This window comes from Canis lupus, chromosome 35 (genome assembly GCF_011100685.1).
Source record: "Canis lupus familiaris isolate Mischka breed German Shepherd chromosome 35, alternate assembly UU_Cfam_GSD_1.0, whole genome shotgun sequence".
NCBI lineage: Eukaryota > Metazoa > Chordata > Mammalia > Carnivora > Canidae > Canis > Canis lupus.
This window is the reverse complement of record NC_049256.1, coordinates 14,314,942-14,573,995: the sequence shown is the minus strand read 5'-3', so window position 1 is coordinate 14,573,995 and position 259,054 is coordinate 14,314,942. Positions and strand designations below refer to the sequence as shown.

At 41.8% G+C, this 259,054-nt stretch overlaps 4 protein-coding genes and 1 pseudogene across 4 annotated transcripts; 2 read left to right on the top strand and 3 right to left on the bottom strand.

Annotated features, from left to right (window-relative positions):
* Nucleotides 1-36,345: 36,345 nt before the first annotated feature.
* On the bottom strand, nucleotides 36,346-38,008 carry LOC100685047 (annotated as a pseudogene).
* A 5,852-nt stretch (nucleotides 38,009-43,860) lies between these two features.
* Nucleotides 43,861-70,914, top strand: MCUR1 (mitochondrial calcium uniporter regulator 1). The gene is given in 10 exon segments (XM_038583969.1): nucleotides 43,861-44,182; nucleotides 52,232-52,369; nucleotides 57,201-57,304; nucleotides 57,941-58,042; nucleotides 58,607-58,648; nucleotides 59,372-59,395; nucleotides 59,397-59,444; nucleotides 63,659-63,712; nucleotides 66,558-66,672; nucleotides 67,507-70,914. Coding segments are annotated over 10 exon segments (1,005 nt in total). The 3' UTR covers nucleotides 67,563-70,914.
* Nucleotides 70,915-116,712: 45,798 nt separating this feature from the next.
* RANBP9 (RAN binding protein 9) lies at nucleotides 116,713-209,860 on the top strand. Its single transcript, XM_038584198.1, has 14 exons — nucleotides 116,713-117,325; nucleotides 130,365-130,476; nucleotides 170,312-170,364; nucleotides 171,302-171,469; nucleotides 176,025-176,047; nucleotides 184,907-185,091; nucleotides 187,806-187,918; nucleotides 189,257-189,365; nucleotides 191,413-191,603; nucleotides 192,729-192,873; nucleotides 196,343-196,464; nucleotides 198,123-198,274; nucleotides 205,118-205,229; nucleotides 208,867-209,860. The coding sequence occupies exons 1-14, from the start codon at nucleotides 116,728-116,730 to the stop codon at nucleotides 208,995-208,997; spliced, it is 2,214 nt and encodes a 737-aa protein (XP_038440126.1). The 5' UTR covers nucleotides 116,713-116,727; the 3' UTR covers nucleotides 208,998-209,860.
* Nucleotides 209,861-210,525: 665 nt separating this feature from the next.
* On the bottom strand, nucleotides 210,526-214,641 carry NOL7 (nucleolar protein 7). Its single transcript, XM_038584199.1, has 8 exons — nucleotides 214,340-214,641; nucleotides 214,200-214,260; nucleotides 213,633-213,691; nucleotides 211,944-211,975; nucleotides 211,604-211,694; nucleotides 211,153-211,274; nucleotides 210,997-211,074; nucleotides 210,526-210,707 (listed from the first exon to the last, which is right to left on the bottom strand). The coding sequence occupies exons 1-8, from the start codon at nucleotides 214,606-214,608 to the stop codon at nucleotides 210,634-210,636; spliced, it is 786 nt and encodes a 261-aa protein (XP_038440127.1). The 5' UTR covers nucleotides 214,609-214,641; the 3' UTR covers nucleotides 210,526-210,633.
* Nucleotides 214,642-217,888: 3,247 nt separating this feature from the next.
* SIRT5 (sirtuin 5) lies at nucleotides 217,889-256,144 on the bottom strand. Its single transcript, NM_001313805.1, is given in 9 exon segments — nucleotides 217,889-218,412; nucleotides 229,109-229,224; nucleotides 231,068-231,191; nucleotides 233,215-233,268; nucleotides 234,367-234,454; nucleotides 237,584-237,809; nucleotides 244,458-244,591; nucleotides 247,677-247,828; nucleotides 255,945-256,144. Coding segments are annotated over 8 exon segments (933 nt in total). The 5' UTR covers nucleotides 247,792-247,828; nucleotides 255,945-256,144; the 3' UTR covers nucleotides 217,889-218,336.
* Between the last annotated feature and the right edge of the window lie 2,910 nt (nucleotides 256,145-259,054).

The following is a 259,054-nucleotide window of genomic DNA, read 5'->3' as shown; positions in this document are numbered from 1 at the left end:
CTTTTAATTCTCTGCCCCAGGCATTGTTCTTCAAGGTGTTTTCCTGAGTGTACTCATCTACTATTCAAGGTCTGGAGGGAAAGAAAGAGGAAGGACCACTCAGTAGTGGACAGGTAGGCTGGCTCCACTGCCTTCCTGACATTGTCTCTGCCCCATGTCTGCGGCACAGGACAGAAGCTGATGTTTATCCACAAAGAGGCAGGCTGTGATTTTCCAAGGCCAACAGATAGGGGTTGGGGGGGATCCACGGGGAAGGTGTGCTCAATTTGTCCCAAACTTTTGTCCTTTGCCCCTATTCCATTTCTTCCCCAGCAACTCTCACAACCTCTTTCTCTCCCTAGGGGTTTCTTGCTCTTTGTTTCTCAGATTCACATACTGTTTTCATTTCTCTGGCACCTTCAGAGATAGGCTGGGTTCCGGGAGGGAGCAGAGGCCTGTCCTAGGTCCCTGTTTTATCAGGCTCCAGAGTCCAAGGCATTTCTACTGCAGCATTCCTAATGCCTCCTGAAATTGATAAGATCTCTAAGATAGTGAGCTTTTCCAGAGAACTCTGGACTTCCTTTTTTTCCCATCTTGCAATAAGGGTACATAGTACTAGCACAGAGTGAGCATTAAAAATATGATAACTTGACTTAAATATTTTCCTATGTACCGTCTTGTCCTTGCATCATGTCATAGGCATTCTCTTATCTCTTTGAGCCTCTTTATCTATTTGGAATTGTTGATCTATTCAATTATTTCCAATTCCTATAGTAATGCAATGTGAAGAGGGAACCACTTCTCCTAAAATGTGCAGCTCCAATGAATGTAGCCACACCTAAGTGGATTTTAACATTCTTAGAGGAAGCCTAAACTCAGTGCCCCTCCCCCGCAACGTTTTCTCAAGCTGTTGTTCAAATTTGAACAGTTTAGGAGAATGGGACAGGAGGTCAGACACAATAATCATGAGGTGAGTTGATTTCCTAGTTTGCACCCTGCCTGGGAAGTTGAGTTTTATGAATATAATTAGACACCGGGAAGCAAACAAATGACGTATTGCTGTCAGCAATTTTTGTTATCAGGGAAGGTATGTATGATTTGCTTATGACATATGCCTAAAATAAAATCAATATAAGCACTACAGTCCCAAAAGTATCACCTAAACTACAGTTAAAAAGAAAGTCTGGTTTCTCCAACCATGTAATTGAATCACAACACGTAATTGGAAAAATGGAAAGGTCAAATTACTTTTTTCTTTCTTCTGCCCAAATCCCCACTGTAACAGATGCTACTGGTTACCTAGTTCAAATTCACCCCCTGCTTATTGGTCCCTTACGTATTTCAAACGATAGGGAATGAAAACCTCAGAAATTTGCTTTGCCAATCTACCTTGCAGCCAGTGTGGCTTAACAAGCCAGTTTTGGCCAAAGGTTTGTAAGAGAGATCTCCCTGGGGGAGCAGGGATTATAAACCTGATAACTGGCCACTCCTAAGACTGCCCTCCCCATTCTTCCACTTCTTTCCTGCCTTCAGATGCAGTCACCACATCTGGACCTGTTGTATTACCTGGCAAGCAGTGCAGCTTAGCAAGAAAAAGCAACATGATAGGGAAGGCAGAGCAGAATGATAGTAAGAAGTCTTTTTTTTTTTTTTTAAGATTTTTTATTTATTTATTCAAGAGCGACACAGAGAAAGAAGCAGAGACATAAGCAGAGGGAGAAGCAGGCTCCTCACAGGGAGCTCAATGTGGGACTTGATCCGAGGACCCCTGGATCATGACCTGAGCTGAATGCAGATGCTCAACCACTGAGCCACCCAGGCATCCCTATTAGGAAGTCTTCTTAAAGTGTCCTTAAAGGCACCGTTGAGGTGCTTCACCAAATTTGGAAATGCTTGCCTCCAAACTTCTTGTGAAGTAAGATAATTAGATGCATCATAGCTTGAGCAACTATTCATCAGTATTATTTTACTTGTGGCCAAAACTATGCCTAACATATGCCCCCTAAAAGGGAGCTGTCATTATCAAAAGGAATAATTCTGAATCTCTGTAAACTGATAAAAGGAGTTCAATAGGCATGAACTGTACTTCAATCCTTTTGTCTTCAAAATATAAAGAGATTCATGATCAGGGTTTTTAGATGGTCAACAAGCCAGGCACTGTGCCAGGCCCTTCATGTGCATTACCTACCTACAATTTCTTTTGGTGGCTTGCCTCACAACACGGAAGAGCATCTGACTCAGAGAACTACAAAAGCTTAATGAGAAGAAAGTTGCTCTGGGAAGCAATATATTTTAATAGTGACTCTGATAAAATATGATGTGAGGAGAGGAAAATAGCCAAGAGTCTATGAAGGATAGTGACTAAGAGCGCAACAGAGTGTTCAGGTCTTTTCTCTGTTGACCCTACATTGACAATCAGGATCCAAAGGTAGGACAAGCAAGAGTTAAGACTTTCGCTTTTTAAAAAAAAATTAAATTCAATTTGCCAACATATAGTATAACACCCAGAAGACCTCCACTTTCTAAGAGACCTGCCAACAATTAGATGTCTTTCTAGTCTACTAAGGATGCAGAACTGGGCCCCACCACTCTCCACTACGCCCCAAGAGGACAGGGAGAAGGAATCTTTAGAGTACTGGCGAAAGTAGTGTCAGGGGGAAAAAGCTTTCTTCTTCGCCATCGCCCTGAAGCAAAGTGGGAGGTTCCTCAAGAGACTCTCTCACTGGGATTGACGGTGCCTGCTAGAAAGGGTAGGAAAGACTATCTCACTGGAGAGCCCAACATCTGCATAGAGAACAAATTCATTGGTTAAAAAAATAACTGGAGGGGTGCTTGGGTGGCTCGGTCAGTTAAGCGTCTGCCTTCAGCTCAGGTCATGATCCCGGGGTCCTGGGATCAAGTCCCACATCAGGTTCCCTGCTCAGTGGGAAGCCTGCTTCTCTCTCTTCCCCTGCCTCTCCCCACCACTTGTGCTCCCACACACACTCTCTCTCTCAAATAAATAAATAAAATCTTAAAGAAAAATGATAATTGGAACCCATAGTGACAACAGAAAGATTTTTTAACACCAAACCTTTTTAAGACAGTTATTCAGTGAGAATAACTGTACACTGTAGAATGAGAACTGTATTCAGTTTACTATAGTTAATTTAATCACTATTATATATCACAGGTATAAATAACAGAGCAGTGCCCGATCTTAACCACGGATCCCTCCTTTTAGCATTTGATAAAATGCATAGGAAGACAATTATTTGCTCATCCTCATCCCTTTTTATTGGCACACTGATTTCTCACTATCTCCAATGGGAAAGTCTCTTAGATCATGGCCCTTATTATAAGTGGCAGAAAATTATCCACCTCATGATAAAATTGCTAAAAACTCAGACAGGATTAAAAATTTTTCCCTTGCTTAGGGGCCCCCGGGTGGCTCAGTTGGTTGGCCACCTTCCTTCAGTTCGGATCAGTTATGGGATCAAGCACTGTGTCGGGCTCCCTGCTCAGCTTCTCCCTCTCCCTCTGCTGCTCCCCTGTTTGTGCTCTCTCTCTGTCAAATAAATAAATAAAATCTTTTAAAAAAATTCTTTCCCTTGTTTATAAAAGTATATATAAAAAAATAAATAAAAGTATATATATTGATTACAGAAAATTGAAGGAAAGAAAAACAAATAAGAAGCTGTAATAAATTATATTACATCACTTAAATCCCACCAGGTGAAACCATTATTAACATTGTCTTATTTTGGGATCCCTGGGTGGCGCAGCGGTTTGGCGCCTGTCTTTGGCCCAGGGCGCGAGCCTGGAGACCCGGGATCGAATCCCACATCGGGCTCCCGGTGCATGGAGCCTGCTTCTCCCTCTGCCTATGTCTCTGCCTCTCTCTCTCTCACTGTGTGCTTATCATAAATAAATAAAATAAAAATTAAAAAAAAAAACATTGTCTTATTTTTCCTATAGGATTTTTTTTTTCTTATAGGATTTTTTAGTGTGAGTGTTGGTGTGTGTGTATATGCAGGCACATGTGTGTATTAAGTAAAATTGGGATTTACTATAAACTGTTAACTATTTTTTCCTTTTATTATTATATTGTGAACATTTTCCCATGCACATAACTATTCCTTAAAAACATGACTCTTGTATTTAAGGATTGTAAAGTATTTCACTCTAAAATTGAATTGCATTTCATTTAACCTTTTCCTTATCATTGAAATTTGATCCATTTCCAATTCTTGAGTATTCTAAATAAAGCTCCAATTGCATATTGTTAAAATAACTATAATAATGACAAGAGTGAGAAGGGAAAGCAGAAAGAGCAGCTGAGGGCCAGCCTGTCTCCCATCATTTGGCACAAGAACACAGGAATGCCCTTCTCTGCAAGGAAGTCATCTGTGCACCATTTTCTATTATGATCCACTAAAGCAAAGAATCCCAACAGCAAAAGCCTGGGTGTTCAGGTAGTGGCAAGAGCTAAACAGGGGTACAGTCAATCAAACTGGAGCTAACTCTCCGGCATCAGAGAATTGTTCACTGGAGAGATCTCCAAGCTCTCAAAAACAAACAAAAAATATTTAAGAATTCACATAACCTAAACGAAGCCAGCATTTGGATGCTGCCACTCGGCTGGCCTCAAAGGCCAGACTGTGGCAGTCAGAAAAACAGAGACCACAGTTTTTTGTTGGAATCTTTTGGATATTCTATCTATAAAATCATGTCATCTTCAAACAGAGACAATTTTACTTCTTCCTTCCTGATTTGGATAACTTTTATTATTTCTTGCTGATTGCCCTGGCTAGGACTTTCCAGGACTATGTTGAGTAGGAGGTAAGAGTGGGCATCCTTGTCCTATTCTTTGAGTAAGAGTTCTCAACCTTTCATCATTAAGCATAATGTTAGCTATGAGCTTGTCATATGTGAACTTTATTATGTTGAGGTATATTTCTTCTACACCCAATCTGTTGAGTTTTTTATTTGTGAAAGAATATTGAATTTTGTCAAAGGCTTTTTCTATAGCTATTGAGATAATTATATGTTGTGTATCATTTGTACTCTTAATTTAATGAATCATATCTATTGATTTGCATATTTTAAGCCATCCTTGAATTGTAGGGATGAGTCCCACTTGATAATGGTACATGATCCTTTCCTACTAGAGTTAGTTTGCTAGTTGGACTTCGTTGAGAATCTATATTCTTCAGGGATATATGGCCTCTAGTTTTTGTTTCCTATAGTATCCTTATCTGGCTTTATTATCAGCATAATGCTGGCCCCATAAAATGAGTTTGAGAGTATTTCCTCCTCTTCAATATTTTGGAAGAGTTTGAGAAGGATTGAGGTTAATTTTTCCTTAAATGTTTGGTAGAATTCACCAATGAAACCAGCTGGTCCTAGGCTATTTTTCACTGGGAGAAGGACAGCTCTATTATTTAGATGCTAGGTGATTATATGATTCAGACTACTTTAGCAATTCCTACGTTTCGCAGTTTTTACTTCCATAAGTATAGTTTGGCCAAAGTCCTATTTAGCACGGTTTGTCAATCCAAAACTGAATTCATAATTTAAATGTCTACAGGGCTACACAAATTCCTGGCACAATGCATATAGGACCAGCTGTGAATAGCTAACACTTCGTCACAAGATAGCTAACAGCCCTCCAAAAACCAAATAATCACCTGGAAAGAAAGCAGGAGGGCAGGTGCTACAGATGCTAGGGGCTATCCAAACAAACACTGGATCCATAGACCCCCTGGGAACATAGTAAGAATTTTAATGTTTTCAAACTTACTTATTGCTACATTATTCCAGGAATATTTTTCAGGAAAATCCTCAAAGAGAGGCAAAAATGTGGGTTTTGAATCCATTAAATCACTTCCTAGGTACTCTGAGCTATTCTATCATCTACAATGCAAGTGCTAGTCAGACATAATCCCTCTTTTCGTGAAAGCGTTACCAAATAACCTGAGATTTCAAAATCTGAGATATAAAAACATACCAACAGAACCTACATGCACAATGTAAGTATTTGTGTTTTCATTGGGTGAATGGTCTGTAGTCAGAGTCAACATGTTGGAAAGGAAGCTCAAAAGTTAAAATGGCTCCCACATGTTGTTAGCAATGTCATAACTCCAAAATGAACCTAAAGAAATAGAAAATGGGTTTATAAAATAGGTCACCGTGGTTGACCGTGGTTGAAACTCTGTCTGATACTCTTTGTTCTGCAGTTTTTCAACTACTAAGAATTATACAAATATTATTCTTCAGATTGGTAATATTACCACCTCTTTCTTTATCAGCGGTGCTTATCATCGGAGGATGAACTCTGCCATCACACTTAGTTTGAGCAATGCCAAAGCAGAGGCATGAATTTGCAGTACATGCGGATGAAATAAATAGGTACATGCCCTGTAATTTGAGGGTCTGAGGAAGGCTCTCCGGAAACAGACTCTCAAGCAGAGGGGCATGAAGTGGGTTCATTTGCAGATGCTCTCAGGGGATACAGATGGGGAAGACAGGCAATGAAGGGAGGGAGAAGCTACTTTGCGATGCAATGCAATTGTAACAGAGGCCTCAGCCCACCCTTCGAGGAGCTCTGGAGTTTGGGTTACCCTTCAGATTGCCTAGATTGAGGCAAGACAGTGTTATAGACTAACCTGTGCTCCCCACCCCCCACGTCCACATGTTAAAGTCCTAACCCTCAGTACCTTAGATTGTGACTGTAATTGAAGCTAGGAGCTTTAAAGAGGTAATTACTGTTAAATGAGGTCATATGAGTGGATCTTAATCCAGTTCGACTGGTGTCCTTATCAGAAGAGGGAGAGATATCAGAGTTATACACACAAAAGAAAGGCCATATGAGGATACAGTGAGAAGGCAGGCAGTCATCTGCAAGCCCAGAAGAGATACCTCACAAAAAACCAAACCTTCTAACACCTTGATCTTGGACTTTGAGCTTTCAGAACTGTGAAAAAACAAAATTCTGTCGTTTGAGACACCAGTCTATGGTATTTTGTTATGGCAGCCTGAGCTAACTAATACAGAGAGCCAGGCTTCTTTCTATCAAACAGAATCATTCTGCCTGAAATTCCATCATCATAATTCCTTTATATCACCAGCAACTATCACTTTTCGGCCTTTTGGCTAAGATCAAGTGTATCACTAGCAACTTATTTCATTCATTCACCGAAAATAGTAATAATAATAATACTATTAATCACCTTGTCTCTGTCAGGCACAATGCTATACACTAGCAATACAATGAGAAGCATGCTACCCAGTTCCTGCCCTCTTGAAGGATATAGACCAAAAGATAAGTATAATAACGTGGTAGGTGCAATGATATAGGATGAACATGATCATGGAAGTGCAGCTGGGGGGTGCTTAATTAGACCTGGGTGGTCAAAAGGGCTTTGGAAGAAGAGATTTTAGGCTGAGTGGGGGATGGAATAATCCAGGAATAAAGGCCAGGAAGTGAGAATTGATGATGTATAATGCAACAGAAGGGTGGGAAGGGACACAGTGGTAAGAGAGGAAGCTGAGGAGTAGCGTGACTGGACCATCCAAGGAGTTTTGACCTTATACAAAGAGTGATGGGGAGGCATTTGCAAGATCTAAAGTGAAAGGATGAAATAAAAATGGTTTTGCAGAGAACTGCCGGGCTGTAGAGTGGATTTGATGGAAGATGGGCCGCAGATGAGCATCGATTAGGGATAGTATGAGGAAGTGAGACCAATCTCTGGGCACTTTTGGGAAATCAGGTGAGAAAGCATGGTAGCTTCTCAGAGGGAAACTGCTGTGAGGACATAGCAAGCCCTCCCAATCTGAGCCATACCTGAGTAGAAATCAAGAAGGCTTTGTGATTGACTGGCAGCCAGTGGTGAAGTCAAAGGAAGAGTCATTTGAGAAACCAGGTGAGGGGGGCACCCGCCCCAGAGAGAAAGGAGGAAAGCACAGAGTGGCTGGATTCAGAGCGAGATGAGGACGCAGTGATGAAGCAAGTTAGCGGAGCTCCAAGCTAGGGGAAGAAATACGACCGTGCTTTTGGCACCATTTAATTGGAGATAAATGTTAACATTTTGGAGAAGATTCAAAGAGCAATTAAGAAGAGAAAAGAGCTAGCAAAATTATAAAATCAGTAAGTATTATTTCCAAAAGCTGAACATACTCTACTCCATAATGATAGGGAGAAAAATGAAATGTCCAAAGGGGGAGTTATAAAAGCCAAAAAGAAATGTTCTGGGGGAGAAAAGTGTTTCCATCACCAAGTATAAGCTTCTTCTTGTTTTAATTAGCTTAAGTTTGAAGTCACAAAAGAGGGAAATATTTATGTCAGTCACGAAAATATAATCCGTAAAATGGAAGTATAACTATTGTGTTAAGGAGACTACTTGTATATTATTCTGTGGATTAGATGTGTTTTTGGAAAGATGTGATTATATCAAACTCCAAAATAGAGAGGAGGAGACCAGGGCAAGTCCTTGTAGCAAGGGCACAGAACATCTTTCTCAAGAGGCAAAAACTAAAGGGAATGACAGAAGGAGGAGGAGGCGGAAGGTGGGCAACCCAAAGTTAGGGAAACACAGTGCTTCCTGCCTCTGATCAGCAAGCAGACCTTCCAGAGCAGTGTTGTGTGACACTTGGCAGCCCTGGCTACAGAGGGGGTGCAGAGCAGAGACAGTCTGGGGCCAGGAGGGGATGGGAAGGAGAGGCATCATAAGGCATCCCAAAGTCTCTCCCCACACGCACACCACATACACACACACACACCCTCCACACAAACTCATACAAACACCCCATATGTGCACACAGACACCTGCCATGCACACACACCCACTCACATCCTTCCATGCACATACAGACATGCTTATACATACACACTCATACAGACATGCTCATACATACACACATGTACTCTCACATACACACTTATCCAGAAGGAGGACTTTCAAGGGGTTGTTAGCCAGAAGAAGTAGCTGGACTGCTCAGAGCCTCAAAATCATTGTTTGTCACTATTTTCTGTACCTACCATGATTATGAAAGTAGGAAGCTAAGGAAACACCTGTTACTATATAAACTATAGTGAGGGAAGGAGGGAAAAATTAGTGACCCAATCAGAATGCATCATCTCAATTTTCATCTCCAACTTGCAAAGGTCCTGAACCTTTGTCTTTAAAAGTCTCTCCCACAACAAGCCAAACCAAAGACAGAGAGTATATGGCAGGGCTATTTGTCCCGGGGTGGGGTTGGCGGGGGGGGGGGGGGGTCCTTCTGGGGCTGTGGTTAAAGGAGCAGTGTGCCAGGACAGGAATTGCCCTGGGAATCCGACATGGTCTGCCCATTAGGGAGCTGATCCTATAGTAACTTTGGATAATAAGAAAAGCTTTTAAAACAATGTATTTTTAACACTATAAATTCTTCTTTGTAGTTAAAATCCTTTTTATGATGTAAATAACACTGTCACCCCCAGAAATATTATCGAGGGACTCTATGTATTACTGCCTGGGACTCTCTCCCATTCTTGAGCTTATATTCCTTTGGAGCAGGAGGGAGACAAAAACCAAATGAACATGAAAAATATACAATTTGTCAGATGGTGGTTAAGGATGATAACTAAGTTAGAAGAAAGGATACAGATAATCATCTCAGCTCTTTCTTCTAAGGTGTTTTTCCATCTTCTTGAGGTATATCTTTTAGAAATTCCTCTAGTGGGGCACCTGGGTGGCTCAATCAGGTAAATGTCTGCCTTTGGCTCAGGTCATGATCTCAGGGTTTCTGGGAAGGAGCCCACAGTGGGCTCCCCTCTCAGTGAAGAGCCTGCTTCTCCCTCTCCTCCCTACACCTGCTCTCTTCTATTTTTTTTTTTCAAATAGAAATTCCTTTAGTGAGGATCTGTTGTTGATAAACTCCTAGTGTTTATCAGAATTGTCTATATTTCGGCCTTCCTATTAAAGAACAGTTTTGCTGAATATTTACCTCTAGGTTGGTAATTATTTTTCTTCAGTACTTTATACAGTTTCCTTCTCTTCTAGCTTCTGTTTTGCTCTTGGTGCCTCCTCTACCAGTCTAAATGGACTCTTTGTTGTGTAATCTGGGTTTCCCCTCTGCTTTAAGAATTTTGTGTTGTCTTTGATGTTTTGTGATTACATTACTATATGACTAATTGCAGACTTCTTAAAAGTACCATTCCCAGAAACTTGTCTTTTTTTTTCAAAGATTTTATTTATTTATTTGACAGAGAGAGAGAGGGAGCACAAGCAGGGAGAGTGGGAGAGGGAAAAATAGGCTCCCCACTGAGCAGAGATCCTGATGTGGGGCTTAATCCCAGAACCCTGGGGATCACAACCTGAGTTGAAGGCAGATACTTAACCAACTGAGCCATCCAAGTGCCTTATTTATCTATTGTAAAGAGAGAGAGAGGAGGGGAGGAGGAGGAGCAGAAGGAGTGGGAGAGAGAATCTCAAGCAGACTCAGACTTGAGCATGGAACCCAACTCACCACCCAAGATCATGACTGAAGTCAAAATCAAGAGTCAAGCACTTAACTGAGCCAGATAGGTGCCCAAAAATTTGTCTTTTCAATGAAACACTTTTCAACTTGGTTAATATATTCTTTTATTGCTTCTTCATTTTTAAAAAAGATTTCATGTATTTATTCATGAAAGACACAGAGAGCTAGGCTGAGACAGAGGCAGAGGGAGAAGCAGGCTCCCTATGGGGAGCCTGATGCGGGACTCCATCCCAGGACCCCAGGATCGCAACCTGAGCCAAAGGTAGATGCTCAACCACTGAACCACCCAGGTGCCCCTTTCTAGTTGATTTCTAACTTAATTTCACAATACTCAGAAAATGTGACCTCTGAAAATTGTCAAGATGACCTTTATAATCCATTCATTCATAGTCAATTTCTTTTTTGTTTTTGTTTTTGTTTTTAAATTTCTATACATGTGTTCTTATAAAAAATATGTCCTCCAGTTTGTGGATGCAGGAGTTTATAACATATCATAATGTTGTTAGTAGTATTGTTTTTTAATCTTCCATGTCCTTATTGTTTTTTGTTTTTTGTTTTTCATGTCCTTATTGTTTAAATATCTTTTGGTCTTCAAGAAGTGAAAAGTGTGAGGGCAGCCCTGGTGGCTCAGTGGTTTAGCACCGCCCTCAGCCCAGGGCCTGATCCTGGAGACCCGGGATCAAGTCCCATGTCAGCCTCCCTGCATGGGGCCTGCTTCTCTCTCTGCCTGTGTCTCTGCCTCTCTCTCTCTCTCATAAATAAATAAAATCTTAAAAAAAAAAAAAAGTGAAAAGTGTATGTGAACATATCTCATCATGAAGGTGAGTGTGTCTACTTGTCCTAACGGTTGCTTCCTTTGTGTCCTAAAGGAAACTAGATGCACACAAGCATTGTTATTTCTTTCTGGTAAATCTAAGGTTGTGTCATGACAGAGAGATCTTCATTACGCCTAGTAATTCTTTCTACCTTAAGGTCTGGTTTTCCTGGTGTCCGTGTAGCTACAGTCGCTCTCCTGGTGTCAGTGCTGGGGTCCAGCCTCCGGACGCGGCCACACAATAGGCACTGTCCAACCGCGGGCCTGGAAGCAGCTCCTGGAGGAACTCGGGATCCAGCGCTCTCAGCTCACTGCACCAAGGTGGAGGCGGTTTTATTCTCCTCTGTAACTGATGATGATGACTTTGCTCGGAGGAGCCCACCAGCTGTCCCCCTCGGTGCCCTGGGGGCGGGAGGGAAAGACAACGGAAAGGTCGCTGACAGTGTTTCGGACTCTTCAGGGGATTCCAATAAATCGTTGTTCCAGCCAGCCCTGAACAGGTGCCACTTGGGCCTCAGGGGCCTGCTTGGTCCCTCCGGCCCCGCCTGCGCTGCACCTGCCCTGCACCTGCGCTGCACCTGGGCGGCACCTGCGCGGCACCTGCGCCTGTCCTCACCCGGCCCCACGGTCCCCATCCCTGCAGGTCCCCGTCCTGGGAGCCGTGGGTGGCCTGCAGGTGCCCGGGGGCAGGTGCTCTGCCGACGACAAGCGGTGGGCCCCACAGGACGGTGCGGGGACCTCGGCGCCGCGGTCCCACAGAGCTCCTGCTCCACGCGCGGTGCGGGAATCCTCCCCCCACCCACCCCCGGCTGTGGGGTGGCCGCTTCTCCGCCACAGTCCTCGGTCCGCCGGGCCTCGAGCTCCGCGGCCGGTGTCCAAGTCCCTCCCCACCCCGGGGCCGGGCTTCCCGCCGGGGCAGCTGGGCGCACAGCTTCCCTCGGGGTCTCCTGGGGTCCCGGAGCCCGAGGGGGGCGATCAGGAACGCTTGCAGGAGATGGGGAGACAGGCGACCGCTCCCCTCTTCACTGGAAGGGCAGGGGAGGGAACTGTCACCACCCCGTCAATCGACTCTGTCTCCAAAAGAAAAGGCACCTGCTCTCTCCCCCACCTCTCCCTCTCTCCTCCCTCCCTTCCTTCTTTTCTCTCTCCCCCACCCGTCTCTCTCTCTCTTTTTAATTTTTTTTAAAGATTTATTTATTTATTCATGAGAGACAGAGAGAGGCAGAGACACAGGCAGAGGGAGAAGCAGGCTCCATGCAGGGAGCCCGACGTGGGACTCGATCCCAGGACTCCAGGATCAGGCCCTGGGCTGAAGGCAGGAGCTAAACCGCTGGGCCACCCAGGCTGCCCCCGTCTCTTTATCTCTCTCTCTCTCTCTCTCTCTCTCTCTCACACACACACACACACACACACACACACACACACACACAGGAGAAAGAAGACAAACCAGTTTTCCTCCTTTTCTCGACTTTGTCCCATCAGGACAAAGTCTCTAGAGGCGGGCTCTGGCTTCCCAGCACAGCGCACAGACCCAGGAGATGTACACGCCAACAACGCATGTCCCCGCTGTTCTGGAGGCTGCAAGTCCCAGATCAAGGTGTCAGCAGGTTTCGTTCCTTTGAGGCCTCTCTCCTTGGCCCACAGATGGCTGCCTTCTCCTTGGGTTCTCTCAAGGTCCAACCCCTTAGGCTGTTGTCACACTAAACACCTCGCCTGCCCGTGTGGCCCATATCTAAGCGCCCTCATTCACAAATATTAGTGTGAAGCTCCTTCTCAGCCACTTCAGATGGGATCCATAAGCTCATTTCCAGTGATCCAGCACCGGTAAAACCAAATGTGGGAGTTTGGGGGTGGGGGAGCCAAACCCTTCTCTGACATCAGGATAACTCCTCTGGTGCAAAGAGAGTGAGCGACAAGTATAGACAGGAGACTTAAAGTCCCTGGAATCATCGTCAGGGGAAGTGAAGGGGAAAAAATGAAAGCAGAAGCCGAGGTGCTGGAGCTGGCTGGGCCCCAAAAACCTCACCTTGGACTACACCAGCTCACTGCACATTTTTCCTTCACTGTCCAAGTCTCCCTGATAAACATTAATGAGAGCTAGAGGTGGATTTGTTTCAGGAAGCATTTCACCAAAATAAAACTACTTTTTGCTTCTTGCTGAACTTCTGGAGCAAAACAAAGCTATCAACTTCTCTTCACACCCATCACAACACCATAGCTGAATAGGGGTTTTTTTCCCCTTTATCTTAATTGAGTCTCTTAAAGCACAAAAATGGCCTCGATGCTAGTTTACTTCTGCATGGTGACGCATTTTCAAGCTCCATCTATTTTGTGCTCTGTTTCTTTAACCACTGCCAAGAGCCACTGGCTTCTTTTACCCAGAAGCTCTCCCAGGCAACAGATCCCAGGTTATTGGAATCCTCACATCTCTGTGCCAGTGAAAAGGGAAGGGATGCTTCACACCTATTAGGATGGCTACTCCAAAAACACAAGAAAGAAGCGGTGTTGGTAAGGATGTGGAGAAAGTGGAACTCACGTACATTGTTGGTGGGAATGCAAAATGGCACAACCACAATGGAAAACAATATGGCAGCTCCTCAAAAAATTTAAAAAATGGTAAAAAATAAAATAAAATAAAATAAAATAAAAAATAAAAAATATATATAAAAAATAAAAAATAAAAATAAATCTAAAAAAATTAAAAAATGGAATTACAAGATGATCCAGCAATTCTATTTCTAGGTATATACCCAAAAGAACTGAAAGCAGGGTCTCAAAGAGACAGTTGTGTGCCCATGTTCATAGCAGTGTTATTCACTATAACCAAGATGAAAGAAAACCAATTGTCCAGCAACAGAATTGATTAGCAAAATGTGATATATATCTATAATGGAATATTAGCATGTCACAAATTGTCATCGTCAAAGTGGTTTTATCAAGAGGCACCTGGCTGGCTCAGTCAGTAGAACATGCAACTCTTAATCTCAAGGTTGTGAATGCAACCCCCACATTGGGGATGGAGCCTACTTAAAATAAAATTTTAAAAATACATTTTTTAAAAATGGGAATATCAAAATATCAATTGACCCTTTCATAGGACTAGGGCAAGAACATCCATCACCCAAATTTGCCCCTCCTCATATCTTTGCCTTTTTAGAATACCCATTAGCATAAATCTTACCTTATCTAAATCCACTTACATTCCAGTTCTTATTCACCCTGCTAGATGGGAGGTGCATACACTGTGGATCAGAACAGGCCATTGTGACATAGTGAGGGGAAAATGTTTGGCCATTTGTCAATTGGGTCAAAACATTTCCCAAAAACATGATTTTCATTACTTAGTAAATTTTAAGCAAAATCTGTCAACCGACCCTGAGCCTCACCCGTCTCTGAGTCTTTCTCATTCCCTTACCCACACACCTCAATAATTGCATCCAAATTGTTTGTTCTGTCTGTGTTTTAAGCCACGTGGCCCAAGTTATTTTCTGCAGGGCAGCATCACTGTGATCTGAAAAAAGAGGCCATACAATTTCAAGGTAGCTCTAAGCTACTTTAGCAAAAGTCATAAAAAGAGACAAATAATATTTGTATTGAAAGAGCACTGAAGGGGCACCTCAGTGGTTCAATCCGTTAATGGTCATCCTAGAACTCAGGTCATGATCCCAGGGTCCTGGGATCCAGCCCCATTCGGCAGGGAGTCTGCTTCTTCCTCTCCCTCTGCCCCTATCCCTGCTGGTGCACTCTCAAATTAATAAATAAAATCTAAAAAAAATAAAAGCACTTAGATGTCATCTTATCCCATTGTATAGGTGAAGAAGCTCAGTCTCAGAAAGGTTCAGCATCTTATGCAGGGCCTCCCGAAGGAATCATGGTAAACTGGGATCAAAACCCACTGATTCTGAATCTAAGTCCAACGATCCTTCATTTGTTCCCCATAATAAAACATATCAAACATTACAAAAAGGAGCCCGTTTCATAAACAACAACGACAGTAATAGCATTTACTGTATGCTTACTGTTCACTTTACATGCTTTACCTACACAATTTCATTTGGTTTGTACAGCCTGAGATATGAACTGTTGTCTTCCCCAGTTTGCAGATGGGAAAACCAAGACACAGAAGGATTAGGGCAACCTACCTAAGGTTAGTAAGTGATAGAAACAGGCCTCAAACTCAGGCAGCCTGGCTCTAGAATTCGGACTTTTAACCCTTAAGCTCAAGTGAAAACTCATCATATCTTTCTTCACCCTGATTTCAGTTTTTAGAATGTTCATTTTTTTGTATAGAATCAAAGTCATCGCCTTGGAGAAAGCAGAAAGGAGTTTTGTTTTGTTTTGTTTTTTTAGACTTTATTTATTTGACGGAGAGAAAAAGAGAACACAAGTAGGTAGAGTGGCAGACAGAGGGAGGGGGGAAGCAGGGAGCCCGATGTGGGGCTTGATCCCAGGACCCTGGAGTCACCGACTGAGCCACCCAGGCACCCCCAGAAAGGAGGTTTTTTTTTGCTTTTGTTTTTGTTTTAGAAAGGAGTTTTAAAGTCTAATTATCTTTTCTGGCTGCACAGGGGACCATGGTACCAATGCCACTTTCTTGGGGAAAGGCCAGAGCTGAACTGCCAGGACAGATGGTGCCTTTTCTTACCGCCAGCCCGGTGATTCTGCCCAAAGTCGCACCCTCCATCTGGGGATAGGGCTGGTGCTCTTTCTTCCTTCTTCTTCCCACAAACTCCAAAATTCCTCAAATTCACTAGAAGAGATGCTTCATTCAATACAGACTGTCTGATGCCCGCAACGGCTGTTTCACAGAGGTCTCCTCTGATGAGCCACTGCCAAAAACGACATTTTTATCAGGACAAAACATAGTCACATTTGACAGTGAGGGTGAGATCCTAGCCATCCCTTGAGAGCGTCAGTCCATCATTTCTCCCATCTCACTCCTGCACCTGCAACATGCTAGAACATTCAAACCTACTGTGATTATTCACATTTTTAATTTTAATTTTTTTAAGATTTTACTTATTTATTCATGAGAAATACAGACACATACAGAGAGAGAGAGAGAGAGAGGCAGAGACATAGGCAGTGGGAGAAGCAGGTTCCATGTGAGGAGCCTGATGTGGGACTTGATCCCAGGACTCCAGGATCACACTCTGAGCCAAAGGCAGATGCTCAACCGCTGAGCCACCCAGGTGTCCCTATTCACATTAAATAAAAAAAAAATTTTTTAAGCCTCTCTTGATCTCACTTACCCTTCAGCTTCCATCTCATTTCTCCATGCTCTTTAGAGTAAGACTCAGAAAGTGTTACTATAATTGCTGTCTCCAATTTCTCTTCTCCCATTCTGCTGAAACCTGTGCCAATCTGGCTTTCGTCTGCCACTCTGCCAGGAAGAGTTCTTGTCAATCCCACTAGTGACATTCATGCCGCTGAAGTCAATATAATGCTCAGTCTTCATCCTGGCCAATGGGCCAGAATCATTTGACCCAGCTAACCTCTCCCTCCTTGGCACTGTGTGCGTCACTCCCGCTGGGCTCTCTGTGTGCTCAGGGGCTGCTCCTTCTTAGTGTCCTTTGCTCACTGGAGTGTTTCAAAGCTCAGACCTCAAAATTCTTCTTCTTCGTTTTTTGGGGTTTTTTTTTTAAGATTTTTCATGTATTCATTCATGAGAGACACAGTGAGAGAGACAGAGACACAGGCAGAGGGAGAAGCAGGCTTCCTGTGGGGAGCCCGATGCAGGACTCCACCCTGGGATCACGACATAAGCCAAAGGCAGACGCTCAACCACTGAGTCACCCGGGTGCCCCTTGAACCTCTTCTACTCTCTGTCTGCATTCACTCCCTCCCCCTACAGTTCACAGCTGTGATAGACAGAGGCCAACAGTCCAGGACTTTCCCTTGAAAACCAGAATCCCATCCACCTGGTTACTCAGCATCCCCACTGAATTCATCACCAACCCAGCATATTCAGAAACAGGCTGCTACCCCTACCCTCCTCCAAACCTGCTCCTCTCACCATCAGCCCTGCCTCGATAAAAAGTAACTCCATCCTGGTTTGTCTAACTTCAGACGCAGCCTCAAGCTGCTCTCCCCGCTTCTTGCTTCAGTCTACCACACACCAGATAAGAAGCTACTCTTATTTTTTCTTAAGATTTTATTTATTTATTCATGAGAGACACAGAGAGACAGAGAGGCAGAGACACTGGCAGAGGGAGAAGCAGGCTCCATGCAGGGAGCCCGACGTGGGACTTGATCCTGGATCCCGGGATCACGCCCTGGGCCAAAGGTAGGTGCTCAACCACTAAGCCACCCAGGTATCCCAAGAAGCTACTTTTAAAGGTGAGTCAGGGGATGCCTGGGTGGCTCTGCAGTTGAGCGCCTGCCTTTGGCTCAGGGCATGATCCTGGAGTTCAGAGATCAAGTCCCACTTTGGGCTCCCTGCATGGAGCCTGCTTCTCCCTCTGCCTGTGTCTCTGCCTCTCACTCTCTGTGTCTCTCATTAATAAATAAATAAAATCTTTTAAAAATAAATAAATAAAGGTGAGTCAGATCATGGCATTCTGCTCAAAGCCATCCAGAGATGTCCCCTCTCACTCAGATGTGGGATTAAGATCCCACATAGGCCTCTCTAAATCTCATCTTCTGCTAACTCTCTCCCTTACTCTATTCCATTCACACTGGCCTCCTTATTGTTCCTCACATAAACCAAGCACACTCCTACTTCAGGGCCTTTGCACTTGCTGCTCTTACAATTTGAAATTCTCTTCAGATATTTGCTAGATTCTGGAGTCCTGCTTAAAAGTTACCTCGTCCAGGGATGCGTGGATGGCTCAGTCAGTTAAATGTCCGCTTTCAGCTCAGGTCCTGATCCCAAGGTCCTGGGATCCAGTTCTGTGTTGGGCTCCCTGCTCAGCAGGGAATCTACTTCTCTCTCTCTGCCCTTCCCCCCACTCGTGTATGTGTACTCTCTCTCTCTCTCTTAAGTAAATAAATAATATGTTGTAAAAAAATTACCTTATCCACGTGGCCTTCTTTGATTGCTTTATATAAAACAGGAAACCTCCTCTATACCTCCTGGCATTGACTGTTCCTTTTGTTCTTCGTTATTTTTCTGCACATCAGTCATTGCCTTTCGTATTTATTTGTCTATTGCCTCTCTCTCAATTAAATGTAAGATCGATGAAGACAGGTGCGTTATCTAGTCTGTTCACTGATGAATCATTAAGGCCTAGAACACCTTCTGACTGATCAATAATTAGTTGTTGAAAGAATGGACAAATGGATGAATGGATAAATGGCATATTTTCCTAATAACACAAAGAAAAATTAAAAACTACTCTAAACCAATAAAAGGGGATGTGTATGTAACTAGGGAAATATGTCATGATTAGTAAAATACAATTTTTGGAGAAAAATCTCTGAAAACTCATTAAACTCATTCTAAACTTGTCCAAAAATTGATTGGCTATAAATATGGAATAATAAAATACATCATAATGAAAAATAATGAATTAGAACAATATATATTAATTCGAAGGTCCGTCCACAGTATAATGCCTCATCACAAAGTAATGAGGCCAGCATCACATCATTTTTGGAAAGTTTTGATTACTACAGTATATAAATATATTCTTTTTGGCTATAGAGAACATAAATTCAAAAGGGTAGAACTAAAGTAGGAAATCTCAAACTTGAGTTAAAAATCTCTATATTAAAGAAAATATATCTATATTGCTTACCTCACTGAAATAATCAATGTTGAAATAAGTTAATGTTGCCATAATTTTATTTAACCAATAAGTCTTCAAAGTCATTTTTTAAAAGATTTTATTTATTTATTCATGAGAGACATAGAGAGAGAGGTAGAGACATAAGCAGAGGGAGAAGGAAGATGCTCAACCACTGAGCCATCCAGTTGCCCCGAGACTTCAAAGTTTTAATGTGGAATATTGTTTATTGGGTGAGATGCTATATGTTGGCAAATTGAACTCCAATAAAAAATATAATAAAAAATAAAAATAATTTTTTTAAAAAAGGAAAATTGTTTATTGAACACAAGGCTTTTTATGGAATATAAGTGCACATTAAACAGCTTTTGGATTTATGACATAGTATTAAGATGCAAAATTGTTATTAAATCCTAAAGCCAATTAGTAAAATTACTAACTAGATCGATTAAAGAAACTCTATATTTTCCTTGTATTGCTTATACAACTCAAAATATTTCCAAATAGTTCAACTAAGTTTAGTGTGTAAATATATCCAAATTGCAAAAGTTCCATCTTTTTGAAGAAGAAGAAAATTAACTGATAGTAAGGAACTATTCTTGATTTTGTTGCTATGGAGGATGGTTTGACTTGTTGGAATTACATTAATTTCAGATACTGTTGACTTTAACGATCTGAAGCTTTCAAAATGTCATAGGTAAGACTCTGGTAGAATAAATAAAATAAATGGAGTATATTCAGGCATAGAAGCAGACATACGAGAATGACAGCACACACTAGCTGGTCTAGAATCTCAATTTCTTTGCTAACAAGGCAGTAGGCAAGTATCAGAAGTATCTAATTATTTTGGCATTTTCAAAAAATATATATTTTTCCTACATTGTCGATTTTTGAGACTTGCCTCAAATTCTGAGCAATTCTGAGATTTTCCCCATATTTAAAAAATTAAGGGTTTTGTGGGTGACTCAGCCAGTTAAACATCTAACTTCAGCTCAGGTCATGAACTCAGGGTCCTGGGATTGAGCCCTGTATTGGGCTCCCCACTCAGCAGGGACTCTGCTTCTCCCTCTGAGTCTCCCCCACTTCTGCCCTCTGTCTCTCAAATAAATAAATAAAATCTTTTTAAAAAAAGTAAATGCTGGGGGCACCTGAGTGGCTCAGTCAGTTAAGTGTCTGCCTCTGATTCAGGTCTTGATCCTGAGGTCCTAAGATCAAGCCCCTCGTGTGGCTTCCTACTCTGTGAGGGGTCTACTTCTCCCTCTCCCTCTGCCCCCCTCCCAGCTCATGCTTGGTCTCTCTCGCTCTGTCTCAAATACCTAAAACATTAAAAAAATAAATTAATTAAATGCTGAACAAATCAGTGGTCCTGTTACACCTATAATTGCTTTAAAATCATTATAAAAAATCTCTGAATTTGGAGTTGTCTCAGTTTGGATTAACACCAATTCTCAAAAAAATTATTTTATTATTTACAGTATTAATGGGAAAATCTTACTAAGCATAAATGCAATAGCAATGATTTTACCTCAGAAATTGTAACTGATGGGACCTGGGTGGCTTAGTCAGTTAAGCGTCTGCCTTCAGCTTAGGTCATGATCCCAGGATCCTGGGATGGAGCCCCTCACAGGCTCCCTGCTCATTGGGGAGTCTACTTCTCCTTCTCCTTCTCATTCTCACTATCTCTGTCTCTGTCTCTTTCTCAAATAAATAAACAAATCTTTTTTAGAAATTGTAACTGATACTTAATAGACTTTATGCTCCCTAGAGATACAGGTAGATATAGATCATATAATCATGTTTTTAAATGAGAAATAAATTTTAAAATACCTGTTAAGGAAGCAACAACTTCTGCACTGAAATGGGGCATAAAATGTAGTTTTTAAATAAACAAGGAACAATTGTAAATCCTCTTTTGACAAGCTAGCAGTGCAGAAATGTATATTATAGTTAATACTGTCCATAATTCCCTAAACCATACTCAAGATACTAATGATGACATATATATCTTTTACTCCAAAAAAAGGCAGGTGGAAAGTCCAATGTAAGGAATATAGAGTAATATTTTTAAAAAATATTGCAACTTAAAGTTATTACCAATATAATTATGGCTTTATGTAAAATTAATCAAAAGCAATATTTTTCAGGAACACCTGAGTGGTTTGGTGGTTTAGCATCTGCCTTTGGCTCAGTTCCTGATCCCGAAGTCCTGGGATTGAATCCTACATCAGGATCCCTGTGGGGAGCCTGCTTCTCCCTCTGCCTATGTCTCTGCCTCTTTCTGTGTGTCTCTCATGAATAAATAAATAAAATCTTTTTTAAAAATTTTTTTAAAAAAGAAGGAATCAACCCTACTGACATCTTGATCCTATTAGCCTCCAGACAGTGAGACAACGAATTTCTGTTACTTAAGCTACTTAGCCTGTAGTATTTTGTTAGAAAAGCTTTAGCAAACTAAAACACCTGTCTGTGAATAAACTTCAGGGCATAGACCAAGAAAATGACAGAGTTGCTGTTTTCCCCTTATGAGTTCTTTATTAGTTAAAATTCAAGATAAAAATAATAATCAGATCTGACCAAAAAAAGAAAAGGGGGGGCCCTCCCCCCAAAATCAGATTTACTAAAACAAAAACAAAACAAATTTAAAATATGGATGTTGAACGTTTGGATTCTGAATGTTTCAAATTCTGAATATTTGAACCTTCAAAAATTCTGAGTCTCCCTTTCCAGAAGAAGCCACCATCCTCCTCTGCCTAATGAGGCTGGCCCTACCTTGCCTAAAGACCTTGTCATAGCCTCTTTTGAGAAACTCTTCTGGGAGCTGCTTCATGCCCCTCTCCTCCATCACACCCCTACACTTCCATGAAGTCAGAGCCCACTATTCCCCTTGGGAGCCAATTAGAAAGACAGTTCCAGGAAAAAGTTAGTTTCTCGTCAGAAGGAACGCCTGGTTTGTGGAGGTTCTGAACCCTCGGAAAGTGGGTGTGGACTTGGATTCTGAAGAGGATTGCCTCAGGAGGGAAGAGCATAATTAGCAGAGCTGACATCATCTCTATAATGACCATCCTTCCCTGAGATTCCTGCAGCTAGGAGGGAGCCTCACTGCCTGCCCCTGACCCAACTAAAACCTGAACCCAGGGGCAGACTTGACCCAATGAAGTTGCCATGTCATTCTATGAAATTCCATCATAGAATGTAGAGGAAGGAACCAAGGACTCGGGGAGATAGGAATAGGCAAACGATTTATGACTGATTCACCCACCCCTGCCAGTGGCGCTCTGCATACCTAGAGGACAAGACCTTCACCAGAGCTGTGAGATATAGAAGAGTTGAGAGCAAGTGCCCACCTCTGTGGAAAGCATGGTGGTGACCATCCTCTCTGTGACACATGCAGGGAAATTGAGAGAAGGATCTGGATTTGGATTCCAGTTCCACAAGGCGCCAGCTTAGCAGACACTAAACCGCTCCACCTCTCAGTTCGCTCATCTTTAAATGGGGATAGTGGGGTGCACCTGGATGGCTCAGTGGTTGAGCATCTGCCTTTGGCTCAGGGCGTGATCCTGGGGTCCTGGGATTAAGTCCTACATCAGGCTCCCCACAGAGGGAGCCTCCTCCTCCCTCTGCCTATATCTCTGCCTCTCTCTGTGTGTCTCTCATGAATAAATAAATAAATAAATAAATAAATAAATAAATAAATTAAATAAATAAACAAACAAACAAACAAATAAATAAATACAGTGAAACCCTGACAGGGTGCATTGAAATCTACTCTCATTTGTTTCAATCAGATATGGTAAGGCATGCCTAGAAATTATTGTGACGAAGAAAGAAATTTATACACATAGAGCCCTAGAAAGAACAGGCATGTCACATAGGGACAGACAGGTGACCAAAGAGGGATGAGAAGGAAGAGCAGTGCTTCAGGCCCTTACTGGGGTTTTCACTGGGTACATATGCTGAGGACGTTTGGGACTGGATAGTTTGAATAATTTCAGCAGGCTCTAGCTTTTAGGAGTGGTACCCAGGTGTCTCATCTCCAATCCCTAGGGTGATTTAGGGCAGGGGAATATTGGCTTGGTTTTTGAGAATTTGATGAAAGAGATGGTCAGAGTGTGGGATTGGTTGGCTTGTATATCAAAGGCGAGCTTACAGGGGGCTTCTTTGCTATCTCTAGCCATTAGCTAGCCCTGGGAGGGGCAGGCTCTCCAGGTTGCAGTCCCTACACGCCAGAGCACCAAGAATATAGAAAACGAGAACACATTGTCAAAACACAGGGCTACTGTCAGATTGAAATGATTCAATGTTTGTAATAGGTAAAGAAGAATACATTTTCTTTTTTTTAAGGGGGGAGCACAGAGGGAGAGGGACAAGCAGACTCTCTGCTGAACAAGGAACCCAATGTGAAGCTTAATCCCAGGACCCTGACTGAGATCATGACCTGAGCCAAAGGTAGACACTTAACCGACTGAGCCACCCAGGCACCCCAAGAACACATTTTAAGATGGTCAGAGACCAACGCCTGAGCACTAAGGGAGAAAGTCCTGGGTTTCTATCTGGTCTCTGATCCTTAAACCACACAGGTTCACTCTTCTCTCTTCTCCTGTCAGACCACATCCTTCTCAACTATTTCTGGGCACTCTGAGGGGGACCTGGGGAACATGGAATGCCTCTCACTCAGAAAGTCTACCCTGGTCCTCTGCTGCATCTGCTCCATCCCTGCCACAGCCAATTGGCAGGGGGAGATCTCCACAAGGCTCATGTGGGAAGTACACACAGGTGTCCTTTCTGTCCTCTAAGAGACTGAATAGACAGCCAATGACCTAACTAGTGATAAAATGAGAACTCTAACCCACGACCTACAGCAACCTGCCCAGGAAACCAACCCCTTATCTACAGTAATCAGCCCAGGAGAGTCAGCCTGCCAGAAAGCAAAGCCGCGACGTAGGAAGTCAGCCAGCAATCTCTAGCAACAATCCGGGAAGCCTAACAATCAGCCCCAAAAGGCCAGGACTTGATCAATAACTGACAGCTTCCCTAATTCTTGTCCCTGCTTCCAACTCAGCACCAATCAGAGGAAATTGAATATGCATCTCCTTCCAATCACAGAGGAAGCCCCACTCGTAGCTCACCTGCCTCCAGCTCTCCCCACTCCAAGAACTTCCAATGAGGCCATACCAGAAGCACTCCTGTCTCCCGCCATCAACCTTTCTCATGCCTCCACCTGCCTTTGAGTCTCTGCCAAAATGCAAGCCATGGTGGCTAACTCTTTTGCCATAGCAAGCCCTGAATATGAATAAATCACCTTCCATTTTCTCATGTGGCTGGTTTTTATTTCCCTATCTCTGATCCCCAAACATATGCAGGACTTCTATCTCCACACAATCTCCACTGGCAGGCATGGCAGAGAGCACCCAGAGCGTGCTCCAAGCTCACCCAACTTTGACTCTTCTTCCAGCTTCCAGATATTTGCAGTGTTCCCCTGGGGCAAGGGGCAAAAATAGTGCAGCAAGCATTCCTCCGTGTGTGCTATGCTCTGAGTGCTTAAAAGACAGACTCTTCAGAAGCTCAAGACACTTTCAACCACTGTCTCTGACTTAAAGATGTATTGTGAAACTCCTAAGCCAAAAATTGAGTCTTATCTTTTCTTTTTTTAAGATTTTAAAAATCTATTCATGAGAGACACAGAGAGAGAGGCAGAGACACAGGCAGAGGGAGACACAGGCTCCCTGCAGAGAGCCCAATGTGAGACTCCACCCCAGGACCCCAGGATCACAATCTGAACCAAAGGCAGATGCTCAACCACTGAGCCATCCAGGTGTCCCCACTCATATCTCTTCTATGTTGCTACTGTAACACCCTAACGAAGACAATAGAATTAACCGAAAAACTAAGTAATTTATCAGTCAAGTGCAATGTTTGAACCCTAATGTGAACCAACAAACTTTGAAAAACGTGAGGCAATTGAGAACATGCTAACTGGATAATTGATGATACCAAAGAATTCATGCTAATTTAATAATGTACAGTAAGAGTGTTATGTGAGGGTTTTTATTTTAAAGATTTTATTTATTTATTCATGGGAGACACAGAGAGAGAGAGATACAGGCAGAGGGAGAAGCAGGCTCCATGCAGGGAGCCTGACGTGGGACTTGATCCCGGAACTCCAGGATCAGACCCTGGGCTGAAGGCACCACTAAACCGCTGAGCCACCAGGGCTGCCCATATGTGAGGGTTTAAAAAAAAAAGAATTATTTTCTTTCAGAGACTGGTGAAGTAGTCGCAGGTGAAATAAGACACCTAGAATTTGCTTCAAAACACTCCAATGGGGCCCCTGGGTGGCTCAATCAGTTAAGCAACTGTCTTTGGCTCAGGTCATGATCCCAGGGTCCTGAGATGGAGTTGGGCTCTCTGCTCAACGGGGAGTCTATTTCTCTCTCCCTCTGCTCCTCCCCCTGCTCATGCTTGCTCTCCTCTCTCTCTCTCTCTCTCTCTCTCAAATAAATAAAATCTAAAAAAAAAAAAAAGAAAAAGTCAAATGGCAAGGAAAATGGAGAGTACATAGAGGCTAGATGAAATGAGACTTGTTGATAATCAGGCTGAATGATGCCCAAATGGGGGATCATTATACTGTTTTACCTATTTGGGGATCCATTTGAACATTTTGATAATAAAAAAAACCCTCAAGTTATATTAATCATGTCTTTTTATTTTCTGTTTTCTATGCTTTGACCTCTTGGGGCTTGCCTACTTAAGGCGATTGCCCCTCCCAGGATTAGCCAATTCCTATATCCAATTACTCAGATATAGTAAATGACTTGCCTGGGAGAGTGTCTTTCTTTTTTTTTTTTTTTTTTTTTTTTTAATTTTTATTTATTTATGATAGTCACAGAGAGAGAGAGAGAGAGAGAGAGAGAGAGAGGCAGAGGGAGAAGCAGGCTCCATGCACCGGGAGCCCGACGTGGGATTCGATGCCGGGTCTCCAGGATCGCGCCCTGGGCCAAAGGCAGGCGCCAAACCGCTGCGCCACCCAGGGATCCTGGAGAGTGTCTTTCAAGTGCAAACCAGCCAATACAGAGCTCACACATCCCACTACCTTTTATATCAGGCTCATTCACTCAGGACCGATAATCCCCAGTGCTAATCAACCCAGGGCCAGGTGCTAGACAAGTCAGGACAACCCTACATCCAAAGCCAAGTGAAATTATTCCTGCTTGCCAACCCTAAGCCTCCTTACCCTGCCTTCCTGTTCCTCCTCCATAGAAACCACAGTAAAGGCTCTTGCCCACACCTTCCTCTCACTCACTTTGTCTCCTGACGGACCCTCACATTTCCCCTTGTGGCTCTGAACCGCATGCCCTCTTCTCTTGGATTCTACAAATACAACAAATCATCTTTTCAATGACAGGCATCTCTTCATCTGTTGGATTCACCATACTTGAATAATAATAAAACCTACCGTTTAAAACAGAAGCCTATTTTGAAACTCAAAAGCTAAGGTTTACTTTTATTTTTCTTCATATTGCCACTGTAACCACTCTTCCCTAAGGGACTGAGTTTGGAAGGCCCTATAGCCTGAATTGGGTGAAGCAAGTTGAGTAGGAAAAAAAAAAACAAAAAAAAAAAAAACCATTAGCAATGATCTCATGCTATATGATAATATTAATTCTCTGAAGTACTGAGTAACCACCCAGCAGATATTGTTGATTAACCAATTTTATTGATAAACCAAGTTAACTTAAGTAAACTTTTCTTCATTAATAGATAAATATGCTTTTATTTCCCTCTTTTCCCTCCTACCACTGATCAAGGGCCCCTAAGTATTTTTAACAAACTGAAATCCATTTTGACCAACTTACTGCTATAGAATTTGTGTGATTCTTCTTCCACTCTCTATAAATAGCTTCACTGATTTCTCAGAAAAGAAAATATTTATACTATGCTTTTGTGAATATGTGCTTACTGGATTTGTATCATGTCATTTCTTCCAAAGAAGAAATATTCAAATAAGGAATATTTAAGTTCAAAATAGCCAAACAGATAAATTCATGCAAGATTATGGGTTTTGGTAATTTTTTTTCAGCTCCAAAGCTGGCTGAAGGAAACCATCTAGACATGATCATTTAGAAATAAGAACTTGTATGCTGGAATAAAGGCCTATGTTTACAGATTTAAATATGTATATTTATGTATAATTATGTAGAGTTATAGAGACAAAATATAAAAGTTGTACTGCTGTGACTAAGAGATCTTGCCAGTTGCCTAGAAGTGAAAAAAGGAAGAGATTTAAGCATCTTCATTACATAAAATTTAAGAGGTATATTCATTTTCTAGGGCTGTTATAACAAGTACCACTAACATGGTTACTTAAAACCACAGAAATTAATTCTCTCACATCCAGAAACTAGAGTTCAAAATCAAGGTATTTGCAAGCTTGGTTGCTCCTCAAGTCCTTAAGGAAGGACCTGTTCTATGTTTGTTTGTTTTTTTTTAAAGACTTGATTTATTTATTCATGAGAGACACACAGAGAAAGGCAGAGACACAGGCAGAGGGAGAAGCAGGCTCCCCACAGGGAGTGCAATGTGGGAGCCCCATGTGGGACTTGATGTGGGACTCTATGTGGGACTCAATGTGGGACTCGATGTGGGACTCAATCCCAGGTCTCCAGGATCACGCCCTGGGCTGAAGGCGGCGCTAAACCACTGAGCCACCCAGGCTGCCCCTGTTCTATGCTTCTGTGTAACTTCTGGTGGTCGCCAACAATTCTTAGTGTCCTTGACTTGTAGACAAATCACTTCAATCTCAGAGTGTCTTCACGTGGTCTTCCCTCACTATATATGTGTCTTTAGTAACATTATGTTCTGTCTCTCTGTCATCTTCTGTCCGATGATGCAGGTCATCGGATTAGGGCCCACCTTATCATCTTTTTTTTTTCTAAGATTTTTAAATTTTATGTATTTATTTGAGAGAGAGACAGAGAGGCAGAAAGAGAGAGGAGAAAGCATGAGCAGGAGGGGCAGAGGGAGAGGGAGAAGCAGACCCCCTGCCCAGCAGGGAGCTCAATACAGGGCTTGATCCCAGGACCTTGAGAACATGACCGGAGCCCAAGGCAGACACTTAACCAACTGAGCCACCCAGGTGCCCCACATCTTATCATCTTAACCAATTCAATCTGCAATGACTATTTCCAAATAAAACCGCATTCTGAGGTTCTGGGGGAACATGAATTTAGGGGAGACACTCACTATTTAACCTAGTACTTAGGGGTAAAGATAAGTGAAAATACCTAGAATCATATTTTATAACATAGGGATCTGGGCCAGGTCTATGCCTAGAACACAATATAAGATATGGTATTTATCCTAAAACATTTTCCCATAATCCAAGTTCCTTATCTGTATGATCTAAAATGAAATCAAATTTGGGCTCAAATCCATAGCATCTACTTATTCACAATTCACCTACTAAGAACCTGCTCCTTCACCCTGGTTAGTCTATTTTTCAGAAAAAAGTAATTAATCGTCATTTATGTGATAGACACTATACATAAGTGCTAAAAATAGAGTGATGAACAGAACATGGCCCCTGACCTCAGGGAACTTGCATTCTAATGGAAAAATGGGTGCTAAAGTGTTATACATATGGTGGATGTAACAAAACTGACAAGTTTTTATTACTTGCATATGGGAGATCCCCAAGATCACTTTCAGATTCAGTAGTTCACTAGGAAGACTCATAGGACTCAGCACATAGTTATATTCACCACTGATTTATTATATCAAAAGAATACTAAGCTCAATCAACAAAGGAAAAAGGCACATAGGGCAGAGTCAGGTAGAAACCAGGCACAAGCTTCCGAGGGTCTCCTCCCATTGGAATCGCACAGGCTATACTTAATTCCCCTAGCAACGAGCTACCACAACAGATGTGAAGTGTTGTCTACTGGGGAAGCTCAGTAGAGACTCAGTGCCCAGGGTCTTTTTAGGGACTGATCATGTAAACTGCCTCTGTTTGACATGTGCCGAAATTCCAGACTCTCAGAAAGAAAGTATTCAACATAAACCATATTACTTCTACAATTAGCTTAGGCATAGTGAGCTACTCTTGTCACTTAACAGTGGGACCCTTCCTGAGGTCAAAGTTCCCAGACACCACCCAAGTGCTAACCTAATAAGCAGGATTTTCTAAGAACTACAGTTTAAGCTTGCTATATTGACTGTTTTCTGCATACCTTGAGACACAGAAGGTTGTATCCAGCATCAGCCAAGCTCCCCAAAAGATCAGGATGCCACAGTCAATGGGATCTAAGAAGTCACTCTCCTGGTGTCATACCTATCCAGTCATTATGCAATCACCTTTATCCCTGACAAATTCCCTATTCTTATCTGGAAATAATAGCAGTAAAAAGGACAAAATGAGGTAGAAATAGAGAGGAAATGATTTCTTGTTTTAAGTCCAGCCCAGTCAAGAACAGCTAATGAATCAAGGAGAAAACGTAATTGGGAGTAGGGGTAGGTTATGTTTGGCAAGCCTGCTGTGCTGGGTCTCTCCTGGGCCTTGCAATGGAGATGACCTGGTGCACATGTCTCAGGTAATTGTGAAGTAGGTGAGATGTAGCTGTAGTTGTTGATGAGCAATCATTTTCATAATATATAATCTTTGAAACAATATGGCAGAATGGCCCCATAGCATTATGAGAAATGGTGCTTGGGACCATTTTAAATCCAAATGATGTGGTTTGCAATCTTTTTAAATTATTTTGCCCAAGTTTCTGGTTGACTTGGTTGGAGTTATAGGGGACTATAAATCCATGGCCCTAGTTAGGCAGGATTGCATGACCAGCAGACTAGTGCATCTCTGATGAGAACACTGGGCACTAGGAAAGCCATGCTCATGAAATATTGTCCATCAAATGTCTTCTGACCTCTTTGCTAAAAATATTTATTTTGTACTTAGCACGCTAACATTAACATTTATAAAATGTATCACTGGGTGTTTGTTTTCTCCAGGACTCAACCCAGAAGTGGTAACCCCTGAAAAGTCAGGATCTAGTTAGTCTCCCAGTTACAACCAGCTAAATATGGAAGTGACTCAATAAGCAGAGGTCATGAAATGAAATTGTTCAGCACTGGGAGGCAGCAATGAGATTTCCAAACTTGGCTTCTGTCAATGATCAGAATGAAAAGAAATAGATTGTAGTGTTGTTCACTAAGGAACCAAGTGTGTGTGTGCGTTTTCTTTTCCTGGCAATAAAACAAACAAACAAACAAACAAACAAAAAACCTCTCTTATACTTTGTGGCAGAACTATTAGTTTCCTCCTAGCATTCATTCTTCCTTTCTTTCTGATAGTACTAAAGCCCCCAGTTTTAGTGAGTTAGTAAGTGAATTAGTGAGTTTAAGGCCACTCAAAATAAAGACTGTATTTCCCAGATTCTTTGTCAGCTAGGTTTGGCCATTTAACAAGGTTCTGGTCAGTGGAGTATAAGTGGAAGTAATGTATTCAACTTCTAGATCATGGCCCTACAGGGAAGAGGCATAGCCTCCCCTTCTTTTCTGCCAGCTTAGAATTCCAGAATATTGGTGGTTTATCTTGGCAGATAACAGCAACACTCTAGGGGGAGTCAACCAGTTTGCCAACACCACAGAGTTAACCATATCAACCCTACTATTCAAGCTTGCTTGTGGGTCTGTTCTGAACCTATATCCTAATAAGCCAATATAGCTAGTGTATTAGTCTGCTCAGGATGCTATAACAAAATGTCATAGGTGGAGTAGCTTGAACAATAGAAATTTATTTTTTCCCAGCTCTGGAGCTGAAAGTTCAAGATCAAGGTGGCAGCTGTTTCAGTTCCTGGTTAGACTCTTCTTCCTGGTTTGTAGAGGACTGTCTTCTCTCCATGTCCCTACATGGCAGGGAGAGAGCTTTGGTGTCTCTTCTTCTTATGTGGGCACTAATCCCATCAGGGGACTCTACCCAGACATTCCCAAAACAGGTTTTTCTAGAGAATAAATTCCCTCTAGTGGAGCATGGCAGGAAAACTTACAGGGAGAGCAATGAGCAGCACACAGTCTTATGCTGTAGTTATCCTCTAAAACTTCACGAATATCTGCTAGTCAAAAAGCCTTGCATTGGCATTGTGTCAGAGAAAGAAAAGAAGGGGTAGTAGTTTCAGAAATCAACACATAGGGGTACCTGGGTGGCTCAGCGGTTGGGCGCCTGCCTTTGGCTCGGGTCGTGATCCTGGGATCCGACACTCTTGCCTGTGTCTCTGCCTCTCTCTCAGTCTGTGTCTCTCATGAATAAATAGATAAATCTTAAAAAAAAAAAAAAAAAAAAGCCTCCCCACCAGGAGAGGTTTCTTCTCCCTCTGCTTACATCTCTGTCTCTCTCTCTCTCTGTGTCTCTGATAAAAAAAGAAAGAGCAGAAAAAGACCCAGGTAGGGGTGAAAAGCTGAAGGTTGTGTTCAATCACCAATGGCCAATGATTTAATCAATCATGCCTAAGTAATGAAACCTCCATAGAACCCCTACGTGACAGGATTGAGAGAGCTTCCATGCTGGTGAACACAATCATGGTCCTGGGAGAATGGTGCGCCTAGAGAGGACATGGCAGCTCTAAGACCCTTCCCATACCTTGCCCATCTATTCCATTTGGCTTTTCCTGGGTTGTGTATCCTTTTATAATCACCCGGTAATAATAAGTACATTCCTGAGTTTTGTCAGTCATTCTAGCAAATTATTGAATCCCCAATGGATAGCCGTTGGTCCGAATTACAGGTGAGAACCTGGGACTTATGACTGGCATTTGAAGTGGGGACAGTCTTGTGGGACTGTGACACTAACTCTAGGAAGTTAGTGTTAGAATTGAATTGAATGGTAAGACATTCAATGGTAAGACTCACCAATGGTAAGACACTGCAGTTGGTGTCTGGAGTTGGAGAAGTAGTTGCTGGTGTGGGAAAAAAAATCCCCACACATTTGGTGTCAGAAGTATTGTGAGTACAAATGCTTCAGAGAGGATAAAGGTACAGAAAAGGATAGCACTGGACAGATAGAGCCCTTGAAGTCACTTGGTTTTTGCTGGTTTATTAAAAATCAGATGATACAGGTCACCTGGGTGGCTTAGTGGGTTAAGCAGTTAAGAGTCTGTTTTTCGGCTCAGTCATGATCTCAGGGGGGCCTGGGATGGAGCCCTGTGTCCTGACTCCCTGCTCAGCGGGGAGCCTGCTGCTCCCTCTCCCTTACCCTCTGCCCCTCCCCACTCCTGCTCTCTCTCTAATAACAAAATAAAATAAAAAATCAGATGATTTTTGTCCAATAGGAACATTAGCCACAAATGCAAACCGCTTATGTTAATTTTAAACTTTCCAATAAGCATATTTTAAGAAGTAAAAAGAAATGCATGAAATTCATTTTCATAATGTTTTATTAACCTAATATGTCTAAAATTATTTCAATACATAACTAATGTTAAAGAATGCTTGAGATATTTTATCTCTTTTTTTGTACTAAGTGTTCAAAATCCATTTTGTATTTTATTCTTACAGCTCATCTTCAGTTCAGAATAGTCTCTGCCTCTCTCTCTCATGAAAAAATAAAATCTTTAAAAGAAAAGAAAGAACCACTGTTAAATATTTTAATATGTGGGCTTCTAAAGTAATACATGTGATTCTCTTAATATGTATTTATATATAGTGTACAATATACATGTTTCTCCTGCCACTCAAAAGTACAGCTCTCCTATAAAACTTTCATAAACCAGAATCACATACAACAGTGAAGCAAATACCACTAATTTACACAGAAAAGGTTTTGAGGTTTCCCAAACCCAAAAAAAAGACCTCTCCTAGGCTTTCCTGAGAGCTTAGGATGCATCTTGCTGAAAGATGCACATAATTAATCAGGATAAAGCCCAGATGCTTACAGACCCAGTTGAAAGCTCTGACAGCTTGATGCTGAGATACTGGGTGTGTTCAGGGTAAGGAGGTTGGTGGGGTCACTCTGACTGCCTGGAAGGGGGTACTACCACTTGAACAATCCCTTGCAAAACAGACATTGAACAGATTGTTGGTTTTTTTGCCTTTTTCTATAAAAGTAAAAACTTTCCTCAGATTTCTTTCATTTAGTGAACAGAGGTACTAATGTAGATCTTCCATAAAAGCAAAATAGTGTAACGTGAGCTTTTGAAAAATGGGAGTTACTTGTAACAATAATAATAAATGCTATTATTATATGAATAGTATAATAATTATACATAATACAATAGATTACATAATATACATTAGATTAGTAATACATATATAGCAGATTGAGATTGTATGATACAAATAGTATTATTTGCTTTCTTTTTCACTTTTGAAGGTGTGGTATGCCCAAACCGAGTTCATCTTTCTCTTTACATTCAAAAAAAAAAAAAATCAATACAGTTTTCATCATGCGGCAGACAGCATTATCAATTTTTCAGTCCTCACGGTTAAATAAATTTTGTCTATTCCCAATCCCGGGTTATCTACATTTCTTCTGTCACCACCGGTTGGTGAGGTTTCTCCCCCCTCCAAATGTGTTTTACTCTTTTTTCTACCTACTCAATGTTTTCAACCTAATTCATTTCTCGCCTACATTACCGTTGCCTCTTTAGTCTCCCTGAGCCCAATCTCTTCCATTTCAGTCCATCTTGAGTATTGATGCCAGACCAATCTTCCCAAAATACTATTTTCCAGCTATTGGGGGAAGGCAGGTAAAATGGAGGGTTGAACGGCCAGTTTTGACTCTCTCTAACAGAAACACACTCCAGGGAAATTTTTCCTTCCAATGGAAATACAATTACTCCTCCATCACCTCCTCCTCCCTACCCAATCCATCATGGTGAAGCAAAGTCTGTTGATTGATCTGTCAATCAATAAAACCTCAAAAAGATATTAGCCTAGTCTCTGTAAGAAAGGTAGGCAATTTTAGCTGAGCTCTCCCTGGTCAGTACCAGGACTTCAGGCTACAGAAAGTAGAGCACAAGACTTATAGCCTCAAGATATAGGTCAGAGAGTAAGACAAACGGGTCTCACACAAAAATCAGAAAACAATTTTTGAGGAGAGATCACCCGCATCTGAGTAAATTAAAGGTCTGGACAGAGCCACTTACATTAAGTATTAAAAACATGAAAACATGCTGCACACGTTATGAAAATATTTTTTAAAGGAAGAGAAAGAAATAAACAAGATTAGAAATCAAGACATAGGACCCAGTGTCAAAGAAAATATAACTCAAAGGAAAGAGGATAATTTTCTGTAATGGTTTCTCTATAAAGCAACTCAATAAAAATATGAGTTTTATCAAATAAGAACTCTAAGATGAAATAAATGCAATAATATGAAAAAAGAGACTTTTCCATTTCAACTAAATGAATTAAGGGCAGAAAGAATACCATAACTAATAAACTCAGTGTCTTATATATACCCTTACATATAAGCAGAAGAGGCTCTGGTCGCTGATTTTAGAGGACAGATGATATCACAAATATCCAGGAAAATAAATTTACTAAAGAACACGTGGTCCTGTCCAGTGCCCTGCTCTGGCACAGAGAAACCCATAACCCCAAACTCTGCCCACATAAATAACTACTTTCAGCCTCCAAGGAAATGTTTCTTCAAATGCCCTGAACAAAGCCAAATGCCAGAAAGGCTTTTGTGCCTTCGCCAGCATCAGAAATGGACACTGCTCAAAAGTATAAGGAGGATTTGAGCTGAAATCTTTACGAAAAATAAAAGACCGGGCACCTAGGTGGCTCAGTGGTTAAGCAGCTGACGCCTTTGGCTCAGGTCACGATCCCAGAGTCCTGGGTCCAGTCCCGCATCAGGCTCCCCATAGAGAGCCAACTTCTCCCTCTGCCTATGTCTCCATGTGTGTCTCTCATGAATAAATAAATACAATCTTTAAAAAATAAAAAGGAAAAACAAAAGACCAATTAATTAACTTGTCAAATACTTAGTCTCAGCTACCAGGACTCTATGAAACTATTGCCTAAAGCAGTGTTGTTTGCCAGTAGGCCAAGCATCCTTTGATCTTTCTCTTTGCATCCAATTCTTTGGTCCATAAACACTAAAAAATTAGAGCATCAGTAACAATTATTGCACATGGTATCAAGGAACATTTTGCAGTATTATACAACCCATATCATACCTTATTCTTAAATGTGTACTGATGTACGTTCAAGACACAACATATGAAAATGATTTTAATACTTATCATTGATAATTATGTGGATATTAAACACCAAAATGGTTCAATATAAAAATATTTACTTTAATTGTGTTAAAATTTTAAGATATTAAGTAAAAATGTCAACTTTATTATTTTTGTTAATTGTAATTTTGTTGTCTTTCAATAAAGAAACTTCAATATTTTGTTGTTTTTTTTTTTTTTTTGCAAGGAGTGAAACTTCAACAATCTTTTATTCCCAAACTCTCACTGGGGGGTTAACTCATTCCCTGGCTAACAGATCAACGGCATCTCTAAGAGGATCTAGGATGGAAGTGCAGACCTAACAAAGATTGTCTCCCCAACAAAGGATTACAAAATACATATATACATCTGCATAAGTATTTTTAAAACAGCAAAATTCACCAGTGATGCGGGGGGAAAAAAAACCAACAAAAAACAAACAAACAAAAAAAAACCCAGCATCTGGCAGTCTGTGCAGCCTTAAAACCCCCATCTTAGGACACATCTAGGAGAAAAGCATTTCTTTGCTTAAAAAAATAAAGTTTAAAAATTCCCCCTTCTCTTTCTTCCAGTTCAACTCCCACAGTTGTTCCTAAAGACACGCAGAGAACTATACAAACAAGCCCCGGCTCACTCCCTTCTGCCGGTCTGTGAAGGTTCTGTGAAGGCTCCCTTGGTCTGTGAAGGCTCCCACGGAGGATTAGTCCTCAGGAATTGTCATCCCTAAAGTTCTGAGCACTGGCAAACGCCTCCTGCTTCCTCTAAGGAAGGGCTTGAGGGCCCAGGGAAGAATTGAGGGAACAGTGTTCTTGGCCAAGAACTGGGATCCCAGGTGGGGCAAAGCAGGAGGGGAGGCCTTCCTAGATAAACACACCCAACCACCTTACAATCTAAAGTCTAACCAGCCAGGTAAAAGCAAGTCACAGCTGACTGTACCAAAGAGGTGCTTCCATCCTGTCCCCTTTTACCATAAAGGTGACAGAACAAGTCTCAAGTATTTGACCTCTGCTCTCTCACAGTTACTGTGTCATCAGGTTTTAGGCTGAAGCCATTTTGCAAAGACAGCCATATGGTCCCAGGGCAGAGCCTTTGCGGCTTCTGTCTGAATAAAGCTGCCACTCCTGGCAAATATTTCGATAGCAGCTTCTAGAAACTGCCCCGGAGACAGCGCCTCACCTCCCAGTTCAGGGTCACAGATCCTTCCAGTTGATGGGCTCCTTGCCAGACTTCTGCAGCAGCTCATTGGTTTTAGAGAAATGTCTACACTCCAAAGAACCCTCTGTAGACCAACAACGGGGAGGGGTGCACAGTCTGCAGCACATGGTGACGTTTCCTATCGATGGCACTGCCTTTCTTCTGAGCATAAAAGTCCCAGAGCAAGAAGACAAGGCCACTGGAGTTCTGATTTAGCCAGGACACTACCGCATCAGAAAATTGTTCCCATCCTCTCTCCTTATGAGAATTAGCCTGATGTGCCTGGACGGTGAGGACAGTGTTGAGTAAGAGAACACCTTGTTTGGCCCACCCAGATAAATCTCTGTGACCAGGATGAACGAAACCATCAATGTCTGTAGACAGCTCTTTTTTTTTTTTTTTTTTTTTTTTTTTTTTTTTTTTTTTTTTTTTTTTGTAGACAGCTCTTTATAAATGTTTTCCAAACTGAGTGGAGATGGAACAGGTCTTTGAACACTAAAGCAGAGCCCATGGGCTTGGTTGGGTCCATGGTATGGATCCTGTCCCAAGATGACAACCTTCACATGTCTTATGTCACACATTTGGGTCCAGGTAAAGATTTATGTCACACATTTGGGTCCCGGTAAAGACTTCACATGTCTTATGACACACATTTGGGTCCAGGTAAAGATTTATGTCACACATTTGGGTCCCGGTAAAGACTTCACATGTCTTATGTCACGCATTTGGGTCCAGGTAAAGACTTATGTCACACATTTGGGTCCCGGTAAAGACTTCACATGTCTTATGTCACACTTTTGGGTCCAGGTAAAGACTTATGTCACACATTTGGGTCCCGGTAAAGACTTCACATGTCTTATGTCACACATTTGGGTCCAGGTAAAGACTTACGACACACATTTGGGTCCAGGTAAAGACTTCACATGTCTTATGTCACACATTTGGGTCCCAGTAAAGACTTCACATGCCTTATGTCACACATTTGGGTCCAGGTAAAGACTTACGACACACATTTGGGTCCAGGTAAAGACTTCACATGTCTTATGTCACACATTTGGGTCCAGGTAAAGACTTCACATGTCTTATGTTACACATTTGGGTCCAGGTAGAGACTTATGTCACACATTTGGGTCCCGGTAAAGACTTCACATGTCTTATGTGACACATTTGGGTCCAGGTGAAGACTTATGTCACACATTTGGGTCCAGGTAAAGACGTGTGCAGGTGGATACACCGTGTAATGTTTTCTTTCTCCCGCAACAAAGCCCATTAGCTTTATGAAAGACGGCTTCCCCAACTCTGCGCTGAGCGGCTTCTTCCAACTCTCACCCAAACCCACAGGCACCCCGCGGGCCGCGGGCCTAGGCAGGGCGGCCTTGTTCCTCTGGATGCCGACCAACTGCTCGGGGCTCAGCGGCCAGGAGGGCGGCGTCCCGGGTCCTCCTGCCCGGCCGGGCCTTCTTGGCGGGACTGGCCGCTGCATCCCCGCTCTCCTCGGCTGCAGCTCTCACCCCGACGCGGGTCCCCAGGTCGGCGGGCTCAGGGCTGCGGGGAGAAGGAGTAAAGCGTCTTCTGCCCATCATCCCGGAGCCCCGCGGTGTGTGCCAGCGGCGGAGGTCTGAAATTAGAAACTTCAATATTTTGGAGAAAATTATAAAAACTATTGAAAGAATTTATTTTGAAACTTTTTCCCATTTAATTTGGGTTTTCCGTGTACATTATTCAGATTTTCTCCAATTTCAGTACCCTTGATTTTCTTTAATCCTTTAGATCTCTCCTGTCTTAAGAAAACACATTATTTGAAAATCTTCATTATAACAACATACCTAGTGATTTTGCTGAAAGGAAGGAAAGAAATTAATTTTATAGAGTTGATCTACAAGAGAAAAACAAACAAGTTTATTAACAAGTAGAAGCTGCACATGGGAGTGGTCAGAGATGAGTAATGCCTAGGAGTGGGGAGAACTTGGGCTCACACAGCTTTTTAGCAAAGCACAATTATTTTGTGGAGAAGTGGCAAGGAAAAGGAGTTTGAGCTTCCAGGGACAGCAAATCTTAAGAAGGCAAATCTGTGGGAGAGTATTGGTAGCTAAAGTCTACTTGTGGGGGGATCCCTGGGTGGCTCAGTGGTTTAGCACCTGCCTTTGGCCCAGGGCGTGATCCTCGAGTCCCAGGATCCAATCCCACATCGGGCTCCTTGCATGGAGCCTGCTTCTGTCTCTGCCTCTCTCTCTCTCTCTCTCTTCTCTCTCTCTCTCTCTCTCTCTCTCTCTCGGTGTCTCTCGTGAATAAATAAAATCTTTTAAAAAAATAAAACAAAGTCTACTCGTAAAAAAGGTTTGTTATGAGGACGGGCTGATACTAATCAAGAATTCCCTCTGGTGATGAACTTCTGTCCTTCCTTGTAGACAAAAGAGAGGGGACACCTTTACAGATATATGTCTTGCTTTTAAGCAAATGGAGGGAAAGCACATAACTTTTCTTGTATGGACTTCCTCTTAATTGCTTTCAATCCAAAACAATCCTAATGCCAAAGTGGCATTTTCTACTGCCCTCCACAAAAAAGAGGTTGGAACATATTTTAATAGTCTATTGGCTTGATCGATAACTTAAATATTTGGATATATGGGTAATGGGTCTTCATTTTTTTGCTTGCTCTGATCCCTACAAATATCAGGGGCAGACTGCTTATCAGAGTAAGGAACAGATTTGGTGTAGCAAAAGTTAAATTATTCCCAAAGAAGAAGGCTTGAGGTGATCAAAGTAAATGCAGGTGAACAAATAACCATCACAGTCATTCCAACAAGTAGAATAGATATGGAAAATGAAGAGATCCAGTATATGGATAGTTGTCCCTGAAGTGGAAACTCAGCCAAGGATTATATCTGAACCTTTGCTTGAATCCTCTAAGTTGCCATCATACTGTTCAGTGGCAATTGTGCTGTCACATTTCTTTCTTTCTTTGTTTCTTTTTTTAGCTTTTATTTTATTTTTAATTTTTTTAAAGTAATCTCTTCACCCAACAGGGAGCTCGAACCCAAGATCAAGAGCCACACACTCTACAGCTCTAACGACTAAGCCAGCCAGGTCCCCCTGTTGATGTAATTTTTTAATGTTTTTGATGAGTTTGTTCTGTGGGGTCTGGAGCCAATGGTCAAGAAGGAATTCTTGAGATGTCTTTGGTGCAAAATGGTGGTTTTATAAAGCATGGGGACAGGACATGAGCAGAAAGAGCTACTGCTGCCCCAGAAATGTGAGAAGCAACTGATTTTTTTTTTTAAGATTTTATTTATTTATTCATGAGAGACACAGAGACATAGGTCGAGGGAGAAGCAGATGCGGGACTCGATCCAAGGATCCAGGGATCACAACCTGAGCCAAAGGTAGATGCTCAACCATGAGCCACCCAGGTGCCTGGGTACAACTGATTATATACTTTGGGGTTGGGGGAAGTAAAGAGAAGGGGAGTTTCAAAAGGATTTTCATATGCTAAAGAAGACTAAGGAAACCCGAGGCCTTGCTATTGTCAAACCAAGATTGTTTTTCCCTCTAGCAAGGCATTAGCATTAAGACATTTGGGAGTTTCCAGGAGTAAATTTATACTCTGCCTGCCTCAAGTATTTGTCAATGGGCTGCAGGTTATAAGGACATTTACTTTTATCTATATTTCCTTCACGTATCACTATCACTACATTTTTTACTCTTCTTACACCTTAGTGTCTTATTTCTCCTCCCTTTTAACTTACTGTTTCTTACCTGATAAGATTGTGGGAGGGGCTAATGTATTCAATATCATAGGTAAAATAAGAAGAGTAAATGGGCACAGAATGAGTGTCCAAAGGCCTTTGCTTGGCATGAAGAGCTCCGGTTTGATTCTGTAACTGATGATGACTCAGAGCCATCCTTCACTTTCGGTTTCAGGGCTATGTTCTTAAACTCTGAAATTGCCAGAAATCCAGCTTCCCTAAAAAGAAAGAGAAAGGAAATAGCAAGGAGAAATCCCTCTCTGACAAGTTCCCATCTCAGCACATATCAGAGGGTATATTCATCGGGATTTTTTTTCTAAAGAATTATTTATTTATTCATGAGAGACACACAGAAAGAGAGGCAGAGACATACGCAGAGGGAGAAGCAGGTTCCCTGCAGGAAACCCAATGCTGGGCTTGACCCCAGGACCCTGGGATCACCACCTGAGCCAAAGGCAGATGCTCACCACTGAACCACCAGATGCCCTTTCATTGAGATTTTTACCTTCCAGGGATGCACTAAGAAGGAGCATCCCCTCTTACCTTACCCCTCCCGCCTACTTATATCCCAACAGAAATGAGTTTCTTGTAAATTGTGTTGTTAGTCATCATTTCTTTTTTCTTTTACTTTTTAATTCATCCAACAATCTGTCTTTTAATTGGTGTTCTTAGACCAGAGGTTGATAAACAATGTCCCCTGGGCCAGGTCCAGCCCATCATCTGTTTTTGGAGAAGAACATGCAACAGAGACTGTATGTGGCCCATAAAGTTTAAAATATTTACTATCTGGCCTTTTTAAAAACTTTGTTGATACCTGGTTTATATCATTTACATTTAATGTGACTATTACATGTTTAGATTTAGATCTACCATTTCATTATTTGCTTTAAGGTGGTTCCCTCTGTTTTTTTTTTTTTTTTTTAATTTTCTATTTCTCTTTTTTCTCTTTTTCGGTTATTTTAACATTTTCTATTATTACATTTTATTTATTGTATATTTTAACTCTGTCTTTGAATAGTATGTTTGTGGGTTGCTTAACTTTTCTAAGTCCATTTAGAATCTGTATTTAGCACTTGAAGCGCAATGTAAAAAACTTACCACTGGGACTCCTGGGTGACTCAGTGGTTGAGCAGCTGCCTTTGTTTTTTTGTTTTGTTTTGTTTTTTAAAAATTTTATTTATTCATGAGAGACACAGAGAGAGAGAGAGAGGCAGAGACAAAGGCAGAGGGAGAAGCAGGCATGTTCATGCAGGTAGCCCAATGCGGGACTCCAGCCCAGGACTCCAGGATCACGCCCTGGGCTGAAGGCAGGCGCTAAACCCCTGAGCCACCCAGGGATTCCCAAGTGGCTGCCTTTGGCTCAGGTCGTGATCCAGGGGTCCTGGGATTGAGTCCTGTATTGGGCTCCCCGTCATGGAGCCTGCTTTTCCCTCTGCCTATGTCTCTGCCTCTCTCTGGTGTCTCTCATGAATAAACAAAATCTTAAAAAACAAACAAACAAAAAAAAACTACTACCATATAAACCTCTTTATTCCTGGCCCTTTATTTTCTACTTATAAATTATATCCACAGACACTGAAAACTCCACCAGACATTGTTATACTTTTTACTTTCAACCATTAAGTGTATTTTTTTAGAAGTATTTATTTATTTACGAGAGACACAGAGAAAGAGAGAGAGAGGCAGAGACACAGGCAGAGGGAGAAACAGACTCCATGCAGGGAGCCTGAGGTGGGACTTGATACTGGGTCTCCAGGATCACGCCCTGGGCTGAACGCAGCACTAAACCGCTGGGCCACCAAGGCTGCCCCATGAAGTGTATTTTAAAGAAGAAAGAGTAGTGTATTACATTTACCTAGATATTTACTATTTCTTTTTTTTTCTTTTTTTTTAAGATTTATTTATTTGAGAGAGATAGAGAGAGAGCATGAGTGGAGAGAAGGAAAAGCAGACTCTCCACTGGGCAGGGAACCTGATGAGGGATTCAATCCCAGGACCCATGATCAGACCTGAGCCAAAGGCAGATGCTCAAGCACTGAGCCACCCAGGTGCCCTCCCCGCTTTATTTGAAGTTAAGCCTAATCTCTCTCCCCCACCACAAAATTCCACAGCAGTGTTCCCAATACCTACCAAGATAGTCCTCTACCCTTGAATAAAGTCTTCCTTACTGTGCATTAACAAGTGTCATAGAATAACTTTTTTCTTTAACAAAGGAAAAATAACATATGTCCACACAAAGACTTATATAAGAATGTTCATAATAGCTTCATTCATAACAGTCAAAAACGGGGAGCCTGCTTCTCCCTCTGCCTGTGTGTCTGCCTCTCTCTCTGCGTCTCTCACGAATAAATAAAATCTTTAAAAGAAAAAAAAATAGCCCCAAACTGGAAACAAATCACATGCCATCATCTCATGAACATAAAAGGCTGTTGATACATATTGCTAAGTTGCTTTCTCTACCAGTTCTACAAATGTGTAACTCCGTACTTTTTACGAAAGTGTCTACTTGCACTTTAATATTTGTAATTCTTCACATTTTGATAGCCATTTAAACCTCTCTTCCAGGGATTCCTGGGTGGCGCAGCGGTTTGGCGCCTGCCTTTGGCCCAGGGCGCGATCCTGGAGACCCGGGATCGAATCCCACGTCGGGCTCCCGGTGCATGGAGCCTGCTTCTCCCTCTGCCTGTGTCTCTGCCTCTCTCTCTCTCTGTGGCTATCATAAATAAATAAAAATTAGAAAAAAGAAAATATTCTAAACCTGTCTTCCGTAGCCATATGTACTCTCTTTAATCAGCACTTTGCAGCTCTTATGGCTCATAACATGGTTTTGTTCCATCATATATGAGGTCAAATAAAAGTGTGTAAAACTCTTGGAGGACAAGAATGATCTCATTTTTCTTGTATCTTCAAGCCTGGAGCCTTGTGCAGAGCCCGTCTCTTCGGTCAAGGAACATCTCCTGAGTTCACACATTGGACCGGTAACTGGGACAGGTGCACTGAGCATTCGGAAAGTTCACTGACCTGAACACCACCTGTTTCTAATGTCTCGCACCAGGAGGTCTCAGTGAACAACCTTGCCCCACGTTTTAAATTCCCCAGATTGAGACTTTCTCCTTTCTTGGTGAGCTAATCCGGAAACAAAAGCTCTGAAGTTCAGCTTTTAAAACGCATTGAACCGCGTAAGCACCGCTCCGCGGGCTTTGTTAATTCCTTAGCATGCACCCCGGGGCCACACTCTGGGGGCACTTCAGACGGGGAAGTATAGTCTAGGGAAGGCCGGTGGTGCGGGGCACGCCTCCAGGTACTCCGAAGGGCGTCGGAGTCATGCTCGGGTTTGTAAGGGCACCGGTGTGATGAACGTGTAAATCGGGGCAGCCGGGAGGGCAGCGCAAGCCCCGGGAGCCGCCGCGGCCTCCAGGCTGCCGAGCAGGGCGTGGGGCGGAGCCTGGCCCCGCCCTCCCGCAGGCCCCGCCCTCCCGCAGGCCCCGCCCCGTCGCGCGTCGGAGCCCCGCCCTCCCGCAGGCCCCGCCCCCCGCAGGCCCCGCCCCGTCGCGCGTCGGGGCCCCGCCCTCCCGGAAGTAAAGGGCGGGCCGGCGCCGCCGCCCACGCTCCCTCCGGCCGTCCGACGCCGTGGGCGGACGCGCGAGCGGCATGAGCGCGCGGCCGGGCCGGTGAGCGCCGTGCCGATGGACCGTCCGCCGGGCCGCCGGCGGCTCCTGCCCTTCCTGTCCTCGGCCGGCTGCCCGTCAGCGCCGCGCGGGGGTCCGGGGCGCGGGGCTGCGGCGGCCCTGGGCGGCGCGTCACGCGCGTCCTCGCTGCTGCTCCTCCTGCTCGTGCCGCCCCCGCGCCTGGCCGCCGTCGCCCCGCGCAGGCCCCCCGCCGACCCCGAGCGCCCGCGCCTGGCGCCCCGCGCGCCCCCGGCGGGCCTCGCCCCGGGCGTCGCCTGGGCTGCCGGCGCCCTCCGCCTGTGTCGCCGCCGGGCGGCCGCCCTCGCTCCCCCGCGGAGAGGTGAGGTGAGGTGAGGTGAGGTGAGGGCCGGGCGGGGCCCCGGGGAGGGGCGGCGTTGGCGCGGGCCTCCGGGCAGGGCGGGGCGGCCGAGGTCGCCGGGCCCCGCCGGGCTAGGACGAAGGTCTGTGTGACCCCGAGGGCGGCGCGCCGCGGGGCGGGGGGGGCCGGGGGGGCGTGCGAGCTGAGGGGCGCGGCGCCGGGCCCTGCGGGTTCACCCCCGACTCGCGTGGACCTGTGGACTCCCTCAACACCAGTTGCCGGTTCTGGGCTCGGCCGGCGCTTTTCTGGGTGCTCGGGGCGCGCCCGTCCACGAAGCCCCGCAGCTCCCCCCCGGCAGACGAGATGATGCCCGTAGGGAGCTGCAGCTGGCGTGGGCACGACATTGACACGTACGTGGTGGAAGTGATACATGCTGCCCGGGAAGAAGTGGAGGTGCGCTTCCAGCTAGGAATTCATTTATTTTATTATTATTTTTTTTTCCAGCTAGGAATTTATTTATTTATTTATTTATTTATTTATTCATTCATTCATTCATTCATTCATTCATGAGAGACAGAGAGAGAGAGAGAGACACAGGCAGAGGGAGAAGCAGGCTCCATGCAGGGAGCCCGACGTGGGACTCGATCCTGGGTCTCCAGAATCACACCCTGGGCGGGAGGTGATGCTAAAAGGCTGAGCCACACAGGCTACCCAAAAGCGGGCGTCCAGCTATGAATTTTAAATGCACTTATCAGAATAGGATTTTTTGGTTTTGTTTTTTAAGATTTTTTTTTTTTTTTTTATTCATGAGAGACAACGGAGAGAGGCAGAGACACAGGCATAGGGAGAAGCAGGCTCCATGCAGGGAGCCCGACGTGGGACCCGATCCCAGAACCCCCCCATCATGCCCTGAGCCGAAGGCAGACGCTCAACTGAGCCACCCAGGCGCCCTTCAGAATAGGTTTCATTGAGAAGGTGGCATTTGATTAAATACTTGGAGGAGGTGAGGGCAGTTACTATCCTGCAGGAAGATGAGGGAAGCCTAGGCTCTATTTCCTAGATAGCAAATTGTTGAGGAAAATATCATTTGGAGTCATCTTTATTAGCAAAGGGCAAAAATACCGCTTATGGTGTGGGTCAGTAGCCTTCAGTAACCACACTGAAGGCTTTTTTTTTAATGCCTTTCTTAATAGAAATGCCCGGTAATTGTTGGTTTTTTGTAAAATCTAAGAATACCTTTGGGGAAGACACTTGATTGGGAGAGCAAAAATCTAAGAATACTGGGGAAGACACTTGATTGGGAGAGCAAAAAAGGGAAGGAAAGAAGCTTTACATATAAAGGGTGGGGAATGAGCGATGAGCTTTGTCAGTAATTATGACTTAGAGATGACTTTGGTCTTTATTTCAGTACTTTTGTACTTTGTTGCTCTTTTTTTTTTTTTTTTTTTTGGACGAGTTGGTAACTTGTGATTTATTTTCTGCTCATCATTCAAGACTGTGAGGCAAAAGGGAAGAAGAGTATTCTTTCTCATCGGTTTTCTGACATCATATACGGAAGGCAGTACTATTGGCTTAGGGGCAAAGGATCTCGTTTCTTCGGAATGAGGATGGATGCTTAAATACGGGGAAGCACCCACAACATAGTTAAGGAGCAAGCGTCAGCAAATGAGTTTTGTTCCTTTGCTTTCAGCCTGGTGATATGTTTGGTGCCAGGGTTCTCAGTAGGGCTCCTGAAACTTAAGGATTTATGAATAGCAAGTTTACACTTGGTTTCCTCCTCCATTCCTGGCTAACTTTGGGCTGCTTTTGTGTGTGTTTTTAATATCCTTTTGATATCCTGAAGGTCCCCCCAGAGGAGGATTTATCCATTACACTTTAACATAGCTCAGTTTACTTCCTGGTTATTAGTAGGAATTCATAGTTCTTGGGTCTTACTTTGTTGTCACAATAAAGGAGGAAAAGTGAGTCAGAGGTATTCTGAATGCCAGAGTATTGCTCCTCCTCAGGCTTTGCCCTTTGACAGAAGGCAAGATGGCATTCAGTTTCCATCAGCAGGAGTTGGCCTGCCAAGTGAGAAGTGGCCAGCCCTTTTCTCCACTTTTTAGATGATAGTACATATTGTGTTGAAGTAAGCTTGCAGTTGAAATGAATTCCAGTTGTTTTGGGCGAGAAAAAAATCTGTGGCATCTAAATTGGAATTAGTTCTTGCTTAGAAAGTAGTCATGAAAAAAAAAAAAAAAGAAAGTAGTCATGATACTTTATTTTGGGTGTGTGTGTGTAACTGAAAGAGATGTTTCAAACCACACAAATGATGATTTGTTGTTAGAAGTGAGAAATTTGGTACTAGAAAAATCCCATCACTCTTCACTGGCCAGTTCTAATGTTTTCAAGCTCCCTGACCTATGGGACAGTAGATCACAGTTTAAAAATGGGTGGGTTACCCTCTAGAGAGCCCCTTGAGACATTCAGTCAGTCATTCACCACTTTCTCAAGCTAGATCTGTTCTGTGTCAAGCAGATATTTGGAGTCTCTTCTCTTGGAGCCAGTTTTGTCTCATACTAGGGATAAAGAATGAAAAAAGGACCAGATTTAACTGAGCTAATTTATGTAAAAAGGGAAGATTATAGGTGAATAGGTAAAAGGAGTTGATTTCAAATTTTCTTTCTAGGGAGTCTCATGATCCAGATCCTAGAATTCTCTTAGAAAGTTATTTCTAAAAAAAAAACAAAACAAAAAAAAAAAACAAAAAACAAAGTTATTTCTGGCCTGCAGTATGCCAGGTTAGATGCTAACAACATGAAAATGACTAAGACTGGCTGCTCTTGGGATGTTTGGACTCACAGATGATACCGATGTGGAACTAATAGGATAAGTGCTGTGATTGAGCTATCTGAACTGAGCTATCTGAACATAGATAAAGAGCAATCAAGGCTGCCCTCTAACCTGGGTGGAACTGGCCGATCAAACCACACAGTGTAGCATAATGCCCTGCCCAGAACATAATAATTTGCTTAGCTGATTGTAAAATAGAGAGGTAAAAAGGATGCTTAAAATTTGTCATTTGAAAAAGGGAGGGCAAGCCAGACTTCAGGATGGAGCACCAAGGTATGCAAGTGCAGGACACAGAATAGCTTAGGTGACTGGAAAGAAACCTGAAACAGTAGGTGTTGGCTAATTAGGACAGGCTTTGTATTTGTGTGCCTTGCCAAGGACCCAGCACTGTAGGCTAATGGTTCTCTGAATGTAAGGGCCTTTTTTTTTTTTTTTAATCATTAAACTCAAACATATAACAGTTGTTGCATTTTATATATTGTCAGTCTGCAAACAGTGCTTGGTACAAAATGATTATTGGATCTCGTATTTATCTGGACACTGACTGTGATCCTCTTTCCAAGGTGGGATCCACTGCTATAGGCTTACAGACAAGCATCAGATCTCTAGGGTCCAGTCCATGTCACGTATCCTTTAGAGGTGAAGGATTAACAATAGGAGCTGGTTAGGTGAACTATCGTTCTGGTCACTTAGGGGATTTACTGGGAAAACCTTAGAATTTCGAGTTAGTAGTGACTTGCTTCTTCTACAAACCTGAGATCATAGAAAAGTAAGGACAAATATGTAGCAATATTTTCATACAGCTGTGTTTATTACGTTGAAATGAAAGTTTTTTTTTTCATATTGTCCATCTCTTTTTCTTTTGCTGTCAAAATGTCTTTCATAATGTTTGTAATAGTAAGGAGTTATTGTGTTTAAATGTTCTTTCTTGACAGAATTACTAATTGGACTTGCAATTGTTACTTTTTTTTTAAACTATATGTATGGTTCATGAAATACAAAAGCCAGAGAACTATTAACATCCTACCTTCTTCAAATGAGCACCTTGAAACAAGTTTACAAAATGAGTTTGATCTGTGGCTAAATGCACAGAAATTCATAGGAAAGGTAACATATAAATTATTAGAACACATCTCTCTAAAGAGGCTTTTTTTCATAGACATCACAAAGAAAGAAAACTATAGACGTCTTATGAGTAAAGACACATAAATCCTCAACAAAATGCTCACCAAATCAAATCCAGCAATATGTAAACAAGGAGTACACATCATGACCAAAGGAGATTTCTATCCTGAAAACAACAGGTTCATTTAACATTGGAAAATCAATTTAACAGAGAAGAGAGACCATGTGATCATCTCAAAAGCCATGGAAAAGGAATTTGACAAAATTCAGCACCCCATCATGATAAAAAGCACTTGACAAATTAGGAATAGAAGGGAACTACCTCAGTGATAAAGGACATCTGTAAAAAACCCACAGCTAGTATTATACTTAAATGGTGAAAGATGAATGCTTTCCCTCCAAAGGTCAGAAGCAGGGATATCTGCCATCACCATTCGTGCAGTGTTGTACTAGAAGTTCTTTTTTTTTTTTTTTTTTTTTTGTACTAGAAGTTTTAACCAGGGCAAGACAATGGAAAGGCCTCCAGATTGAAAAGGAGGAAGTAAAACTATCACTGTTCACAGGTGATGACCTTGTGCATGGAAAAGTCTAAGAAATTGAGAATACCATTAGAGCTAATTAACAAGTTCAACGAGAATTTAGGATACAAGATCAACATTAAAAATATAACAAAAGGGCAGCCTGGGTGGCTCAGCAGTTTAGCACTGCCTTCAGCCCAGGGCGTGATCCTGGAGACCCAGGATCAAGTCCCACGTCGGGCTCCCTGTATGGAGCCTGCTTCTCCCTCTGCCTTTGTCTCTGCCTCTCTCTCTCTCTTTCTCTCTCTGTGTCTCTCACGAAAAAATAAATAAAATCTTTAAGAAAAAATAACAAAAAAAATACAAAAATCAATTGCATTACTCTACACTAGAATGAACAGTCTAAAAAACAACTCCCTTTATAGTAGTAACAAAAAGAATAAAGTACTTAGGGATAAACTGAACAAAAAACTCATATGATTGACCCTTAGGAATGCCAACTCCCACAAAGTTGAAATACGTGTATAACGTTTGACTTCCCCCAAATTTAACCATTAATAGGTTACTATTGGCCAGAAACTTTACCATAAGAGAGAGACAACACATATTTTATATATTATGTGTTATAATATGTATTCTTAATATAAATTAGAGAAAATGTTATTAAGAAAATCATAAAGAGGGGCACCTGGGTAGCTTGGTCAGTTGGGTGTCTGCTTTGGCTTAGATCATGATCCTGGATAGAGCCTTGTCAGGCTTCCTGCTCAGCAGGGGGTCTACTTCCTTTCCCTCTGTTCCTCCCCTGCTCATGCTCAAATGCTCTTTCTCTCTCAAATAAAATTTAAAAACAAAAGAAAATCAAAAAAAAAATCATAAAGAAGAGGAAATACTATACTGTAAAAAATCCGTGTAATGAGTGGACTCTTGTGGCTCAAACCTGGATTCAAGGGTCAGCTGTACTGTGAAACCTACATTGAAGAAATTGAAGACCTAAATAAATGGAAAAACATCCTATGTTCATAGCTTGGAAGACTTTGTACTCCCCCAAATTGATCTACAGATTTTTTTTTGGATCTACAGATTTAAAACAAAAGTTTTAAATGTCAAAGTTTCAGGTGGCTTCTCTGTAGAAGTTGATAAACTGATCCTAAAATGCATACGGAAATGGAAGGGACTTGGAATGGCCAACGTAATCTTGAAAAAAGAACAAAATTAGAAAACTCCTTTCTGGATATAAAAACTACAGAGCTACAAGTAATCAAGACAATGTGTCCCTGGTATAAGGATAGATATAATTCAGTGGAATAGGATGGAGAATCCAGAGATGATTTACAGTCAACTGATTTTTGAGAAGTTCCAAGATAATGCTGAAACAACTAGATTTCCTCACACAAAAGAAGTTGAACTCTCATCTCACACGACATAAAAGTTAACTCAAATGGATCGAAATCTAAATATGAGGGGAAACTGTAAAACTCTTAGAAAAAAACTGGTATGAATCTGTGTCCTGGAATTAGCCAGTAGTTTCTTAGATGTGACACCAAAAGCACAAGTAATATACATGAATGAATGAATGAATGAATGAATGAATGAATGAATGAATAGGACTTCATTAAAATTAAAACTATTGTGGTTCGAAAGGCACCATCAAGAAGGTGAAAGCCAGTCCACAGAGTGGGAGAGAATATTTGCAAATTATACATATGATAAGGAACTTATATCTAAAATGTATAAAGAATTCTGAACAACTAACTCAATAATAAAAAGATAACCCAATTTTTAAAAAGATTTGTTTATTTATTAGAGAGAACATGTGTGAAAAGAGCAGAGGGAAGGGGAGAGAGAATCTCAAGCAGAATCTGCACTGAGCTTGGAGCCCGAAGTGGGGGTCGATCTCATGACTGAGATCATGAAACCAAGAGTCAGAAGCTTAACTGACAGTGCCACCCAAGTGCCCCAAAAGGTAACACAATTTTTTTAGATGGGCAAAGAGTCTAAATAGATGTTTCTCCAAAGAAGATATGCAGATGACCAATTAGCAATGAAAAGATGCTCAACATCATTGGCATTAAGGAAGTACAAATCAAAACTACAATGAGCTATTCTTATGCTTATTGCAACATTATTTACAATAGCCAAAATATGGGAGCAGCCCAAATGTCCATCGATAAATGAATGGATAAAGAAGAGGTGGTGTGTGTATATACACACATACACATAAAATAGACTTATTTAGCAATAAAAAGGAACAAAATCTTGCCATTTGCAGTGACATGGTAGAGCTAGAGTGTATAATGCTAAGTGAAATAAGAGAAAGACAAACACCATATAATTTCACTTGTGTGAGATTTAAGAAACAAATGAACAAATGAAAAAAGAGACAAGCCAATAAATACTCTTAATTATAGAGAACAAATATGTAAAAACCATAGTCAAAGAGACACATAAAAAATAATAAAATTTAAAAATTGTATTGGGATATCTCTTTACATCTACTAGGATGGTTATGATAAAAAAAACAATAACAAGTGTTGAGGGGCAGCCCCGGTGGCGCAGCGGTTTAGCGCCACCTGCAGCCCAGGGTGTGATCCTTGGAGACCCTGGAGACCCTGGATCGAGTCCCACGTCAGGCTCTCTGCATGGAGCCTGCTTCTCCCTTTGTCTGTGTCTCTGCCTCTCTCTCTCTCTCTGTGTCTCTCTGAATAAATAAATAAATAATTTTTTTAAAAAGTGTTGAGAATGTAGAGAAATTGGAACCCTCAGGTACTGCTGTTGGGAATAAAAAGTGGTGTAGCCACTTTGAGAAACAGTCTGGCATAACCTCATAAGGTTAAAGACAGTCACTCTATGATGCAACAATTCGGTTCCTGTCTGTATACCCAAGAGACTCAAAAACTTGTTCACACACAGAATCTCATACACAAATGTTCACAGCAGCATTGTTCATAACAGCCAAGAAGTGGAAACAACTCAGGTGTCCTGTCCTTAGCTGATGAGTGGGTAAGGAAAAACTGGTATATTCTTAAAACAGAATGTGATTCAGCAGTAGAAGATACAAAGTGCACATGATCATAAGGTGAATGAACCATGAAAACCTCACCTAAGTGAAAGAAACCAGTCACATGATACCACATCCCTTATGATTCTATTCATATGCAATGCCCAGCATAGGCAAATATGTAGACGCAGAAAGATAATTGCCTGAGGTTAGGGGAGTAGGGAGATTAGGGCTTGATAGCTGAAGGGTTTCTTTTTGGGATAATGAAAATGTTCTAGAGTTGACTGTGCAGAATGTTGCAGAATTCCAGTAAAAATCAAATTGAACACTTGACATGGGTGAATTGAATGGGATATAAATTTTCATCTCAATAAAGCTGTTGTTTAAAAGGGGGGCACCTGGCTGCCTGAGTTGGAAGTGTGTGTGACTCTTGATCTTGGGTCACGAATTTGAGTCCTACGTTGGGCATAAAGATTACTAAAAATAAACTAAAACCCACAAACCAATCAGGTAGGCTTTTAAGGTATGTGATATTCTTTCATAGCTTTTGTTTACCGTCAGATCCTGTTTTAAGCCTAATTGTTCTTTACATTGTAGAGCTAAGCCTTTCTGCTGGGAGCCTGCAGCTGGAGCACAGAAGAGATTTGGAGCACAAGAAGAGAGATTTCACCTCCTGCGGGAACAAGAAGCTCTACTTTGACACTCATGCCTTAGTTTGTTTATTGGAAGAAAATGGTAATTCTCCCGTTGGTCACTCAGTGCCACGGAAAAACACTATAAATTACGAGTTCTTGTTTTTTTGTTTTGTTTTGTTTTTAAGATTTTACTTATTTATTCATGAGAGAAAGAGAGAGAGGCAGAGACATGGGCAAAGGGAGAAGCAGGCTCCCCACAAGGAGCTCGATGCAGGACTCGATCCTGGACCTCGGGATCATACCCCATGCCAAAGGCAGACGCTCAACCGCTGAGCCACTCAGGCGTCCCATGAGTTATTATGATCTTATGTAGCTTCTATTTCTCTTTGATATTCAAGTTTACAGATAATCTTTTGATCAATCTCCCATTTTTTCAAGTTCTTAACTTTTTGTTTAAGAACATTTTTGCTGGGATCCCTGGGTGGCGCAGCAGTTTGGCGCCTGCCTTTGGCCCAGGGCGCGATCCTGGAGACTCGGGATCGAATCCCACGTCGGGCTCCCGGTGCATGGAGCCTGCTTCTCCCTCTGCCTGTGTCTCTGCCTCTCTCTCTCACTGTGTGCCTATCATAAATAAAAAAAAAAAAAAAAAAAAAAAAAGAACATTTTTGCTTCCGCCAGTACAGTACAGTGGAGACTTTTTGCACACATTTCCTCTTTGTCCATGAGAAGTATATTTTTAAAACATCACTCGGGAAGTATAGCATTACAGATGAAAATTTAGACACAAGCTAGCAAAACTCAGGAATGGTTCCTGTAACAACCACCTGAAGCACGAAAGTGGTAGTTTTTGATACTGCGATGTTGTGTGCTTTTAAAATTGTTATGAAATTAAGGGCGCCTAGGTGGCTCAGTGATTGAGCATCTGTCTGCCTTTGGCTCAGGACGTGATCCCGGGGTCCTGGGATCGAGGGGTCCCAGGGACCCTGGATCCTGCTTCTCCCTCTGGCTATGTCCCTGCCTCTCTCTGTGTGTCTGTCAAAAATAAATAATACCTTTTTAAAAAATTGTTATGAAATTAAAATGTTGCTGAGCAGCAATTGCTACAATTTTATCTTGTGGGGTTTTTTTTTAGTAGTCCAACTAATATTTTCCATTATTGCTGATAATTAAAGATTCTCCAACACATAAGATGTTTATTGAAAATGCATTAAGGACATAGGTAACGTTCCCATTTAATCTTATCTAGACAGACACACGAATTCTGATTCTCTATACTGTGACTCTTTACTACACTGTATAGATATTTCTCCAGTTGTACGTGCTCTTCTCTACAGAGCTACCATCTGTAGCTGTGCTTCTCTTGCCCAGGACAGATAAGTAGATAGAGTGAGTTCTGTACTTGGTTGGGGAGTTAGAAGCTCTGGGTTCGAGCTCTGCCTGGGCCCAGCTGCAAAGCCAGACAGTTTTCTCATCCTTCCCGGGTTCTTTTTTCTTTTTTTAAAAGATTTTTACTTACTCATTCGTGAGAGACACAAAGAAGGAGAGAGTCAGAGACAGGCTGAGGGAGAAGCAGGCTCCCCTGTGGGGAACCTGATGTGGGACTCAATACCAGGAGTCTGGGATCACACCCTGAGCCAAAGGCAGATACTCCACCACTGAGCCACCCAGGTATCCCTCATTTTTCTCTTTTTAAAATTTTACTTATTGATTTGAGAGAGCACCTATGTGCAAGAGCAGGGAAGAGGGGCAGAGGGAGAGAGAGAAGCAGACTCCCCACTGAGCAGGGAGCCCAAGGCGGGGCTGGATCCCAGGACCTAGAGATCATAACCTGAGCTGAAGGCAGACGCTAAACCTACTCAGCAACTCAGGCACCTCCATCCTTCCCAGTTTCTAAGTCCTCATCAGGGTGGGCACAATAAGAATTCCAAAGATTCTTTCGAGTATTAAAGAAAATACAGTGTACTTGAATGCACTTTGGAAAAACATATAATTTTCATTGCTTAGGCCTTTTTTCACCAAAACTACTTTGAACTCAGAATTTAAAAAAAATAGAAGTGAGAAGAGAGGCATCAGAAATTATGTGGATAAGCAGAAGTCATCCTGCTTTTTCCTTTTTTGTATGGACCTTGTGTTCTTGCATTCAAAGTAACCCATTGTAAAAAGCCATATTCAAGAGAATTAGGGCATTTCACCATACGCTAGGTGTTTGACAACAGTAAAGGAGCATCATAAATCTTATTAAATGGCAAAGTAGCTGCAATGGACTCGAGATGGCCACACATCCTCGTCCTGTTAACAGGTGAGGTTTATTTTCACACCCCCACCAAAAAAATATATTTTTTTACTTTTGATAAATAAACATTGTTTATGTTTAAAGTGTGATGTTTCGATAGATGTACTTCCTGCTTTTTTTATTTCAAACCTTGACCTACAAGTCTGCATATCTCAAGACCTGTATTCTGAAGACCCCACTGAGTGTAGGGCTTGAGGCTTCTTAGATGAATGATATCTAAGATGTCATAGGTTGAGGCCCAGATGGAAGCGTCTCACATCTTTTATCTTTGTCTTCTCCCACTTTCTGTCCTTGTCTTCTCTAGGGCTGCGTCTCTTGCTTCACAAAACTTCCTGCATGTCTGTAATCTCTCTAACCCATGTCTTGTTCTCTCATTTCTCCAAACATTCTTTTGTATTGGTAACCCGGTAGATTTTCAGGCCTAACTTCTGCTTTTTCTTATCCATTTCTCCTCCCACAGGTGGTTATAAATTATAAGGTTATGGAGTTTAGTATCAGCATAAGTTCTCCTCCATTCTTTTTCTTTTCTTCATAATTGCCAAACTAAAACTGTGTTTAATTGTGAACACTTCATAAGGTTTTAAAAATCACAAGACACATTTTCATTTTCAAAAAATTAGGAAGGTAAAAAAAAAAAAAAAATTAGGAAGGTAGAAAAGAAACAATTAATATCCTGAATCGCAGCGCACCAGAGTGAAACAACATTATTTACATTTTGGTGGGTAACCTTTTGGATAATTTTTCTAGATAGTCATGACCCACATGTTGAAAATTAGAGCATTTTGAATCAAGTGAAGGGAGTAGGTCTTTGGAGGTCTTTTGTCTCTTTTAAATCTTTGTCTTTGTTTCTTAATTATAGTCAGGGGCCACCTGGGTGGCTCAGTCAGTTAAGACTCTTGATTTCGGCTTAGGTCATGCTCTCAGGGTCATGAGATCAAGCCCCACGTCAAGGCTCTGCTCATCTGGGAGTCTGCTTGGGCTTCTTTCTCTGCCCTTCCCCCCAACTGGTACATGTATGTGTGTACTCTCTCTTTCTCTCTAAAATAAGTTTTAAAAAAATTACAGTCTGTATTTCTCATCCAAATTATATCAGTTATAACTTTATTCAAACAGATGTGCCTTTAATTATAAGAATCAGTAGGTTCTGTAGTTTTTTTTTTTTTTTTTTAAGATTTTATTTATTTATTCATGAGAGACACACAGAGGGAGAGGCAGAGACATAGGCAGAGGGAGAAACAGGCGCCCTGTAGGGAGCCTGATGTGGGACTCAATCCTGGGATTCAGGGATCATGCCTTGAGCCAAAGGGAGAAGCTCAACCACTGAGCCACCCAGATGCCTCTCTTCTGTAGTTCTTATGGATGGAAGCATTTAATAGAAAAAAATTACTTTCGGGGATCCCTGGGTGGCACAGCGGTTTGGCGCCTGCCTTTGGCCCAGGGCACGATCCTGGAGACCCGGGATCGAATCCCATGTTAGGCTCCCGGTGCATGGAGCCTGCTTCTCCATCTGCCTCTGTCTCTGCCTCTCTCTCTCTCTCTCTCTCTCTCTCTCTGTGACTATCATAAATAAGTAAAAATTAAAAAAAAAAAAAAAGAAAAAAATTACTTTCTAGGGACTTGGTTTTAAGCATCTTATTAGTATTTACAATGTAAAATATAAATTGCTATCTAAAAGTATTTTTTATTTGTAATTTTATTTATTTTTTAATTTAAGTTCACCTAATTAACATTACTAGTTTTGCAAGTAGTGTTATCTAAAGTTACTAAAAACAATGGCATTGGGGCACCTGGGTGGCTCAGTGGTTGAGTGTCTGCCTTTGGCTCAGGTTGGGATCCTGGGGTCCTGCATCGGGCTCCTCATGGGGAGCCTGCTTCTCCCTCTGCCCATGTCTCTGCCTTTCTTTGTGTCTCTCATGAATAAATAAATAGAATTTGTAAAACCACAAAATGATATCACTGCTGAGTTGGATTTTTCAATTCAGCATCATTTACTGAATATCAAAGAATATATTTTTCATCCAGACTGGCTCCCTCTCCATAAGCAATCGAAGAAGAAACTTGTGGAAGAAAAGTAAAAGAATGGATTTTACCTTTTAACATCAGATAAATGAACAGTGAAATTACTAATTATGTTTATGTGGTCAATGAATTGATGGATTTATGCTGGATATGAAATAATTGAGCTTTCCTGCTTAAGCAAATTATTCTTACTAATGTGTGCATCTTAAAATTAAGGAAGTCACGTTTTTATAGAAAATTTAGGCCATGGGGAATGAAATAATGATTACCTAGAACTTTTAAGTTACAAAAGCAGTAAATTGCATCTGTAATTTTGATTTTCCCTTTCTTTCCTTGACCACGCCACATTGCAGGCTTCCTCTATATCATGAGACATTCTAAGGAAACATGATTTTTCACAGCTAGATAGGACAGTAGAGGACACTAGCCCAGCTCTTTGTCTTACATGAAGAAACAGACTCAAGTGTGTCATGCTTGTCCAGAGTGACAGACACATCATAGCTTGGGACTCCAGTCTTTCTAAATTCAAACATTTCCCCCCCTTCTGTGAAGGGTTCCCCCCTCCTCCTACCAATAAATGGAGTCTCCAGAGTGTGAATGTCTTTTTGTGTTTGCTTAGGGTTCACTACTCAGCAAGCAGAAATCACTGTCTCTGCATTGGTCAAGATCACGGATGCCAACATGGATATCGTCTACAAGGATATGGTCACCAAAATGCAGCAGGTTAGCTTTGTTAGAGCACAGTAGCAAATTTAAAGTGTAAGGCTGGGATGTTATTTGTAATATATATTAGATAATATTCTACTGAAAAGCATATCATATTTTTAACCATAGTTGAGAGGCAAATAATTCCAGTGCTATAAAAAATATTTTTTAAGGGGCAGCAAGGTGGCTCAGTCAGATCTTAGCTTGGATCTGGATCTGAGGGTCATGAGTTCAAGCCCCACATTGGGCTCTACACTGGGGAGCCTACTTTAAAAAAAAAAAAAAAAGAAAAGAAAAAGTATTTGAAGCTATTTTGTCAACTATTGTAGACTCATGCTGGAAGACTCAGTAGGCTTGAAAATGGACTATTCAGTTTACCATACTTAACAAATGGAGATGTGGCTGGAATTACAGCAGTGTTTTCTTGAGCTGCTGGTCCTCAGGCTGTGCCACCCTTTTAACTGGCTCACTTGATGATGATACTGGACTTGAATCTTTATTCTTTTCCTTTCCTCATTCTGAAATAGAAAATGACCTTGCTGAACCTCTTTCCTCATATCCCACTTTTCCTGGTTTCTCACTAAGATGATTCTAGGTAGGAGGCAGACATCCTAGGCCAACTAGGTTATATGTTTTTTGTTTTTCTTTTCCTAGGAGGTCACTGTTCAGCAAATAATGTCTCAGATTGCTAATGTGAAAAAAGATATGATTATTTTGGAGAAGAGCGAATTTTCAGCCCTCAGAGCAGAAAATGAGGTAAAACTAGAGAGCCACTCATACTAATAAAAAATGGTCACTCTTGAGACATTGAGACATGATATGCATGGACAAAAGTGCACGTGTTAGATGCGTTTTTACAAAGTGAATTCGTTAAAAGAACACTTGAAGGAGGCAAACGTGTACTAAAAACAATTGTGTTACTGGGGCACGCAGGTGGCTCAGTTGGTTGAGATCTGACTCTTGATCTCAGCTCAGGTCCTTGATCTCAGGGTCTTGAGTTCAAGCCTCACATTGGGCCGCAGCCTGGGGAGCCTACTTTAAAAAACAATTGTATTGCTGATTTTATGTAACTTCTAAGATGAATTAAAACTGATTTCAAGGTAGGCACATGCGTTGTAATAACGTCCTGGCAGGAGAGATAATCATGTCTGCCACTAAGGCTTTTCAGCTCATTTTTCATTCTGAATACAACCAGGTTCATGTGGAGTGAGAGTTAGAACTGTGCACAAAAACATCTAATGTGTGTTTATTATCAAGTTGTATGTCTTTTTTTCTAACCTTCTAGCCATATCCTTGACTTTTTTTTTAATGTGTTTTTAGAAGATAAACGTGGAACTACATCGATTAAAACAACAAATAATGGTGAGATCCTCAGTCCTGTTTGTGTGCTTATTGGCAGTTATATAGGCATAGTAATAAATAATGTAAGAAGTACTTTAGGTGTTCTTAAAAACTTAATACCATGTTAAATATTTGTATAATATGTCTTAAAAGTACACACTGGAAGATTTAGCAACGACCATGTTCAGTGAATAAATGAGTGATGTCTGTAACCAAATTCATTAAGAAAATTATGTAGGATGAATGAAGTCATCTCTAAATTTAAAAATGGTTAGAAGTTGCCACCTGGAGCCTTTAGGTTCTGTTAGAAAAGACTGGCTTTAGAGAATTACATGTGATTTCAAAATGCTTACTATGCCAGCTGTTTGGATTTCTTTTCTTTCTTTCTTTTTTTCTTTTTTTTTTTTAAGTGGAAAGGACATGGATGTTAAGGAAGAAAAGGTTCTGACGAGTATCAGAAAGAAGGCTTTATTTAAACCAGAATTCCATATTTTCCTTCTTTGAGTCCATCTCTGCTTTCCAGAGTTGTCCCGGGAACAGCTTGAGTCATAAATTCCCTAAGGGGATGACACTGAGACTCTGGAGGTTCAAAGTAACAGTAACCCACAGCCCCCTCTGGACCAACTGAAGCTTTATAGAAGAGGGTCATGTGTATATATATGACTGGGAAGTCCCAGGATTCACCTCCCAAGAGGGTTTCCATTTCTCACTTTGGATTTCTCTCTCTGTTTGCCCTCCTGCTAGGATGAAGTGATCAAAGTCCGAACAGGATACCAAGTTAGACTTCAATCTAGAAAAGAGCAGAGTGAAGGAATTGGTATGTTCCTTTATTAAACACAGAGTATGAATTCATCTCTTTGCAGGATGGAATGCTTGGTCCGGTCTGAACATACAGATAGTTCACCAGGTCTGTTAAACATTTACCTGTGTATCATTGTCAGACACAGTTTTCTCTTTAATTTTACTTTGGCATAGCTTAAATTTGATGCTTTCAAAAATGAAATGAAAAGATTGGGAGGCGCCTGGCTGGCTCAGTCAGTAGAATGTGTGACTCTTGATCTTGGGGTCATGAGTTCAAGCCCACATTGTATGTAGAGATTACTTAAAAATAAAACCTTAAAAAAAAATTTTGTTTTAATTAAGATCTTGGTTAAGTCAAGTTTGAATCTCGTTTTGTTTCAGAGAGAGACTAAATTATGTGTAACTTAGACATTATCAAAGAAATCAAACTCAGTCTAATTTAATTTAACCTTAGACCTCCCCAGGTCCTGATTTTTCTTTTTTGGGGGGGGGGCGGGGGGAGTCCTGATTTTTCAAAAGTTAAATTGATCATCTTTTTTTTGATCATCTGTCTTTTTTTTTTTTAATTTTTATTTATTTATGATAGTCACACAGAGAGAGAGAGAGAGGCAGAGACACAGGCAGAGGGAGAAGCAGGCTCCATGCAACGGGAGCCTGACGTGGGATTCGATCCCGGGTCTCCAGGATCACGCCCTGGGCCAAAGGCAGGCGCCAAACCGCTGCGCCACCCAAGGATCCCTGATCATCTGTCTTGAATAATATTAAATTAGATGCTACACTGAAATTCAAGATTAAAAAAAATATTTCTATACTCTTTTGTTTTAGAGAAATCTTAATGACTTGATTGCATTGTTTTGAAATGCAAATTATAAAAAAAAGAAATGCAAATTATAAATGAATCTTTAGGTTGCATTCAATTGAAATTTCTGTTTTATTTATTTATTTATTTATTTATTTATTTATTTATTAAGATTTTATTTATTTATTCATGAGAGACAGAGAGGGAGAGAAAGGCAGAGACATAGGCAGAGGAAGAAGCAGGCTCCATGCAGGGAGCCCGATGTGAGACTCAATCCCAAGACTCTGGAATCATGCCCTGGACCGAAGGCAGACTTTTTTTTTTTTTTTTTTTTTTTTTTATTTATTTATTCATGAAAGACACAGAGAGAGAGAGAAGCAGAGACACAGGTAGAGAAAGAAGCAGGCTCCATGCAAGGAGCCCTATGCGAGACTCGATCCCGGGACTCCAGGATCATGCCCTGGGCTAAAGGCAGGCACTAAACCACTGAACCACCCAGGGATTCCCGAAGGCAGACATTTAACCGCTGAGCCTCCCAGGTGTCCATCAATTGAAATTTTTAATTGGGGAAAGTACTTCGGTACATTTGTTACCAAAAAGATATCAGAAATGTAGGTTGTAAGTAAGTAGGCTGAAAGGTACTTGTACCTGTACAGTTAACTTATGGGGTCGTATACAGGACCCAAGAAGGCTGTGCAAATACCATTCTGCCCATTTGCTTTTTCAAAAATAATGCATGTAAGTACTATTTTTTCCCCTCAAAGTTTTTACAACACCTTTTTTTCCATTTTTATTTCATTCAGTTATAATTGACACAGTGTTCTATTATTTTCAGTTGTATAATAATGATTTGATCTTTGTATATATTGCAAAATGGTCACCACTGTAAGTCTAGTTACCGTCTCACCACACAGTTACAAAACTTTTTTCTTCTGATGAGAACTTTTAAGATCTATTCTCTTCACAACTTTCAAATATTACAATACAGTATTATTAACTGTAGTCACCATGCTGTACATTACATCCCAGGACTTAACTTATTTTACAACTCTATGTTTGTACCTTTTGACCCATTTCACCCACCCCATAGCTCCAACCTTTGGCAACCACCATTCTGTTCTCTGTATCTGTGAGCTTGGGTTTGGGGTTGGGGGGCTTCTTTTTGTTTGGGGGGAAGTTTTTTTAGATTTTAGATTCCACACATAAGAAAGATCATACAGTATTTTGTCTTTCTCTTATTTCGCTTAAGGTAATCACCCAGGGTCCATCCATGTTGTCACAAATGACAGGATTCCCTTCTTTTTTTATGGCTGGATAATGTTCCATTATACATATCCACCACATTTTCTTCATCCCTTCATCCATCAGTGGACACTTAACGTCTTCCGTGTCTCGGCAATTGTAAATAATGCTGCAGTGAATATGTACGTTCTAACAAAGATAACATTGAGTCGCCTCTAGTGACTTAACTCATCTATCTTCTTGTTCAGGCTTTATTTGAATGTGATAGCAATAGTTAGATACCTTCTCTCTTATTAGAATAGTGAAAAATAGGGCATGTAAAGCATCTTTTACTAACACAGAACTGGATACACCTATAGAAACCGAATGTGCACAATTGTTTGTTGTCTTCTGATATTTCACAGTTTGCTTTTAACCGGAATATGCGACGATGATAAAGGAAGTCAGTACTGAAATTCAAACAAGTTCTTAACTCTTCTGGAACTGCCTCTGGATTTCAGGAGTTAAGCTGAGCTTTGTAGTACAAAATAATTATTATACCCATGTCCCTTTGTTGTCTCAAAAACCACTTTTCAACCATAAAGATGAATTCACCTAATATCACTAAAATACTTAAAAGTCAGTAGCATACAATTAGTCTCTAAAAAAGAAGAAACTCTTTGAATTACTCTTTGTCCTTATGGATTGTGTACTTAGCAAAAAATCTGAAGGCACTTGATTTGGGAAGATGCCCATAGCTAAGGAAGATGTAGGACTGATGAACATGGGTGAAAGCCAGTGAATTGATGGGATTTATTAACTGAGTTGAGAAGTGGTTCTTGGTAATCCTGAACTTAAGATCACTGTGAAGTACAGGACAATAGTGTGTACTCTCAGGGTGCGCTGGTGAGGAGGACTGGGACCTTCCCACTCTGTATAGTGTTTCAGTTACATAACTGGTGATACTTACAGCCAGTTTCAGAGCAGTATGGCCTATAAACTGCTTTGTGGTGCAGGGAGATAGAGTCACCTGATGTTATTTTAAAAATGGTAGCGTCTAGATACAAACTTTTCTTTTGTGGCCGGGTCAATAAAGACTTGGGGAGATGTGGAAAAAATCTAGTCTGCCCTGCCCTCTAGTGGCAGTTCAATGCATAACTCTTTCTTCATCTGAAACCCTGACATTTGAAGATGGAGATGAGCATTCTTTCTTTGGTCCTAGACTAGTCTTTGGTTTGGGGTCATAGGTTTTTTTCTCCTTTTTTAAAAAAAAATGTCTGAGCCATATTGTTTTTATACTGTAAGTCCCCTGGTAGTTCCCGGGGAACATTTTATAACTAGAAAGATTCTAATACTTAAGCATTCATTTTCTCCCCGATAACAGGGTTAATTTAGTAAAGAATTAAATGCTAATTTTTCATTTAAATTATAGATTTTCATTTGTTAAATTAAATCCCATACCCATTGCTGAGGAGAGGCGTGTCTGATTTTTTGTCTCCATGTCAACAAAATTGCACTAAATCTTTGCATAAATGTTAATAGCCAAAGGCAAGATACCACTTTGATTCTGGGTAGTGCTAGTCCGTTCTTTTAGTGATACTGGATTGTGACAACACCCAAGTGGGTTGTTGTTATTTAATTAAAACCAACATGTGATGGTTTTGTGCATTTCTTGTACCGATGTACTTATGGTGTATCCTTAGGCAATGTCTATGTCACATAATAATATTCCTTGAAACTATTTTTTCCTCAACTTTATAACATTTCTATCTTTGTCTAAGTTTCAGGCAGTGACCAATTTTGTGATTGTGATGGGTTAGCTCTCAAACTAAATTGTTCCCCACTTTCTTCAATCCTCTCAAAGCCAAAAAGCACATGACTCAGCAGCCATGCAAATTGGTCTCCGGGGAATGCTGTTATACAAGTAGGAGGGGCCCAATGACATCAGAGCAAACAGATGACAAGAGCAGAAGAGAGAGGTGAAGGGTGACAAAGGGAATCCAGATACTGGAGCAGTGAGTGGCTACAAGGAAGAAACTTCAGAAGACACATCTAATGTGTCAAGTAGGCTCCTTGATTCCAGAGGTGATTTCTGGTATCCTATATTCTTGAAGGTACTGAGACCAGAATATTTAAGGCACAAGAGAAGGAGGAGAGGAAGAAGAAGATAAATCATAATCTGACCTATGTTACGTGTTTGTTTATTTCAGTACTCATTGAATGAAAGGAAGCTGCTGGAAATGAGGACAGAAATGGTGGCATTGGTAAGAAATAAGACTGACTTTTCTTAGTCATAGTGTTCATCTTGGCTTCATCCTATGCGTGGTTACTGCCCTTTGTAATGATGTGTTATGGGAGGGTACGTGCAAGTTTTATGTCCTAGGGTTTGTTTTGTTTTAGTTGTGGTAAAGTATACATAAAATTACCATCTTAACCATTTTTTAAAAGATTTTATTTTTTTATTTGAGCAAAAGAGAGAGACAATGAGTGGTGGGGAAGGGCAGAGGGAGAGAGAGAGAAGCTGATTGCATCAGCCCCTGATGCAGGGCTCGAACCCAGGACCCCAGGATTATGACCTGAGCTGAAGGCAGATAGTTAACTGCCTGAGCCACCCAGGTGCCTCCTCCATCCATCTTAACTATTTTTAAGTATACAACTCATTGGCATTAGGTACATCCACATCATTATACAACCATCATTGCCATCTACCCACAGAACTCTTCGCATCTTGTAGAACTGAAACTCTCCCTGTCGACAACACATGACTTGCATCCCCTTTTCCCCCAGCCCGTGGCCACCACCAGGACTATGTCTGTCTCTATGAATTTGGCTACTCTAGGGACCTCATATAAGTGGAATCATAATATTTGTCCTGGCTTCTTTCACGTAGCATAAGGTCTTTAAGGTTTATCCATGCTGTAACCTGGGTCAGAATTTCCGTCCTTTTTAAGGCCAAATAATATTCCACGTATGAATAGATCATGTTTGGATTATCTGTCAGTGAACAACTCGGGTTGCATCCATCTTTTTGCCATTGTGAATAATGCTACTATGAACATGATTGTACAGATATCTGTTGGAGTCCCTCTTTTCAGTTCTTTGGGGTATGTACCCAGAAGTGTTGTACCAGAGAATTTTTTTTTGCACTTACTTGATTATCTTTTTTTTTTTTTAATTTTAATTTATTTATGATAGTCACAGAGAGAGAGAGAGAGAGGCAGAGACATAGGCAGAGGGAGAAGCAGGCTCCATACACCGGGAGCCCGACGTGGGATTCGATCCCGGGTCTCCAGGATCGCGCCCTGGGCCAAAGGCAGGCGCCAAACTGCTGCGCCACCCAGGGATCCCCTTACTTGATTATCTTAATGAAAGTTCAAATCCCAGTGATGGAAGACTAACAAAGAATGGAGATTTTAAAATTATTTTTCAAACTTATGGCATACATTACTTTTTTCCATCTTATGGACCTCTGAAACTTGGAAGATACTTGGAGGAAAACCTTTGACACAATTTTCTACTCATCTGGGCCTTTATTTCCTTACTCATTACCTGAATTATTAGCCATAAGAAACTAGAAGTGATCCTTGAACAATAGGGAGGTTAGGGACCTTCCCATGCAGTCAAATCTGCGTGTAACTTTGAACTCGCCAGAAACTTAACTATTAATAGCCTACTGTTGACTAGAAGCCTTCAGATAATATAAAACGTCAATTAACACATAATTAACATGTATATTATATGTGTATTATATAATGTATTCCTTTTTAAAAAAAGACTTATTTTTGAGAGAGTGTGTGTGTGCGCGCGCACGTACATGCACACACCAGGGTGGGGAGAGGGGCCAGAGGGGGAGAGAATCCCAAGAAGACTTGGGTTCATGATCCCATGACCCTGAGATCATGACCTGAGTAGAAACCAGGAGTTGAATGCTTAACCAACTGAGCCAGCCAGGCACTCCTATATTACATAATGTATTCTTACAATAATAAGGTATGCTAGAGGAAAAAAATGTTATTAAAATCATAAGGAAGAGAAAATACATTTACAGTACTGTACTACGTCAAAACAAATCATGTAAAAGTGGACCCATGCACTTCAAACCTGTGTTATTCAAGGGTCAATCTTTCTTAACTTGTCCTAGGATTTTAGTTAATTATTTCCAATGCTTTTATGCATTATTGAAATAGTACAACCCCTTTATAACATCAGGCAAACTCACCATCCTTTAGGGGCATTGGTTATGTATCTAGTTTAATTGTATTTTATTTGATAGAGAATACAAAGAGGCTTTTGGTATAACCAAGTCTCCTAATAAAACACTTGGTATTTGATCTATGAAAAAAAATTGTAAGATTATCTAAGATTGCGTTCACTTTTTTTTTTTTTTTAAGATTTTATTTATTTATTCATGAGAGACACAGAAGCAGAGACATAGGCAGAGGGAGAAGCAGGTTCCTCACAGGGAGCCCAATGTAGGACTCGATCCTGGATCCCGGGATCACAACCTGAGCCAAAGGCAGGCACCCAACTGCTGGGCCACCCAGGCGTCCCTACATTCACTTTTTAAAGCATTATTTGTATACTTCTCATTAAGAAGAATTTAGAAAGATAAGACATCTTTATTGTCATTGAGAACAATGCTGACTTGTAACTTTAATCTTAATTTGTAGAGCAATCTAAAGTTTACAAAAGCATTTTACAGATTATTACGTTCAGTTGTCCAGATAGCCTATGTGAAGGCAGGGCCAACAGTTTGTTTTTGGGGTGTTTGGTTTTCTTTTTTTCTTTTTTCTTTGCTTTTTTCTAATTAAACAGGCCCAGACATTGACGGGATGAGCACTGGGTATTATTCTATATGTTGGCAAATTGAACACAAATAAAAAATAAATTTATAAAAAAAAAAAAAACAGGCCCAGAGATGCTAAAGGCCCTAACCAATGCATCCTAGCATGAAGATAGTAGAACTAAAGCTAAAGCCCACATGTCCTTAATCACCCCACCTTTCCCTCAGACTGCCGCCTGCTGTTGAGGGTCTCTAGGACAGAGGGAGCCAAGGGGATAGCAGGTATATCTCAAGTGGTTTAATGCTGTGAATCTCTCTTTTAAAAGCATGCCCAGCAAGATCGGGCGGTCACCCAAACAGACAGGAAGATAGACACTGAGGTTGCTGGCCTCAAAACCATGCTGGAGTCACACAAGCTTGATAACATTAAATATTTAGCAGGTAAGCTCTTGTATCTAGGTAGTTCAAACAAGCTGAGAATAAATAAAATTTGGAAAATTAGTCAAAGATGAATACTGTGTTTCATCGATTCTAATACATTTTTTCCCCCACATTTTAACATCTCTGATATTCGAAGGCAGGTTTTGATATCCAGTAGATAGAGTATCATACAATAATCAGTATTTTTTTTCCTTAGTAGTAAAATGTGTCTTGCAACTGAGAATCTTAAATTTTGTAAGGTACTATCATTGAACTGTAGTTACTTGGAATTTTTTTTTAGTGAAATTCAAGGCAATATTTTATGGATGCTTTCTGCTTCACTTGGGGACACTCTTTGTAAGGAGTTATTTTGGTTTTGCAATTTTTTGAGCCAGAAGAGTGAATGAAGATTTCCTGTATAAAAATAACTTAGCAATTATTAGAACTCATATTTAACATTTTGGATTAATCAATATTTTAAGTCATAATAGCATTTAGAAGTGGAGTTTTGTTCAGGAAGTTTTAAAGGGTGTGTCCCTCTATAGTACATTTATATATGCTTTGTGATCACAGTATTTATGACTTTCCCTGAAAAGTTTTATTGAATATTGGATACGTTTTTACTTTGAAGATAATTGTAAAGGATGGAGTGTTTTAATAGGCAGGTGTCAAAAAAAAAAAAAATAGGCAGGTGTCTTGTGGAATGTGGCACCTCAGCAAGCAACCTGAGCTGCTTACATTTGTTTTTTCTGCTCCGTGGATAGGTGGATAAGCATCTATATATTTTCTTAATAAAAAGTTGATCCTTTGGTAACTGTTAACACAACTAATCCTTTGCTCATTTTTTTCTTACAGGGTCTGTATTCACGTGCCTAACAGTAGCTCTGGGATTTTACCGCCTGTGGATATAATAAAGTGTCTTTTTAAAGAGATCCCAATTGTTTTGCCTTAAGAATACCAGATTGCTGTGCCTTTTCTCCCCACCCCCCACCATTTCCACATTTTAACCCTCGTTTTGATTTATTGTATATTATCTATTTTATGCAGATTATGGACATATAACCAATGAACGAATTCATAATGGTTCCTTTCGTCTTTTTTGTTTAGTTGCCTTTGTAACAATGAGTGGTGGACAAAGCACGAAGACCCCACTCAGCTGGACCAGTGAACTTGCCAACAGTAAATATTATGACTCTCTACAATTTTAAATCTTCTGTCACATAGAGGATTGAGGGGGGCGTCTCCACCTAAAAGGCACATCTGGTTTCACTAAGTACTAAAGAATCACCCAAACTAAACCAAGAGCACCGAACCCTCTGTACCTAGTAACCCCGTCCTTCCCTGCAGCCAGTCAGGTGTAGTAATGATTCACCTGTACTATCCCCTAAAGGAATTTTTTTCTTTGAATTTCCATTGTCTTAGTAAGTTATTGTCTTGGTTATTTTTCATATGTCTCTCAGCTAGAAAGTTTTATTGCCTAATGAAGTTTTATAATTATGATAGGGAATCTTTCTCTCCCATCCTCTCCCCATGGCCTAAGAACTATATCAATACTCCACTTCTGGCATTGCCTACCCAGAAAACTTGATAATTTTCAGCATGGATGTCCCAGTTTGTGAGACAAGTTCTCTTTCCTGCTGGTCTTCATCTGCTTTGTATACAAGAGAGGCACTCAGTTTTCCTTCTGTAGCAATATCTAGATATTCAGATAGCATCTGCACTTCTTAGAAAGTCTTTAATGAATATGCCTTTGCCAATTACAAGCTCAGATTGTAGGCTTTAAAATTAGAGAGCTGTCATGCCACGTATTATCCTAATCAAATTTGATTCCTTTGGTTGGTAAAGACACTCTCATGCCTACCTTCTATTTTTTAAAACAAATCTCTAGATACAGCCGGGGTTCTTTTAGGGAAGCACATTCTCATGTTATTTGAATGGCCTGGGAGAGAATAGCACTTTAAAAACAAGGACATCGAGAGCACGTTTGTCTTTCTCTACATACACACGTGCGCAAAATCTGGTACAATGGGGAACCACAGACATGCCTGTTGATGGAACTGTGGAATAAATCACCCATTGTCACTGTTCTGACTGCATTGCAAGAAAGTTACCTTTGTCCTTTGGATGTCAAACTTTAGAAAATGTAAGTCATTGCCTTTTTTAAAACATATGTTTAGCACGAAGCTGCTGAACTCCAGATGAGCCTGAAAATCAAGTATTTTGGCATTCGTAGTATCAGTTTCAAAGTGAATAATGATTTGATTGTTTTCAACTTGGTCCAAGATTATATCAACTGCTTCATAAAATACTGTAGCAATATGTGCTTCCCCTTTCAGAGAAGTCCCAGAAAATACTGCACATTTAGCAGTTGCCTTAAGTATTAACAGATTTTAGCGAGTAACATCCCATTAAGACCACATTTACATTTGCAACTACTTGATAGAGTTATAACTATGGTAAGAGTTTGGAGAAAGAGCCTGGAGCACAGACATTCTTCCAAAATTAACAGAATCCCCAAGAGGAAAAAGTGCTGTATGCAATTATGTCTCAAAGTAAACACTGATTTGTATAGCTTAAAAACAAGCAAAGTGACCTTATTTCCCGGTAAAATATTTTTTGAATGACATTTGGTGGGGTGATACTCTTTCATCTGCCAAAAGTATTCCAAATGACAGTCCTACTGGTTTATGGTGTGCTGCACCAGTCACTGAATTTGGGCCTTGAATTTTACTGTGTACAGAACAGCCTCGGGAAAAAATGAACTCAATTTTGGTGGCTCAGATTGCATGCATATATGGAAGTCAGGGGGTTTGGGACTGTGTTCCCATTGTTTGGCCAAATGCATACTATTTGAAAAGCATGAGCCAGAAATAGAAGCATACCTTTCCCACTGCTAGCTGGCCTAGACTTCTGGGGGGAGCACAAGCATGCTGGGACTGGACACAGTGGGACAACTTCCTGAACTAGCCTGGCTCGGGATTGCCATCGCTTTGGGATTTAGGCCTTAGCCTAATTTCAGGAGATGCCTAGTACGACTTGCAGATAACCCGTGTGTACCACCTGGGAAATCAACCAGAGCCAGATACTGCGAACATACCCCTGTAGGCACAGGTGCCTTAGCTACAAACGCCCAAAGCAGAACATCAGATGGATAGGATCTGTATTTCATTTCCATTCTGAGGGGTTCCTCTACATTCCTACTTTCTTCTCTCTCCTTTTCTTGTTTAAAAAGCCCAAACTCTAATTCTACTCCTTTCCTGTTCCTTTAATAAGCAAAACCTGTCTGCCTATACATTTCTTTACAGGAAACAGGATTTTGATTTTTCTGGGCTGTTCTTACTCCTTCAGCTGGTTTTTTAGCTTAATATCTAACAAAACTAAATCTGAGTTGTATTCATTTTTTCCCTTAAGTATGCCAAGTACCTCAGTTGAGAAGTCAAGTTCAAGAAGAAAGGCTTGACTCAAACCAGACATCTTGCTGGAATTTGTCTCGGAACACTCTAAAAATAAAAATCCTGAGCCACAGAGAACATGTCCCTGCCTGGGTTGTCCCCAGCTCAGCTCGTGCTTTTACCTCTGTAGCTGCATTTAGTGACATGAGCTCCCCTCTCGTGTTCCAGCCTTCTCCGTCGCTGCCTCTGCCTGTTAATTAACCATGTCAGCATGGGCGAGCGTTTCTCTTCCCCCACCCTGCAAAGCTATGTTGATACTGTTGGCATCATTTCCAAACAAGTATCACATAAATGGTAACTACAGTAGAATTCATGCCTAGGAAACATTGGCTTTAACCATACGTTTATCAAATTTGTGGCTTTTCTGACACTAAAGCAACAGCATGTTAAGCACGATTTATTCTTGATGTATTCTTTATGCTTGAGAATGTTTAGCCTTTCACTGAAATTTTATTTGGAAAATATCTTTACAGATTTACACTTATGTTCTTCCGATTATAACCCAAATGATTTATTAACCCTTTTATCACATAAGCAAATATTCAGTTCCATTTTGTTGTATAATACAGTAGGCATAATATTTTTATTATCTAAAATATTTAATTATTTCTGTGTGACTACTACACTTTTCATTCAAATTATTCAATGAGTAGGCAAATCTAGAACAACTTGTGCCTGCACTGTGTTTTAATGTTACTCCCTCCATTGTGTATGATAACACTGGTGTATTATAAGAAAACCTTAAAAATTGGGTTTGTATAGACAACTTTGAAAGTGCTTACTTATAAAATAAACTTTTTATTCAAAAGAATTAGCATGCTCAAGTGTAATACTTGTTTGAGGGGAAATGAGGGATTTTTAAAAGATTTTTTTATTCATCTCTGTACATGGGAATTCAATGTGACTCAAGATGGTTGGAATTGGGAGCTTGTATAGAGGGGAAATGAGTTTTAAGCACAAAGTTTTAGAAGTAGCTGAGCTGACTCAGGTTGCGAGTGGTAGAAATCCAAGGAGAAATTTGCCTTTCTGGCCCACACCCTCAGAGTTCAGGAAGGCAAAACTCAAATGCCATCAGAACCCCTTCCTGCACCTCTTAGCTCCCTTTGGGTGGACAGAGTTCTCAGACCAGCTCCCGTGATGGAGAACTGGGAACTCCCAGCACATGCCCGACAGCTTGGTGGTTGGAGGGTTCCTTCACCAAGACTGGCCTCGAAGAAAGGATCTGAGGAGCAGCCCACGTGGCAGCCCGCAGGAGGGTGCAGGGAGGGTTGCTGCGTCTCTCTGGTGCAGGGCAAGGGTCCCACGGCTGGAGGAGGGAGGCTCCCGGAGTCGCTCTGGGCAGGTGACCTTTGATGTAACCATCTGCTCATGAAGAAAGCAAGCCCCTGGGGAAGGCTGATGAATGAAATAGCTCAGAAACTCATGTTTAGTACCTTAATTTTCTCCAACCAGAAATCCACCAGTTAGCCAAATGCACTAGACTTGAGGGCGAGCCATAAAGTTCCTAAAAGGCCCCAAATGATTTGCAGACTCGGCCTCTGTTTACCGAGTGGGTGTGTGTGTGTTTGTGTGTGTGCCAGTGCACACCCTCCCAACCTGGTCCTGCTTCCATAGCTGCTGGCTGCAAACTGCAGACCTCATCTTTGCCTTGGGCCTTTGGTGTCTTTCCAAATAAGAACGAAGCTTCGAAGGATGACGTTTTCTAGAAGCAGCTTTCTCTCTGGAAACTAAAGCCTCTGGCTTTGCACAGCCGAGCTTTGCCCCTGCATCGTACCACCGGTCTTGTCTCTATGGTAATCCCGCAGCTTCCGCACAAGGGTCACGGACAGCAGGACTCTGGGGACAGCAGGATGCTGGGGAGGGGTCGCACCCGCCACCACCCACGCAGGGCTAAGCACCTGCATCCTTCACATAAAAGGACGGCACTGAGCTTCAGGTTACCTTTTTACATGTTGCGAACATGCACGTGACTATTTCTAGGCCAGGACTCTAAGGAATAAGGAGTTAAGTATGTGGGCATTTTGCAAGGTCCTGATCTTTTTTTTTTTTCCTCTGTTTAAATTAATTTCCACTCCTACCTCCCACTAATCAGTTCTTGACTCTGAAGCTTCAGGTCGACTCACGATTGCTGCTCGCCTGTCACTCCCGGGGCTACAGTCGGGCACAGGTGTTTCCATTCCTCCGCTGTCACCTCCGACTCCATCCACAGCCATGGTTCTCCCTCGAAAGAAGAAACTGCCGCGGAGTGGCATCTAGTCCCTTACTGTGTGAAAGTCGGTGTCTTGGCCTAACACAGAAGCATTTTTTACTATTTCTCTTCTAGAAGTTTGGAGTGTGCACAAGCCTCACATCACGCTGAGAGGCGCTCTCACAGGCGGTGCCTCTGTGCAATCTGCGGAAAAGGGTGATGAAACTTTATGGACAAAAAATGGAAGGAAGCCTGGAGGATCAAGATACTCAGCAAACCTATGTGAGCACTTACAAATTTTTTTTTTGTTTTTTACATCGTAGCAGTAGGATGCTTTAACTGTAACATAAACAGAGGCTTATGCCAAATGACTTTTATTAACTCGATTGACCCTAGAAATACAGGTGGTCCTCAGGGTTGGTTTGGCAGCTCAGCGTTGCCTTCAAGGACCCAGCTCTTTTCATCTTTCCATTCTTACCTTCCTCTGCATGTTAGCTTTCAGCTTCAGGCTTGGGGCTATGTAATCACAAGGAGGCTGCCACAGCTCCAGGTATCACATCCTTACACAGCAGCGCGCAAAGCGAAAGGAGAGAGAGGTGCACAAGTGCTCTTCTCCTAGGTCTGTCTCCTTTTAGTCAAGGAGAAAGGTCTAATCCACTCCCACAGAGAACCCTTGGTGTCTCGTAGGCCAGGATGAAGTCACATGTCAGCTTTAACAAGACAGGTGGCAAAAGAGAATGTTTAGCTTTTGCAGCCCTTGCCTTCTTGTGGGGCGGGGGGAGGAAGAAGGAAGCTGGAAGTGGTTGTTGGATCGTCAGTCAACAGCATTGGCAACTGTGTTTGTGAAAAGATCACAGGCTGTATACTAGAGAGAAGGCTCTCATGGCTTCAAGTCACCATCCTTTAGTGGCTAGAAGCACTTCAGGATGTCCTTTCCCTTTATTTCCAGAAACCTGTAGATAATTTTATTTTATTTTAAGCCACAGAATATTTTTACTGGTCCTCCAACCAAATCTTTAATTCCTTTTTTTAAATTTATTTTATTTTAAAAAATATTTTATTTATTTTATTCACGGGAGATACACAGAGAGAGGCAGAGACATAGGCTATCATGACCTGAGCCAAAGGCAGACGCTCAACCACTGAGCCACCCAGGCATCCCAATTCCTTTTTTTAAAAAAGATTTTATTTATCTATTCATGAGAGACACAAAGAGAGAGGCAGGGACACAGGCAGAGGGAGAAGCAGGCCCCATGCAGGGAGCCCAATGTGGGATTCGATCCCGGGTCTCCAGGATCACGCCCTAGACTGAAAGCGGTGCTAAACCGCTGAGCCCCTGGGAGGCTGCCCATCCTTTTTTTTTTTAATTTAAAAACTAATTCCCAGGATTTGTTCCAAATAACTTGTATATTTGAGGGAAAATAAATCTATTAATGAACAAGTTCACGTACACGCTTATTTCTCAAAACTCCACCCCAATCTGCAAGGTGATACATCTTCAGCTTTGCTGTATTATTTTAGCCAAAGCACAGCATAACCCAGATACCACTCCCCTCCCCTCCAACAGGTGCTGCACCTCTGTGTCCTGAGGTTTATTCTTGCCTCGGTTGCCTTGGGCTGCGTGGCATAAGCAAGTGGCCCCCGCTCTATCCTATCTGTTCTCTCCCTCTGTTCCTAGCTCCCTGATTCCTTCTTTTCTCGCTCTCTCCCATGAGAGTAACCAGAGCATCCATACTTGATCTAAAATTCCATAGTTGAAGGAACAGTGTAAAAAAGTCAGCCTATGGGGATCCCTGGGTGGCTCAGCAGTTTGGCGGCTGCCTTCGGCCCAAGGCCTGATCCTGGAGACCGGGGATCTGGTCCCGCATCAGGCTCCTTGCATGGAGCCTGCTTCTCCCTCTGCCTGTGTCTCTGCCTCTCTCTCTCTCTCTCTCTCTCTCTCTGTCTCTCATGAATGAATAGATAAAATCTTAAAAAAAAAAAAAAAGTCAGCCTACATCTGGTAGAAGAAATCAGAGTTGGGGAGGAAGGGCAGTGGCACAGTTGGTGACCACCAGGCTTGGGAAGTGGGTGGTTGACTCTACTGCACGTTCTGTTCATTGCGGGATGCTGCAGCTTCCTGGCATATCTAATTCCTTCATGTGACCCAGGACAGGTGTCCCTGCAGAAAGCCTGCTTGTGACGTGTGAATGCAATTAAATCAGAAGGTCAGTGCTCAGAGAGAACAAAAAAGCTGTTGAACTGCACGTGGTCAGCCAGTCCCAAGTCTTCTCCATTAATATTTATGTGAATGCCTTTGCCTGGTCATGAACACAGCGAGTGCTAGTAGAAAAAACAGTAGCAAGTCCTCAGGGTTAAGCAAACTCCAAGGCAGAAAGTTTAAGGTTGGGAAGAGTCTATTAGCTTGTTCAGGCCAATTAATAAAACCATAATTATTTTGTTTCAGCAGCGCAGTCTCTTGGTCTGGTTGCTAACCATCAGTTTTTATGGGCAGATAATTTCACAACCACTAATGCGATGAGTCAGGAGCTCTGGGTTCAGCTCCCAGCCCTGCCACTTGCTGTGCTCTTGGGAAAACCACTGACCCTTGCCAAGCCATGGTTCCCACATTTCTAGAATAACAGCAACAATAATAATGAGAATGGGATTAATTATGGAGCATTTGTTTAGTATATTTCGGACACAGTTCTAAAGTTTTTCCGTGTTCGTTTACTCTTCATCACATCCCTATGAAGTAAGCACTGAAATGATCTCTGATCTCTTTACGGAGGAGGAAATGAAGGAAGAAAGAGTCGAAGTAACACGCCCCCAAGCACCCAGCTGATACGCAGTGACTCCAGATTCAAACCCAGGCATTCTGACTCTGAGGAATACAGACCCTACCAACTGATAGCACTTGGTAAGGATCAAATAAAGCCAAAACACGAAAATGTTTTATAAACTATAAGATACTATGTGCAATAACAGGAATCACTTACTAGTAATTACTACTAACGATGCTTATACCACTCCCCAAATAAGTACATTTCCCTTACTCTACTCCCCTGCTCTCTCTCCAGAGTACCAAGACAGATGAATGTATTCAGATGCAGTATCCCAGCGAAAAACACTAATCTGAGCACCTGGGTGGCTCAGTCTGTTAGGCACACACTGAGCACCTGGGTGGCTCAGTCTGTTAGGCACCTGCCTTCAGCTCAGGTCATGATCCTGGGGTCCTGGGATTGAGCCCGGCCTCTTTGGGCTCCCTGCTTAATGGGGAATCTGCTCCTCCCTCTCCTTCTGCTCCTCCCACCCACCTCACACCCCTCTGCTCATGCCTCTTTCTCTCTCTCTCTCACTAAATAAATAAAATCTTTAAAAATAAATAAATAAATAATACTAATCCTTTGAAAAGCTGGAGTATATATAGATTGTAGCAGTTATTGGAGGAATATAGACAACCCCAAAAAAATAAGCATAAGCTCTCAAATATTGTACTATACCAGCCCTTCATAGAAATCCCAGGGTGACTGAATGTTCGTAATTTTGTTTGGGGGGGTCTTTCTATAAAAGAATTGATGTTGACCTGAAGGCCACTGTCTAAGCCTTAGATTCATCCAAAGTACAAGCCTTAAATAATTCCTTATTAGTTAGTAACCTTGTTTTTTTGGTGATATGATCATCAATTAGGACATCTCATTCCTTTTTTTAAAGATTTTTTTTTATTAAAGATTTTATTTATTTGAGAGAGAGTGAGTGAGAGAAGGGAGGAGGAGAGGGAGAGGGAGAAACAGAGAAACAGACTGCCTGCTGAGCAGGGAGCCCGACTCGACTCGGGGGCTCCGGAATCATGACCTGAGCCGAAGGCAGATGCTTAACCAGCTGAGACATTCCAGGGCCCCTGGGATATTTTATTCCTGATCAACCGAGTCAACCATGTATCTGTAGCACTACGTGAGGAAAAAAAAAAAAAAAAAAGAATTCAGCCACTTTTCAAAAGTTTCCCAGGAAGCTGGACTACCTACCCAAATCCTGATGGGGCCCCTGGAAGCATTCACATCTTATCCAAATTCTGTTTTATTTGCATAAAACCGTTCTTGCCTGCTTTAGGCTTTCCATGGAAACCATGTCTCTCCTGCTTTTCCCAAGCAAAGCAGGACCTTAGGTCTCAGAGAGGTGGTAGGAAGAAGGGGCACACTTGCTTTTCACCCCCGCTTCTTGTGTGTTAAAAAAGTTACATATGTGTAAAATGTGTACACACAACTTCACCAGAATAAGCAAATCCATAGAGACAGAAAGGAGGTTGGTATATGCCAAGGGCTGCGGAGGTAGAGAGTGAGTGCAAAGGGTAGAAAATTCCTTTTTGGGGTGATGACAATGTTCTAACAATGGATTATGGTGATGGCTGCCCAACTCAGCGAAATATACTGAGGACACACTTCAAATCAGTAAAGTGTATGTTGAACTCATTAAAACTGTTTTTTGGGGTTTTTTTTTTGTTTGTTTTCTTGTTTTTTAAAAACATGTCTATCCTACACCTTCAGTTTCTGGGTAAAGAACCAAAAGCATAGAATTGTGCAATTGTCTGCGTGGGTCCCACAGCTGGTCACTGGGCACCCCCTCCCGGGCCAAGAGTGAGCCAACTCCTCCTCCAGTGCCCTCCCTGAGCCACCAGACTCCTGGCCAGTCTCCCGACACGATGCTCCAGCTACTGATAAATCCTGAATTACTTAGTTATTAAGGTTCACTAATAATGAAATGAAATAATCTAGTACATCCCTCTATTTAAAATGTTTTCTGAGGAGGGGCACCTGGGTGGCTCAGTCGGTTAAGTATCTGCCTTTGACTCAGGTCCTGATCTCAGGGTCCTGGGATTGAGCCCTGCATCGGGCTACCTGCTCAGCAAGGAGTCTGCTGCTCCCTCTCCCTCTGCTCCTCCCCCTGCTTGCGCTCATGCTCTCTCTCTCTCTCTCAAATAAATAAATAAAAATTTTTAAAAAATACATAAAATATTTTATGAGAAGCAGAGCACAGGAAGAAAAACTGAGCTCATGGGTTTATAAATTTGTCTCCCCAGCTGCACTGCAGGCCCCTCCAGGGCAGGGTGAGGACTTGCTGGGCTCTCAGCATCGAGCCTGGGCCCATGGCAGCCTCGGCGGGCAGAGGCTACCCATCCTGACCACAGGCCTCTCCTCTAGGCCATGAGCAAGGGGCCTGAAGGAGGCGCTATGACAGGCAGGAAGGCCCAGAGGTTAGCCATCCAGGGGGCCTGGACCACCAGGCTACACAGAAAGGTCGTCCAACAGGATGGCCACCATGCTTCTCCCCATGCCCCCAACTCTGGACTAATCCTAGGGGGGCAAGCCAGATGTGCTTGGCTTCCCCACCTGTGAACCGTCTTCTTAGATTTGCAGCATCCTCTGAGATGATGAGGGTGCAGGTGCTGGGAGGGCTCCCCCCCGAAAGCCTGGAGCTCTCCGGGGGTCTGGCGTGTGCTGATCTGGCCACCACAGAATCCCTCTCCAGCTTTAGCTTCCTTGTCTATAAAATGAGGAGGGTAAACGGGATTTTATCTTCCTCTGCGGCCCACAGCTCTGATTCTCCAGCACTTTATTCATGGAGCTCAGGGCAAACAAGCCCCCCAGGGCCTGATCCCCATGGAGTGAGGAAAGCTAGGGAAGAGACCTCCCATTGAAGGATGCCCATTACAACCATTAAAAGTAACACGGGCAGGGGCCCCTAGGGGGGCTCCATCGGTTAAGCATCTGACTCTTGGTTTCAGCTCAAGTCATGATCTCAGGGTCCTGGGATCAAGCGCCGTCTCAGGCTCACGCTCAGCACGACATCTGCTTGAGATTCTCTCCATCTGCCCCTCCCACTCATGCCCTCTCTCTCTCCCTCTCAAATAAATCTTTTTTTTTTTTTAAAGATTTTATTTATTTATTCATAGAGATGCAGAGAGTGAGAGAGGCAGAGACACAGGCAGAGGGAGAAGCAGGCTCCATGCAGGGAGCCCGATGCGGGACTCGATCCAGGGTCTCTAGGATCACGCCCTGGGCTGCAGGCAGCGCTAAACCGCTGCGCCACCGGGGCTGCCCTCAAATAAATAAATCTTAAAAAAAAAAAAGTAACATGGGTTAGCAAGAAGCAGAACCTGTTTTATTTTTTAAATCTTGCTCATTCTCATCAGCTACCAACATGGCCTTGAATCCCCATCATTCTTTGTGAGAACGTACCTCCTCCAGGAAGCCTTCTGGATCAACCCCATTCTTCTCTGCCTTTCTCCTCCCTATCAGCGTCATGTGTCATGGACAGGAGCTCAGCCTCCAGAGCCAGCCTGCTTCAGTTCGAATCCCTTGACCTTGGGGAAATAACTTACATTCTCAGGGCCTCGGTTTCCTTATCGGTGACATGGGAATAATAATAGGACTTATGTCATAGGCTCATTACAGGGATTGCATTAGTTTACACACGTCAGCATCTAGTACCCAGAAACAATTTTGTGTTAGTGCATCTTACCATCTGTATCTTCTCCTTGTTGACCTGGTGATTTATGCTCATTTCTAAGCATCGCTGGAAGGGGCTGTCCCCTAACTGATGTCCTCGCCCGGGTGTTAAATTAATGCCATGCACACAGCAGAGGCTTCAATAAATGCTTGCCATTCCCCAGAGCACTCTGTTTCAAATTAGGAGAACATTGATTGGAACTTTTATCAAGGCTGATCTGCCTGTAGTTCAAACTCTGGATGATTGTTGGAGAAAAGATTTGTCACCTTCTTGTTTGTCTTGTTTTCTCAAGCCTTGTTTCATGGTTTCCCTGCAAGTGTCCTCTCACTGCAGCCACCCTGGTACCTTGGGCTTGTCCTGGACAGGGCTTCAGATTACAGGTTAAAATTAGCCACCTCACTCTCGCAGGGGGGGGGGGGGGACCAAAAGAGGCAGGGATGTGGTGGGAGTGGATGAAGCCGACCTCCAGTTGAGACCCCAGTTTTAGTGGGGGAGTTGAGGCAAGAGTCCTCCTCAAATGTTGGCATCCCCTGAGTGAGGACACAGAGCCTGGGGATCCCCAAGGTTAGAAAAATCCCAAATCCATGCCATGGCCTGTGTCTCCCATGCATGGTCTGCTCCTGCTACATTTTAGCTGTGTTGACAGCTGGAATCTTCCGGATTGTTCCTTTTGTGATTATAAACTGTCTTTGGAGTAGCATGATGTGGGTGGATGCAGTTTATAGAACTCCTTGGACCCATCAGCCTCCCCGAAGGAATACTTGCCTTACCCTCTCCCAGCATCTTCCTTGCAAAACAACAGAATATGACGATCTGTTTGGGGGGAAAGGAGAGGAGAAAGGATGTCATTCAATTTGAATATGAAGAGATATGAAGAAATAGCAGAGCATAGGCCAGACCTGAGTAGAATTCAGCAAGAATGATCTTTTCCACAATATCCCTTCTTCTGTTAGGTGCCCACTGTCTCCATGTGTTCTCAGTGCCCTAATGCACCAAAAATATGCGCAGAAGCCTCTCCTCTCAGGGAGAAGACAAATCTCACCCTTCCAAGGCTTCATGATGAGGGTGGGCTGGGTTCAAACCCTAGCTTTTCTGCTTCCTAGGGGTCTAAGCTACTGCAAATCGGCTAACCTCTCCCACGTAAAAGATCATGACCCTCACTGTGCCAGGCAGTGCACTTTCAGCTACAAGTAACCGAAAAGCCAACTCGTGTGGGTTTAAGCAATAAAGGAACTGATGGACCCCTGCCCTGATTGAAAGTTCCAAGGTGCCACAGGCTGAGTGAACCCTGCTGCCAGGGACCAGGTTCTGTCTGCATCCCTGCCTTCCATCCTCGATGTCAGCCATACCTTAAGGCCAGCTCCTTTCACAGACTGGCTGTCGCCAGGACAGAGGGCACCACCCCGTGGACCACAGACTAATGACTGACCCCAAGGGAATGCCAGGTGGTGATTGACTCAGGTCTCAGTCCTTTTTTTTTTTTTTTTTTCAAGATTTTATTTATTCATTCATAAGAGACACAGAGAGAGAGGCAAAGACACAGGGAGAGGGAGAAGTAGGCTCCCTGCGGGGAGCCCGATGCAGGACTCGATCCCAGGACCCCCAGGATCACAACCTGCGCCAAAGGCAGCCGCTCAACCACTGAGCCACCCAGATGCCCTGAGAATTTGCCTTTCTCACAAGTTCTGAGATGACATTGAAGCCGCTGGATCCCACTTTGAAAACTGCTAGCGTAGTCTAATGAGGGGTACCCTGAGACCCCCAGGGACCGGATCAGGGAACGGTTCCTGAGACTACACTGCAAGGAAGGGGTGAAATGGGTGTTGGAGAGGTCACTGTGATTTTCAGAGTCTTGGAGAGTAAATGTTTCGGTCATCTCTCGCTGGATAACAAAACATTCCAAAACTTAGTGGTATAACACACCAATTTATTAGGAGTTCTAATGGTTCTATGGATTGAGTGGACTCATCTGGGCAATTTTCACTTTAGGGTCTCAGGTACAGTTGTAATCAGCTGCCAGTTGGGGGCCAAGTCATCTGAAGACCACGTTGAGTTGACATCAAACTGGCTTCTTCCTTCACGTGTCTGGTACCCGAGGTGGGATGGCAGGAAGAGCCAAGGGCTCACCAGCATCTTTTCTCTGCTCAGCGGCTCCACATGACTTGCTTGGGTTTTCTCACAACGTAGCAGGTCCAGGAACATTGGATTTCTCATATGGCAATTGTCCCCCAGAATGACCATTCCAAGAGACCAAGGCAGGAGCTGTAAGGCTTCTCCTGATCTAGGCTTGGAGGCCACACAGTCTCCCTTCCGCCCCATTCTACTGGTTACATGTGAGTCACAGAGCCAGGCCAGATTCCAGGGAGGGGCACCACACACGGGCATATATATGTAGAGGCCAGGTCACAGAGGGGTCATCCTGGGGACCGGCTACCACAGGGATTAAAGGAGATCATTCATGTAAAGTCCTGAGTATGAATGTGAGCCTCTACCATAAGTCAGTTCAGGAAATGAGCATTATGATGATCACTGTTCTGTTCAGGGCATTTTGCTTATTACGCTTTCTCTGCTGTTGAGGACCTCAAGGCTTTCTCAACTCAGAAAGGATTTTTCAGGCAGTAGCCAGCAGGTGAGGCAGTATTTCTGCGGAATGTGATCTTTCCAGTGTTCCCAAAACCAGACACCCAGGTCACTATTTCCTTAATGAGGAGGAAGGCCTGTGCTCCCGAGTTCTATCCACTGCACAAGGGCAATGCTCCTTTCCTATTGGCTTCCATATGGTTCCTATTTTAGAGTGTTGGCTTTTGATGAGAGATTTTACTCAGGTTCCTGTAGATTGGCTGACATTACTCAAAATTATGACAGCTCTTTTATTCTGTATCAGTACTGAGGTAAAAGCTCCAGTGTCTCCACTCACATGTCAGGTATGGAAAGTCTCTAGAATGGCAGCTTATCAAGTTACCCCGTATCGCTCTCGTCCAGCCACCTCTGTCCTGAAGCCAAATACACCTTCCCAATTTGAGCGATACCGTGCATGACCTAGTTTCAGAGAGGCCTAGACAGAAGGATTTTTCTCGTTTCTGCCAAACATGCACACATATGTTTTAGCGTTGTGCTTGCTGGTGTTTTTCCCTTTCCTCCTGAGTGGGAGCGAGTTGGGTTTTTAATCAACTGCATGATGGAGAGAAACTTAAGGGGTGTTCAGCTTCTGCGTCTTGGCAGCGGGGGAGGAGCTGACGCAATCCGATCTAGAAATCTACTGGTTCGGAGGGAAAAGCATGGACAGCCTGAGAAACTGGAGTGTCTGTCTGTCGGCCAATGTACCCGAGCAGCCCTGCCAAGCTCTGATGTGTTTAGACTTGAGCTTGAAGGGGAAGGTTGCACAAAGGCAAGTTCCTGGGATTTGTTCTGCTGTCTGAGTAGGCTGGGTGTTCTCACCGGGCTATTTCTGTACAAAAAGCTGTCTGGAACCATCTGAGAATCCACTCCCCACCGCGGTTTACTGGAATATACCTACTAGTCACTCTGTTGCATCATTTCCCCTCCATTTTATGCTGAAGAGGACGACTGGTGTGTGTGTCTATGTGTATGTCCGTGTGAGCGTGTGTTGTTGTGCATGTTCCAAAGTTATGTTACCATGGAGAGTTATTTGGAAAAGAGATCTTACAAACCACGTTAGCCGAACATATAAAAATGCATTTCAAAAATCAAAGCTCCTCTTCTATGCGTAGACGCTGTTGGGAAGAACCTACAAAGAGATGGTAACAGTAGTTGCCTCCCAGGGTCAGTGTGCTGAGGGAGGCTTACTCTTCACGGTGTGGTCTTTAATTTTTTTTTAAGATTTTTTATTTGTTTATTCATAGAGATGCAGAGAGAGAGAGAGGCAGAGACACAGGCAGAGGGAGAAGCAGGCTCCATTGCAAAGAGCCTGACGTGGGACTCGATCCAGGGTCTCCAGGATCACGCCCTGGGCTGCAGGCGGCGCTAAACCGCTGCGCCACCGGGGCTGCCCTAATTTTTTTTTTTTTTTAACATGAGCATGTGAAATTTTTAAAAAATCAAAACTGGAGAGGCACCTGGTGGCTCAGTCAGTTAAGTGTCTGACTTGATTTGGGCTCAGATCATCGTCTCAGGGTCGTGAGATCGAGCCTGTGTGAGACTCCACGCTTGGGTGTGGAGTCTGCTTAACATTCTCCCTCTCCCTCTGCCCCATCCCCACCCTCTTAAAAAAAAAAAATGAAAACAGAAGTTTAAATGCTAAAGCTTGTCTTGGAAAACATTCGCCCTTGACTTTTGCACTCAGCTCCCCAGGAGGAAACTGGGAATCTTTGAACCATCTTGGGTTGAATATGAAACAGGAATCTGACTGCCTTCTTGGACGCACACCATGTTCTCAAGGACACTCTTCACCTCCAGCCATTGCAATGGATACAGTACGTTGAGAGGATACCATGTCTGTCAGATTCTGTGGTGATCAATAATGACTTTAAACACATGCTGCCTGGAAGTAACACAGAGAAAGCACAAGAGGCAGACAGGGAAGCTCTGTACCTGGCCACATAGAAGAGTATCAAAAGCTTTCATGATGTGTCTACACATGTTTTGATTCCTTAAGAGATGATGGCTCAGACTTCAGAAATTGCGATAACCTTATTGCATATTTTTACCTGCTTTTTGCTCAGCTGATGACCTGCTTCCAAACCAAGAGTACGAATTATGAGTGAACACCCCAACATTTCCTCTTCCATCTTCACTGTACCAGGGGTCCATTAAAATAATGAGTGTCCACACAGCCCCTCCTCATTGACTTTGCATATGCAATGCAAGCTAGCTGGATTGTACCAGACAGAGTCTATTCATTGGAAATCATTAGCCAGCTCGAGAGGGAAGAAAATAGAATAAAAAAGAAAAACACTGCCCACCGCAAAAATAACTTGAGAGTTGTGCAATCTGCCAACATTGGTCACTTGCGTTGAACTTGCTTTCAGCACTCTGTTAAATATACCACACCCTACCGCCGAGGAGAGTACTCCCTTCCTTTTGAGTAGCAAAATAATGGGAACTAGAAAAGCTTCTGTGAATTTGGCAAGGTTTAGTATAAATGTTTCCATTAAATCTGGCAAAAGCAAGGATAGTGTTCAGTAAGCCTTAGTGCTACCTGTTCAGTAAAGGCTGCCTTTCAGAGGTAAAGCCAAGCTTTCCTGTGCATGAGATAAATGCCTGGACCTGGTGGACTTGGCTGACAGTGTAACTGAGTGGCACAGGGTACTGTTGTATTGTTCCAACATGTTTGGAATTATCATGACCCTTCACAGAATGCTAATGTTTTCCCAAGAAAAATACTACATATACATATATATATATTTTTTTGCACACAGAGCCACCTGGACTCAAAGTTGCCTCCTGAGGACATAGTGCTACCCTACTGAATGCAATGGACCAGATGTTGCAGATGGTCTCAGTGCAGTCGGGAGAAGTTTGCTGACTGCCAGAGATGTGCCAGACATTTTCTTTCATGTCTTCGTGTGTTGCTGACAGCCGCTCTGCAAGGCTGATGTCATAAAGGGTGCTTTCCAAGGGGGGTAAGTGAAAGCACAGAGAAATGAGGGACTAGGGCAAGGGTGCCCCACTGTGAGGAACAGAGCGGGGATGTGCACCCCGGCCCTTCTGGCCTCAACGTGAACTTCCTTCCCTGCAGAGGTAACACCACCTTTCAGTGCCCTCTCTGATGCTGCAGATTTAGTTTAGACAAGGCTTTCAGGGAGGCTGCCCAGACCCCAGGTGGAATGTGGATGAGAATAGGGATTTGGATTGCGGGGTGGAGGTTCCTGTATTCCACAACACAGGGGCATCTGGAGAGTGAGATGTAGGCTTCCCGGTAATCGAACAGCAGATAGATAGGAACTGGACTCTAGTCATACCTCTAGAAAGACTCAAGAGGAGATAATAAGGCGGACCCTAAGTCATGGAGGAGACAGTGGGAGCCATGGGAAGACATTGACTCAGAGTCAAAGGGATCAAAGGAATCAAGATGGAAACCCACAAGGCAGGACTTTGTCATAGAGGATATAACAACGGCCAATGATTAGCATCAGGTCAGAGCAGGTCCAGCACCAGCCTGGACAGGAGCCAGGGGAAGAACAGTGAACAAAATAGATGAAGTCCCTATCCTTACGGACCTAGAGTCCAATGGGAGAAATCCACAAAGAAATATGTGTCACATGATGATAAAGACTGTAGAAAACCCTGCAGCCCAGTGAGGCTCCTCCACGAGAGCAGTTGCAGAGGAGTGCTGGGGTGACCACTCATTCAACTGTGTCTAAGGGATAATAGGAGGGGTGGAATTGGTGCTGGCGGTGCCGGCTCTTTTAATCAGGAAGGGCCACTCCCTACAGGATGTTTGGAAGAGATGTGAAGGAAGCAAGGCAGTGAGCTGTGGAATATATAGGAGAAGAGCTCTGCGGGGAGAAGGAAGAGCAATTGCAAAAACCCTGAGGCAAAGGGTACCTGGCAGGTGGTTCAAGAAGGAGCAAAGAGATCAGTTTCCCAGGTCAGGGTTCCCCCAGGAAGCAGCGTCTTGGTGCCCCGGGGTGTTTATTAGGGAGTACTCTTGGTATCAACTTGTGGGAGAGAAGGGGGGGGAGAGGAGGAAGACCATGTGGAAGGTGAGCGGTCTCCCGTGGGGAGTATTGAAGATGGATGACCCTCCAGGACTGTCCCATGCAGGGGAGGGGGCTGGGCCCTTGCACCCCATGTCATTCAGCAGTGGCTGCCATGGGAAAAGGCCCGGGGTGGGCTGTTGGGGGAGGCAACTCTCCTGCCCGGAGGCCATCCCTAGCGCCCAAGGGCTGTCCACCAGCCCAGTGACCTACTGCATGCCAGAGATGGGAGCAAAGTGAGAAAGCAGTGACAAAAGCTTAGAGAAACACCCAGGGGCCAGGTCCTTACAGACCTCGGTGACCTTCATGAAGACCGGGCTTTCAGTCCACATGAGGTGGGGCACCATTGAAGATCTTGAGAAAAGAATGACAAACTCTAATGTATGCTTTAACCTGGTCACTCTAGCAGCTCAGTGGAATAGACTGGAGATGAACAAGAGGGGAAGTGGAAGGCTTGTGTGAATCTGGAGTTCAGAGGAGAGGTCCCAACTGAAACATGAATTTGGAAGCTTTAGAAGCCACGTGACTGCAGATACCACTTAGGGAGTGAAGACAAGAGGAGAGAAGAAGTCTGAGGACTAAGCCCCAGAATAGTCCAATGGCTGGGCATTGGGGAGATGAGGACACAGTGAAGAGAGACGAGTGAGACTGCAGGAGAAGCATGGGGGAGTGGGGTCCAGAGGCCAAGGAAGGAAGGGGTTCCACAGAGAAGCACAGTCAGCTGGTGAATGGTCAAGTAAGAGGAGGAAGAGCAGTGCCCATTGGACCTGGCAAGTGACCTGGACAAGAGTGGTTTCGGAGGGGTGGTTAGGTGAAAGCCTGATGAGATTGTGTTCAAGGATAACGGGGGAAGGGGCACCTGGGCGGTTCAGTGGCTGAGCGTCTGCCTTTGGCTCAGATCTTGATCCTGGGATTCTGGGATCCTGGGATCCTGGGATCCTGGGATCAAGTCCCACATTGGGCTCCCCACAGGGAGCCTACTTCTCCTTCTGCCTATGTCTCTGCCTCTTTCTGTGTGTCTCTCACGAATAAATAAATAAAATCTAAAAAAAAAAAAAAAAAGGATACTGGGAGAGGAAGTGGAGACGATGGGTACAGACAACTTTCTGAAGAGTTCTGTTGGAAAGAGGAGAGAGAAATGGGTCAGTGGCTGGAGTGTGTTTGGGATCAAGAGAAGGGAGGTGAGCTTTAGGTCTCCCAGGGACAGCTCCAGCTCCAGAGTCTGTGCTGGGCGGAGTCCCTGGGTGAGCGCACAGGGGACCAGCTGAAGGCTGGAGATTGCAGGGTTTCGGGAAGAGGAGGCCATGCAAGTCCTGGTGTGCTGAGCGGTGGGAAGGAGAACAGAGCATCAGATGTGCCTCCTTTCATACAACGACTATCCTCCTACGGATGCTGAGAAGTTGAATATGGATTGAATTTTTTTTTTTTTTTGAAAACTTGATCTTCTTTTAACTGCACTGGGGAAATTATTTAGAGGAAACCATCAGTGGTTTTTTTAATGTGAAAAATCCTCTCAGAATATAACCATGTTATGAGAATTTCCATGTATCAGTTTTTCCAAGAACTGGGTGCACCTATAATTGCACTTTGCATTCTTGGCTACACCTAGAATGAAACTAAATATCATTATATAATATTTTCTTCAAAAGATCTTAAACAAAAAAAAAAAACTGAGGCCATCACAATATGACTATGAGATTATGGAATCACATGTAGTTTTTAAAAGCTAAAACATGGCGCAAGAAAGTTATTTTCCAGATGTCACCGAATGAGGCTGGCCAAGCCTGGCAAGGAAGCAAGAAAACAGGAATTTGGGACCAGGAGGCCAGTTGTCCGCAGGACCCAAGGGAGATAGATACCATCAGGAGCCACAAGGCTTTAGGGAGGGCTTTAAAAATTAAAGGGCCAGCCTCTAATGTGAACAGGACCCTGGATAGCAGCACGGGGCAGGGGGACAGGACACATTCCCACCAGAGAATGGCTGCAGAGCAAGTCGGGTAACAGCCCCAGCTCACGCTAAGGACAAGGTGCCCACCCTGTGCTTGGAGCTCCAAGGCTGTAGGGTGTCACCGTGGAAGTGACATCTCCAGGAAGAGCAGGCCACCTAGGGACCTTTGACATCTGGTCCCTCTGCTTGAACTCCTTGGCCCTCCCCTCCATCCCTAGCTGACTGTTACTCATCCTTGAGGTCCCATCTGAGACCTGATGAAGTTTTCCTGACTCCCCTCCCCGCAACTTCCTTTTATTTCTTTGTAGAGCAGATGTGGTCTCCTGGCTTCTCCTTTCTTGCTTGATTTTTGTGCATCTGCCACCCACCATGGTTCTTCTCTCATTCATCCGAGCTCTGATTTCCTGGTTCCCCTTGGGGTCAGAGCAAGCCCCTGACAAGCAGTCTTCACACTCTGCATCTCCAGCTGCTCCTCTCTGGCTCCAGCTGCCCACGGGAGGTCAGTTTTATGGGACAGAGCATTTCAGCAGCACCCTACCAGTGCTGGCAAAGATACCCTCCTGCTTGTTAGTCATGTTCTAAGGAAACTCCAGTCTCCTGACCAAAGATTTTCCTGCAGATAAATATTCCAGATAATCACTGGAATCACTGTGTGTAGAGGTCACCCCTGAGACTTCCCACTGCTGCCTGGAGAACTTCCTGGATAGGATTTTAGGCACTGTGTTTTGACGAGGTTCTGATAAAGCACCAGCAGACAACGAACATGTGAGAGGACTCCATGAGGTCCCACATCACGGATGATTTCAAATATTCAACTGGAAAGGGGAAGAGAGAGAGAACATGAGGACACCAGAGGTTAGGGTGACACCTTCCAAAGCTCTTTGCACCATCAGTGCTCTTTGCTTTCCCTCATTCTAATCAGGACAAGACACAGGTCACAGACCTTCATTAGAGTTCCCTATGCAGCAGCTAAGCCAGGGCACCCACCTTCCCGAGGTCCACTCCACTTGTATTATGTTTTCCTTCTCCCAAAGACAAACGTGGCTTAAACGCCTCAGACCCTACTCACCAGATACCCTCCATGGCTTTGGGTTATGGATTCTTGCGGCTGCTTTCTGGAATGCCAGGGAGCCATAGATTGCCTTTACCCACCAAGACCACAAGCCATTGCTTGTTACCACTTTAGGTGTAGTGCTCAAAAAAGCCAACTGCCTCCAAGCCATCCTTTGTTTACTCTTTGAGAGCAATGCCACCCACAGGTGTAAAACCTGGTGAGGGTGCCCTTGCTTTACTGGGGAATTAAGAAGTCCCACCCTTGGGATGTCTGTGTGGTTCAGTCGTTTGAGCAATTTGACTCCTGGTTTTGGCTCAGGTCATGGTCTTGGGGTCATGATCTTGGGGTTGTGTGATCAAGCTTCATGTTGTGTTCTGTGCTCAGTGGAGAGTCTGCTTGAGATTCTCTCTCTCCCTCTGCATCACCCCCCATGCACACGTGCACACAGATTCTCTTTCTCAATAAATAAATAAATAAATCTTTAAAAAAAAGAAGTCCCACCTTTGCCTCTGTGGAGGAAAATTAGACAAATTTAAACTTCTAATATTCATATACGTTTGACAAAGGACTTGTATACAGATATATTTTAAAAACTCTTATAAATAATAAGACAAGCATCCAATTTTTTTAATGGAGAAAAGATTTAAACAAACACTTCACAAAATGAGATATACAATTGACCAACGAGCATGTGAATAATGGTCCACATTTTTATTTATCAGACAAATGCAAACCAAAGCCACTGCACACCACTACACATCCACTGGAATGGCTAAAATTGTAAAAACTGACACCACCACCAAGTGTCCGCAAGGACGTAGAGCAACAGAACTCTCATGCAATGCAGTGAAAAACAAAATGGTACAACCACACTGGAAAACAGTTTGGCAATTTCTCCCAAACTTACACTAACCATATGACCCAGCAATTCTACTCTTGGTTTTTTACCCAAGAGAATTGAAAATATGTGTCCACGCAAAGACTGGTACGTGAGTGTTTTAGAAGCTTTCTTCATAATAGCAAAATAAAAGAAAATTGAAAATACCCAAAATCTCTGTCAGCAAGTGAACAGATAAACAAACTTTGGTAGATTCATATACTAGAACACTTCTTGGCAATAAAAAGGAACAAACTACTGCTACATGGGTGAATTTCAGAAACATTACACTCAGTGAAAGAAGCCAAATGCCCAAGAGTATATACTGTTTGATCCCATTCTTATGAAATCCTAGAAAAGCAGAAAAAAACCTGTAATGACAGAAACATTCTAAACCTCATACATACACACACACACAGACACAAAAGACAAAGTAAAACCACAATGAGGTGTGGTTCTTTAATCTGCAGGACTGCAAAAGTACATGCTTTGAGCAAAGCACAAGAGGCAGTTTGGGGACCAACAGCAAAGAGCCAGGAGGGAACATTTTGTGGTGACAGAAATATTCTATATTTTGATTAGGGGGTGACTACCCAAGAGTATACATTTGTCAACATCCAACACAATGTACACTTAACATGGGGATTTTACTGTCTACAAACTGTACCTCAACTTGGGAAATAGGGACTTATTGTACAATGGGTGCAACGTTTCAGTTGGGGATAATGAAAAAGTTCAGGTTATGTGTAAATTTTAAATTTTTCGTGTAAACTTTTATGCAACAATGAGAGCGTACATAATGGTATAGAATGGTACACTTGAAAATGGTTGCAATGGTCATTTTTGCATTGTGTATATTTTAGCACAATAAAAAAATTCTAAAAAAATAAAAAAAAAAAAATTCTACCTCTGGGGCACCTGGGTGGCTCAATGGGTTAAGCATCTGACTCTTGGTTTCAGCCAGATCATGATTTCAGGGTCATGAGATTGAGCCCCGCGTTGGGCTCCACACTCAGCGAGGAGTCTGCTTGTCTCTCTTCCTCTGCTCTTCCCTACCCACCTCCCCACACCCGCATCATTCTCCCTCCCCGCCAATGAATAAATACATAAACAAAAAATTCTATCTCACTGATGCTAATTTTCCGAAAATGGAAGAAGGTATTCCAAATAGAAGGTTGGGAAACAATAAATTACAATGTCTGGAAATGAATCTATAAAATTTGGAAAAATTTACGGAGGATCTACTGATGCTAGCTGGATGTTAGACGCTGCTGGGGCTCTCAAAGGAGGAAGGCATGGCAGCCATCAGACAGAAAAGGAGCGGAGATTAGAAGCCGGAGTTGTGGCTCTTGCACCGTTCACCATGTGTCCTGGTTGTGTCTCTTTTCCTCTTTGAGGATCGCATTGAAACGTGTCAGGGCAGGACTGGCTCACACCCAAGGACGGTCCCACCAGGGGGCTGACACTCTTGTTATGTGCATCAGGGATTTGCTTCCCTAAAGAGTGAGAGATTGGAGAAGGACCATCTACAGTTTACGTCAGACAGACCTAAGGTGTGCTTTAAAGAAGTGAACAGTATTTGTGTCCATAATAATTATAATTATATAATATTATATAATAATTATTGTTTGTCTTAAAGAAGTCATGCCACTTTTTCTTTGTTCCAACTCACTTTTGCTAAGCACTTGTGTTTTGTGTCCAGGCCTCTCCCTCCCTCCTATGTTTCTTTCTCTCTCCCTCCCTCTATCCCCACCCCACCCCCAACCCAACCCTGGGCCCTTCCGTCACTGTTTTTTTTTTTTCTTTCTTGTGATTCAAAAACCTGCCCATCAACACTCCCCCAAACCTGTTCTACAAAGGTCATAGTAACCCACTTCCTCATTGCTGATTCCAGAACACTCTTAAATCATCCTTCCTGAACTCTTGGCTGAATGTTGACACCACGAAGCCCTCCAGCTAAGAGAACTGGGAACTCTTCCCTTCTGAGCTACCGTGTGTCTGAGTCCCCTCCTTCCCCCAGCCTCCTACCTCCCAGCCTCCTCTTTTTTCTCCTTATCCAGGTCCAGGACCTGCAAATGGTTTCTGCAAAAACCCAGACAGGCAATACTTTAGGTCTAGGAGGCCATAAGGTCCCTCTCACACATTCTTTTGTTCTTTGTTTGTTGATGTTTAAACCCCTTCTGACATAAAAGCCATGCTTTCGGTCTATGTGGTCCCCTCCCACACTCTGTGGGTCTCTCCTGGGCCATTTGGCCCACTGCCCCCACTCTGACACCCACCTGTAACTCTGCGGCCTAATGCAATGGCCACTAAGTGCCATCGTCACAGGAGAGGAGGGTTGAGGATGCCGCATTTTCTGCCTTCCAAGAAAACTGGTAGGTGCACAAGATGGGCGAGGTGCCTGTACAGCTGACTTACAAAATAACAACTGTCCATGTTTTTTATGCATATTAACATTCTCAACCTCAAACAGGATGAAAGAAAGGCAAAGCAAAACCACAACGAGATGTGGTTTTTTGATCCTGTACAATAACAAAAAGGAAAAAGTAATAGCATAAGGCATTGATGACATATTGGAGAAATAAGCATCATCCTCTTTTGGTGGATAGTGTAGGAATATATCCATCAAAATAGAAAACGCACGTATCTTCTGACCCAGGAGGTCCGTTTATAGATGGTTTTATGAAAAGCAGACTGCAGGGTGCAGGTGTGGCATGTCACTACTTGTATAAGTGAGGCAGGGGGAGGTTACATGCCTATAGGATAGATTGTTAAGAGTGGCCAGGGTGGGGCAGACAGCAGAAGCTGGGGGCCAGGGTTGGGGGGGAAGGAACTTGTTCACTGTGTAGCTTTTTGTATTATTAGACTATTTTTATCTTACATATTTAGTGTTTTTACCCAAAAAAAGCCATAAATGGATGGATGGATGGATGGATGGATGGATGGATGGATGGACAGATAGATAGGAATATCTTATAAACAGAGAGGAATAGTTGAAGAAGAAGGGATCTTCTATCTGCATCTATCTATCCCAATGCCATCACTTGCTGATGAGGAAATTGAGCCCAGAGCTGGTCTGTGTCTCTCCTGAGAGTTCACTGTTGCTGACTGAGCTAGAACGTGAGCCGGGGCTGCCAATCTCCAGTCCAGTACTGGTCCCTCTAGCTACAACACCCTGCATCACATCTCTTAGATGACCCTTTGATGCAGGAAGTTCAGCTATGTGATTTGAACTTGAGAAAGGAATCACAATATTTATAAAAACAATCATTTGCAGGGGTGCCTGGGTGGGTCTGTTGGTTCTCTTGATTTTGGCTCAGGTCATGATCTCAGGGTCATGAGATTGAGCCCCGCTTTGGTCTCAACGTTCAACAGGGAGTCTGCTTGAGATGCTCTCTCCTCCTCTCCCTGTACCCCTCTCCCCACTCATGCTCTCCTCTCTCCCTCTCTCTCCCTCCCTCTCTCCTTCTTCCCCTCCCCCTGCTCAGGCTCTTTCTCTCAAATAAATGATCTTTTTTTTAAATCACTTGTGATGTATTTTAATGAAAAAAGAGTCTATTCTTGTATTTTATTTTATTTATTTATCTTTTCAAAGATTTTATTTATTTAGTCATGAGAGACACAGAGAGAAAGGCAGAGACATAGGCAGAGGGAGAAGCAGGCTCCATGCAGGGAGCCTGATGTGGGACTCGATCCTGGGACTTCAGGATCACGCCCTGAACCGAAGCAGATGCTCAACCACTGAGCTACCCAGGCGTCCCTATTCTTGTATTTTAAAATTACCAAAGTATTGGATACTTTGGTGTCTACAGAATTGGTAGAAAATTTAAATGATGTGAATGTGTATTGTCATTAGTACTGTTTCCACAACAAACATTCCACCCCTCCTCTATCATGTGACAGCTGCCAGTGATTTGCAGGCAATGGACCCCACTCCCAGCTCCAGGGGCACCCTGATAGATCTCTTCTATTTTATTTATTTTTAATGAGAGACACAGAGAAAGAGAGAGAGAGGGAGAGACACAGGCAGAGGGAGAAGCAGGCTCCATGCAGGGAGCCCGACATGGGACTCGATCCCGGGTCTCCAGGATCAAGCCCTGGGCCGAAGGCAGACACTCAACCACTGAGCCACCCAGGGACCCCCCTGATGGATCTAAGTAAAACTCCTTGCCATAGTGGTTTATTTAGAGTATATAGGCCCAAGCCAATATGCACTTGCTGTTCCTCTGGCCCTAGGAGTTCAGGGTCAGTCCAATTGGTATTGAACCTGAATACGTTTGCTGAGACATAGGGAACACGAGCATATCCCTGCTTCCAGATACCATGGAGGTGCTTATGTGAAGCTTGGAACTGCTGCAACCTTTTTGCCACCATGAGGGAAACTGGCTTCCAAATGAAGGCAGAGCACATACATGGAAAGAAACCAACTCCTTTTCTTTTTAAGATTTTTTTTTTTAGTTTATTCATGAGAGGCAGAGACACAGGCAGAGGGAGAAGCAGGCTCCCTGCAGGGAACCCCATGTGGGACTTGATCCCAGGACCCCAGGATCACAACCTGAGCCAAAGGCAGATGCTCAACCACTGAGCCGCCCAGGTGCCGCAAGAAACCAACTCCTTGAATTCATCACTAAGTTGCCAAATCACACCAATCCTGGCATCGTCAAGCTATCAAATCACACCAGACCTCTGGACCTTCCAGCGGCATGAGCAAATGTTCCCCTGTAGTATTAAAAAGTTCATTTGAGTTAGGCCTTCTGTCACAAAGTCAAGAAACTGAAATGATACATATTAAAAGAAGTGAAAGTCCCGCTTCTTCCACATTTAAGGAATAACTACTGTGAACTGTAAACGACTTGGTTTGTGTCCTTTGTCTCAAGTCACTCTGTGGAGACGAGTTGTTGCAGCTTTGTGTGTCCCTTTGTATCTACACACACATATAGTTGGTTGTTTTGAAAAACAATACATTTTCCTGCTCATGTCATTTTACAACTTTGCTTTTTTTCTACTCAGTAAAATGACATGAGGAGTTTCCCTATCAGTACAAACAAAACTACCTGTACTTAACTGCAGTGTATCCCATGGTATGACTGGAACTTATTTATCCAACCGTCCTTCTAATTTTAGAATCTTGGATTTCGTCTCTCTATTATAATGGTGCATCCTTGTGCAGGTGTGAGGCATGTCAAAGGGAGTGATTACCTGTATAGGCTCTGGAAATGCACTGCTCGGGCTAAATCCTGGTTTCACTGTGAAAACTTAACTTCCCTAAGCCTCAGCTTCTTGGAAAATGGAGATGATTATAGGTCAGCTTGTGAAGCCAATGATGTTGTGCGGGTGATGCACTTGGCATGGGATCCGGTTAAGTGCTCCGTGAGGGCTGCCTGTTATTGTATCACTGGAATGATTCTCTAGAACTGTAATTTCTGGACACAGGCTTATTTACCTTTTATGTTGTGATTGATGCCACCAATTACCCTCCAGAAATAAACCAAGGTATACTTTCTCCCAGAGCACCTTTCACCTCTGCTTTTATCAACACTGGATCTTTTTTTTTTTTTAAGATTTTATTTATTTATTCATGAGAGACACAGAGAGAGGCAGAGACACAGGCAGAGGGAGAAGCAGGTTCCCTGTGGGGAGCACGATGCAGGCCTCAATCCCAGGACCCTAGGATCACAACCTGAGCCAAAGGCAGACGTTCAACCACTCAGCCACCCAGGTGCCCCACCTCAGGCTCTTCTTGGTTCTCTTCCCTGCATGGCCCTGTGCTCTCTAGTCTCTGCAGGGACTTTGCATGTGTCTCTCTGGCCTTCCTCCCAGGACTACTTTGCCCACTCTTCTGGGCTGAATTGTGTCCGTCAGAATTCAAATGCTGAGGTCCTAACTTCAGGTACCTCCAAACGGGGCCTTATTTGGAAATAGAGCCCTGCAGATGTAATGAGCTAAATTAGGGCAAGGCCATACTGCCGTGAAGTGGGTCCCTAAGCCAAGAGGACTGATGTCCTTATGGAAAGGGGGAAATTTGGATACAGAGCGGCAAGGGGAGGGCCATGGGAAGACTGGAGTCAGGCTGCCACAGGACAAGAAGCCCCAGAGATTGCCTGTAAACCCCATAAACTGGGGGAGAGGCAATGGAAAGAGAGAAATCCTAGCTTACAAATTGTCGTCAGATGGAATTACTTTTTATAAATAATTTGGGTGCAGTTGACATATGGTACTTTTTATAGACATTCAGTTACATATGTATTTGATATTGTCATTTTCTTTCCATATTTTGGACATGACACTTTTTTTTCCAGGACTCAAACACTTTCATAGTTCCTGGGAAAGCTGGCAGGCCTTAAGCTCCTGCCTGTGGGGCCGGGCAAACACCCCTTAGCATCCGGAGCTTATTTCTGCCACAGAACCTAGCACCTGCTACGTAACTGTCATCCCTTGTGTTTTTCTTACAAGGCTATACATTCCTGGATGATCAATCTGTACCTTATTTCTTTTTGTGTCTGCATTTATTTTTTAATATTTTATTTATTTATCCATGAGAGAGAAGCAGACACATAGGCAGAGGGAGAAGCAGGCTCCCCACAGGGAGCTCGATCCCAGAACCCTGGGATCACGAACCTGAGCCAAAGGCAGACACAACCACTGAGCCACCCAGGTGCCCCTTGTGTCTGCTTTTTGCATCTAAGGTGTAGCTGGTGTTCACTAGACTCCTTTAATGAACAAATAAGCAATGATTTTTACAAATTCCATGTTTAAAGCTTACTAAGTGGGGCAACCATTAGTGTTTCTACTTTAAAGGTTAGATGCAAGAAATAGCTAAACATGAAACAAAGAAAAACCCAGGACACATTTTTTTTTACTTGAGGATATTTACATAGGAGGACATTATGAAGATGAAACCACATTTTACATCATGAGGACAAAACCATTGTCGTTTCTTTTTTATTCTACAGGATAGGAGTGAAGGCTAGCTGTTGGTAAGGAATTTTTTTTTTTAAGATTTTATTTATTCACGAGAGACACACAGAGAGGAGCAGAGACAGAGGCAGAGGGAGAAGTAGACTCCCTCCAGAGTCCAATGCAGGCCTGGATCCCAGGATCCTGGGATCAGGCCCTGAGCTGAAGGCAGATGCTCAACTGCTGGGCCACCCAGGCATCCCTGGTGGTAAGGAATCTAAATGGACTTCCATCTCTCTCTTGGCCATTCTTGGTTCCAGGAGGTGAGCTTTGTATTGGGTTCTACTCAAGGGTTTAGAGCAGATGCTGGAGAGAAAAGGCCAGGCAGGAGAAATCAATGGATGGACACCAGAGTGGTGGGAATGAGTGCCCTCTGGAAAGACGTAGGCTTGGGAGGGTGGGGGGGAAGCAGCAGGTGGAGTGGAAGGAGGAGACAATTGCCTCTGGAATGACAATGATGCTGCTGGTAAGATCATAAGCAGGCAAGCAAGCAAGTGGCTCACTGGGGGGTCACCAGGGGGCTCGCCAGTGCCCCAAACAGTGGTGAGTGTTTGCCTGTCTCCTGCTACCCTCCTGACAGCTCAGTGATGAAGTTATCATTCTGCCCACTATGCTGATAAGGAAACCGAGCTCGAAAGGGGTTAAACTGAGGTAGCAGGAAGGTCTTACAGCTGGTGATGATGGCAGAGCTGGAACTGAGAGATCGTGTGGTCCCAGCACCCGATTCTTCCCAACGACTCCCCCTGATCCAGCAAGTTTTACTCCTGTGTCTGTCACTATGCTGTGTGCCCCTGGAAGGCAGAAATTTTACTTCCATCTTGTATGATAGGTAGGCTTTCTGAAAAAATTTTTTAAAGATTTTATTTATTTACTTGAGAGAGAGAAAGCTAAAGAGAGAGAGAGCACAAGCGGGGGGAGATGGTGAAGCAGGCTCCCTGCTGGGCTCGATCCCAGGACCCCGGGATCATGACCTGAACTGAAGGCAGAGGCTTAACTGACTAAACCACCCGGGTTCCCCTGTTTTCTGAAGTTTTTTTAGTGGAAGAATTATTAGCTGCGTACCAATCAGTGATTTTGATTGAGGAAAGCACATCTTACTCTCCAAGTTCATGTCTCTTGTCATTCATGGCAATATTTATTTGAGGGCAACAATCCCTGGAGTCAAGACCTATTCTGTTAAAATCATCGAACACATCAACAGCGTGTGTCCCGAGTGGGGCACAATTTCACTTGATCCGTGTCTAATAGCTCGCGATATGCTCTCGTGAGCCCTCCCCGCAGAGCAGCGGCCTACAGCCATGCAGGCTGTGATGGGTGCCCCTAACCCTGTGAGGCCCTCCATCTGCACAACCACATGCGGTGACCCCGCCTATAACCCTTAATATGCCCATTTTACAGGTAAAGAAACTGAGGCATGGAGATGTTCGTTTGTTGAAACTTTCTTAGTGCTGGGTTTTATGAAACTCACACTAACTGCATAATACTATATTCAAAACCCAATTAAGATAAAAATTGCATGAATCAGCCCAGCTGCAAGGATGGGTATGGAAAGGGCGTAGAATTTACATGACTTGGAAAACGCGTGAGTTATAGAAGCATTTCTGAGAAACGAATTCTAGCACATTAAGTCACATCAAACCAACTAAAGTACTACCAGAATGTCTATCCAGAAGCAGTCTTGACCCCTAACGAAAGTCGATGTCTCATTTGCAATCAGGAACCATTAATGTACTAAAATCCTTAAAATTAAAAAAAGAACATGGCCTGGCTTTATTGAGTTGGTTAAGTATGCCCCCTTATAAGTCTAGTGACCAGCTTGACAATTTATTTACTAAACAATTTCTTCAATTTCTCAAAGACTTCACCAAATTCCAAATGAATATATTGCAATTCAGAATTGAGCTCAACTTGGTAAGGTTTTACTCTGTTGCTAAAGACTGAGTTTGGAAGTTCGTAGGCAGGAGTCTTGGGAGAAAAACATTTCTAAATTTTTTTTCTTTTTTTTAAATTTATTTATTCATGATAGTCACACGGAGAGAGAGAGGCAGAGACACAGGCAGAGGGAGAAGCAGGCTCCAAGCACCGGGAGCCCGATGTGGGATTCGATCCCGAGTCTCCAGGATCATGCCCTGGGCCAAGGCAGGCGCCAAACCGCTGCGCCACCCAGGGATCCCGAGAAAAACATTTCTAAATTGACAAAACTACTCTTAAGCTAATGATAAGATAGGATGAAACCTGGTTTATGGCCAATTTAATACAGATTTTTCTTTTTTGGTCTAGTTTGTAGAATAAACTGCTCAGTTAAAAAAAAAAAAAAAACCAAAAGTCCACAGAATTCCAACTGAAGTTTGAAATGTTTACGCATATGTAAACATTTATTATTCTTATGAAACAGTCACTAAGCGTTGCCTGGTGGTTTGGGCTGCAGTCCTCTGGGCTCCGAGGTGTGCAAGAATCCTTTCTGGATTGCAGTATCTTGCAGATCTGATCAGTAGCTCTGGGGTGGGGCCAGAGACCCTGTATTTAAAAAGCTCCCAGATGAAGATGATACAGAAGAGTCTAGAACTCAGATGTTGGGAGCCAGATAGTTGGAGCTGGGTCAAAACTCTAGCTCTGCCACTTATAATATCTGTGTCCTTGGGCAAGCCACCTCACCTCTCTGCGGCTTAGTTTCCTCATCTGCAAAGTGGGGTAATGACGTTCACACATGCATCATAGCAGTGTTGCAAAGATAAAATGAGCTAATCAGTGTGAAGCAGAAAAAACAACTGGCGTTATGCTATATATATATAATTACAACTTTTTTTTTTTACTGGGCATCTTTTTATGTTAGTAGAATAAAATCTACCTCATTCTAACAGCGATATGGTGTTCTCCGATTGGATGTATTTTTTTTTTTAAGTTTTATTTATTTAGTGATCTCTACATCCAACGTGGGACTTGAACTCATGATCCTGGGATCATGCTCCAATAACTGAGCCAGCCAGGTGCCCCTGGATGTATCTTGATTTGCATCATTCCAATGGGTTTTTTCCCTATTTTTAAAATTGCGGTGAAATAGACATAATTGACCATTTTAACCATTTTTAAATGTACATTTCAGGGGCATTAGGTGCAGTCCATGGTCGTGCAACCATCACCATCATCCATCTCAAGAACATTTCCATCACCCTATCCTGTAATCGTATACCCACTAAGCAAGAACTCCCAAGATCTCTGGACCCTGACAATCTCTATTCTCCTTTCTGTCTCTATGCAATCACCTATCCTAGTTCCTCACATAAGTAGAATCATACAACAGTTGCCCTTTTGTGTCTCCCGTGGATTTTTTTCTTCCTGTGGCTTTCGAAGGACAACATCCTGCAGTATATACACTGAATCTTGAAATCTCTGAGTTGCTGCTGGTTGTTCCCTTCCATGGCCCCGGCAGACATTAGGTCAGAGCTGCTGACCTAGGATGTGCAATCTCTGTAGGCTTCTGAATCTATAACTAACAAAACCCATCATCACTTGTCTTCTCTGAGCACCTACCCCGGGCTAGAAATAGGCTGAAGACCACAGGGTGTTCCATGAGGTGGGAAGAATGACCCCCATTTTGCAGAGGCAGAAACTGTAGATCAGAGAGGTTCACTGCTCTGCCTGCTGTTGTTACTCAGGGATTTAGGGACCGAAGTAGATCATAGTTAGGTCTGATTCCATAGTTCCAGCCCCCTTTCCACTCCCAACTAGCCTGGCAAATGAAAAAGCAATTATTGGCAGTGTTTTTCAACAACAATCTGATGCAATACAGGTGGAACTTAAATTAAGCAAACCTGATAACTGAAGATTCAGATGCAGAGCCAAGATCATTGGGGTATTTGCTAACCAAAAGAATTCATCACAAAGCCTCTCTTGAACATAAGCTGTTCAGTTTTCCAGATGGGGAGCATTTCCAACCACTTGTGTCTTTGAGAGTTGATTTTGACCTGATGGGGTTGCCTGGCCTTCTTTCCATTGGGTCTCTTCCTAGACACGAGAGAGAAAGTTGATTTCGAATGGCACTCAGGTAAACAAAGGCCAAGGAGAACCTCAAGGAGCAGAACCTTACAGGGCTCACCCTGTCCTAAAAGCCTGCAGCCTTTCCCAGCAGCGTTTCAGGAGGAACAAGAATGCTCAGAGGCAACCACTGTGATCCCTGACACACATAACACAGCCAACATGCTATCCGCTGGCCAACTAAATGGGCGAGTGGTATATATGCGTACATGTGCATCCAATTACTTTACAGAACCAGGCTCCAATGTTCTACTTTAAAAAAACAAAAAAACAAAAACCAACATAATTTTAAGTTTGATGGGAAAATCCTCTAAAAATGGCTGTAACTATCACATCTAAAAATAGCATTTCTTTCTCCTCCGAGGTGTCTTTTGTCTCTTGTTTTTGCCAAGAAGAAAGAGCACTGTTTACATTTTGCCTCGCCCCCCTTCACGTGCTTCCAGTTGGGGATCCTCTTCACCAGGCTCACATGTTGTTTTGGCAGCCCGCGTGCATTCCTCCCGGCTTCCACCCCTTAAAGGAGCCCTGAGCAGCAGCAGAACCGGGGCTGGCATCCCAGCAGTGGCAGGCACGAGTGTACTGCATGTTGCGACGGGCCTGATGTTCGGCTTGGAGTCTGTTTTGGCCAGCCGGGGCTTAGATCGGCCTGATTAGGGGAGGCTTGAGCATATCACTGGAATAGGAGGCACAACCCAAAGCCAGCCACTGTTATCATTCATTGTGAACACCAGCAAGAAAAAAAAAAAAAGAGAACAGTAATCTGCACAAGGACCCTTGGAAGGTGCACTGATCAGAAGGTCAAGATTTGGGGCACCTGGGTGGCTCAGTGGGTTAGGCGTCTGCCTTTGGCTCAGGTCAGGATCCCAGGGTCCTGTGATTGAGCCCCACTCGAGCCCCAACATTGGGCTCCCTGCTCAGGAGGGAGTCTGCTTCTCCCTTTCCCTTTGTTCCTCCCCCCACTCATTCTCTCTCCCTCTCTCTCTCTCTAAAATAAATAAAATCTTTAAAAAAAAAAAAAGGTCAAGATACTCCAGATCTGATGTTTCTTAGTGACTTGGATCAAACTAGTTAACATTCTTGGGTGATGACTAATATCCACTCTCTATGCAGTTACTAGGGATTTTTTTTAAGACTTTATTTATTTGAGAGAGAGAGGGAGCATGAGAAGAGGGAGAGAAAGAGAGAATCTCAAGCAGACTCCATACTGAGGATGGAGCCCCTACAACCTAGAAATCAGGACCTGAGCCGAAACCATGAGTCGGATGCTAAACCAACTGAGCCACCCAGGTGCCCCCAGTAGGGATTTTATTATAAGACAAACTTCTGATTTGTTATTACCAATAAGTCTGAAATTCAAATAATCTGTAGCTCCTTGCACTGAGTAGTTCTGAAGGGTGTTCAAGAAGCAACCCCCTTAACATGGCTGTGACACAATTAGACTGAGTGAGGGCACATGTCACTCTAGGGAGTTGTTCTGTTTTCTCATTGCAGCTGAGGATGCTGCCTTTCTTTTTTCTTTTTCTTAAAAGATTTTATTTATTCATGAGAGACACAGAGAAAGAGGCAGAGACATAGGCAGAGGGAGAAGCAGGCTCCCTGCAGGGAGCCTGATGCAGGACTCAATCCCAGGACCCGGGATCACAACCTGAGCCAAAGGCAGACGCTCAACCACTGAGCCAACCAGGTGCCCAGATGCTACCTGTCTTAACTCAGACTCTGTATCAGAAGAATATCTTAATCTTTGCTCCCTCCTTTCAACTGATTCATAAATATAATTGTGCATCCACATTCAGTGAGACTCCTCTAAATTATGAGGCTCATATTATGTATAGAGTCCAGAAAACGGGTATAAATGAAGCCATGTCTCCAGTTTTACATGCACATAGTTGGCCACCAATTTGGTGGTAGGGGAACTACAGTGCAGGTGGCTTCTGGGACCCATATATTCCAGAGAGATGGTGGTTACTATATATGCTAAATTATAATTCAGCACGTATTTATTGAACATTTCAGCGCTGAGCTTGCCTTCAACTCAGAGACCTAACTAAACAAGAGAATAAGAGATGAAATACCTAGCGGCCACTCTTCTGGCTAGGTTCCCATCTGTCTCTTTCTAGCCCAATCTCATGCGCCTACGCAGAGCGGCTGCTTTCAATCCTCATCAAGCATGTGATAGACACAATGAAGTATTATCTTTAAGGAGCTCACTATCTAGTTCAGGAGGAAAGATATGGGGGATCCCGGGGTGGCTCAGCAGTTTAGGTGATCCCTGGGTGGCTCAGCGGTTTAGGGGATCCATAGGTGGCTCAGCGGTTTAGCGCCTGCCTTTGGCCCAGGGCGCGATCCTGGAGTCCCAGGATCGAGTTCCACATCGGGCTCCCTGCATGGAGCCTGCTTCTCCCTCCTCCTGTGTCTCTGCCTCTCTCTCTCCTCTCTACGTCTATCATAAATAAATAATAAATAAATAAATAAATAAATAAATAAATCTTTTAAAAAAGGAGGAGAGATGTGTATACATAAAAGAACTAGCGATCAGTACAAGGGCATATAGAATCAAGTGCTAAAATGTGGTGACAAAGACATGAGTAGGGATTGGAATTTTAAAAGGAGATCAAATGGCTGGGCTCCAATGAGTGAGGGTCTCCTGTGGAAGAAGGAACCTCAGGACCTGGCCCTTGAGTAAAGGACTTGCACTAATGCAAAGGACAGAGAAGTGGGCATTTCAGCCTGGAGAACAGATGTGCTCCAACAGAGCACAGGGGCAGAATGAAAGAGCTGTGCATGCTCACTTCTTTTTGTCCTTCCTTTATATATATATTTTTTTCTGCTGCTTAGAAAGCTCCTCCCACTCCAGCTAATAGACTACAAATTTATAGAATAGCCACTTGCACATTACACCATATGTTCAGGGAATGTATTGTACCTCCTCTCCCAACTTTGGAGGGAGAGGAAGACGAATTCTGGTTAACAAGGAAAAAATGGCATCATTAAAGAGAAATGTGCTGTTTTCCTTCTTTTCCCTTCCCTTTCTTTCCAAACAATTCAGACCGGAGGCATGAGATGGGGCTGGACATCCTGGTGCAGGGAGAGAGGGTCAGCTGGGTTGGGGCAGATCTCCAGCAAGGTGAAGAGGGCCACCATGCAAGGGGAGGTATGACCAAAACAGGAGTCAGAGCCCCTAAGGGTGAGGGGGCATCCCTATGCAGAGTGGCTCCATGTGTGTGTCAGGGTCTGAGGATGGTGACCGAGGCATCTTCACTGGAGGGCAGCCAGACAAGGGAGAGGAGAGCCTGAGCAGAGGGGAAAGATCTATAGTGGAGAAGGAGAGGCAGTAGAGACAAAGAATTGATATAATACATGAATAAATATATAAAAGTTTCTCACCACTGGGGAAGGGAGTCACAAACATGGGAGAGAAAAAAACCACAAATGAACAGTGTGGTATTATATTGGAAGTGGATGTAGTAGTAATGACGCATGGTTTGAGAGATTGGATAGGTAGATGGAAGGGATAGATAGATGGACAGATAGACAAAAATACAAACCTAGATGTACATATGCATGTGTGTATCATGGCAGACAGACTACAGGATGCCCCCTTGACTCTATCACTTGGTAAGGTGATTATAGTATGAAGCCCCTAGGATGGTCCCCAATCATACATACTTCCTGGCACTCACGAGTTTGGCTAAGTCCCTCCACTCGATTGTGGCAAACCCCATGACCTGCTTCTAACCAATACAGTACAGCAAAGATATCATGGGATGTCATTACTGTGATTATGCTACACAAGATTGTCATGTCCGCCTTGCTTGGAGACTCTCTCCCTTGCTGGCTTTGATGAAGCAAGCTGCAGTATTGTCAGTGGTTCTGTGGAGGAGCCCACAGGGCAAAGAACTGAGGGTGGCCTCCAGCCAACAGCCACAGAGAAACCAAGGCTCTCTGCCACCACAGGAGCTTGGAAGTGGGTCCCTTCCCCAGCTAAGCCTGGAGAGAAGATCACAACCCCAGACCTACTTTGTGAGATCCTCGAGCAAAGGAGACAGCTAAGCCATGCCAGGATTCTGGACCTCGGAAACTATGAGATAATAAGTGTATATTGGCCTAAGTCGCTAAGTTTGTGGTATCTGTTATGCAGCAGTGGATAACTAGTACATGCAGTATAGCTACCTTAGCTGTCACTGAGAAGGCCTAAGAGCAACAAAACTCCTCCAAATCTGGGCTTCAAATGTCATTTCCAACTGAAAGCAACTATGGCTTCTCAGAGAAATGATTAACTCCAAGGTGGCAGCATGGAAAGTACAAGGTGAATCTGAAACATCCTCTTGCATAAGAGAGTAAGAAAATGCTCAAAGAAGAATGGGGGGGGGGGGCGTGTCAAAAGGACATGGGACACCCACTAGCCAAATCAGGAGTACGTTGAGCATCAAAATAAATGATAAAAGTGGTGGTTTATGAACCTATTGAATAAAATGGGAGGCCATGCATTGATAGATACATAAATAATGAGTTTACGAATTAAAAGTTTGATAAGGAATGAGTTATTTAGCTCATTTCAAAATACTTCCTCATAAAATACTAATCAACAATAAAGAGGAAATGAGTAACTTTATAGCGGAGAAGCCTGGCAGATGCCACCTTTATTAAACAGTCAAAGTCAACGTCATCATTAGTGGGAGACACTGAAATCATGCGGTGCCTAAAATGCACCGAGAACACAGAGACATTTGTATGATATTCGTGCCCAAGCTGCAGAACCTGAATCTTCCCAGGAGGATACTCCAGACAGACCCAAATTGAGAGACACTATATATATATATATATATATATAAACTGTCAATAAAAAACAGGTGTCAGATCAAGCACATTGAAGAGACTGAGTCCATGGCTATGGACACACAACAATTAACTGCAACATGTGGTTCTGATCTGGACCCTTTGGCTGTAAACAACAGTATTGGGACAATTGTCCAAACTTGAACAGAGTGTGACGAGTAGGTGGTAGTAATGCATTAGTGATTCTTTCCTTATCACGATGGTCCTCCTTTGGTTATGTAGAATATCTTTGTGGGAATTTTACACTAAAGTATTAGGACGTAATAGGGCATTATGTCGGCAGCTTATCATCAAGTGGCTCCATTAAAAAAAAGTTATTTGTGCTGCATCTCCAACTTTCCTATAACCCTGAGACTATTTCAAAATAAAAAAAGAAGAAATTCTAGTCTAGGAATTCTCAAGCTACTGGGAATGGTCCCCAGATGAGTAGCAAGAGCCCCACAATTAGCATAACATGTCAAGGTCCCTCTCTATTACAGCCTGTGCCCTGAACCTCATTCCTTTTTATTGCTGAGTGACGTTCCATGGTATGAATATACCACATTTTATTTATCTGTTCATCCATTGATGGACAGTTACTTGGTTTCTACCTTTCGGCTATCTCCTATGAATATCCACACACAAGCTTTTATGTGGCCATGTGTTTTCATTCCTCTTGTGTATGTACGTAGGAGTAGAATTGCCAGGTCACAGGGTACCTCTATGTGTAACCTTCTGAGAAACTGCCATACTGGTTTTCACAGTGGCTGGCTGCCCTGTTTTACGTTCTCACTAGCTGTGTATGAGGGTTCCAATTTCTCCACATTTCTTGCCAACACTTGCGATGAGTATGTAATCTTTGCAGCATGATCAAATGATGGGAAACTTTATTCTGAGAATCAAAATCAATGAGGTGCTTATAAAGACCCAGAATCAAAGATTAGCAAACTAGCTTGGGGTAAGGGGAAGGGTTTAAGGATTGCCTACCGGAGGTGGGACACTCTAAAGGAAGTAGACTCTTCTCAGGTGTTTCTCCTGGTTGGGTTAAGTAAATGGGGCACCTATGACTCACCTTTACCTGGCAAGCCGGTAAGTAGATCAAGATCTCTAGATCCGGTTCTACAAGCAGGGCAGCGTGACTGAAATGTTGGGTGCTTCCAATTGTCAATGGTGGGACAGAGGCAAATCATAACAGTTTTTGGCTCCCCAGTGAACCAGGTGGATGTGAGACAGCACAGCACATCCAAGACATCTGTAATCAGCCTGAATTTCCAGCTCTGACCTCAGTGCTGCTGTTAGGCCTAACTGGTGACCCATTAACCAGGTCTCACCCCTTCCCCAGAAGGGGTTTGTTTCTCCCGTGTAGGGTTTCAAACGTTATGATTTTAATCCCCGTATGCACTCTTCCCCTTACGGTTCGCACTGTTCTCTGTTGTTATATACCTCACCTGGGTCACTCTATTACAGGATCTATCAGGTTCCTGGAGGTATCTGAATGTGCACATCCTGCTTAGGATGATGCCTTAGTCATATGGTTAAAACCCTGGCCAGTCATTGAATAAAATATCATTGTCGTCATCAGAAAGCAAATAGTCACGTATCTACACTGCATCATCAACAAGAAGCAATTATTAAGCGGATAATTGTGCAACATGCGACACAGAGAACAATAAATAGATGTGAACTGTGCCTACGAGGATCTTACAGACTAAAATAAACCACACTGACACAGACAGACATTCATGTGGCCAACAGAGAATGGAAAAAGACCTACAGACCGTGAAAATAAACACGATATGAGGTCAGCGCTGAGCTTATAACTGTACTGGGCTCCCAGATGCTCCCTAAAAACAGATTTCTTTACAAAGGCACTCTTCCCAGATTATTCCTATTAGAACCTGAAAGTATTTGCTGATGATATCTCCCCAATATGATTTGCAAGACTCGTGAATTTCCAATTCTCCAGTAATGCAAACATGTTTTTTTTTTTTCTTTCAGAGAATTCTCTTATGGTAAATGTATGATCATCATTGAAGTGATCAGCTGTGTGATTAGAAATGCAATCTGAAGCAGAGCCCACACATGCTATTAGTATTAGTACCCTGATCAGTTTCCATTACCCACCAGTTCAGCCATGCCAGGCTGCTGGGAGGGTTAGTTGCCAGGGGTCCACCCTGTGCCCTTCTCCAGAGGATTGCCCTTGCCTGCAGGGAGTCCTTTGCCCAGAGATGCTGGGATGTTATGCTCTCACCCCGGGAGGGAGTTGGTCTGCAGCTAATGAGTGATTAATACATGTTGTAAAAGTCCTGGACTCTTGCCCAAGGTGGGGCAATGCTGCAGTGCTATACATACTTCAGAGCTCCCTGTGGGGTCAGGCGGAAGCCAGACTTCACTGGACACTCATCTTTGCCTAGGCTTCTTCCCCTGCACTACTCTGCTTCCCTTACTCTCTTACACGTGGCACTTGGCAGTACTGTCTCAAAAAATCACTTGCAAAAAAAAAAAAAAATCACTTGCATCAGAAACCCCAACTCAATAAACAAAGAAAAAAGACAAACATAAAAACAGACTCTTAGATATAAAGAACAAACTGGTGGTTACCAGAGGGAAGGTGGGTGGGAGGATGAGTGGATGAAGGGAATTAAGAGTGCACTTATGATGAGCACTGGGTAATGTATAGAGAAGTGTTGAATCAAGGGTGCCTGGGTGGCTCAGTCAGTTAAGCATCTGCCATCAGCTCAGGTCATGATCCCAGGGTCCTGGGATTAAGCCCTTCATCGGGTTCCTTGCTCCATGAGGAGCCGGCTTCTCCCTTTGCCTGCTGTTCCCACACTCTCAGTCTGTCAAATAAATAAATAAAATTGTCAAAGAAGTGTTGTATCATTATATGGTACACCTAAACTAATATCACAATGTACATTAATTATATTGGAATTAAACAATTTTTTAAATTAAAAAAAGAAAGAAACTCCATCTCACGGTTTGCTTCTAGGAAACCTGATATAAGACAACTGTCCTATCCTACAAAGTTATCCTTATGGGGTCAGACTTTTATATAGTCGTTAAAGCATGATACACATCACATTAGGCATATAATGGTTAAAAGGTAACAGCTCTGAGCTGTGGTGGCCAAGGTGACCCTCCAATAGTGTCCTTTTTTTTTTAATTTTAAAGATTTTATTATTTATTTGAGAGAGAGAGACAGTGAGTGCAAGAGAGAGCACGAATGGTGGGGAGAGCCAGAGGGAGAGTGAGAAGCAGACCCTGCCAAGCCAGGAGCCTGACTCAGGGCTCCATCCCAGGACCCCAAGATCATGACCTGAGCTGAAGGCAGATGCTTAACAACTGAGTCACCCAGGTGCCCTTCTAATAGTGTCCTTAGGGCTGTTTTGTGGCATTTATGCTTCTGCCCAGTAAAAGAGACGATTTCAATTCATACCCCAGTCATAAAATTACTTTCCCATCAAACCAGAGTGCTTATAACTCCTTCCTTTACTGAAATGCAATCAGAACCAGAGAGAGAGAGAGATGATGCTAAGCTATAAAATTATGAAAAGTAGTGAGCCTAGATTTGCCTTATTGAGGTATATAATTAACATGACACACGAGCTCTGAATCTTACAGCAGAGTACATTCAAGTAAAAAGCACTGCAATTTTGATGAAGGAAATGTGTTAATGGATCACTCTGGCTTCCACAACACATAGTATACTTAATCTTCTTAACAACTTTGTGCAACTTTTTTTTCTCCAGAACCTAATAAGTTTGAAGTATATGTGTGCATTCGTTTCCTAGGCTGCGTGACGAATGCTGGCAAATTTGATGACTTAAAACAACAGTTTATTCTCTCACAGTCCTGAAGGCCAGAAGTCAGAGATAGAGGTATTGGCAGGCTGCACGCCTTCCATTTCTGGAAGAGAAATGGCTCTCTTCTGGCTTCTGGTGGATCTTGGCATTCCTGGACCTTGTGGTTGCATCTCCCCCTGCTCCAACTTCACATCGCCTTTTCTGCCTCTCTTAGGAGGACATTTGCCATGGGATTTAGGGCCCACCATGACAATCCAGGATCATCTCATTACAAGATCTTTAGTCATATCTGCAAGGACCCTCTTTCCAAATAAGGTCACATTCATGTTCACAGGTGGATATGTTTTGGGGTGCTATTTTGGGGTCAACTACAGGTGTGTGTGTGTGTATAAACCACCACGCTGAGATAAAGAGGGATGCGCACCACTGAAGAATCTAACCAGGGCAGTACTTACACACTATGCTCAACATTGAATACCCACAATCTTGACTCTTTAGAAGCAGCCCGGGGGGGGGAGGATAAGGTAACTGGGTGATAGGCATTAAGGAGGGAACATGATGAGATGAGCACTGGGTGTTACACTATGTGTTGGCAAATTGAATTTAAATAAAATACTTTTTAAAAAGTGAGAAAAAAAAAAAAAGCAGCCCAGAATCTTGACGTAATTCAGGTTTGCAATTTTGCCAAGCACAAATTGCATCACACATGGGATGAGGTTAGTGCACTATTCGGAAATAAGCACTTGATCACTGAATAGCCATCCAACATCTACATGTTAGTGCAGCTTTGTTGTTCCCTAACCATGTAAATTATTATCATACTTACCTAATTTTATAGGGTAGCATACTCTGCGATGGTGGGATTTGGAGTTTAAGGATTTAGAAAGGTCTTTGGTCTCTTAAGAATGCTGATGATTGGGGATCCCTGGGTGGCTTAGCGGTTTGGCACCTGCCTTCGGCCCAGGGCGTGATCCTGGAACCCTGGGATCGAATCCCAGAATCGAGTCCTGCGTTGGGCTCCCTGCATGGAGCCTGCTTCTCCCTCTGCCTCTCTCTCTCTTTCTCTGTGTGTCTCATGAATAAATGAATAAAATCTTAAAAAAAAAAAAAAAGAATGCTGATGATCAATTATCCATGGGGAAATTTTCGGACACAAAGCACATATGAGTGACCGAGATCGTAGGAGACAGGTCAGTAATTCCTAGCAAATGCCACTCCTTTAAATAATTGATATCCATTTATAAGTTAAATATTTGTAAGATAGACTGATCACAGCTGAAGCAGAAAACTACTAAATAAGTCTTTGAAATAGTTTATGTTGCTTTCCAAATACAGATGTTCTGACATCTTTGAAACATTACGATTTAGAAAGCCTCGCATAGTGCTTGGCATATTTTTTCCTTGCATAGCATTAAAAGCACTTAAGGTAAACAAACAAAAATGTTTAAAAAATTAATTACTGAGCATAAAATGATATATAGCAATGATGAAGGAAACAGTGAATTGCAAAATAAATTGCTTCACTAAATTACTTTCTTCCTATACTTACTTAGATTGCAAATTACACCTTGCACCTTCTTGGAGGACCATCATGATAAAAAAAAAATGTATGTATGTGCATTAATTATGTCCATGCAGTAACTCAGGTAACCAAAAAAACTCAGATTGAAAAATTAACTCATCTTACTTAGAACAATGGAGTGAGCTGGAGAATTGCTTTTCCTGGGATATTAGAAACATAACCATGTCACTAGTATAGCACTTTCCAAACTCGATCTGAAAAGCAATGTTGGGTAAAAGCAATGTTCTTGGGGGAAGGGGAAGCCTGGCTCAGTGGTTGAGCTTCTTGCCTTCAGCTCAGGTCATGATCCCAGAGTCCTGGCATCGAGTCCTGCATCGGGCTCCCCACAGGGAGCCTGCTTCTCCCTCTGTCTATGTCTCTGCCTCTCTCTGTGTGTCTCTCATGAATAAATAAATAAAATCTTTTTTAAAAAAGCAATGTTCTTTCCCACAAAACTATAAACTCCTTTAAGGCAAGGACCTTAATCAAAAAAAAAAAAAAAAAAAGGCAAGGACCTTAAGATTCTTTTCTAGAAATGTCCACATGCTGCCCAGCACTGTGTATTGCATATAATAGATACCCAATAAATGATGGCTGATATGCAGCCCATCTCTTAGGGAAGTAGGGGGCTAACCCATAGTGTGTAGGTGAGCAATAGCCCTCGGTGATGTCTAGCACTTTGGGGAATTAATCATCCTTATCCTTTAATGACCCATCTATTTTTTTTCTCTTCTATTTTTTCTACTTTTGTCTTTTATTGCCATAGATTGTCTGTGTTCCCCTCCCCGAAATTCGTATGTTGAAGTCTAATCCCCAATGTGATGGTATTTGGATGTGGGGCAGTGTGGGGATAGTTAGGGCACGAAGGTGGATCCCAAATAGGATAAGTGCCCTTAGAAAACAGAACACAGAGCTCTCCCTCGCCTCATTCTGCTGTTTAAGGACACAGTGAGAAGATAGCCATATAGGAACCAGGAAAAGGGCCCTCACTGGACACTGAATCTGCAGGTGCTTTGATCTCGGACTTCCCAGTCTCCAGAACTATGACAAATAGACATCAGTTGTTTATGAGTTGCCCAGTCTATGGTATTCTATGATATCAGCCCAATGGAGTGAAACAGCATGCCTTTGGCTGCCTGCATGGCATAGAATCCACCCAACTAAAGGGCGTTTCCTAGGCTAATAGGAGGCACTGCCTGGAACTCAGGGAAATTCTGGGGCAGGCTTCCCATTTTATGAATCCATCAAGAACCTGATCACACTTATCCAATAGCACGAAGGGAGACAGTGCAGAGGAAGTGAGTTTCTGAGCTTCCTAGGAAGCTCAGCTCCTGCCTGTTATTAAATTTTGCATGTACTTTTCATGGCACTGTGAGGAAACTAAGAGGGAACCTAAAAATCGATATGGAAGAAAAAAATATGTGTTTTGACAGATGAAAGAGGAGTTACAGTAGACTAGAAAAAGCAGAAGGAAAAAGTAAGAGAAAAAAACAGATTAATGGTAGATTAACTTGTTAGCCTGGCTCTTAAAGTCAGAATTACAGTTTTTGTTCAAATTCTTCTAGATCCGATTAATAAAACATACAGTTTCCTCTAAATTTAATAACTTCTGGGCTTTCCCATTTATTTTATTAATGTACACTGAATTGTAACTGTTTTATTCACACATGAATAGGAAATAATACATTTGTGTCCTTCCGTGTGAGTCTACAGATCCTTTTCATCCTGAACCCAGAGTCCCAGGGATCCTGTCTCTGGGTTTGTGATCATAGGCAGCACCACCTCCCTGGCCTGGCTGAGATAGGATGCAAATCGTCCTCATTAGATTTTGTCTACCTAGGCTTGGACTCTGAAATCTCTGTTCATCCCCTCGTATCACTCCCTCCCCTTGAATGTAGGCTGGACCTAGTGAACCCAGAGTGACTGACTCACTTAGTGACTTGCTTTGAACAAACAGATCAAGGCAAAAGTGATGGGATGGCACTCCTGTGATGAGGTTACAAAGGAGTGACTTCCACCCTGCTGCTACTGCTGTCTTGGCTGGCACCCTTTGATGACACAAAACTGTTTTTGTAGCAGAGGCCCCCATGCCAAGGAACTGAGGGGGCACTTCTGGCCAATAGCCAGCAAGAAACTGAGGCTCTTAGTCAGTCCTATGGCCCCAAGGAATCAAATCCCACCAATAACCAGGTGAGTAAGCTTAGAAGTAGATCCTTTCAGGTTTCGGGATGAGGGCAGCGCAGCTGACACCTTGACTGCTCACAAGAGACCCTAATGCAGAGGGTTCTGTTAAGTTGGGCCAGATTCCTGACCCAACTTAAAATGTAAAATGTTACTGTTTTAAGCCACTAAGTTTGGGGATGATTCTCCAAGCAGCAATAGATAACTAATACAGACCCTAAAGCCATACTCTGGATCTTGGATACTTTGCCATCACATTTTCCAGTACCCAAAAGGATGCCGTCATGAATATTTACTGAAACTGTCTGGCCAGCGTCTGATCCTCTTTCCTAGTACTGGGAAATCTTCAACTATGGGCATTGGTGGCCCTTTGTCCACTAGGGCAATGCGTTCTAAACTTTTTCATGTCATGCCGTGTATAGAAAATGAATATGATGTGTAAAGTACTCTATGAATGCATGAGGTTGCTCCCTTCCAGAAACGACCAGCTCTGCAGGCTCTAGGCACTCCAGGCCTACCGTGAGCTGATGGCATCAATCTCAGCACCTCTATAGACCATCCATAGGGGACGCTGGGAATCTCTGCTCCGGGCAGCCCCTGGTGTGGTTACGCAACAGTTTGTCAACTTTCAAACTTGAATGAGCATGAAAAGATTGCGGGTCACAGAGAGGGGAGTCTAGGTGGTGGAGGTGGCATCTGATGGTGGCTGCTGTGACCAGTGGTGGGGCCCTGGCCGGTATATTTATGCTGCTTGACTCCCTCTGGCCTTTGTTTCCAGGCCTGGTTGTCAATTCTGAGAACCATGCGGTATCTTTCCAGTAAGTTCCTTCTGCTTAAGAGAGCTATTGTTTGCTACCAAGAACCTCAGCAGGTAGATATATATCAATATTATAGCGATACAGGACAAAGACTGGAAATAGGTTCAAAAAGACTGTGGACAAGTCCAAGGCTAATGGATTTTTAACACCTGTATTTCTATGTACGAGTCTAATATTTTCATAAAATATTTTTAATATTATTTTCACAGTATTTCAAAGAGGTTTACTTTTAATGACATATTATAATTGCCCATTATAGAAACATTTTGTGATTTTTTTTCATTCCCATCTTTTTGGTAACAATTTTGGCAATGCATAATTATTGTATAGGCACTTCCCACGTAGCACATCATCAGATCTCTTCCATGTCTTCAAAACCATATTTTTAAGGAAATGTATACTATTTATTTCAGACTGGGCCTGTGCAAGGGGCCCAGAGGGAGGAGGTCTGAAATTGGGCCCAATATCCATTGACCACATCAGAAGGAAGGAGTGCCTTTTTCTAATTGGTTGGCCTCCTTCTTTTGGCAATTTCACTGCCCAGAGGGATGCATTTAAGATAAAATTCAAACCAATGTGCTAAATGTGCTCCTGCGGTCCTAATCCTTTTGAGCGGTATATATGACAATTTCTTCAACTAGGCTTTTCATGTTGGGCATTTCATTTACTAGCATATTTCATCTAGTTCTCGTTGAACATTTTTAGGCCTAAGATTCTTCCACATTTTATTTTTTTTAAAGATTTTATTTATTTATTCATGAGAGACACAGGCAGAGGGAGAAGTGGGCTCCATGCAGGGAGCCCGATGCGGGACTTTGGTCCTGGGTCTCTAGGGTCAGGCCCTGGGCCGAAGGCAGGTGCTCAACCCCTGAGTCACCCAGGCATGCCTCTTCCACATTTTAGATTTGTTACTTGTCCTTGACTTTTTTGGCAGAAATGAAAAGGCATGAATATCTTTATGTCTCTTTATACATTTCACCAAATACGTGGCTTTCTAAAATGACATTGCCATTGTTTCCTTCCACCTTTCTTATGAAAAAGTGGCTATTTCACAGCGTCCTCCCCCCAAAAGTGAGGTCATTACTTTCTTGAGGTCATTTGTTCGGAGAGCAACCAGTTACCCCTTTAAAAAGCTTCTAACAAAATATCAGACACTTTTATTCTCTCGACGGCTCCTAGAATACGTAAGGTTCTAAACGCTCTCTACGGGCGCTGACAGGGAAAAGTACATCTTCCTAAATAAAAACTTGATGACTATTTCAAGAAAGTTTGATGAGGCTTGGAGCCCATTTACCCAAGCTTGATTAGCCAACATTTAAAAGGAGTTTGGCTTACACTTAAGTCATTGTTACTGTAATGTAAATGAAAGTTTTAGAACAGTTTAAATACAATGACATCATGTAATTTAAAATGCAGTGGCTTGGAAAAAGTCATCAAACAATAGGTTAGGATTATTGGATATTTTTATTAAAGAACAACAGGGCATCAAGTTGTCTGGGCAATTGAGGGAGAAATTAGACTGAACGACTTTATTGGTTCTGGCCAGACATTAGGGGCCTTCAATTAGATAATCATTTACCTACCCTCTTCAAGACAAAATAAATAATTCTCTATTCAGCAAACCGTTCGTTCCTTGCTTATTTGGCCACACAATTCACCATCACAGGGACTTTGGGAGCAAACAAAACGCCAGAATTCATAGCACGGAGTTTACACGCGTCGAGATCGACTTTTGCCCGCTTAAGGGAAGGATGGTCCAGACAAAGCCAAGTGGCGAAGACAAACTAGGAATGCGAGGATGGGTAAGGGAGCGGCGCTTGGCAAGTCGTGCCCAGTGCCCAATCCGTCGGCCAGGCAAAGGCACTCCAGTGGGAACTGCAAAGTAGGAAGTCCTATTTCGACTCTGCTGACCTCAGTGAATATTTCCTCGTTTTTAAAAAAAAAAAAATGTGCACGATTCGTTGCTACCTCACAACGAGGCCCGCTATGAAACATCAACGAGTCCATAAACTGTCGTGACGCCTCTGGAGGCCCCCGCCAAAGGCGCGCCCCGGTCCTGGGTTCCCGGAGGTCGCGTCCCGCTCCTGCAAGGCCACGCCAGCCCGTGGCGGCGTCCCCGCGGCACCTCCGCTTCGCTCCTCGTGGGAGCCATCAATAAAGTGACCGGTGTCGGTGTAGGAGGTGGGAGGCTTTGCCTCCGGAAACGGGGTCCAGGCCCCACGCGAGGAGTGTCCTGGGGACGGAGTTCCGCGCGCAACCACAGCGCAGGCGGTTCCCCGAGGGACGCGGCGGGCGGGGACCTGCGCCCGGGCTCGCGCGGCCGAGCGGGGCCGCTGCTCTCGGGGCGGACGTGGCCCCCGGAGCCCCGAGCCGCTCCGCTCGCCCCGGGCGCCCGCGGGCCGGGCTCGCCGCTGCCCCAGCCGGGCTCGATTACTTTCGCCTGGGCGACCAGCAGCCCCGCCGCTGCAGCGGGAGCCCTCCGGCGGCGGCGGCGGCGGCGGCGGCGGCGGCGGCGGCGGCGGCGGGGGGGGGGAGGGGGGAAGGGGGGAAGGGGGTGGGGGAGGGGGGGCGACGACAACAAAAAGAAGTAAAGTAGGAGGAGATTCTCCGGGGGGGGGGCACGGGCGGACCGACCCCGCCCCGGACGAGCGCTCCGCCGCTCGGGCCGCGCGCCTCGCACCCCCGGCCGCGGGCTCCCCCCCGCCGCTCCGCCCCGCCCCGCCCCCCCGCGGGCTTGGCTCCCGCCCCTCGCGCTCCCCCCCGCCCCGCCCGGACCCCCCCGGCCCCGCCCCCCGCGCTCCCCGGCCCCGCCCCGCGCTCCCCGGCCCCGCCCCCCGCGCTTCCCCCCGCCCCGCGCGCCTCCGTCCCCGCCCCCTCGCCCAGCGCCGCCCGCGCGCAGCGTCTCGCGCCGGCCCGGCCCGCCCGCCGGGAAGCAGCCGCGAGAGCAGCGGCCACCGCGCCTCCCGCGCCTCCCGCGCCTCCCGCGCCCGCGCCCCGCCGCGCCCCCCGCCCGCAGCCCGCAGCCCGGCCGACGCTCCCTCGGGCCCCCGCCCCCGCCCCCCGGGCTCGGGCCCGGGCCCCCAACCGCCGCGCTCTCCGTCGGCGCGCGGCCCGCCGCCTGCTTCCGGGGCGGGCGGACTGGGCGCCTGGTGCCGGCGGCCGCAGCGACAGCGCCCCCGGGAAGCAGAGGAGGAAGGAGCCCAGAGGTGGAGGTGGCCGCAGGCTGAGTCGCGGCCGGGATGTCCGGGCAGCCGCCGCCGCCGCCGCCGCCGCCGCCACAACAACAGCAGCAGCAGCAGCAGCAGCTGCCGCCGCCGCCGCCGCCGCCGGCCGCCGCGGCCCCCGTCCCCGGAGTCGTCCTGCCGGCGCCCCCGGCCGTCAGCGCCGGCTCCTCTCCGGCCGGCTCGCCCGGCGGCGGCGCGGGGGGCGGCGGCTTGGGGGCCGCGGCGGCCGCCCTGCTCCTGCACCCGCCGCCGCCGCCGCCGCCGCCCCCCGCCGCCGCCGCCCCGCCGCCGCCGCCGCCGCCGCCGCCCCCGCCGCCCGCCGCGGCCGCCGCCGCCCCCGCCCCCGCCCCCGCCGGCGCGCCCCCCGCGCCCCCGGGCCTCGCCGCGGGCCCCGGCCCGGCCTCGGCGCTGGCGGCGGGCAGCAGCGCGGCGGCCCCCTTCCCGCACGGGGACTCGGCCCTGAACGAGCAGGAGAAGGAGCTGCAGCGGCGGCTGCGGCGCCTCTACCCGGCGGTGGACGAGCAGGAGACGCCGCTGCCGCGCTCCTGGAGCCCGAAGGACAAGTTCAGCTACATCGGCCTGTCTCAGAACAACCTGCGGGTGCACTACAAAGGTGCGGGGGCGCGGGGCGCGGGGGCGCGGGGGCGCCGGGCCTCGGGCTGCAACGAGCTGCTAATCCCGGGCCGGGAGGGGGACACCTCCGGGGAACCCAGCATGACAGGACACAACTCGCTTTCCGATGTCCCCGGAAGATAGACCTTAGGGCTCGGGTGCAGGGATCCGGGGACCTGGAGTTGGGTTACATTGTTCTCCAGGTGCTGCTGGGTCAGGCGGTCTCCCCTTACGTGCGGGGAAGAGGCGCGATCCCGAGGTAGGATTCCTAATCAAGGGAGGGCGGGGGGAGGGCCGTCGGGGGAGGATCGCGTCCAAAATTAGGCCAGAGCTTGTGCGGGGGGACAAAGCGGGCTGCGGCCCCAAGTTTGCGGTCGGGGCCTCTCGCTCGCAGCAGCCGGGAGAGGAGGGCAGGAGCCGAGCCTCACGAGTAGGTGTTTGCCCGGGGGGAAGCCTGCGGCCACTGATGGGAAGTGCCCCCTCTTCACGTGCTGCTGTGCGATGAAGTCTCGCGGAAAACGGGTGTTTTGAAACGGTCTTAGAGGGCATTTTGAAGAAAACCGGCTTAGGTTTTACACCTGCAGTTAAAAAAAAATAATAACGCTGATGGTGATGATAAAACAGCCTTGGGCTTGTGCTTGGCCCCCTCCTCCCTCACCTACCTCCTCTGCTTATCTTAAAACAAAGCTCGGAGCAGATGAGTTTTCATGTTAAATTAAATCATGCATTTGCTCTGAGGGTTTTTTTTTTTTTTTTTTTTGGAAATGTAGCCCGGATTCATAGCATGCAGTCAAGTTTACTCGTCTGGGAGAAAACAAGATCAATCTAATGCATCCGTCCGTCTGGAAACAAATGCAGTTTTTAGGCCCCAAACCTGAGGCAGGAGCTTTTACATTCAAAGCAGACTCCCTTTTGATTGGCTACAAAGGAAGGGTCTTAATCAGATCCTAGTTGACAGGGATACAGGGGGCATAAACAGTTCTTGTGGTTAGATTCGGGAAGCCCACGGGACTAAAATGTGAGAAGAACCTCGATAAATAAGTTACTGTTAAAGCAGAAGGGAGAATGGCGACAGAAATCTACCAAATGATTTGGTTGGAAAGAATCACGCACAAAAATAGGCCTTGTTGAATAGTCCTCCTTTTTATCCATAGGTCCAGCGAAGCACTTTCAGTTTTAGATATTATGTTCCTTAATCTCAGTGGCCGAAAATGACCTTTGTTTTCTCCTTAAGTTAGGACATTTTATGAATACCCCATGAAGGCTATTATTTCATTTTTTTTTTGTGTGTGTGTGTGTGTTCTAATTTGCGTGAACAGTGCTGTGCCGTGAAGTGTTTACTTCTCGTGTGGCTACCGGAAAGCTTTTTGTTAGACTTGACGAAACTTTATCTTAAATTTGTGGTCGAATGGTTAATAATTAGCTTATAAAATCAGAGGCAAAGGATGACGGAAAATTATTGAACAAAGAACCCTAGTTTTGCCGAGCCCTGCGATCATCTGTGATTTCAGGCATGTTACAGGACAGGGCCTCAGTTTCTTCCTCTGAGAGGTGAGGAGGATGACCCTGGATGGTAAGGAAATTTCCAGCTGTGAATTTCCGTGAGATGTAGCATTTGTGATCAGAGTTTCTGTAGCACTGTAGCATGCCTTGATTGGTTTTATTAACTCCTTTTACATAAAATTATGATTTGGGTCAGAGGGAAAGTGCATGCTTATGAGCAATTGGTTAGAGTTAGGAATATTTATGACCCTGCCGTCTCCATGATTTTTCCTTTTGGCCTCTTTATTACTTTTTGTTGTGTAATACTAAGATACACTCTCTGGAAACTTCACTCCTTTATAAGCGTAAAGCATTACTTCTGAAAGAACAGATTTTGTTATCATCTGTTTTGTTTTCTCTCCCTCTTCTTTGTCTCTCCCTTCCCCCTTGTCACAAATACACTCTTTTCCCCCCTTCAACTGCCTCTTCCTCTTGTTATTTTAATGTGTGTGGGTTTTTTTTTTTTTTTTTTCTTTTTTCCTGTTGTTTTTCTGTGTGCCTTCTGAGTGGACCACACCAAAGTACTGGGCAGCTCTGTCCCACTAAGAGGGGAAGGGAGCAAAGGGGAAGTGTCATAAGTAGTAGAGAATAAAACTTTTAAGTCACAAAATAAGAGTGAATTTTATTTCACATATAATTGTGCCACTTTTGAGTTTTTACCTAAGCGTTTTCAGGCACTTTTAACATTGAAACTATTGTTCATAAAATATTTTTACATATCGCAGAATTCGCAAAGATTGATGATAATCTTTTCAGAATGGTAAGGATTTTTCTTACCTTTGAGATAGAAACATCCTGGTTTCTTTTGCTCTGAACATGCTCGGTTTTTAAGATGTTATTCTTCTAAGTTGGAATTACCGTTTTTGGAAGCCATATGGTTCCTTAAATGATTCGGAGGGATTAATGTTAAACAATGCCAGACATGCAGACAAAGTTGATTGGATTGCAGAGGAGGAGCAGGGTGCGTATATACTGTATGTTAAAATTTTTAAAAAGACTTTTTGCTTAGCAGTCACACACCAACTGTTGAAACACTCAGGCATAGCCCCTTTTATTTTTAAGATTGTCAGCTTTGAATAAGTGTAAATGTGACAAGTTTAGACTTAGTTATAATGAGGACTTTATTCCAACTTAAAGCATTTTAATGCGTATGACAATGGAATCAATTAGTCCTAAATGTTTCAGTTACAGATTGCATTTTTATATTTGTGCAGTTATCACATTTGGATACTTTACAAAGCTTTTTAATACACAAGCATGTTAGTGGATTTGGACAAGATGGTGGAGTTCTCATTTTTAGATGTGAGGAAGTGGGAGCACCTGGAGGCTAGATTTTCCCAGTCACACGTAAGCCAGGGTTGGAAACTAATTTTCACCAACTCTAAATTTAGTGCTCTTTCCAACAATACAGTATTGCCTATTTCAATTGGTATGAGTTTTAATCATCTCTAATAGGTAAAAATCCAGTGATCACGTTTAGAACTTTTTGAAAAATAGTTGACGTTAAAAGTACTTCCTATGGGAAAAAGAAAATGTTGCTTAGAACACTCCAATGCCACGGAAAAGTCCAGGTGCCTTCATGATACAGATTTAGAGCAGCTTGTAAGAAACACGAGATAAGTAAAAGTTGGAAATGTTAAGTGGCTATGAACTAGTGAATTTGTTTTAATTGAAGCATTACTAGTAGCATCTAGCCAAATAGCTGACTTTCTCATGTGCTTCTAGCTTCCATCCCTCTCAGTATCACCACCAGCCATTAGGCCTTTGACCCTTGTTAAATTACTTACTGAATTTTTTGCACTTCCTAAGGTTGAACAAATAACAATATTTGCTTGCCTACCAATGCAAATGTCTCTTAGGAATTATGGGGATGATATAAAAGTGTTCCTTAAAGTAAAGGAATGTAAAAACCAAACTGTGCTTTCCCCCGGAATCTCTTTGCCAGTATTCTGGGAAATTTAGCTTCAAAGATGGTCGTTGATAACTGCAAGAATTAAGTGAATGTAATAATCACACTTGTAGGAGAGAGTAGTAGTAATAATTCATTGAGCCGTTGCTATAGGACAGATACTCTGCTACACAATTGGTGTATATGCCTTGCTCTCCATTTATTTATTCAACAAGCTTTTAGTAAATGTATACTTTGTGCCAGGTTCTGGGCACTGCAGGGTGATAAGATACTATCTCTGAGTTCAGAGAGCTCAAAGCAGGTAAAACACGTAAGTGTAGTATGGAAAGTGTCATAAAGAGTACGGTGGAAGACCAGAGGAGCATCTACCCCTGGCTGATCCTGGAAGAGATGAAGGTGGGGAGTCAGGGACTGCTTTTGGGAGCGATGAGGCCAGTGGTCAGTCTTGAGAGATGAGGATGTAGGGAAGGAGGAGGGGTGCTAGGCCTTATGCGTGAAAATGCCTAACTGAAAGCTTAGAGGTGAGAACCATTGTATAGGTTTGGATCTTCAAGCAATTTCGGTTTGTTGGAATTTGAGAGTGTGTGACAAGTAGCAGCTGGGAAAAGATCATGAGAGGCCTTTGGACTGTTTTTACCGAGCTTAGATCTTCTTACTCTGTAGGACATGAGGAATCATCAAAGGATTTTAAATAGGAAGTGGCTGGCTCATATTTTCACTTTTGTCATATTATACAACTAATTGGAAGATGGATTCAAAGAGTACAAGACTGAAAATAGCAAACTCATTTAGAAGTCTGTGTAAGAAATAAGGACCTGAACTCGGTTGGTGGTAGGGTGGAGCAAAGCAGACGTCTTTGTGATACATTTTTAAAGTGCCACTGATGGGAATCAATGGGACGATGGAGAGAGAAATCAAGGAAGACACTAGGGTTTATTTATAGCTCTGTGAGGTTCTTGCAGTGAACTGTGAATCAAATAATAATTTCAAGGAAGTATTACAGTATATTTGGAGGTGAGTGGGAATGGGAATCTCGGCCATATGATCAGACTTTGTGGAAACCAGAAGAACCCAGAGAAGCCTTCCAGAAAGAGCAGGAACAGATCTTTAGGAGTTAAAGTGGCTCCAAGTATTGCAGCAGCTGGAGTTCATGACTTTTCACTTTATTCTAGTGCTGAAGTGACTCAGCTGTAGTTTCTGGTTGTTTTCTTCTCTTTTCCCTCCTGACCGGTTTATCCTTTGCTTCCTATTCCAGATTCCTGAGGGACTTAACAGATTGGATAAACTAATTGCCATCATTCTTAATTGGGCAGAGCTTTTCATTATATGCTATGATGTTGAATTGGTGGCCTTCATGTCAGATGTTAACCTGTGTTGAATCTGCTGTAGGTGTACAAGAGTACTTGTGAGATACAAAATACCTTCCTGGCAAAAGGAGAGTCCGGGCCCCTCTGCTTACAGTAGGGTCAGTGTGTGAGGCCGCAGAAGGGTGGGCACATACCATAATTGACCTGAGCGTGGGAGAGGGGTCTAGGTCATGACTGATTTGGGAGTCACCTCCAGATGGTGGCCGAAACTCAAGGAGAGGGTAAGAGAGAGTAGGTAAAGTGGGAAGAGCAGTGGGCCAGAGTGGAACCCTGAGCAACACCGACATTGAAAGATCACGTAGAGTCCAAGGAGGAATAGTTAAGAGGTATCTGGACATGGGAAGAGTGTGGTGTCCCAGAAGCTGAGCAGAGAGGAGTGTCAGAAATGAGGAAGAGACTTTTAGTATCAAATGCAACAAATAGGTTTAGTGAGCTGGGCAGAGAAAGTTTTCCACTGGATTTGGAAATTAGATCATTGTGACCTTAGGAGAGCAGTTTGAATTTAGTGATAGGGGCAAAGATCAGAGTAAATAGTAGGGACCAATAGAAGGGATAGTGAAAATGTTAAGGATTACTCTTGAGAAATACAGACGAAGAAAGAGGTTAAGCAGTACTTGGAGCAGGATGGAGGTGAAGGCGGGATTGGTGTGTGTGTGTGTGTGTGTGTGTGTGTGTGTGTTTTAAATGGTTGATAGTGGAGGAGTTATGTTGTGTCTGGTGATTGGCTTCTAGTGTCAGCAAAGACAATGAGAATCCACAGAAACAAAATTATCCATAAAAACCCCTTTGGAAAGTACTGTGTTAGAGATGATTGTACCATTTCTAAGTAAGTCTTGTTTTAGCTTGGCAGTGTGGGTGAAACTGAAGTGACGTTAAGTTAGATGAGAGGGTAATGTTAGTCTGATGTACAGAGTCCCGGTAAGAATGTACAAAATTTAATATAGCTTTTGACAAAATAATAGTAATTGTACTTGCTTTTATTAAAGTTCAAAAGAAAAAAAAGTTCATTATGCTTACCACCAACCCCAGCGCATTATCGACACTGATCTATAGCACGTATGATTTTGTGGGAAGTGTGCATTTTGGTACATTGCCCTTATAGATCGAGAGATTGAGGGGAAGGGTGAAGAAAAGCTTGGGAGGCTGACAGGGCTGGCTTGGAGGGAGGAGAGCGGTGCAGGAGCACAGGACAGTCCTGGAGAGAGGAGGACACGTGACCCCTCTGGTAATACGGGGAAAGGTGAGGATGAGAGTGGACTCTGGGCGCTATGTGTGTAACAGGAGAGCGAGAGTGGAATGTGGCCACATACAGTAGCGGAGTCCCATTATACCGTAAAGTAGGCGAGGTGGTTTGCTCACTTACTTGAGGATATGAGTGAGAGCTTCGAGTGAGTGATGAACACGTGGGCCAGTGAGCCAGCCGTGGAGGGGAGTGGGGAGCTAGCTAACTAAGGGCATCCCGGTGTGCTGTTGATAGCAGTGGGAGAGTGCAAGCTGCCACCTGTCCCTAGCGGTGGCTAGGTGGCAATCCCTAGCGGTGGCTATTTGCGTTTGCGAGACTGCTGGACCTTATTTGGTAGAGGCCAGCTGCCCAGGGCAGGAGGAGGGAAGGTGGATTACAGTACTGAGCTAAGGCTGTGCTGTTGCTGGTGGCCTGTGGTGGAAGGACAGGCATGTGAGAGAAATCAAGGATATTGGAGAGCTCTTAAGTGATTACCACGCAGCCTGTCCTGGAAGAGGGAAAATGGGGAATGGGGGGTGTGGGGTGGAAAGGGTTCAAGGAATGGGAGTTCCCTTGATGTGGAAGAGGAAGCGTGGAAGCAAAATGTTTAGAAAGGGGAGAGGGAGAGGACAGGGAATTGTATCCTAGAGGAAGACACAGGCATTTCAGCTCTAATGCCAAAAATGTGTTCCCAGGAAAAACCTTATGTTTTCCACAGAATTGGACACTAAAAGTAACGCGGCTTATGGGAAAAAGGGGGCTGGGGCAGACCACTTGAAACCTGTGGAACTTTGTGACCAGAGCACCACAAAAGTAATAGTCCTATTAAATACAAGCCCCGTTAAATTTCCACCAGCATTGGTGCCCAGCATCACAGGCTGCTGATCCTTCACAGCCTTAAGCCCTGGGGTTTGGGCTTCCTTCTTAGAGATGGAAGTGCTTGACAGCTGTTTGATCAAAAATAAAAGTCTGATTCAGGGTTTAGCCCTTTTCACCCCTCCCCCCCCCAACCCCCTTTTCAAACAGAGGAAAAGTGTACAAACTTCAGTTATTAGAATGGCTAAAGTCCAAAGAAAACCTGACAGTGCCAGTTGCTGGTGAGGATGCAGGGCAACAGGAACTGGCGTACTGCTGGTGGGAATGCAGATTGATGAAGCCGCTTTGGAACATGGTTTGGCAGTTTCTGACAAAGCTAAACATAGTTTTACCAGCAGTTGTGCTCCTACCCAGCCGATTTAAAAACTTAGGTACCCACAGAAACCTGCATGTGACTGTTCGTAGTGACTTCTCTCATAATTGCCCCAAACAAGAAGCAGCCGAGATGTCTTTCGATCGGTGAATGGATAAACTGTGGTATATCCATACAGTAGAGTATTATTCGGTGATAAAAAGAAATGAGCTGTCCATCCATGCAGAGACACAGAGGGATCTTCAGTGCATATTGCTAAGTGAAGGAAGCCAGTCTGAGAAGATTACATACTGTGATTTCAATTACCTGGTGATTTGGAAAAGGCAAAGCTGTAGAGATGATAAAAAGATGAGTGGTTCAGGGGCTGGAGGGGAGGGATGAAGGGTGGCATACAAAGCACAGGGGATTCTTAGGGCAGTGAAAGTATTCCGTATGGTACTATACTAGTGGATATATCATTCCATGGATTTATCAAACCCACAGAACTTTGCAGCCATGGAGAGTGAATTTAAATGTATGCAAATTAAAAAAAATCATTTAGGATGGAGGAGCAAATCCCAGGATAAAATACATAATGTAACAAAACAACCCAACTGTATTACAGATATATAAAACAGCCTCTGAGAATGGGGGGGGGGGGGGGGGGGGGAAGGTGCTGACACAGGTAATTTGGAAATCAGTAATCTGTAAAACTAAAGATCAAAGAAACTTAACTCTTACTAATAAAGTTGTATCCCATGGGAATATGGGCTACCAGTTCAGATGCTGTTATACATAAATATTGGAATTGAATAATTAAATGAATGGCAGATGGTGGGAGCTAAGTTTCTTATCATTGGGCTGGAATTTTACGGATAAGCAGAGAGAGGTAGTTAGAATGATCAGTGTGGTAATAAAGTTGGAGACTTCAGTGTGAACTCGTGTTTGGTTTATTAATACAAACACAGATGATTACATACAGAAATATAGACACACACAGGGACTTAGTATGCATACATATGTTTCCTTGCTCTTATCAATGAGAAAGCCTAAAAGCAATGGCACCTCAGTAACAAGGAACATACCCAGTAGCTAGATGTTGGGTTCTAATGCTGTTTGCCAGTTTAAGGAGCCTCAGGGCTCCTTGGAGAAATGGCTGGTTCTAGGACTGGGATAGGAAACATACAAGATGAGCCTCTAGTGTCTTCTGGGGCCAGAAAATAACAAACAGAAAGAAAAACCATAATGCAGGCGTGTCAGAGGAGCCAAATGAAAAAGTTCCCAGTGGCTAATGGGGTGGGTCAGTTTGAGCAGCAAAATAAAGTAGTGTAGTGAGTTATAACAGAAAGTATGAAGTAAATATGCAAGAGATGCATGGGTCCATACCAGTAACAAAGAGGAAATACCTTGGTACTTTGTGATCAGTATTGGGCTTGAATTTTCCCCAGATGGCTTAATACAGTGACCATGGCAGGTGTGATGGTCCCCGAAGCCCCTAAACACTGCACACTACAGGAATGCACTTGTGGAGGCGCCTCAGGGTTTTTGAGGGCTTTTTGTGTATTCCTAGATTTTTCTCTTTAATTCATTAATGTATGGGGAAAGCTGTGTTATGAACTAAATGACTTCTTTATTATGCTGACATCATTCCTGTATCTATCAAGTGCCTGTGAGCTAATTTGTATTCAAGCAATGTGTTTTGTAGCAGAACAGATTTCGCTAGAATTTACTGTGTCTGAGGTGGAACGGTTTCAGTTGATGTCGGAATCCAGAGTGTAGCCCCCGGAAGGGAATGATTAAGGTTAGAGTGGGAGGTCAGTGGGAGAAAAGAGGTCCAGGAATTCAAACGTGAGAAGAACAAGAGAATCACGAGTAATTGGTAAGTGTGTTAATGTCGTATGGGACAGAGCCGTGTTGCCACGAGGGCATAGAAAAAGGAGGTTAGACCAAGTCAGAGAGGTTAGAGAAAGAGTAATTGAGGAAGGAAAACTTGAGCTAAGAGCTGAGGGATGAGCAAGATATAACCAGGTGAGGAAGAAACGTAGCACTTTCCAGTTCGGGGGCAGTAGTTTGGGCAAAGATCCGGGTCAGGCCAGTGTGGCTGGTACAGGAAGGCCGTGGAAAGTGCTGGGCATGGGTGGGGGTGGGGGTGGGGGGGGTAGTGCCAGACCAACAAGGTTTTCAGGAAGTTTATCTTTTTCCTTGGCTGAGTAGGAGGTTGTTAAGGAATTTTAGTTGTATGGAAGAATAGTGGTACAGGGAAGACTGGATTGTATTTCCAGAAAGGCAATTGATGGCACATTGGAGAGTAGAGGGGGATCTTTCATTTAAAAGAAATCAACAGGTTGTGAAATGAAGGAGCTAACCTTGTTAGCCTTAGAGTTTTGAAGCAATATGTATTTTCTTTTTGAGCCGTATAGAAAACACTTAACCTGAAGACTTTGTGGTTTTAACAGTTTATACTTCGGTAGTGTGAGGTTGTTTTCTGGATGTCACAGAATTTAAGGTGATAAGCTTCCTGCTGATGAGCATTATTAGAAATAGGCCCTTTACTCTGACATTATTAGTCTCACCTAAGAGATGGTATGAATGCTTTTAATCTGGCATCTCAACTTTTTCCTGGGTCTTTACATTTAAGTTTAATTTTAAAATGAAACAAATCCTTTTAACCTTCATGGAATAATAATAATAAATATAATAAATGTAATAGAACCTTGAAGATTGATAATTGTGTAGTTGATAGTTATTTTTGCATAGGGGAAAATGTAGGGCATTTTAATTCATACAGACTTAATGTGTGATTCTACTAATTAGGGGCAAGTTACTAACATCTGTAAGAGTTTTCTCTCTTTAAAATTGAGGTTAAAACCTATTTCACAGATGTTGAATGAGAAAAATCAATACAAAAGCACTTAATTCTTTGAGAAAGTTGTTTACCTTCAAATATTTTCTTTCTTTTTTCCCATAGAAGTAGCAAGAATAGGAGATAGGAATACAAGTGGAGTGATCCCACAATGCTCATTGTAAGTGGACCCTTCCTGTGGGTTCAGAGCTTGCACTGCTTCTGACTTCTTGAATTTAAGTCCCAGCACAAACCCTGGTTTGGAATTCTCACACAGCAGCATGACCTTGGGCGAGTTTCTTCCTCTTCCCTTAATTTCCTCAACTGTGAAATGATAATAAACAGTACCTACTTCAGAAGTTGTTTTGAGGGCAGCACCGTTAGCTCAGTGGTTTAGCGCCGCCTTCAGCCCAGGGTGTGATCCTGGAGACCTGGGATCGAGTCCCAGTCAGGCTCCCAGTAGGGAGCCTGCTTCTCCCTCTGCCTGTGTCTCTGCCTCTCTCTCTCTCTCTCTCTCTCTCTTTCTCTCTGTGTCTCTCATGAATAAATAAAAAAGAAATTGTTTTGAATGCTAAACAAGTGAACATAGTACTCTTTAAGCAGTGCCTTTCACATAGCATTAAATGTATATTAATTATTGTCATTTTTTATTATCATCATTATTACTAGGACTACCTTGAGACTACTTTATCCCTAAAAGTTTTGGTCACTTCCCTTCTAGAAAAAACAAAAACAAAAGCTAGTTGATTTAGGACTCCAGGGGTTAATCAGGGTTTTCTTTAGATTGTTTTAACTAAGTTTTTAAAATGCATTTAGTTTACCTAGCCATTTCCCAGGCAACTCAATTATTTGAACACGTTTTTACTGAAAATTGAGTTTTACTGAAACCGTAATTTATTAAATGTCTGTTTTTAAAAAGTGATTGATGTCATTCTGCAGGTTTATGCTGTTTTTTTCCTTCTGCTTAGCTCATTGTAGATCTATTACCTATGTATGGTAAAGCAGTTCTAGGGGCATCTGTATATTGCTGCTTCTGGTTTTATCTGCCCGTTCAATTTTATCACCTCCCAGTGGTCACCAGGCTCTGAGAACTTTTGCCTGTAACTGTATATACTTAAGACATTTGTGGACGCAGGTTTTCATGGTAATAGAAGGGAGTGGCTAAGTTCATTCAGTTTCTTTTGGGCCCTGTGAACATGTACCAATTTGGATTGCAAACGTAAACTGTTTAATAATGCAATTTGATAAAGTGTATGGTAAGAGAAGGTATTTCATTGGTATGTGATGGTTATTGTATAGCTGAGATAAAATTTTTGATTTAAAAGAAGGTATTTCATTTTAAAACAATTAGGATAAATTTGAGAAGGGGAATTTTTCTACCTATGAAGGTATTGTTATAGTATGACTAAAGGATTAATGACCTAAGTCATTAATTTACCCAATACATTGGGTAAAGTGTATTTAACAAGAACACTGAATAATAATTTAGAGTATTTTTCTCATATAGTCCTTTTGGGGATTGTGGAGACTTGTCTTACTCTGAGTACTTTCTGGTAGGCTACTTGAACTTCTGTTTTTCTTCTGTGGTTTTATGGGCATATGTTCTGTCACTTACTTGATTTTTGTTCACATGCTAGCTTTTAGGCTAATTTGTGTCTTGGGTGAGGAGGGACAGGGGAGGTGATTGTGAGTGAGGGAAATCCTCCAGGATTAGAACTGAGGAATTGCTATTTTAAAAACTTTAAAAGCCATTGTTTAACAGATTCTCTAAAGATTTCAGCAGTGGTTTGATGACATATCCCTTTCGTAAAAAAAGAGGAAAAAACAAATACAGCTAGAGATTAGAGATATTTCTTAGTAGGTTATAATTGACCAAAGATTATAGATCAGCTTTTGTATAGAATTGATGAGAGTATGTCCAAGAACAAACTTGAAAATTCTTTTTTTTTTTTTTTTAAAGATTTTTAAAAAAAATCGATTTGAGAGAAAGCACTCGGGAGGAGGAGGGTGGGTGGGACAGAGTGAAAGGGAGAAGCAGACTCCCTGCTGAGCAGGGAGTCCAGGATCATGACCTAAGCCCAAAGGCAGTTGTTTACCTGACTGAGCCACCGAGGCGCCCCCAAACTTGAAAATTCTTAAAGTAAGAAAGCTGCTTTGTCCATTCAATCTAATTATATAGAATTTCACTTAAAAATACACCTTATGTGGCACCTGGGTGGCTCAGGTTGTGATCCCGGAGTCCTGGAATCAATTCCCACATCAGGCTCCCTGCAGGAAACTGCTTCTCCTTTGCCTGTTTCTTCTTCTCTCAAGAATAAATAAATAAAATCTTTAAATATCTATGTATGTCTTATGATATAGATGCTTCTAGTTTAAACAGGCCATTTGACAAAAGAGTGTTACTTTGCAATAATATAAATTAGATGCATATTTGGATCTAATAAAGTTAAGATCGTATTTTCATCATGTTCTTTTTTTTTTTTTTTAAAGATTTTATTTATTTATTCATGGGAGAGACACACACAGAGAGAGAGAGAGAGAGAGGCAGAGACACAGGCAGAGGGAGAAGCAGCCTCCACGCAGAGAGCCTGATGTAGGACTCGATCCAGGGTCTCCAGGATCATGCCCTGGGTTGCAGGCGGCGCTAAACTGCTATGCCACCGGGGCTGCCCTCATCATGTTCTTTAAATGCATCATTTTTTCTCTTAAATATATAGTCTACCCTAAAATATTTAGTTTGGTAGGTTCAGTGTGTTCAAACTCTGAAAGTATGTTAAATCTAGGAATGGTGTGAAGAGTCCCATGACTAATAACCTGGGCGACTTTGCGTATTGGATTGTGATGACAAATGTTTTATTAAGTCTTTATATGTACTGGTGAGAGCATGAATGTTTATGGATCATTCTGAAAACCATATTTGTTCCTGAATTGTTTAAGATTTTCATTGAATATCTCATCCGATTTTTCCCCCCTTCCTATTTCATGTACAGGTCATGGCAAAACCCCAAAAGATGCAGCGTCAGTTCGCGCCACGCATCCGATACCAGCAGCCTGTGGGATTTATTATTTTGAAGTAAAAATTGTCAGTAAAGGAAGAGATGGGTAAGTGTAACTTTTGGTGGGACAATTTGCTGCTCTTGGATAATTTTTTTGTCTTGATTTATAATATTTATGATGTAATTGGAAAATGAGAATCTTGGATATTTTTGGTAACTGGTAAAGTAGGATCTGAATATTCTGCTGTTGGACATAGTTCTGCGTAAATACTAGTTGAAGCTAATACTTGAGTTGGTGAAATAAGCAAGTTTTTCTGGTTGGTTTGTCATTAAATTGGAGAAATGGAAGTAAACAACAGAGACAGTGACTCATTTCCCATGCCTTGTCTTACACTGCCTTTTTCTGAATTCTGCTGAGAATTTACATCTTCTCAGAGCCAGTTAACCAGGCCAAAAGGTGATTCATAGGTGTTTCATAGGGGTTGAGACTTAGAATTTTGGGTTTAGATCAGGGAAATATGTTTGTATGCTCTCAATTGGAGGTAGTTCCCAGGGATTAGGATGTGTTATGAAAGCCTCCAAATGAGAGCTCTGTGTAGATCCAGGAACCAACTTTTATAGCATTGCCTTTCATCTTGGGATTAGTGTGTAGTATGTGTGTGTACATCAGAATCACTTCTGGAGTTATTACAAATGTAGTAGTTGGGGCCTTACCCTAAAAGTTCCAAAATCATTGTTTTCAGAAGCAGAGCTTGGGCAGGATACATGTTCTGAGTAGGCTTTACAGGGCATTTTGGTGCATATCTCTGATGAAGAGCTAATTACCTAGAATCACTGGGTCTGTCCTATGGTATTTCCTGATAACTTCATTGTGGTATCAGAGGTCCTTCAAAACATCCATAGAGTCATTAGTCCAACTCCCAAGATAAACTTACTGGGTGAGTTGGCCCAGTTGAGTTAGTTATTAAGTTGACCTGCATTGAAGTGAATCATTTAACCTCTGTTAGTGGTGCTTCTATGTTTAACCAAAAAAAAAAACAAAAAAACAAAAAAAAAAAAAACCAAAACAAAAATCAAACAAACAACCATATTTAATAATTATTCTGAATTTTTCCTTGGCAACAGTGTGGAAAGTAGAAAGTACGTATAGCCTTAGAAATTCACTGATAACTTTTTATTGAACTGCCTCAGTTTTCCCAAGGCAACCAAGCCTTTTTTTTTTTTTTTTTCAACCAAGCCTTTTTATTAGAAATTATACCATCAACCTCATTCGTGCTGGTGTTGCTCATGATGATTGTGGGATTCTCTGCTTTTCTACTCTACGTGTTCTGTCCTTGCGTGATCTTGACCTTATATGTTCATGGCTGCAAACACCCTGATGAATGTCAACTCTAAAGCTACATCTCTAGTTATTCCCTTGAGCTCTAGACCTATAAAACTAACCCGATGTTTCCATTTGAGTGCCCCACGGGGTATTTCAGTGTAGCTTGTTTAAGGTCTTTTTCTCAGCATCAGTTTGGTTAATGGTTTCACTGTTGCTAGAACCTTGAGAACTTCCTGTCTTGAACTTCCCCTCTCCATCTCCATGGCCTCTGCCTTGGGTTTGCTGATTTACCCCTAAATTATCTAGGTGGTAGGTTCAGAGGTCTCCCAGTTGCTCCCTGTTTCACTCTTAAACTTCAGTCTGCAACAGTTGTCAGTGTTCTTAACATAACTGAAATGCGTCTGTTCCCTTCTTGAGATCATTTGGTACCCCTCTTGCTTTGAGGCTACAGTCTAAAACCTACAGTCCTACTCCATTGTGACTTCTCAGTCTCATTTTATTGTTGTTTTTATTTAAAGATTTTATTTATTTATTCATGAGAGACACAGGGGGGCGGAGAGAGAGAGAGAGGCAGAGACACAGGCAGAGGGAGAAGCAGCCCCCAAGCAGGGAGCCTGATGCAAAACTGGATTCCAGGACTCCAGGATCACCTGAGCCACCCACGGATCCCCCCAGTCTCATGTTTTTGTTGCCAGCATCCCTCATTCGTTTTTTTTTTTTTTTCTTTCAGTTTTAAAATTAGGTGATTTTTACATACTGTAGATTTATAATTTTTGGTGTGCAGGTCTGCAAGTTTTGACAGATATGTATAGTCTTGTAACCACCACCACAGTTGATATACAGTTGGCCTCTGAATGATACAAGTTTGATCTGCACGGGTCTATGTGGACATGTTTTATAACTACAGGACAGCACTAGAAATACATTTTCTCCTCCTTATGATTTTCTTAATAACATCTCCTTTTCTCTAGCTTTATTGTAAGAACACAGCATATAATACATATAACGTACAAAATATGTATTAACTTTATGGTACTGGTGGGGCTTCCAGTCAACATTAGGCTATTAATAGTTAAGTTTTGGAGACAGTGAAAGTCATATGGGATCTTCAGCTTGTGTGGTGGCAGGGGTGGGAGGTGGGTGATCTGTGTCCCCGCACCACCCGTTGTTCAAAGATCAGTGATAAAACAGTTCCATCACCACCCCCCCCCACCCCCCACCCCCCGCCAAATTCCTTTATGCCCCTTGGTGGATGATTCTTTCCCGTCTCTTGGTGGCAACCATTGATTGGTCTTCTCTCTCTAGTTTTGCTGTTTCTAGAATGGCATATAAATGGAATCAGAGTGTGCAGTCTTCTAATTTTGGCATCTTTCACTTAGTGTAATACATTTGAGATTCATTCCTGTTGTCGGATATATTGGTAGATCAGTTCTTTTCATTGCTGATTGTATAGTTGAGCCAACCACAGTGTGCTTATCCACACTGCTCAATTGAAGGACATCTGGGTTGTTTCCAGTTTTTGGCAATTAGGAATATAGCCACTATAAACATTTATGTACAGGTTTTTGTGTAAACTTGAGTTTTCATTTCAGTTGGGTAAATATCTAGGAGTGGGATTGCTGGATCGTGTGTTAAGTGCATTTTTAACTTTTAAGAAACTGCCAAATTGTTTTGCAGAGCGACTGTACTAGTTTGCATTCCCACGAGCAGTGTATGAAAGTTCCTGTTGCTTTGCCTCCTTTTAGAAGTGCTTGGTATTATCAGGTTTTTTGGTTTAAAATTTTTAGCTCTCATAATAGGTATCTTAGTGGTTTCTTGTTATGGTTTTAATTTGCATTTCTCTAATGATAAATGGTGTTAAAGAGTCTTTAATTCTTATCTATCCTCCCTTTTTTAACAAACTCAACAATTCCTTTATTTTGATTCTTTGAAAAAGATTTATTTCTTTGAGAGAGAGAGTCCACAAGTGCAAGAGGTGGTGACAGCATGGGTGAGGGCTAGGGCGAAGCAGACTCCCCACTGAGCAGGGGAGCCCGACAGAGGGGCTCAATTCTAGGACCTTGAGATCATGACCTGAGCTGAAGGCAGACGCTTCACCAACAGAGCCACCCAGGCGCCCCTTTGTTTTGATTTTAAATTAATCATATGTCAACAGATGTGGAAGTGGTTAAGAAATGACTTACAGATATGCTTAAAAATACTGAATTGACAGCTAGATTGGATGGAGTGTTTCATAGGGCAGTTTTTGTTTTGTCATTTACTCCAGTTAAATTCAAGATCCTTACACATCCTCTCCTTCCTGTGCAGTGGAAGCTCTAACTTGGGCATCCAGTTAATCTCCATTTCCACCTGGATGCATGCTTAGGCTTGAAGAAATAAGCCCCAGAAAATAGAAAGGATGCTAAACAGAGTTGAATCAACATAAAATGACCCCAAAGAGAGAGGTGGGACAGACTTTTTAGGTTAGAACGTACTCCCAAGGATCTGCTTTTAATCAGAATTGGCTCTCTGTAAAAAAAAAAAAAAAAAATGCATTGGGTAGATAGCAGTGTAGTCCCATAAGTACTGTTTGTACTTTTCCGACTGTACATGCTGGCTTGTATTTCTAGTTCTTTCTGCAGGCTCTTGCCTTCTCTCTTATATTCACATTCTCTTGTCTCTATCGTTTGCCCAGCTTAACTAATTACTCTTCAGCTCCAGTTTAAAGGTCCTTTTTTGATGGCCTTTCTCCTCCCCCAAATAGGATTATGCCTTTAATATACTTCTTTTACATTTTGGCCAGACTGTAATTGTATTATCTATATGTTTAAATTGTCTGCCTACTGGTGGAATAAACTCCAGGATCGAGGGTAAGGGACTATTTAATGTTCTGTAGTTCTGGTACGTAATTGATAGCTAGCATCCATATGAACGAATGGTTGAATAAGACTTAGGTCCTGTGTATTCTTGGAGAAAACTGTTGTATATCTGGGCAGATCTTATCTTGTACATTTTTTGAACAGAGTTCTGGGTCTAACCCCCTGCTTTTGGAAGGGAGGCACAATTCATTTATGAAAGAAGAGCAAGTCATATTGCTAATTTTGAGGAAGTAATGTCTTTCTGGACATGTATTTAATTGTGTTAAGAAAACTAAAAATTCCTTACTAAAATCCCAACATCTCTGTAAAGAATGGACCAGAAAGAGCAGCTGTTAGTCACTTTTCATTTGCAGTGATACGTGCTCATCTGAGATTTTATTATGCTCAATTTGAAATTTAAGTTTCTTTTAAACAGTGTGTTTATCCAGGATTAGAGCATGTAAATAAATGTTTAGGTCCAAGATCATGTTTTATGATAAGTTGGTCAGTGCAGCAAGTTTCCTTATGACATAGTGGGAGTTGAGTATGAATTACCTTTTAATTTATCTGTGATATGCATTATTTCTGGGTCTGCCTTGGGATATTAGGAATGTGATTATGATAATTGTTACTTATACCTTATGCCTAAGAAATAAGGCTGGAAGGAAGTTCCTTTTAGTGAGTGAAAGAAATATTTTTTGAGTTTTGGCTTGGATTTTCACTTATTTATTTTTAATGGTTTTATTTATATATTAATTTATTTATGTGAGAGAGAGAGAGAGAGAGACAGAGACAGAGATAGTGACAGCAGGAGCTGAGAGGAGAGGGAGAAGCAGGCTCCTCGCTGAGCAAGGAGTCAGGATGCAGGGCTCCATCCCAGGACCCTGGCATCATGACCTGAGCCGAAGGCAGATGCTTAGCCAGCTGAGCCACCCAGGTGCCCCTTAGATTTTCGTTTAAACTAAACGTAATTTTGTATATGTTCAAGAAAATAAGCTTATTTATTGGGACACAATAGCCTAAGTTTTATAATTAATTAAAAAAATAATTTTCTAATGCATTTCATAACAAAAAGTTAAATCACCTATATCACCTTGTCTGTATAACTTTTTTTTAGGAGACATATTTAAAGGCTGTTTATTTTTGTGTTCTTGTTAATGATTGTTGACCACTGAGATGGATTTCTAAAAGCAGCCTGTGTCTCATGAATCTACTTTCAGTGCAGGATTTTTGTTCAAGTTTTAAATTATACATACTAACACAGTGAAGGTACAGTTAATTTTAAATGTGAGAGGTGATAAATTTTTTATTTGAATATTTTTAGAATTATAATTTATTATGAGTATGGTACTTTTAGCTTTTTGAGCAAAATATTGGTGCCACTGTGCCAGTGATTCAGGAGAAACTAGCAAGTAATCCAGTCTCTGTGTTCTGTCCCTGAATTCTTCTGATAATAAAGTGCAGTCCTTAGAGTGTTCCTTCTATGCTTGCTGACTTTCTGGATTATTTCTGGGGGAATGGAAGAGAAATAAAGGCCTGTCTTCACATTCAGTTTTAAAAGGCTTTAAAAGGTCTTCCCTTCTGGTTTCGATGGGTGATAAGCAGCAAATGGAAACTCAGTGAACAAGAGAATGGAAAAAGTGAACAAAGGTATCAAGTAAGCAATGTATTTATTGACTTAGCAAATATATACTGAACACATATGATGTGTCAGGCATTGTTGGCAGCTGAATATAAATATGAAATTATCTTTTTATTTTCAAATTATCTTGTTCATCTCCGTCTTATCCATAGCTCCTAGTAGAGGACCTGACACTTAGTAAAACCCAATGGCATGGACTGAACTATGTGTGGGTCCTTGCCCACAAGGAATGTCAGAGTCATTGGCGGGTACAGTGGGACAGGGCAAGGAGCAGACTTAAACAAGTACTCTAAATTAAGACATACTAACCAGGGGCACCTGGGTGGCTCAATGGTTGAGCGTCTGCCTTCGGCTCCAGTCTGATCCTGGGGTACTGGGATGGAGTTCCGCATCAGGCTCCCCTGCTTCTCCCTCTGTGTATGTCTCTGCCTCTCTCTGTGTCTGTTATGAATAGATAAATAAAATGTTTTTTAAAAAATAAGACATACTAATCCATTTAGGAGCAAGAGAGTAGGGCAGCCCCAGTGGTGCAGTGGTTTAGCGCCGCCTGCAGCCCAGAGTGTGATCCTGGAGACCTGGGATCGAGTCCCACATTAGGCTCCCTGCATGGAGCCTGCTTCTTCTCCCTCTGGCTGTGTATCTGCTTCTCTCTCTCTCTCTCTCTCATGAATAAATAAATAAAATCTTTTTAAAAAGGCGATTAATTCTTATTTAAAAAAAAAAAAAGGAGCAAGAGAGTAGATGGGACATCTGCAGGGATGGTGGTTAATTCTAGCTCAAGGAAGCATATTTATAAAGAAAGGTAGTAGTGGTAGGCCTAACAAAATGATTAAGAATTTGAGAAGCTCTTCTGGGGAAAAATATTCCAGACTGTGATAGTGGTGGAATTAGTCTCAGGGGAGCACTGGAACTATATGTTATCTTTGGCTGAGGTCTGTGGCCCAGGATTGTTGGAGACTTGAGGGATTATGGTGAAGAGTTTCCAGAGGCAAGATTGGAAATAGATTCTAGAGTATTCATGATAGTTCTGAGAAGGGAATACTCTATAGATAATAGCCTTCAGTCTTTTTAGTAGGACAGTGATATGATACCTGTTTTAAAAAGGCAGTACTGGGATCCCTGGGTGGCTCAGCAGTTTAGCACCTATTTTTGGCCCAGGGCGCGATCCTGGAGTCCCAGGATCGAGTCCTGTGTCGGGCTCCCGGCATGGAGCCTGCTTCTCCCTCCTCCTGTGTCTTTGCCTCTCTCTCTCTCTCTCTCTGTCTATCATCAATCAATCAATCTTAAAAAAATAAAAAGGCAGTACTGAGCAGGGCGGGGGGGGGTGCAGGGCGTTGGACATGGTGTGTGATAGTAGCATGAAAGATGGCTAGAGATAGAGGGGTTGGGTTATGAGGCTGATGCCTAGGGATGGATGGATTGTGAGAGATTTTAAACAGCAGAGGAGGAGGTGGTGGTTTAATTTGTTGGATACCTATTATGTGCTAGGAACCTAAGATTTATAAGGATGGATTGGCCTAAGACAAGGTACCTGCCCTCCAGAAGTTCTCAGGTAAGAAGGGACTTAAGCATGTCAATAAATTACAATTTATTAAGTGTAGGTTAAAATATTTATAGTAATAGACATATGAACAAACTAGAGGAGAAGTATGATGGAGGAAGTGACCAAGTGTACTGGAAGATCGTGCAGGAAGCCTCCAGAGAAAGCTTGTTGATAGTTATGAAGAAAGTTAAAGTTGAGTCTCTTGCTTCTTCCTGTCTTTTAGCCCTCATTGACCTTACTTAGACTTATTTCCTAGAGATCACCCAGAGATCATTTATGAACAGTTTCTATTTTTTATTTTTATTTATTTATATTTTTAAGATTTTATTTATTCATGAGAGACACAGGCTTCATGCAGGAAGCCTGATGTGGACTCGATCCCGGGTCTCCAGGATCAGGCCCCGGGCTGAAGGTGATGCTAAACCGCTGAGCCACCCGGGCTGAACAGGTTTTAAAGTTGAATATCTATTTTAGAAGCTGATTAGTTACTTTTGCCAAGTAATACAGTGAAGGACTTTGGGATTGGACAGATGGAGGTTCAGATGTTGGGTCTGCCACTTAATAATTCTATGGCTTTGTACTTTTGGTCAAACTCTGTTTCCTTATCTGTAAAATGGAAATAATAGTGCCAACCTCATAGGATGAGTAGGTGCATGCACATACTTGATGCTGCTGTTGCTGATGGAGAAAAACCAGCACAAAGTTTTGTGGGAAGATTCTGTGTAGACATGATCATGAAGGGGCTTCTCATACTGATGGGCATTGTCTTTTGTCTCTTAGGTACTGTTTTTAAGCAAGGGAATGCGATAGTGCTTGGATTTACATTTTACAGAGGTTAGTCTGATGGTGATACAGAAAATAAGAGGTCTGAGACTGACATCAAGAGGACCAGTTGGGCTATTATGATTTTAAATTGAGGGCTTAATCTGTGTGGTAGAGTTAGTGAGGAAGTTGACAGCTGCGATAGCTGTCTGGGACAGAAAAAAAATAAACCCACCTTAGTTGGGAGGTGGGAGTGGTGAGGGTGGCTGTTGAGAAAGAAGGAGTTAAGGATAACTTCCAGGTCTCTGGAGACTAAACAAAAAAAAAAAAAAAATACTGGAGGGAAGTGGAACTTTGAAGTTGCAGACGATGGGATCAATGTTTGAATTGCTGTGGGACATCCAGATAATTAATAGTAAAGCTATGGGTTTTTATGGATAGAGAGCGGAGCTATAGGTGGATTTTGGAGTCATCAGAATGTAAGTTGTTAAAGCCATAGGGATCGATGTGATCAGTCACCCAAGTATGTAGTATAAAAAAGACCTAGCACAGACACTTGAAACGCTGTATTTATTGGATATATAGGAGGGAACTAGCTAAAGATTCTGAGAAGAAATGATCAGAGAAAAGAGGAAGACTTACTGTACGAGAAGTCACGAAAGTCAATAAACAGGACTGAAGTGCCCACCAGTTTCTCACTATGTACTGTTAATCCTTGTTACAGTAATTGCCTTAAAGTTGGGATGGAAGCAGGTGAGCAGGTGTAGTATGTCAGATACAGAGGTGAAGAATGGAAACAGTGGAGCCAGTGGGCTGCATAACTTGTGTTGCTATTGTGGGAAACAGTTCTCTATCCATTCAGCAAAATAATACACTGCTAATTGAAAAATTCAAAAGGGTAGAGAAAAATATGAGGAAGAAAATTATAATCTTGTATAATTGCTATTAAAAATTCAACTTGTTTCCTTCCAGGTTTTGTAGATATGCTTTTTTATATTTAAACATAATTATTCTGGGGATCCCTGGGTGGCGCAGCGGTTTGGCGCCTGCCTTTGGCCCAGGGCGCGATCCTGGAGACCCAGGATCGAGTCCCACGTCGGGCTCCCGGTGCATGGAGCCTGCTTCTCCCTCTGCCTGTGTCTCTGCCTCTCTCTCTCACTGTGTGCCTATCATAAATAAAAAAAAACAAAAAACAAAAACAAAAACATAATTATTCTGTATTTTACAGATATTTACATTGTTTTATTTTTTATTTACTGTATGTATCATTGCATATTTCTTACATTTCTTATAAGCATTTTCCTGTAGGATTAAAAGCCCCGAACATCTTTTTTCTTTTTCCTTTACTTTTTGGCTGCAACATAATTTGTTTTACCCATATTAAGGCACATCCATAACTATTCTGTTGTTATTTAAGTAAACTCCTTTCACTATTATAATTTTTATGCACGAAATCTATTTCTGTTTCCTTGGAAATATTTCTTGAAGTAGAATTATCCGATCAAAGGAAAAGATACGCATATTTTTAAGACTTGTGATGCAGTGGCCAAATGACTCTCCAGAAAGATGACTCCAACTTCCTTTTGGGTGGGAGAAACTTGGTTTTATGAATCAGTTGAGGAGGAGTCACTGTGAGTCCGAAGAAGGATTGAGGAGGTGAATTCCTTTGCTTGGGGGGTGGTGGGGTGGATTTTAAATAATTTAGGAATATAGGATGGAGTATGGAATTGAATGGAACAGAAGTATCTCTGCTTCAGGAAACCTTTCATAACAACCTTTCTTCTTCCCAGCTAGGTTAGGCTCCTGTCACCTCTTCTTATGGCCCCTTGTACTGCTTCTTCAAGCCTTCTGCAGGTTCATAATTGTTTATTTAAATTAAGATCCGTCTTCCATGTGAGAGTGAGAGTGTTAGCTCCACGAGAGCACAGATTTCTGTCTTTTTCACAGCTTCATCTGTGTTGTCCCTCCATATAGATAAAAATATTGATCAGAAAAGTAAAAGTATTGAGGAACCACGAGATTTAGAACGAGGAATTTGTTGTGACAGCAGTTTACATATGTAACAACATTTTTCTCAACGTACTTGGCTGATTAGGGAGGAAGGTTGAATTGTATGATTGATACAGGATGGGAAATGATAGGTAAATCGGAAGAACAGTTGTACATTGAGGTTACTGGCAGAATATTGAAATGGCCAGTTTTAGTTTAGGCTGGATAATGAAGAAATCCGTAAGGAGCTGGTAAACTCAGGCAATATGGAGAGATGTATATATTGCTGTGTTAAGTGAGGTTGAAGAGGAGATGTGATAAGATTCTTGAGCTGGAATTGCTGGGGATGCCGGTTTGGATGTAGTAGTGAAAGACAACTTACACGAAGAGAAGCAGAAGGCATTTTTGGTCTGTTTCGTTCCCTAGCGTGGTAGTCCCAGTGTGTATGTAGAACGATACTGGCAAAAATCGGTGCTGGAGGAATATGTGGACTGAGTGGAGGCATACCCCCAGCTCCGGGCCTTGTACAGAGCACGTGTTAGGTGTTACTTCTTTTACCTGCCTTTAGAGCTGACCGAAGGTGATGGGAGCTATTTGTAGTGCTGAGGAAAGTGTTAGTTAACCAAGTCCCCGGTAAGTGTGGGAAGAGTGACCTAGGGGACAGTACCACCATCATGTTTCTCAAATTATTCTTGAGTCGGTTATCTTTTTTCAGTGCACTAATCTCAAATCATCCTAACCCCACCCCTCACTCCCATCGGTTTTTTTATACCCAGCAAGTGCATATGGATTTTTTTCAAGAACTCTTTTTGTAGTTATGAGGTAATGCATTTTTAATGCAAAAGGAGAAGTCAAATCCTGTGAAGCAGAAAAAAGCATAACTATTTTAAAAAGAATCTGCAGTCCTACACCCATATATACTAAACACAATTGACATTTTGTGGTGTATTCTCCACTTTTTTTTTTTTTCTCTATTCAAACAAATTTTAGCTTTACTCTGAGGGAAAAAAAATCGACTTAAGATATATTTGAATAATAAAATATATTATTCTCACGTGTGCCACTACCTATAGTTTTACCTTAGGATGAATTTAATGAAAAATCAGAGGGAAAAATCTCATTTTAATAATGTCTTGAAAATACCCATCATCTTTCAATATAACTAAAAGGCCATATAGCTTTGTCATAATGAATATATTACTTGAAGTCGAGTTTTACTTTTTCAGAACCAGAAAACCAGTTTGCAACCAGTCTATTTGTGTTTATCTCAGATATGTGGAGTGCTTGTTGCTTCCTGACTGCTGGAATCATTTAGGTGAAAGCAAAGCAAGCATTTCAGAATATGGAGAAATGGTCAGTTGGTCCTAGACCTTTTGACTTTGTCGGTGATCTGGCAGTTTGGATAGGTTTCTCAGGAGGAACGGTTGAAAACATGTTTAAAATGATTACAGAGTGGTAATTGTTCTTGGATGGAACACAGGCTGATTAAAAGTTGAGCTTCATCCTACTGTATCTCTGTTTGTAATTTAACAGTACAGATCGCCTTTTTTTTTTTTTTTTTTTTTTTTGAGAGTTATTGAGAGAGATAGAGGGTAGGGTAGAGGGATGGGGAGAGAAAGAGAGAGAGAGAGAGAGATATGGATCCTCAAGTGGACTCCCTGCTGAGTGCGGAACCCCATGCAGAGCTGAATCCCAGGACTCTGAGATCATGATCTGAGCTGAAATCCAGTTGGCAGCTCAACCAGCTGAGCCACCCAGGCCCCCCCGACAGTACAGATTCTAAGCAGTTTTCCTCCCCAACTTCCCAGACATACAGAAGAGTTAATGCAGTGATCACTCACTCACCACTTAGATTTTTTTTTTTTAAAGGTTTTATTTATTAATTCATGAGAGAGAGAGGCAGACACACAGGCAGAGGGGGAAGCAGGCTCCATGCGGGGAGCCCCATGTGGGACTCGATCTGGGACTCCAGAATCAGGCCCTGGGCCGAAGGCAGGCGCTAAACCGCTGAACCACCCAGGGATCCCCACCGCTTAGATTTTAGAGTTAAAATTTTGCTGTATTTGCTTTACCACAGATATGTCCATCTGTCAATCCATGTTATTTTTAAATGCATTTCAAAGTAAAGTGCAGTTTTCTTTTTTTTTTTTTAATTTTTATTTATTTATGATAGTCACCCAGAGAGAGAGAGAGAGAGAGAGAGAGAGAGAGAGGCAGAGACACAGGCAGAGGGAGAAGCAGGCTCCATGCACCGGGAGCCCGACGTGGGATTCGATCCCGGGTCTCCAGGATCGCGCCCTGGGCCAAAGGCAGGTGCCAAACCGCTGCGCCACCCAGGGATCCCTAGAGTGCAGTTTTCAAGTAGTTTTACTTGAATTCTCTAATTTTACACTAGTATCTCTTTCTTAATCTGAAAATCTTTGTTTCTAATGTTATTGACATAATTTTTTATTTGTTTTGTACTGGAACATAACTATATATTTCTAAATTAAAATACCAATATTATTATTAAAAAGAATATTGGTTGCTATATGATTTCTATTTGTGTGTGTTCAGTTTTTTTTTTTTTTTTTTAGATTCTACATATAAATGATATCTGTCTTTGGCTTATTTCACTTAGTGTAATGCCTTCTAGATTCATCCATGGTCACAGATAATTTCTACCACTCAGTAGGTTGCCTTCTTGTTTTGGTGGTGGTGGTTATTTTTTTGTTTTCTTTTTAATTATGGTGGAGTAATATTCATTGTGTGTATCCATTTTGTGTTTGTATCACATTTTCTTTATCCATTCATCTGTTAATGGACATTTAGTTGCTCCCATATCTTGGTCTTTGTAAAAATGCTGCAGTTAACATATAGATGATGCATCTTTTCAAATTAGTGTTTTTGTTTTCTTTGGTAAATACCTGTAATGGGATTATTGGATCATCTGGTATTTATCTTTTCGGGTTTTTTTTTTTTTTGAGGAACCTCCATACTGTTTTCCATAGCGACTGCATCAGTTTGCATTCTCACCGACAGTGCAGAGGGTTCCCTTTCCTCTGCATCCTCTCCAGTACCTGTTATTTCTTGTCTCTTTCATTTCAGCCATTTGGATAGGTGTAAAATAATCTCATTGTGGTTTGGGTTTTCATTTCCCTGGGGATTAGTAATGTTGAGCATCTTTTCATGTTTCCATTGGCTGTCTATATATGCCCTATTTGGAAAAATGTCTATTCATCTCCTCTGCTCAATTTTGATTGGGTTATTATTTTGCCCCCCTCTACTGAGTTGTGTAAGTTTTATATATATATATATATATATGTAGAATATTTATATATATATATATGTAGAATATTTATATATTTATATTTATTATATATTTATTTTGAATATCATATTATTTATTTATATATTTATATTTTATTTTGAATGTTATATATTTATTATATATTTATTTTGAATATTATGTATTCAAAATGTTTATATAAACTTATTTATATATTATATATTTATATTTATTTTGAATATTATTTATATATTTATAAATATATTTATATATTTATTTTGAATATTATATATTTATTTTGAATATTAACCCCTTATTGGATACATCATTTGCAGATAATTTCTACCATTCAGTAGGTTGCCCTTTTCTTTTGTTGGTGGGTTTTATTTTTTTTTTTAATACTATGCAAAACCTTTTTCTTTAGTGTCCCAGTAATTTTGCTTTTATTTGTCTTGTCTGAGGAGACCTGTCTAGAAAAATGTTACTAAGGATAATGTCGCAGATTCCTGCCTATGTTTTCTTCTAGGAGTTTTATGGTTTCAGGTCTTGTATTTAAGTCTTCAATCTATTTGGAGTTTATTTTTGTGTATGGTGTGAAGAAGTGGTCCACTTTCAGTGTTTTGCACATAGCTGACCAGTTTCCCCAGCACCATTTATTGAACACATGATCTTTTCCCCATTGCATATTCTTGCCTCCTTTGTCATAGAGGAATTATCCTTAGAAATGTAGGTTTAGGGGCTCCTGGGTGGCTCAGTTGGTTAAGCATCTGTCTTCGGCTCAGCTAATGATCTCAGGGTCCTGGGATCAAGACCCATATCAGGCTCCCAACTCAGCTGGGAGTCTGCTACTCCCTCTGCCCCTCCCCCTGCTCATGCTGTCTCTCTGTCTCAAATAAATAAATAAGATCTTTTAAAAGAAAAAGTGTGGGTTTATTTCTGAACCTTTTATTCTGTTTCTTTGGTCTGTGTGTGTATCTTTGTGCCACCATATTGTTTTGAATAGCTTTTTTTTGTAGTATATCTTGTAACCTGGGATTATGATGCCTCCAGTTTTGTTCTTCTTTCTCAAGATTGCTTTGAGAACTATTCAGGGTCTTTTGTGGTTCCATACAAATGTTAGTATAGTTCTACTTAGGTGAAAAATGCTGTTGGTGTTTTGATATGGATTACATTGGATCTATAGATTGCTTTGGGTAATATGGACATTTTAACAATATTGTTCCAATCCATGAGCATGAGATAGCTTTTCGTTTGTGCCATCTTTAATTTCTTTCATCAGTGTTTTATAGTTTTATAGTTTCACTTCCTTAGTTAAGTTTATTTCTAGATATTTTATTTTTTGATGCAGTTGCAAGTGGAATTGTTTTCTTCTCTGTTACTTGGTTATTAGTTTAGAAACACAACCAGTTTTTGTGTGTTAGTTTTGTATACTACAAATTTACTGAACTCATTTATTACTTCTAATAGTTCTTGGTGGAATTTGTAGGGTTTTCTGTGTGTAGTGTTACATCATCTGCAAATAGTGACAGTATAACTTCTTTCTTACCCATATGGATGCCTTTTATTTTTTTTCTTGTCTCATTGCTTTGACTGAGACTTCTGAGACTATGTTAACTAAACGTAGCCAGGTCTCATCTTATCCTGATCTTAGAGGAAAAGTTCTCAGTTTTCACCTACTGAATATGATGTGAGTTGTGAGTTTTTTCATATATGGTCTTTATATGTTGAGGTATGTCCCCTCTAAACTCACTTTGTTGAGAGTTTTGATCATTAGTGGATGTTGAGTGGGGTTGCTTGGGTGGCTCAGGGGTTGAGCATCTATCTACCTTTGGCTCAGGACATGATCCCAGAGTCCCAGGATCGAGTCCCGCATCAGGCTCCCTGCATAGAGCCTGCTTCTCCCTCTGCCTGTGTCTCTGCCTCTCTTTCTCTATGTCTTTCACGAATATATAAATAAAACCTTTTTAAAAAAATGGTTGTTGAGTTATAGGTGCCTTTTCTGCTTCTGTTGAGATGGTCATATGATTTGTATCCTTTCTCTTGCTAATGTGGTGTATCGTGTTGATTGATTTGTATATATTGAACCATCTTTGTTGGCTCCTTGGAGTAAATTCCACTTGATCATGGTGAATGATCCTTTAATGTATTGTTGAATGTGATTTGCTATTATTTTGTTGAGGACATTCGCATCTTTGTTCATCAAGGGTATTGGCCTGTAGTTCTCTTTTTTTGTAGTGTCTTTGTCTGGTTTTGGTCATGTTACTGCTGGCCTTGTAGAATGTGTTTGGAAGCTTTCCTTTTCTATTTTTTGGAATAGTTGGAAGAAAATAGGCATTAGCTCTTTAAATTTATTTTTTTAAGATTTATTTATTTATTCATGAGAGACTCACAGAGAGAAAGAGAGAGGGACAGAGACATGGGCAGAAGGAGAAGCAAGCTCTTTGTAGGAGCCTGATGTGGGACTTGATCCCAGATCCCAGGACCGCGACCTGAGCCGAAGGCAGCTGCCCAATTGCTGAGTCACCGAGGCGTCCCTCTTAAATGTTTTGTAGAATTGACTGTAAATCCGTCTGGTCTTGGACTTTTGTTTGTTGAGGGTTTTTTGATTACTGATTCAATTTTGTTCCCAATAATAAGTCTGTTCAGAGTTTCTGTTTCTTCCTGATTCAATTTTGGAAGATTATTTCTAAGAATTTATCCATATAAATATATATGTGTATATACATATATATATTTTTTTATCCATATAAATAAGTAAATAAATAAATATATATTTTTTATTTTTTTGCAGTATTTTTTTAAAGATGTTATTTACTGGGCAACCCCAGTGGCTCAGCGGTTTAGTGCCACCCTCAGCCCGGGGCATGATCCTGGAGACCCAGGATCGAGTCCCGCACTGGGCTCCCTGCATGGAGCCTGCTTGCCTGCTTCTCCCTCTGCCTGTGCCCCCCCCCCCCCCCTTCTCTCATGATTAAATAAGTAAAATCTTTAAAAAAAAAAAAAAAAAAAAGTTCTTTCCTGGGAAGGCAGACACTCAACCGCTGAGCCACCCAGGAGTCTCTAGGTTGTTTATTTGAGATTCTTTTGGTTTAAGGTACAAAATTTCCCTACAGATTTCCCTCTTTGAATTGGTTATGCTGTGTCCCAGAGATTTTGGTCTTTTGTGTTTCCATTTTCATTTCATGTGTCTCCGTGTATTTTTTAATTTTTTAATTGACTCATTGGTTGTTTAGTAGCATGTTGTTTTAGCCTCCATGTGTTTCTGTATTTTCCAGTGTTTTTCTTATAATTGATTTCTAGTTTTATACTGCTGTGATCAGAAAAGGTGCATGGTATGATTTCATGTTCTTAAATTTATTGAGACTGTTTTGTGGCCTACTGTATGATCTATACTGGAGAATGTTTCACGTGCACCTGAAAAGAATGTGTATTCTGTTGTTTTTAGATGGAATGTTTTGTATATATCTAAGTCCATCAGGTCAATGTGTCATTTACAATGATTTTCTATCTGGATGATCTATCTATTAGTGTGAGTGAGGTGTTAAAATCCCCTACTATTTTATTACTGTCCATTTTTCCCTTTATATCTGTTAATATTTTCTTTATGTATTTAGGTGTTCCAGTGTTGTTCATAGATATTTACAACTGTTATTTCCTCTTTTTGGGTTGGTACCTTTATTATGTAGTACATTTTTGTCTCTTGGCAGTCTTTGTTTTAAAGTCAATTTTGGGGCACCCCGGGTGGCTCAGCGGTTTAGCGCCACCTTCGGCCCACGGTGTGATCCTGGAGACCCGGGATCAAGTCCCACGTCGGGCTTCCTACGTGGAGCCTGCTTCTCCCTCTGCCTGTGTCTCCCTCCCCCCCACCCCCGTGTGTCTCATGAATAAATAAAAAAAAATTAAAGTCAATTTTGTCTGATAGAAGTATTGCTACCCCAGCTTTTCTGTGTATAACTTTTGACTCCTCAGAAACTTAACTGTTAACAGCCTACTGTTGACCAGATTTGTTACTGATAACATAAATGGTTGATAAACATATTTTATATCTGTTATATATTCATACAATAAAGCAAGCTAGAGTAAAGGAAATGTGATTAAGGAAGAAAAAAAATACACTTACAGTACTGTAATATAAAAAAATACGTGTAAGTTGGACCCATGCAGTTCAAACCATGTTGTTCAGGGTCCACTATATAACCAAATGTGCTTTAGAAAATTCTGAACAGATATCACACATAAATGGTGACAGTAGCTGCTTCTAGATTGGGGAAGTGGTTAGCTGGAGATAGGAGTGAAAGGAAACTTGAAACATTTTTGTGACTTAAATTTTGTTTTTTTTTTTTTTTTACGATGTCTATTTTCATTGCTCTCTGTAGAGGAAAGGTTAGTGTAGTTTTACATTTCGAAAGTTGCTTTTATACTAAAACCTATAGGCCCTTCCTTTTAAGATAATCTCTTTTGTGAGCAATAATGAAATCCCCTAGTAACCTCTTCTTCAGGTCCCCTCTCTTCCCTAGTATCTTTTGGGGGCGGGGGGGAGCTATTTAAAATTTTGTTATTGATACGTGCAGTAAAATCCACTTTTTGGGAGGAGGCTATATAGTTTTGTGAATTTTGACAAATGCTTAGATTCATGTAACAACCACTGCAGTTAAGAAACAAACCTTTTTTTTTTTTTTTTTAATATTTATTTATTTGAGAGTGAGCAAGTATGCGAGAGAGACCCTAAGCAGGAGTAAGGGCAGAAGGAGAGGAAGAAGCGGATTCCCCACTGATCAAGAAGCCTGATAATAATCTGGGGCTCAATCCCAGGACCCTGATACCACGACCTGAGCCAGTGGCAGATCCAGGTTCCCCAAGAAACAGAACTATGGCTTCATCTCTCCAAATTCCCTCTGATCACCTACCCCAAATCCTCTTCCTACCCCAAAGTCCTGGCAACCACCGATCCTGTTTTCTATTTCTGTAATTTTTTTTTTTATTTGAAACCAGAATGCCATATAACTCTTTGAGTAAGGCTTTCTTCTCAGCACGACGCACTTGAGATTCATGTGGGTAGTCCAGCGTATCAGTAGTTCATTCCTTTTTTTGGCAAACTCTCCCCCATTTTGTTATATTATTATATCTACATGTTATAAAAAGCACATAGTATTTACATACACATATATATTTACAGCTCTGTTATGTCATCATTTAATGTTAGTTACAAATGCAATATGTTTAATGACTCTGTACCAGACCTTATACTAAAACTTGTCTTAGGGTTTTTTTGTCATTCTTTATTTTTTTTATTTTTTGGTCTTTTTTTGTCATTGAAGATAATTCTTTAGTAGAGAACTGAGGAAGGGCTCTTGGAAACATATTATTTAGTCCTTTCTGGTTCATAACTATGACCATTACACCCGTTTTATTTGAAGGTTTGATTGGATATAAAATCCCTGGTGTGTATTTTCTTGAGCTTCATTGACTCGAGTGTGAAATATCATTGTCAAAGTCTTATGCCATCTTTTTTTCCTTCTAAGAAAATTGGTCTTAGCATCGTTGGGTGGCTCAGTCAGTTAAGTATTTGACACTTGCTCTCAGCTCAGATTTTCATCTCAGGGTTGTGAGTTCAAACCCCACGTTGGGCCCCATGCTGGGTATGGAGCCTACTTAAGAAAACATTTGGTCTTTCACTTGGACGGCCAAAAGAATTTTCTTTGAAGAGCAGGTATTGAATATATCTTGGTATTATTTTTCATGTATGGCCTTAAATGATAATTTCAAGTCTTCTTTTATTTCAGAAAATTTTCTCATATGATAATTTTCAGTATTTATCCTGTACCATTACATAGCTTTTTTTTGGGGGGGGGGCATTCCAAATATGAATGTATGCTGGATCTTCGTTGCCTAACTTCTTTATCATTTGCTCACAAAACCTTTTCTTTCCTTCTTTGTTTACTTAGGAAATTTTCTCTGTTCCATTTTTTTTTTTCCTATGGGGACTATTTACTCTTATGTTCTATTTAGTTTCTCTTCATTTCTTGTATGTATTTTTTTTTTTTTTTAAGATTTTTAAAAAAAATTTTATGTATGCATGAGAGACAGGGGTGGGGGCAGAGACACAGGCAGAGGAAGAAGCAGGCTCCATGCAGGGAGCCCATTGTGGGACTCAATTCCGAGACTCCAGGATCACGCCCCCGGGCCCAAGGCAGGTGCTAAACCGCTGAGCCACCCAGGGATCCCCTATATTTTTTTCTTATATAAGTCTTACAGGATGCAAGTAAAAACACTATTATCTTATTTATTTGTATTATAAATTGGAGACTTCCTATTAAAAAGTGTTAAAGATCCAGTGTCAACTTTTAAGTTCTAACACTTGTGAAGCAAAAGGTTATTGCTAAAAAATCAAACAATAAAATACACCACAATCTTTATAGTTTTGTATGTACACCTCACTTGGTATGATGGATATAAACTTGTAAAGTTTATAAAATTGAAATAAGCAATTTTTTTATTTAATATTTTAACTTTATTTATTTATAAATTATTTTCCTTACTCTATGGTTAACACTATAACAGGCTACTTTAAAGTCAGGAAAACCAAGTTATGTTGGTTTGTTGTTGTAATTAACTGCAGAATGAGATTCCTTGACAAAGAGTTATTAGAGGACCTCTCAAACTCTAGTGTTCTACTTTCATGGATCTTTGAGTTTTATTGTCTTAATTATTATTTAAAAGGCAGGATAAGTGAATAGGTACTTGAAGGCTGTCTTCATAAGCATAGGCACTCCCTGTTTTAAGGTACTGTTTATTTTGGAGGCACCTGGGTGGCTCAGTGATTATCTGCCCTTGGCTCAGGTCAGGATCCTGGGGTCCTGGGATCAAGTTCCATGTCGGGTTCCCTGCAGGGAGCCTACTTCTCCCTCTGCCTATGTCTCTGCCTCTCTCTCTGTGTCTCTCATGAATAAATAAAATCTTTAGGGGAAAAAAGGGTATCGTTTATTTTTATAACCCTTTTAGAAATAATGGGAGAAATGTTGACGTATGTTATGGTGGACTTTCCATAGGCAAGTAGTAGAGCCTGTTTTGTTTTCCATGATCCTTCTGCTTTAGGAGGGATTGAGGAAGAAGGGTAGTCCAGTATATATATAGAGAGTGAGGTGGCTGCTTTGCTGTGAGAATTGGAATTGGAACAAAATTTTGCATCATAGAGAGGAAATCAAAATGTTCTAGGTTTGAATAGTAGCATTGTGGTTAATTATTTCCATTTTCTTTTGCTTGTAAATTTGCTTATAAATTTCTGACCTTAATTCTGTTAGCTCAGATATCATCCAGTGATTAGTAATTTGTTTTTTTTTTAATAAATTTTTATTTATTTATGGTAGTCACACAGAGAGAGAGAGAGGCAGAGACACAAGCAGAGGGAGAAGCAGGCTCCATGTACCGGGAGCCTGACGTGGGATTCGATCCTGGGTCTTCAGGATCGTGCCCTGGGCCAAAGGCAGGCGCCAAACCGCTGCGCCACCCAGGGATCCCAGTAATTTGTAATATTTTAGATATTCATATTCTTAGATTATTTTTGTATAGTAATCGTGGCTGTTTTAAGAATGCACATGTTGGATATGGTATGGTAAAGTGGTTAACAGCTGTAGGAGGAAATAAGAACAAGGCTTGGGAAGGAAGTTTATTATACTAACAGTTCCTAGAGAGGGAGGTCCCATATGCCACGAAGGGTCCCAGGGGAAGTACCAGGTTTTGGTCAGATGGCAGGAGACAGGAGTAAGGGAGGGGCTTGGGTCAGGGCTCCCAAGGGATAGGCAAAGTAGGGCAGGACTAAACAGTTTAGAAGGGGCCAGTGGGAAGGATCTGCGTGGGCTTTGGGCTATTGTGGTGGCTTCTGATTTTCTGGTCCCTGACTCTGGGATGATTTAGGTCAAGGGAAATACTGGCATGATAGTGTGTGTGGAAGTGAGATAAGGAGCTTTGCCGGGGGCTCCTTGGCCTGGAAACTTTTTAAGGTGTTCAGGGCATCATATAAAATATAAACAATAAAAAGCATGATTAGTTTAGCAATCAAGTGAAGTTTCATGTGTTTCTTCCCATATAATTTTTGATGTGTTCATAATCTTTCTGAACCTTAGCTCTCTAGACAATTGCTTTCTTTTTGTATGCTTTTTTATTTTTTAAAGATTTTATTTATTCATGAGAGACAGAGAGAGAGAGAGAGAGAGAGAGAGGGGCAGAGACACAGGCAGAGGGAGAAGCAGGCTCCATGCACCGGGAGCCTGACGTGGGATTCGATCCTGGGTCTCCAGGACCGCGCCCTGGGCCAAAGGCAGGCGCTAAACCGCTGTGCCACCCAGGGATCCCCTTTTTAGAAGTTCTTAACTGGTTTGATTAGTGATTGCTTTTTAACCCTGAAATATGCATTTTCCTAAAAACCTGATTAAATATTTTCACAGGAACATTTGCAGCTTTGATGAAATGTTTTTTAGTTTAATTTTATAGCACTATTATATGAATCATTAATTGGATATATATCTGAAGCTTTTAATGGTTGAAAGTAGTTACGTTTTTTTCTTTCACATAAAGAAGTGAATGTATGGTCATATTTTTTTACACAAGTTTAAGATTGGTAGCTCGTGAGTTATAGATAACTGTCATAAGTTTCTATATATAGAAATAGATATACATACACCAATGTATCTTGAAGCAGTAACTCTTTTGGTGCTTTTAATTTGAGCGTCTTATTTTATCACAGTCATTATGCTATCTGACAGAAATAAGACATTTCACTTCAAAAGGTATTAAGTAATTTTCATGTCTTGTAAGATGAAAAGATCCCTCTTGTACCTAGAGTAACAAGAAGAAACTACTCAGAATTTGAAATTTTAACATCAAGCATCAAACAAGGGATTTTATTGGTTACTGTTTTACCCACTAGATGAATTCTTACTGAACACCTAATGTTTAGTATAATTTGAAATTTTCATTATTTCTGAAATTCATGAACACTTTTGTTAAGTTACATTGATCAAATTGCTTCTGAGATTCAAATAAGGCACTGGTTAAATGAATTATTATAATTAAATTAAGATTAAATTTTATGATTAAATTAAAGGTAATTTTAATCCTATATGACACAAATACCTAGTTCACCAGGCTTTTGGAGCTTCCAAAAGTTGAATTACTTCACTCAAAAGGGCCGCATTAGCTCTTTTGGAAAAACTTTGTCAGTTACCTTTCTGCAAATGTACGTACGCACTGTTCCCTGACATGCTTTCCTCCTCTATTATTGTCTAATATCTTTACATTTTTTTATAGCAGCATTTATAATAACCATGTAGATTTGTTTTGTTTGAGGTATTGGGGATTCTAGCAGAGCCTGGCCAGAGTTTGCTGGCTTCTCTGTTACAGGGCTATCTCTTCCTCTACCCATTGTATTTGCGGTGCACTGGGCCTGGGTGGGGACTTCTTGAGATGGGGACATGAGTGCTACAGAGTTTAAATATATGCGTATAAAGTCATTTAATGCTTTCCTTTATTGTTACACATATAGGCTGGCCCTGGATTTTAAATAACATAAACAGCCCTGCTGTTCTTGTATCTAGCTTTGCGTATGTCACTGATTATTTTAGTATACATTAAGTGAAAAATGGTTTGCCATTGTGAGGAGGATTTCCTTGATTACTAATAAGGTCAAATATTTTTCATATTTCGCCCCCCCCAAGTGCCTATTTCAAATATTACTCATTTTCTTTTTATTTTTTTTAAGATTTATTTATTTATTTATTTATTTATTTATTTATTTATTATTTATTTATTGTAGACAGAGAGAGAGAGAGAGAGAGAGACACAGGCAGAGGGAGAAGCAGGCTCCATGTAGGGAGCCTGACGTGGGACTCGATCCCGGGACTCCAGAATCGCGCCCTGGGCCAAAGGCAGGCGCCAAACCACTGAGCCACCCAGGGATCCCATATTACTCATTTTCTATTAAGAGTATTCCCTTCGGCAGTCCGGGTGGCTCAGTGGTTTAGCGCCACCTTCGGCCCAGGGTGTGATCCTGGAGACCCGGAATCGAGTCCCATGTCGGGCTCCCTTCATGGAGCCTGCTTCTGCCTCTGCCTGTGCCTCTGCCTCTCTCTCTCTCTCTGTGTCTCTCATGAATAAATAGATAAAATCTTTTAAAAAATTTATTGAAAAGAGTATTCCCTTAAAAAAAATTTTTTTAAAGATTTTATTTAATTGAGAGAGCGAGCAAGAGCACAAGCACCGAGAGAGGCAGAGGGAGAAGCAGACTCCCTACTGATAGGGAGCCTAATGTGGGGCTCGATTCCAGGACCCTGGGATCATGACCTGAGCTGAAGGCACTTAGCCAGCTGAGCCACCTGGGTGCCCCTAAATTTTTTTCTTTTTAAGTAGGCTCTGCACCCAACATGGGATTTGAACTCAAGATCCTGAGATTAAGAGTTGCATGCTCTACTTGCTAAGCCAGCCAGATGCCCCTGAAATTTATCTTTAATTAATGTACAGTAAAATTCACTTTTTTTTGGTTTGTGCAGTCCTGTATGAGTTTTGACAAAAGCACAGAGTCGTGTAGCCACTACCATAATCAAATACAAAACAATTCCATCATTCTCCCATACTTCTCTAAGAGAGAATGACCATTAACCTTCTCCACACCCATAGAGATGGCATATGAATGGAATTGTATCATATGTGATTTTTGAGACTTTAATACATTTGATATTAATCCACATCAATGCTTGTACCAATAGCTTGTTGCTTTTTATTACTGAGTAGTATTCCATTGTAAGGCCTTACTGCAGTTAATTCAGTTTAAGAACTTTGTGTTGTTGATATGTCAGTTATGAATTAGTAGAGCTGCTATGAGTTTTTGCAAACAGGTTTTTGTGTGAACATCTTTTCCACAATATTTTTAAGCATACTGTATATTAAGGATAATTCATTATTATGTATGCTGGAATATTTCTTTAACCTGTTGGCCCTTTATATTTATTTATGGTGTTTTTGCCCCCTAAATAGTGGACTTTCATTTTTAGGACAATTTTAGATTTACAGAAAAATTAAGCAGATAGTACAGAGAATTCCCATATATCCCTCCTTCCTCCAGTTTCTCATTAATATCTTGCATTAGTGTACATTTGCTATAATTGATAAACCAGTATTGGTATTATTAACTAATATCTTCAGATTACATTAGAGTTCACTTTTCGTATTGTAACTTCTGTGGGGTTTGGCAAATGCATAGTATCCTGTACCCACCATTACAGTGTCATACAGAATAGTTTTGCTGCCGTAAAAATCCCCTCCTAGTAACATCCGTTCATCCCTCCATCTCCACACTCCTGGCAACCCCGATCTTTTTTTACTGTCCCTATAATTTTACCTTTCTCAGAAGGTTATACTTGGAATCGTACAGTGTGTAGCCTTTTCATACTGACCTCTTTGCACTTCACAATATGCATTTAAGAGTCTTCCTGGTCTTTTCATGGCTTGATGGATTTTTCTTTGTGTCGCTGAATAGCAGTACTCCATTGTGCAGGTGTATCAGAGGTTTTATCCATTCACTTATCAAGGGATATCTTGGTTACTTCCAGTTTTTGACAAAAACAAAACTGTCATATACATTCATGGGCAAGTTTTGCCTGGATGTTGGTTTTCAGCTTATTTAGGTAAATACCTAGGAGTGTGATTGCTGGAGCAGAAGGTGGTCTGTCTTGGTGAATGGTTTTGTGAGTGTGACAAGAAGTGTATTCTACTGTTACTGGAACAGAATAGAAGGATTCTGTAAATGTCAGTGAAATCTAGTTGATTGAGAGTGCTGTTGACTTTTACTACATCCTAACTTCTTTTCTGCTTGCTGTGTCTTCCAGTTACCAATGCAAATTTGTTGATGTCTCCAGTTATAATAGTGGGTTTAACTACTTTTTCCTTGCAGTTCCATTAGTTTTTGCCTCACATTTTTTGACACTTTGTTATAAGGTGCATAAATATTAAGGATCATTATGTCTTCTTCGAGAATTGGTTCTTTATCATTATGAAATGCTTTTCTTTAACTGTGGTAATTTTCCTTGTTAAATCTGCTTTGAAATTAATACAGCTAGCCCTGCTTTCTCTTGATTAGTATTAAGTAGCATAGTGTACCTTTCTCTATCCCTTTACTTTTAATCTATCTGTGTCTTTATATTTAAAGCACATTTCTTCTAGGTGACATATATTTGGGCCTTGTTTTCTTATCCAATCTGTCAGTTTCTTTTAATTGGTAAATTAGACCTTTCACATTGAAAGTGGCTATTGTTGTAACTGGGTTAATGTCAGTGTTATTTGTAATTGTTTGCTATTAATCAGGTTTGGGTTTTTTTGCTTTATTTTTTTTTTAAATCTGTTTTCTCCCTTCTCTGGTTTTATTTTTTTTTAATGATTTTTTTTAAATTTTTATTTATTTATGATAGTCACACACAGAGAGAGAGAGAGAGAGAGAGAGAGAGGCAGAGACACAGGCAGAGGGAGAAGCAGGCTCCATGCACCAGGAGCCCGACGTGAGATTCGATCCCGGGTCTCCAGGATCACACCCTGGGCCAAAGGCAGGCGCTAAACCGCTGCGCCACCCAGGGATCCCCCTTCTCTGGTTTTAATTGAACATTTTTTATGATTGCATTTTCTTTTCTGTCTTAATATATCAATTATATGTCTTTTAAAAATTTTATTGGTAGTTGCCCTAGGGTTTGCAGTAGACATTTTCAATGAATACAAGTCGGTTTTCGAATAAAACTTTACCAGGATGCCTGGCTGGCTCAGTGGTTAAGCTCTGCTTTCAGATCAGGGCCTGATCCTGGGGTTCAGGGATCGAGTCCAACATCGGGCTCACTGAGGGGAGCCTGCTTCTCTCTCTGCCTGTGTCTCTGCCTCTCTCTCTGTGTCTCTCATGAATAAATAAATAAAATCTTTTAAAATAAAAATAAAGATTTACCATTTTATAGGTAGTGCAGGTGCTTTACAACAGACTACGATCAATTCCTCCCTCCCTTCTCAGGTAATATTGCTCTCATTTTCACTTACCTATAATTACCCAATTCATCGTTACTGTTTTTAACAATTAAGGTCAATTCAGAATAAGAAGAATAAAATCTTATTTTATCTTCATTTATTCCTCATCTTTTTCTTTATGTAGATCTGAGTTTCTCACCTATGCTTTTTCCTTCTCTCTGAAGAACTTTTAAAATTGCTTGCAAGGCAAGTCTGTTGGGCAGTTCTTTCCATTTTTGTTTGCCTGATAAAGTCTATTTGTCTTTAACTTTTAAAGGATAATTTTGCTGGATACTCGTTTCTAGATTAGTTTTTTTTTCTTTCAACACTCAGAGATTTCACTCCAGTGTCGTCTTGCTTGCATGATTTGTGGGAGGAAGTCTGATGTAATTCTTAACCCTCTCCTTAAAGGTGAGTTTTTGTTTCATTTTGTCCTTTAGTTTATTTCAAGATTTTCTTTTTGATTTTCTGAAACTTGAATATAACTCTAGGTGTTGATGTTTTGGAATTTATTCTATTTAGTATTCTTATTCTCTAAGCTTTCTGAAGTTTTGGTTTCATGCCTATTACTAATTTTGGAAAAATCCCCAGCCATTATTGCTTAAAATACCCAAGTTTCTTTCTTATTCTTTTGGTATCCCCATTATGTGTATGGTATACTTTTTATAGTTGTCCTGCAGTTCTTGTATGTTCTGTTCTGGTTTTTTTCTGTTTTTCTCTTGGCATGTTAGTGTGGAAGGTTTTTATTAACATATCTTCAGTGGATTGCTACTCCACTTCCTCACTTAGTTGAATGATGAAGTCGTCAAAAGCATTCTTTGTAGTAGTGTTTTTAACTTCTAACATTTAAAAAATTATTTTTCATAGCATATTAACAACAGTTACCTTAAATTACTAGTTTTATAACTCCAAAATCTCTGCCTTATCTGAGTTTGGTTGTGATGCTTGCTTTATTTCTTCAGAATGTATTTTTCTTTTTAGTGTTCAGTGTAATTTTTTGTTGAAATTTTTATGTGATTTTTTTGGGTAATAGGAATTTAGGTAAATAGATGGTTAGTATGAAGTTTTGTAACCTGGCTCTGAGTCAAGTTGTGTTTAATGTTTGCTTGGTGTATGTATTGTTCGACGGTGTCAGAGGCTTCATTTTTCTCTGGTTTCCTTGTTTTTGTTTCCACTGTTATTTGGGGTTTTCCTAGAAACTCCTTGAATAGAGTCTGTGTCTTGAACCTCTCTGAATTATAACCTGCTGTTATTATACTATTATACTAGAGCTTTGCTGATGTAGTGATAAGGTACCAGGGAAAGGAATTGTTTTATAATTTTATGATTAAATCTCAGTTGTTAATAGTGGACTTTCCTGTGAACTTCAGAAAAATTTTAGTCTCTACCCTCCTCCCCCTTTGTCATGAAGGCTACCTGGAACTAGAGTTGTCTCACTGCCCTTTTTCTTCTTTTTTTTAAAATTCAAATAAGATTCTGACAAAGTAGTTTACCTTGAAGGCAGGTCTATGTTAAAGAAGACACATTGAGGGACACCTGGGTGGCTCAGCAGTTGAGCCTCTCTGCCTTCAGCCCAGGGAGTGATCCCAGGGTCTCAGGATCAAGCCCCACATCGGGCTCCCTGCATGGAGCCTTCTTCTCCCTCTGCCCAAGTCTCTGCCTCTCTCTCTGCGTCTCTCATGAATACATAAATAAAATCTTAAAAAAAAAAAAAAAAGATATTGTGGGGTACCTGGGTGGCTCAGTCAGTTAAGCATCCAGCTCTTGATTCCAGCTCAGGTCATGATCTCAGGGTCATGAGATTGAGCCCTGCTTTGGGCTGGGCATGGAGCCTGCTTGGAATTCTGTCTCCCCTTCAGCTCTTCCCTCTCCCTGCACCGCCCCCCGCCCCCCAAAAGGGATGACATGTTGCTCTGGGCATATCTCAGAATGGTTACTTTTCCTCCTCCCATGCCCAAAACTGGAAGAGATCTTCTTCCTCCTGGATGATAATCTGGCAGAGCTACTAAAGGGAAACTCTTGAATATGTGGACGCTTCTCTTAAAACTGGACCTTCAAGAGTTTTAAAGCTTCCAGCTAGTTTATGCTCTGCCTTCAGGAATTCACTGTTATTTTTATAAAGTATTCTTACCAGTTAACTCTCTTCAGAAGCTCCTGTTCGTGATAAGTTCTGATCCTCTGTATTCACACAGAGAGTTGTAGATTTTTTAAAATTTGTTCAACTTTTTTTTCTTATTGTGGGGAAGGGAGTGACAAATTACAAGTTCTTTACATTTTGTAGCAGAAAACAAAAGACCTCTTGTTAATATCTTAGAGTTTTATTGAGATGTAATTCAGAATAATAAAAATTTACCCTTAAAAACATACAGTTAGGTAGTTTTTAGTATGTTCACAGACTTGTGCAATCCTTATCATTTATCTGAGAATTGATATATCACCTGGAAAAGAAATCTTATACCCATAAGCAGTCACTCCTCCCAAACCTAGGCAACCATTTACCTGTTTTGTATGGATTTGCCTACACTGGGCATTTTATTTAAGTAGAATCATACAACATGTGACCTTGTTTGCAGCTTATTTATCTTTTATCATCCCAAAGATCCATCCATTTATTTTAGAAAGAGGGGAGGTGGAGCAGAGGGAAAGGGTGAGAAGCACACTCCCTGCTGAGCACAGCCCCACAACCCTGAGATCAGAGATGATGACCTGAGGCAAAATCAAGAGTTGGATGCTCAACTGAGCCACCTAGGCACCCTCCAGCTTATTTATCTTAATGTTTTCAGTGTCATTCCTGCTGTACCATATATTAGTATTCCATTCCTTTTTCTTTCTAAATAATATTCCATTGTAAAGATATATAACATTTTGTTTGTCCATTCATCAGTAGGTAGAAACACATTTTGGGCTATTACAGATGAAGCTGTTATGAACATTTGTGTAACATTTTTGTGTGGATATGTTTTAATTTCTCCTGGATAGATGTCAGGAGTTAAATTGCTGGGTCATAAAGAAACTATGATTACCATTTCAAGGAACTGCCAGACAGTTTTCCAAAGTGACTGCACTGTTTTTCATTGTCACCAACTGTGAAAATTCTAAATGCTTATTCTTGCCAATGCATGTATTCTTGAATTCTAGTCCTCCTAGGGTGTGTGCAGTGAGTTCTCAGTAGTTTTGATTTGCATTTCCCTAATGACTGATGATATTGAGCATCTTTTCATGTCCTTATTGGCTATTTGTGTATTTTCTTTGGAGAAAAGTCTATTCAGGTCCTTTAGTTGGATTTTCTTTTTATTGCTCAGTTATAAGAGTTGTTTATATATTCTGGATAGAAATCCAGCTATATGATTTGCATATATTTTCTCCTGTTTCAAATTCCTTGACAATATTCTTCTAACCACAAGTTTTGTATTTTTATGAAGTCTAGTTTATCTTTTTGTTGTTCCTTGTAACTTTGGTATACTAAGAAACTATAGCCTAACCTAAGGTTATGAAGATTTATTCTGGTGTTTTTGTCTAAGAGTTTATACTTTAGCTCTCCCTCTTAGTTTCCTAACACATTTTCAGTTAATTTAGATATATGATGTTGAGGTATTGCTTTTCTTTCATTCTTTTGCATAGAAACACCTAGTCCTAGCATTAGTTGTTGAAGAGAACATTCTTTCTTCCATTATGTTGTCCTTGTTTCCCTTGTCCAAATCAATTGCCTGTAAACATAAGGGTTAGTTTTTAAATTCTTAATTTGTTGCATTAATATATATATGTATCTATTCTAAAGCCAGTAATAATATACTCTTAATTATTATAACTCTGGTGACTTTTAACATTGTGACGTGTGAGTCCACAGGTTTTTTTTTTTCCAAGATTGTTTTGGCTCTCCTGGGCCCCTTTGCATTTCCATGTGAATTTTAGGATCGATTTGTTAATTTCTGCAGGAAAGCAAGTTAGAATTTTGATTGGGATTGTCTTGTATCTCTAGATTAATTAGGACAGCTCTGCCATTTTAACAGTATTCTTCCTGTCCATGAACATGGTTATCTTTCCATTTATTTAGGTGTTCTTTGATTTCTTTCAGCAACGTTTTATAGTTTTTAGCATTTACATCTTACACTTTTTTATTAAATTGACTTCTAGATACTTTATTCTTTTTGATTCTGTTGTAAATGGGATTTTCTTCAATTCATTTTCAAAATGTTAATTGAGAGTAGAAATAAAACTTATTTTTTAAAAAGATTTTATTTATTTTGAGAGAGAGCATGAGCTGGGGGAGGGACAGAGAGTGGGAGATAGAAAATTCCAAGCAGAGTCCTTGCTGAGCATGGAGCCTGATGTGAGGCTCAGTCTCACGACCCTGAGACCATGACCTGAGCCAAAATCAAGATTCAGATGCCCAACCAATTGAGCCACCCAGGTGTCCCAGAACTGATTTTTGCATATTGAACTTGGTATATTACAATCTTGCTAAACTTGTATATTAGTTTTTTGATAAGGATTCCTTAGGATTTTTTTATGTACAAAATTGTGTTGTCTGTGAATAGAAAATGTTTACTCTTATCTTTATAATACGAATGTCTTTTCTTTTTCTCGCCTTATTGCCCAAGCTAGAAACTCCAGTCCAGTGCTGAATAGAAATGGTAAAGAGGATATCCTTTTCTTGTTTAAGGGGAAAATATTTAGTTTTCTACCACTAAATATGTTAGTTATGGGGTTGTTTGTTTATTTATTTTTTAAAAGATTTTATTTATTTATTCATGAGAGACAGAGAGAGAGAGAGGCAGAGACACAGGCAGAGGGAGAAGCAGGCTCCATACAGGGAGCCTAATGTGGGACTCAATCCTGGAACTACAGGATCATGCCCTGGGCCGAAGGCAGGGGCTAAACCACTGAGCCACCCAGGGATCTCCATTTATGGGGTTTTTTAATAGTTGCTTTTTACCAGGTTAGGAGGTTCCCATTTATTGCTAATTTGTTGAGTTTTGTTATAAAGAAGGGATTATAGATTTTGTCTTAATTTTTTCCTGTGTCAATGATCATGTTGCCTTTTTCCCTTATTTTCTCAGTACGGTGTATTACATTGATTATGTTTGTAAACCTGTATTTCTGTGATAAATTCCCCTTGGTCATGATGTATAATCCTTTTTGTGTGTTGCCAGATTTGGTTTGCTAGTTGAATATTTGAGCATACCTATTCATAAAGGATAGTTTTTAATGTTTTCTTGTGTTGTCTCTGTCTGATTTGGACAACAGGGTAACACTGGCCCTGTAGGGTTAGTTAGAAAGTATTCCTCATTTGTGGGGAGTAGTCTGAGGATTGGTAATAATTTTTCTTTTTTTGGTAGGACTCACCAGTGAAACCATCAGAGAATGGTTTTTCTTTCTGGGAAGTTTTAAGATTACTATTCAGTTTTGGTGGTTTATGACTTTTAGGAATTTGTCCATTTTAAGTAGGTTATATAATATGTTGCTATGTAGTTTTTTCTTTTAGTATTTTCTTATAGTTCTTTTTATTAAAGTCTTTTTTTAGGGCAGCCTGGGTAGCTTAGTGGTTTAGCTCCGCCTTCAGCCCAGGGTGTGATCCTAGAGACTCGGGATCGAGTCCCCTATCAGGCTCCCTGCATGGAGCCTGCTTCTCCTTCTACTTGTGTGTGTGTGTGTGTGTGTGTGTGTGTGTGTGTCTCTGTGTCTCTCATGAATAAATAAATCTTTAAAAATTTTAAAAAGTCTTTTTTTTTTTTTTTTTACTTTGGTAGAAATTACCATTCTTCTCTTCCTGATTTGATTAACTTGAGTCTTTTCTCTTAGTAGAACCAACTCTGGATTAATTGATTCTGTTAATTTTCTGGCCCCCAATTTAATTTATTTCTGCTCCAATATTTATTATTTGCTTCCCATTGCCTGCTTTGGGTTTATTAGGGTTTTTTTTTTTTTAATTTTTCTAGTTTCTCAAAATAGAAAGTCAGATTATTAGATATTTCTTAAAAAAAAAAAAAAAAGATTGTATTTTAAGTAATCCCTACACCCAACATGAGGCTTGACTTCCACAACCCCAAGATCAAGAGTCACACACTCTGCTAACTGAGCCAGCCAGGTGCCCTGAGATATTTCTTTTGTAAATCACAGCTATAAATTTCCTTCTAAGTATTATTTAGATTCATCCCATACATTTTGGTGTGTTTTGTTTTCATTCTCCTTCATTTCTAAGTATTTTCTAATTTCCCTTGTGGTTTCTTTCTTTCTTTTTTTTTTAAGTGTGTTGTTTAGTTTCCACATATTTATATACATTGGAATTTTTCTTGTGTTTGGAATTTCTCATTTAATTCTCTTGTGATTGGAGAATATTATTGTTTATGATTTCAATTTTAAATTTGTTGAGGCTTGTTTTACGGCCTAGTAGATTCTGGAAATTCTTCTGTGTGCTCTTGAAAAGCATGTCTCCTCCATGATTGGCAGAGTTCTACAGATGTCTCTTAGTTCTGGTTGGTTTATGGTTGTGTTCATGTATGTGTTTCCTTGTTGATCTTCTAATTGTTCATCATGACTGATAACAAGACTTAAGTCTGCCATTTGATACTTTCCTGTGTTCTACCTTTTTGTTTCTCTGCTCTTCCTTTGTTGCTTTCTTTTGTGTGAATTAAATGTTTGCAGTGTACCTTTTAATTTCATTGTGACTTTTCTGTAGTTCTTTTTTTTTTTTTCTTTAAGATTTATTTATTTGAGCGAGAGTGAGCAAACAGGGAGAGGGCAGAGGGAAAGAGAGAATCCTGAGGAGACTCCCTGCTGAGTGTAGAGCCATATGCAGGGCTCTGTATCCCAGGATCCTGAGATCATGACCTGAGCTGAAGAGTTGGACTCTTAACCGACTGAGCCACCCAGGTGCTCCTTGAGTTATTTTCTTATGGTTGCTCTAGAGGATTACTTAGAGAATATCTTAATAAGAAGATATAAATACTAACTTAATTTCAATAGTAGTTAAATTTTGCTCCATAGTATATCTATTTTCTCCCTTCTCCTTTTTTGCTATTATTGTCATAAAATTATATCTGTATATAATTCAAACCCAAAATGTTATAATTACTGCTTTATGTTTTTTAGGTGGGAAAAGAGAAACAAATCATTTATACTGTCTTTTATGTTTATGTAGTTAACTTTATTGATGTCCTTTTTATAGATTTGAGTTACTATCTAGTTTCCTTTCTTTTCTGCTTTATTATTATTATGCAGTTTTGTTAGTGACAAATTTTCAGTTTTTGTTTATTTGGGAGTGTTGTAGTTTTTCCATTTTTGAAGTATAGTTTTGCTCCGTATACAATTCTTGCTTTACAGGCCTTTCTTTCAGCACTGCAGTACACATCCCACTGCCTTCTGGCTTCTGTGGTTTCTGATGAGAAGTCTGTTGTATATCTAATTGAGCAAAATAGCATTAATTATATAAAGCAATAATGGTGATATTCTTGTGGGATGTGTTACATACAAAGAAGTAAAACATGACAACAGTACACAAATGTGGGAAGAGGTAAACAGGCTTTAAAAATTTTTGTGTTCTATTGTCATCATGTGATGAATATACTAATCCAATCAAGACTATGTTAAAGATTCAATTTTTAACACTTACATGGTGTTCATTAATACAATATCAAAATGTAGGGACGCCTGGGTGGCTCAGTGGTTAAGCATCTATCTGCCTTTGGCTCAGGGTGTGATCCTGGAGTCCCAGGATCGAGTTCCACATTGGGCTCTTTGCATGGAGCCTGATTTTCTTCCTTCTTCCTATGTCTCTGCCTCTCCCTGTGTCTCTCATGAGTAAATAAAATCTTTTAAAAAACTACCAAAATGTAAAAAAAACAAAAACAAAAAAACAAAAAAAATGTATAGCAAAAAGCTAACAAAAAGGTTAAATATAGAAAAATTTTAACGACATGGGAAAGGATGAATGGAGAGAACAGATGGAAAACAAGCTAGTAGACTTAGACCTGTAGTAGGAATTAAAACTATTCTTCTAAAAATAAAAATAAAAAAAAGAAAACTATTCTTCTTAGTCTCTCTTGTTAGGTATTTGATATAACCAAAATTTTAAAAATGCTAAAAAATGTAAAATTTGAAAATATCTGTAGTGTTATATGGATCTGAAAAGTTTTTATGTTCATTTTCTTTCCTAAATACACAGCACCACAATGATAAATTTTTTGTTCGTGTACTTAAAAAAATCTTGCCACTCCCTCTCTGCTGTTGAATTTGAGCTCGTTTTTACATGTCATGCAACACCTCAGACATCTATCAGCCATAGTTCACTACCTGTTACAGGCCACACCCATCCACATCTGCCATTACAGATTTGCCCCCGTGGAATAACTTTCCTTCCACTACTTCACAATAACCCACAAACTACAGTCCTGTGTACCTATTTCCCCAAGTAAACTTCAGGTCTTTTTCAGTGTGAAGTGCTATGTTTATTGTAGTGTTTATGTATTTTAAACAACTCAGCATGTGTAAAATCGTTTTTATTGAATTTTGTTGTTTTTTAAATTGGGTTTTTTTCTTTTTCTAAATGTCTTACTGACGGAATTTTGGAATGCTGTGCTCTTGGTCCATTTTTTCCCCATAAGCCTTGCAGTTTTTACTGCATGATTTTGTAAAGTGCAATCAATTTAAGGAACTTAAATGTGATAATACAACATGAGTCCCCCCCACCCCCCAGCTTCTGTGCTAATAGATATTTCATTTCACTGTCTTCTGGGTTTCATATATTCTTGTGAGAAATGTACAAGTGAGTATTCAGCTCCGTGTTCCTATGACAGTAAAATGTCCTGTCCACCCCCCTGCCCCACCCCAGCTGCCTTCAGTATTTCGCTTTTAGTTTTCAGCAGTTTAACTGATTTCTGCCTAGGTGTGTGCTTTTCTTTACATTTAACCTGATGAGGTTTGCCGTGCTTTTTGAATATATAAATGTTTTTGTTTTCCCACATCTGGGAGATTTTACCCAAATTTTTTAAACCCATTTTCCTTTTCTTCTTCTTCTTCTTCTTCCTTCTTCCTTCTTCCTTCTTCCTTCTTCTTCCTCCTCTTTCTTTCTTCTTCTTTCCTTGTGGGACTCTGGTTTACGTGTATGTTAGACCTTTGGATACTGCCTCAAGGGACTTCCTCCCCCCCCCCCCAATATTTTTTCTCTCTGTTCTTCATATTGCTCTCTCTTGATTTTTACTTACTCGTTTTGCCATTTCCAATGTGCCGTTAAGTACATAAGGTAAATGCTGATTTCAGATGTTTTTCAGCTCCAGAATTTTTGTTTTTTTTTATTGTTTCTCTTTGTTTAAATTGCTATCATTTCATTCAGTACAAGCAAATTTCCCTGTACATCCTTGAGCATTTTTAAAAACAGCTGCTTCAAAATTCTTTGTATTTCAATTTCACTTTATCATCTCAGAGTCATTTTCTCTTTTATTTCTTTTCTCTTGAATATGCATCATGTTTTCCTGTCTCTTTATATGTAAAGTACCATTAATTGTATTCTAGTATGTGGATTATAGATTTTAAAAGCAATGGTATTTTTATTTTTAAAGGTTTTATTTATTTGACTGAGAGGGTGAGCGCACAAACGGGGTGCAGCAGGCAGAGGGGGTGGGAGAAGCAGGGACCCTGACATGGGGCTCCATCCCAGGACCCTGGGATCATGGCCTGAGGCGAAGGCATGAGCCACCTGAGCCACCCAGGTGCCCTGCAATAGTATTTTTAAAGAATCTAATTGTTATTAGTTGCATATTTCATAATTTTTTGTGCTGATTGTTTCTTTGACTCATGTATTCTGTTTTTTTTTTTTTTCCACTTGTCTTGCTACTAAAGCATATCCTCAAATAGTTCTTTCATGCGGTTCTGTGGGTAGTAAACTTAGCTTTTTACTATCTTGAACAACCTTATTTTGCCCTCATTTTCAATGCTACTGTAGGCATTCGGTTCTAGCTTGGGAGTTCTTTACCTTAGTACTTTGTGCCATTGTTTATCATCATCAGTCTAATGGTTTTTTGGGGAGAGCAGATAATCTGCCTGTTCTCTTCTGGGAGCTTTTTTTTTTTAAGATTTTATTTATTTATTCATGAGAGACACAGAGAGAGAGGCAGAGACACACACAGGCAGAGAGAGGAGCAGGCTCCACGCAGGGAGCCTGACGCGGGACCTGATCCCGAGTCTCCAGGATTACACCCTGGGCTGAAGGTACCGCTGAGCCCCCTGGTGCCCCATCTTCTGGAAACTCTCAGGAGTATGTGTTACTGGTATTCTACAATGTGCCGACGTGAGACATGTTTATTTTTATCTTTTTCAGTGTGGTATGCATTTTCAATTCAATTTCTTTTTTAGTTGTGGAAAAATAGCTAAATATCTCAGTAAATATTGATATCTGGCTTTAACTTTCATGCTCACGATTCCTTTTGTCTTTTACATATCCTGAATGTACTTTTGAAAATGCTTTGTCTTCCTGCCCACTCGTTCATGTCATCGAGAATGAATTCTTGTTGCAGTTGTAGATTTCCTTGGCCTTCTATGTATTTGGTATATTTTAGAATTTTGCTTTTGTGGTCTCATTTTGATTGGGAAATTTAAAGTTTTTCTTCATTTTGTTCATCTTTTTCTGTACTTATTTTCCCTTGATTACAGTTTGTGCTTTCTAGCACCTGGACCCTTAAACTAAAAGCAGGTATCCGTTAGAATTTTCAGCTTGGTTCTTCAGGGTGGATTAGCAGCTTTGTGGATGCAGCCACTGATCATTCCACGGCGTTGTTTGGTATTCATCAAGAGACCTCTCTTTCTCTTAACCAAGGCAGCAGGTGGTATTAGCATTTCCTTATCTTCAGGAGTGGAAGCCTGTCTTAAAGCCAGTCTTTGGCTTTAAGCAGGGAGCATTTTTAATTCTTGTGTCCTCAGAAGGGGAAACTGGTAGCCATTCACAAGTGCTCATAGACTCAGCTTTGTAGGTCCCTTGCTGTATCCCTGCTCACAGCTTTGCATTTCTTCTCCTCAAAGACTGGAGTCCTCTACCTTCTTAATAAGCCTTTTTTTTTTTTCTTTCCCAATACTTAAATTGTATTGTTTGGAACAGAGGGACTTAACTAAAAAAACACACTTAATGAGTCTTTTTTGACTAGATTTCTAAATGTTGTTTCTTGATGTTTTGTCACTCTTGTCTCACTTGACACCTGCTCTTGTTAGTAATATTGCTTTTGTGAGTTCAGCTCATTCAGAGTTTTAATATTTAGTAGGACAAACATGAATTTACTTTTGTTTTTAAAAATGTTTTTCTTGATTAAAATTCTGCATTTTTACATAGGAACTTTAAAATCATTTTCTAGTTTTGAAAATTCATTGGGAATCCTAAGTCTTACTATGTGTATACAGTAATTTTGGAAATATTTTTTTGTGCTGTCATGTTATCCAGATACATAACATATCTATTTACAGGTTTTTAAAAATATTTTATTTATTTGAGAGAGAGTGAGCACACGTGGGAGGAGAAGCAGAGGGAGAGGGAGAAGCAGACTCCTTACTGAGCAGGGAGCCCCAGGCCAGACTCGATCCCAGGACCCTGAGATCATGACCTGGATGGAAGACAGATGCTTAACCAACTGAGCCACTCGGGTGCCCCTACAGATGTTTATATATTGTTTTTATGCCTTGCTTGAGATTCCTGTTCTGTGATTTTTATAGTTTTGTGATTGGTATGTTTATACTATTTTTTTCCTCTAGTACTACTAGAAGAGAAATTTAAATGTTTTTTTATATCCAGTCACTTTTCCAGAAGACTTAATTACACTTGACCTCTGAACACAGGTTTGATCTGCATAGGCACACTTATATGCAGGTTTTTTCCCAGTAAATACAGTACAATGCTATAAATGTATTTTCCTTATGATTTTCTAAACATTTTTTTCTTCCATATTAAGAATACAGTATATAAAACACATAATATACAAAATATATGTCGGGCACCTGGGTGGCTCAGTCAGTTGAGTCTGCCTTCGGCTTAGGTCATGATCTCAGAGTCCTGGGATCGAGTCTGGTGTCCCGCTCCCTGTTCAGTGGGGAGTCTCCTTCTCCCTCTGCCCCTCCCCTTATGTGCGTGCTCGGGCGCGCGCGCGTGCCCTCTCTCTTTCTCAAATAAATAAATGTGCTCTCTCTCTCTCTCAAATAAATAAATGTCTAAAAAGAATGTATCATTTTACTGTTCATGTTACCCATAAGCTTCAATAGTAGACTATTAGTAGCAAGTTTTGTGGGAATCCAGTTACACATGGATATTGGACCTCATGGAAGCCAGCACCCAGCACCCTGCATTGTTTAAGAGTCCACTGTAATTCTAAAAGCTGTTAGTAAATTCTGTAGTGTTCTATATATATAATCATGGCAACTACAAATAAATATTATTGTATATCTTTTAATATTATACTGGTTATTTGTTTTCATTATATTATTGTCTGAAACCTTCAAAATAATGTTTAACAGTTGTAGACAATTGCTTGTCCTGATTTTAATGGAAATGGTTTCAGTGTTTACTGTTGAATATCTTGTTGTATTAGATTTGAAAGAAAGTGTATCATATTTTAGTTTCCTTTTACTCTTATTTTGCTTGAGTTTTTATTTAGAATGGTAGCTGAAATTTGTCAAGTGCCATTTAAAATCTTGATGCAATCATAGTCAATTAGCTTTTTCGCAAACTGGATTCATCTTTTATTTAGTTGGTATTTGGGGAGGTTTTTTGCATCAGTACTTACAAGTGTACTGCTTTATACTCTTCCTGCTTTTCAACTATCTTTATCAGCTTTTATTAATATTTTATAAGCTTTTAAAAATGAATCACATACCTTAATAATTACTTTTTCCTCTTCCTCTTACATTTCTTTTTTTGGGGGGATAATTTTGTTCTTTTAGTTTGATAAATTAAAAATTAAGAGTCCCATATTTAATTTGATTTTGTCATTTTGCCAAACTCCGAGAAAACCAGTATATGGATACCATACAGTACATATTTTCAAGTGTAATGTTATTAAATATTTTAAATGTCTTTATATGAATTTGACATTTTTTCGAATCTGTATCCAGGTCCCAATTTTTGTGGTCTAGATTTTTTACTATGTCTTTTTAGAAATACAAGTTTCAAAAAAAAAAAAAACCCAAATAAACAAAAAAGAATTATAAGTCTCCCAATGACTGTTTATCTTTTTTTCCACAAATCCCCCTATACTTTTTACTGGAAGTCTTAATCCTAAATATTTATGTGTAGATAAGTTGAAAGATTTTTATAGTTGTTACTAGAGTGCATAATAATTATTACTAGTACTTTGTATTTATGAATGAGTACTGTAGGAATTTACAGTGAATCTGGGTTTTATTGTTGCTTCATATTGCTCTTCCTGCTATTTAATGAATTGTAATAAATTTTTTGTAGCTGTCCTAAGTGTTTCAACTTGGGCTGGGTTCTGATATATTTCAGAGTATTTGGTAATTTTTACACATGTGGTTATAATAACCTGTTTTTCTTCCTTCCCTTTTTTTAACAGTTACATGGGAATTGGTCTTTCTGCTCAAGGTGTGAACATGAATAGACTACCAGGTACTTAAAATTGAATTATAGCACTGTCTTACGGCTACCTCCTTCTGGCTAAAAATTTGAAGTAATAAATTGAAATAGTTAAATACATTGATGTTCTATCTTTAATCACCTATGTTATGAGTTCTAAGTGGAAGCCAAGTGGTTTTAAAAGATTGAAATTTTATGCTATTTAGCAAAACTTCTATCTACCATGCATTTACCATGCATTTTTTTTGTTTTGTGTTTTTGCTTGTTTTGTTTTGTTATTTTAGCTTCCATTACATAGTCATATCAACTACTTGAAATCTTTTAATGTGATTGATTCTCTTAGCTACCCAGCACATGTCTGGCTTTTAACCTATGTTCCTTTGTTTAATGTTCTGGGAATGTAGGCTAATAGTAAAAGTAAACTAAGGAAGGTGTCAGTTGGGATACCAGAACTGTTTTCCAAAACTGTTAATCAGAAGAAAGTGATTCTTGTATTATATTTTCTGGTATTCTGTTTTCTAATGTTAAAAATTAATTCTAGGGGAGACTTTTTGAAAATAGAAAAATCTCCCATTTTATTTTATTTTATTTTTTTAATAAAATCTCCCATTTTATATTAAACTCTATGTGTTTCAATCAAAGCAAAATTCCTTTGGTCTGTTAGCAAAGGAAATATGCATGGAAAATGTGTCTTGCTATTTTTTTTAATCATAGTCTTGTTTAATACATGTTTTAGTCTTCTGTGTGGTAAATTTATTTTCCTTAGTGTTACTTAGTGTTATAAACAGTATTTTAATGTAGAAATCATGTGGTATAATTGTTGGGAATTTAAATGTATATTTGAGGATTTTATCTTTGTGCTGTCATCTATTGTACTATTCTTGTTTATCTTGTCATAATGTTTAGTGAGTAGCACTAGTACAGGGGAACCTTACTTTTCATTGTAAATATACTGGAACTTTCTCTTTAGGCTGGGATAAACATTCATATGGTTATCATGGGGATGATGGACATTCGTTTTGTTCTTCTGGAACGGGACAACCTTATGGACCAACGTTTACGACTGGTGATGTTATTGGCTGTTGTGTTAACCTTATCAACAATACCTGCTTCTACACCAAGAATGGACATAGTTTAGGTACTAAGAAAATGTGTTGCATGTAAAATAATCCAGTATTGTGATTATTGTACTTACAGCATGGTAGTCACATTTACTATATAGTCCTCTATTATAAATACATGCCTCTGGATATGATTTCTTTGTTCTTTCTAGGTGGAAGTTGAGGAAATAGTGAAAATTTATATTCTGGGAAGACTATGTTGTATCACATGTATGGGAATAACTATGAAAATAATCCCCATGTTCACATATCTATTCTAGGAATAGAAATGCTAAATGTTTTCTGCTTTGAGTAAAACACTAAACACTTGATAGTGTGACTGAATTCTCTAGGTAACAGGTGCCAAGAGAAAAAGGCTGTCAGTTTTTAGTGTATTCTGTTTGGGGTAATAATGAAGGAAAGGCTTGATACTGGAACCAAATGAAAGGCATTTGACCTACTAAAAGGGCAGGCATGATAACGATGATGACTACAAGTTCTGCAGAAAGGAGAGTTTGTTTTTTTAATATTTTATTTATTTGGGAGAGCGAGAATGAGAACACAAACAGGGAAGGGGCAGAGGCAGAGGGAGAGGGAGCAGCAGGGTCCCCACTGAGCAGAAAGCTTGACCTGGGAGTTGATCCCAGGAACCTGGTATCATGACCTGAGCCAAAGTCAGATGCTCAACCAACTGACCCACCCACGCACCCCAAGGAGCAGAATTAAAACAAAAAACTAATAGCAAAATTTCTAAGGGTAAAAGACAGATGGGAGTTAAATAAATAAATAAACAAACAAATATTAATGAAAACATGAAGAAGCCTATCCATTATAAGACTAATATAAAATTAGGCTTTTTAGTTGTGTATGCACCCATAGCACTTCAAATTGAGAACTGTGTGTGGTGGTTATATTTTCTTAATTTTTTGTTGTTGTTTTTATACAGAAAGTATAAAGGATAGTAAGACTGATATTTTAAAAATAAAATGGTTTCACGTTTTTTGAAAAGTCCTTGATTCAAAGCAAATTATTTCTGATGAGGTAAATCTAAAGGAAGCAAAAATCACTCAGAAGGCAGAAATTTCCATGTGCTGAAAAATAGTATTTAAAAATTAGACCATAAACAGTATCCTTAGGTATACAGTAGATATTCTTTAATATAATACAAAAACTGTTGTGTCTTTCATTTCATAATAGAAAATTCTAAATTTCTGGCTACATTGGTAATAACCATTCCTTTTTACTGTCTCACCGTATTCCTGATATAAAATTAATATTTTCACTTTTATATTTGGGTTAAATCTTTCCCTTCTCATTACTAATATTGATTCTGAAGTCCTGTGTTATCTGACTTAAAGGTTGTCCCAAGTCCATGGGTAGACTGGTGGTTACTGGTAAAAGAATGTTTTTTCAGGACACCAGGCAAGATACGTATACTTGTGATTTGATTGCTGTGGCCAGCTAGTTTCCAGAGGATGCAGCCTCTTTAGTTTATTTGTTGTTACTCTTCTGGCTCTGATGTATCAGAGCGGTTAACTGGGATGGTTTTAATTGCCTTAGCTGCTTAAGATATTTGTATTTAAATTAAACTGCAGAAATCTGCTTTTAGGTATGACTTTTGATTCAGAAATGCAAAAGAAGGCATAATTTTAAAACCAAAATTATTCTTTTTACAGTTTTTAAAACTTTATTCCAGAGAAGAAATTTTATTTTGGAAGATGGAAAGGTCATGATGATGTGATTTTGTTTCTCACTAGATTTTCACAAACATTTATATTGAAATTTTCTCTTCAATAAGAAAACTATTTTTGAAAGTGAGATACTTTTTAAGAAAAAGGTACATTCTAAGTTTAAATTTGAAACCTTTATCAGTATTCATTTATAAATTTAATAAATGCTTATTAAGCCCAAAGAGAGTCATTAATATGGGTTCTTTAGTTGCTTGGGTTTGTCTCCTTGCTTAGGCTGTGTGACCTTTTGCGAGTTAATATTTCTGTGCCTCAATTTGTAAAATAAGGTCGCTATAATACCTACCTTTTTTTGGTTGTTAAAGTAGACTGATGCATGCAAAGTTCTTAGGTGATTTCCTGGCACACAGTGAGTACTCATTAAATGTTTATTATCGTTGTGTGCCAGAGTCTGGGCTAGATGCTGGGGATGCAGTGGCAAAGAGCTACTCTTCTAGAACAGAGTTCAACAGGCCAAGGCCCATGTGCCAGATTGGTCTCCTATCTATGTTTTAAGTCAAGTTTCATTGGAACAAAGCCACACCCATTCATTTGTGCGATGCAGCCACTTTCCTATTCCAGTGGCAGAACTTAGTAGTTATGACAGAGACCATATGGTTTGGAGAGGAGAAAAGATTTACTCTCTGGGTCTTTACAGAAGTATGCTTAACCTCTGGTCCAAATTCTAACATCTAGAAGATAAAATATTATTTACATCCTGTTTTTTATATTTCCTGAGGTGGATCATTTCCACCCAAAAGCTGATACATCTTTAGTTTCTGTTTCATAAAGGTTTCCAAAATATATATTTACTGATCATAGAGGAATGGAAAGGGTTTTTTGTTTTGTTTTGTTTGTAAAGAGTTTGTTTATTTGAGAGAGAAAGGGAAAGAAAGCCCAGAAGGGAGGAGGGAGGAGGGTCTAAGGGAGAAGCAGACTACCAGCTGAGCTGGGAGCCCAATGTGTGGGGCTCAGACCTGGGACCCTGGGATCACTACCGGAGCTGAAAGCAGATACTCAGCCGACTGAGCTCCCCAGGTGCTCTGGAAAGGTTTTTGAGAAAACAGTTAAAGAAGAAACAGTATCTAGGTTAATTTAATTGGAAATTTTTTTTTACTTTGTTTTATTGAATATCATCAATTGAAGGTTACTTTTTAAAAAGCCTCTTGACAAATCAGAAAACTAGAAATATAAATTAATTGCCTTCTGTGTAAAACTTAATTATACTAACTTACTAAAGTATCTTTTTGTGGTCTGAATCTGTACAGTTTGTGGTAGCTATATTTGGCAGTGTTCAAAAAATGTTAGCTAATCTATGAAACTGACTTGGGTTTTTCATTAGAGTTTTTGGTAAGGACTGAGGATTTTATTACCTATTAACAAAAAGGAATTTTTGCTAAACCTACAGAAGTAGACCCTCTTTGCTATAATAGATATCTTTGAGGACAATAATTTTTTATTGAAAATTGTTAAGATACGGTTGGTAATATTTTATTAACGTAATCTCTCTTGTTTTCTGTATCCTTTTAGTTTTCTGAAGATTTTAGAGTAAATTTTCATATTTGGCCGGAAGTCACTTTGCTTTCTATTTATTAATAAAGCTAAAAGTTACCAATGTTTTATGGGGGATATGGGGAGACCTCCAGCTTTGCTTTCCTCCTGACAAGCCAACATGAACTTACTAGTTTTTAAAAGTCCTAAAAACAGAACTTAACTACAAACCACTATTTTTACACATTTATTAAAAGCCATATAGTAGAGATGCATAGTTTGTCTTTTAATTAATTATTACTTTAATAAATAGAGTCAGATAGTTGTGTTTTCTGATGGGTCAGCACAATTACAAAGCCATGAAATCTCCAGTGGGAAGAGACCTTAAAGATGATTTAACAGAAACACCCCTAATTTTTAGATGATGATCAACACTGGAGAGGTACTGGTGCTGGTGTGTTGGTTTTGTTTTGTTTTAACGTGTGTTTAGGTGGGAAGAACTGAAATTAACTAACAAACCACTCGGTCTCCTGTTTTTCTAGAGCTCAGTCCTCTTAAACCTGTGAATGAGGTCCTACAGAAATAATTGGTTTATTTATTATTTTATTTTCACCCAAGTAATATACTTAAATATTTGAAGAGAGATTATTAAATCATCACTTTGGGATGCCAGAGACTTACTCCTATGACTTCATGTTAATTCAGGTCTATCTGGAACATGACTGTGTTGAAATTACTGTCAGAGGACATTCGTGAGAAATTCTCACCCTATAAATCTTGATCCTTTGAATGAGGAATTGAGTTTTTTCACAGAATAGTCCAAAGTTATTTAAGAATGTACTTCCATGAGAAAAAAAATTTTTTTAAAGAAACAACAGTACTGTATTTCGCATCATTCACTTTTTTTTTTTTTCTTTGTAACAACAACAAAAATCTCTTCTTTCCCTTCCCCTCAAAATTACAAAGCTAAATCTAGGTGAGAAAGATTAAGTGAAAAGACTGGGTGTAAAGCAGCTTGGGTATTGGTAAAAAATTAGATACTATTTTGCAACCAGTTTTCTTATATGGCTCCTGACATAGCTTAGAAGATACATCTGAAACCATTTTTAAAGTCCTGGAGGCAGTTGCAGTACTCCAGAAATAAAATTGGTGTGTGACTAATGAGGATGTTGATTTTGAAAGGAGATAGCATTCGTTCAGACCTCTGTTGCTCTTTCTGAGAAAAATGCTAGTCTCATTATTTTATATTTAGGTTTTAAATTTTTTCCTTCCTTTGTTTTCAGTTATAAATTCAGCTTGTCATTATCATCTGCCTTTGAAAACCCATTTCTAATGCCACTTTTTTTTTGTTTTGTTTGTTTTGTTTGTTTTTTAGGTATTGCTTTCACCGACCTACCGGTAAGACATAATTTCTTTTAAAAGCTGTTTTGTATTTTTAATTAAAAGAAATACGAAGAAACTATTATTAAGCCTGTTTGGAATTCCGTCTTACTGATACTTATCAAGCTTATATGCGATGCATAGAATAGAGAGCTTTTCTCTAGCCTCCATTGTTGTCACCTTCAGAAATTAGGCTCCAAATGGCATTTGGTGCCCTGGCCCAAGGGAACTACTGTTATAGTGAGAAAAAACAACAACACAAAAACAGAAAAACAATTACTTAAAATACACCTTGTAATGTCACTGTCACTGCATTCACTTAAAATATGTTTCTTTGGTATCACTGAACTTTTCAGCAAGTGGCTGTGCAACAGTTGTGGTCATTTATTTATGCCGAGTATACCGAAATGACTGCTCTGTGGCAGATTCTGTGCGTGGGGTGCATCATTCATCTAACAGGTGAAGGTCTCTGCCCTCTTGAAGCTGGAGAATAGGAGTAAATGACACATTAAAAATAAGTAAATTAAAACATTTTAAAAGGTTTTAGGTACTTCTTAAAGAGAAAAAGAACATGGAAGTACCAGAGACAGAACATGGGTTATACAGTTTGCTCACCTTTGGAAAGGTTTGCAAGGGCTGAGGACTTGAGCAGAGACTTGTGACAAAGTGAAGGGAGTCACCTGAACGGCAGGCAGAGCAAGCATGTCCCAGGCAGAGGGAGCAGTTAGAAGGAGCCCGACTAAGGAAGGGGCCCGGAGACCCAAGACAGTGCTAGGTGAGTCCGAGGTCATGGGGGGGAAGGTGGGCTAGAGGGTGGACATCTTGCGAGCCATAATGAGTACTTGGGCACTCACCGTGAGTGGAATGCAGCCACACTGCAGAGTTTACCGTTCTCACGGTATAACTCAGTTTTCAAGATCGCTGACTGCCGGCTGAAAGGTAGACTCGGGCAGGGAGTGAGAGCAGAAGCAGGCTGACCTGTGAGGATGCTGTTGCAGAAATTCAGGCAGCAGGTGATTGTGTCATTACAGATTGGAGAACTGGCTTGATTCTAGATACCTTGTTTACCAAGGTGAAGACTAGCCATTGTAATATGCACCATGTATAAGATGAAGGGAGGAAAACCTAACTATGATATATTTTCTTAGCACTTAGAATTTTCATTTTGTATTCACTGAATGATCTGTTAGGGTATTGAAATATGGTGTTTTGTTTTGTTTAAGATTTTATTTATTTACGAGAGGCATAGAAAGGCAGAGACATAGGCAGAGGAAGAAGCAGGCTCCTTGCAGGGAGCCCAGTGTGGGACCCAATCCCAGGACCCCGGGACCTGAGCCAAAGGCAGATGCTTAACCACTGAGCCACCCAGGCATCTCGAAATACAGATTTTTTTTTTTTTAAGATTATTTATTTATTTATTTGAGACACACAGAGAGAGACAGAGAGAGAGAGACAGGCAGAGGGGGAGGCAGGCTCCATGCAGGGAGCCTGACGTGGGACTCCATCCCAGGTCTCTAGGATCACGCCCTCGGCTGAAGGTGGCGCTAAACTGCTAAGCCACCAGAGCTGCCCGAAATATAGATTTTTTTTTTTTTAAATCAGTATCACTCGTTGCACCCCTGAAAATAATAAATAAGGATTATAGATTGATGAAGATATTTCCCACACTTCATGCTTAGAGTCCAATCTTTGAAACCACTTTTTTAGAGTTGATATCCCTGGTTTTCTACGTGATGCTGTCTTTGCCATTAAGAACATTTATTAAGAGCTCTCCATTATATCTCTGGCATTTTCTTCCAAGCTCCTGATTGCATTGTGCAGTTTTCAATATTACCAGAGGATACTAACCAAAAGTTTTCTGGCAACAGCTAAGACTCTGGTATTTTTTCTTAGGTGGTTCATACATGGCTTGTTGACTAAAGTGTCTTAGAGGTGGCAGTTAACCAGCTGTTCCACCAGGAAAAAAAAACAGTCAAGTTCTAGAGTTTTCAGAGACCTTATTCTTCAACAGATTCACATCTGTGTAGGCAGGGACAGCTGCCTGAGTAGGCAGATGTAGGGTGCCACTATTCATAAGACACATTTCAGTTGCAGAGATGTTTTGAGAGAGGTGACAGGAGAATCACAGGCAGAGAATAGTCATCCAATCTATAGATTAGAATTATTTTCAGGAATATTAATAGAAAAAAATCAAAGTTATAGTAGAGAACAACTTTGCTAAGCTAAGGAAGATTCAGAGTCTGAAATCAGCATACTTACTAGGAAGCATTATTTAATACGCAGTAGGGGAACAAGTGTTTATCTTTTGAAAAAGTGTGTAATCTTAGGATTTTGTCTTATATTTATATCAAAGTAAGTTCCAGGTAGATTAAAGAGTTAAATTCAAAAATAAAAATAAATCTGATTTGAAAAAAATCCCAACTTAGAGCCAAGAGAATTTTCTGATGGATTGGATGTGAAAATACGAGAAAGAGGATAGGACTTCGAGATTCTTGGCCTAAGGAATGGAAGGAATGGTGATGCTACTTACTGATACAGAGAAGGCTGTATATAGGCAGAGCAGGTTTTGAGGGAGAGATCTGGAGATCAGTTTGGATAAGTTAAATGGAGTTACCGAGCATAGAGTTGGCTGTGTAAGCCTAGAATTTGAGACAGTTATCTGGGCTGGAGACAAAAATTGGGAATCCTTGGCATTTCGGTGTTTAATGTCTTGAGATCAGATGACATCTCCAAGGGAGTGTGTAGGCCAAGAAGAGGGGTGGTGCATGTTTGGGAGAAGAGAAGGAACCAGCAGAGGGAGATTGAGAATGAGCAAGACTTACAACTGAGTGTGTCCTCAAAGCCAAGTGATGAAAGCATCTCTAGAAGAAAGGCGTAATCAACTGCATCAGGTGCCCCTTTGTTACAACATGTAAGCTAAGGACCAAGAACTGACCAGCGGGTTTAGCAGAGGAGAGGTCACTGGTGACTCTTGACAGAGTCTCAGCACAGTGAGGGAGGGAGAAATCCTAATCAGAGAGGGTTTAAGAGAGAGTGGGAGGAGGGAAATGACAAAGTAGGGACAACCTCAGGGAGGATTTCCACTGCAGTAGGGAGGAAGCAAGTGGGATACAGTAGCTGGTGGCAGAAATGGAGGCAAGGAAAGATTTTTTTGATTTACCATGATGTTTTATTTGCTGATGAGAATGACTCAGTAGCAAGCAAACAAGTCAATCTAAAGGGAGGAAAAGTAACTAGTCATCACACCTGTGAGTGGACAAGTAGAGATGCGATCATGTGCTTATTGGAGGGGAGGCTTTAGGCATGACTACCTCCTGGTGAGTGCAGGTCTGAGTGGCTCAGAACTAACAAGTGAAGTTTCCTTTCCATTTGGCTAAAGGACTCTGCTGGTTGGGTGTTTGGGGGTTTTCCCCCTCTTTTTGTGGCCCGAAGCAAGTAAAACCAACTTGTCGGAGCAAGCAGATGTTTTATGAGCTTTTGTTCCTCGCTTGTAGAAGTGGTGGTGACTTGGAAGAGGCTAAGCAGGTCATAGACATGTTGACTGTTTTTATGTTGCCTTCTGACTATTTTTGTCCCATTTTAGAATCACTAGTTAACTGTTTGCCTTGTCTATAGTTACTTAGTAGTAATACTCAGCTTTGTAACAACAGTGGGTAAAGTGGTGGTTATGGAGGTTGTTACAAGGTTTTTTTTTCTTTTTTTAATACAGTGGTTCTGAGAGCTTTTATTTTTATAACTCTCAGATCTTCTGGGACTTCCACATGCAGTACAGCATTCTGCTGCTTAAAAAAGGAAAGAGAAAGTTAGTCTTTCCCTTAAGGACCCCACTATAGGAGTGTTTATATATTCTGTGTGTGTGATCTCCCACTAGCCAGTTGTAGCATTAAATTCTGGTAAAGAGTATATTTACAGGGGGAAAAAAAAAAAGTTTATCTAGACCATTGCACTTACCATGAAACCTAGGCTGTTTACACGGCTTTGAAAACCTTATGTCTCTTTCAAAATGATCTTCCCCAGCCCATCTTACCAGTTTGGGAAATGTCCGTCTATAAACTAATTCAGTTCAGGATTAGGTGAATTCCTTTTGTTACAGAAGCTGTTCTCATTTAAAATGCTCTTTTCCAAGTTCTGTAGACTGATTTGAAATCTACCTTTTATAGATATGTTATTTGCTTTCATTTTCATTAGAAAACATCTTTAAAATAGAACAAAACTATGCTATTGAGAATATGATTTTGCGTATATTTAGCTTTTGAATATTTTTAGGATCTATATTTTTATTTATTTATTTTTTATTGGTGTTCAATTTGCCAGCATACAGAATAACACCCAGTGCTCATCCCATCAAGTGCCCCCCTCAGTGCCCGTCACCCAGTCACCCCCACCCCCCGCCCACCTCCCTTTTTACCACCCCCTTGTTCGTTTCCCAGAGTTAGGAGTCTCTCATGTTCTGTCTCCTTTTCTGGTATTTCCCACTCATTTTTTCTCCTTTCCCCTTCATTCCCTTTCACTATTTTTTATATTCCCCAAATGAATGAGACTGTATAATGTTTGTCCCTCTCTGATTGACTTATTTCACTCAGCATAATACCCTCCAGTTCCATCCACCTCGAAGCAAATGGTGGGTATTTGTCGTTTCTAATGGCTGAGTAATATTCCATTGTATACATAAACCACATCTTCTTTATCCATTCATCTTTCGTTGGACACCGAGGCTCCTTCCACAGTTTGGCTATTATGGACATTGCTGCTATAAACATTGGGGTGCAGGTGTCCCAGCGTTTCACTGCATTTGTATCTTTGGGGTAAATCCCCAGCAGTGCAATTGCTGGGTCATAGGGCAGATCTATTTTTAACTCTTTGAGGAACCTCCACACACAGTTTTCTTCCAGAGTGGCTGCACCAGTTCACATTCCCACCAACAGTGCAAGAGGGTTCCCCTTTCTCCACATCCTCTCCAACATTTGTTGTTTCCTGCCTTGTTAATTTTCCCCATTCTCACTGGTGTGAGGTGGTATCTCATTGTGGTTTCTTTCTTCTTTTTTCTTTTTTTTTTTTTTAAAGATTTATTTATTTATTTATTTATTCATGATAGACATAGAGAGAGAGAGAGGCAGAGACACAGGAGGAGGGAGAAGCAGGCTCCATGCCAGGAGCCCGACGTGGGACTCGATCCCGGGACTCCAGGATCGCGCCCCGGGCCAAAGGCAGGCGCTAAACCGCTGAGCCACCCAGGGATCCCCTCTCATTGTGGTTTTGATCTGTATTTCCCTGATGGCAAGTGATGTGGAGCATTTTCTCATGTGCTTGTTGGCCATGTCTATGTCTTCCTCTGTGAAATTTCTGTTCATGTCTTTGGCCCATTTCATGATTGGATTGTTTCTTTGCTGTTGAGTTTAATGAGTTCTTTATAGGGTCTATATTTTTCATAGGCTAATAGAAAATAGGAGATCTTTTGTTTTATTTTCATAGAGGTGTTATTTTTGTCTGATTCTACAAAAGAAGGGGTGATTTTTTTAATGTATTAGAAATTTTCATGGAAAACAATTGTTTTACATAAATCCATAACCTAGATTCATGCTACATAATGGAAGAACCTTGTAAGCATTATTATGCTAAATGAAAGAAGACAGTCACGAAAGACCACATTTTATATAAATAATTCCATTTGTATGAAATGTCCAGAATAGGTAGAGCTGTAGGATCAGAAAGTAGATTAATGGTTGTCGAGGGTTATGGGATGAGGGGCAGGAAGTGATGGCTAATAGGTTGGAGGTTACTTTTTTGGAATGATGAAAATGTAAAATTGTGGTGATGGTTGCACAACTCTGTGGTTATGCTAAAAACTATTGAATTGTTCCTATTTTTAGATATCTGTAGTCTAGCAAGTTAAAAAGTTAAAATGTATAGTTTAGCCCCTCGATGGCTAATTCCTTTCTCCTCAGTTCTTCAGGTTTAAAGTTGAGTAGCCTTAAAAAAGTTACTTTTCATTGATTCCAGCTGACTTTACCAGTTCTAGTTTTTTATCGTGTTCTGATTCCAGAGGCAATGTATAGTATTCAAATAATAAATGTTTATAAATACAGAATTATGCAGAAGAGAAGTTTCTTATAATCACAACGTGTTGAGATGAGTGCGCATCCTTCCAGGTCTGTTTCTAAACTTGTTAGCAGGTCTGTCCATTATTTAAGTGTTTACAGTGGGGTCATAGTTTATGTAGTCTCTAGCTTGCTTTCTTCATTTAGTAATATATATGACCTCTTTCTGTATCAGTATACACATTTTTACTCATTTCTTACAATAGCTTGTTTTATGATGTACTACCACAATTTCTAGGATGTATACTTTTCATATTTTGACGTTTATGAAATGGGAGTGCTTCTTAGAATCTATGGCCTGTCAGATTTAATGGGCAGTGTTTTTTCTTAGACCTAAAATAATGGTATATCTTACAGTTATTAGAGTCTGAGTTTCAATGATATGGTATGTAATACCACCTGTGAATGGACATTCTTTTTAATATTTTGCCATTAAAATAGTGCTGCAGGGCATATATCTTTGCACATGTTTGTTTCTCTGCAGGATTTAATTCTCACAAGTGAAATTGCTTTGTCAATTTCAATAGATTTTTGCCAAATTTCTTTCTTAAAAGATTATACAGTTTACATTTCTGTGCACATTGGATGAGAGGGCTTGTATGATCTCAACCTTCTGTCAACATTGGGTATTTTCAGTCTTTTAAATCTTAATCTAATGTGCATAAAATTCTTGTTTTGATTTGTATTTTAGGCAATTGAGTGAGGTTAATGTCTCTGTATATTTTCATTGTCATTTTATATTTCTTCTAATTGCTTGTATATATGTCACTACTTAAAAAAATTTGAAGGAAAAAAAAAAGAAAAAAATTGAATTGGTCTGTTAATCTTTGTCCTGTATTGTGAGAATATTGTTTACATTGAGAATGTTGATCCTTATATGTATAGCGGATTTTTTTTCGATAAAATCCATTTGTCTTGACATTAATGGCATATTTTGTCATAGGGAAATTTTAAACTTTTTTTATAGCACAATTTTATCAGTACTCCTGAATGTTGATTTTCTTTTATAGTGTGGATGTGCTTATTTTCCTGAATTTGTCAGGAAAATTTAGAGTAGCAAACTATTTTTAAAGCATCTCTGGGCAATGCCAAATATCAGAATTATAAATTCTGCTTAACAAACAGGATTGCCTTGTACTCTTGTTATCTTTATTAAGAGTCTTTGGCTTTATATACTTTTGTTTTAAAGTATGTCATAATCTTGTAATGGAGTTTAATGGAAAGAATACTGTGCTAGAAATGGAGAGGCTTGCAATAATTGCTTTATGTGTGTCATTAAGTTGTGTGCTCCTAGATAAATCCCTCAGACTCTTTAGGTCTGTTTTCTCTGTGTCAGAAACGAGAGGGTTATAACAAGTATCTCACTTGTCTCCAGCTTAAAATTGTAAGAACTTGCTAGTTTTGTTGATTAAGAATCAGAACATTTGCATACATTGCATTACCATTTATTTCCCAAATAAGTTCTGTTTCTTAGTATTTTGACACAGTATTCCTTTTGTTTCTGATTTTGGTTGCTTGATTGATCAGTTTTTAAGTACATCCTCTTAGCTTTTTGCTGTGAAATCTAAGCCTCTTATGTTTTATATCCAAATTATGCCCTCTCAATCTTTACCTGATTTTGTGCTGAAAATACTTGTGATAACCATTAAAGCAAAAAAAAAAATAAGGCATAAAGACAAAGAATGATGATAAAGTAGGATTTGGAGTTTATAGGAAGAAAACCTAAATTTAGCTCTGGTGTCAGATTAAATCTGTGTTCCAGTCCCTCCTCTGTCATAATGTAGACTGTGAGCAAGTTAATTATCCCCAATCCTCAATTTCTTTATCTTTGTAATGCAAACAATAATTATTTTACAGGATTATTATTATGCTTAAACCCTGCTATTTAGTAGACATTCAGTAACTCATTCCCCCTTTAGATATAACAATTAGTGATAGAGCCAAAAGGACTTGTGTGCTTTTTTGTATACTTGAAGCTATTAAATTTGATCGTTTAGCCTCAAAATCTTGGAGTATATCTAAGTGCATTTCTCTGTGAATTTGAATATTTGAATCCTTTTTCTCTTCAGAAATATGTGCATTTGAGTCATTTGCTTTTATAAAGAGATCTCCCACTCTTAATGGCACTGTGCTTTGCTTATAATTACATTCTTACTACAGTCTCTTTCTAATGGCATGCCAGATGTACAGAGAAATGAAATCCATGAACTTAAAGGAGTGCGAGCCCAGTTAAGATTGTGCTTCTGTGGTAACTCACTAGTCCTCATGTGCAGTTTCTAGACATGCATCATACATATCATATATAGAAAGAGAAGTCCGAGTTACCTGTTGAAATTTAAATCTTTATATCTATTAAATGACAGTCTGAAGAGCAAGACTTGTGTTTTTTATTAGAAGCAAGATTTGTGTTTTTGTTTATTAGAAGCATAATGCCACAGTTTCTTTCTTTTTTTTTTTTTTCACAGTTTCTGAATAAATAAAATAGATGGCTGAGGTTGGTTTATATTTTTCATGGTGAAATGGTATTTTTCATCCAGCATATAATCTATTTTAGATTATTTTAAGTTATTTGTATTTAGAGTATTTGCTTTTAATTGTATTTAGATTATTTTTCTTTCTCTACTAGTTTGATTGTGATTTTAAATTATTCAAGAAGTAAAATTCTAAAAAAAAAAAAAGAAGTAAAATTCTGTTATTTTAAAGATAACATTTGAAAGAATGAAGATGTCTTTAATATAAAAGGGATAGATAGATGCTAGTGAAATGTGTTGTCTTACAGCCAAATTTATATCCTACCGTGGGGCTCCAAACACCAGGAGAAGTCGTTGATGCCAATTTTGGGCAGCATCCTTTTGTGTTTGATATAGAAGACTACATGCGAGAGTGGAGAACCAAAATACAGGCACAGATAGACCGGTTTCCTATTGGAGATCGGGAAGGCGAATGGCAGACCATGATACAAAAGTAAGTGAAGAAATGTGAATGGACATTATTATTCAAAATATATATTTTTTATCAAATATTCTTTTAGCATAAAAATACTTATTGAAGCATTTTAATCTAACTTATATCCTAATAATCTTAGTGTATCATTGATTATATTTAAATCTATAAAATAATTTACTCTTAATTAAAAGTGATTTTTACATATTCTAATAATTTTAATGTGTTGATTATATTTTAATCTCTAAAAGATAATTCACTCTACTTAAAAATAATTTTTTTATTTGGTGGCACACATACAAAAATGTATTTTAGTCTGATGTATTAATTTGGTGGAGGAAATAAAGTGATTCAAGATTGCTTAGTTAATACATTTGCTATCCTTAGTAATAGGATTTAATGCTTTCCATAGGTTACTTGATTCTTTTATTATTAGTGTTAATGCAAAGATAAATTCAGGAAGATAGTTTAGATTGTGTAACTCGGGAACTGTGGGTTTCGGACATGAACTTGGCTGTGTTCAGCGGTAGTTCAAATATGTATAGGGGAAAAGAAATATTACTCAGTAGGAATAAGCATCAAAATAATGGTATAGTTAATGTACTGGAATACAGACTTGTGTGTATATTTTGTATTTCAAGATTTGACTCAAGTTTTCCAGTGAATTGGGTCACTCTAAGAATAATTTCAGCTACTATTGGTTATTAGGATCCCTTTTTTGTGAAATCTATTTATTTTTCATGTAGATTCCATTAGATTATAGTTGTCTTCATTCTATATAGGGAAATCTGACCACAAGCCTCCAGTTGAAGGAGTTTTTAAATCTTACTAATTATTTTAATATATTATTATTAGACATTTAAGAGACAGCAAAAGGAGTAAAAGACCAAATAGGAACATGGAGTGAGGATTCCTAAAAGCAGGATAAATACTTAGGATTTCATGATAACGATGGTACAGAATGGGTAGGTGATACCAGAGCAAACAGTGGGTATCAATAAAAGTATATTGTAAAATGAACAACCTTTATTTCAACTTGTTCTTTATGGAAAAGTAGAATTTCATTGGAATGGAAGTCAGCAGGAAAACGTAAGTCCTATGATAGTCAACTCTTTAGATTATACCTTTGCTAAAAGGCTGGAGATGATGCCTGGGTGTCAGTAGTACTCAGTGGTAGCTCTTAAAGCTTGAAATAGTGCAGACCTAAAAATCAAATAAGTACAAGTAAATTTAAATAGTCATTTTCCCTGCTGTCATCTCATCAAAGAAAATAGCAGAGACTTTCAGATACCATGAATCTAACAATTTGTCCTAAATGTCTGTGTAATTGCTTTGAACAGTTGTACATTTAAAGATATAATAAATCTTTGTGTGTGTTTTTTGGAGGAGATAATGATTGGAAGACATGATGGTGATTCTGAAAACATGCTTCTTCCCTGGAGCTATTATCATCTGGTATCACAGAGCCTCTGCACTGGTACTTTTTGCCAGCACAGCTGACAGAACAGCAAAGCCTGGCTGAAAACCTCATAGTTCCATGAGTTAGAGTGACGATAAGTTGCTCTCCTGGGGTCACCTCCCCTTCGCACTTTAAAAATGGTTGCCACTGAGGATCATAGCAGGATCGTAGTAGAGGAAGCCTCATTTAACTTAATTCTGTAACCAGAGTCCAGTGAGGGCCACCACCCCATTCTTTCTAAAACTGACACTCACCGTGACCTCCTAGGAAGTCCATTTTAAAAAGTTCTTTCCTACTTTTGTAAATCATTTTGACCAATTAGATGAAGTAAAATGCAAAATCTGTTTCTTGGAGATTTTCCCTGCTGCCCCCTCCATCCCTCTTCACTGCTTCCTACCATTTTCTGATAGGGTGTTAGTAGTGCCAGATGGCGGCAGGTTTAGGAGTTGAATATTTGGATATATTGGATATTTGGGTTAATATTGTTGAGTCAGTAGTTTTCTTTAACCTTTTTTTTTTTTTTTAAGTTTTCTTTAACCTTTTGCAGTTAGATGTAAATGTGTTTTGACCACTTGATGACTTTGAAAAACAACAAACTTGTTCTTTGAAAGCATGGCACTTCCATGTAAATCACGTTTGAGTAACTAATCTTTCATGTACAGTAATACTGATTTGGATCAGAAGGGCTGTTTTTCGTGAGTTAGTATTATCACCCTCATAGACTTTGTTCTGAAAAAGCCTCTCTCCCGTTCACCTGTGTTCACCTCTTGGAGATCCTATCCCATGCAACTGATGAGAAAAGAAAGGAATTGAACTCCATAACACCAAAGAGTTATTAATCTGTTATTTAAAAAGTGTTGTGTTTTAGAAAATGCCAGCACTTCACTAGGATAAGTTGTATAATTAAAGGTGAAACAGAAATTATGGTTAGGAGGATTGAATATTGAATATAAGGATGGGAAGTGACAGGAAAGGACCCTGGGGATAATGGGGAACCAAGAATCAAGAGTCTGTCAGGGATTCTTCTCTTGTGACAGTTATTCTTAGGGAGAGTACTCTTAACATGGCATTTGCGGTTCTCTTTTTGGAAATACTACATGACTAGAACAAAATGATTCTTTTTTTAACTGATTTTAAAGTTGAGGTCCTTAAAGCCTTATTTTAAGGGAATAGGTTGGTTTTGTAACAACAGAGTAGATCTTGTTTTATGTAAGTTGTAGTATGAAGCCTGTATTCTCTTGACTAAAAGATGTGTGTTTCTTCTTTTTATTTTAAGAATGGTTTCATCTTATTTAGTCCACCATGGGTACTGTGCCACAGCAGAGGCCTTTGCCAGATCTACAGACCAGACCGTTCTAGAAGAATTAGCTTCCATTAAGAATAGACAAAGTAAGGACCCTGTGGTGCATGGATAACACTTGTTTTCAGATTATAGGTTTGATTTTGTTGATTTTTAGAAATTATATTTTTTAATTTAAAAAATTTTCAAATATATTAACTTAAAATTGATGCCTCTGAAATTAATCTTCATTGACATTTTTGAAGACCAATTTAAAAAACACTCACATTAAGACTGTGTTAGCATTCTGGATATAGAAAGATATTTTGGAGATAGTTTTATAAGAAATGTTTACCTTTTTTTTTTTTCCCCTTAAATGTTTGCTTTAGATTTTGGGAAGTAAACATTTAACAAAAAATTTTTTAGTAGGTAATGTGGTCCCATGATTAGATACTGGTGAAGATAATATGTAAAAGAAATATTAATCTTTGCATTTGAATTGCTATCTAAACTTAAGATAGTATTGATCTTAAATTTTAATTCTTGGGTCCCAGTACTCTGGCCAGAGCTGTCGGGCCTGTTCTACCAAGGGCAAGTCAGCATGTCACTCCTCCACAGTTAGCCTTCCTAAATGCGGTGCAGTTAGTCCATTAGGGAGGGGATGACTTGGTGAGAGGATAGGCATCAAAATACAGGTGATGGGTGAAATCATGATGCTTGGAAACAATTTTTTTTATAGGTCAAATTTGCTATAATAACACTAATTACATTGTGTTGTTAACTAATCATAGGCTTGTCTGTCTTTCTTACTATGCTCTGAGCTCTGGCAAACAGGAGACAATCACTTACTCTGTGCATCCTCGTCATCTAATTTAACAAATATCCAACACACAGGGAACACTCAGTCTATATCTGGGGAATTCAGGTCTTACTCAAAAGCCAGTGTTCTCTTAGTACTGGGAGCTAAAGGTTATTGTATTTGATAAGACATTCTGAATATTATCTCTAATGTTTGCTATGATCTTTAAAAAATACACTTCACTGAAGTATAATTGACATATTAATAGCTGTACCTGTTTAGTGTGTGTGACTTGATGAGATTGGGAAAAGTATTCTTGAACCCAGCACCACATTCTAGGCATTTATAGAAACACATCCATCTTTTTAATCTTAGAGGTTAATATTTCAGTATTGCTTAACAGGTGTTTTTCCTGTATTACCTGTATATTTGTGATTTTTAAAAATAGTTTTATGAAGTACTTATTTTTCTAATTTTTAGTATGTATGAAATTTCTTCTTGATTGCCTAATAGGAACTAGATTTTAGAAAAATGAAAGTTAATTGCAATAATTTATTTAAAGTTGTTTTTTTTACTAACTTTTTTTTGAGGACCCACTATTTTGTTTCTACTCAAAAAAATCAATCTCTTGTTTTCTTTTTCTAAATAGGAATTCAGAAATTGGTGTTAGCAGGGAGAATGGGAGAAGCCATTGAAACAACACAACAGTTATACCCAAGTTTACTTGAAAGAAATCCTAATCTTCTTTTCACATTAAAGTAAGTTTAATAAAATGTTACTGTATTATGTGTGTGTTACATATAATCAGAATTATTGTCATGCTTTAATAGTTTTAATTTTTGTTTCACCTTTTTTCAGATATTTACATACAATTTTGTAATATAGCACATTCAAGTAACAGATTATATATATAAAAAAAAACCACTTGTGTTGATTATAAGCAGATAGGATCTTTTCCTGTGTGTTTGCTCTTCTATTATGCTAGCTGTTATGTTCAGAAATGTTAAAATCTTAATTATGAGATGGATATCCATTTTTCTTCCTGGAAAGTACCTTATTGTAAGTCTGTGTGATTTTGAAAATTGGTAAAATGTACATAACATAAAATTTGTCATTTTTACATGCACAGTTCTATGGTATTAAGTATAGTCACACTGTTCTGCATTTGTCAGCAACCAGCCATCTCCAGAACTTTTTTTCGTTATCCCCAGAGAAACGAACTCCCCATTTCTCCCTATACCCAGCTCCTAGCAACCACCATTTTACTTTTCTGTCTCTGTGAAATTGAATTTGACTACCCTGGGTACCTCATCTAAGTGGAGTCATAACATATTTGTTCTTTGTTACTAGCTTATTCCTAATAGCAACATGTCCTCAAAATTCATTCATGTTACAGCATATGTCAGAATTTCTTTCATTTCAAAGGCTGAATAACTGATAGACATTTGGGTTGCTTCCACTTTGGTTATTGTGAATAATGCTGCCATGAACAGGAGTGTACAAATATCCACTGGAGTCCCTGTTTCCAGTTCTTTAGGGTATATACCCAGAAATAGAATTGTTGGGTGTATATATATATTTCATATATATACACACACACACACACACAATATATATATACACACACACCCACACACACACTGTGTATATACTTACATATACCTTGTGTGTGTGTGTGTGTATATATATATATATATAATCTGTTTAATCTTTTGACAAATTTGATCCTCAGAATGCTATAGCTCTGTGCCATTTTAGTCTCACCATGTACAAGGATTCTAGTTTTTCCACATCCTTGCCAATACTTTTCTACATCTTTTTTTTTAAGTCTACATCTTTTTTTAATAATAGCCATCATAATTTGACTTTTTTTTATTGGCCTTCTGAATCTTTGTTATTTTAAAATTCACGTGTTATTAAGCTTAATATTTCACCTCTCTGATGTACCAGAAACCCTTTGTAAGCCAAATGTCAAAATTGTTTTGCTTTAGAGTAAAATTTTAAATATGTGGCTCATTTTGGTTAAATGGGAGGCTCTTTGCATCATGTGTACATTAAACACATCGTGTTCTTACATACTATTTTACTTGTTATCGAGTGCAAATATTATTTGATTAAATCATTTTAACTCTGAAAATAAAGTCCATTTTGATTAAATTATAGCCATAGGGCAGCCCGGGTGACTCAGTGGTTTAGCGCCACCTTCAGCCCAGGGCCTGATCCTGGAGACCCTGGATCGAGTCCCACGTTGGGCTCTCTGTATGATGCCTGCTTCTCCCTCTGCCTGTGTCTCTGCCTCTCTCTCTGTGTGTCTCATGAATAAATAAAATTAAAAAAAAAAATTATAGCCACAGCTAGGTTTTCATTTTCTCACTAAATCTTGATTAAAGGAGATACAGTGTCTTTTGCTTTATATGCTGATTTTTCCAGACACTTTTAAATTTAAGCAGTACATAATATGAAACCATAGTTAATATTTTTAGCATACTGTCTAAAGGCCATACCTATTGATAAATACCAGTTCTTGGGCAGCCCCGGTGGCTCAGCGGTTTAGCGCCGCCTGCAGCCCAGGGCATGATCCTGGAGACCCTGGATCGAGTCCCACGTCGGGCTCTCTGTATGATGCCTGCTTCTCCCTCTGCCTGTGTCTCTGCCTCTCTCTGTCTCTATGAATAAATTAAAAAAAAAAAAAAAGATAAATACCAGTTCTTAAAATATTTCCTCTTAGAAATCTGTTTTTACTAAATAAATAAATAAATGTCTATTTGAAATTATCTCAGTAAATTTTGTCTTTTCTTTTTTTAGAGTGCGTCAGTTTATAGAAATGGTGAATGGTACAGATAGTGAAGTACGATGTCTGGGAGGCCGAAGTCCTAAATCTCAAGACAGTTACCCAGTTAGTCCTCGACCTTTCAGTAGTCCGAGTATGAGCCCCAGCCACGGAATGAACATCCACAATTTAGCATCAGGCAAAGGAAGTACTGCACATTTTTCTGGTGAGGCTCAGTTTTATGACAGTACTTTTAAGTTTTTACCCTTGTTTATACTTTTGAATCCCCCCAAAAAATAAAGTTTAAAAAATCTGGACATTTCCATGTAGCTGTTTCACACATGTGCATACTTGGTCTCAGGACGTTCTGGAAGAAAAATTGTAAAGTGGGTCAGATTCGTGTGTTGTTACTACCAAGAGGGTAACTTGGAGTAGAGCTGTTTCTGAGAACAAGTTATAAGCAGATCTTCATAAACAAAGGTCAATATTCGGGTTGTCTCTGGAAATTAAATTGTAGACATTTGGTAAAGATAAAAGGTAGCTCTGTCGGAATGAAGCATCGGTGAACACTGGCGCCATGGCCATGGCGGCTTTAGTCCACCGGTCAGCAGGCCTCGCTGGGCTGCCAGCTTTCCTCCCCTCCCAGCTCACCTCCTGCCAGCATCTGCTCTGCCCGGCCCTGTTCCTCCTCGCCCTTCCTAACTACAGTTCTCTCCTTTCTTGGCTTTTATGCCGTCACTTCTGTAGATTTAGTTTCTCCCAGCCTTCTTTCTTTGCTTGTCTCGTTCCATTCTTCCCAAGGCATTCTGTGGCCTCCTTATGTTCAGCTTTCGAAACAAGTCAGACGCTGTTTCCTTTCCTTTCATAGACCAACACCTTTGCTTTTGCTCAGTTGGCATATACCTTTCTACATTCCTGCCTCTTGTTTTATTTACATCGCCATCCTGTACATGCACACGATTCTCTGGTTTGTGTCCTTCTCCCCTTCCCATCTAGAATATCATACATTCACGCACGCACGCCCAGCTTCTTGGCTTCGGTGGGTTTATACGTGAGATGAGAGCGATGAGAGCACTATTCCCCTGGGGGGGGGGTGTTGTGGGGAATAAATAAGATCCATAATTAAGCCTCAGTAACTGTTAGAGGAGATGCTAATTATTAGCCTACAATGAACATCCTTATATCCTTTCAAAGAAGTTATCTGTTTACTATCTAAGTCATGCATTGACTTCCCTACATTAGAAGAATTTTAAATGCAGGATCAGAATCTGGGTACGTTATTTGCAATGTAATAATAAGTTGGTGTGTGTTTCTCTGTTCATACATCTTTTTCTGTTTTTTTTTCCCCTAGGTTTTGAAAGTTGTAGTAATGGTGTCATATCAAATAAAGCACATCAATCATATTGCCATAGTAAACACCAGTCATCCAATTTGAACGTACCAGAACTAAACAGTATAAACATGTCACGATCACAGCAAGTTAATAACTTCACCAGGTATGTGACCTCCCGAGCTTACGCAGTACTATAAACCACCTAAGGATAAGTGTCTTCGTTTTTAACAATTTAGAAAAATTGCATTACATGGTCCATCAGGGGGGTCTGAGACTTCCTAAGCCCCAGAGAATAAAAGGGCATGGAGTAAGTTCCCAGAGTTTTTCAGTCTCCCCGTGTGCACACAGCCTCTTTCCTTTGTTCCTTTCTCTGAATCTGCAGCCCTCTGCCCTCTGCGGGGGTCTAAGAATCCTTTCTGGGCTCTGCCTTCTTCTGGTTTTCCTGCCGGCACAGGCCTGTACAGATGGTCACATAGATGCTGTTCTTATACTTCCAAGTTAAGTCACAGCAGTATATTTACTCTCTAGAAGCAACATATGATACAGTTACAACTTTTTTTTCCTCTGTGGGGTTTTTTTGGTGTAAATGTGGAGAGTGTTTGCTGAATTCCAAATAACTAACTTTACAAAGAATCTTTTTTGAAATCCTACTTTAGGGAGCTTGCTTATAGCAGCAGATGGACCCCTGAGTCATTTAGTAATAACCATATAGCATGAGCAGAGTATTGAGGACCTGCTGGGTGTCAGACATCCTGCTAGGCATGGTTTCTTACTTCAAGAAGCTTTGAGAGAAGGAATGTCTACATGCCTTCATACACTGGAGTTGAAGATTCATGAACCTAAAGGTTTGTGGAATGTAATCAGTCATTTGACTATTAGTGTATGAGAGCAAGTTCTTAAGAAGTCAGCCTGCTCAAATCATCCAGCATCTGAATTCATGCTAGTGGAATGATAAAAATAATACAAATAAAAAATAATGTGTAGATTTTATCAATTTGATGATAGATTGGTCTTCTCACATAAATTGATGGGTCACACTGCATTTGGGGGAAATGTTCTTCCGTGTAAAACTTTATTGTCAAGGAGAAAGAACCTAGCTTTTAACGTGGCATCTTAATGGAAATATGATTCTGGAGAAAGGCACATGTGTAAAAACCTGTATTTGCAAATTGGTAGCGTAATCAGAATATCCAGGTTACCTATCCCGGGTGACAGCTTACTGAGTAATGGTGTGTGTGGCACAGGCTGTAATGGAAGTCCGCAAGAAGTGGTATGAGGAGAACAGGAGGAAAAAATGGCTGTCTTTTAAAGCAGAGGAGATTAGGGTAGCCTTTCACAGTAGAAGTGACATGCTAGAAAACAGATTAGAAGACTGTGGTAAAAAAATAATGTGTGGAGACAATTAAAAAGTTAACCCTTTATTGTACTTTATAGCACTTTAGTACTTTATTGGTAGAAGCTTCTGCCGTTGTCTGGGGTCAGGGCTGTAGGCAATTTGTGGGTTTTTCTCTTAAATACTCTTTATGGCAGGAAGTTGCTAAAGAGACCTATTACTACCTGAGTTCAGGGAAGTAAGCTCACCGGAAGGGTTTGGTGACACAGCATCCTGAGTGCAGTGTAGAAGGAGAAGAAGTAAGCTTTTAAACTGCCTTAAACTGTTAAGCAGTATCAGTTACTTTATAGTTCGAGAAGGCTGTCCTTACAGTTGTATTGTGAAGTAGGCAAAGATGGTATTAACTATTAAAACCATTTTACAGATGTAGAGCTGAATACCAGAAAAGGAAATGGTTTTTTGGGGGGTGTTAAGGTCAATCAATACTTTGTAGCTAGTAAGTTGCAGACTTGTGACTATGTCCCAGGATTTCTAACTTCCAGAGGTGTGCTTTTTGCATTATACTGCACCCCGCCCTCCCTGCCCATCTAAATTGCTACTCCCTACCCTCCCTTGACTAACTTTCATTCAAGCAGGCTGTAACACTCAGTTCTGTTGTTACTCTTCCAAGATGAATATCCTTGATTACATCCCCACCGAATGTTGTGTCACTCTGTGTAATTAACTCTCATCATAGTGCTGATGGATCCTCTGTTTGCCCCTGGAGGACAGAGGCTGTGTCATTGTATCCTTAGCACCTAACACAGAACATGGCTCAAAAGCTCTTAAATGTGTGTTGAATGAAAGAATTCCTCCCAAATACTATATTGTCAAAAAAAGAGAAAAGTTTAGTATACTTATATCATTTAAAGTTTGGTTTCTCTTATCAATTCTCAAAGTTCGTCAAGATATAGTAAAACTAGGGGTACCTGGATGGCTCAGTTATTTGAGCATCCGACTCTTGATCTCAGCTCAGGTCCTGATCTGAGGGTGGTGGGTTCCAGTCCTGTGTAGGCTCCTTGCTGGGTGGGGAGCCTACTTAAAAAAAAAAAAAAAAAAAAATCTAGTAAACAAGCTTTTCTGACTGATGGAGGAGTACTGGGGCGATTACCTCTTTCTTCCTAGATTTGTGCCGTTTTGCCTCACACATTTTACTGATAGAAGTGGTGCCCCCACGCATATACACTTATACTCGCACACTCCGAGGTGCTGCTAGTGGTTATGTCTGGTGGCATCATGCACAGAACACTTTATGCTTATCTGCATTCAGTGTTGTTTTTTTCTTTTCTTTTTTTTTCCAGTGTTTTTTTTCTACAAATGAATATATATTGCTTTTTAAATGAGAAAAGTACATTTTAATTTAAGTATTTCCTATATTTTCATGAAATATGTCCTTCTGGAGTGTATAATCCTTACATAGATCTTCACTGGAGAAGTCTTCAAGAGTAGGTGTTTATAGTTCTTTGAGTGTGGAGGAGATGGGGAACGTGTGGTGACAGTTTCAGTGTGTCCAGATATGGTGACTGGCACAGGGCTGTTCTTCAGTAAATGTGATATGAGCAAAAGTTAGCATTCTGATTATCCAAAATGGTATTTTTCAAATGAAGATTTGGCAGTGCTTTAGATTCTTTAGCCAATAAGAAAGCCCGTTGGAGAAAACTAGTGTGGGATGCCAGCAAGGTGCAAGAAGACCAGCCAGAGTGGTTGTCCAGGTCATTATCTACCTTTGTGGGAGGCTATGTCTCCAAGGATTGAGGACAAATGCCAGAATGTCAAGAGACAAAGAAAAAAATCATCTTAGGAGAGATGAATAGGGCAGGCAAGAGGGGAAGTGAGATCCAGGAATGGTTTGAGAGTGAATCTTTCCCCCCATCTTCCTTGAATGCTGGAAATGCATGCCGGATGGAGGTGGAGGGGGTCCCCGGGCAAAGGCTGATTAACAAAAAACAGAGTACAGATCTGAGTTGGAAAAAAGTGGGAAGAATGTAAAAAAGAATTTGTCCATATTGATACGAAGTCAGAAAACCACTACAGTTTAGGACATAGACTTTTTTTTCTCCCTGATCCAGGAGTACAAATTTGTTAAGAGCAAGCTACAGACTGGCTTTGAAGACATTGAGGATTGAACTAAACACCTTTTTTTGCAGATTGCTTTACGAAGTCAGTTTATAAGTAGGCTGTGTAGTTGAGTAGTAATTTATTTTAAACTAAGCTGCAAGTATGCGATTTCTAAAATTAGGTTTGTTTTTTTCATTTCCAGTAATGATGTAGACATGGAAACAGAGCACTACTCCAATGGGGTTGGAGAGACTTCATCCAATGGTTTCCTAAATGGTAGCTCTAAACATGACCACGAAATGGAAGATTGTGACACCGAAATGGGTCTGCAGTGATATTTCTTACATTTTTAATAAAAAATGATGACTACAAGGTTATGTTTTTACTTGTATTGATTCACAGCTGATGAGCATAAATCAGATTTAAAGATGTATGTGCCATTGGATTTGACTATAGTACATGTTACTTAAACTGTCTTGTGAGAGCGGGTTGCTAGAGAGCAGAGGTACTTCTCCGTGCCTTCTAAAGTTAAGCGCCGGATGGCTTTCTGTGCAGAATTGCTTGGGCTTGACTTCAGTGCTGTCATTAATGCAGCCGTACTCTTAGTGTTAAATGTTCTTTAGGATGTTTGGGGTTGGAGATGTGAAAAGTTTTTATACTTAGTATAACCAGTAAAGGCCAGATAGATAGAGATGATTTTATAAATTCTAATAGGACAGTTTCCTATGTTGATTTAATGTGAATATATGTGACTGTGTGTAGCCCAGTGCCTGGCACATGGTAGGTGCTTAAGTGTGACCCACCCTTCTCCCCCGCACCCCCTAAGTTACGTGGCTGAAAGGTACATTAGCACGTATAACTTTGGTTGGTTGTTAACTTGTGTAGTAGATTGTACCATAAAGTTAAAACCATCAGCAAACTTTCCCATCAATTGGAGAATGAAAATTTATTGGAGCTTAAAAATTTGTCTGAATTCTGTGGCAACATTAGATTTCTGTTTTGAGGTTTAAAAAGTCTTTATTGAGGATTGTTGAGGATTATGTGTTCAGTGTAGATTCACCTTTTCAGGCAGGGGGTTTCATTTGAAAGGTAGCCTAATTATACTCTCAGATATCTGCAGCCTCAACATTCAGAGAGTAATTTAAGCATGGTGATTAAGAGCAGGAGTTCTAGAGTCAGATTACCAGCATTCAAATTCTGCATCTGCCACTTACTAGCTGTGTAACATTGGACAAGTTACTTGAAGAGCTCAGTGCCTCAGTTTCTTCATCTGTAAAATGGGTACAGAAATAATAACAGCCACTTCATAGGTCCTTATAAAGATTAAATGAGCCAATCTTTGAAAAACTAATAAGCACAAAGTAAGTGCTCAGTAAATGTTGATTATTATCATCATTAGTAATTTGTGTCATTAGTGATCCATACAGTTACATTATTGATAAGTGAGTGTCGTCTGCCAAGATATATACATACAGTTATTTTGTATATGTGTGTTTAACTCTTTCAATAACATGGTATTTTCTGTGTTTTTATTGGAGTCATTTAGCTTTGAGCTGAAACGCGTCCTTTTATTCCATCTCTGTTTGGTGTCAGAGTAGCACAAGAGGCAGTTAACTGGCTTTGTTCTCTTCCTGATGCTGCTTACTGTAGTTTTAGAGATTTATGTGTAACTGCTTATAAACCTTTCCCTGCTATCCCAGGTCCATCCTAATCTGGAAAGTTGTCACCTGACTTTGAACTGCATGCTGGAGATCAGAGCCTAGATTCTTGAGACATAGAGAAAGGATACCTTATAGCAGCAAAGTTCCTGAATTAAACTTAAAGCAAAGACCCTGAATTAAAAATAAATCTACATATTTAGATGAATTATTAGGTAGTAGTGACTAAATGAAACCTACAAGATGTTATAAGCAATTTATGTTGATTTCTCCATTGTATTCCATTCAATAAGGTAGTAAAATACTCGTTTGTTTTGCTTACAGAAGTTGATTCGAGTCAGTTAAGACGCCAGTTGTGTGGAGGAAGTCAAGCCGCCATAGAAAGAATGATTCACTTTGGAAGAGAGCTACAAGCCATGAGTGAACAGCTGAGGAGAGAATGTGGCAAGAACACAGCAAATAAAAAAATGTTGAAGGTAGATTTGTCTTTTCTTGAAAAATTAGAAATTTGTCGAAGGAACGAAATTGTAATTTTGTGAAACATTGAGTAGGGTGAGGAATTCTTGTTGGACTTCCAGTAAAAAATAGGGATTAAATCCCGGTCCTGCCACCTGTCCCCACTATATACCCTTGGTCAACTTAGGTTTTTAGCTTTATTTTCTCGGCTATAAAATGGGCAGAGTTATTAGAGGTATGAGCTTGCTGATGAAACTATAAATTTGAGATAGTTTTATTTCAGTAGACATTGTTCGAGGCTGCAGCAAGTTGAACGTATACTACATGGTTTGCATTTTGATGGTGGTTGCTGAAGCATTAGGTCATCTTTCAAAACCAGGATAGTTAAAATACATTTTCAGACCTCTTATGGATCGATGTTTATGATAGATGGTGGGATAGATAAAATTTCAACGTGTAGTGTGTTAGCCATAGCTTTATATATCAGTTGCAGATGGAGGAGTTCCCACTGCCTTAAGTCAGCATCGCAATTCGTTGTAGAGATGTTAAGATTCTTTAGAAATCTTTTTTTTTTTCTTTTTTTGGTCCTAGTAGTCCTATAAGTGTGTGAAATGTTAACCTAGCCATTGTATTTTTTTTAATTTTTCTGTAATCCTGTGTTAGGTTGGGCTCAAAGGTGATTCGTTACAAATATATTTTCTTCTGAACGTTTTGGAAGACGTCCAGACAACAAAGGGGAGATGTGTGTGGTGGCCCTGAGCCCAGTGTCTGGGTGTGGTGGGAAAGAGTGTGGCCTCAGCCGCCCCTTCCTGACCCAAACTGAGACTTAGTGCCCCAGCCAGCGCCACCTATAGCCCCAGACAGGGCATGAAAGCAGCAAACATGAAATAGCCTCCAGCAGTGTAGCCTCAGTGGGGCACTAGTGTAGACAGAACATAGCGGCTCAGCCTCCTCGGACGGGTTTAGGAGCCACTTGCCTACATCTCCAGTTAAAGGCATGTGCGGTCTTATAGTTTCAGTAGCTGGGGTAGGAAGAGAGGTGTGTTTGTTGTATTTATAGTGCTTCATCTACAGGACAGCACAGTTGCTGTTTCTAATGGTGACCCTCAACTCTTCAAAAAAAAAGGTCGAACAATTTTTATGCTAAATAAAAGAAAATCGGTGGAATATGTAATTTAAACAATTTTTCATTTAAAATGTCAGATCATTTGGTGGGACTGCAAACTGAGGCAGTTACTGTGGAAAACAGTTTGGAGAGATCCCAAAAAATTAAAAATAGACCCACCATATGATTCAGTAATTCCACTACTGGGTATTTACCCAAAGAAGATGAAAACAGTAATTCAAAAAGATATATGCACCCTTGTGTTTATTGGAGCATTATGTACAATAGCCGGATTATGGGAGCAGCCCAAGTGTCCCTCAGTAGACGATTGGATAAAGATTTATTTATTTATACACAAACACACTGGAACGTTACGCAACCATAAAAAAGAATGAAATCTTGCGATCTGTGACAACCTGAATGGACTTAAAGGGTATTATGCTAAATGAAATAAATCAGAGAAAGACAAATACCACACTATTTCACTCATATGTGGAATTTAAGAAACAAAGGAACAGAGAAAAGACAGAAAAGCAGGCTGTTAACTACAGAGAGCCGAGGAGAGATGGTGGTAGGTGAAACAAGTGACTGGGTGAAGAGCACGTTTATCATGATGCACACTGAGGAACACGTAGAATTGTTGAATCACTATATTATACAACGGAAATTAATGTAACTGTGTAATTATACTGGAATTTTTTAAAAATAAAATAAAAATCAGACATTTGTGTATTAGGAAAAGCGCTGTGCACATTTGCCCCATAAGGTGAGGAAGTCCTTGAGATCAGACTGGGTCTTAACTCCTCCCCCTATAATAATATCTAATACACATAGCATCCAGCTATTTAATGAATGTTTATTAAGAGTTTTGTTCATATGAGTTATATTTATCATACTAGAAACTGTAATCAGTTTATTTACAAATAATCATAAATCCATTGACTGTTTTTATGAAAAATAACTTATAAAAGATTAGAAAAATGGCATTGCTTTACACTTTTGTAATTCTCTCTAAATGCTGGGTTTAATAAGCTGCATTCTCCTACCTCTTGGTGCATTCGGTCTGTTGTGTCGTCACACACCCTGTAGCCTCCGGAGGGCCCCGCTGTGTGGTTGTGAGAGCATGGGAGTGAGACTGGAGAGGAAGTAGTAGCTTAGTTTTCGTTACAAAAACAGTATGGAGCTCCTCCTGAAGGGGTTTTATGTTGGACTCCGGTGTCTCTAGACTGTACTTGGAAAACTGCTGTTTTAGGGAATATTTGGGGACGCAAAACATTTTTAAGATTGTAGGGGTGCCTGGGTGGCTCAGTAGTTGAGCATCTGCCCTCAGCTCAGGTCGTGATCCTGGGGTCCTGGGATCAAGTCCCACATTGGGCTCCCCCCAGGGAGGCTGCTTCTCCCTCTGCCTGTGTCTCTGCCTCACTCTCTCTGTGTTTCTCATGAATAAATAAATCTTAAAAAAAAAAAAAAAGCATTTTTAAGATTTCACACTTTTTTACACTAGGTCATCTGTTTTCTTGTTAAAACTTTATGCCGATGGCACGTGATGAAGGAATGTGACGTGTGTAGTGTCTTTGAAAATGTTAAGATTTCACTTAATCAGCTCACTGGCTTAGATTCTAATGTGCATGAAACTCCAAAAATGGGATTATGTGGCCTCTTCTCAAAGGGAGTCCTTGATGATACACTCGATTATGCAAAGATGTAATTCATCTTCTTTATCTGAAGCACGTGGATGGCTCTGATTTTGCACTTCTGACTTCTAAGCAAATGCCAACTGCTTTAAGAGACTTTCTTAATATCCTGAACTCTTTCCTTCCTTTTCCCCGCAACAACCTTCCAAGCACATAGGGATAAGCTCAAACAGCTGGAAGGTTCCGGGACAACAGGTGTTTTTGCGATAGTTGAGAAGGTTTAGAAAATGCTCCTTTTCCTTTTATTTTTCACTTCAGGGCATGTGTGATTGCAGTGGGTATTTTTTGTCTTTAATTTTGTGCGGATCTGCATAAATATCTGAATCACACATGCATATATAGAGAGATTTGTTTAAATGCAAAGGGAAGTGTTCCCTAAAGGCATTACTGTGAGGCACCGTGCATTCCACCTGCCCTGAGGCCTGGAGGAACAAGGGGGGCTCTGCGGGGGCCCCCAGTCCTCGTCCTCGGCTCCCCTCTCTCTGCTCTGTTTCCTACCGGCCTGTGCCGGCCAGTGGCTCAGGAGGGCCACCTGAATTTGTCCCTCGCCTTTCACCCTTCACGGACCTGTGGAGGTTCAGGTAGGCACGGGCGGCCCCAGCTGGCAGTCGAAGCCCATCCTGAAGCCCATCCTGGTCGGGAACTGTGACAGGTTTTAAGCCAACTGAGCACAGTGGAGGACCCTACCTAAGCGACGTCATGTTGGCCTCAGAAACGATTCCCACTGAGACCTTTTTTTCTGAAGCAAAAAGGAACCCATAATCCCGTGATAGTTCACAGACATGTTCAGTTTTGTGCCTTACATCCCATGTGTATCTTACCTAGTAATTAGATTATTTTGTATTGTTTTATTTATTGTCAGAAAAACTTCTTTCCAGTTTCTGTGCATTTAGGTGTTTTTAGATGGCAACATGATACTCTCTTGTGCCCCTGGGTCAGTTCATCTAAGCATTGCTCTGTGAGGTTTTTTGCTTTTATTGAAATGCTTTAGTGAACGCGTTTATACATGAATCTCTGTTTCTTCCTTAGAATTACAACACTGGGGGCAGCCCAGGGCGTGGTCCTGGAGACCTGGGATCAAGTCCCACGTCGGGCTCCCCACGTGGAGCCTGCTTCTCCCTCTGCCTGTGTCTCTGCGCCTGTGTCTCTGTGTCTCTCATGAATAAATAAGTAAAATCTTAAAAAAAAAAAAAATTACAGCATTGGGAGAGCGTCCTAGAAAGAGTCAAAGGATAGGATTATTGTGGCTTTTGCTGTATACTGCTGCACTGCTTTCCAGAAACTCTAGCAGCTCACCACCAGTAGAAAAGGAAAGTGCCAGAGGCTGTACTGCATTGATGTACTAGTGGCTTCCACATCAGACCTTAAAATTGCTTGTTCGCATTTCTTTGGTCACCACCTCAGTTAAGTTTTACTGCGGGATTTAAAGCATTAATGTCGCTGCCTCGATTTCATTCTCTTTGTGAAGAACCTGGAGGTATAAACCTTTTTTTCTTTTTCTTTTCTTTTTTTTAAAGATTTTCTCTGTGAGAGAGCGCGAGCACAAGCAGGGGGAGGGACAGAGAGCCCAATGCAGGACTCGATCCCAGGACCCTGGGATCAGGACCTGAGCTGAAGGCAGCCGCTTAACCAACTGAGCCCCCCAGGCGCCCCCCCCTTTTTTCTCCTTTTAAGGTGGTGGTGGTGGTGGTCTTGCGGTCAGCCTCACCTGACTCGGGGCGTGGTTCCGCGGCGCTGCCGCCGTCCTCCTGAAGTCCGGTTTTATCCACATCGGTCCTCGATTTAAAGCTCCACCGCCACGTCGGAAAACAAATCCAAGCTGTTTAGTGTGATTTAGGGGCCCGTTAGGACACCCCCCCTTACCTCTGCCTCCATCCATGCCTTCCCTTCCCGGCCTTGCCGCCCCGGATCTTGCTCTGCGGTGTCAGGTGGCCCCGCTCGCCCGCCGCGACCGCTCGGACCCTCCGGAGGCCCAGTGTGTCTGAGTCCTTGAGAGCTCCTGGGTCCTGGTGACTGCGGCTGCGTGCAACGGACATTCGATTGTATTGAAACATGAGAACAAATTACTAGTGTCACCGGTATCCATGCGGGTAAATGACTACCTTCGTCGCCTTTTTCCATGAGCTTTTCTTTAAAATACTAGAAGGTGTAAACAGAAGAATGGTCTGGATTTGAGGTTTGGGACTGCAGCATTTCTCCTTTTGGTAGCGTGCCTGCGTCTATAGACCCACGGGGATAGTTTTGTGCTTAAAGGTTTTTACGTGCCCGTCGTTCCTTGGGCAGTCCTTGAGGATGCCTGAGAACTAGATCTGTTCTGTGGGAGTGATCCCCGGGCGGGGCTGTGGGTGTCAAGTCTTGAGCAGAGATCAGTCCCTCAGAAAGCATGCCACTGATTGGAGTCGGCTTCCGGGCGGTAGGACATGAATATTCCCTCCATCAGTAAATTCGGGGGTGGGGGCACCCAGAAACAGAAACAGAACCGAGTCGCTCTGCAGGGTGCCTGTAAGAAGCAGATCTTGTGATGAGCAGGTGTGCGAAGCTTCCTCCCTGTTCCCGGCACGTACAAGTAGCTGCAGGGCACTCAAAATAGGGCAGTAAATTTTTCTCTTCGGAGACCTTTCATTCTAAAAACGGGGCCAAGCTGTCTGACATGGATGAGACCTTCAACGCGGGGAAACTGCCTGTGTGTGTGTGTGCACGCGCGTGTGTGTAGGGGGCGTGTATTCCCTTCTGGTGGCCTCAGGCTGCACAGCTGGCGCCTTAGGGGCCTCTAACCCCCACCCCCACCTCCCCGACACAGGCTGGTTGGGTGAGAAGGGCCAGAGTCCCCCGGGCCTGGAAACCTTACCCCCACCTCTGCTTTCACACGGTAGGAAGTAGGTTAGAGGAATGTCCACGCAGCTGCACCTGGGAATACTTTGCTCTAGGAATTTCAGCCTTTCATGGGTCCCTAATCAGCATTTTGAAAGTGTTACCTCACCGACCTACAGCTGCCTCAGCACTTTTCCACGTGTGCCTTCGGAATGGGGAAGGCATCTGTGATTTGCCTCTCTGGGTCTAGACTGCTGCTCCAGGTTAGGGCTCTGACTTTTGGCAAAATAACACACCTCGGGGGAGGGGGGTGCGCCTTGGTGGCTCAGTGGGTGAAGCGTCTGCCTTCGGCTCAGGTCCTGATCCCAGGGTCCTGGGATCGAGCCCCACGTTGGGCACCCTGCTCAGTCAGGGAGCCTCCTCCTCCCTCTCCCGCTGACCCTCCCCATGCCCTTTCTCTTTCTCTGTAATAAAATCTTAAAAAAAAAAAAAAAAAGACATGTTGAAAGATTAGAGTGAACTGACGTTGCTAACTTCATTGAGCTGTTCGTCCTTATGACGTTCTCAAGTAGCCTTTTCTGTAGACACGTGAGGAAACGGACACTTAGGCCATTGCTCACAGAGGCCACACCGCAGCTGACAGTGCAGCTTCAACTGGAAACCAGCGTCTGAAACTGTAACAGGCACCTCAGTGGAAAGAAGACAAAGAGTCCTTGATTGGAAAGATCATCTGTCACTTTAGGAAGGGTGGCTTGAGGATGGTGGGGACTACTGCATGTTTGTGAAGGGGACCAGTTGAAATTTTTGATTCCTGAGTGAGAAAAGGACGTCCAGTGAGATGTATCGAGTTCCCACATCTGTTTTTAAAAAAATCTACAGGGAGGCCCTATCCTTTTAGTGTTAAATTTGGATCAGTGGTAATAAATTAGCATCTGGATATTTCTGTCTTCCTCTTTAGCCCATTCCAGAATTCCTTTTCATTCTGCTGATGTATATGTGTTGTAGGGGTGGGAGACGATTAATGAGAATGGCTGTTTATAGTAAAGACCAATGAAAGCAGCATCGGCCTTGTTGCATCATCTAATTGGTAAAGAATATGTAGCCTCAGAGTCCTAGGGGGTAAGTGGGTTTAAATGTTACAGCAGCCTCACGCCACCAAGCTGTGTATTTTACTTGTCTCTCAACTTGGTAGCCGCAGGGGCACCACAGTAGTTTAAATGTTAGAATTAAAAACCAAACTATGTTTTCAACAGGATGCATTCAGTTTACTCGCTTATTCGGATCCTTGGAACAGCCCAGTTGGAAATCAGCTTGACCCAATTCAGAGAGAACCTGTGTGCTCAGCTCTTAACAGTGCAATATTAGGTGAGTAAAGCACAGCTTCAGCTAGATTCTCTGAATACTTGAGATGGTATTTGCGCTGGGAGCTGTATTTTGGTAAAATCTTAAGGGGTAATGCTTTCAGCATTTTAAAAGTTAAAATTATTTTGAAATACAGAAACCTTCCCCTCCATGATCTCAGTTCCAGATGAAATGGATTCACATGGAATAAAACAAAAACAAAAAAACCCCAGGACTTTGGGATCCACCTTGGGAAGTTGGGAGAATAGAGGCTTTTGTGTGCGTGTTATATATGAGCATTTCTGGACTGAACCACACTTCCCGCAGCTCCCACTGTGCTTAAAATGCAGACAGAAGGACTTCCAGGTGACGTGAGCGTGCCATGCGGTCGGCACCAGCCCCCAGAGGAGCAGTGTATTTGTGATAAAGTTCAGCATATTCAACGAGATGCCCTTAGCAAATAAAAAGGATGGAGGAGAAAGGAAAGGGTTTCAGTAGTGAGGCTTGGCCAGAGGTGAGCCTGCGTGAGGCACGGGAAGTTGCCGTTCCCGCCAGCAACTCGATCGCCACAGACTGTGATGATCGTACTTACCTACCGAACAAACACACTTCATATATGAAGCCTGCAGCATTCTGTGCATTTACATACACACTCTACAGGGCTGTCTAGGTAAAACTATCTTGTAATTTCTTTTCAAAGATAATTTATAAAGAAGAATGATTTTTTTCACCTGACTTTAGAATCTGATTCTAAAATGAGACTCCACATTAATAGTCTTTTCTTGCAACTTGAGCCTGTCGGGTTTGGGGGCTTTTAGGAACAGGTTTCAGACTGTTGTAGATATGGGAGCGGGAGACTGTAGAGGGCAGGGCTCAGGGCCAGAATGTAAAGGAAGCAGCTATTCATATTTGAGCCTTATTAGTCCGTTTATTTGCTCTTACAGAGTTAAGTGCAGTTGACCTTGGAAGAATTTGCATATAACTTTTGACTCCCCTAAAACTTAATAGCCCGCTCTCGGCTGGAAGCCCTGCCAACAACATGAGCACTTGATGAACACGTATCTTGTATGTCACCTGCATTTTACACCTTATTCTTATAGTAAACCTAAAGATAGGAAGACGACCATAAGGGAAAATACATCTATGATACTGTAACGATATTAAAAACCCACATGGAAGTGGACCCATGCAGTTCAAACCCCTGCTTCTCAAGGGCCGACTGTTAATTCATTGTGTATTAAGTATACATAATGGAGGTTTTAGAATGAGAACAGTTTTGTTTTTTTTTAAAGGCATCTTTTGTGGTGTTTTCTTAAATTTAGAATTTGTAAATAAAAAATAATGTGAATTTTCTTTGGATAATGTGTTGTATTCTTAGGTCATGAGATTCATTTAACTTGATTGGTAAAAATAGAATGTACTAGCAGTGCTGGGATTATAGGGCAAATTCTGGCTTACAGCGTTTTTGAAATTACTGTGATAGGTAATCATGAAGGCTTAATTGCTTCGTATTTAGGTATCCCTCCGACTTGGAAAGAATTTTCATTTCTTTGCTTTTATTCTCATCTTCCTCCAAATTTTCATTTACATTTTAGTTAACATATGGTGTATACTGGTTTCAGGAGTAGAATTCAGTGATTTATCACCCAGGGCTCATCATGAAAGTGCCCTCCTTAATGCCCATCCCTCACCCACCTCCCTCCATCCACCCTCAGCTCTCGATCTTTAAGAGTCTTAATGGTTTGCTTCCCTTTCTTTTCCCCCCTTCCCATATGTTCATCTGTTTCCTTAAATTCCAGAGTGAGATCACATGGTATTTGTCTTTCTATGACTGATTTTGCTTCGCAGCATACCCTCTATCTAGCTCCATCCACATTTTTGCAAATGGCAAGATTCCATTCTTTTTTTGTGGCCAAGTAATATTCCATTGTGTATATATACCACATCTTCTGGAAAGAATTTCTGGAGGAACTAGTTTTCTTAGGACAGTTTTTTATATCTTGGGTTCTTTAAAGGAATTCAGTTATTAGGTATTAAATTTTTTAGCACCCTTATGCAAGATATATGTATTCTTACTGTGCTATGTATTTTGTAGTATGTAGGTTCAGCTATAAATAGTACTTAAATTTATAATCATATATTCCTACAAAATTAATGACAAGATTAATTGCTGTGGGTGAATGTGCATTTATAAATATCGTGATATTTTACAACTTTAATTAGTGCTTAAAGTTGTCACATTAATTCCTACAAGTTCTATATCCAAAAAAATTATAAAGATTTAGCTTAAACCACATGCTGCCGCTACCCCCCTCCCCGCAAGAAAATTATAATAAAGTACCTCTTAGATGCTTACCTTCGAGCTAGGTTACTTCCCTATAAAGCATCAAGCAACATTTTTGAAAAGATGTTTCCTTTTCAGTTTTTATTGTTATGATGGTTTTGTGTATAAAAATTGTTCCTGACTCCAGGCAGAACTGTAAAAGCCAGTCCTGCTTATATTAGACTTGGCAAAAAATGCTTACCACTATCAAAGTTTTAACAAGTATCTTGACAAAGAATAGCCAGGACTTAATCCTAACCCACGGACCACTTTCCAAACCATACTTCCTGACTAATCTGTATGTTTTTTGTTTTTTTGCATTATTTCATTCTTATATTCTTTTTCTTTTCTTTTTTTTTAAGTCATTCTTACATTCTTGATCCTATTTTCTCTTGTGCCTTTAAATCCTGAATTTGCTTTTTATTTGGAGGTGGGGGCTCCATTCCTTCTGGAACTTTTCTTTCTCTCGCCACATTGCAAACTTGGAATCCAGAGTAGAACTAGTCATGGAGCATTACCAGCCAGTGTCATGGCTTTTGCCCTTTGTTGTCAACTGTGTCTACAAGACTGATTAGTAATTGTTATAAATTGGGAATCTGCATAAACTTAAAATGTGGACATCTCTACCCAAGAAGGGATCACCAGCTGCTAAGTGGTTGGCCACTTTCACCAGTAATTCGTTTTTTCATCTATGGCAAAGAACAGATTTTGGTGATTAACTACATTTGTACTACAGTTGTCTGACAAATTTCTGGTATGGTATGTATGATCCTGAAAACTAATTTATTGGCAATTTTTAAAATATTTTATCTACCAATTATAAATTTAACTCCCTCCGAGATTAGAGGGTGGCTTTGCTCTTGTTGCCTCTTATGGCCGCCAACACCATTTGCCCCCAGAAACCCAAGTAACACTCACCAAAGTGCCTTGGAGACAGCCTCAGCTGGGTCCTCTCCCCAAAAGGGGTAAGAATCCAACAGTGAACTTTTACTGAAAACCTGGTGTCTTTTTCTGGTTAAGTCAACTGACTTTAGTCAAGTTGAGGAACACTAAATATTCCTTACTCCTCACTGAATTAGCAGGTAAGAAATCACATCTTTAAGTATCTAAAGCTTTAAGTCTAAATCTGCAAGAATTCTTAACAGTTGAATACCCAATACCCGCATCATCCAGAGTAGCATGTCCAACACAATCCTCATTTGCTTAGAAATTACCATCGCTAGTTAGGTCATGAAGAACAGCGTAGGTATCAGTAATCTTTAAGGTAAGGCAGTATTTTCCCTGCTTTTAGAAAATGTCTTGCTAACTGCTGTTTCATTTTGAATCCTTTTTCCTCAGAAACCCACAATCTGCCAAAGCAACCTCCACTTGCCCTCGCAATGGGACAGGCCACACAGTGTCTAGGTCTGATGGCTCGATCGGGAATCGGATCCTGTGCATTTGCCACAGTGGAAGACTACCTACATTAGCTATGCATTTAAGGAGCTCACATGTCTATTGTGGCATATAGTCAACATGGAAGTAGACCAGCTCTGCTGATTTGAAATTTAGATTTTTTTAATTATGTACTGGGGACAGGTTTTTGTCGCTTTACATTGCTTCCTAGTTTACAGCATGATGCAAATGATTTTCTAACTTGGTGTTAGGAGAAATTATTTTCCATCTTTGACCTCTTAGTTGTCTAAGAGTTAAATATTACTGAATTTCAGACGTTCAAATTGATCATCACAAATCCTTTAAAACAATGACCTAAAAGAAACCAAAAAATCCTGCCGCCTTTGTTTGGGGGAGAGGGGGGAAGGAAACAGAACAAGTTGTGTTTGTGTTAGCATGTGGGTGATGTAAACTTCAAATCGGGAGATGCTCCAACCCCCGCTCCCATCTCAGCATTCAATCAGTGTAACTTGCAAAACGCATCAACATCTGACAGTTTGAATTTATAGTGTTGATGGAAGAAATCATTTTTAATGTGTACTGTAAAACTTGAAATACTCAGGAGCTGAGTGAATATGTCTGTTGCTACTTACAATCCCGACCTGTTAGTCCCAGTAGTTTCGTTTTAACATGGTCCTTTTCAGCTTTGTTTCCTGTTTAACTACAGACGACTTCTGTCGTAGACTCACAAGTTCAACTGTTGTATTATAACAGTATTACATGTCAACAGTGTGGTTATGACCTTTATTTATATAAAAACCAAATATTTAGTCAATTTACCGTGTCTTAATTTAATCTTTGTACACCTTCCATTTTTAAGTGCTTAAATGAGTACTATATTGCAATAAAAATGTAGTGATATAATTAACCAGCCATTAAAAATTTACTATTACAGATACTAGAGTGTCAGCGGAGTTTATATATAAGGTGCCCACTTACTTCTGATTAACATGAGATTAGAGCAAACACAATGAACGGTTCCTACTCTAGATCAGAGTTCTACAACCTAAGACTCCCTTCAGTGTGTCGGCCTCTCTGCGCTAGGGTCGAGCCTGATGCTGTGGGTGCTGCAGACAGAAAACAGGAAATTATCTCCTATTTTGGTAAAAATTAAAATCTGGCACGTGGCCTTCCCCTAAAGCAAATCCTCCAGAGCGGTTAAAGAACACTTAACCAAGATAACCATATCCTGCGGTTGACTATTAACTGTACATAAGGCTTGAGTTTTAAGGAATTTTTATTATACTCCAATATTGCACTTTCAATTGCTTCTTCCCTCCTCTGTGTTGTATGAAACAGATTATCATCAAGCATCTGCAAGATGAAGGCATCTGAGAGCTGCCCTTGAAAGAACAGTCACCGTCCACTTCCCTGGCCCTGCCCCTCCTGCCGCGCACCCGACACCGCGGGCTGGGAGATGGGCTTTTAGTTATATAGAAAGGAATATAATTCCTTTTAAACAGTTTCTTCTTCCAGTGTAGCCCTCAAAGATGACAAGACACAACTGTAGTCTGGAAGGATGACATGTGATGTGATCGTGGGCTTCCCCCAAAAGACCGAGGATTTTTGCAGTGATTTACAAACGATTTATTAGACTTTCAGAAAAATGAATTCTTTACACCACATAACTAAGTTCTATATGTACAAGTTCTCACTCTTCATTTAGCTTTACTACTTAGGAGTTTTCATCTTTCTGACCATCCACCGTCTTTTAAACCTCTTGGCATTTTGTTTTCTCTGGGTCCCTAAAACAGAAAATGTTATGCAATAAGGATATTAAATACAAAATTCTCAAGAAATAATTCAAAAGTTTTCAAGTTTCTATGAATATAAATACTAAAATTAGGTCTACTAAATCAGATTTCATAGTAGATATACGTACAGACCACACCGATCTATTCTTCAGAAGCAACTTTAGCATATAAATATAGGAGCCATTATAAGGAAAAAAACCTGATGCGTCAAGATTATTTACTGTCTCCTTAAAGAATATTTTTCGATATATAAAAAACTAAGAATAATGTGGGATCTTACCCCAAGCATTATTAAGAAACTGGACCGCAGCCTTTTTCACTGGTAACCTCTTATTTTCAAGAGACAGGAATTTATTTACTAGAAGAAGAGAGAATTATTTATCATTTCTTTGTTTAATTTGCAATAAAATAAAAGAAACTGTGTTAAAGAAATTACCAGTAGTTCTGTTGGTTCCCGGACCATACAAAGATTTTTGTATAAAGGCCTTTGCTGCTTGTTGCCTTGAATCTCTCAGATCTTGATCTTTCAGCCTTACAGCCAAGTAGCTTTTATTCTGGCTGGTGACCAACACAAAAGGTCAGAATGAGCAAGTCTGAAAATGTGCTTACTTTGAAAATAAAAGGCATTTTTGTTACTTCAAAAACTGAAAAAACTCCAGGTCCTAATTTTATATATGCACAGATAATGAATAAATCACAGGGCTATTTGACTAGAAACAGACCACCATTTTTTCGTAGGTAAATATTTTTATATGAGTATCAGAACTAGGTTTTCCCAGAGAGGATCTAATTGGAAACTATTCCTAACTAAAATCTTTCTCCATTTAAGCTCATATTTTCACCCTCTCCCGCTACCTTTACATCCTATGTGAAAAGACTCTCCTTACCCAACAGACTGTATTTTTTGTACTTTTTCTTTAGTGTTCTTGGAATCTCCTCCTTTTTCATAGTCTTCATCACTTTTCTTCTTCAAATTAGCTAAAAAATCGAGTTTTATTTCTAGTTAGTACTTATGTAAAAATAAGGCAGGAACATTTACTGGAGTTTACTTTAAACATCCACTCTACCAATTTGGATGCAATTTTTATTTATAAGGAAACTGAGAACTGACCTAAGCTATCCTTGGGGCCAGGCCTATGCCACACTCTCCCAGGGCCAGGAACATCTGGCTGCAAATATGTGCAAATGCACTTGATACTTACATAAGTTACTTAAAATAGTTCATACCTTCTTTCAACTTTCCTGATGCTTTCTTTATGCTAAGGAAAAACAAAAATACTGATTGGTATGGCACATAGCAAAGATCACGGATTACACAATTTCATCTGGCTTTACAAGTAAGATCTCCCCCCTTTCATTACCAACATCTTCAATTTTTTACCTCGGCTCTTTAATCAGTTTTGGAAAGCGAAAAGTCCCTCTTGATGCACTGCTCCCAATTCCCAGGCTAGTACATACGAGCATGGGAGCACCTCAGAGCGTAAGCTGTGAAAGCTTATTAGCAGACTCAACAGAAGCAGACTGCTGTGGTTAATAGGTAAAGACTTAAGGAAAAAATGAGCTATATGACGATATTCAAAGTGAAAGGTGGTAGGACAGCTTCATTCTACTGGGAGAAATCAAAGGATTAATTCAACAGTTGCACAAATGCAAAATGGAGACAAGGATGAGACTTGAGGGATACTGGTCAAAGGGCGAGACCAAGCTGACAAGACAGGAGTGTCCCATACAGAAGCACTTGCACAGTAGAAAAGCTATACGGAGGAGGAGCTGATGGGGTGGGCGGAGCAAGAGAAGGAAGAGGTGACATTTGAGCTCGGTTTCTGAAGAGGAAAGGGCACTACGCCACCAAGTGCATTTGTAGGTTTAGTATGTTCTGGATCTGCGTAACTTTGGAAACGTTCTTCTACTGAAAATTTGATAACAGCAGCCTAGGTAAAAAATACAGGACTATTAAACTTCTGAACTTAAAGTATTTAGAAAAAGCAAGGGGCAGGCAGCCCGGGTGGCTCAAGACTTTAGCGCAGCCTTCAGCCCGGGGAGTGATCCCGGGGTCCTGGGATCAAGTCCCATGTTGGGCTCCCCGCATGGAGCTTGCTTCTCCTCCTGCCTGTGTCTCTGCTTCTCTCTCTCTTACAAATAAGTAAAATCTTAATAAAAAAAAAAAGAAAAACAAGAGCATTAAAAAACCACCACCAAATATCTGGAAGTCTAAATGCATTAAGGTTTGACTTCACGGGATGAGAAAGAGGAGGACGGCAGCATTCGCCGTTAACCACTCCCCAGAGGGCAAAGCTGCTGAATGACCCGAGAAAGGAAGCGGTCGTAGCCCAGGCAAGGACGGGACCGGGCGACCCTCGGGAGTGGTGGACGCACGTGGGCCGCTCCACTCAGCGCGGTGTCCACACGCTACTTTATTCCCCACCACCCACCCTGTGCTCAGCACACGGGCAGGAGCACACGCATCCACTGACCCAACACCCTGGGGTCCGCGGCGGAGGAGCCGAAGTCCGCCACGGGACACACACGCGGTACACGCGCCCAACGCCCTCCACCTTTCCCACCGACTTCAGAGAGGTCTTTTTTTTTTTTAAAGGTTTTATTTATTTATTCATGAGAGACAAAGGGGAAGGGGAGGTGAGAGGGAGACGGGAGGAGAGAGAGAGGCGGAGACAGGCAGGAGGAGAAGCAGGCTCCATGCCGGGAGCCGGGAGCCCGACGTGGGACTCCACCCCACGCCTCCAGGACCACGCCCGGGGCTGAAGGCGGCGCTGAACCGCTGAGCCACCGGGCTGCCCTCAAAGACGTCGGCATGACAAGAACATTGTGTTCCCGCCGCTACTACACTGGATTCAAATACACGTGCCCACCTCACAGGCTCACAGGCAGGTGTGCGGGGCAAGATCCGCTACTCACTCAGTCTGTCCGGCGGCAGTTAACTTCTCTAGAACGTCCTCTGGAAGTAGTTTTCTTTTCTTTGATAAAAAAACATTTAAAAATTAATCAGCAATGAAGGACGACAGCCTTCCGCGGACTCACCAGCTGGGCCCCGCCCCTCAGCGCTCCCACCCCTGAGACCCTCACCCCCGCCCCTTCCCTCAGCGCTCCCGCTCCCATCCCCCGGCCCTCGCCCCGCCCCCTCCGCGCTCCCACCCCAGGCCCCGCCCCCCTCCGCGCTCCCACCCGGGCCCCGCCCACCACGCGTCAGTGCGCGCGGCCATCGGACTCGGCCGCGCCGCCCTCGGCTCCCAAAGTACCTCGCTTACCGCTCGCGGCAGCCGGGCCTGCTACGGACGCCGCCTCGGCGACGCGTGGTGGCCGGGCTGTCGCGGTGGGCGGGCACGGACGGGAAGGACGCCCGGCCTCCGCCAGTCGGCCCACCCACCCCCGCCCTCAGCCGGCGCACGGCGGCAGCGCCCCAGGCCCCCGGGACCCGGACCGGCCCGGGGCTCTGAGAGCGAGACGCCCCCGCCCTCCACCCACCTTCTGTTCGATGAACAGCTCCTCGCGTCGCTTCCTCTTCTCCTTCAGCAGCGTCTTATCCCTGAAAGGGCGACACGTGAGCGGGGCGGCGCGCGCGGGGCGGGGCGGGGCGGTCCTCCCGGCCGCCGCGGGCTCCGCACCTGCGCACCGACTCCCGGACCCGCCGCTCCTCCTCTCGAGCTTCCGCCTGGGCGCTGGCGAAAGTCAGCTCCTCCGGGGCCTCGTCGTCGAGCTCGTCGTCCCCGTCCTCATCGTCCTCCTCCAGCGGCTCCGCCGCCGCGCCGCTGCTGGGCTGCCCGAGCAGCAGGCCGTGCTCCGCGCCCTCCTCCTCCTCCTCGGAGGCGGGCTGGCCCTCGTCCACCATCGCCGACGCCGGAGTGCGGGACGCGCGCGGTCGGAGCTGCACCATGGCCCGCGCGGCGCCCGACCGTCTAGCCTCTGACCCGGAAGCAACGCGCAAGCGCCGCGTGACGTGTAAAGCAAGCGACGTGAGTTGCGTCGCGTCGCCCCCTGCGGAGGCGGGGCCGGCCGCGGCGGCGGAGGGGTGTGCGCACGCGCAGAGCGGGGACGGGCGTGGCCTAAGGAGCGCAGGGGCGTGTTTCGCCCCCTCCCCTGGGAGGTTTCCCCGCGCGGGAAGCCGCCGGCTCCTCCCGTCCTGGCGGGCCAGACGCCCGGGTCGGGATGGGGCTCGCTCCCCGGAAGGGAAGGGCCGCCGCGAGGCCTCCTCCACGGGGACGCTGACGGGCGGGCCTACGCGGTGCGGCCCAGTGACCCAGAAACCGGCGACCACCCGCCCGGTGACCGAGCTCCGGGAGCCACTTGCTCTTGTTCCTTGTTGTTTTCAAGATTTTTATTATTTACTCATGCGGGACACGGAAAGGCAGAGACCCAGGCGGAGGGAGGAGCGGGCTCCATGCAGGGAGCCCGACGCGGGACTCGATCCCGGGACCCCGGGGTCACGACCTTGCCCCAGGGGCCGCAGCACCCGGTCTTGTTAACCTTAAAAAAGTAAGACTACCTGCTATTTTACCAGCAAAAACGGGGGTATTTAGAAAAAATAGTCGCCATCCCAGGCAAGGAAGCTGTTGGCAGCACCACAGGCAAACGAGGGGCTGGGGCGCCCTTCGAAGGGCTCGCTGTCCAACCAGGGCCACCGGAGTAAACCGCGGTTACAAGTGGACGGCTCCTCGGGTGGGAAGGAGAGCCTTTGCTCCTGCGGGGCACATGCCGCAGGGTCCACGCGCCGGGTCCGCCCACCCTTCCGTGGATTAGCGGCAAGTGGTAAGGACGCACCTGCGGGCTCCGCGGTTGAGCGCCTGCCTTCGGCCCAGGTCATGATCCCGGACTCCCTGCAGGGAGCCTGCTTCTCCCTCTGCCTGGGTCTCTGCCTCTCATGAATAAATAAATAAAATCTTTAAAAAGTGGGGGGGGGGAGGGGGGCAAGTGGTAGAGCGTGAGACCTCCCCCTGCCGAACTCCCAAACTCCAGTTTAGTGAGATCGCCCCTTACTAATTTTCACATTCGATCTGATGAACCAGTATTTGTAGATTTGGCTCCATTCGCTCCCCGCTCTCCAAAGAAGAGGCATTCCGAAGGGAAAAATTGTGCTATAGCAACAGGACATGTTTTTTGGTCTTTCTGGCACTGACGGAAACAAGTTGACAGATGCAGGCTTCAACAAGTGCCCAGCACCAAACGCGGGCTTGGCGACCTCGGCCACCACCTGCCCCTGGACTGTGCACACCTGTTCATCACCAACACCACTCCCTGACAGCTAATCGTCTGACTCCCACCTTAGGATATAAGCCCCATGAGAAGAGGACCCTACCTGGGGCCCTGCTCTAACCCCAGGACCCGGAACACTGGCTGGTCCAACGCAAACCCTGAACCTGAAGAATGACTTCACCGTTACTCAGTGGCCGCAACCCCAGCACTGCTTCTATCCTCCCATCCCCCAGGTAGATTCCACTTCTTGGCATCCACAGCCCTTCCTGATCTGTTTGTCTTCTCCCACCTATTATACAACATGAAATGACTCATCAGTCTCTGAACAAACCAAGCTGCTGCACACATGCAGTTGTACATGCTGTACATCCCCTGCTGACACTCCTCCACATGGAACTATTTATAGTCAAGAACTGCCACCCAGGCATCCTGAAAGCCTTTCAAGCACCTTAACGTCTACCCCATGCCTGCTCCATCTCTAACTGCGATCTCCTCTGAATCTTGCACAAATTTCTTTCTTGTAGTTTTCAACATTGTAAAGTAGTTTACATGGGGCACCTTGGTGGCTCAGCAGTTGAGCGTCTGTCTGCCTTGGGTCCAGGGTGTGATCCTGGGGTCCCTGGATCAAGTCCCATGTCGGGCTCCCTGCCGGGAGCCTGCTTCTCCCTCTGCCTGTGTCTCTGCCTCTGCCTCTCTCTCTCTCTCTCTCTCTCTCATGAATAAATAAAATCTTTTAAAAAAAATAGTTTACACAATAGTTGTTCCAACCACTCTGAACCCCTTGAGGGTAATGTCCATCATCTTACTTATCACTTTATTTCTAACGTCTATCATAGGTCGACATTCAGTAAACATTAAATTGTCACAGTTTGTACTTTCAACTTTTTCATCTTCTCTAACCAAAACATGAACAAAAATGGCAGAGCACAAAAACCAACCAACCAACAAAAAAGTTGCTGGTACCAAAAGCCCAGGATGAGGAGTTGCAAAGGAACAGTTCCAAAATACTGGGGCCTTGGGCAGATGGAAAATTACAGATTAAAAATATGCTTAGACTCATCCAGACAGTGTGCTGATTTTTACCAGTGTTAACACTAGGCCAGTGTTTGAATTTAACTTTGAGAAGCGCAATGATGATGGTATTTCACGTAGAAAAACTGTATTAGAAGAGGCCCCCTCTGTGTAAGTGCCTTGACCTACTCAGCAAAAGGTGAATCAAGCCCTCAGGAGCCCTATGCCTTGTAAGTTACAAACATCCCCACTCTGCCCAGGCAAAGAACCTTTGGGATTTATTAAAAGTTGTGACTTGAAAAAGCAGTGCAGTTTTATGTGACCGTGTCTTGCCTACTTCAACAAAAGCCAAGGGTGTCACATTAAATGCAATTTTGTAAAGGGGCCGAGGCAAGATGTGTCATCACCCAGGGAGCCGACCTGATCCAAGGGACCCGGGTCTGTGTGGCTTCCCTACGCTGTTTACTGAAGGCCATTCCTCCCAGTCAGGCCGGACACCAGGCATTCCAAGGGCCCCGGGGGCTGCATTAGGTGGTGAGGCTTGAGCAGAGAGCTGCATTCTTACTACTTAACTCCAAGGTATTATCAGCATAATTGTTTATAAAGTGGGGGAGGAAGGGAAACCCTTCTGAATTCAGTGGGAAGGCCTGGTGGGCCTGGCAGGGACCGTATGCTTCTGTGTTTATGATATTGGGAAATAGACAACCATCACCCATCACCTCTCACTGTCCTCCGTGGCTGCTAAGGAGGCCAGCCCTCAATTTTAGGCAGCTGTGTTTATCCTTGGAGTCCATATATTTGCATCATTTATTTTCCCATCCTGATTTTCTGTCTTGATGCTCCTTTTTTCTTCCTTCCTTGCATGACTTCTCACTGTCAGCTATCCCACACACTATGAGGCAATGCAGCCGAACAAGGTCAACGCTAAAAAGGAAAAGCCTCCCACAAAGACATCTCTTGGGCGGGGGTCAGATCTTTAAACAATAAATGCCCTACTATAGAGAGTGATTTTATTTTCCACCACAACTTGGCAAAAATCCGAAATACCAAGGTTTTACCCCTATACTTCTGCGTCCAGATCGAAACAACACAATCAGGATAATTAGTTTTTTCAAAAGATAATCTAATCACAAAATGTTTCCAATAGCCAACCAAACACATAGGAGAGAGCTTAGGTTTAAGTTCACATGAAAGAACATGCATTAACCTGGCTGTTCTCTAACTTCTCCTAAGAGTGTTTGCTATTGTTGCTTTACTTAGCATCAGGGGGGATTCCAGCCAGGGAATCTGATGGTATTTCTAGATTTTCCAGTATTTAGCTCACGGTCCCCACGATCAGTTCTCCTCTGTGTGTGGCCCAAGTACTTAGACATACTACAATTTCTTCTTTCCCCAGGACAACTAAGAAACATTGCCAGTTTCATGAGGAGCCAGGGCTTCAGGAAGAGTGGTACCACATGGCCCCTGGAAATGAAACCTGAAAGAGGACAAATAAGCAGTTAGAAAAATGAACGTACTACCTCGGCGAGTCCCACGTGTCTCAGTTACATCCAAAGCAAAATCCAAATGCTCACTGATACAGTATTATGAGCTTTGTTCCCACAGTTTTCATCTAGTTTCTGACAACTCTAGATGTAGATATTTCACTACGGGTTGGTTCTGGTGGTTGAGGGAATTTAGGAAAGCAATTGCCTAGAATTTAGGTGCCATAAACAAGAATTTTATTTAAGGGGGAGGGGAGCCATAATTGTAAAATTCATTTTGTGACTGTATGGCCAACCTTGTAACTGGAGCTGTTAAGTTTTCCAAAATCTATATATTACATTAGAACAGCATTCTCATGCGCTGAGGACACAAGAAAAATAATCTCATGCACCAAACATACCATGAACATTTTAGCTGAGTGAACAGGAACTCTTAAGCCATCTGTTTTTTTTTTTTTTTTCCAAGACTTTATTTATTTATTCATGAGAGACACAGAGGCAGAAACATAGGCAGAGAGAGAAGCAGGCTTCCTGTAGGGAGCATAACGCGAGACTGGATCCCAGGACCCTGGGATTATAACCTGAGCTGAAGGCAGACACTCAACCACTGAGCCACCCAGGTATCCCCCATCTGTTGGGCTTTATGAATGACTTACAGTCAGAAAGTAGAAAAGACCAAAGGGGACGGAAAAAAAAGAAAAATTAGTAATTGTTGCTTCCTTCAAGGAAAAACACAACAGGGACCAAAAAAAAAAAAAAAAACCCAACTCTGAATGCAGGATTCAAAGGATACTATGAAAGCAGGATTTTTCTAGTGATTTCAATATTCATATTGTAGATTCTTGACACAACACAGATGATGAACACCTAAGACCTCAAATACTCTTCTCTCTGGATAAAGTGCCACTAATGGACATCCCCAACTAACCAACTCTTCTGCCATCTATGGTACGTTCAACACTGGCTACCAGAAAACTAGTGTCCTGCACAGTGAGAGCCCCTTGGGGACTTCTCCAAAATTATAGCCAGTCACAGAGAACTTTTAGGGAATTCCCAAAGGTCAGCTTTCCTCCCTAAGAAAGTGACTTCTGAGTGTTCCTTTCCATGTGCATCCTTCTTCCACTTTACAAGAGCAAGCCATACCCCTCCCCCATATCTTACAATGATGCCTTAAAGCAGAATGTGAAAATGTACGGGGAGTCAGATCAAGGGACGTTTGAAACGTTGGTGTAAACCTCAGCAAATAAACAGGTTCGAGAGAGTGGGTGACAGTGCATCTGTAGGCAAGTAGGGCAACTTCATTCTTGCTTTTAACAAAACAGAGTGGGTCTGGTCTGATAAGACTGTCCATGAACAGATCACTAAATGTGATACAAAACTACTCTGTGTGTTTTAGCATATACCTTGAAAAGAGACCCAAAACCTGGGTGGCAATGCCATAATAAAATTCCTTTCCTGCCCGGGGAATTGTGTGGCTCACATTCTCAGTACCAATGTCTATAAAAAGTAAAAGCTAAGAATTATCATTGATGTTGGGAAGATGAAATTTAGCTTGGCCAGTAATAATCTAGCCTGCCCTCCCTTGGACCAGGTAGACTAGGAGACACAGATAGAGCCAACTGCAAATAGGAAACAGTATTTCTTTCCCTAGGATGAGCTCTGAAGTATCATAACAACCCCATCTTTTGAGTGACTACTGCTTTTTTACTCACGGAGAAATTTTCTCTAAAATCATAAAGTATCAGAAACTGCTTTTAGAAATTACAGCAGTGAAAGATAAATGTGCTTGGAGAACCTACGTCACACTTTGCCACCGAGCAGCAACCTTGATTTCTAACCCTGGGGCAGAGCTTCACACAGGCGTGTCTGGGCACAGTGTTGCACATCCACCTTCGATGTGCGGTCTCCAGGGAAACAAGACCCTGCACCACCAGCCAGACTGCACTGGACTCCCACACAGTACTGCTTGCTGTTCAGTCTCCCAAAAATGGCTTCATTTAAATTTCACCTAAATTCCACCTTCCCTCCAAATCCTATAAGAGCACCTTTTCCTACATTTGGGGACACACACCATGTTCCTCTGGGATGCAGCTTCCCTCATTTACAGAGAGCTAGGGTAGACCTGATCTGTGACTGCAGGTGGATTGGGCTAGAACCACGTGAACTCTGTCTCCTTCCAACACTCATCCAGGGACACACAAAGTAATCTGAAAAATTCACGGCCTGTGCATCTATTAAGAGATGCATTTGCAATACAATTGCACTTTTATGAAATTATTAACCAGAATTTACCATTCACTTGTCGTCAACAGCCATACCACAAATTACTATTAGTGACAGTTCAATCTGGAGGAATTCTTTTAATAAAACATTTTTTAAATTTTAAGGAAATTGAAAAGAACTGACTCATACCATATTTTGCTACAGAAATATAATAGGGTAGTCAGCAAAACATTCTTAAGCATAAAAATAAATTACACAAATATAAATTTGTTATGAAAGTAGAATGGAAATACATGTTCAAGGAGGAAAAAACATGAAGGCTGTTAAAAAAGGTTTGTGTATTGGGACACCTGGGTAGCTCAGCGGTTGCGTGTCTGCCTTTGGCTCAGGGCATGATCCCAGGATCCAGAATTCGGGATCGAGTCCCACATTGGGTTCCCTGCAGGGAGCCTCCTCCCTCTGCCTATGTCTCTGCCTCTCTCTCTCTTTGCCTCTCATGAATAAATAAATAAACCTTTTTTTTAAAAAAAGAGTTTGTGTATGTATTTTGTAAATACATGATGGTGGGTATCGAGTAGTTGTGACATTCACAATGGATTTATTTAAAACCATAATGGTGGTTTTATTATAAAATGTCAATATTTTATTTCCAGGACACTTGGAATCACATCTTTCTCAACCATTTCTATATAAAATTTTAGAGGTGAAATTTAAAAATGTGAAAGAGGTACATGAACAAAAGTTCTTGAGGACTTCTGTTCTCAAAAGACTGTATAGCACACAGCACCCCGCTCCCCAACAGCAGGTGACTCAGGACCACTGGGTTTACTCTGGAATATGTTCATGTCACTGCTATTGGTTAATGTAATTATCTAATTTAAATAAGAATTATGCAACAGGGCATCCCGGGTGGCTCAGTGGTTTAGCGCCACCTCCACCCCAGGGCCTGATCCTGGAGACCTGGGACTGAGTCCCACGTCGGGCTCCCTGCATGGAGCCTGCTTCTCCCTCTGCTTGTGTCTCTGCCTCTCTCTCTCTCTCTCTCTCTCTCTCTCTCTGTGTGTGTCTCATGAATAAATAAAATCTTTTAAAAAATTATGCAACAAACTCCAAAAAAATACAGTTGTTATAAGAGGCTTACTCCTAAGAACATCTGATGTATGCTTTGGAAAGGCATGGCAGGTTACTAAAAATAATTCTATTTAATTAGTGTAGGTGGGAAAGACTAGGGGGAAGGATACTTCATAAATTTCTTTTCATAACTTCTTGTTGCACTTTAAAAGAGAAAGAAAAAAAAAAAAAAGGCAGAAAAGTATCCAAACCACAGTTTGTAATCCAGTAATTCCCCAGAACTCCCAGATGATACACCTGGGCCACTGGTCAAATATACCAACAGTCCTCCTCGAGCCCTGAAATAACTGATCAGAAAGTCTAGACTAGTACCTTGGGATCTGATTTTCTTTCCTTTTTTTTTTTTTTTTTTTGGTTGTCTGTCTTTTGTCCTTTACAAAATAAGGGCTGAGGTGATTTTTATCTTCAGAGACATGTGGGAACACCAGAAGAATCAGGAGCATGATTTATGCACAACAGGCAACCTGCATAATCTGGCAGGTCCCTACTCACAGAAAAGGCCTTCAGCTGGATCAAACAAAGCAAAGCAAAATAAATGAATGCAGTTTTGTTAGAAGTGAAAATATTTTTAAATAAATAAAATATTCTTACATATCTTTAAGTGGATTTTGTTAAGGCATGTGTCCTTACACCTACCCTTTGACAGTCCAGCCAGGTAGGGCCCTGGACTTCCTATAACTGGTCAACCATAAATTAAAAGTAAACTCCTGACCCTCTTGCTGAGCAAACACATGATTAAATCAATCTATAAAACAATTTTCTAGCTGAAAACCCCTTATAAACTCCACTGGCTGTCGCCTTCTTTGGGGGCACTTCTTCCCCCTGCAGAAACATGGTACTTCCTGACCACACTGACTGGCCTCTCTCCCTCCCTCCTGCTACACCATCCACACTGACCTCCAGTGTTTGCTTCGGCAGCACATATACACACTGACCTCCAGTGCTGTCCCTTGCACCTTCCAGGTGTGCTGTGGCTTGGGGGGAGTGGGGAGTGGGAAGGGCTCTACTCCAGACAGTCCTGTGTCTGGAAGGATTTTTTTTAAGATTTTATTTATTTATTCATGAGGACACAGAGAGAGGCAGAGACATAGGAAGAAAGAGAGTCAGGCTCCCTGTGGGGAGCCCAATGCAGGACTTGATCCCAGGACCCAGGGATCACAACCTGAGCTGAAGGCAGATGCTCAACCACTGAGCTACTCAGGTGTTCCAAAAACTCTGTGTCTGGAAAGCTCTTAGCCAGACAATCTCCTTAGCTAACTAACTCCTTTACGTCCTTCAAGCCCACTCAGACATCTTCTCAGTGGGACTTACCCTAATGACCTAAGTGAATCCTGCAATCTCTCTTGCTCACCTCCAACTCTACTTTTGCCTTTTGCTACAGCCTGCTACCCAACTTCTCACCTGCTACAGAATTTGCACATTTATTATGCTTATTTTTGATTGCCTCTGCCACTAGAATGTCATCATAGTAGATTTTTTGGTTTCCTGATACAGCCTATCCTGAGCACCTAGAACAGAGAGTCTCGCACAGAGTACATACTTAGTAGGTATCCGTGGATTTCCACTGAATTCTAAAGTTTAGAAAAATTCAAAGGTGAACATGGTGGTTACTGGAGGCCCCAGAATGCTTGGAAAGTACCATCTCTTGGGCGAGCACAAATCCTATTTCTGCCTCAGCAAATGCACAGACCCTCATGTGCCAAGGACCCGGGGGTTGAATAACAAAGTCTTGAAGCCAGGTATGCCTGGGTGGCTCAGTGGCCGAGCATCTGCCTTTGGCTGCTCAGGTCATGATCTCTGGGGTCCTGGGATCGAGTCCTACATCAGGCTCCCCATAAGGGAGCCTCTCCCTCTGCCTATGTCTCTGCCTCTGTCTCTCATGAATAAATAAATAAAATCTTAAAAAAATAAAATAAAATAAAACCCTGAAGCCAAATCTAGAGTAGGATCTACTCTAACTATAATGGCTTGTCAGAAATCATCTGACACACAACCATCAGGCATGGCAAAAATGACAAAAACAAAACTGGAACTAATTAACACCTTGAAAATATTAATAATACATTTTAATGGGAGGCAAATTCTGTGACTCTGTCTCTAAATTAGAATTGGGGCAAGGAGTCTAAACAACTTGAACAAGGTCTAAGCAGTCCCGTGAGATCCAAGTTTGAAGTGTAGGCAGCATCCCTACTCCCTGTTTAAGTAATAAAGAAAATCAGGTTAAAAAAAAAAGTGTTATTCCACCAGTTGTCATTTCTCTCATTAACCTAGAAGAGGTGTTGGGAAATTTTTTTTCTGTAAAGAGCCAGAGAACATCTTTTAGGCTTTGCAGGCTGACACTGTGGCAATGTCTCAGTTCTGTTGTTGTAGGGCCAAAGTAGCCGTGGACAATACCTAAACACATGGCCATGGCCGAGTTCCAATAAAACTTTATTTACAAATACACTGTGAGTGAAGTCGGTCTACAAGAAGCAGTTTGCTGAGCCCTGACCTAGTGTAAAATTCAACCAAAATCTATTGCACGTGACATGTAAGAGAAAATCCTGCCTTTATTAAACTGTGCATTAGAAAACTCCATCACTCTAGGCCTGGCTCCCTGTTTGAAAAGTTGAGAAGGGTAAGAAAATCACCTACATCTCTTCTCAGTGCCAGCCTGATGACTTCTGCATAAAAGCATGATCGTTCACGGGACAGTTACACTGGTAAGAAAAATTTGATCAAAGTTTCTTTTTTTTAAAGATTTTATTTATTTATTCACGAGAGATGCAGAGAGAGAGAGAGAGGCAGAGGGAGAAGCAGGCTCCATGCAGGGAGCCTGAGGTGGGACTCGATCCCAGGACCCCAGGATCGCGACCCGAGCCAAAGGCTGACACTCAACCACTGAGCCACCCAGGCGCCCCTAAGAGGGCCAACTTGTGAAATGATACTATAGGCCACAATTCTCTTCCTAACTTGCAGGAGAACTATGTTCCTCTCACAGGAAGACACACACAACGGATGCCCAGTACCTGCTGGGTTGTCCCAGGCATAAGGGGTAGAGGCCAGCTCTGGGCTGTGGAAGCAGTCTCCTTTTCTTCTTTTTCCTCACCTGCATTTTGTTACTTCCCTACCATGATGATTTGTCTTCATTTTTCATACTTAGTAGAGGTGAGCTGGAGAGCATATGACTAAAAATCAACCACATTAGAAGGGACTGGGGATGTACCTCACGTCCTTCTTCAGAAAGTTGATTCCTTCCTCCTCTTGGAGGATTCTGATGCTCTTTCAAACAGATGAGGGGCCAGTGTTGTCTGGCTCTGATGTTCCTTTTCAGGATGCATGCTAGCCCTGGTGCTAAACATGCACGCCACAGTGCATATTAGAGGCCTCTCATCTATTTTTCAGGGGATAAGTTAGAAGGGAAGTTAATTTTTAATAGGACAGCTTTATTGAGATATAATTCACACATAATCGGGGACCCCTGGGTGGCTCAGCAGTTAAGCGCCTGCCTTCAGTCCAGGGCATGATCCTGGAGTCCCGGGATCGAGTCCTACATCAGGCTCCCTGCATGGAGCCTGCTTCTCCCTCTGCCTGTGCCTCTGACTCTCTCTTTCTCTCTCTCTGTCTCGTCATGAATAAATAAATAAATCTTAAAAAAAAATCACACATAACCTGTTTAAAATGTATAATTTAATGGGTTTTTTCTTAGTATATTCACAAAATTGTACAACCATCACCACAATCAACTTTAAAACATTTTCATCACCCCAAAAAGAAACCTCTCCCTACTAACAGACACTTCCCAGGGGCACCTGGGTGGCTCAGTGGTTGAGCATCTGCCTTCTGCTCAGGTTGTGATCCTAGGGTCTTGGAATTGAGTCCCACATCAGCCTCCCCACAGGGAGCCTGCTTCTCTCTCTGCCTATGTCTCTGCCTTTCTCTGTGTCTCTCATGAATGAATAAATAAAATCTTAAAACAAAACCAGACACTTCTCATTCTTCCTTACCCAAACCCTAGACAACCACACATCTATTTGGAGTCTCTGTTGATTTCTGGATTTCTCAAATAAATGGAATCACAGGATTTCTGGTCTTGTGTGTCTGGCTTCTTTCACTTAGTATAATGTTTTCAAGAGTTATTCATGTTGTAGCATGGATCAGTACATCATTCTTTTTTACGGCTGAGTAATATTCCATTGTATATATGAAATTTCATATATTCACTAATCAAATGAAGGACATTTAGATTGTTCCTGCTTTTTGATTATTATGATGCTGCTATGAACATTCACATTTTTGTGCAAACACATGTTCTCATTTCTCTTGGCTATATACCAACGAGAATTGCTGGGTCATATGTTAAATCTGCATTTAACCTTTTGAGGAACTGCCCGGCTGTTTTCTAACGCAGCTGCACCATTGTACATTTCCACCAGCAACAGATGAGGGGTTGAGTTTCTTCACCAATACTTGTTTTGTTTTGTTTTAATCATAGCCATCCTAGTGACTGTTAAGTGGAATCTCATGGTGGTTTTAATTTACATTTCCCTAATTTAATAATATTCAGCATATTTTTTTAAGATTTTATTTATTTATTCATAGAGACACACAGAGAGTGAGAGAGAGAGGCAGAGACACAGGGAGAGGGAGAAGCAGGCTCCATGCAGGCGGCCCAACATTCGACTTGATCCTGACTCCCCAGGATCACAGCCTGGGCCACAGGCGATGCTAAACCGATGCACCACCGGGGCTGCCCCAGCATATTTTCAATATGTTTATTGACCATGTGTATATGATTAGAAAAATGTCTGTTCAAATATTCGGCCCATTTCTAAATTGGACAATTTGTCTTTTTATTATTGAAATGTGAGAGTTCTTTATAGATTCTGAATGCAAGTCCCATACAAATATTAGACTTGCAAATATTTCTTTTTTTTTAAGATTTTATTTATTCATTCGTGAGAGACACAGAGAGAGAGAGAGGCAGAGACACAGGCAGAGGGAGAAGCAGGCTCCATGCAAGAAGCCCAATGCTGGACTCGATCCCAGAACCTCCTGATCATGCCCCAGGCCTAAGGCAGATGCTCAACCGCTGAGCCACCCTGGGGTCCCTAGACATGCAAATATTTCCTCACATTTCATGAGTTTTTTCACTTTATTGATGGGGCCTATTGAAGTAAAGAGGTTTCTAGTGTTGATGGAAATTTACCCCCTTATCTTATGTTTTTTGTGCTTTTGATGTCATGTCATAGAGGCTTTTACTAACTAAAGGCCACAAAAACTTACTTTTAAGTATTTTATACTTTTAGCTTTTATAGTTAGGTCTATCGTTCATTTGGGTTAATTTTTATATGTGGTATGAAGAAGGAGTCTCATTTCATTCTTTTGCAGGTGACAATTCAGCCATTCCAGAACCATTTGTTAAAAAGGCTACTCTTGGGGAACCTGGGTGGCTCAGGTGGTTAAGTGTTGGCCTTTGGCTCAGGTCATGATCTCAGGGTCCTGGGATGGAGTCCCGCATCAGGCTCCCTGCTCGATGGGGAGCCTGCTTCTCCCTCTCCTCATCCCCTGTTCATGTTTTCTCTCACTCTCTCTCTCAAATAAATAAAATCTTAAAAAAAAAAAAAAAAAAAGGCTACTCTTTCCCTTAATTGTCTTCACACCCTTTCCAAAAATCAGGTGGCCATAGATTGAGGGTTTATTTCTGAACTCTCAATTCAGCCCCACTAATGTAGATGTCTATCCTCATGTCAGCACCATGTTGTCTTAATAAACTGTAACTTCCTAATAACTTTTGAAACTGCAAAGTGTGAGTTCTTCAACTTCATCATTCTCTCTGTTTTGGCTATTTTGGCTCCCATGCATCCATATGACTTTTAGGATCACCTTGCCAATTTTAGCAAAGAGGCCAGCTGCAATTTTGATAGAGACCAGCTATACCTGTAACTCAACTTGGGGAGTGCTGCCATCTTAACAATAGTGTCTGGTCCAAGGACATAAAGGTCCTTCGACAGACTTAGATCTTTTCATTTCTTTTACTGTATAGTTTTCAAAGAATCGGTTTTACATAGAAGGCAATTTTTTAAGAGAATGTCTTCCTACTTCCTACCACTTACACACAAATGAAGAAGTGGACTGAGGACACAAACATACTGACTAAAACAGACGGAGGAGATCAGATTCAGTCAGCCCAGCTGCAGAGGATCATCAAGTATATTTACACACAGTCTATGGAATATTTTTTTTTTTTTTATCCCACTGAGGACTCAGAATGCTGGTCCTCATCCCGGCTCCACATCAGAATCATTGAGGAAGTTTATTGAAATCAAAATGCCCAGGCTACACATGAGACCAGTTACATCAGAATCTCATGGCTGGTACCCAGTCATACTTTTTAAATATGTAGTTGACATGACAACCACTGGCTAATGTAATGATAACAAGTTTTAGTGAAGTTTTATATTTTATTTATTCATATTTCTTTAGGAGTTATTTATGTTCTACCTTATTCTAGAAAGGAATGGAGCCAACTGATAAAAAAATATAGAAATTAAAATAAAGGGAAGACAAAACAGCCAGGGCAAAGGGGCTTTGGGTGACTCAGTGATTAAGCATCTGCCTTTGGCTCAGGTTGTGATCCCGGGGTCCTGGGATCAAGTCCTGCATAGGGCTCCCCACAGGGAGCCTGCTTCTCCTTCTGCCTGTGTCTCTGCCACTCTGTGTCTCTCATGAATAGATAAATAAAATCTTTAAAATGACAACAGCAGCAGCAAAACAGCGTGAAAAAAAGAAAGCAAAATGAAGCTGAGCATAAAACAATTCAGAATGACTAAAAACGCATTGTCTGATGGTCTCCACTTTCCACGCAAATATGGGTGATAGGATCAGCACCACGACATGGCCCCAAGTCTAATATTAAGGATATTCAGGAGATATTTGGCCACTGCCCAGGGAGAACAGTGGGTGACAGAGGTCTGCACGGGCATCTCCCTGACTAAGTGCTGGGTATTCAACTCACCTACACCTAAATGCCATTACCAGCTCTCACTGAAAAATGCAAATGAAAGTCAAGGCTACGGAATCAAAGAACTTTCAAAATGTTCATCAAAGAAGTTTCAAAATATGAACAACAAAAGCCCTAAGGCAATTTCCCTGGGAAAAGACATAGCTGCCTTGGTCTACAGTTAACGATACTTTGTTCTTCCATCAAAGCAACTATAGACCAAATTAGAAAACATAAACTCTGTGTCTTTTTTTTTTTTTTTTTTTTAATGAGAACAGTGGGTAAGGTCTGTTCAGATGACACCTCTCAATCTGCTTAGTACCTTCCATCTCCCACCTTGGTAATCCCTGTACCTGAATCTGTTGGTGGCTGGGGTGGTTTCCATGTTGAATTCGGCCACTGGCACTCCCCGGGCAGACACCTGGGGTGCAAACATGGCAGCAGGATAAACCACAGAGGAAGTTCCCACCTACAAAGCAAAGGAATGGAAACGGATGAATGACCACACTTTGGGCAGAAGAAACATTCTCAGAAAACCTTACATAAGCTCAGGCAGGTTTGTGGGTCTGGATGTGAGGGAAACTAAGCTACATGGGATCACTGGGAAGCTTCCAAGGGAGAGATGGGAAGTTAGGAGACATCCTTTTGGTTGATCACTAGAAAAGATTGTGCTAGAAAAAATGTAGCACAAATGGAGAGAAATGGCAGATCACTGACTCAGTTTCGTTTCTGCTCTAGGAGGTGATGCCAATAATCTATGCCCCCCTTTTTTTAACATTAGAAATTAAAAAAAAAAAACATATGTGTCATTCATAATCCTACTACCCCAAGATAACAACTGTTCACATTTTGATACATATTCTTTCAGGTTCTTCCCTACAAATATGTATTTACAAATGTGCTTTTCAAGAAAGGAAAGACCAGGGATCCCTGGGTGGCACAGCGGTTTGGCGCCTGCCTTTGGCCCAGGGCGCGATCCTGGAGACCCGGGATCGAATCCCACGTCAGGCTCCCGGTGCATGGAGCCTGCTTCTCCCTCTGCCTCTGCCTCTGCCTCTCTCTCTCTCTCTCTCTGTGTGACTATCATTAAAAAAAAAAAAAAAAAAAAAAGGAAAGACCAGAACACACTGTACAAACCAGCTTTTCTCATTTGACCCTCAGTCATGAGCACTGATGCTACACTGGAATGCACTCAATAAATACTGGCTGGATGAATACACACCCAAGAGAATGTGCTTCTGTTTTTAAAGACATGTTAAGGAAATTCTCAAATATGCATACCCGTCGTCCAATTAATTCCACTTTTAGGAAAATATGTCCTAAGGAAAGGATCTGAAGAGCATACTAAGAAGTTATGTCTAAGAATATTCACCACAGCATTATTTAAGATATGAAAATGTGAAATGGCCTAAGTGTCCAAAAAGAGAGGATTGGTTAAGTATCTCATTTTATATCCAGGAAATAGAACGCCATGCAGCCAATTAAAAGATGATGCAGATCTGTGGATGTACTAATGTGAAATATGCTAAGTGAATTGCTACGCGAATAAAGTTGTTTCAAAACAGAACATACCATCTGAGCCCATTTTTGAATTTTAAACAATATGTATACATCTGCATGAGAAAAGATCTAGACCAAGGGTGGGCAAATGTGTTTCTGTAAAGGACCAGATAGGAATTTTTTAAGGCTTTGTAAGCCAGACAGTCTCCATCATAAATAGTCAACTCTGCCATTAGAGCGTGAAAGCAGCCATAGACAACCCATAGAAGAATGGACATGGCTGTGTTCCAATAACACTTTATTTACAAAAACAAGTGGCAGCCCAGATCTGGCCCACAGGCCACAATTTCTCACTTCTGATCTAGGAAAAAAATACACTAAAATGCTAACAGTGGCTTTTTCTGGATGGTAGAGCTATTGGTGATTTCTAATTTCCTCTTTATAATTTTGTACTTTTTGTATTTTCTCAAATTTAATAATGAGCATGTAGTACTTTCATGCAATAACATACTCTTTTCTTTTTTTCTTTCTTTTTTGGATGGGGAGAGGGGCTTTGTGAAGCCCAAGATATGGTCCTACACAGTTTCATGTTTAAGATTAATACATATTCATTTAGTTCATTTTTCTGTAGGGTACCACAAAATCTCTCCACACACAAATCAGAAGGGAGAAGGAAGGAAAGGGAACGAGGCAGAGGAGGGTGGACAGGGCAGGAGAGGGAGGGAGGGAAAGAGGGAGGGAAAATACAACAAACTCCATCCCAGTTCCAGTGTTCCAGAAAATCTCAAGGATCGGGGAAAGGAGAGACCTACCACTAGACATAAGTCACAGAGGGTCAGCTCTTTGTCAACCTCCTCCAGAATGGCAGGATCCAGGTTTTCTCCAAACCACACGACGTGAGGTCTCAGCAGGCCCCCACACCCTGCCTCTTCACACCTGTAAGAACAGTATTCTTCACCCAACCCTGACACCTGCCCTGCCAGGTCTGCCCAGGTGGGTCACGGGAAGGCTAGGGGCTACCCCAAATCCAGTCTGTCCAGATAGGTGGCTCTGAACCTTCTTATCCTGTATTCCTCCCCTTTCAGACCATGTGAGCTTATCCTGAATATAAAGTACTCATTTTAGGGGTGCCTGGGTGGTTAGTTAAGCATCTGCCTTTGGCTCAGGTCATGATCCCAGGGTCCTGGGTTCCCCACGAGGAGCCTGCTTCTCCCTCTGCCTATGTCTCTGCCTTTTTCTCTGTATCTCTCATGAATAAATAAATGAAATCTCAAAAAAAAAAAAAAGAAAAGAAAGAAAAGAAAAGAAAAGAAGAAAAGAAAAGAAAAGAAAGAAAGAAAAGAAAAGAAAAGAAAAGAAAAGAAAAGAAAAGAAAAGAAAAGAAAAGAAAAGAAAAGAAAAGAAAAGAAAAGAAAAAGAAAAAGGACAGACAACAGATCCAAATTGGAGTCACTTGTGCTAAGCCCCACGCCAGCAAACCAAGACTTCATACCTAACCTGGCTGCAACTTCAGGCTCTCTGGGGAATATGACCTTTAACCAGTCAATGTGGAATGACCTGGTCAGCACTACTGGGGTAATTTGCCTGAAACACCCCCTTGGGCGCCTTAAAGGAAGGTGACTTTGCCTGAAACAATTCCCTCTTTGCTTAAAAAACCTCCTTTCCCTGCCTCCTCCAACCTATAAGTCTTCCATTGTGTGGCTCCTTGGGGCTCCTTTCTGTCTGTTTTCTGTCAGCTGCCTGACGCATGAATCTCAGATAAAGCCAAAGGGATCTCCAACATTGACTCAGTTGGATTTTGAGTTTTAACAGAGGCTCCTCTTTCCCAGCTACTTTACAGCACACATTGTGTGGCTGCCTGGGAGGAACCAGGCTCAGACCTGCCTCTAACACCCCAACCACATGCTAGTCTCATCAATGGCCTCCTTTCCTGTTTCCTCAGAGGCACCTTTTTCTTGCCCTGACCACAGCCACATTCTTCAGTGTCAATTACTAAAAACCTCTCATCTTTCACTCCCTACTACCTCTAGGTCCTCTTACATACTGCTTCTAAAATAATCCTCCAAACATCATTTTCATCACAACAACCTCCTACTAAAGAACTGACCAGGATTCCTTACTGTTTTAGATCAAACTTTAGAATTTGTTACTGAAAATCCTTACTAAGAATCATAAAAAGGGTTCTGTGATTAAATAAACTGGTGAAATATTAACATATTATAACCACTTTTTAAAGAGGAACTGTGGGGCACCTGGATGGCTCAGTCGGTTAAATGTCTGCCTTTGGCTCCAGTCATGATCCCAGGGTCCTCGGATGGAGTCCCACATTGGGTTCCCTGCTCCATAAGGAGCCTGCTTCTCCCTTTGTCTCTGTCTTACCCCCACTTCTCACAAATAAATATAATCTTTAAAAAAAATAAAAGAAACAGTGTATTTCAGCATATTAAATGCTCTGAGAAGTCCTGCAGTAAAGCAAACATACTTTGACTTTGTTTAATATGTGATTTCTATATTTACTTTAGCACATAACATGTGTTTTTTTCATGTAATGCCCATCAATATCGCATGGATCTAGTGCTCTATGAAATATTTTAGGAAACACTGTGGTAACATATGGTTTTGAAAAACTGACATAAAAATAATCTTTCTGGGACACCTGGGTGGCTCAGCGGTTGGGTGTCTGCCTTCGGCTCAGGGCGTGATCCTGGTTCAGGGACAGAGTCCCACATTGGGCTCCTTGCGGGGAGCCTGCTTCTCCCTCTGCCTGTGTCTCTGCCTGAGGAGAGGCAGAGGAGAGGCAGAGGAGAGGGAGAGGAGAGGCAGAGGAGAGGGAGAGGAGAGGGAGAGGAGAGGCAGAGGAGAGGGAGAGGAGAGGGAGAGGAGAGGGAGAGAAGAGGGAGAGGAGAGGAATCTCTGGAAATCTGGAAAACCAAACACTGATCAAAGCTTTTGTACCCACCGGGGAAGTTTTTCCACTGGGATTCTGGCATCTTGAGCTTCAGGGTCTGGAGCACTGAAGTAAGTAACAGGAGAACAAGAAACAATGTCTTTGGTATAATCAAAGAACAAAGAGATAACACAACCCAAGAAGTCTGCATATTTGCCTGGCAGCATATAGTACAAAACCCATAATTAATGCATGCTGACTTACAAGGGACTAGAAGGACAGACGCCAAACAATTAACTACTGGTGATTATATCTCAAGAGAGGGAACTTGTATGTGGAGAGGGGATGGAGCAGCCGGTATGTTAAAGGGGAGTTTCATGATATGCACTGTATACGTCATCATAACTTGAATCTTCTGCTACAATACTGTACTGATATATTACTTGTGTAATTTATACTGATTTAAAATGGCCAAGTAAGGAGCGCCTGGGTGGCTCAGTCGGTTGAGCATCTGCCTTCAGCTCAGGTCATATCTCAGGGTCCTGGGATCAAGCCCCGTGTCAGGGTCCCTGCTCAGTGGGGAGTCTGCTTCTCCCTCTCCCTCTGCCCCTCCCTCTGCTATTCCCCTCTGCTTGTGCTGTCAAATAAATAAATAAATAAATAAATAAATAAATAAATAAATAAATAAATAAATAAATCTTTTTAAAAAATAAAATGGCCAAGTAAAAACTTTCTCAATATTCCAAGTCTACTCTTATTTTCTTCCCTAATTATAATAATAGTACTTGTTCATCATAGAATTGTTAGGAAGTTCTAGAAAGATGTAAAGAAGAAATCAAAAAAAAAAAAAAAAAAGAAGAAATCAAAATTTCCCATAATCCCACCACTCTTAATAATCACTGCTAATAATATTTGGTTGTATTTTCCTCTGGTCTTTTACCTATATATAGACATGCCAACATGAAGGGGTGTGTGTGTGTGTGTGTGTGTGTGTGTGTATTGGAATCATATTATAGTATTAGATAAGAATTAGATCCTGTGGTTTTCACTTAGCACTGTAAATTTTGAGCAAGACATTTCTTTCATCACATGGCTGCACTGTATCTAGTCTTATTTCTCACAAATATCCATGGGACTCCTAGGCTAATGTTTAATTTCCTTACATTCATGCTCAACTTAAAAGAGGAAATAATACACACTCATTCTGTAGGGCAGTATAATTACCCTTTTCCTGATAAAGCTGGACAAATTGGACTCTTGTAATTCTCAGCCACAATTCCACAAGAGGTACATCGCGTTTTAAATAAGCTCCCTGAAAAACACAAATTAAACAAGACCAGAACTGAGTATAATCAAGAGCAATTGTCTCCATGTCTAAATGGGTACAAAATAATCTAGTTTTTATATGTTCATTTTAACAAATGGGCTTGCTCTGGGTATGAAGGGAAATACAAAGGCATATAGCAGTCCTGAAGAAGCTAAGAGCATCTGCCTCCTGGACTCAAAGGGCAGGAGGAGAAGTGAGGTTTTACTCAGAGTGAACAAAGCCTGGGGAATAAGAGTGGGACTCAAGGACAGAAAGGACAGTCTGCTAAGGATATCATCTCCACGTCAGGACTTCTCAGTTTTATGAGACAATATACTTATTTTGTCAGTTTTACTACAGCCATTTCCCCCACGTAAGCATCTCTGAAATTCCATGTGTCCTACGACTGTCACCAGGCCAGATGCAGGACATGAGGGGGCTGTCGTAGCCTGCGATCACACACCTGCTGAAGGGTAACGATGACGGGTGAGATGTGCAGCGGTTTGGGTGTTACTCTTGGTGGCCTGATAGAACGAAGGCGAGCCCTGGCCATTTACGCCAACGAACCATTGAAGGACCATTTGAGGAGGAAAATGAGTCCTAGTTATTGTCTGTAACTCTTCCACTGACGCCTCTGGGTAAGATCTAGAAAGGCTCGGTATCAGACTTTGGATGTGTGTCAGCAGCTTGGAAGGGAACCCAAAGACAAGGAGATGAAGCCTTTTACGGAATGCTGCATCACCAATCCCCTCGATGGCACGCACAGAAGACAGTCACTGACGCCTCGGAGTCATTTGCAAGTGATACAAACAAGCTGGGTCACTTTATTTCACTCACATTTTGTGTTTTATATGCAAAAGCTCAATATAGGTGCTAAAAATCTGTGTCTAGGTAAGTTTTAACAAACCATTCCTGTAAGTACAAAATAACAATTCTAAAGGATAATAAAATATCATGGTTTTGGCAGACTATTTTCTTCATAAGGTTCACATTAAAAATGTGATGAATCGGGGGATCCCTGGGTGGCTCAGCGGTTTGGCGCCTGCCTTTGGCCCAGGGCGCGATCCTGAAGTCCCGGGATCGAGTCCTGCGTCGGCCTCCCGGCATGGAGCCTGCTTCTCCCTCCTCCTGTATCTCTGCCTCTCTCTCTCTCTCTCTCTCTCTATGTCTATCATAAATAAATAAATAAATAAATAAATAAATAAATAAATCTTTTTTTTTTTTAAAGTGATGAATCGAGGCACCTGGGTGGCTCAGTGATTGAGTGTTTGCTTTCGGCTTAGGTCATGATCCTGGGGTCCTGGGATCGAGTCCTGCATCAGACTCCCTGCAGGGAGCCTGCTTCTCCCTCTGCCTATGTCTCTGCCCCTCTCTCCATCTCTCATGAATAAATAAATAAAATCTTTAAAAAAAAAAATGTGATGGATCTTGAGGTGTCTGGGTGGCTCAGTCAGTCAAGCATCCAACTCTGATCTCAGCTCAGGTCTTGATCTCGGGGTTGTGAGTTCAAGCCCCACGCTGGGTATGATGCACCCTAAAATTGGTGGCATCTTTAGCTTGATGAAAGGAAGGGTTTTCTTTTGTTTTCACCTAAATTGGAAGAGAGTTCTAATTATCTGCAACCCCCAAGTCCCAACTAAGATGCACATATTATCTTACTTAATCCTTTTTTAAAAAATATTTATTTATTCATGAGAGACACAGAGAAAGAGGCAGAGGGAGAAGCAGGTTTCATGCAAGGAGCCCGTTGTGGGACTCGATTGCGGGAATCCGGGATCACACCGTGAGCCAAAGGCAGATGCTCAACCATTAAGCCACCAAGGCATCCCTATCTTATTTAATCCTTAAAACTGTAAGATAGGTGTTAACATCTGCATTTTATGCATTTATACATGGCAAGTGACACCACTTACATTCTGACACTGCAAAGAAATGAGAAGAACCACATGGACAGACCCAGTCGAAGAAGGTGCCAATAAGGCACTCAGTCAGCAGGTGGCCGACTACTGCTGGGACACGAAAGTGAGACCGGCCCCAAGTGAACCCTGCTCAACTGCCATTATCTCAGGCCAAAATGTGCAACTTCACTGCATACCTAGAGACTAGCAACATTCCCCACTGGGTCACTGCTTCTGGAAATTCCACAGTTAAGAAATGCATTCCTTGGGATGCAAGTTTTGTAGACCCTTAAATACAAACACCCTGGGGAAGAAATCTCGCATGCCCATTTATGCTCATGCTCTTGTGAGATGGACTGATTAGACTTTTGGTAAGACCCAAAGGGAGGGTTAAAGAGGACATGAGGGAGAAGCAGGGTGTCACCAATGCAGAGAAGGGAAGCCAGCGGGATGTAAGACAAACTACACAGGCATCACAGACTCAGTGGGCTTGCTGCAGGGCAGGTCCCAGATCTGGCAGCTTCCTCCAGGCTTGCGGGTGGAGCGGCTGCGCAGCCCCCAAGCTGCGGAAAGTGAACGGCCACCCCCAGGAATGCCAGGCTCTTCCCGGGTGGTTCATGTTCAAGCCATAGCTGTTCGATAGCCTGAGCCTCTTCTCTCCCCTCAGCTCAGCTGGGCACTTGCACCTCTGCCCTGTAATGTGCACATCAGATACCTCATGTCGCCGTCTCGTCAAATGCCGATTCTGGGGGCACCTGGGGGGCTCAGTCGGTTAAGCGTCTGCCTTCAGGGCAGCCCAGATGGCTCAGCGGCTTAGCGCCGCCTTCAGCCCAGGGCCTGATCCTGGAGCCCCAGGATTGAGTCCCACGTCGGGCTCCCTGCATGGAGCCTGCTTCTCCCTCTGCCTGTGTCTCTGCCACTCTCTCTCTCTCTCTCTCTCTCTCTCTCTGTGTCTCTCATGAATAAATAAATAAAATCTTAAAAAAAAAAAAATGTCTGCCTTCAGTTCCGGTCATGAGCCCAGGGTCCTAGGATCAAGTCCCCCATCGGGCTCCCTGCTCAGTGGGGAGTCTGATTCTCCCTCTCCCTTTGCCTGTTGCTCCCCCTGCTTGTGCTCTCAGTCAAATAAATAAATAAAATCTCAACAATGCAGATTCTGATACAGTGGGTCCAGGTGGGAAACAGCAGGACGTGTGTTTTGTTGTCTGGTCCTGCCCCCCACATGAGGGCCCCTCACCATGGATTTCCAGAAGGTTCTTGGTGCCAGCCCTGCGATGCAGCTCATCGATGTTTTGAGTGATGACCATGACCCGTCGGCCCTGCTCGCGCAGCCGGGCCTCACATTCAGCAATGGCAAGGTGCCCGGGGTTTGGCTCCTTGCTGAGCATGACCTCCCGCCGATAATGGTAGAACTCCCACACCAGGGAAGGGTTTCGTGCAAAGGCCTGAGGGGTGGCCAGGTCCTGGGGGCGAGAGAAGAGGCAGGAGTCAAAGAGGGCGGGACACACAGGTGCTCCGAACCATGGCAGCGGGCAGCGCTGGGAGGGGGCAGGCTGCAGCACACCTACCACAGGCCCACGGACGTCCCCACTCGGGACAGGGCTCCGGGCACCAGGCTAAGCCCCAATCTTGGACTAACAGGGGACCCTGGAGAAATCGGTTTTAATTTCTCCACTTAATAGGCAGGGATATCGCAAACTGTCCCATTTACCAGTCAAGAACCTTATGGACACGAAGCAAAGTAATGCCAGAGAGGGATTTAGGTTGAATCTGTTTTTTCATGGAGCCCTAAAATACTGAAAGTCAATTTCATTTATCTAGGGGAAAAAAGTATGATGCAAAATGCCCACCTGAGGTGTAACGGTCACAGTTGAGTTTTTTATGATTATAGCTACACAGATACACACAACTACACATATAAAAGAGCATACGTGTTAACAGAATATTTAAAATATATTTTTAAAGGATGATTCCTCTTGTGGGAGAGAAAATCCTCCATTGTAGTGAAAGGTAGGAGAGTAGCTGTCATCTGGAACTGCAAGCCGATGGGGAGAGGGCCACAGGGGAAGCTCTGGCAAGAACTGAAGCATTCCCTATCTGGACTGTGGCGGTGCTGGTATTATACGTTTTCTTTGACTATAAAGGTCACCCTTCTACCTAGCAGTAGTGTCAGCCTTCATCTGGGGAATGAAGGGGGAGCAAACGTCTATGCTGCAGATTATCCACATCCACCCTGGACTGGCTTCCTGCCCTCCACTCAGAACACAAGTGGCCTGACACGGTTTACGGGTGGCACATGAACTAGTGTACGTGTGTCCTTGGAATACAGCTGGAGTCAAACACATTCTGTTGACTTCTTTGCTTCCCCACAAAATCTGAGCTGCTTTGACACTACTCACCACTTCTCTCCTCTAGGAGAGACCCTGAGGCCCTCTAGGCCCACACCCACTGCTTCTCTAATTCAGGACTGCTCTGTGTGGCTCCTCTGTCTTGTGGGACCCTAAGAACCCTATGCTCGGTCAGCCCTGGTGGCTCAGTGGTTTAGCGCTGCCTTCAGCCCAGGGCCTGATCCTGGAGACCCAAGATCGAATCCCGCGTCAGGCTCCCTGCATGAGCCTGTTTCTCCCACTGCCTGTGTCTCTGCCTCTCTATCTCTGTGTCTCTCATGAATAAATAAATAAATTCTTAAAAAAAAAAAAAAACCCTCTGCTCTTCTTCCTCCCCTCCTTCACCTTTAAGGCAACAATCCTCACATCTACATCCATAGGCTCATCTAAGGACAGCAGAAAGGTGACAAATCCCAAACATTTGCCAGCCCGAGGCATTTAGTAGGGAAGGAAAGGTAGGTTCATCAACACTTCACTTAACAAGAACCTACCTACTAAATCTGGAATTCATGACTGAAGTAACTATTTATGATGACCTTCATTCAACCAACAAAGGTCTACTAAGCACTTACATGTGCCAGAGTTCTGGAGCTGGGGACAGAGCAATGAACTGACAAAATCTACATTTCCAAACTAGGGATTTCCTAGGCCAGGGGAGGGGAGGAGGCTCGGTGCCTAAGGGTCTAATGGTACACTGTAACCAGGATGGTGGGTGTTGGCTCACTTGTTAAAACTCATTGATTGAATGTACACTTCAAATCGGTGAGTTTTATTACATGTACAGTTAACCCTTGAACAACGTGGGGGTTAAGAGCACCAACCTCTGTGCAGTCAAAAATCTTGCATATAACTTCTAACTTCCCCAAAACTTAACTATTAATAGCTTCTACTGTCGACTGGAAGCCTTACCGATAACATCAACAGTTAAGTAACACATATTTTGTATGTTATATGTATTATATAATGTATTCTTACAATAAAGTACACTAGAAAAAAAGAAAATGTTAAGAAAATTGTAAGGAAGAGAAAATACATTTACAGTGCTGTCCTGTACGGATCAATACCGAAAATATGTTGTCTGTTTACACCAGAAATCATCTGTCAGGGCCTACATCAATATTCTTATATACGATACAAAAGACTATAGATGTTATACATATGACTAACAGTAGACATCAAAAAATAAAAGATAGGGGCACTAGGGTGGCTCAGTGGTTGAGTGTCCGTCTTTGGCTCAGGTCGTGATCCCAGGGTCCCGGGATAGAGTCCTGCATCAGACTCCCTGCATGGAGCCTACTTCTCCCTCTGCCTGTGTCTCTGCCTCTCTCTCTCTGTGTGTGTGTGTGTGCGCGCGTCTCTCATGAATGAATAAATAAATAAAATCTTAAAAAAAAAAAAGAATTTATTGTTTTGGGCTTGACGGCTTTCACAGCTTCTTCTCTAATGATGCCATCTCTACTAGCATAATCCTTCCAGACTTTCATGATGTTGTATCAGGGTACCCTTCCACAGTGTTGACAATCCTTTCCATAGAGCACTGTGTTTCATGAGCCTTAAAGGTCCTTATAACCCCTTGACCTACAGGCTGAATTAGAGATATTGTGTTTGGGAACAAGTAGACCAGTCTGACGCCTTCAGTGTTGAACTCATGGGCTTCTGGGTGGCCAGGGGCATTGTCCAATATCAAAGGAACATTAAAAGGCAGTCTCTTATTAGCAAGGTACTTCATTAATGGGGCCCATCCAGAAACAGGATTCTTGTTGTCCAGGCCTCCTTCTTCTACAACCAAGACTGGCACCTGCTATTTATCTTTTCCCTTGAAAACTTGGGGAGTTATCAGCTTTATAGATAAGGGCTGTCCTGATCAGAAACCTGACTGCAGGGCAGCCTGGGTGGCTCAGTGGTTTAGCGCTGCCTTCAGCTCAAGGCATTATCCTGAAGACCTGGGATGAGTCCCACCTCGGGCTCCCTACATAGAACCTGCTTCTCCCTCTGCCTGTGTCTCTGCCTCTCTCTGTCTCTCATGAATAAATAAATAAAATCTTTCAAAAATAAAAATAAAAAAGAAAGAAACCTGACTGCATTTGTATGAAACTGTAGAATTAGCCTATCCCTTCCTGTCTTAAATCTTGGCATCACTTCTCTTTCTTACTAATAAACATCCTTCGTAGCATATTTTTCCCCCAGAACAGGGCACTCTGTCTATATTAAAAACCTGTGTAGGCAGACATATTCTCTCCTCAAAGATCTTCTTACTGGGGTCTGGGAACTTGTCTGCTGCCTCTTGGCTGGCAGAAGCTACTTCTCCTGTTAGCTTGGCTTTTTTTTTTTTTTTTTTTTTTTAAGCCAAACCTCTTTTTAAGATTATCAAACCAAATTCTGCTGGCTCTGAATTTTCCAGCTTTAGATCCTTTACCTTTTTTTTGCTTTAAGTTATCATATAATGACTTTGCTTTTTCTCAAATCACCATGGAGTCTAAAGGTATACCTCTCTTAAAGCCAATCCTGAACCGCATAGAAGCTGCATTTTCAATATGAGATAAAAATATATTTCACAGGACGCCTGAGTGGCTCAGCAGTGGAGCATCTGCCTTCGGCTCAGGGTGTGATCCTGGGATCCAGGATCGAGTCTCACATGAGGCCCCTTGTAGGGAGCCTGCTTCTCCCTCTGCCTGTGTCTCTCTCTGTCTCTCATGAATAAACAAATAAAACATTTACAAATAAAAAATATATATATGTATTTCACAAAAAAGTGAAAGATTTTTGCACCTGCTGGTGTAGCTATGGCAATGGCCTCATGAATTTCCTTTTTTTTTTTTTTTTTTCCCAATGGATCTTCCTGAAATAATTGGTGGGCAACCACAGTGGCAGACCTCAATCTATAGGTCATATCAAGCAATTCAACTTTTTTAAAAAATGTCATGTCATGACTTTCCTCAGCTTTTTGGGAGCATTTTCTACATCACTAGTGGCACTTTGCATGGGTCCCATGGTAGGATTCAGGGTTGATCATATTGCACTAAGCATGATGAAAAATATACGGGAACCCCAAGAGATCACTCTTTTTAAAATTTTTCCTATTTAAATTCAATTGGCCAACATATAGTATAACACCCAGTGCTCATCACACCACATTCCTTCCTGAATGCCCACCACCCAGTTATCCTCTCCCCCCACCCCAACTCTTCTTCTGCAACTTTTTATTTTTCAGAGTTAGGAGTTTCTCATGGTTTTCTTCCTCTCTAATTTTTCCCCACTCAGTTTTTCCCCTTTCCTTATAGTCCCTATCCCTATTTCTTATATCCGCATAGGAGTGAAACCGTATGGGATCCCTGGGTGGCGCAGCGGTTTAGCGCCTGCCTTTGGCCCAGGGTGCGATCCTGGAGACCCGGGATCGAATCCCATATCAGGCTCCCGGTGCATAGAGCCTGCTTCTCCCTCTGCCTGTGTCTCTGCCTCTCTCTCTCTCTGTGACTATCATAAGTAAATAAATAAAAATTAAAAAAAAATTAAAAAGGAGTGAAACCGTATGATCATTGTCCTTCTTCGACTGACTTCTAGCACTCAACATAATACCCTACAGTTCCATCCATGTCGATGTAAATATAGGTATTCATCCTCTCTGACGGCTGAGTAATATTCCATAGTATATCTATACCACATCTTCTTTATCCATTCATCTGTCCAAGGACATCTCAGCACTTTCCACAGTCTGGCTATTGTGGACATTTCTTCTATGAACATTGGGGTACAGGTGTCCTGTCATTTCACTACATCTGTATCTTTGGGGTAAATACCCAGGAGTACAATTACTGGGTGGGAAGGTAGCTCTATTTTTAACTTCTCCAGGAACCTTCATACTGTTTTCCAGAGTGGCAGCACCAGCCTGCATTCCTACCAGCATTGTCCACATCCTGGCCAACATTTGTTGTTTCCTGTCTTGTTAATTTTAGCCATTCTCACTGGTGCAAAGTGGTATTCCAAGAGATTACTCTTTTTTGTTGTTTTTTTTTTTGTTTTTGTCTGTCTGTTTGTTTGTTTGTTTGTTTTTGAGATTACTCTTTACTGCAACATGAAATTTACTGGAGGGACAAACTGCTCACATAGAGATGACTAGTGTCACACCAAATCTTAAACAGATACTTGCAATACTTGAGCTCACCGCAACAGCAACAGGAGGAGGTAGCTACAAAACTATTACAGAAGTACGGTAGGCACTATAGTCAGGTTTAAGTGAGATTTAATACTGCATCATTACATTTGTTTACATTTCTCTAGACTAAGAATGGCACCATATGTGGTCTGCATTTGTGTACGTAAGTTTTAATAAATTTTAAATTTTTATAATAAATTTGTATGGTAGTAAATGATAAAAACAGACTAGTATCTACATATATTTCATGCATTTATGAATTTATGACATACCTTTTTCTTACATTTTTAAATATCTCTAGGTTATGCTGCTCATCTGTGAGTTTTTTCAAACTGTTGCAAATCTAAAAAAATTTTATAATATATATAGAAAAAAAAAAATCCATGTGTCAGTGGACCCACGCAATTCAAACCTGGGTTGTTCAAGGGTCAACTATTTATTATACCTGAATACAAATGTAAATCTTAATTTATTTTATTTTTACCTTAATACAAATTGAATTTTTAAAAAGTCCATGCCCATAGAGCTTTCATTCTAATAGCCTTCATATAAAGTTTTACACATGAAGCTCTAAGCCTTCAACAGTGCAACTGTGGCTTTAGATATGAAAATTTCAAGGGTACCTGGGTGGCTCAGGTGGTCAAGCATCTGCCTTGGGCTCAGCTCATGATCTAAGGGTCCTGGGATTGAGCCCCACCATGGGGCTCCCTGCTCAGCGGAGCATCTGTTTCTCTCTCTCCCTCTGTCTACCCCCCACCGCCACTCATGCACTCTCTCTCTCTCTCAAATAAATAAATAAAATCTTTTAAAAATACATGAAAAGTCACAGGAACTTTAAAAATGTGTAGTATTTAGGGATCCCTGGGTGGCGCAGCGGTTTGGCGCCTGCCTTTGGCCCAGGGCGCGATCCTGGAGACCCGGGATCGAATCCCACGTCGGGCTCCTGGTGCATGGAGCCTGCTTCTCTCTCTGCCTGTGTCTCTGCCTCTCTCTCTCTCTGTCTGTGACTTAAATAAATAAATAATAAATAAAATATTTTAAAAAAAATGTGTAGTATTTAATTTCAAACTCTGTAGAAGAGTGATGAACTATGCTAACCAAGATTTCTCTGACTCTAATTACCAGAAGAAATCCAAATTGTTATAAGAATATGGGATGCCTGGATGGCTCAGTGGTTGAGCATCTGCCTTCAGCTCAGGGCGTGATCCCAGGGTGCTGGGATCAAGTCCCACATCGGGCTACCCCCAGGGAGGCTGCTTCTCCCTCTGCCTGTGCCTCTGCCTCTCTCTCTCTCTCATGAATAAAACCTTTAAAAAAATTAAAAAAATAAATTGTCATGGGAATAAATACAATCTATACAGATCTAGAAAGCAAGGAAAGCGGCTATTTTGCTTATGTCTGAGACCTTAATCCTTCATCACACACACTATGTTTCGATGCCACAATAAGCAAGACAAGAATCACAGTTAATTTTGGAACTTTGCCCCCTGGGTTAGGCATCAGGCTTTGAGTCAAACTCTGCCACGGTTTCATTCAGAGGAAACCCTTGGAATTCTGGAAACGCCCCTCACCTGAGCTTGCCATTTTCTCCAGTAGCCCCCAGCTCCTCTGAAAGTTGGGACTCCGCTCTCAGCACTAACGCCAGCCCCTGAAATGATGACTATGTGCTTCGCTTTTGCAAAAAGCTTCCGAAAATCAGCCATATCTGAAGAAAGAACAAAATCTTTATAAATCCAGTGTACCATGTGGACATTTATATCCTGTATTGATTGTTCCTATTTGGACTTGACCTCGTGTGAAATCATACTTTCGGATACTCAAATAAAAATCAGTCCTATACAGGGGCACCTGCATGGTTCAGGCAGTTGAGCATCTGACTCTCGATTTCCACTCAAGTTGCTATCTCAGGGTCGAGAGATTGAGCCCCGTATCAGGGTCCACGCTGGGCATGGAGTCTGCTTGAGATTGTCTCTCTCTCTAAAATAAGCAAATACATCTTTAAAAAAATCAGGGCCACCTGGGTGGCTCAGTCAGTTAAGCATCTGCCTTTGGCTCAGGTCATGATCCCAGGGTCATGGGATAAAGCCCCACATTGGGCTCCCTGCTCACTGGGGAGCCTGCTTCTCCCTCTGCCGCTTCCTGTTGCTCCCCTGCTTATGCTCTCTATCAAATGTATAAATAAAATCTTTTAAAAATAAATTAAATTAAATTTTAAAAATTAAAAAAAAAAAATCACTCCTGTACCATGAAGACACCATTCATGTGGCCTAATGTGCGAGCATATAGCATCTTAAAGAAAGAAGCAGGGCCCATGACTCTGGCTTTGAATCTCGGCTGTCTCCCATCCATCCACCTGTGAGCTCTGATGGAAAGGACTTGCCCTCTGCTCTCTGGCTGTTTGAGGTACACAGTACTGCCTTCCCACAAGCAGGCTGTTAGAAAGATTTTTAAAAGCTAATGGATGGGAAAATGCCAGACCAGCACTGCCTGTGACCACCACCCCCACCACCACCAACACAGACATCTCCCCAGAGTGGCTAACCTATGCTAATGCACTGCAAATTTTGGCAAAAGTGCAGGTGAGTCTTTGGTGCAGCAGGTTTTCTGGTCTCCCCCACTGGAGGCAATGGAGACCCTGGAATGAAGGAGCATCCCCTGAGAGATGGAACTGGGGATAGCCGAGATGGAGAAAAGGAGAGATAGGGGGATGGAGGTGGAGAGACAATGAACTGAGATATGAAAAGGAACATGACTCTATTTTGTACCCCAAGCTGGTAAGACAGATTGTTGGTCTCTCATATATTGCCACCTTCCTTATAAGACCTCAGCCTGGTAAGCCCAGAGTCACCTTCATGACTGGCCCAGGACTGAGAACCTCAATAAAGATCCCCATCCCTTCTTCCCTTCCCTTCCTCTCTGGCTATTGGTAAGAAGGCACAGGGAGTAAAAGTAGACTCTCAGAAACAAAGAAGCAGAGGATCCAACTCCCTCTCCAAATGCATTCTTTTTTTTTTTTTTTTTTTTAAGATTTTATTTATTTGACAGAAAGAGCACACAAGCAGGGGGAGGGGCAGAAGGAGAGGGAGAAGCAGGCTCCCCACTGAGCAGGGAGCCTGACTCAGGACTCGATCAATCCCAGGACTCTGAGATCATGACCTGAGCCAAAGGCAGACATTTTACTGACTGAGCCACCCAGGTGCCCCTCCCAGGCGCTCTCTGGGATCACGTTAGGAAGTTTAAGTCCCAAAGGATTTAAGATGGTGCTGGTACACTGTTCCCTTATGATATAACTAGCCCAACCATTTGCCGACCATGCCGAAGCTTAGCCCACGCTCACATTCCCTTCGGAGATAGACCAGTATGACAAATGAGGCTCACTAAAGCTGTCCAACCAGGAAGAATTCAAAAAAAGAAACCCAGTCTGGGTGGATTAGAGTTTGCAGTTTGGTCTAATCTCCTGAAAAAAACAAGATGCTTAATAGAAAAAAGAGTACGTTACTAGGGACTCTTTGTATGACTTCAGGGTTCAAACCCTACAAATGTTCTCAAGGACTTCAAAGTTCACTCATAATGCTTTCCCTTAGCTCTAAACATCTTTAAACAAAAAACAAAAAACAAAAAACAAAACAAAAACCTGAAACATCATCCTGATGAATAGATCCTAGTTAAGGTGATTCTATTAAGGTCCCACTTTTAGCAACTTCTAGAAACAAGAAGGTCAGCTTGGATTTGGTTCTTGGAAAACAGGATGCAGGGATCCCTGGGTGGCGCAGCGGTTTAGCGCCTGCCTTTGGCCCAGGGCGCGATCCTGGAGACCCGGGATCGAATCCCACGTCGGGCTCCCGGTGCATGGAGCCTGCTTCTCCCTCTGCCTATGTCTCTGCCTCTCTCTCTCTCTCTCTCTCTCTCTGTGTGACTATCATAAATAAATTAAAAAATTAAAAAAAAAAAAAAAGGAAAACAGGATGCAAATACAATAATGTTAACATGGTGTAAAATCTAGAGAAGGAGGAGGAGGTGGGGGAAGGGGAGGAGGAGGAGGGGGAGGAGGAGAAGAAAGAAGAAAGAAGAAGAGGCATTTCCCAATGACTGAGGGAAAATACCCCAGGACATTTTGCAGTTCCAAACCCAGATGGCCCACTCTGGGCAGAAGTCAAGCAAGCACACAGCTGTGGGTCCCCCATAGATTCAAGCAGCCTGCCTTATTCCCAAGGGATTTGGTTGTTTTCTGTTCCTGAACTTGGGCAAAATGGAAGGAGGGGCTGGTATGTCTGGGCACACTTGCAATATTAGAAAGAAGTTATCCAGAAGTTGAAAAATAACAAAAAGAGGTCAGCTTGGCCTTTCAATACCATACTAACACACGTTTAACAGGCCCACCAAAGATCCTGTATTATATAAATCTGTTAGGCACTATATTCACTACAGATTAAGAGCCCAGCTAGAGATAAGAATCCCATCTGTGCAGAACATTTAACTCCATATAATGCTGTAAGGACAAACCTCGCTGAGAGGCAAGGACTTTAAAAGACAAATCCTAGGTGAGAAGCTTGAATGCAAATATTCTGGGAGAAGCAATAAAATGTATCCAAAGGACTTCAGTTTGACTACTCAGAGGTAATCCCAGACCCTGTCCTGGAAGGGGCTTGCCTGAGGAAAGATGGCAGCTTTCTCCAAAAGCTTGCCTAGCACTCGCGCCACTATAGACATTCCCCCTCAAAGTCCAGGAACTCTCAGGTACTACAAATTCCACTGGAGATGAAGGGGGTGGCAGGCTGAGAAAGACCTACTTGAACTTGGTCGAGCCATTGTTGGGCAAATCCGGGTTCCAGTGGAGGCTGGAGACTTCAATCCACGATACAGCCCATAAAGTAATCGACAGGGGGCAATCTGAAGAGGTTGCATCAAGTTGTCTTTGTGGTACTAATTCCTGAGATGGGTTCTAGAAAAAAACCACAGAAACAAATAAAATCAACTTGTTTTTGTACATACATGTGTGTATCTATCTATGTGTGTGTGTGTGTGTGTGTGTGTGTGTGTGTGTGTATATGTAAGAATGCCCTTTATAAAAATCATTAGTAACAGATCTGGATGGTATTCGTCCTCTAAACCAACTGTTTCCCACTTATGTTCTCAAGCACTCCCAGGGGCCCTGAAGCAGTGGTTCTCAAAGACTGGCTCCCAGACCAGCAGTATTCTCCAAGTTTGAGAAATACTGCCTTAGAGGCTTGGGAAGGGGTAAGATGGAAAAATTCATTTGAAAAAATCAAGTTCTGCTTTTTAAAAGGTATGAAAAGGTAAGGAAAAGGCATGCCTTCTCAACTTTTGATCAAAATACAGTTTCTACGAGAATGTAAATTCTGAGAATGGAACTGGGCAAGGAAGACTTGTACTATGCCACCAAATAAGACCAAGAGAACATCAAGTCAAAAGAAACTGTGACTTAAAGCACATTTAGTAAATTTCTATCCAGCCCTGAGGAATTTTATAAAAAACCAGACACAGAGGAGGACAATATTTGGCTCACTGACATCAAAAGGGTAACTGGCAGGGCTGACTCTGATCGAGTGGGCAAACTGTTGGAAGAACTCAGAATGAAAGGTCTGTAGATCTAGAAAACAGAAAAATAATACATTTACCAAAATGTCATAATCCCTTTGGAAGACAACCTATCAAAATTACCAGTGCATTTGCCCTTTGACCTAGCAATCCCAAGTGTGGAAAATTTTTAAACAGAGTTGCCCACATCCAAAATGACAGATCTACAGTTGTTCTTTAGATCACTGTGGTTGATTGGAAACAACCTATCAATGGGGGATGAGTTCAGTAAACAATGGCACAGTCACAATACCCAGAATGACAATAAAATATGCATATGAATCCACCAATATGACATTCTAGAAGGGACAAAACTAAGGGAACAGAAAATAGGTCCAGTGGCTGCCTGAGCAGGGAGGAGTGAAAACACAAAGGGGCTGGAGGGGATTCTCAAGGGTGACAAAACTGTCCTACGACTTGATTAAGGCTGTGGTTACAGGATTGTGTCTGTCAAAACCCACGAAACACTACACTCAAAAAGGGTTATTTTCCGGGGATCCCTGGGTGGCGCAGCGGTTTGGCGCCTGCCTTTGGCCCAGGGCGCGATTCTGGAGACCCGGGATCGAATCCCACGTCGGGCTCCCGGTGCATGGAGCTTGCTTCTCCCTCTGCCTGTGTCTCTGCCTCTCTCTCTCTCTCTCTGACTATCATAAATAAATAAATAAAATTTAAAAAAAAAAAAGAAAAAAGGGTTATTTTCCTGTATGTGAACTATAGGATAGTTTAAAAATAAAGGTAATGGGCATAGGGTTTCAGCTTTGTAAAATAAAAAGTTTTAGAGACTGATTATACAACAAAGTAAATGTACTTACTTAACACTACTGAACTGTTCCCTTAAAAAGGGGCACATTGGGGCGCCTGGGTGGCTCAGCGGTTAAGTGTCTGCCTTTGGCCCAGGGCGTGATCCTGGGGTCCTGGAATCGGGTCCCACATTGGGCTCCCTGCAGGGAGCCTGTTTCTCCCTCTGCCTCTGTCTCTGCCTCTCTCTGTCTCTCACGAATAAATAAAACCTTAAAAAAAAAAGATGGGGGCACTTGGGAGGCTCAGGGGTTGAGCATCTGCATTTGGCTCAGGTGGTGATCCTGAGGTCCTGGGATGGAATCCTGGGATCAGTCCTGCATTGGGCTCCCCACAGGAAGCCTGCTTCTCCTTCTACCTATGTCTCTGCCTCTCTCTGTCTTTCATGAATAAAAAAAATGGTTAAGATGGTAAATTTTTATGTTCTGTGTATTTTACTACAATTTAAAAAAAACAAATGAACAAAGTGATTAAATGTAACTTGCCACTGTATTTATAAGCAGACAAAAAAAAAAAGAAGTGATGGCTGGTATAAGCAGAGCAGAGATAGTAAGAGAGGTTAAAAATAAATGTCTGAAACCATAAGAGACTCTTAACCATAGGAAACAAACTGAGGGGAGGGAGGTAGGGGGAGGGGGTAACTGGGTGACAGACATTAAGGAGGACAGGGTGGAAAGAGCAGTGTTATATAAGACTAATGAATCACTGAATCTACCTCTGAAACCAATGATACATTATATGTTAATTGAATTTAAATAAAATTTTAAAATATTTTAAAATGTCTGGAAGATGAGGCTCAAAAACCAGTTACTAAAAAAATTTAAAAATGATAAATAAAATAAAAAGGTTTTAAAAACCTGTTAGTGACAAATTGGATTATTTCATTCCACAAAGCATTCCAATGTGCTGATTTCATGTTAAAAAAAAAAAAAAAAAAGATAGTCTCTCTTAATCTTTTTTTTTTTTTTTTTTAATGTAAGCTCTATGCCCAACATAGGGCTTAAATTTACAACCCCAAGATCAAGAGCTGCATGCTCTACCGCCTGACCCAGCCAGGCATCCCAAGACATTCTCTAGAACCTTGACCGATATCTTCAGAATATAAAGAGGGGAAAAAGTCAGATGCATATAGTGTTTTGTAAGAGAAATGGAAGGAGATAGAAGTATATACTATAGCATTTATCTATATTTGCATTTTAAAAAATGGAAGATTTCCCAAGTAATGAGTAAAAAGAGTTAGAGGTGGGGTGAGAAATAGCATGTTTGGAGACCAGAGGAAAAGCAAGGATTTTCAATGCATGTGTTTGTAGGTGTACAGTGTCCATGCTCTCCAGTGAAAGACCACAAACACACCTGAGGTTGAGCAAGTTGCAAGGAGAGAGCAGCACACTGAGGACCTGCAAAGTGTCTCAGGTACAGTGTTAGCACGGATTTATTACAGGAGCCGGGTCTGTGTCAGGAAGGCTAGTGAGAGTTGCTAGAAGCAAGCTTTGTTCTAGACCGTCAGGGAATAGGACACCTTGGTTATCTTCGTGAACCTTCCTGAAAAGGTGCAACGAGTGAAACAGGGCTAGAGCTGGGGTCAAGACGCAGCAGTCTCTCCTATTAGCCAGGATAGGAGGATGGTCTGTCATTTTTGTGGTTTAGAAAATGTTCTTGTTTTTGTCTGGGTTCAGACCTAATTGATGGAGTTGTCTTGTCTTTGTCCTGATTCACTGTGGTCACAGGAGAGCCTTGTCTGATGTTGGTACTCTGTGAAATTATGTTCAACAGAACACCAGGGTCCATTGCATAGGGCCAGGACAAAACAAGGAAGCAAACCAAATGTCCATCAACTTATAAAGGGGGAAAAACAAAAAACAAAACAAAACAAAACACCAACTGTGATTCATCTATACAATGAAATATTATTCCACAATGAAAAGAATAAACTGCTACTCTATGCAAAAACATGAGTGAGCTTTTACAGTATTATGCAATAGTAACTTGACAGGAGAAAAAGCTAACAGACCCAACCTCAACTGAGTGATCAAAATTAACATCGTCAGTAACAAGACATACTGACTTCATCTACCTCCTTAGAGGATGCAATGAGAGGGCAAAACATCACTTCCGTAGAATTTCCCCCCAAAATGCATTTAATTTAATTATTAAAAATACAGCAGACAACTCCAGTGGCGGAAGCATTCTACAGCAAAATTGACTGGTACTCTTCAAAAAAGTTACCAAGATAATGAAAAATAAAGACTGGGGACTTCTCCCCAGATTGCAGACTTAAAGAGACATGACAAAGAAATTCTCCAAAGGGATTCTGGGTTGGATCCAAGACATGAAAGGAGACACTGCTGGGAGAAGTGGCAAAATTTGAGTGAAATTTTGCAGAGGCAAAAATAGCAAACAGTATCTTGCCAATGTCAATGTCCTGGTTTAGATCCTTGTATTCTAGTTTGGTAACACGTTAACCTTAGGGGAAATTGGATGAACAATATATGGGAATTCTGTGTACTATTTCTGCAACATTTCTGTAAACCTAGAATTATTTTGAAGTAACAAAAAATAAAGAAAAGCATTATGCTAAGCAAATGAAGCTAAAACCAAAACCTACATACTATTGAGATCATTTATATGATATTATGAAAGAGCAAAACTGTAGGTACAGAAATCATATCCTTGGTTTGCAGGAACTGGGGGAGGGAGGAGGCAGGGAGGGCCAGGGAACTTTTTTAAAGCAGTAAAGCAGTGGAAAATTCTATGTCTTTATTTTGTAGTGGTTTCCAAAAACTCATGGAACTGTATAATAAGAAGGGTGAAATTTCATAATACCTAAGTCAGATTTCAATAAACCTTACTTAAAAACAAAAAGCAAGCACAATGACAAATTTGCAGCATAACCCATCCCTGATGTAATCAAAAAGATTAGAGAAGAAGCTTGGAATTTTGAAAAAGAGGGTAGGTTAGAGAAAAATGGTGTAGTGCTGGTTTCTACAACAACCTCATGGGACAAGACTCTCTCGCTGCCTGGAGTCCTTTCTGCAAAGAAGGAATGCAGGTCAGAGCCTGGGAACACCAAAAAAGGCCCCTGGCTGCTGATGGGGGTGGGGGAAGAAGGTGGGCTGACTTGGGTACAGAGGAACCCTGGTAAGCAGCCTGCAGACTGCAACAATGGGAATGCTGAACCATCATGAAAATCACCCTAGTGCCCCATTTATAAAGGATGCAAGGGGGAAATGGCTTGACATGATTTTCACCTGGCATGGGCAGGATAGGCTTTTAAGAAACTTCAATTTATTTGGAAAAACTAATTATTTGAAACACCTCAGTAACAAGTGAGGTGTTGTGATAGTTTTTTTTTAATTATGGAAAAACTTAAACATACACAAAAATAGTATAATGAATTCTTATGCTCCCATCAGCCAGCTTCAATAATTATCAAGAAAAAATTCATTTGAGGCTTTAAGATACTGTCATAGATGATAACTGTTAAATTTGCACATCTTGATAAAAACTGTGAAAATCAAAGTTCCCAATACTGGGAATACTAACTTGCCTAAAACTTTCACACGTATTTTTTTTTTAATTTTTATTTATTTATGATAGTCACACAGAGAGAGAGAGAGGCAGAGACACAGGCAGAGGGAGAAGCAGGCTCCAGGCACCGGGAGCCCGACGTGGGATTCGATCCCGGGTGTCCAGGATCGCGCCCTGGGCCAAAGGCAGGCGCCAAACCACTGCGCCACCCAGGGGTCCCAACTTTCACACGTATTACATGAAGTTACTTATGTGATCATTTTTAGCTTAATATATATCTTTAGTTACTTCTCTCAAAAAGGAAGATGTTTGGGCAGGCCTGGTGGCTCAGCGGTTTAGCGCCGCCTTCAGTCCAGGGCATGATGCTGGAGACCCTGCATGGAGCCTGCTTCTCCCTCTGCGTCCCTCTCTCTCTGTCTCTCATGAGTAAATAAATAAAATCTTAAAAAAAAAAAAAAAAAAAGTTTGACTCCACTGCTAAAATTTGAAGACATCACTTTGTTCCAGAAAATTCTTTTCTTCTTCTGTAGGTTTTCAAATGTTTGCAAACATTCCTGCTTACGGTCAAAGACTTCTAGGTAACCCCTGAATAAACTGTCCTATTTTTTTCCTCAGACACGAAGGTAGGATTTTAAAGCATTAAGAACTTTAAACAATGTAAGGAAAATCCAATCAACAGAGGCATTAAAATAAAGCAGCCAGCTACAGTGCTCTTTGTCTATACAGTTCTTATGCAAGAAGGTCTCAGTGATAGGTCTTCTGCCAAATAGCTATGAAATGAAGACAAATCTTCATTCTATTCTGAGCAGGAGTATTGAATTTGTTGCTAATTATAAACAGTTGTCAAAAATTTGAGAATACTGGGGTGCCCAGCTGGCTTATTAGGTAGAGCATGAGACTCTTGATCCTAGGGTTGTGAGTCTAAGCCCCACTTTGGGTGTAGATATTACTTAATAAAATCTTTTAAAAAATTTTTTTAAACACTTGGGAATATTAAGGAATTTTTTATTGTATGATTGACAAGATTAGGACATAATGCCTGGGTAAAATGTTACTAATTTTTCATCTAAGTTTTCCTATTCAAATGTTTTCATTATTGAGTAATAAAATTACTTTCACCAGGAACACTGAACTCAAAATAATAAAGTAGGACGAAGTTTTACTTGTTCATGTTTCAACATTTCCAAAAATCAGTAGTTTCTAGATTCTTTGCCTAGGAAATGCAATCACCAAGTACTTTTTGGGAAGACAGCTTTAGGTCTCATCTAATCCATTAGACGTGAATTATGTCTAATGACACACATGTGTATTACACATACAGATGCATGTATACACACACTCACGGGCTATAATACAATCAAAATACATTCTAAACATATATATCATTTGCATTTCATATCTCTTCTCATACTAACTTATTAATTTATTAGTAGAATCTAAGTTTTCCGTGTCTATCTTAACTAATGAATCAGAAAACTTCTGGTCTCATAAAACCATTATGCTTCCTGTTTTACCAGTGAACATTTCACATGATTTTTTTTTTTTTTTTAAAGAATGTGGGAAACGCTTTGCTAAATTTTCCATTAATCCAAAGGTGTTCTGCAAGTCTTTCCATGAATGTGCAAAGTAGGAATTAAATACAAAACATTTACGTGTTTTACAACAGTGCCACCTGAAATGTGCTTCCAAGATCAAAAAATGCTCAGAACGTAAGATTATTTTCAAGATGCTCCCACAGAGGATCTATTGGAAGCATCTTCTATGCCAACATTTATTTGCCTCTCTGGGGTGTCAGGGTGAGCAGTGGCTCTACCTTCCACAAGCCTACAACCCTGTTCAAGTGGAAAAGCAAATTTCTCTGGCAGCACAGGCCACCACTGTGCTGATTCAGTGAATGGAGAAATCCATTACCCTGCCTTTTATATTCAGGGAGGGAAGACAGGACCACAGGGGAGAAAATAAATGCATTCATCAAACAGTCATTGGGAGCTTTCTGGGTGTAGGACTGGCTCCCCAAACACTGGAGGTTATTCTGGGTGAATGGCAGTCTCTTGTTTAACCAAACTTTTGAACTCACCTACTGAATTAGGAAAAAAAAAAAAGAAAAAAGAAAAATGTCTGTATGCTCCCTGTGGCATCCTACCAATGCTGAAAAATACAACAAATGAAAGGTTAGATCAGGAATTCGAGATTAAGGATCCCCGGGTGGCTCAGCGGTTTAGCGCCTGCCTTCAGCCCAGGGCCTGATCCTGGAGCCCCGGGATCGAGTCCCGCGTCGGGCTCCCTGCATGGAGCCTGCTTCTCCCTCCCTCTGCCTCTCTCTCTCTCTCTCTCTCTGTGTCATCATAAATAAATAAATCTTTAAAACAATATTTAGGGATCCCTGGGTGGCGCAGCGGTTTAGCGCCTGCCTTTGGCCCAGGGCGCGATCCTGGAGACCCGGGATCGAATCCCACGTCGGGCTCCCGGTGCATGGAGCCTGCTTCTCCCTCTGCCTGTATCTCTGCCTCTCTCTCTCTCTCTGTGTGACTATCATAAATAAATAAAAAAAAAATTTTTAAAAATATTTAAAACAAAAATAGGAACTGCAAAAACTTACACAGATAAATACTTCTTGAACCTCTCAGAGCTAAGTGCGTGCAATGGAGCAGTGCCCGGCCATCCCCTCCACCAACTGCTCTCACCAGGGCCACCACACACCTCCATCCACCTGCTAACCCGCGTGGTGGTCTGGCTCCTCCTGGCCACGTCCAGCCTCGGCCTGCTGGATCACCCCCGCACCCCCACCCCCACCCCCACCGCCACCCGCACCCCCACGGCAAGCAGGTGCTGCCTCTGGCTTCCGAGCACCACGCTCCCCAGGTCTCCGCTCCTCCCCCGCCGCCTGCAACGCGCAACAGCCGGCTCCCCGCGCTCGCTCCCCGCCCGCCGGCCTCCGGACCCCTCGCCCCGCAAGCCTCAGGCACCCTCTCCGGGAGCCCGACCTCCCTGCCCCACCCCCGCCCCGCAGCCACCAGCCCCGGCCGCCGTCACGGGCCACCCAGGCTGCGGCGGGGGCCGCGCGGGCTCCCCCGGACCCGACGCTCGGCGCAGGCCCCCCGGGCTCCCCCCGCGCGGCGGCCCACCGGGCCCACCTGCTCCGGCCGCCGGACCTTGAACCTCGCTTCCGGCCCCCTCCCTCGTCTCCCGGGCGGCGGCGGCCCGCAGGCTAGGCCCGGAGCACGCCCGGGCTCGAGGCTCCGCACGGGTGGCGGCCCTGCCCGCGGGCTCCGGGGGGTCCACTCCCCTCCCCCTCGCTGCTCCGCCCGTCAAGGCCCCCGGGAGCGGGGGAGCGCGCATGCGCCGGCAGGCCCCGCCCCTGGCTGGCCCCGCCCCCTGACTGGCCCCGCCCATGGCCCCGCCCCCCGCCCCGCCCCGCGGGGGTCCGGGTCCCCTGCAGCCGAGGGAGGCCGCCGAGCAGTCCCCGCCGCGCCGGGCCCACCTGCCCGGGCCTCTGTGAGCGACCCTCCCTCTTAAGTCGTGATTTATTACCTCTTTTCTGCTTGGAGCCACCGCTGGATGATGCAGCTGCGGGACAGTGCATTCCAGATTGGGGCAGCCCTCCTTGAAACGCTGCTTCCAGTGATGGTGCTTCCAGTTGGGTTCCCTGGCACCACCACTGTGATTTTTTTTTTTTTTAAGATTCTATGTATTTATTCATGAGAGACACGGGGGGGGGGGGGGCAGAGACACAGGCAGAGGGAGAAGCAGGCTCCATGCACCGGGAGCCCGACGTGGGATTCGATCCCGGGTCTCCAGGACCATGCCCTGGGCCGAAGGCAGGCGCTAAACCGCTGAGCCACCCAGGGATCCCCCACCACTGTGATCTTTACCTGCGTGCTCGCTTTGAGGGTCTCTAAGGACTCAGTGACCCATGTGGTTCTGCATGTCTGATTCCCCTTAAAATCGCTCATCTTTCTCAGTTTGGATTCAGGCTTACCACCGGCACGACCGTTACTACAGTGGAATGGCTCATGAGCCTGTCGATGGATCTGAACGGGAAGTGCTCTGGGAACTTGAGATGAAAAAAAAAAGTGTTACCTTAACATTTGTTTTCCCGTCTCAAACCTCAACCACTTCCTAATTTGGCTGGAAATTCAGCCCACTTTGGAAACCCCTCTTGCTCCCACAGGCTGTACCAGCCAGCCCCTCAGAGAACCAATGAGGCCAAGGACTTTGGAGGCAGGCCTCACATCTACCCGTTTTTTCCCTAATGTGTTTATAGCACTGACATGGTGGCAAACACTTATAAGAACTTAACATGCATTAGGCCAATTTAAATCTGCCCCACCACTGGATAAAACAGTGTAAACCCCATTTTCAAGTAACTGTCCAAGCTGTTGGTAGAACTAGGATTTGAACCTAAATGCTTTAGCTCCAGATACAAAGGTCCAGCCTCCCAAACACACTGCCTCTCACCAAGGAGTTGTTCTGTTGCTTTTTATGCCTGTGAGATGAGCCACTAAGTGTTCATCCTTCCTTTCATTCGGACACTGAGGAGGCTCAGTGCCCCTCACTGCCACCTTTCCTGGTCTCAAGGCCCAACAAGTACCCTCAGCCACCACCCACAGGTTCAGCCACCACTGAGGCATGGCGTTCCATCAAGGTCCCTGAGTCTACTACCTACAGCTCCCTTCCACCCCACTCTCCACCCCATCCCTTCTTCCAGGCTCCAAAGAGCTGACTCTTCCTCTCAAAGCATCAGCCACCAACTTCTCCTTCCAAGCAATTCCAGCTGAAATTCCTGTTGGCCTTGTGCTTTCAAACAGACTGTCCCCTCATCCTGTAATGTTTTCTCCATTCTATTTCTCTCCCCCACCAAGCTCTAGGCTTCCCTGAAGATGACCTTTTTGTCTCTATTTGCTCACCAGGGAATTTCCATTCCCTCACAGTACCTGACAGTGAATGTCAATTGATTATTTCACTTCATATATATTACATGAATAAATGAGTATCCTCACAGGAAAGCAGCCTAGAATTCAGAGGATAGCGGCTTAGCTATCTTGATCAAAATGAAGAAGCAAATTACTTTTTCTTTCATGTTGCTTATGAGTCCCTAGAAGCACAGAACAAACCAAAATTAAAAAAGCAAAAACAGTTTATCCATAACTCACCCTATTTACAAAGGTTTTCCTGGCATAACCGGGCAGTTTAGGAGCACATAGGCTGGGAGGTAGTGTTTATTGCCTCCTCCCTTTGGTGAGATTCAGACATGCCCAACTTTACCTCTGGGAAGAAAATCTCCCCACACCCCGACTTTTATATCCTCTTAGAGTCACTTACTTTGCTGATTACCATGCTGGCCCTCACGAGTGGACTGTCCTCTTTAAACCTCTGATACAAATGCAAACAGGGACTTAAACATATAGGCTGCATGTCCTTTATCAATGGACTGATTTTAACATACCTATGAGAAGGCTAAAATTTTCCGAGGGTTTTATTCAATAACACGGGAGAGCAGCAAGAACATAGACACCAAGACTGCAAAACTGGGGCACCTGGGTGGCTCAGAGGTTGCGTGTCTGCCTTCAGCTCAGGTCATGATCTGGGAGCCTGGATGGAGCCCCACATCAGGTGCCCTGCTCAGTGGGGAGTCTGCTTCTCCCTCTCCCTCTGCCCCCTGCTTGTGCTCTCTCTCTCTCTCTCTCACTCTCTATCTCAAATAAATAAATAAAACCTAAAAAAAAAAAAAAAAAGTAGATTTCCCAATTAAAAAAAACTTGCAGGGGTACCTGGGTGGCTCAGTGGTTGAATGTCTGCCTTCAGCTCAGGTCATGATCCCAGGATCCTGGCATCGAGTCCCACATTGGGCTCCCCGCAGGAAGCCTGCTTCTCTCTCTGCCCATATCTCTGTCTCTCTCTGTGTGTCTCTCATGAATAAATAAATAAAATCTTAAAAAAAAAAAAAAAAAGGATAAGATCAAAGTCCCAGCTGTGTCCAGATGTCCTTTCTTCCTTATGTGGGAGCTCTGGGTAGTTTCAAGGGTCCTTTTAGCCATAGTTCCCTTGATGCAATCAAGGCCCTCTCAGTTTCTGCATCTTGGCAAGCTTGAACCTCTGCTGACTGAGGCCGTCTCTCCCCTGGCAGAAAGTCCACGAAATAGGACCCTTTCCAAGAAAACCACTAGCCAACTCCCCTTCCATGGGGCCATATCCAGCCCATGAAAAATGTGAATAAACCTTTTCCCTGCCAAATCCTAGAAAT

Bases quoted from the DNA above. Each gene is read 5' to 3' on its own strand.
- RANBP9 (XM_038584198.1), top strand. From the start codon at position 116,728: ATGTCCGGGCAGCCGCCGCCGCCGCCGCCGCCGCCGCCACAACAACAG. The intron at 117,326-130,364 runs GTGCGGGGGCGC...TTTCATGTACAG, and splicing joins CCTGCGGGTGCACTACAAAG to GTCATGGCAAAACCCCAAAA. The intron at 171,470-176,024 runs GTACTAAGAAAA...TTTGTTTTTTAG, and splicing joins CAAGAATGGACATAGTTTAG to GTATTGCTTTCACCGACCTA.
- NOL7 (XM_038584199.1), bottom strand. From the start codon at position 214,608: ATGGTGCAGCTCCGACCGCGCGCGTCCCGCACTCCGGCGTCGGCGATG. The intron at 214,261-214,339 runs GTGCGGAGCCCG...TCGCCCTTTCAG, and splicing joins GTCCGGGAGTCGGTGCGCAG to GGATAAGACGCTGCTGAAGG. The intron at 211,695-211,943 runs GTATGAACTATT...TCGATTTTTTAG, and splicing joins ATCAGGAAAGTTGAAAGAAG to CTAATTTGAAGAAGAAAAGT.